Below are 286,910 nucleotides of genomic sequence, written 5' to 3' on the forward strand. Positions count from 1 at the left end.
CAGCCCACCTCCGCTTTCTGAAACCACACAGTCCCTTCCTTATCCAAAGACTTCCATGACATGAGGGCACTCTGCTGCTGCAGAGAAGTTTCTGTAATTTGAAAATAAGCTGTTGAAGGAAGTGACTCAGAAGACTCAGGGGCAAACAGTCTTCTGCTGAGACAAACACGTCGCGTGGCTGTGACAGCACATGTTTCTGTGCCGGTATCGTGCAAGATGCAGTGCCCGTCACTGCTGTACAGTCTGCTGGTGTCCATATGCTGTGGGTTTGCATTCGTTCGAGACTCCCCTCCTTGCTACCTCTCACATTGGGCTGTGGTATTTGTGTATACCTGCTGTGTGTAAGTCAGCCGTGCAGCACAACGAACCACAGAGAGGCGTGCGGCGCCACGCTGAATCACACAGACTAATTGTACATTACGAAGATGTATGGTATCAAGGTGAATCATGGAAGAATGCACTACAGGTTAATCAAATGCAGTTATTTCACAAGCAGCAGAGGCCTTTCCCCAAAGTGCGTTATTTTGGCACAAGGAAGATCAACAATTAAAACAGAGCCCAAGCGTACATTGCTGGGCATAAGACTGAAGCATAATAACTAACTGGAGCAAAGTTCATCAAGAACTTTAAAACTGAGTGCAACAAATGTGTGAAGATGTTGAGAAAGTCAAAAAGCAGGCACTGATGACCCACTTCCACCCACCACACAGGTTCGGCATTACCCAGACAAGCAGCGAAGGGATGTGCTTTGGCTTCCCCTGGATACAGCACTTTTGGGCATTTTCTGTCTGATCTGAGAGTGCTTCTGCTTTGTTATGAAGTGATCTGCAGGTGAGTCTGAAGAAATCTTTACACAAAGTCGAGGAAAGGTGCCATGTTGTAAAAGAAAGCCAGATAACATGCAAATCACATGAAGCTCATGCTCTGGAGGAAGAGAAGTGCCACATACTCAGTGTCTTAAATGCAATGACTGACGTGTTTATCCTTCCTGACTGAGTCAATTGCCAATTAGTCAAATTATTTTAAAATCTATTTAAATGTTAAATCACTTGATTCATAGGCATTTGCTTCAGAGAGTAGAACATTTGGCTTCAGATGTCTCTTGCCTAGAGCACTTGGTCTAGCCATTTCATCCAGGGCTGTATATCTGCAGAGCTGGGATTTATCATGCCTGACTTTAGGCCCTGGCTGCAAGCAGAAATAAGCTATTCCAGTAGTGCATGAGAAAGGAGAGCGTGGTTAATACTTCCTACTCCAAGAGTAGGAGTGCAGCATCCACATCAAACACTGTGTTAACATGCCACTGTTTAAAACACACCATTGCACATACGCTGTTATAGGACCAGAGAGTGAAAGCAAAGGAGCCTGCATGAGGATGGTCCAACCTCAGTAGTACATTATCCTGGAACTGAAATTATTACAACAAGGTTTTTAACTGTGGACTTTTGGGGGTTATATTCTCTCTGCCCTCTGACTAGTGAGTCTGTGGATCTTTTCAAGTCCTTTTTGGTCATGAAACCTGAAAATTCAGCTAGAAAAGATTGGAAACCAGACTAATCAGAGTTCCTTTGGTGGCCATAGACCGTATAAAACAAGCAGCCAAGACATGGCAGCAGGGTTTTTTTTTCCCCTGTTTTTTTGAGGCAGCAAATTCAAACAGAGAAACTCTTTTAAAGTTAGCTCTAGAGAGCTCAGCCCTAATCTCAATCTTCTTCAATTTATTTGAAGAAAAGCTAACAAAGGTTATAGTAAACCCACAACAACTGGCAAAAGATAAAGGCAGCTCTAGCAACTTTTAACTCAGAGTTGAAAAGATTCATATGAATTGTCTCTTTACATATAATTGCTGTGCTGGGTGTGCAGCGATGTCTCACCACGTTTCAACATGGAAAATACAGTTTCACGTGCACACCCAGGTGGTTTAAATCACCCTGCCTGCCAAAAGCAGCAGTCACACCCTATCCTGGCCCAGCAAGCACGGTTCTTGCTGCTGTGCTACCCTCCCTGCCTTCTACAGGCAGAGTTTTTACTTCGGGGTGAAATGAGCTGTGGTGGAGAAGCTACTGCAGAGAAAGGCGATCGGTTTTCTTTAAGATGTGAATGCAGGTCATCAGACAGTTGCATAATGACTCGTGCCAGTGCAAAGGCAGGAGAGGAGCAGGGTCTGATAGAAGCAGCTGAAGGACAGAACATGGAAGTGCTTTTTTAGCAGTAGCCAGCTTAAACTGTACGTGAAACTCTAGACAGGGATAATTTGGAGGACACCTGCTCCATATTTTCAGTTCTCCTTCAGGACTGGCTCAGAGTTCATCTCAGGCTTAGTACTTGATGTTTTCTTGGAGCACGTCTGCTTCTCTGGCTAATTTGGCTTATCTCTGTTCCTAGTGTAAAAAAATCAACCAGAAAGCATTGTGGGGGGCATCCCTGGTATATAGTAGGACAGAAAGTTGTACACACATTGCTGTAGAAGATGTAGCCATAGCATACACTACGTTAAACTAAATAGTTTGAGCAACAGTAGCAGTGACAATATGGTAGCATTTATTTTATGCCATATGTACCATCAGGTTTGTGACCTGGAAAAGAGGTGCCTGAGTGGCTTGCCCAAAACCCCTCTCTGTGTTGTTTTTTTTGCTTGTACTGCCCAGACTGAAATTCATGCTGGCATATCCAGATATGCTGCAATCACTTCTGCAGTCACACCCCTAAACAAATAGCAGATTTGGTTTCGTGACTAAGAGAGACTTGTATGGTACTGTTAGCCAAAATGAGAGGCATTCAGTCTTTCTGAGGGATGGCAAGGGCAAAAATCAAAGGAATTGCCTGTAGGTTTGGCTTAGAAACAATTCTGCCTTTCCTGCTGTAAATGACATGCAAAGCAAGCACCCACAAACACAAGATGTTGCTACATGCAGCCCCTGTGCCCGTGCAGCCAGGGCTGTGATTCCAGCTTCCTTCAGCAGCCCAGTCTTTTGTGTGCCATGGGTAATGGCTGATTCTTGGCTTTCATAGGCAATGAAAAAAGACAGAGCCCAAAGTAACCATCATACCACTCTTAGACCCACATAACTTGTGGGTTTTTTTTTCTGCTGTTCTCATCTGTTTGTTTTGGGTTTGTTTGGGTTTTTTTTTAGTTCTGTTTTGGTTTGGGGTTTTTTGTTTGTTTGTGGGGGTGTTTTTTGGGTTTGTTGTTGTGGTGTCTTTTTTTGGTACTGGAAAAATAAGGACTTTATGAAAGTGTTTATACTGCATATTTAGCATCAGGTTATAAATATATTCCAAGCAAAAATGACGAATTAATGATAAAATTATTAGGCACTGAATTATTAAATACAAACTTGATAAAATAGAGGCATTTCTCTGGCTGAGAAAGCTTGTGTGGAACTGGTGTTTTAAATGTGGATCAAATACCTGCTTTATGCATAGTGGTTTTCTGAACTGGCAGGCTACCGCTTGCACGCTGTATGTCCTTTGATCAGGCATGTGTGCACTATAAAAGCACATATAAGTCCTCAGGAAAAAAAAAAGTCAATACAATCAACAGTGAGGTAGCAGTGAAACAGCAAAACATTAACAAGAAATACATTTCTTGATTGCTTGACAAGAATGGTTTTCTCACCTTTTACCAGCATAACAATTTTAGCTGATAATTATACTCAGCTGCAATCCACTCACTAGTACTTTGCTCAGTTACCATTTCATCACATACTTTTAATTATGCATATATATATATATATATACACACACAGACACACACACATATAATTCTCTTTCTTATATTAAATTTTGTGGTCCAATAGGCTTTAATTGTTTTTCTAATTCTGGTGCATTTTTCTCTAAAATGTACTATGCCTTAACCCTTTTTTCTTTGTTTTAAAGCTGCTCTGCATTTATTGTTGCTGTGCCCGTTTGTATTTTCTAATCCAGGCTGCTTCGAGCTCCACTGAAGCAACAATTCCTTCATTTCCCTCATCATTTTTTTTGTTGTCAATAGGTTGCTCAGTTGTAGAGAGTCTGGGGAAAAGCAGGCACAATTCCACCTCTGAGTCTCGCCAAGGGAAGCTGACAACACCAGACACTCAGCAGCTGGTTTAAAGCATTGTGTGCTATTTTCTTTTAGTATCTATTTAGTATATGTACCTTTGTTGGAAAACAAAGACAGATACTGGCTTACTGAAAACTTTGGCCACTATTGACAGGTGAATCTGTTTGAACTGAGCAACAACAACCAAAATTGTCTCCTTTTAATGATATACTATAGTATTAGTAGCTTACTTGTATTTTTTTTTTTTTTGGCTGCTTGTTTAATCCAGAGTACATCAATTAGAAATAAATCTTCCTATTGAAGATCACATCTTTTTCTCTTTGGATTTAGAGACACAGTAAGCCAAGGAAATGTCTGTGATATCAGGCTGCCTCAGAAGAGCCCTTATTCCAGATAATCTATTTAGCTGTATCATCTCAGTCCCTTTGCCTGTGTTCCCCAAAAAAATAAAAAGGTGATCATCCCCCACCAAATGCTAGCACACTGTTAATGACTAGTTGTGGCAGGAAGGGGAAAAAAACATATCTGTACAAACCTCTTAAGGAGTTTCTGGCAACAGCACTAACTGATCAGGAGCATCACAAAGGAGTTACATGCCAGACAATTGGAACAGGAAAAACATTAGGGCAGGAATTACAAATGGAAGGAAACGTTAAATTTCAAACAGACACCAGGCAGCAACCTGCCAGTAGCGCAGCCCTCAAGGGTCAGTCCTACAGAGAATGAGGACATCTAAAGAAAACCCGAGGCAACGCTGGCTCTCTGTTATCTGGGAACATCCACAATGCTGCCGACAGTAGTCCTGCGCAGAAATAATGTACACCTGTGACAAACCACAAAGCGCCGGCACATCCAGCCAGCGGATTCGCTTGGTGGCTCGGACAGCATCTGAAGAAAGAACTATTTAAAAACACAAGAGGAGGTGTTATAATGAGGAAACCATGGAGAGCAGAAAGCTTATGATTATTGACAGAAGTTGATTAAGAAATGCATTATTGTCCGTTAGGATGTTGGAGCATCTACTGTCACTTCTATCCTACATATCTTTATGTAAATTTCCTTTAATTGAGGTGTTCATTTACAATCCTTATTTTCATTGGTGATGTGCTTTATTTGCATTTGAAAGCAAAAGGAGAGAAAAAAATTAAACATGACTGGCTGACCCCTGCCATATGACAAAGACATTGCTTTGTTTCCTGACCCAAATGGATTAGGGCCAGGAAATAAAGGTCAGTCTCTTACCAGTACACCTCCCTGTATCTCACATTTTTATTTCGTGGAGTTTCCAAGAAAAGGATTCTAATTTACATCAGTAATTATGCATTCTTTATGCATTTTTATGTGATTTTATGGCATTATTTTTAATTCAGAAACTACCTTCGAGTGCCAAGCCTATTAAAAATTAATCCTTTGTGAAGCAGCCTTCAGCAGTTAGATGTAAATGGTGATTTTTGTAGCTATACATGGTCCCTTTTGCCCTTTTAATTATGAAAATTTCCTTTTTACAGTAATCCCCCTATCGCTTGAGTCATAACCCCCCAAGATCATGGTTGGATTACTTTCCTTTGTGGATTTGCCAGTAGTTTTCTTAGTTAGATGCTGTGTGAGAGCTGTACATTGTTGCTAAAGCAGTGCATGGGGCAGGTGAAGTAAGAACCAGTATTAGATGTTGTTGGATGCTGGGCTGGTGAATGTGCAGAGGGTGTACCCCAGGTGCTCCTGTGGCACCCTGACCACAGCCTTTCACCACAGTAAGATGCTGGACGTCAGATACAAGCCACTAGACATGTGAAGGAGTTCCTACCCTGCAAGAACTGTTGTCAGGCAGCTGTGCCCGCTCCTGAGGTGGAGGGGAGAGGGTACCCTTTGGCCACCGAGGCTTGGTGTGCTGTCAGCTTGACCGAGGCTGGCCAGCTCCATGACACTGCTGTGGGAAGATGTTTGATGAGGCAGGGGTTCCCTGAGCACCAGCCTTGGTGATAGAACTCCACTGTCTGTTTGTCCTCAAGCTGATGTAAAAGTTTCTGGTTTAGTAACTTTAATGATAACTTTTTTTAATCTGGTCATTATTTCCTTTGATTGCTAATACTTTGACCTCTGGTGACAGCTGCTGCTTGTGCCTGCTAAACTTTAATGCAGGCCACAGTAAAGAACATGATGATTATTTGAAAAGGCAGGGTGTAATGCATTTCAGATTAACGGTAAAAGAAAAGCTATTCAAGTTAGAGGTTCGCTTTGCCATCTGACTCTCTGTGCTGCTTTCCTTATTATCAGCATGAAAAAAAAAGAGAAATGAGAATAGCACATCTTTTAATTTTCTTCTACTATTACCTCTTGATTTGCATTCAGAGCTCTTGGAAGAAATACCACTGAATTCAGAAGTAGTCTATTTAAGCCGCGTGATGTTTAAAAATTGCTGGAAGAGGTTAAGGTACTGTGTATTATGCATTTGACCTTACTAAGAAGCTATGTTAACAATTTAGGCTTATCATTTTCTGCCATTACATTTTGTTAAAATAGTCTTTTTTTATGTATTTTTTTTTTAAAAGCAAAATTCATTATCTCTTTTGGTACCCCTGCAGGCTAAACCCTTTCATTTGTCTTTAACTTATTTTGTTATCTCTCTAAATGGTTATTTAAACTTGCTGTACTTAAAAAGTTGTTTTGCTAGTGTCTCTTTGAAAAGAGGAATTATTACTGTAGCCTCTCTTTCTGATTTTGTAGTTGGGCTGCAGAGGCTGTGCACCTTCACAGCATTTCCCATAGGAGGAAAAAAGCACAAACCTTCCATCTGCAGAGGCCTGTGAATACAATTGAACTCTCTTATCTGGCATTACCATGTCTTTGTGGCTCACTGGATTTAGACAAGATGTCTGGGAAAAATATTTTGGGTCCTGCTTTGTTGGATTCAGCCCCCTGGGATTTAACCTTTGTTCCTGGTTCTGTCTAGCATGGGCTAGCACAGTGCCAGGTCATGGAGAAAACCAGCAAATCCTAAGAAAGCAGCAACAGCAAAACGTGCCAGAGGAACAGGGTGAGATGTACCCTGTACATCTTTAGGCTCCGTTACAGTAAATAGAGGGGTTTGTGCTCTGCACCGCTGCTTGAGCAGTGGATCCCTGTAATGTGGAATGTTTCCCCATATGCCCAAGTTATCACCACCCTGACTCTGTGGGTTCTGCAGCTTTACTGGCAGTAGATGTGTATTGTGGATATTGTCTCTCAGCCACCACTCATCTTAAAACAAGAGTTATGACTCTGCCAGTAGATAAAAGAGAGGGTCTCTGGGATGTGAGGCCAAGTAGCACGAAGCAGTACTGCACAAATTGTGACCCTCAGGCATAATCATTATTTTTAACTGGGTTTTTGTTTTGACTTTTTTTTCCTGAAGTGCTGAAATAAGGAGGAGGCTGTGCTGTGCTATTCATGCTGTTCGTGCAAGTGGGTGTGATGGTGGTGCAAAGCCTCTAGGGACCTGATGGAGGACTGTGGGGGAGTGTTAGAGACAGTCCAGACAGGCATGTCCCCATTTCCCACTGGCAGTGGCTCCTGGGGCATGCTCCTCCATAAATAAGAGCTGCACACTCTCATACAGTGCTAGTTGGTATGGGGCAGAATCAGACTGTGTGCTACAACTAAAGTAGTATGGACCATGAGTGGTGCAGGTCTGGGGATGGCCCATGTTTACAGATTAGCCTCAAGAGCTGGCAGGTAAAGGCTGTCTCTCCATTGAAGCAGGATCAAGTTGTGGCTTACAGCTGCAAGCACAGGGTGAAGACAGTATGGGTGTTGCAACATTTCAGTGTTTCCTGAGTGCCTATTCATCCTTCACGCCATTGCAACAGGCACTTTGACTTCATAGTGCAAGAGCAATACATGGACAGCTGCCTTCCTGTTGTAAAGTCAACACAGGAAGGGTGAGAAGCTCAGCATGGATCCCACAGCCAGAAGGCAGTTTTATTCATTTAATTTCTACATATGTAGACTATGATCAGCACTATGGCAACTATCTGAGCCACTTGAATGAGTTAGATGCAGAGATAGCAACACTTGTTATTTAGACAGCACTCTGTATTGGAAAATTAAAGAATGCCAGGTAGCAATTGGGTAGGTAAACTGCATTCATTGGTTGATACAGAGGTGCCATAAACCAGCTCTTTGTATCACTGGGATATAGCTACACCACAGAGATTTTTTGGCAGCAAGAAAGTAAAACAGAGATTCTGAGGAGTAAAAGAATAAACCAAGGGGATAAAACCTAAAACCTACTAAATGGATGAAGAACTGGTCTATGTGCAGAGCCAGGCTGAAACTTGGCAGCTTCATAAACCAGTTAACACAGAAATACATGAGAGTCCAAACAACAGGAACAAATCTGGAACAAATAAACCCTCAAATTCACTAATGTTACAAACTGACATTAAAAGATTTTAAAAAACTCTTTTGAATTAATTGTGTCCCTGTAGTTTATTTCACTGCCTATTTGTGGGAAGATTCTGTATCTGAAAAAGCTGTGTGAAGTATATTCATGGAGCAGTACAAATGGAAATGTTTCTCACTTGAAATAAGGAGACATGAATTTGTGTCTGTGTTATTAGCTGGTTTTCCTCTGAATCATCTTGAACTTCTAGTTAGCCAACGAAGTTAAAATAAATTATTTCATCATGCTGTAGAATATTTCCCAACTCTGTAATTCTTTCCTTTCAGAATGCAGGTACTGAGCAGATGGTGGTTCTGTGTCAGCATTTCCCCAGTGACTCTCAGCTTTTTATAAACTTCTATTTTGACTAAGAGAATGTAATTACTTGCATAAATAATAAGCACCATTTATATGTATACTGACTCCACACAGTCCTGGTTCATGCCAAAAAAAGGCATGCTCTGCATCTGAGGCAAAATGTAGATTGTATCATCTCTGATATTTAATGATAATACTTGCAACTTCTAATTTCAGGCTTAATGAGTTTTGTGACATCCAGCTTTGCAGAACAGAGCCAGTATGAATGCAACAGAGAAACGTTTTAGCATGTGAACGTCATCACTTCCTGGGCACACACGTGGCCACCATCAGTGCTTGCCCTACAGTAGTACACCCACCCCATGGCATATTCTGGCTAGCACAAATGACAGATCATTTACAGGGGGAGGAAAGGGGAAAGGGTACATGCCAGATCACCTCTTCCCTCATGGCTGCATGATCTGACAGACCTCCCTGAGGTGACCAAAGCCAGAAGCTTCTCGAGTGCCTTCTTAGCCAAAGTCTCAAATTGAGTTAGCTAACCTGAGGTAAAAATCCTGTACAAGATAAAGTAACTTGTAGTGCTTACCTTAGTGACCAAGAAAACAAGTTAGTCAGCTAAAATACATCCCTTCTTCATTTAAACCTTTCCAAATGAAATGCTTTTTGTCTTTATATGGGAGGGTAGGGAGAGCCTCCTTAGAAACTCAAAACAAACAGCTAATAAAACCATCGTGTTTTATGACTGAGACTGTCATCCTCTGTAGCTGGGATGGATCTGACTGGCTTATATTCATAGAATCAACCAGGTTGGAAGAGACCTCCAAGATCAGCCAGTCCAACCTAGCACCCAGACCTAGCCAGTCAACCAGACCATGGCACTAAGTGCCTCAGCCAGGCTTTTCTTGAACACCTCCAGGGACGGTGCCTCCACCACCTCCCTGGGCAGCCATCCCTATCACAGTGGATGTCAGCTAACTGCAGTTTTGAGGCCCAACAAATGACAAACAAAGTTTGCTGTATCAACCAATTAACAGCATCAGAATTTATTTAGGAAGGAAGCTGAAAGTGCAAATAAGGCCAGCGACTAAACCTTTCCAGCATTCACATTTAATAAGGTACTGTGTGTTATTTACAGAAATCATGACACAATTCCTACACACATAAAATGCACACAAAACATAAAGACAAAAGCTCTACTCCCATAACATGCTAAAATAAAATAAATAAAACTGAATTATTTTGGCACAATAAATATTCCAGAACGTAATGAATTAACATTTACTTATTTACAGTCTATTGAAAGTGCAAAACAATTGGCTGAAAAGTAAGGTAGTTGTAAATGCTTAAGACCAGAAAATGTATTAACCAGCCACAATTAATTATAGCTGAAGTTTAAAAGTTTTAGTGCCCAGGATGTTATTCTCTTGAAATCCTTTTTGTGTGTATTGTGCTCTTTTTGAACCGGTTCTTTGCTACCTTTATGCTCTGGATTTTGACACCCTTAGTGTTGCAATGGACTGTTGTAAAAACCTGACTGGTAGTTTACAAAAAGAAGGAAAATGTAAATGCAGATTGATCTACGTAGCATTCAAAAGTCCTGTTAGCTTTCCAATATGGTCATACTGCTCACAGTAGTAGGCAAGGTGATGAAGATTTAGACATTGTTCCTAGTATCTGTTGTATTTCAAATGGAGATATTTGTAAGCCTTCTCTGAATGGAACTATACCCTAAACATTCTTTCATCAGACGCCTACATGCATCTTCTACTGAGCTCGACAGCAGCTGGCTAAGCTAAACTGATCATCAGTTTCGGTCCTGACTTGGAGAACAGATGACAAAATGGCCATTTTTAATTAGGGAGAAAACCACTGTCTGCTTTAGAAGGGGGTTTTGTGCATTCTTCACTAACTGCCCTACTGGATCTTTTGCCTTTGTCTATCTGTCTGCGAGATCATTTACTACACTTGAGGCTGAACTAACGGTACACAAGATGGCCACCCACACAGCTAGAGTGCACAAATCCTTCCTCAGGCAAAGTTCTCTGACAGGCTGGTACATTGTGCGTTGCCTAAGACCTCAGAATGCATTTTCGCTTGTTTTTGTAGTGGCAGTGCGGTAGCAGAGAAAGTGAAGTTCTTAGCAAGTGACCTTGAGAGGATAAAAGACCATTTCTCGCCGCTGATCGCTCCAAATGCTTATGTCCGACGCGGTTCTAGGCGGTGAGACATCTGCGATAAAGTTCTCTGGTTGTCAATCACATTTAATTGCCGCACGTAGCTCCGAACATCCTGATGGTTCTTATTAGCTAGGGCTGCGTCGGGGTCTGGCGAGAGAGAAATGATGTAGGATTGATACGTTTCAAACGAGCAAATGCCTGAGCAGAGTGCGTAACTCTTTACAAGCTGTCACAGGGTACGCCAGATCCTGGGGAGCTACAACAAGAACATTTTGACATCGCTGTTTTGGAACATACCTCATTGTCTTTCTGGTCACTACCCTCACAAATGAACTTTTTCTTCCAGATACCCTCGGCTACCTTTGCTCAATTTGATGGCCCTTGGTTACAGTTTGATGTATCACCTTACCAGTCAATAGCTATAAATTATACAGCCAACCAGTGTGATTTAAAGCTTTCCAACTAGCAGCTTTCACCCAGATTCAAAACTAGCTAATTGATTTAAGCTTCTTTCCATGAAGTATTTCTAGCTCAGTATGAACTATTTGTAACACTGTGGTATTTAGTGGCTGCCCCACAGTGTTTACTATCAGTTTAAATTACTTAACCAGTTTACACTGCTTAACCTGTTGACCAGGCTTCGTTCATGCCTCAGCAATTTATGTTACTTAACTGCATCATACTTATGAAACAACTATGAAACATCACTGAGTTAAACTGAGTATCTTCAACCTCACAGTGAACAGCTTATGTTTTAATTAAATATTACCTATATTAATTACCTATAGGTATTAATTACCTATAATTAAATATTACCTATATTAATTAAATCTAGGTAGCTTCTCATAAAGAAACAGTGAAGCATCTACTTTAGATACCCAGGCATATATCTAAGACTCAAGGGACTCAGATGCAGTACAGCACTGGTCAGGCCACACCTTGAGTCCTGTGTCCAGTTCTGGGCTCCTCAATTCAAGAGAGATGTTGAGATACTGGAATGTGTCCAGAGAAGGGTGATGAAGCTGGTGAGGGGCCTGGAACACAGCCCTGTGAGGAGAGGCTGAGGGAGCTGGGGGTGTTTAGCCTGGAGGAGGCTCAGGGGGGACCTCATTACTGTCTACAACTATCTGAAGGGAGGCTGTAGCCAGGTGGGGGTTGGTCTCTTCTCCCAGACAACCAGCAACAGAACAAGGGGACACAGTCTCAAGTTGTGCTGGGGGAGGTCCAGGCTGGATGTTAGGAGAGAGTGATTGGCATTGGAATGGGCTGCCCAGGGAGGTGGTGGAGTCACCGTCCCTGAAGGTGTTCAAGAAAGGCCTGGATTAGGCACTTAGTGCCATGGTCTAGTTGATTGGACAGGGCTGGGTGCTAGGGTGGACTGGATGATCTTGGAGGTCTTTTCCATCCTGGTTGATTCTATGATTCTATAAACACACATTTTGCTGTATCATGTATAGTGAAAATCCACTTCCACTTGTAAATACACAGAGGTCTCACAAGACCTTCATACCTTACAATTAAAAGATATACAGCCAGAAAAAAACTTGATGGTGGGAGAAAAAAAACCAAACAGCTCTCTTAATCTGATCTTTTAGAGGTAAACTTTGAGCCATATGGGAAAAAAAACCTATTTTTATTAAAATATTTTGTTTGCTATTGAGGAAAGCTGCTGTGTGGCTGAAGTGCTGAGGAGATGCCAGTGTGACTGCACCTAAATGGGATGAGACCCACAGAGCAAGCCTGTTTGATCATACAGCTCTGTCATCTCATGGGGCCTTAAGTTCTGGCAGTCATGCTGACAAATAGGTTTTAAGTTCCTCACCTTATACAGTTATGTCATTTAAAACATCACATTTCCAGCCTGGTTTCCTACAAAATCCATTTATCCAGGCAAGTGTCTTGCATGGTTCTGTGTGCTGCTGCTTCAACCACCTCTGAACCTAGAGGCTAATTTCAACCTATTCTAATTTGACAGCTGTGTAGAGACCTCACAGATATTTAGCTCCTTCATATGCCTGGAAAAGTGATAAAGGAGAAGGAGCTTATTAGAGGTTCCTGAGGGATATTTCACCCTGTTAAACACTGGAGGCTCCAAACATAGAAGAATCACTGGAAAGCAGGGTTTTGAGTTCTGATACACAGAGAATTAGTTGCAATTACTGTAGCTGACTGTGCAGATGTTGTAACACACTTACTGAACGATTGGCTTCGGCAGAATTTCACCGTCCTGACAGTGTTGGCAATCATGCGCTGGAAAGAAAAGATGGGATGCAATCAGAGAACAAGCACTGTGCTCCATCCTCATTTAAACCAAGCACCTCACTGTGCCTGAGCGTGTGCCTGAGCCTGCCAATAAAAGCAGTCACATGGATGAAAATGCAATGTTAATGTGATACTCTCATACGTAGGGTGTGATTTGCATTTACACAGGCTTTAAGTGAGCACGAGTGTAATTTACATGTGCTCAGAGAACACACTCTTGCTTGCATGCTGTAAAGGGCCTTAGCTAAGAATGAAAATGCTCTGGCAGGGAGGTTGGACTTGATGATCTACTTGGGTCCCTTCCAGCCCCTAATATCCTGTGGTCCTGTGAAAATCAGCCCCTTCAATGTTCGTTTTTTTGGTACTGTCTTCCCAGATTGAAAAGTAAAAGGGGTATGATGTAGAACATTTTGGAGTATGTACACATTAATCATAAGACTATTAGTTCCCAGCAGCAAGGCCATTGCTAGAATATACTCAGCAGTTAAAAAGCTTTCACCTTTCAATATGAATTTGAGCTTAAAATACAGTCCTCCTGGAAAATGACAGTGTAAAATGAGCGTGTGAGGGTATATGTGCATTGATGCCCTCTGGAAGCATGCTTGATTCATAGCTGAGGAAGTCACCTTTAGAACTGTGCTCCTGTTGTCAAGTTTCATCAAACAGACCCCTTAGTGTTAGCTTGCACGAGTGTATCTAACCTAACACACAAAGTGGATTCAGTTTTCATGGAAACTTCAGTTGTCAATTCACCAAAAAAAGCAGAAGTCACTTCAGTCCTTCCTGGCTGTGCTTGCCCTTCAGTAAATAATCCATCATTTCACTCACTCAGGTAAGAAAAGATGTGCTCTGATAAAAGAGATGCTTTCTCACAGCAGATTTTAAGAACAGAAATGAAGCTAAAATATAAAGCAAAACATTTTGGATTTAGCCATAGACTGCAGAAGTTAAACTGGCTTGTGTGATGAGCACCACACAGGTAGTTTACCCACTAATGGGGGGCCAAAATTAGTTTTTTCTGCATGATATTGAGGAAACTGAAAATTCATCAATGAAACTGAATTCCTTAGCTAGATAGTTTGATTCCACCACTATTATAAGGATAACATTTGTTTCCATTTCTTTTGCTTAGATTAAGAGAAAGAAGAGGAGGGAAATGCTACTCCTAATCAATGCCTAGCAGTTTAACATGTTCCAACGACTACAGGGTAGCTATCTGTTTTAGCACAGCTCAGCACACTCTCACCAGGTTGCTCCATACCTCCCTGAAATTTTGTGTGAGATTTACAAGCTAGTTGTAAGCCCTCACTCAATGGAATGAGATGTTTATTACTAGCACACAGTAAAACTTAGGGCATAGGCTCCTCAGAGTTCATACACAATTATAACTCGCTGGAGGTGTTCAAGAAAAGCCTGGATGAGGCACTTAGTGCCATGGTCTAGCTGACTGGACAGGGCTGGGTGCTAAGTGGGACTGGATGATCTTGGAGGTCTCTTCCACCCTGGTTGGTTCTATAATTCTATAGTTTCTATAGTTCTATGATTGGATAGGGCTGAGTGATAGGTTGGACTGGATGATCTTGGAGGTCTCTTCCTACCTCGTTGTTTCTATAGTTCTATGATTGGATAAGGCTGGGTGATAGGTTGGACTGGATGATCTTAGAGGTCTCTTCCATCCTGGTTGATTCTATGATTTTATGATAAATTGGATTGCCTTTTTCTGATTCAAGAAAACTAGAAAGATGGGCAGAGAAAATGTTCACATGGAAGTTTAACTGCCAGCTTGTTACAGTTTTTCTTTGAATAGAGGATTACCTCGAGTTAATGCCTACAAATATTGGCCTCTGTTTACTCTCGGTGCTAAAAAGGACCAGTATCAAAAAGCTATGCAAACGTAAATGTGCTTCTTTCTGCAATAGAATCACCTGCATACAACACAAGAAGCACTGCTACTACCAGCATGCCATACATACACAACCATACCCTTTCAAATTTTATGCATCTGGAAGAGTGGCAGCAGGCCAGCACATTATCTTCTCATCCATTCCAAATTCAGGTTTCTAAATGTTATAAATATTCATACATGCCATAGAAAGCTACTAAGGGCTTTAGTCACACACTTCTTGCATAATCTTTATGTTCCAAAAATGAAAGAATGTTTGCCCTTTTTTTGCATAAGGATCAGAGTGTGAATTCCCTTTTGTTCATCTCCACAAAACCTGAAAACCAATATGCACAGATTCTCTAATCCTCATTTCGCACCTGAAGGGTGAAGAGGCTTGACAAAAAGAAGCATCAGTGGCCAGCATCATGGCACTGTCATGGGCTGCTATTGAAAGTCAGCACTTTCAGAGCTCTCTCATGACTTCTGCTCCCTCTACAGGTGCCATTTCTGGGACGTGCTGCATACCGTGACATGGAAATGCTGCCATGGAAAGTGATCTTTGTTCAGGCTGTCCATCACATGATTTGAGAAATGGCACAGATAAAGTTCCCTAATAGCTGCATCTTCCCCCTCTCTCCCTGTGAATATGAACTTCTGTACTGGCAGGATTATGCAGCTGAGGTTTAAAAAAAGCACAAATCAGTAAGTGGTCAAGGGAATGAGTATTGGCTGTCCTTCGGGAGCACCATGCTCAGTGCTCCTCACTTTCTCTTCTGGCAGGACATAATTCTAGGAAAGAGCTTTTTCATTTTTTCCAAATATATAGCTATAAAAGCAGTGTCACTTGAATGTTACTATGGTGCAGGTTGTAGGTTATTGTCCTGTATCTGCTAAATCATAGAGAGTTCATAGGAATAGATATACTACTGACAGCTCTGGGGGCTCTCCTTCACCTGAAAAGAGGGTTAGTAATGGACCTAAATGACAAATGTTTATTCAAGATCATAAACTAATTAATTGTTTGCTGGCTACTATCATCTATTTATCTTTCACCTACTTGCAGCTCTAAATGTGTCCTCAACTTGGCCAGTAGGACAAGGGAGGTCATTCTTCCTCTGTACTCAACACTGGTCAGGCCACATCTTGAGTGCTGTGTCCAGTTCTGGGCTCCTCAATTCAAGAGAGATGTTGAGGTGCTGGAATGTGTCCAGAGAAGGGCAACAAAGCTGGTGAGGGGCCTGGAACACAGCCCTGTGAGGAGAGGCTGAGGGAGCTGGGGGTGTTTAACCTGGAGAAGAGGAGGCTCAGGGGTGACCTCATTGCTGTCTACAGCTACCTGAAGGGAGGCTGTAGCCAGGTGGGGGTTGGTCTCTTCTCCCAGGCAAGCAGCAACAGAAGAAGGGGACACAGTCTCAAGCTGTGCTGGGGGAAGTGTAGGCTGGAAGTTAGGAGGAAGTTGTTGCCAGAGAGAGTGACTGGCATTGGAATGGGCTGCCCAGGAGTCGCAGTCCCTGGAGGTGTTGAAGCAAAGCCTGGATGAGGCACTTGGTGCCATGGTCTAGTTGATTGGATAGGGGTGAGTGATAGGTTGGACTGGATTATCTTGGAGGTCTCTTCCATCCTGGTTGATTCTATGATTCTAAACTACAACTGCAGTATTTTAATACCTTTACAAGCCTATTAATTCCTTGTTCCTCTATGACAAGTCTGTCTTCAGTTGCTACATACATAGGTCATCTAAAGCAACACTTAGAGCTACCATTTACTGTCAACTCACAGTGGAGAAAAGATGCAGGTCATGGAGTATATGCCCAGTTTAGAAAGTACATCTGAGCAACATGATGGTGTAAACAGCCTGTACTTTGTCTCCATCAGCTTCTTATAGTGAGATAAAGATCTTCAGTGCTACTATAAAACCATGTTTTGTTTGCCATTGAAGTCAAATCCTTTTACTAAAAGCTTGTACTACTAATACTAGTAATTTAGTTATTTTGTCTGCTTACTGAGAAAAGTATAAATGACATGTTCCAGGTTGGATTTTAAGGCCAAATGTTTGTTTCTTCCAGCCTTGATTCATGTAACAAATGGCACAATAAAAAGCACAAGTACAGTGCAACTACAAGAGCATGCCTATTTCTGGCACATTTGATATTGTTTGTTCCCATCTCATACAAACCAAATGGGGCTGCTTACAAACTTCCCTCTTTATACATAGCTGTGGCTCTACCACATGTGGTGTTCTCCTCCTGGGCTAGTTGTTCTTGCCCTCCCACTCCTCAAAGCCACTTCCAAGTAAGTGGCATTCATGGGGATCAGGAGATGGGGAAGGGGAAGATGGAGCAGGAAGTTACAAAGGCAGCAGCAGGTAAAGCTCAGCAATGCTCTGCAGTGATATCCTCCCATTACTGTCAATGCTACAGTTCTGCCACTGCATCTCTGAAAAAGCTGATTTATAGGAAGGTATAATAGGAAAAAATGTACTCAGTCCCTTTCCTTTTAAGCTTGACTTGCTATAAAACCCTGAGCTAATGTCATTTAACACCAGCTGTTTTTTTTCCCTTCATCTCTAGATATTTTTGTCAAACTTGAAAAAAACAATCCAGAGTTCTCAAACATAAGAAATCTCTTACCAATTTTCTGTGAAAATAGAGTATTGTGGACAAGTGGAAGATCATTTAAGTGTCCTCTTCTCCTGTCTCATTCAGGGAAAAGGCTGTAGTGCAAGTTCCTGTGTTATGACAAAAGCTGTTCACTCAGAATTCCCCAGATGTGATGGAACCACATGTGCCTGAGCCAGAAGGAAAGCTCTGAGCAGAGCTCAGGCAGCCATGAAACACAAACGTTTAGCAAACCAGGCCTTGCTATTCCTGGCACTTGGAGAACTCCTGGCTCAGACACTGTCTAAGCCTGTGTGTTTTAAGATGCATCACTTAACATAAACAATAAGAGAAATATCAGAAAACATAAAAGATTGAAAGGAAGATGTTCAGCTGAAGAGATGCCAGTAGATCAAACTCCTACTTTTGGCTGCCAGCTACAAGAATAAAGTTGTCAGCAGCACATCAGCTGTCGGGATCAGAGCTCTGTGGTGAGAATGCAGAGGCTGTTCTCAGTTTCATTACTGTGCTTACATGAGAGTGAGGGGGATCCACCTCCTCCAGTGGCAAGTGACCAGATATTTTTATTCAGAAAACATCAAAATTAGAATGGATCATGGGAAACAATTGCCCAAAGAAAGATGATGTTCTAGGCAGATTAGTAAGAGTGGCTCCTAGCAATATTCAGAGGTACCTCCATCTGCTCACAGCAGGACATCATCCAGCAGATCAAAGAGGCAGAAATACCAAATGGCAGGACAGCATTCCTGTGAGGAAATCTGGTTTCTGCTTTTCTCCTAAACCTGGCAGAAAAACATCACCAAACCAACTTGAGTTTATACTTATGTAAAAGAGAGATGAATTTATCTGTGTGTTATCTGGCTGAGTGGTCTTGTCTTCACTAATTAGTATCTGGCAGTTATGTGTGGATATGACAATTGTAAGCTTAATGTAAGCAGGTGGTAGCAACTGAGGTTTAACAGTAGGCTTTTCTTCTCTGCTGGACCTGATGACACACATAAAAACCACTGCTAGGTCCACATAAGGATTCGAATGAATTACATGGGTGGAATTTGAATAGGTTTGCTTTGCTATGGGTTGAGAGAAGCAATAAAAAGGTTGTAAGAGCATGCAGAATAGCCAGTGAAGAACATTAAGAGCACAAAAGATATATCTGTAGCAAGGCCTGGAGAATAAAGTAGGCTAGAGGTTTAGAGTACTGACAAAGAATGTTTGCCTTTTTGTTGTGTGAAAGGACATGAGACAGCATTTTGGTTCTTTAAAAAATGCATTGCATCAAACATACATTAATTGATCTTCACTTTTCTCTCTTAAAGGGAATGGTCAAAGTTCAGATTACTGTTCTAGATCAGTGATACTACATTCATGAGGTGTAAAATTTTCCTTCAAACCTTTGGGTGCTACTACTAAGTTCATGTTGGAGATAACATACTTCTCGAGGTAAGGCAATGTGCAAGCTAGGGTGAAAAGGGCAGATCTTCAGGAGCCTAGGTATAGATGAGTTTAAATTGCTATAAAATGCACTTCTGGCATTGGGAGTGCCAATCTGCTATGGAGCAGTGCAGAATGATTTCCAAATGACAAGCCTGGGCTGAACCTTCTGTCTATGGGCAGGTGCTCACAGGAGAGCTCCTGCCCTCTGTGATGGCTTTTACACATAACCAGGCATAGAGAAGAGCATGAGGCATACAGCTGTGAGGCCTGTGGCTGTACAGGCTCTTCTGGCTCAGCAAGGTGTAGTTACGCCAAGTGAGGTGAACGTTGAGCCAGCCATACAGCCATGGTCATATAGCTGCTGCCATCCATCCTACTTCGGGGTGCTCCAGCCAAGTCTGAGATCCCATTGTATGCCCCCAAATATTTGTTATCTACCTTAAAAAAAGACATCAATTCTAATTAGAACAGTTAGTCCAGAAAAAAAAAGTGATTTTCTGCAGGTTCTGCCTCTGCTTTGGAAGGAGATGGCAACACAGGCTGTGTATGCAGTTACAGAGTATCATGATTGCAAAGTGAGGTCAGGCCCTTGTTTAGGCATTAGCACTACCATTTACTCACAAAAAAGTCTCAGCTTAGAAGAGTAGTTATTTTCACCCTAGGACAGAAGCAGTCCTGAAGTTCCAAACAAATCAAAGAGAAGAATTCACTCAGTGACAAACATTTTTCTGTGAGGTTTCCTTAAAGACCTGGAAGTCCTCCTGTCTTCCTCTCTGCAATATCAGAGCTCAGCAGGTAAGACAAACTCCTTTATAGTGCAGTGTAAATAAACATGGATAGTTCTGGTTGCTGTAGCACTAAAATAGGTGCCAGAGTAGCCTCTAGCATGGCTACTGAATGGCACTTTACTGCGGAACAGTCAGTCAGGTTTGGTTTTGCAATGCAGCTGCTCATAACTGGGCTTGGCTAACACTGGTTCTCAGATGTAGGTGTCATGAAGCACATTAATTAAAAATATGTCCTTAATAAAACAAGAAAACTGCTTCTCCCTGCTGAGAAACTCGAGTTTCAGTTGAGATTTCTGCCATGGGAAGTTGCCTGCCTGCAGTTTTTTGACAAGGGTATTTGAAATGATGAGAGCTTAGACGCAGGATTTAAAATAAATGAAATCTGAGCATAATCTAACCATTTATCATTTGATCCCCCTTTCCAGTATGAAAGCAGTCACAGAAGTCTCCTTTCCCTTGTTAAAGGAAAGAAGAAAAGAAGATGTTGTGCACGTTCTGTGTTAAAGCTTCTTTCATTCTCTGAGGAGCAATGCAGAACTATCCCAGCCTGAGGCAGTTCGGTCCTGTTTAAAGAACAGCAGTTAAAATCACAGCTTGGTCCCAAACTGCCTGTTAAAAATTGTCTCTAACAGGTCTCCTTCCTGTCACTGCTTCTGCCTCTCCTAGGAAACATTTTGGCTCTGTATGGTTCAGTGGGTAACTACTTCTCTACCTCTGAGGCTTTCCAGAAACACAGAGGTCTCAGGTACTGTGCGCAACGCACACTATTTTTGCCAGCTCTTGGTCTTGCCTTCACTTTCTGTAGCCCTCGAAGTCGTTGTTGAGAATTTTACTTTTCAAGAGATGAATAGGGAGGTCTTTTAAAATGCTCATTTCAAATATGTCCTACATACCATTTTTTCGAAGTTTACCAGCTTGTCAGTGAATGTCTTGTTTCCCTCGTGAGTAAAGGTCATGTCTGTCCAGAAAGAAAAGCCACATACAAACCTATGAGTGAATCGTGGCCACACAAAACAGTAGCACATTTTACCTGTCCCTTAGAAATAATCAAAGCAGCTGTACAAGTAAATGTAGTTCTTAATCTTCTGCATTTCTGAGACTAGTAAAATTAAGGTATGATACTAGGATGTACTACAGCAGAGATTTTTTGTCTCTGTGTTATGCTTTTTACAGTGGAAAAAGATCATACCTCACACAGATCGATTTTTCCTTGTTCTTGCTGCTACTCTTATTCTTCAAATACTGGACAAACAGCTTTCAAGTTAATAATTCTGCTAAGAACCAAGCTTACCTTTTATAAGCAGTGGCATGAAGGGAATTATTGGAGGGTCCAGTTTAGCTACAGTTAGTCGGTAGGCCCTGTGGTTTCTTGAAGGATCCTTAAGACAAAAAAGAGAAATCAAATAATTATTGCATGTATTGAGACACTTCATGCATTCAGTTAGCTGTGATGGCATTGATTCAAATCTTTATTTTCTCTTGTGGCTTTAAAGGTGGGTCTGCAAACTAAGACGACTTCTATCATTCTCCCACACACCTTACATGATGAGAATGCAGCTTCTAAATACAGTTTTCATGCCAAATAGCAGTTCTTCACGAAAGGAAACACACATTTTTTTTCCTCCCTCCTTGCAGTTGCAGAAACAGTTTTTGCATAGATTTTAACACTAAAACGTATTGCCTGGAAAAATCCAGGTTGGAAAAGATAATTTCCCATATGTACTATTGGAAAACATGTGATAAAGCTTTTCTGAGTTCCCAGATTAATTTTGAGTGGTACTTAAGTCCTCTCAGAGTAGGTTCCTAAGAGTATAATTTATTAGTCATACATACTTGTTTTAGCAGCTCTAAAATGGGATCATAAACTTCTTAAAGTCAAACAAGGACATATAAAGTGTTCTGAATCAAGGAATTCAAATCAGCTACTCAGAAACTGAATTAGCTCAGATTGTGCATGGAATAAGGGATCTATTGCTACTCACCATTAAGCTTTCAAACTCTGCATAGATCTTCTTGAACTTGCTTGGAAGTTTCTGTCAATAAAAACAAAAATAGCAAACCTTAATTGAATCAAATTTGTGTGGCAATTTTACTATAAATGCTAGTCCTTTCTACAGTGCCCTGTCAGGAAAGTGCTCTTTTTCTCCAGATATTTCTAACAATGTGCTAATCTAAAATACAACATGTCTCCTAGCAACCAGATTATAAATAGAGACGGGACCAGCCAGAAAACCTGGATCCTGATTTAAACCACAACTTGAATTTACTCCTTTGGGATGTTTAGATTCAGAGTTTTGTTTAGCTCTCATCAGAATCACTGAATTCAGAATGTTAAGTGAAGGTTCAAGACACGGGTTTCAGGACATTCCTGATTATAGTCTATCTCATAATTCACACACAATCTGTGTAGGGGTGGCTTAATTATTCATACCTATGATGAACTGCCCTTGCAACATTCAAATCCATGCCTGGCCATTTCCAGGAGGGTTTTTGTTCATGTTGATATATCATCAACTACTGCTCAAGTTCTTGACATGTTCAGCAGCCACGGGCCTTTACCACTTTCTAGGGTGTAAATTAAGCATAGAATCATAGAATCAACCAGGTTGGAAGAGACCTCCAAGATCATCCAGTCCAACCTATCACACAGCCCTATCCAATCAACTAGACAATGGCACCAAGTGCCTCATCCAGTCTCTTCTTGAAGACCTCCAGGCACAGCAACTCCACCACCTCCCTGGGCAGCCCATTCCAATGCCAATCACTCTCTCTGGCAAGAATTTCCTCCTAACATCCAGCCTAGACCTCCCCTGGCACAACTTGAAATGAATAGCTTTTCAGTCCACAGTACCAGTGAGTGGAATAAGATGGACTTCACTAAACATTTTCTTTCTCACATTATACACAAGAATTATTGTTATTATAAAGGCAATAAGGTGTTTAACAAATTAGTTTCAGAGATCACAGTAATGTTTTATGTACACTCAGAACATGCCAGCTTTGTAGTTTTAGCCAGAAATGTCTTTGTATTTGCTTATTAAATCAGACTACTACAGGCAGCAGGTAATGTTAAAAATTAATAAGAGACTTTATAGTGCAGAAATTATTTTCTGCAATACTTTCTGCATTTGGAGTGTGTACCCTAGCAAGATATTTACACTGTGCCACAGCAAGGGCCTAATTTTTAATGATGTGTGTGAACAACTGTGTGCCTAGTTTGCATATGCATGCAGATTAGGTATTTGTGAAATAAGAGGTATAATTGGACATTTGCACCTGCAAATATCTAATCTGTGCATGCAACTAATGTAAATGCATAATATACCAAAAATCAGCTCTTGATATGTTTGGGTTTAAGGTATGTGTGTGTATATATATAGCTAAAAATCAAGCTGCAGAGATTCTCTTGATAAACTGATTGTTCTACAGAACCAGAGTGTGCTAACACTTCCCTGAACTCAAGTTCATACCCCACACATGCAAATGACCTGTGCCCATTCATCTCAGACCCTGTGCCCATTTCAGATTGCTGTATGCAGTATATATATTCAATTCTCTCTTCATACTACTCCTCTACTGTCTCAGCATTTCCAGCTGTTCCTCTCAGTAGCCACAAATGAGGGGTCATTATTTTGAGAAATTGATCTGCAAATCTTTGCCTTTAGTCCTGACCATCTGCAACATGTACTTTTGAAAACCTGGCTGGTGTTTTCTCAGATGTGTTAAGTCTTACCTCCTGAGCACTTTTTAAAGGTGTTCAAATTTTTGTCTCAGCTGCATCAATGACCTCAGTCATGCTAACTGTTTTGAATTTCTAATGAACAAAATACGTGCACGTTCAAACCTGCACTGCTTCTGACAACCACTGTGCTCTTAGTGGTTACACGTGCTTACTACCACATCCTGATGGATATTGCACCCTTTTTATACACTCACATACAAAAGAGCAAAGCCACAGAATAAGGTGGAAGCTCTGAGAATGAAGACCAAACTGAAAGTAACCAGGAGAATGCCTGTCAGAGAGAAAACCAGAATTGCTTATAACAAAGCCATATTTTAACAGGGTAAAGAGTCTGTATGGAGAGCAGAAAGTAATATGTGCAAACAGAGGATGGATTTTAGAGAAGTATCTATGGAGTGATCTCACTAAATGATCACTCAAGTCAAACAGAGGATGGGCTGATGTAAGAAGTTTACAGGCTAACTCACTCATCCTGTTGGACAGTTGCACCAAGGGAGGTTTAGATTAGGTATTAGGAAAGACTTCTTCACCAAAAGCATTATTGGGCACTGGAACAGGCTGCCCACGGACGTGGTGGAGTTATCATCCCTGGAGGTCTTTAAAACAAATCTGGATAACATGCTCAGGGACATGGTCTGACAGTTGTGTACAGGGAGATAGTAGGTTATAGTTGGATTTGATGATCTTAAAACTCTTTTCCAGCCAGGCAATTCTATGAGTCTATTCAACACATCTATGGCTATACTGACAGACTAATAAAAATTGTCAGCCTTAGCTAAAGTCTTCTGCCCAGGAGCTGAATTACTAGATCTAACTTTATCAATGATAAAAGCCCAAGTGATGTTTTGGCTAACTAAAAGCACAAATCTCAGCCAAACTTCTTGGAATTGGATTTTAACTAAGACTTACCTCCCATGTTAACGAGAGACGGCTCACAGCAACATTGCTCAGTCCCATAATGATAGCAAAAAAGGAATTCAGATTTTTGTATTCTTTACAGCTGAAACACAAAGGACCAGGGTTTAAGTTGCATGTATCAGGGCAGAAATACAAATGGCAACCTTAAGAAAGCTGAACTCAGTCATCTTGCATAGATATGATGGGATTTGGGCAGCCCTGGTCAGCACACCTATGGCAAACTACCAACTTGTGCATAATTCACCATGCTCTGGAGGTTCCTTTGCCCTCTCTCCTAAAATGTTCTTCTGCTTCCACTTCATTGAGTGCCAGCTTCTGTAAGGACATTATAGGAATCTCTGCAGCTCCTTCTCACCCAGAAACACAGTCCTGAAACTGGGATCAATTCAGTCCGAGGGAATACCAGGAACAGTGGAAAGCAACTAGTTTACAACCTCATTTGCTGCAGAACTTGCTGACAGCTTCTGAAGAGATAGCAAATGCTGGATGCTGTCTCTGGACAACCTTCATTACAGTTTACTGGGCTGCTGACTCCTTTTAGAGGGAGAAGACAAGCTGTCTAAAGATACCTGTGTGCCGGTCATTTCTCACTCTGTATTATCTCTAGCTGGTACTTGCAGATTCTGGGATGTTTTAGGCTGTTTCCAGCAAAGAACCACCATTTGTCGCTAGTGTCATTATAAGAGGTCCTGGGCACTAAGAGCTCTAGGTCACCCTTCATCCCTAAGCTAAAGGAGAACTTCTGCTACCAAGCAGGAAAACATGTAACATGTAAAGGAGTTTTATGGTAGATCCAATATACAACACATGCAGCAGTAGACACAATCTGACAGGAAAAGGCCCAGATAGCTGCTCAGCTGTGACTGCATCAGGTGGCTCATGGGCTCCATGGGAAGCAAGAGAACAAAACCTAAATCTCATACATCTGTGCTCCTGCAAATAATTGCTCTTTTTCACAACTAGTTCCCCAATGTCTAGTTTCAAACCCTCAATTTCTGCTTCTTCTCTGTTTACCAAGAGAACTTTCACAAGATTCAAGCTATAGTTCTCAGATTTTTCTAATTCATCACTGAAGATCTTGGCTCTCCTGAAGTATTCTCAGCTCCTGATGAAATTAGTACAATTATCACATCCTACTGCCTGACTGCTTAACTGCCACATCACCCTATTGTTACTCTGTTTTTCTCTGTCTGTCCATTTCACCAGACTCGATACATTGAGTGGTTAAGTCCTTTAGATCTGTCCCTCACTTGTGTCTGCACTGTGGAAAGTTGAACGTTTTAAAAACGTCTCTCTTTTCTGACAGGCTGTCAGAGACTGCTGCCTCCTCAGATCTTTTGGCAGAGCTGCTCACAGAAAAGCTCCCACATCAGATTAGGGACAGTGAGCAAGGTTAGTAAAGACAAACTGAAATGCTAAAGCTACTCCACCTTATTCTGACCAGAACAGGTCAAGGGAGTGCCTTGTTAGTGGATCTGAGGGGAGATAAGGATGAAAAGCAGCCAGGATAGGCTGCCAGTGATAACTTTTTCTCCAGGCACAACTAAATCCAGAATGAGGTATCTGTCCATCAGCCTGTGACACTGAGAATAAATTGAGGCATGGTAAAAATAATTAGTACCACACATCAGTAGTGCTGAAACACAGTAGGCAGCTGAAATGTATCTGACAAAGTCCCCATTAAAATCCATTTAAATGTATGACATTCTACACCAAATAGTCTGTAAATTCTACAGGCTCTACACTAAACCACTCAACTCCAGATAGAGGACCACTGTGAGGAAGGAGAACCAGTGCTGTCAGAAGATGGAGCCTCCAAAGCACCACAGAGTACTCAAAGGAGAGGTCTCTCTCCCTCCCAAAACAGACTGTATCAGAAAATCTTCCTGTTGGTTTGAAGTGTGAGCACATGCACACACACAGGAACACAGGCTTCTCTTTAACACAAAGACAATGGTGGTTAAAAGCTCTTGGTACTCAGAGAAGCACATTCACCTTGGCATTTTCCCTGTACAAACACACACCATTCAAAACGTTTTTGGTAACATACACCTGTGTGGAAAGCACGATTTTCAAAACCTGAATTACAGTGTCTGAGTAGAGTGATACACCAGAAGGCTTCTACGTAGCCTGTGTGTTTATCTGCAGAGAGGAAAGACAAACAAACTGGGTATGTGGACATCCCTAAGACTCTGCAAGTACATTCTAGATGGCTTTGCTAACACAACTGATGTGGGAAGACCTCACTGCAGGGACAGAGGTTCACTTCTCCACCATGTTTGAAAGTTTAATCCTACAAGGGCTGGAGAAAAGAGATGAATATGTTAACCTCTACCTCCTTTGGCAGCCGATGCAAAGGCAACAACAGCTCCTGGAACTGAAGCACATGTGCGCAGCACTTGGAGCCAGCACTTGGCCTTGTGCTGGCCCACACAGACAGGGAGCACGCATCACATGGCATGTGGGATGGCAGACATGAATTATGTGCCTTCTGCAATGGTGTTTGAGTCCCTGGTCACAGAAAGAGGATTCTCAGCAACAGTTATCTTTGAAAATCAGGACGTGCAAGGCATCTCCTTACCACCAGTCATGCCTAAGATTTATAGTGCAGCACTGAGCTCTTCTCCCCAAATACTTTTCTAACGAGTCTAATACTTCTAGGTAGGGTAAAGTTCTCATTAGGTCTCAAGGACCTGCACAAGGAAAACTTCCTTCCAGGCCTGGGCCTGCATATTTTGATCCAATTCCTTGGCTTTTTCTCCCCTCTAACTTTGGTGCACTTTGTGTTTGTTTTACCTCATGCTGTAGCACCTGTTACCATGGTAGCACTGCACAGAGGGCAGCAGCCTGGCAAAACTTCCCAGTGCCTTTCCAGCGGCTGCAATTAAATCTGGCTGCTTGCTTTGTGCAGAGGAAACCCTTCTGCTTCAAATTTCTCTGCTTTTAGGAGACAAAGAGGACCCAGCAGAGCAGACTGCTTTTAGCTGTTTATTTTTAGCATTGTAGTGATACTAGAAACATGGAAGTAAACAGGAGGTTGTCAAGCTGTTGTAAATAGCATAGGATTAAAGCCGTGACCCTGAGGAACTCACAGGCTAGGGCAGTTCATTAAGGAGAGAGTTAGCTGTAATTTTTAGGATATTCAATTTCAAGCATTTATGGAAATTACTGTTGTATCTTCATTTATAACAGTTCAGCATTTTCCCATTTCACGTCCCTTGAGTTTAGGGAAGACCCTGAGACGCCTGTGTGTGGGTGCCACTGCCCTCTCCTGGACAGAGCCTGCCAGACTCCGGGTGGCTTGCTTCCCAGTTTTGCTCTGTGCAATGAGGTAATGGAATATGCAGGATATATATTTTTACAAACTGAAGAGGTAAATTCTGCCCTCCATTCTGAATATAAACCTGATCTTGCATGCCCAGTACTAGATTATGCCCCTCAATTCAAGAGAGATGTTGAGGTGCTGGAATGTGTCCAGAGAAGGGCGACAAAGCTGGTGAGAGGCCTGGAACACAAACCCTATGAGGAGAGGCTGAGTGAGATGGGGTTGCTTGGCCTGGAGAAGAGGAGGCTTAGGGCTGACCTCATTGCTGTCTACAACTACCTGAAGGGACATTGTAGCCAGGTGGGGGTTGGCCTCTTCTCCCAGGCGACCAGAGATGGAATGGAGGGACACAGTCTCAAGTAGGGTAGGTATAGGCTGGATGTTAGGAGGAAATTCTTGCCAGAGAGAGTGATTTGCCATTGGAATGGGCTGCCCAGGGAGGTGGTGGAGGCACCGTCCCTGGAGGTCTTCAAGAAAAGACTGGCTGAGGCACTTGGTGTCATGGTCTAGTTGATTGGATAGGGCTGGGTGCTAGGTTGGACTCGCTGATCTTGGAGGTCTCTTCCAACCTGGTTGATTCTATGATTATGAAAATCTTCTGCTTAGACCAACCATAATCTGACTGGAGGGCTCGAAGCAGATCCCAGAAAGAAGTCTGGTACTGGCAGAGCTGACATAGAGTTTGCACATGAACACTGATTTCAGCTATGTGGAATCATTAACTGGGAAGAGAGAGGCATCACTGTTTTAAGAGCAATCTCTTCCCTCACACAAATACAATTAACAATGCAAAAAAGTTAAAACTCATGGTTTAACTGCAAGTAATAACTTCTCTAGTGAAAATGCCCAGCTGTAGACAAGCTGACTGCACACCTCACCAAACAGTTTAGACAGCGATGGATGCAACAAATACACCAGGAACTAGAAACGAATGAAGAAAGCAGCAGTGAAAGAAACGTGTAGCTATGCAGGGCAGGGGCATGCTACTGCTCCCTCTCAAGCCAGTTACGTCACTGCCCTTGACTTCAGCAATGAGGAGTCAAGGCTGACAGCTTTGTCTTGAGGACTCCAAAGAGATTAAGATTTAATATACATAAAATTATACAGACAGCAAAAATGTCCTCAGACCCAGAATGGGCTGCCCAGGGAGGTGGTGGAGGCACCGTCCCTGGAGGTCTTCAAGAAAAGCCTGGATGAGGCACTTAGTGCCATGGTCTAGTTGACTGGATAGGGCTGGGGATAGGTTGGACTGGATGATCTTGGAGGTCTCTTCCAACCTGGTTGATTCTGTGATTCTAAGTTGCAAAAAAATGACTATCTGGTAAACAAAAATAGCAGAAAAATGTCCCAAGCAGGCTGTAGGTAACACAAGTCTCAACACAGAATTATACAATCAGTCAGGGTTGGAAGGGAACACAAGGATCATCTAGTTCCAAACCCCCTACCCTAGATCAGGCTGGCCTTAAACACCTCCAGGGATGGGGCCTCAACCACCTCCCTGGGCAACCCATTCCAGGCTCTCACCACTCTCCTGCTGAAGAACTTCCTCCTCATGTCCAGCCTGAACCTACTCATCTCCAGCTTTGCTCCATTCCCCCTAGTCCTGTCACTCCTTGATATCCTGAAAAGTCTCTCCCCAGCTTTTTTGTAGGCCCCCTTCAGATAGTGAAAGGTCATATCTCCATCTCTTTCCTGTTCCCTCTTGGTTTTCCCAGTTGTGGCAGTTCTGAGAATGGTTTCTCGAGCAGCATCAGAAATACTTCTGTTCTCAGGAGAATAAAGGCTGTCTTGATATAATTTTCTGTTTTGCATATTAAGATTTACTAATGCATGTAAGGGTAAATGAAGGATTCTCCTAATGAATTGAAATACATTTACTCACAAATTTGTTATGAAAACGTGGCTGTAAGAGATCACAGATTGAGAAGCAAGATTAGGAGAGGAAATAGAAATATATACTGACAAGGTTCTATACAGCCCTATGGGGAAATGGACAGAATTAACATATACAGAATGCTTTTAACCTTTGCTCTGTATGGCTATCTGAACACAAAAAATTAAAACAACAAATCACATCCCCAGAACCTCATTCCCAGCTCACAGATGATGATTGGATACTTACTGGGCTGCTATCTTAATATACTTCTTTAACAGCTGAACACGCTTGCTGAGTTGAGAGCAAAGACAAATCTCAGTGACTACCCAGAACTGAATTTCATTAAATCTTCTTAAAAACAAGTCCAGATTTGCTGTGGTCTTTTTAAAATTGTGCCTTCCAAAAGTGTGATAGATCAGTTCCAACTAGGAAAAAAAAAAAAGCCAAACAGTTGGGATTTCTTGTTCTTTTTAAGAACTCTCATGTCTGAACATGAGAAACATGCTCAGAAACATGCTCTGCAGTTTACATTTATTGCTAAACAGGTAACAAGGATTCAGGCTGCACATCCAGCAGACAATAGCTGAGACATACTAAAACTACAAAATATGTATAAGTAGCTTAATACCTTAAAACATACAAATGTAATTCGATAAGCAACACATGTCCATGACAAGTTTAACCTTATTTTTTGCATTCTACCTATAAAATGAAGACTGCATTGTATTTTCAAATCTTGTTGGTGGCTTTCTTGTCTTATTTTTTTAAAATCAAACTTAAAGACAGTTCTGCAAACAATGCACAAACCTACAAGGTACAACTAAATCTGCAGACAGATTCTAATCTGCTGAGCAGTTAGATTCTCATACCTCATGCACACAGTTGAAGAGCTCCCAGTCATAAACTGTCATCTGATATGCTAAGTCTTTGGAGCTCATCAGTTCAAATGTTCCTACTGTTCCAGCAGATGGTCCCTCTTGTTCTGGTAATGGTGCCTGCAAATGAAAGAAAAGGTGTTAAAGTACTTTAGAAATACTAAATTTCATGATGGGTGCTTTCCTTCCATAATGTTTCTGATTTTGTTTTTCACTGTGACCACTTTCCTAAGGATGCTCCTAATAGTAAAACTGAAATTTGCTTTTAACCACAGGTTAACATTAGGAAACGAGAAGCCCTGTGCAAAATCAGTATTCACTACACACAAGATAGTCAGGAAAATCCTGAAAGTGCTTCAGAGGCACTGTAAGGAAATAAAACAGACTGTTCTCAGTGTGTTATTTTTAGCATAGTTCAAAAATGTGAAGCCAGAAATAAGTACTTCAATACACATTGTGCTAACTAAAGCATGTCTTTGTTTAGGAGCATAAGTCTTTCCACAAAGCTTTTATCAGTTTCCTTTTTCACATACACAAATAACTAGGCCACAAAGCACAAGCCAAACACTTTTGCAGATTATTGGTTCTAATCATGAGAATTATTACATCTGCCACACTTCAGTGGCAGATGCAAGAGCTACTTGCAAGATCTCGCAGCAGATTCAGGGACTGCTTATAAAATAAGCATCATAGTTTCTCTTTGACAGTACAGGGATGCATTATTTGTGGCTGCAAGACTCCTGGCTGGGCTACTTTTATGCATAACCTCATGAGAAAGAATCTTTTACATCATTCAGGTGTAAAGTGTTTTTTACAAGACACTTCTGTACTACCCAATACATGAGATATGATCTACAGATCTGCACACAACTAACTCTTTTACTAAGAAGAGATTTTAACCACGGCTTGAGATCAAGTCAGATTTGCAGTAGTCTGTTGTATGTATCAGGGTCGTGTTTGAAGCAGTAGCACTAAAATATTAAGAATCAATGTTTCCCTCTTGCAAACCTCAACGCATTGCAGCCGCAAAGCTTCCAGTGGAGCCACGCTTTAATTGTGTTGTTTCCAGGAGAGGGCGATAGACTACACTTGCAAGTTTCTCTGTCTCTCACAGGGTCTTTGTTAGGCATCACAGAGCAGTGAATTACCAACCTGCTCCTTTCTCAGTACAAACCCAGCACAGTCTGCCAGGTTAACAGACCGTGTTTACACACTGCGATATCAAAAATGATCTTACTAAAGGAATCTCCTTTTATATAAGGATGATATATTGCCAAGCAAAAGGGACTCACTGGATTAATACATCAAATCCCTTCTTCAGTAATACACAGTAAGTAGAATCATAGCATCAGTCAGGGTTGGAAAGGAACACAAGGAACATCTAGTTCCAACTCCCTGCCATGGGCAGGGACACCCTACCCTAGAGCAGCCTGCCCACAGCCTCATCCAGCCTGGCCTTAAACACCTCCAGGGATGGGGCCTCAACCACCTCCCTGGGCAACCCATTCCAGGCTCTCACCACTCTCATGCTCAACAACTTCCTACTCATGTCCAGCCTGAACCTACCCATCTCCGCTCCATTACCCTTAGTCCTGTCACTATCTGATTGCCTAAAAAGTTCTTCCCCAGCTTTTTTGTAGGCCCCCTTCAGATACTGAAAGGCCATAATAAGGTCACCTGAGAGCCTCCTCCCGACTGAACAGCCCCAACTCTTTCAGTCTGTCCTCATAGCAGAGCTGCTGCAGCCCTCTGAGCATCCCCATGGCCCTTCTCTGGACACGTTGCAGCATCTCCACATCCTTCTTGTAATGGGGGCTCCAGAGCTGGATGCAGTACTCCAGGTGGAGTCTCAGCAGAGCAGAGTAGAGGGGGAGAATCACCTCCCTCACCCTGTTGGCCACACTTCTGATGCAGCCCAGGATCTGGTTGGCTTTCTGGGCTGCAAGTGCACACTGCTGGCTCCTGTTGAACTTCTCATCCACCAGCACCCCCAAGTTCCTCTCCTCAGGGCTGCTCTCCAGCCACTCACTGCCCAGCCTGGATTTGTGCTTGGGATTGCCCTGACCCAGATGCAGGACACTGCACTTGGTCTTGCTGAACCTCCTGAGGTTGGCTTATGCCCACCTCTGCAGCCTGTAGGAGCTTTGTTTCTTTACGAGTTCTTGCTCTGCACTCTAGGAAAGAACCTCTTTCAAATATGGTTATAATACAAACTGGTTAGAGGTTATTAAACTAAACCACAGGCCTTATTACCTTGAAAGCTCCATCTACAGCTTCCCAAAATGGTGTATATAAGCAAAGTATTATTTTTTTAAAAATCAGGACAGCCATCAATCTTAGAACAGCCTGAAGATTCTGCTGAACTGGGACTGGCACAAACAGAAAAGGTCTTTACTTTAAGACAGAGTATGAGTTACAAGTACAGCAGTTTGTGCAGAAAATCCTGTTTGTAGAAATCCATGGAAAGAGCATTACCCTCTAGACTGAAAGAGGGCTTTTTTCCCCTACTTGGAAGCAAACCACAACTGGGCTGTTACCATAACAAACACATATTTTCCAAGGCTAGGAGAAAAAAGCACTTAGATGTAAATTCATTTGGAAATTCATCTACTGAGCAGAAGAACAAACATGCACAGGCAGCAGCCAGAAATTGGAATGTGAATGGATGAAACTAGGAGGGAGGCACGGTTGTAATGTTACTCAATTTGTCTCTAGCTCTTTGGAAAAATGCAGCTGATAAGGGCATATATTTGGTTACACAGAAATGAGAACCATCTTAAAGGTGCTGAGTGTTCCCCCCTAATTCCTGCCCAAGTCAGTCCAGGTGATGAAAACTAGCACATTGCAGCCCTGCATCTTAGAGCTCACAGGACCACAGGATGTTAGGGGTTGGAAGGGACCCAAGGAGATCGTCGAGTCCAACCCCCCTGCCAGAGCAGGACAATACTATCTAACACAGATCACAGAGGAACACATCCAGACAGGCCTTGAAAGTCTCCAGAGAAGGAGACTCCACAACCTTTCTGGGAAGCCCATTCCAGTGCTCTGTGACCCTTACAGTAAAGAAGTTCCCCCTTGTGTTGAGGTGGAACCTCTTTTGCTGCAATTTACACCCATTGCTCCTTGTCCTATCTCAGGGAGCAAGTGAGCAGAGCCTGTGTCCCCCCCCTTCCTGGCCAGCCTTATAATATAAACATTTATCAAATCCCCTTTAAGTCTTCTCTTCTCCAGACTAAAAAGCCCCAGGTGCCTCAGCCTCTCCTCATAAGCCATGCCCTCCAGTACCCTAATCATCCTCGTAGCCCTCTGCTGGACCCTCTCCCTGCAGCATTTTGAGTACTTGATCCACGCTATATAGCATGGGAAAGGAAACAAAAAGTCATAACAATTTGCTGCCAAAGCTGTCTACACAGATAATGCAGAGCCACATAAAAGTACCCAGCATAGATGTACTGATGCAACACCCCTGCTTTAGAGCAGCATGCCCCATGACAGTATCTACTTGGCAGGATTAATTAACCTTAAGGGAACACCAGAATTTAATAAACTGAACAAGAGGTATCTCTGCATGGAACTATAGCATGCTGGATGTGCATTCCCTGGTTACTAAATTGAAAGCAGCAGCAAAGCATACATTTTACCATATCTATAAAAGAAATCAGGCATACATACTAAGTGGCTTGTTAAAAGCATACAGGAGGCCGAAACAAGGCTACGAGTAATAGAGTTCATGCTGACATGACTTGGCAATGACATTTGTTTTTAATGAAATAAAAGGAACAAAAAATACAGTCAAATCAAACTCTGTAAAAGCAGACCCCATGGAGACTGTCAGAATTACCATATAAACTGTAAGTACTTATGAACCATTCTACTTAAGAAAATCAGACTTTCGACCAGGAATATTTGCTGTGGTTCTACTTCGAATCATCTGAGGTTTTGATACAGTATTTTGGAAGGCTGAGAAATAAAATATTTTAAAGAATTTACTGTTGGAATCAAGTCTCCAGAATGCCTTAATTGATAACATCTATCTTCAACTCTTCTTACATGTGCTCACTGTGACACAGAGAATACTGCAATCAAGTGCTGTCCTGTGAATCAGATGTATTTCTGCTCTAGTTTAGGAAATTATAACATTACCTTGTTTTCATTTCAGGGCACTGTGACAAGCCCTTTGGTGTGAATGCTTCCACTAGCTTTTAGGTAAATCATTGATAATGTAAAAGGGGACAAGAGTTCAAATAAATGGAAGAGCTGAAGCTCCTGAGAACTGAACACATACCAACGAATCGAACTGATCACGCGGGCAAGCAAACAGCCGTCCATTAACACTGAGAGTTGTAAACACTGAAACATCATGAGGTTTGAGCACAACCTTTTCTGCAAAAATGAAACAGAAGATTATGTATTACATACATGTAGAACTTACAGCAGAACTGATCCAGCAGCTGCACAGATTACCCTTCTGGAAACTAATTTTTGCAGGGTACGTGTCCAGGATACACCACAGATGACAACAAGGTCCTCTTTACTGAAGAACTGTCACAATAAGCTCAGCCCAAACCAGTCTTCCACAGAGCTGGCACACAAAACTAAAATCCCAGCCCCAGTATGTACAGACAGGTCAAGAAGCCTGTGCTGCCATGTCTAGAAACTCCCTGCAAAAAATCAGCCATAATTAAGGACTCCATTAATTCTTCTCTGAGCTGTAAACATCTGGAGAACTGTTCTTAATGGAAATTGCCTTGGAAGACAGTAACTGCATAAAGAGGTGATGAAATGCAGCTATATTCAAACCTTGTTACAGCAGTTCTAGAAGAGCGTATCACAGGTAAAGAAGACAATGAAATAACTTACAAAACAATCTGTTCCAGCATGCACTGTCTGTCAGCAAATCTGACAATAAAAAATTGCTGCAACTGCAAAAGGTGGAGCAGCCTGGTGTTAGTTCTCAGGAACTGTGCTGGTTTGGGCAGGCATCACTTGAAAAAATGCCTTCCAACACAGCTCTCATTAGCTCTGTGTGTGTCCATACAGTCATACCCAAGCAGAGCACTTCAGCAACATCAATTCTCCAGCACAATTCACCCTGCAGTTACTCTCTCATTTCCACAGCCTATAGTTGAGGGATGACTCCTGACCTTTTATGAACACTAGGTTATCTGGCTTGACACAAAGTTGTTCTGTAGTGGTTTGCATGGAAAGAGCAGCCAGAATGGCAGTGACCACTACCAAAATGTCTGCAGTGCATTTTTCTGCTACTGCTGATTTATATGTCTACCCTGACATTATCCATGCTTGCCTCTTAGCTCTGTTGTTAAAACTCTTGCAAGTCTTATAGTGAAGGAAATTTGGGGTAGCTCTGCTTTGTAACACACAAGTACAAAGGATTCTCCATTTTTCTCTTCCCCAGGTGAGCTCCAGTCTGTGCCTAGTCAGGAAAAGGCTGACTTGTAATTAAGAACCTATGTACCAGCCAAACGTGCACACAAGCCTTGACTTCCAGTTTCTCCCAACATTCTGCTTCACTGTTAAGTGAAAGATGTTTTAAGATGATGCAAATACAGTACCTCCTCCTGAACTCATCTTTACTATGATGAGGCCTTCTCCAGAGCCCAGCTTATCTGCTACTGCGCTGATCACTTCCTTCACAGAGGCCGACACTGGCACCCGGATGGTGGTATAGGTCTGGTCTATGCAGTACACCTTAAACAGAACTAAAGCAAAAAGATTGTGCTGGGTATGCCATGTGTAGTGTAACAACCATGCAGATGTCAGGGTACAAATTACTTTTATTTCAGTAGCTACTCCTTATAAATGAAACAAATAAAACAACAACAAATCACTGCAGCTTTGATTGCTCCCCATTCCTCGGATGTTCTGTTTCATTATTGGATGGGTTTCATATATATATGTACATAAAATGTATGGATACCAATCTAATATGGCACTTTGTTATATTCCACACATGATAATATTTTAAATCAACACTTCTTTTCAAGGGTCAAGAAATCTGTCTGCAAACTCTCTTAATTATAGGAAAAATAACTTTCACATTTACGAAAATAGATCTGAAAACGGTTTCGTTATGATCAGAACTTAACTGTTGCAACCTGTTTTTCACAAGTAAGCTGAAATCAAGAATGCTGTAGATGGTGAAGAAATATACCCTAAAAATAAGGATACACTTGAGTGTGCAGTACAAATTGTCTCACAGAATAATACATGAACCCAGGTCTCTGGATGCCTAGAAATCAATATGACAGTACATTAGCCTGAAAAACACAAGGCACAAAATGCCATGACTTTAAGACAGAAGTTAGCAAAATACTCCTTCAGCTCAGCTGTCAAGCCAAGCCATGCAGCCCCTGAGGTTATAGCTGTCTATGGATTGTCAATGTTCAGTGTGCTGCCTGCCCTGAAAACTAAAAAAGTAGTGACTACCCGTCCACACAGACAGCAGTAGTAGCAGACAAGTAGTATCTCTGTGGTGGCAGCAACTGTTTCTAGAAGAAACACCGATACAGACAAGAGAAGCTGCAGAACTGTCAGGATGTCTCTTGTACATATGCAGTTATCTTCAGCGTTTGAAATGGCTCTCCTGTTGGTTTGAGTTATGTCACCAGCTTTCTTAGCTATCCACCCTTGCATTTTGTTCCCTTATTAGCAAGGAATGGCATTTAATATCAAATACTTCGCAGCAGAAGCTATTTTCTCTGATGAAGTTGCAGCACAACACTGTTGAGGGACTGGCCCTAGCAGAGGCAAATAAATCCTCAGATTTTTGAGTTTTAAGGGGCATGTATTTTTGTGCACAATTAACAGATCTCATCAGCAGAGCTCAGGATTTTGCTCACATAGCAATGCTTTCATCTGCCTGAAGTAAGGACAATATGAAAAGCCATCACAACTTCAAATGATATTCTGATACACCACTGTATATGTTAACTTAATCTCCTAAGAGAATCAAACAATAGCAATAGCTCAAACCAGCAGATTTTATTTTCTAGGCTGTGTGCAACAGGAGAGAGTATCCACAGCATGATTATGTGCTCCACACATATCTTGCAAGAGAACAGCTGTACATGTTAGCTCCACTGCACTACCAAGGGAAGACATTCAGAACTCACTGTTTAGTGCACTGCCATTACCTGCAAGGACACTGTACTGATTCTTACTGTGATGGTTTGGGTGTTCTCCGCCCCCCCACACTTTGGAAATCACCCAGACTAGACTCAGTGGCTCTGGAAATTGAATGAAGTTTCTACTTACAGCTTAGCACAATATACAAGCAGATATTTACAGTACATACAGCTATACACAGAAATGTACAAGGTAAAAGGAAATACAGAAACACAATACCCCTTCCAGAAACCTGAGTCCCCAGGAGGAGCTCTCAACCACCCTTCCACCTTCTCCCACCCCTCTCTACCTTACCCTAGACATTGCCTTGTGCCCAAGGAAGACTGGATGGTTGGCCAGTGGGTTAGGAAGCAGGTGGATTAGTCACAAAGATGGCAGATTAGGTTAGAGAGAGAGATAAGCTCAGCCCACAGCCCAGGTAGCGACTGCCTCATCTATATTTATGTTCTTGTTCTTATACATCTCAGCAAGCCTATGAGTGAAGTAGACATCACCACTGTTTCCCTTGCACAGCCTTTAATCTAATTCTTCTCACCAAAGCATTCTAGCTAGCCTCAAACTAGCACACTTACCCAGTTTATTCATTCCCTATTTTAAAGGTTTTTTTTTTCACCTTCCTCTGAGAAAGCATAATGTTTAATAGCACAACTAAAGAAAAAGACCAGGAGCACTTCAAGGCTGGAGACTGTTTGGCTAGGAAAAGCAAACAGGGTTTGTTTCAAGACAGGCTTCAAACTGTAGGTAAGTACTGTTGTTTATTTTTAGATCATTTTTTGAGATAAGAGAAATTTTCTGCACCTTTCAGTGTCTCAAGAAATCTTGGCAAGGAAGAAACTCACCTTCATCACTGCCCCTGATAGGCTGGCGTTTCTGTGCTCTGTCATCATTTGCATTGAACAGCTGCAGAAGAACTTTGTGCTGAAAGTAGATCATCAGGATTCACATTAATGCAAAACCAAACATTATGGGGTAAACGTGAGCTACAGTAGTTCTCTTACCAGTGGCAGGAAAAGAGACTAGCAATGAAGATGTTGACAATGTTAAAAGCTATTTCTCAATGTGTTGTTTCAATATAGCCACAATTAGTAAAGAGAAGGTGCTTATGGATTTGCTGTGCTAAGGCTTTTACTTTAGAAAATGGACAAATACTTTCTCTCACCTTCTTTTGTGATGCTTTAGGTTCTTCAGAACTATAAAAAGGTAAAGCACATAATATATAATTAATATTGCCTGGAAGATGTTGTGTAGAAAATCACCTACAGATCATGGATTAGTTGTCAAACTACAATGTCAGCATACTCATGTTTGCATATATGAAAACACTAAGTCATATCACAGTTGATCTGTGACCAAGGCAAGGAAAATTACATACTAACTCCATATCAGCATGAAATAAGCATCCACCCAAAGAAGTTTCGACTGTGTGTACTTAGTTCCTTTTTCCCTCTGTCAAGCTTTTAATGACAGTTTGGTGTTTGCAACAACGATGCAGAGAGAGCCACAGACATTCATCCAAACAAGTCTGCATGCAAACATTCAGTCCTGTATGACTGAATGCCATTCACAGAACTGACTTTTAATAGACACAAGCAATAACTGTTTTCATTTACTTATTGAGAAAAAAAAGTTAAGGAGAAGAAAGAAGTGAAAACTGTGCTTACACTTGCTTTACGATTTTCTCAAGCTCTGGAAGTTGCTCCTTTAGTGCTGCAATCATTCGAGTATCATCTGATACAGATACATAAAATTCCTGCAATTGACACAGAATCATCTTTAAATAAGCAATACTCAGGATAGAGGATTATGACATGACATCTGATATCTTAGTGATTATAAAGAATGATAATCTACATAGAGGAACACATGCTGGGCTCAACCCTCTATTTCTTCTACTTGTTTATCTCCAGCTGATTTAAAGCGTGACTTACACATGCAGAAGGGAGGCCTGACAAGGCTCCTTAGCTCTCTGTATGACCACTGACTGCTTGTGCAAAAACTGCATTTTCAGATTATCAAGCATAAAGACTATAAAATTCACAAGATAATGCTTTTTACCCACTGCTGCTGTAGTCCTCACTGAGTTGTTAACACTTGGCTACTCCAGCCTGCTACCCTACTCAAACCTCTTCCTGCCACACCTACATAAAAGTGACCCAAAGAAGGGTCTATATAATTGTTCTCTAATTTTATCTTCTGGACATTATGTCTGTCTCCAAAGCTTGCCTATGATGAAAAGCTTTCCCATGTGGACTTGCTGTATGTCCATCATATTTAAGACCCCTCTCTACTCCTCTGGCTAACTCTTGTCTTTGATTCATTTTTTTGGGGTAAGAGCTTCCATTCAGGCAGTAACAAATAGGAATGTGCTCGATAAACACACTGTGTACCAATAATGGCAATCACAATGCCTTAACATGACACTGTCAGTGCACATCTTAGAAATATGATATGGCACATACCACAACAACCTTCCTTCCAAACAGTCTCTGAGGAATTAAATGATTTTAAGGGATCACAAAGATTCTGGAGACAAAGATCTTAAGTTCTAATAGCTTCAGTGTACTGTTTTCATTCAAATGGAAAGGATTTTGGTTTTGTAAAGTGAGAAGCCTCCAGCTCCTCCCTGGCACACTCAGGTGGGTATAAACAACCTTCCAGATCAACCTGCAGAGCCTCTGAACTATTCACAAGAGGACATTGAAAAAAGTGAATTCCTCTATTGCTATAAAGCAATCTACCCATGCACTGTTTTGAAATGGGTCTGCAACTCCAGCAGCTATTTTCAGAGGTCCAGAGGCTGGCAATATTTCAAGCACTGCTGTGGTGTCTGCAGCTAAACCCAAGAGAACAGTTAGGAGTTTGCACTTTGAAATGACCTGCTTCTCTTTAGCTCACAACAGATTCCTACAGATGGAGAACAGGTTTTCCACGTATCTTGCTTCATAGCTACTTTTCAGTGTGACAATACAACAACTCCTTTGTACCTCCAAAAAGGCCATTGCTGCTTCATCTTCTTGCAGTAAATCTCCATATAAAGCAGCCCACTGCAGAACCAATCGAATCACTCGCCTTTTATTGTTGAGGGCATAATCCATTTTCTCCTGCTCTGTACCCTGGGAAGGCTGGGCATGGTAAGTGCCACGGTGTCAAGGAAAATGCTCAGTAATTGAAAATATCAAAACCAGTAAGAATTCACAAACAGCTGACTTCCAAGAAACCACCTTCGGGGTGCTCAGATACAACCTTCTAAGATATACTTTTGATTTCTGACTGCCACAAGCATAAAGACTGGTGACACTTTCACATTCATACTAAAAAGTAAAAAGATGGTGAATTCTCTAAAGAGCATAGGAATATCACAATCTGCAGAGATGGCTGTTGTAGGAGAGCAGACTAGAAATTACACTTGGAACGATACAGAAGAAGCTGAACTGTAGAGTAGTTTATGTCTCTCCTTGTTATTCTCTGGAGACAGTTGGAGAGGAATAAAAAAGCCCAAATTAGCTTACTTTGTGTTTACTAACAATTCCAGTCTTCTACTGGAATGAATGACCAGTGCTATTTCCTTTATTTTCAGATATTACTGCAACCCAAGATGAATTTCAGTCCCATTATGGTTAGGGGACACAGAAGTTTACAGCCTGGACTGACTATAGAGACATGGGTTAGAATAATAGATTCTGTAATAGCCTCACTTTGCATATGAGGAAATCAGAAATTTCCACTCTATCAAATAAAGCATATTTGGGACACAATAATTTGTGTTAGTTATTTTGTGAAAACAGCAATAGAAAATGGGAAAATGTCATTGACCTTTTTTGTGATGAAGTGTCAACATTGCAAAGACAAGCAAATAGCAAGAAGGCCAAATCCAACATTTACTGAAAGGAAGAAACCAAGAAATAAGTAAAGGCACAACAGGCAGTAAACTGAGGTAATTTCAGCCTTTAGCATATACAAAAATGATGAAGGATCCCCATCAGATACAGGATATGACAATTTGTGTACCTAGTTCTCAGCAGCCAGAGGTTGGCACTATAAAGCAGTGTTTCCCAATAAACTGGTGAAGGTTAAGTAAGAACAGAATGAGTGAAGTTACACCATCAGCCATTCTTCTCAGATAGCAAAATTCTGATTCAGAATGAGTGAAGTTACATCATCAGCCATTCTTCTCAGCAAAATTCTGATTCTGTACAGTTATGAATAATACTACTCCCAATAGTGACATATATAGATATAAAATGACTGTTCCCAATAGCGACAGTAGTGACAGTCTCAAGTTGTGCTGGAGGAGGTACAGGCTGGATGTTAGGAGGAAGTTCTTCCCAGAGTGATTGGCATTGGAATGGGCTGCTGAGGAGGTGGTGGAGTCACTGTACCTGGAGGTGTTCAAGAAAAGACTGGGTGAGGTACTTAATGCCATGGCCTAGTTGATTGGATAGGGCTGGGTGCTAGGTTGCACTGGATGATCTTGGAGGTCTCTTCCAACCTGCTTGACTCTATGATTTAATATTAAATACTGACACTCTTTCATTCACAGAAAAGTCCAGCATCAATTCAGTTGCTCTAACAAAATGTTAAAAGGAAAATTAAAATACCAATTAGAAAAATTATCCAATATATTTATCTTCAGCTTCTCATTTGGAAACATTCATCAAACAAATACTCGTGAAATCTAATGGGAAAAAATATCTATTAACTCACGTGTTCCAAATGATTCTCCAGCCCAAAAACCCTGAAGAGATTTGACATACGGCCAGGGTTAGTGAGGCACTCAGCTGAGTCACAAACTTCTAGAAATCTGCATTTTAATTTTCCTTGGACAGGTATAAAATTACTATAGAACTAAACATGAATGTCAGTGCATTTATGGGAGTACATTAAGTCAAAGGGCCATAAGAAGTAAATAATATATTTTAAGCTGTAATGTCTCAGGGAGCAAGCTTCATGTTCTACTGAGTAATTTTTCTCATGCCATTTTTACTTTTAAAACACTAATTATTTCATGCATTTTTACTTTCTTATTAACTGACTCACCACAGGCACTGGTAATTTGTCTGTATTTTTACTGCTCATTTATATTAATTGCCCTTTTATTAACATTATCACAGGGAAAGTCAGTGAAGAATTCTCTCATTTTTATGGGACCCAGAGGCTACAGCTTTGGTGTGGACTGCAATCAGAAGTAAAATATCCAGTACATTTGCAATAGGTGTCAGAGGATTGTAAAATATTTACCAACACCAGCATGGTTAGAGTTCAGTATACACACATCTTACTAAGTATGTCTAGCATATTAGGAAATGTAAGTGGTTCTGAAGTCTGTTCTACCCTGCACGTCTACAGCTACCTGAAGGGAGGCTGTAGCCAGGTGGGGGTTGGTCTCTTCTCCCAGGCAACCACCAACAGAAAAAAGGGACACAGTCTCAAGTTGTGCTGGGGGAGGTCTAGGCTGGATGTTAGGAGGAAGTTCTTGCCAGAGAGAGTGATTGGCATTGGAATGGGCAGCCCAGGGAGGTGGTGGAGCAATGCCTGGATGAGGCACTTAGTGCCATGGTCTAATTGACTGGCTAGGGCTGGGTGCTAGGTTGCACTGGCTGATCTTGGAGGTGTCTTCCAACCCGGTTGATTCTATAATTCTATGATACACAGCTGTGCAAAATCAGCACCCATTGCTACAGCAGAATGCAAACTGTTTTGCTGGCATGATGGGAAAGGAGATTCCCAAAACATTCATACATGCTGGAGGAAGACTATGAGCTACAGAGAGCAAGAGTTTATACTTTGCATTTATGGATTCACAGATTGCATAGAAGTGACAGCAGTCCTTCACAGGGGCACACCTACACCCATGCCCACACACTTTCACTATTCCAAGCAGCACTTTTAGAGGTGCTGCTGTATTTCAGTTTATCTCTAGGGCTTTGTCCTGCATTCCTCTGACAAGCTGTAGCTCTGAGAATTTGTCCATTTCCATCTCTGCGAAGAAGCGAGGGAAATAGTGGCCTTGGTCCAACATACAGGACTGATGTCTTCATCCAGGACAGGAAGGATACTCTTTGCTTCCCTATAAATATTGCAGGATGTGTTAATATTGCAGGATCTAAGAGTAGGGTGCCAAGGGACAGCACAGTTTAAGGGCTGAATCCACAGCAATCAACAATGTGACCCAGCCAAAGTGGTGCTTCTGTCCATTTCTTTCAGGATTGAAGAACTTAAACATGACAAAACACTGGCAGAAAAGAACTGAAAATCCAAATTATGTGTACCTGTACTATGCTTGAAAGCACTCCAGTGGTCTAGCTCTACTCATATTTGCATGCTGCCAACCAAAACAGTATTTTAAGTGGGTGTAGGAAAATAGACTTCTATTGATTTAAAGCTGGAGCAAAAACCAGTGTCTCTGGCTGAATCACCTTTCTTCTTTTTCTTTTTTCATTTCCTCCCTGAGCCAAACTAACCTGGTCCTTAGCCTCACAGCACTGGCAAACAGTTTTGCAGAGTGATCTGCTTAGAAAAGATGAGCTTTGTTAGTAACCTTTCATTCTGATGATGAATTTCAATAGTACAATCAACAGAGCACAGTTTGATTTTTCACATTCAGAATGAACAAATAAATAATAATTCAGCTCTATGAAAAGCTGACACTAAAGCAGTAGGACACCATTTACTCTCAGCCCTCCTCCTCCTTTTCCTTATCCTCTTATCCAAGGAGGATAAGAATTAGCACAATGCCTGCCATGACCCACTTAAGACCATGGTCTTAGCTTCCTCTCCAGATTTCATGGAAAGTAAATACATATACATAAGTGGCACTATCACTTTGATCATCAGAATATTTGCTTGTGCATCTTATGTTCCCAGTTAAGGGATAACTAAGCATAGATGAGCCTGAATCCCTGCCCTGGAAGGCTAATAGCCCTATTAGATGTTCTGGCTTGCCCCACCCTTCTGCTGAAGGGGAAGCAAGGTGGAGAGGAAAACGAAGGCTTGGGTCATTATGTCCCCTCCCAAACGTAATAAACAGGTACCCACAGGTGTTTAAGTACTTGTTGGTGTCTTGCTCAAATAAGGGTGAGCAAGCCCTGGTTTCACCTAATATGGTCAGTTCTGCAAATGCCATCTTGATTGGTGAATCTCTGCAGCCAAAGGAGCCTTTGCACTTGGGCAAATAACATAAATTGAGCTAAGTTGCAAGCAGTTGTGCTGCTTCTGTCTGCCTGCCTCTGTCTCACTGCTCTTGGACAATGTGTTCTGCTCTGACTTGTGCTTCACACCAGCTTAGCCCTGATCTTTTGGGCTTGAACTACCTGGAAAGTTAAGTGCCTCAAGTTTCCCAGGAGAAGGCATTTAAGTGCCTCACAATGTGGCAAGAAGTGTCGCTGACATCCTGCTCTCTGCACATCTGCAAGAGATGCTGCCTGCACCTCTGCAGACCTCTGTGCCAAGAGGAACCAGCATCAGATCAGAGATCATCTGCCTCTTTCCCAGCACCCTGGGAAGATCTGGAAGCCTCTCAATGGCCAAACAGTTCCAACCCTGCCATAAAGAAGCCAGGGACTATCCTGAAATTTCTACTCCCCTACAGTGAGTAGAGCAGACTTTCCCTAGGGCTGCAGGCTGCCTATTTGTGAGTGAGGCAAAGCCACTTTGTGGCTAAACTTTTCCAATTCTTCTGATTCTCCTAAATGAATGAATTGCCCATAAACATCCTTGTGAAGAGTTTCCTGACTGCATTAGAACCCAAATTTAACTAATTACTGTGTAATTGTGGGTGGGGCTTTCTGGAAATACAATTAACTACATATTTTATATCACAGAGTCATAGAATCATGGAATCGTAGAATCAACCAGGTTGGAAGAGACCTCCAAGATCAGATAGTCCAACCTAGCACCCAGCCCTATCCAGTCAACTAGACCATGGCACCAACTGCCTCATCCAGGCTTCTCCTGAACACCTCCAGGGATGGTGACTCCACCACCTCCCTGGGCAGCCCATTCCAATGGCAAATCACTCTCTCTGTGAAGAACTTCCTCCTAACATCCAGCCTAGAGGCACAACTTGAGACTGTGTCCCCTTGTTCTGTTGCTGGTTGCCTGGGAGAAGCGGCCAACCCCCACCTGGCTACAACCTCCCTTCAGGTAGTTGCAGACAGCAATGAGATCACCCCTGAGCCTTCTCTTCTCTAGGCTAAACAATCCCAGCTCCCTCAGCTTCTCCTCATATAATTCCTGCCTCGATAATTGCCCTAACCAAATAATTCCCAAATGGACTAATTGAATAATATGAGGTAGATAAGCTAGAATAAACCAAAACCACACACACAAAAAAACCCATTAAAAGTGGTGCTCTTTTCTTCCCCTCTCAAAGCTGTCAGCAATGGCATTTTGTAATAGTTTTGATGTCCAAACCCATGTAGTTTCAGAAAACGTTTGTTTCAGGTGCACAAACAATTTCTGCAGATCAGTTTTATGAGTCCAAAGGTTTTCAAAACCATTACTGTCTTTGCTAGGAGTAACACAAATGGATTCTCAAGCTTGCCAGACAAGGACATGATGCTCTATTTTGTGGTGTCAAGGTGTTAGCTTTCCAAGATGTCACTCACCCTGCTGAGCTTCAAGGAAAGCACACTTTCACACCAATCTGATTCTAGAAAAATATATAAGGAATTGAAGTTATTATGCCCCTGTCAGAAGTCTATAAACCAGAAAACACTGTATGTTTATTTAATGCTCCCAGGCACTAGATAGTTTCAAGTCACTGTACACAAGAAACACTCTCAGTGCCCAATATCTCCCCAAACCAAATGACCTGCCAGTAACTGACTGATGGGTATTTCACAGACTTCTCCTGTAAAACATGCAGACACTGTGAGGATCACCTCCAGCTCTTGAAGCAAGCTCTCATCTCCTTGGCATTCATATGTAATTCAAGTTTCTTGCAGTTCCTTAAATTTCCTACAGGCTACTATTACAGATGATTTTTATTTTTATTTATAACTATTATGACAGCACCTAGGAACTACTTCTATGTCTTCCAAGGCTATTACAGTTCTACTAGTTTAAGAACTCTTTCTTGAGGCAATTTGCAGCTAGCAATCTATAAAATGGACCATTGGAATCACCAAAATATAATACTCTTGGTTAAAATCTAAAAGCTGTAGTTTAGCTAAAACTAAGACAGGCAGAAAAGATACAGGAAGGGTAATCCAACTTTTAGGTAATTTCACTTATGTGTAATTTCTCCTATCTGGTGGAGGGACAGGACATTTCTTCCTGTTTTTATGCTCTGGAGCAGCATCATGGGTGTATATACAATCCATTTCAGAAACACTGACCTACAGTCAGACAACTGAGAACCTACCCACACGGCACAGCCTCTGTGAAATATGATGTACTTCCTTCAGAAAGAGAAGCTTCGTCTCAACGCTGACAGAGATACTTGTCAAAGGGATGTAACTTGTCCCTTACAAAAGGATATTGTGCCATCAAGGCTGGGCAGAGCTGACTATTTGGCATAAAAACACAGTGCATCATAATAAAGTCATTTAAAATAGAATCTGTGAAAAGAGACACAAAAAAACCACAGTCAATTAAGCCCTGTAAACAGCTTGGGGATCATGAAGACAAGTTGTCTTTCAACTAAAATAACTCATTAGCCCTTTGCAGATAACAAATGAGGTTTTTTGCACTTTGTAGGTGTTAAGTATGAAAACGGAGAATGGGCAAATAGAGATGAAATGTTAAGCCCTACGAGGAGAGGCTGAGGGAGCTGGGATTGTTTAGCCTGGAGAAGAGGAGGCTCAGAGGTGACCTTATTGCTGTCTACAACTACCTGAGGGGTGGTTGTGGCCAGGAGGAGGTTGCTCTCTTCTCTCAGGTGGCCAGCGCCAGAACGAGAGGACACAGCCTCAGGCTGTGCCAGGGGAAATTTAGGCTGGAGGTGAGGAGAAAGTTCTTCACTGAGAGAGTCATTGGACACTGGAATGGGCTGCCCGGGGAGGTGGTGGAGTCGCCGTCCCTGGAGCTGTTCAAGGCAGGATTGGACGTGGCACTTGGTGCCATGGTCTAGCCTTGAGCTCTGTGGTAAAGGGTTGGACTTGATGATCTGTGAGGTCTCTTCCAACCCTGATGATACTGTGATACTGTCTTATTATCACCTGCAAGAATTTTATCACACCTAAGTTAGCAGGCATTTGTCTGTGTCAAAGGGAAATTTGGCAGAGAGAAAAAGCCAACAACTCATCTGTGCAGGGATCTTAGCAGAGGAAGAAACAGGCCTGCTACACCCAGGTACCTAAGAAGTGCTGCTCTATTTGTCTTCAGGGAGCCACAACACCAGACAGCACATTCAGTATATACTACACTAGAAGAGGCACAAAAATTAATTCTTTGCACTGAGTAGAAGGCCAAAATGGACAGTCAAATTTTTGGCTTTGCTTTGATTTGAATGTATCACAGCTGCTACATTTACATTAAAATGTATCTGAACAATACAATCAACATTTCCTCTGGCAAAAAATAGCAAATTATTTTTCCACTGAAAACAGTCTCTGGTTGCACTGATGTCAATTCCAGTTTGCCTTACCTTTGTATTTATGACATGAAGCATTTAGAAAGCTTGGCTGCAGAAGCCAGAGTAAGTTTGGCAGTGAGAATAAACTTTACTTTTAAACTATGCAAGTCTTACATGCAATCACTGAGAAATGGTGGGACAATACCTTGCAGCAATACGCTGCAACTTCTGAGATAAGAGAAATATTTAGAAGCCCTCTTAGTAAGGGATGTCAAGAAAAACACAGTGAGACAACTGTGTAATGTAACATTACATCATGGCCTCCACTGTAATTCATATGTGAAAATACCTCTTAGTTGACAAAACTCACCTCTGGAAGAGAGGGAATTTTTCTATGCATAATATCCAGAGCAGAGAGGATTTTAACTGTTATTAAAGGAACTCATATACAAAAAAAATTCAATTTTCCAGCATGCTGAGCTTCTATATCCTAAAAATAGCTTTGTTTGTAAATGGTGGCGTTTTGCATCCCATTAAGGTATAGGTATAATAATTTTTTGGGGGGGGAAAGTTTCAAAAGATTAAAAAAATCATTTTAGAAAAATGTCTAATACATGCACACTATGAATAGTAAATGTGATTAGATACCTCCAAGCTTAGAGAACAACGTTCTGCTTATAATCCTAATCAATGGGTATCTAAGAGAAGGATAATTTTGGTTCTTAAAAGCGATTAAAACACGCACTGTAGAAAGGATTTCTGTAATCTTTCAATTCTTCCACCGTTTATGGATCACTATACAGATCTCTGCAATACTCTGAGGTCAATCACAGATTAGCTGGGTTTAAGAACACCTTTGAATATATACTTCTCAGACATCTGCAACGTGAAATGACCTTGCTAAAGTGATACTTTGTAGCTTAATACAAAAGTCTCTGCAATTCTTTATTATAATTAGGAGGGGTTTTTTTGTGCCTGACTCTTTACTTACCAAGTCAGCAAATGTCTATATCCCTAGATGTCTCTTTTTCACTAAAGAAAAGCAGCCTAACTACAGCTGCAGAATTCTTGGGACTTGGCCCATGGTTCACAGGATCACAGGATATTAGGGGTTGGAAGGGTTCCATGGAGATCATCGAGTCCAACCCCCCCCTGCCAGAGTAGGACCACACAATCTAGCACAGATCACAGAGGAAAGCATTCAGACAAGCCTTGAAAGTCTCCAGAGAAGGAGACTACATAACCTGAAAACAATTTCATGACGTGTAGTGCCTGGTTGTTTGGCTACATTCTCTCTGCTTTGTACTTGCACTTATTTCCCAGGGGAATTTCTCACACATGTGCTGAGTTCTTCTCTTTTGCATAACAATTCTTGTTTCCCTGCACATGGGCAAGTACCACAAACAAGTAATTTACAGTGTGATACTTCAACTGTGACATGAACATGAAAAAGTTGGGCATATCTATACTAGCATAATGCAATGGCTGGACATACCAAGCTAGATCACAGTATTAAGTGATATCCAGAACAAGAAGCATGAGAACCGTTATCTATGGGTGGCAATGAATGCTCTGTTCTGACCTCACAGTTGTAACTAAAGTCGTGATGAGTCATCTGGCATTTGAAATTTTGCTGTTCTATATGGAACTGAAAGTACAAATATAGCAGATCTGGCTGGAAGAAGTGACTTGTTGTCTTTAATTTTGGATTTCCTAGTTTTTTTCAGTGACAGCCTTTGTCACATCAATACCTGTTGCTTCGTTTAAAGTTGCTTCAAGGCGCATAGTTTCTAGAAAGTGCTCTAAAATTTTCTCTGGGGTTCCTGACATCACAATATACCTGAGGGAGGGAAAAGAGCAGTTAGTGTCTCACAGACAAAACAGATAATGAAGATACAGTTGTATACTGGTGAGAGGATAAAGACTGATGCAGGCCAAGTACCTGCTCTGACCAGAATCTGGGTGGCTTAGGACAAAACTCACTCAGAATATTTGTTGGCTTCCCTCCTGTAAAATGGGAGCAGTTACCATCTCCATCCCAATTAGGGAGTGTGAGATGACAGATGGCCCCTTCCCTACACAAGTACTCCAGTATAACACCATTACAGTTACACTGCAATTAACAGAGCTGCACTGGTGCAAATCTAGGGAAATGCAATCAGAAATGCTTCTCCACTGAGAATAAACATCTCAGTAATGACAGCAATCCACAGTCATTAGAAGGTCTTAACAGACTTACTATGAGCATGAAGAAAGACCTGGCGTGCTTCAGAGCAAAGAAAACATTTCCTTCAGCATCACTGATGAAGGCTGGTCTGAGAAGATGGGGGCAGATAATGAAGGAGCAAACTGTATCCTCAAATTTGTGTAATGCCTTAGGTGATACTGTGATACTGTAGGTTTTTCAAGAGGGATAAACTTAAGTCTGTACCATTTCCTGGAGTAAATTTAGAGAGGTGAGAGAACTACTGCAATAGGCAGTTTTTTTTGGGCAAGATTTTAAGTAGCAGAAGAATATCATAGGATATTGCTAAACTCATTCTGATGTCTTTTTTCCCCTTCCTTTGCAGATCAGATTTTTTTAAATTATTTTTCTTTCCATTCTATCAATCTTTGCATCCCTTTTTTTTTTCTTTGAATCTAACTGATAAAGTATGAAACTTAAAAAAAAGGAAAGAAAGAAAGAAAGAAAAAAACCCTGAGAAGTGAAGATACTCTTCTCCTGCTGAGAAATAAGTGGTGGAGCTGAGCTCCTGGGAGCTCCTCCTCACTTTGAGTGCTGACCGTCACAGTTCTTTTACCTGCCAATCCCTTTGGAAGAACTGTATTGATGTCCCAAGAACACAAACACTTGTTAAGCCAGTGCACATTCTCACAGAGATACTAACCAAGTATCTAAGTGAGTGGAGCAGAGAAATCACAGGTTGCTGCACTCTGAATATGAAAGTGAAAATGAACAGTGAAGTGACTTGCAGGGCTGCTGAATTCATCCTGCATGAGTGTGATCACCCATAAAGAGTTAGATCTTGGGAGTGAGAACTTCAGAGCTAGTCATTCGAAGTGAAACTGTCACTGTTTGAAAGTAGGGCTCTGGGAGCTATGTAGGAACTATGCCTCCTTAGTAGAGGAGGCAGTAAAATCCAAACTGCAACTGAGAGGATCTGTTCCCAAAGTGAAGTTTTCCCCAAGACTAAGAAGAAGAATATGAGTTTCATGATTGACTGCATATGTCAGGAAACAGCTCCAGGATACAGAACATTACAGCAGCGCAAATGCTACATAGCTGCTTTTTGAGCAAAGCCCAAAGGGCAGCTTATCTGAAGAGGTATCAGAGATTTAAACTACATAACTAAGGGCAAAGCAGCAAGCCTTTAAGAAGAGGTCTCTGTTAAGCCTCTTTTCTGGGCACAGTGATTTTCAGAAGTACTGAACACTCAAGTAACTCCTTCCAGTAATACACTCTGGAAATCAGAATACATCTGTCACTTTCATTTGGACTCTCAAAGATAAATATAGCCACTTACTCTGTTTACTAACAACAGAAAGAAGAGAAACACCATCTTCAAACCCAGTGTACTCACTTAGAAAGTTTTTAAACAAAAAGACACTGCTAAAACACTATTAACAAAGTAATCTGGCTGCTGAAAGGTAGACAGTGAACTCTCAGAATCACAGAAGGTTAAGGGGTGGATGGGACCTCAAAAGATCATCTAGTCCAATCCTCCTGCTAGAGCAAGAACTCAGTGAACCTTATTGTCTGTTTGACACTATTATCAGCAAAGTTTCCCTTGCTGCCACAATAAATCTGACCAAATGCATAAAATGTTTACAGAAAAGAAATTCGGTGCTTCATCTGAAAATATGCCTAGAAGGCAAGCTATAAAATATAACTTCACCAGGAACCATAGATGTCTCTAGCTGCTTTTATCAAATTCTAAGCAAGGAAATGTTAAATACTGCAAATAATACTGATGCAAACAGTTTGTGAGGTAGGCAGTGTCTGAAATACCTTTAAATGAAAACTGCACTTTTGAAAGTATTAATTAGTATGAATGTAAATATATCAGCCCTGAGAAAATGCATTTAAATCTACGACCAAGCTGCTGTGCGTTGAAGCTGCTGGTGTAAACTCACTGTCTGCAGTCAAGTTCCTCTCATTCAGACAAAGAAAAATCTGGCATAAGAGAATATGTTTTCCTGGTAGCATAATTTGCTTCTCTAGTAGATAAAGTGAAAGATGAAAAGTCAGTTTCTGAAATACATGAATTGTGTATATAAAATACATGGAATGGTTTGTTCAAACCTTTGCAGGTCTTTACTCAGTTTTATATTCAATTATGCAGATAAAATAGGTATAAGGAATCCCAGATCAGATGAAAACCATACCTAAAATATTTTGCAGTAAATTAGCTCTTTCCTTGAGAAAAAGTAAGGTCTAGGGCAAAACATTTAAAACTTTTTGGTGCTTATTTTGTTGGAGTTATTCAAGCATTTCTGAAGAGAATTGTGCATCCATTTGCAAAGAACACTTTTATAAAGGCTTGAGGGCTCTTATCAACATTTGCAATGGTAACAGCCTCACTCTACTCTTATCACAGTAGTATCCAAACAGAATTGTTCTTCCTCTTCTTCAGTATTGAAGAAAATATAATGAATATTGTTGGTACAGTGCAAACCTATTCTTCAAGAAAAACTGTGTGCCTTTCATTGCATGAGATCTTTGTTTTGTATATAACTCGTACCTAGCAATCTCTTTGTAGAATCCAGAGCTCAAAATCCAACATGAATATATCTGTACTTAACAGGAAAACAACATCTTTTCCTCACACCTTTTACATAGAAGCTCAGCTTAATAGGGTTTCAGCATTCTCCATGTGCAGCCTATTTAGAAGCTATTACACAAGACAGGAATTTAAAGTGAGATGTTCAGAGAATTATTGTGTAAAGATACAGAATGGGTGTGCTGCTGGAAATGGATCTAGTTCTGAGCCCCTCAATTCAAGAGAGATGTTGAGGTGCTGGAATGTGTCCAGAGAAGGGCGATGAAGCTGGTGAAAGGCCTGGAACACAAACCCTGTGAGGAGAGGCTGAGGGAGATGGGGTTGTGCAGCCTGGAGAAGAGGAGGCTCAGGGGTGACCTCACTGCTGTCTACAACTACCTGAAGGGAGGTCGTAGCCAGGTGGGGGTTGTTCTCCCAGGCAAGCAGCAACAGAACAAGGGGACACAGTCTCAAGTTGTGCCGGGGGAGGTCTAGGCTGGATGTTAAGAGGAAGTTCTTGCCAGAGAGAGTGATTGGCATTGGAATGGGCTGCCCAGGGAGGTGGTGGAGTCACCGTCCCTGAAGGTGTTGAAGAAAAGCCTGGCTGAGGCACTTAGTGCCATGGTCTAGTTGACCGGCTAGGGCTGGGTGCTAGGTTGGACTGGATGATCTTGGTGGTCTCTTCCAACCTGGTTGATTCTATGATTCTATCTAGTATGGGGCATGGGATCAGCTGATGATTAAAAACGAAGAAAAAAAATATATACTCTGGTTTCTTGCATAGAAAGGGGGAATATGTTATTGTTTGGATAATAATACCATCTGAAAAGGTTAATAATCATTGTCTGACATTTGCAACATTGAATGAAAAAACATACTTGTGCTGAGGCTGTGAATTTCCTTGATTAGAAACTCTGTTTCCTGCTGGGATCTTCTCCAACACCAAGACATCTTGGTCATGCTCTTTGAGTCTTACTGTGTTTGCTTCCACATCCTGTAAGACAAGTTGCTTTTAGTAAAATAACTGCACCTGATCTGGTTGATTCACTACTCTGAAAGAGTGCACAACTTTCAAACACGAAAGACTCTGGGGTTGGTTCTTTTCACCTGTATTTATCTATCTTTATCTTGCTTTTCTCACATGCAGAAACAACAGAAGCACTGGCACTGGTGGGGGGAGAAGCAGAGAACTGTGGGAGGGGCTAGAGCAAGAAACATGTGAAAAATCTCTGGCAAAGGGAAAAATGTTTGCCAAAAAACAGAGTCCACATCAAACTTTGCACATCTAATGTAATCTCTATAGTCACTTATATATGAAGAAAATGGCACATAAAAATGTGTCTTAGGTCAGTAAACTGTCAGTAAAATTTTCTTTTTCTACTACCAGATCATAGCATAAAAAAGAAAAAGTAAAATGAAGTAAAATGTGCATTCAAATAATGCGGATGAAAATCAGTGGGACCATGGACTTTGATTTTCTTTGAAGTGTCAATCAAGGTGTAAATCTTTTGGGAGTATCCATGGCCAACCCAGCCTTACTGTCAATGGGATTCTCATTTCCTTTTGTATAGTAAACACAAACTTATATTATTTTTCTAGCACAGCACTCTGTTTGGAATGGTTTTATTGCTGTGATACTGTGCATCTATACATTTAAATACAGGATGACATTAGTCTGACTTCTTAATACTATGAATGATTGCAAACCAGCCTGTATTTACAGAATTACAGCTGGACTTTGGAACACATTTGTCCTAACATGAACAACTGCAAAATTAATCTGGGGATATCTTTCTAGAGCACTTTGATAAAGACATCTGTGTATTTACCTGTAGGTTGTTTAATTTGCCATTTGATTCTATTTTGGATCTACTGAGTTTAAGGTATCTGACACTGACTTATGTGGGAGAACAGGAGGACATGTCTTATGAGGAGTGGCTGAGAGACCTGGGACTTTTTAGTCTGGACAACAGAAGACTGAGAGGAGATTTAATAAATGTTTATGAACATCTGAGAGCTGGTCAGGAGGTGGGGGGGAGAGGCTCTGCTCACTTGCTCCCTGGAATAGGACAAGGAGCAATGGGTGTAAAGTTGCAGCACAAGAGGTTCCACCTCAACACAAGGGGGAACTTCTTTACTGTAAGGATCACACAGCACTGGAACAGGCTCCCCAGAGAGGTTGTGGAGTCTCCTTCTGTGGAAGACTTTCAAGGCCTGTCTGGATGTGTTCCTCTGTGATCTGTGCTAGATTGTGTGGTCCTGCTGTGGCAGGGGGGTTGGGCTTGATGATCTCCTTGGGTCCCTTCCAACCCCTAATATCCTGTGATCTTGTTTTATTCACCCAGAAATCCTGGACAGCATATAAAAAAAAATTATCTAGCACTTGGCAAATTCTAGACCACAAAAATCTAAGAGACAAAAGCACCCATTTAGTCCTATTTTAATGGCTCAACTAGGAACAGAAGAGGAAAGATATCCAATATATTCTTTACTTGATCTTCTAGACTGTCACATCTCCATCCTGCAATCAGGGATGCTTCAAACACAGTTATCAATATATCCATAGAAATAAATTAGACTCCTGAAAAACTTGCATTGCTGGAGTGGCCCTTCCCACTCTTACCCTAAGGATCCTGTTGAAGTCCTCCTTGTCTACTCTCAAGAAGTGGCAGTTGTCTTCACGCAGAACAATGGATGCTGCTCTGGGAGCATCATTCACAAGCGCTAACTTGCCAAAATCATCTCCTTCATGTAGAGTACATACCACACCCTGCACAGAGCAAAACATTTACACAAGAAACCCATCATTACTCTGGATTCTATTGAAAGTCTTGTACAAACACTGGACTACACAATCAATTACCAAAACAAATTTATTTGGCAGGAAATCAACAGCCAAAATAATGACTAGGAAACAATACTTGATAGCTGGTTATTAGTATTGTGAAAGAAAGGCAAGAATAGAAAAGAATTGGCTTGTTCTCTGAAATTGGATTCAGCCTGAAGGACTCTTCTAGCCCTGATGAAGACAGAAAGTTATTATTTGGTTTTTTTTATTTATAGAGGCCCTGAAAAATATTATTAAGTTTGCAGAAATAACACTGCAGATTTAACACCAGGGCCTCTATATCAGATTTTAGGGAAATGCTTAATGCTCAGAATGGAGAATGAGGAAGTAGGGATTTTTAAAGACTATGGGGATTGCTGTTTAACAGAAGTCTTACTTTTTCCCTTGAAAAGTCTCTCATAAACCAGAAATTTAATAGCTTAACTAAAACAAAGAGCTGGCATAAATTTCTGAGTTGATCCAATCTGAGAACTACGAGTCACAAAGCAGTACTTCTGTCAGACAAACCTAAAAGGCTTGAGGTCCATGTGGTAAGTTAGTCATACAAATGCAAGAGAATATGGTGGTGAAGGGACAGAGCAAATACCTCCATGAGAAAGAAGTCTGGCAATTCAGCAAATTACATCAAATGACTTTGTCCTAAAAATACTGATGTAATTCTGTTGAGTTATTGTCAGAAAGTGTGCAATACAGCTCCAAACTGGGAGTATAATCAGTGAAACTACTGGATCATTTATTAATAGAACCACATTCAATTTGTTCTGTCAGATAAAGCATTACTTTAAATTAAACTGTGCTCCTTCAAAGTTTACTCTTACAATTTCAATAATAAGAATCATATAAAAAGGCTTCTGAGAAAAATACCTTGCCATAAATGACTACGTTTACTGATCCCTTTAGAATAATGTACCAAGAAGTACCTTCTTCTCCTTGATTAAACACTACAAGAGAGAAAAAAAAGATTTTATGGTGAGAATATAGTCAAAATATATATATACAGAATATAGTTAGTCAAAATATATATATATACAGGCCAGATTCTGCAGCCAGCAAAATTCAAAGTAACCCTACAGCAGTCCTATTAATATCTACCTTTAAAAAGGGAACCTTAAGCTTTTAAAAGCAATTGCCTTCAGATTTTAGGGGAAAAAACCCTCACGCTTGTACTGTGGTTACTTTTTTACACTGATGTGGAAGTTGTTCTTATTTTCCATGATAAAGAATTATTTTTAGTGGTTTTGCCTGTAACTGGCAACAGACTACACCAACACCTATTACCCCATGTTTTAGACATTGTGTGTCAGTCAAGTTTGAAGAGTGCATTCAACTTTCACTCTTGTCATGTAATCAGGAGTTGAAATGCTCATACCACAGATGAGAAAGAAGATCTGACAGGACTCCATTTACTTACAGACCGTTCCAGCTTTGGGATGTGACTCAAAAATCAGGACACCTGCTAATTCTCGCTTTACCTTCAAATGAAAAGGGAGAAATTACAGGTTTTATATGTATCATATTCTTCCTGGTGAGAAGTCATACAATATACCTCAGCCAGTGCTTTCCTTCCTCTGTACCTTTCAGCACTCATTTCGAGTGCTCAGCCAGACAATGGTCTGCTTCACTTGATGTCTTATTTCCTACTGATTGCCTTTACACAACACAAGCCTGTAAATTTCCCAGCTTCAAGTAGCTCAGACAAAGGCAATTTTAAGACACAGTCTTGCATCTTTCTTCATATACACACATGTGAAACCAACGTTGACAATTAACAGGATGGTAAATTTTAGATGGTAACAGCTACCATAATAGTGAAGATAGCTAGCAATTGTAAATTACTCCACGGGGCTCTGCAGTACTCCTGTTAATCCCTGAGAAATCAGTATCCATGCCCTTACTGACATAAGGCCATTTCTGCTGTGTTGAGTTGTGAGGCACAGCCATCTGGACCTGCTGAGGCCCTTCCCTGCCTGCCAGCTTTCCAAACCACCCACCTCGCTCCCTCTTCCAGGAAACAGAGCATGTGACACTGCCCTTGGTGTCAGCCTGCTCCTCGTTGGGTTTGTATTGCTTTGCTGTGATTAGCTCTTACTACTGACTGTGCAGGTGCCTTCAGTGAGACCCCGTTTACAACCGCTTTCTCTTACTGTAAACGGTGTCACTTTCACAGAGCAGCAGCACTGGGAACCTCATACTACCCTGGGTTTTCCTGTGTGCTTTATGTCTGTCTTCATACAACCACAAGTCTCCAAGAGGTTGGTGGTGAATTTCCCAGAAATGGGATTCTTGGTTTTGGAGAATGTCAGCTGGTGACAATCTGCATTTGAGAGGTAGAATCATAGAATCAACCAGGTTGGAAGAGACCTCCAAGATCAGCCAGTCCAACCTAGCACCCAGCCCTAGCCAGTCAACTAGACCATGGCACCATGTGCCTCATCCAGGCTTTGCTTGAAGACCTCAAGGGACGGTGCCTCCACCACCTCCCTGGGCAGCCCATTCCAATGTCAATCATTCTCTCTGCCAACAACTTCCTCCTAACACCCAGCCTAGACCTACCCTGGCACAACTTGAGACTGTGTCCCTTTGTTCTATTGCTGGTTGCCTGGGAGAAGAGGCCACCCCCCACCTGGCTACAATGTTCCTTCAGGTAGTTGTACACAGCAATGAGGTCACCCCTGAGCCTCCTCCAGGATAAACACCCCCAGCTCCCTCAGACTCTCCTCACAGGGTTTGTGTTCCAGGCCCTTCACCAGCTTTGTTGCCCTTCTCTGGACACGTTCCAGCACCTGTGCAAGTTAACTGAGATGAATAGAGATCAAAAGCTGGCTTCAACATGTTCAGTAGCAGTAATTTTGCACTATTCTAAGTGATTAAATTGTAAAATATATATATATTTAGGCCATGATGAAAAATTTGGGGAGAAACTCTCAATTCTGCTTACAATGCAACTGAGGCTCTGGTGGCTGCATCTCCTAAGACATGTGGATGAACTAAGGCTCTAATGTCCTAGAGGCACCCACCAAGCCTTTGCTCAGGCACCAAGCATAAACCTACCACACCTACCACCTCTCCTGGAAGTCTTTTCTGACAGCTAGTGCAAAGAACCACCTGTTTGCAGCCTGAAGAAGAGAAGGGATAAATAGATGTGTTTGCATGAGTTTTTTTAGCATACTGACCAGAAAGTGCACCCACAGGTCTGTGATTTCTATGACAATTAACTCACCAAACCCTTTTATAAACTCCACCTGAAGGCAAGGATGCTTTCATAAGGGCAGGAAATACAATCCTACTAGCACTTTTCTGCATGTTGTAGAGAGTGTTTGTGTTCAGATGTCCTCTCAGTTGTTTTAGTCAATGAATAAATCCTCCTGATGAAGCCAAGAATTCAATTTAACACTGTATTATATAATCGTTTATCATTAATACATTAACTTGACAGGCTTCTCTAGCAGGGATTAGTTTACCACCATGCGACTTTGAGCTTTATCCATTTTACTGTATCAGTTACAGTGTGGCCAGTAGGACAAGGGAGGTTATTCTGCCCCTGTACTCAGCACTGGTCAGGCCACACCTTGAGTACTGAGTCCAGTTCTGGGCCCCTCAATTCAAGAGAGATGTTGAGGTGCTGGAACGTGTCCAGAGAAGGGCGACAGAGCTGGTGAGAGGCCTGGAACAAACCCTACAAGGAGAGGCTGAGGGAGCTGGGGGTGTGCAGCCTGGAGAAGGGGAGGCTCAGGGGGGACCTCATTGCTGTCTACAACTACCTGCAGGGAGGCTGTAGCCAGGTAGGGGTTGGTCTATTCTCCCAGGCAACCACCAACAGAACAAGGGGACACAGTCTCAAGTTGTGCCAGAGGAAGTATAGGCTGGATGTTAGGAGGAAGTTCTTGCCAGAGAGAGTGATTGGCATTGGAATGGGCTGCCCAGGGAGGTGGTGGAGTCACCGTCCCTGGAGGTGTTTAAGAGGAGACTGGCTGAGGCACTTGGTGCCATGGTCTAGTTGACTGGCCAGGACTGGGGGATAGGTTGGACTGGATGATCTTGGAGGTCTCTTCCAATTTGGTTGACTCTATGATTCTATACTTCCTGTGGCTTGTGGCATACCTAGAAAACTTCCCACTTTAGGAACTATGCCTTGCTTTAAATGAATAAATATTTGACTTGCTTTCAAGCATTAACCTTCTGATTTGGATCATAGCAACAATGTTATCTGTTGCTCCTCTGAAGATTTCCTCTAAGCTAGTCTTGGTTTCTATTCTCTGCTTTAGTTCATGCTGCATGTAATAGACTGCCATGTCCATATTCTTACTAAAAACATGGAATCAATGGCACATCTTCAAAACACCAACTATTTCTTGCAGTTTATATACTTTGCCATACTTGTTCTATATGCTACTTGCTGTGGATTCTGACCTGAAGTCTAAATTTCTTTTGAGCTGGAAGTATTTTGAGGTTGATGTTTTTTCTGCTGTAGCAACAAGAGTGTTCTCCACTCCCTCTTGGTGTCTGTCTTGGGGAAGATCTATCTTGGGGAGGATGTTTTGTTTGTTTGTTTGAATTGAATTGAGAAAAGTAATTTCTGAATATTACAGTTTCTTTACGCTCTTCTACAGTTCTTCAAGTTATTTTTTTCCCTACATTCCAGAGGTGCTTATGGATTTTTGTTCAGTTACCAACTGTGGATGAATATTCTTTCTGAAAAATATTTCTCAGGATCTGTATGTTTGCATGGCGTACTGTAACACAGCTTCATAATCAGCTGCATCTCTCTAGGTTAACTGAGAATGACTGAAAATTATTGTTTCCAAAGAAGCCACTGACAAACCTAAGTCCACCTTCTGACTGGCTGCCTTCTTCTGAAAGCACCCACATCTGGCTACTACCAAGTAAAGTGCTATTTAGCCTGTTACAGTTGACTACAAAGTGTGTAAATTAGGCTTAAACTTTAAAGAGTTGTGTTCTCTCTTCCATGCTGTGGCTGTTTGAGCTAGATTTCTAGCTCAGACATAAGAATATTCAGAACAGAGAAACTTAGAAGTAGAAGCTCTGAGGGGAGAGGTGAGCATTGTAGGGATAAGCCATATAATGGCAACAATGGATAAGTTATTATTATTTCATTGGAGCATCAAGAGCTTTATGTCTAGAAGCCCAGCTTGTACCTTCCCCTTGCTGCTTTTGCTGCTTCAGCTGTGGCCAATGCTATCTTCCCCTGCTGCTGTTTTGGCTGATGCTGCTTTTGCTGCTTTGCTGCCGCTTGACCCCTTCCCCATCATCATTAAGGTTATTATATTTCTCTTGTAGTTTATTCTCCTTATACTGTTATATTTAAACTATAAGAAATACAATTTCATTTTCACCTGAACTTCCCAAAAAAATCCATGTAGTGAGTTTATTCTACTGGGGGAGGGATCCACCCTAACCCAGGACACATGCATTTTATCTATTTCATTTATTCTTGGTTCTCTGCACTGCTCTTGCCCACTTATAAAGAAGGTGTCTGATGAGGTTTCCTTCTCTTATCCAAACTCCAACAAGCCAGCACTACACATTCTACTACTACATCTTTCTGCACTGTGTTAATTCCTCCTTCAAACTGGTTCAAGCCAAGTTCAGAAATCAGATGTCTATTCTGCAAAACTGAGTAACGTCACAGTCCCAGGTGTCAGGTCAATTGCATGCACCTCAATTCAAACTCAGATATGGACCAGACAATGGTGCCTGTGCCAAGTGAGATAGGGGTTGTGCAGAAACACATAGAAAGAATTGTAACTGACATCCAACAGTCAACCTACATCTGCATAGTGCTCACAGGTGGGAATAACTTCTTTGCATGGAAAGTATAAATACCATAAACAGAAAGAGTGCTCCAATTCTAGTAAAACCCCAGAAATCAAATGGCAAGCCTTTTTGGTGGTGTTTTAACTAAAAAAAATACTTACTGTGGTAGAAAGATGAGATAAGGCCTTAATGTGAAGAAGTTCTTCATATACAAATTCTAAGTCATCTACAGTTCTCTGTCCAGGCCTGAAGAGTGAAGATGAAAAGGATGGCAAAATGCAATAAATGGCCAAAACAAATGCTTCAGAGAAGTACAAAACAACAACAAACAGTACTGTACTGTCTACTGAGGGGTTTGTGCTCACTAAACAGGGACTGAGTGATGGTTCTGGCTGGAGAGCTGTAACATACGAAGGACAGAAGTGGTACAGAACCATCTGAATGACACTGAACAGCAGCCATGGCAACTACCTTAGAGAGACCCTGATTAGGCAGCTTCACTGATGAAAGTAAATGTTTTATATGCAAAACAGTCACATAAATCAGAAATGGTATACAAAGATCTGTCCCCTCCAAAAGGACTCCTGAGTGTGGGACCTGCACTGTCTCTCACATGTGGCACTAATTATTGTAGCAAGCAGGCAGCAGTAGTAGCCTGTAAAAGAGTGCATGGATTTCTGTTGAACAAATTGGATGAAGCAGCAGTGCACCTTGGAGGACAGCAAATGACTGCTACGGAGTAAATGCTAAGTAATGTTGTTTAGTCACAAAGGTAAATAAGAACCACTCAGTAGTCTCAGCTTCTCTCACTGAAAAATACAAGAAGCTGCCATTAATAATAAGCATGCACTGATAAAGCAGTAGCCCTCCTATAGCACAACAAGGAAAGAGGCTGCCACCATGACTGAAATAATTGCATTTCTCTACCACAGACACTGGAAAATTTTCTGATTTCTAAAGCAAGGACAAAAAGGACTGCAGTGTGTCAGCAATCCTTGGGAGAATCTAACAAACAGCACTTATGAGAAGGAGCTGCAGAAGCTTATGAGTAGCTCCTGGTCTTTCTTTGTACTCAAAAGATTTTCTTCAGTTAGTGTCTAATGCAATTCTATTTTCTAAAAAGATACATCCTCCTGTGATACGATTTCAGACAGACCACTGGAAATACACAAACAAACAGGAGAAGTCATGAAGGATTTTATAGGACTAAGTCCTTGTTAACAATATGGTTCAGATTTGTGAAAAGCAGAATATAAGTAAATAATCATTGGGCTAAGAACAGAAAAGTAACCTAGTCATAAGAGGCAGAGAGGATAAATATGTGAGGAAACAGAATACAGAAAGCCCAGGGCAGGAGTTTCAAAGGGAAAGTTAACATGCTCATGTTTACTAGAACAGCCTAGTGTGCAGATTCAATCCCCACCATCTGCAATGTGTGATGTCAAAAGAATTGATAGCAGAGTTGAATCTTTGGGTAGCCCTAAAAGAAATGTCACAATAAACCCTTTTGAAAGAAATTTTTCTCCTTAAATGTCAACATTACTGGAGATTCTAGTACCTAGAGGATTGAGAAAGTTACATGAGGAAATGGTGTTCTCTAGGTTTTCTGCCTCATGACCTCTTGGTTCAACAGTCTGTCTAAATCATGAGTGAGGCAGACAGAGCACCCATCCATTGTGTCGCTTTGGAGTTAAACTCTGTCTTTCTGCAAAAGAAGTTTGATGGAGACTCCTTTTGGATGAAAGATGTACTGAAGAAGTAATAGAAAGCATAAGGACAACTGATATCTTCCCTGCTAACCAAGCTGTATTTTTCATCTGTTCTTCACTTCCCAATGTCATACAGTTATCATTAACCAGACTAAAGATCATTTCAGACAGACAACCTGGTTCTGATGAAATGGTTCTTTTCTCATACAGAACGGACTAAACGGGTACGGGAGAAAATGCTTTGGTCCTGCTATGCCCTCTAGTGACACAAAACACTCCCTGCCATTTCGAAACCTGGTTTAAGCCTGGCTGCCATTCCTAGCGGTAGCAGCACTAGGGCAGTAGCAGCTTAATTAAGTACAAAATTAAGCTAATCCAGTACTAATTATCCTTCACTGCTGAGTTAAGAAACGTAAGGTAAGAATTTTAATATATAATACTTCCCACAGGAATTAACATAGGAATTTGAGGGGTTAGACTTGATGATCTCTTTGGGTCCCTTCCACACACTCCTGTGATCCTGTGACTTGCTCCCGTGACCAACTTTATGACATGCTTGCAAAATCAGCATGCCTTGGAAAATGAGAAGCACTGTGTAACTAACAAATTTCTATGTGACATTAAAACATCAAAGGATGATGTCCTGCTACATCGGATCTCCATCGAGACAAAAGGGAACACTCCCCTCAGTCTATTTGCCTCCCGTGTTAGCACATTGGGAGGACTGACAATCTATAGTGGATGTACCCAGTCTTTACTTCTGCTCCTGCAGATATCACATGGAGAGATATTAGGCAGCACTGCTTCTGTAAAACCTGTGTGGTGACCCACTGATGTTGATTTGTAGGATCCTGCTGTGTAAAGACCTAGTTTCTGCAGGGGACACATTCTAACAGCAATAGCTGGTTATAGGCAGGATAATAAACGGAATAGGTAGAGAACAAGGCTGCACATTAATGGACAGGACAACTCAGGTGATATTAACTGATCAATAAAAACTGTTCAGTGGTTGGAGAATTTATCAAGGTCAGAGATACCGAGTTTCTCTGTGACTGGAATGTTGACAATAACATAGTACTTTGCCATTGATAAACCATGTATGGACAAGCAATATCATTGATTATTTCTATTACACAGCTAACTAAAAAATTCCCAGATAATAAGAAGAAGGGAAAAGATCAGAGACCCCATAACACTGTGACTACATGTCAAACAAATGTTTGCAGAGCACAAATTTTGTCTTCAAGTACCATAAAGAATATATAGGATACACAAATAATCTGCCCCACTACCTGTGCCTGAGTGTGAAAGTGAATGCATGTCCACTCACTCTAGCACAGAAGCTACTTACATAATCTTTCTACCTGAATCAGTGCTCCATGACTAACTCCATAAAGACCACTTACCACAGACAACATTCACAAATGTCAATGAACTGATACATGGAAAGATAAACTCTATTTCCTGTCCCAGGAATATTACCTGGTTTATTAAATATCACTGGCAGGAAGCTCCACCAAAAACTGTCTTTATGGGGTTATTCACAATCTTTTTGTGAGTTGGACTAGATGACCTTTAAAGGTCCCTTCCAACTGAAACTATTCTGTGATTCTACCATTTATGTAGAAATCCAGTATGGCTCTTAGTATACTAAAGTCTGTGTGGAATAGCTAAATAAAACACTTTAAGAACAAGAGAATAAATGTATCTTGCTTAACTTTTTACAAGACCTTCAGAAGCTATAGATTTCTAGCAGTAATTAAACTGCTCTTTTATTATATACACCTCTTTGTGCTGGTTGCCACGTTTAGATATGTTTTCCCTTCTTCTCCCGAGAATCCTGTTAACTTACTTCTGCAAGTGACTCTAAAATTTGATTACGGATCACCTGTGGAGTCAAACATTCTTTGTACTCTGAAAAAAATTCGTTCAGTGAAGTCACCAAGAATATATGACAGATTGATTGTTTCATTTATACTGCTAGCATACTGTAGCCTAGAGTTGTAAAAAACAATATATTCCATAACAACATCTCACCATCTGAGTTAAACACTGTTTGATGTATAACATTCTCCCTTTAAAGACTCCTGTTGTTATTGCACTTAGCTTTGTATTATAGCATCCCATTTAATCAGAGCTTACCATCTAGCTAGCTAAAACTGAACACTAATACAATTACATAAAAATAACCAGAAAAACGTTTTCAAGATGTATTTTCACACCAAAGGATAGAAATACTTGTAAGGAAGGCCTCGTAAGGAATTTCTGTAAGGACTTGATCACGGTGAGAGGCCTGGAACAGAAGCCCTAGGAGAAGAGGCTGTGGGAGCTGGGGTTGTTTAGCCTGCAGAAGAGGAGGCTCAGAGGGGACTTCATTGCTGTCTACAACTACCTGAACGGAGGCTGTAGCCAGGTGGGGGTTGCTCTCTTCTCCCAGACAACCAGCAACAGAACAAGGGGACACAGTCTCAAGCTGTGCCAGGGGAGGTATAGGCTGGGTGTCAGGAGGAAGTTCTTCCCAGAGAGAGTGATTGGCATTGGAATGGGCTGCCCAGGGAGGTGGTGGAGCTGCCGTCCCTGGGGGTGCTCAAGCAAAGCCTGGATGAGGCACTTAGTGCCATGGTCTAATTGATTGGGTAGGACTGGGTGATAGGTTGGCCTGGACGATCTTGGAGGTCTCTTCCAACCTGGCTGATTCTGTGACTCTATAAAGTCTGCACCTCTGCACCTGTGGTCCAAGTATTAGAAGGGACAGAGAGCTGTTTGCTGCTCCACAAAAAGCTATTTTCACATTCACTGTGTGTGTTTCCAAAGGGGAAAAAAAAAAACCAACAACGAATAGCAGCAAGACCCTGAAAAAACCTTCCCTGAGCTCTATTCTGTTTTTTAAACTATAGAACATTCTTTCATAGTTTGACAGTTAAAATGCTGCAGTTAATGTAATAAACAGAGAATTTTTAAAATCATCTGTCAAAACAAGTGACACTTTTGCTAGAGAATTTCAGATTTCGAACAATAGAAAGTACCTTTCAAAGCAACAGCTTCATTATACAATCACATTCTCAAAGTAATCTTCTCATCAAAGAATATTGTCTTATTTCTTTCAGGGTAATTATCTGAGTTCTGCAACCTCCCTGGAAATGGTGACTATATAAAATGCAGCTGTGTTGGTTTGAAAACTGCTGGTGCTGCTCAGGTCGGCTAGAGCCAGTGTCACTGAAGCCCTGGCAATTCCTTGAACTTTCAGCAGCTGTAACAGTGCCTAGTCAAAGCTAGCAGGCCTCTGAGGATGCACAGGGATTTTAACAGCTTTGATACAGCTCAGCCCAGGGTGGATTTTCAACGAACAAAAATGTAACGTGTAAAATGAATACTGGAACAGTAGTTAATATGGTGCCTAGCAGTACATGCTTGCTTCCATCAGCAGCAGAAATAAGCACTTCCAGGGACAGGGATAGGAAAAGATGTCAGATGACTGTCAATCTCACTATGTTGCATGAAGAATCTCCTATGAATATTCTTTCAGCTGAAGCTGTGCAAGTGATGACACAGAGGGAAGAGCAGTACTTTCCACAGCATCATTCCAAGCCTTTCAGCTCTCTGCATGGAGCGTGGCAAATAATCAGTATTGCTCCTGCAAGGGTAAACTTACACTGGCTGCTCTGAAAGTCATGGTGGAAAGCAAATACAGTAGGCAGTCAAAAGTGATGATAACCTCAAGGGGCAATTCTGCAACAGCCATCCTGCTCAGTCAGCCTGAGACAGGAAAGATAGCATAGAGGTGCAGGGTCACAGCACGTAGCACTGCTCACAATATCCTGATGACTAGTGTCTGCTCAAGGATGCAAGAAGCTCTCTGACTCCTCATCCAGAGTGGACTGGGGGAGGAAACACCTCATTTCCCTGATGCCATAAGGGTTGTTTGGAAGCACCATGCTCCCAGCCTGGTTTGTCTATGCATTTTGTATGACTAGGACTGAGTGCTCCTAGATTGTGCTTGACTAAACTTCTAGTAAACAGAGGAAAGAGAATTTATACTTTTAAAACTGTTACTGCATGACAGCCTTACTTGTTTTCATTAGCACAATTACCTAATGACACTTCTTGAAATTCAATGGTTTTAGCAAGTTCTGGGAAAAGTGTCAACTAAATGATCCAAACAGGCAACACAGGCAAGAATGAAGCAGGGAAAGGGTACGAATGGAAACAGAACAGAAGCACTAAGTGGCTAAGTGGATTAAAAGCATTTTTAGTATAAAAAATGTTCTCATTCTGTAGGCAGGGCCTAATCCTATCCCATAGCAAATACAAACTTTGCTAATAGCCTCAAAGGAACAGGATCCTGCTTTGTGTACTTACCTTTCTTGAACTGAACCTTACAAGTAAATCTTCAGTGAAGATGACCTTAAGTAATTCATTATTCTTGGTGCACTCAATTAGCAGTAAAATATGTCTTCAGTGGCCCCTAAATACTACCTGCATAATGAAGAGGTTGTCTTCAATGGAGGGTCAAACAGAGTTTATACTGGTTGCTTTGAAGTCACTATAAAGCTGTCTGTAAAAAAGGCCTTTAGCACAGTTTCCAGTGTGACCAGAATCTATTGCTGAAAGGATGGTTAGCCAGCTGATGCATGAGAGGACGTGATCTGATAGCTATGAAAAGCTTCAGGCAGACATTCACTGTGGCCTAGGTATAGAAAGCTTTTATTGATTTTGTAACAAAAAGAATGCATAAATTAACCCAGAGAGCCACACCTCACACCTTGCTAGCAAACTACAACTGCCCAAGTCCAGTCTATCTTCATTCAATAAACTTCTACCAAGGATGAATCTAATTAACAGCTGCCACTGACAACTGTAATTGGAAGGTACCTGCTGTGCTGACATCCTACCACTATACTCACTCACAATAAGTGAAGGTAGCATAGTTAATTGAATCAAATGTCTACACAGAAAGTGTTAACAGAGCAGGACTCTATTATCTGTAACTTACTTTTGGGGAAACTCCGAAATGAAATAAAAATGTATAATAAAGCATCTTCCTCAAAGTAAGTATAAAGGCATTTGTGGCCTTTGATGGTTATTCCCAACACACAGTTCAACTTACAAGCATTAATAAGGACTAAAAAGGACTCAAAAACTTTAGAGGTTAAACAAATTGGCATTGAAGTGAAATAATTGACCAAAGGATGCCTGATAATAAATGTAGATCCCTCTTCTTTGCATACCACGAGAAAGGCTTCTGTATATTATTAACCCTTTAATCTACTTACGGTTTTCTGAGAATCATCCTCATGTGAGCATCTGGCCCAATCTGAGAGAGAAGCAGCATAGTGTCCTGCAGCTCCTCATCACACTCCTTTTTCTCTTCCTCGGTTGGCAAAGGGGCATCTTCACGCTCATCGTCCAAAAAGCGATAGAATAAGTATTTGTCTTGGAAGTAGTGTTCCTGATCCACTGAAAAGAACACACATAGCAAGCATTAAGCTCTCCTTCTCAAAGTTAATCTTGTAGAAATCTGTGTAGCATTTTGTACATTGCAGACAAATGAGGAAGGATAAGAAAGCTACAGAGAAACTGCAAGAGTATGAACCACCTTTTTCAAAGTGCCAGCTCATTACCTTACATGGTTTACTACTGAGTAGTGGTAAGCTGGATTCTTTGACAAGTTTCAGAGCAGTGTGAGATGAGTGGATTTAGACTGAATGCCAGGAACCAGTCCTTTACCATGAGGGTGGTGGAACACTGGAACAGGATGCCCAGGGAGGCAGTTGAGGCCCTAGCCCTGGAGATATTCAAGGTCAGGCTCAACAAGGCTCTGGGCAACCTGATCTAGTGGAAGATGTCGCTGCTGACTGCAGGGGTGGGTTGAACTGAGTGACCTTTGGAGGTCCTTTCCAACCTAAACCATTCTATACTAGCACCTTATGTAGTTCAGAGTACACATTGAAATTGTATACTACCAATACCTTCCACAAAGCTGTTATGTGTGCTTTGCCTGTCTATGGTTGGGTGTCTGCTTTTGTTCTGACTGTTCTTACTGTTTCAAAACATTCATTTAAAGAAACAATTCACACTGGAGAAATTATTACATTATGAAGAGGTGTCTTTTATCCCTTGCCTCACATGTTTCAGGCAGGTATAAAAGATTACAATAGCAACTAAACTCTTTCTGATGTGCCAGAAATATACACCACCAAGATGTAATTCCAGGGGCAGGTTCCTTGACATGTGTCCTGGCAGAAGACATTGATGGAAAGACTACCAAGAGAAGACTTCTAAAGAGAGACTATGACATCGAGGACAAAGTCTTGGCCTTCCAAGCAAGACAGAGTGATGTGTAGAGCTAGATGCTGTGATGGATGCAGCTTGCAATAGCTTGCCCTGAGAGTTCAACAAAATATTTGGCAGAATTAGGGTTAGAGCCCTTAGTGTAAGGAAGTGGTGGAAATCATCTGTCTTCTCAGCATGGAAATTTCTCCCTAGTATATGGAAAGCACAACAGAGGATAAATGGCAGTGTGCTGTAATAGAGCTGCTCTTTTGAACTTAATAAAACCATATATGCAAAGCTTCAGATATGAATACTGCTTTAGAAAGCTACTCTTTTGAGAGCTATAATAATCTGTTACCAAGTATATCCTGCCAAATAGAAACTGAAAGTCAAGGTAAAATACAGTCAGAAAATTAACATAAAATCCCAGACCTCTACACTAGAATATTTGGAGTGCTCAACTTGGGAACCATTCCAAAAACACGGAAATGCATTCCAAAATGATGGATCTAAGCAAACACAAACGCTCACGTTCACTTCCAAACGTTGCAAATCTCTTATATAGATCAGTTTGTGTGAGGCAATGCATCTCCTGGGTTTGGCCTGAGTGCTATCCAGCTTTTCCAATGTAAGCACCAGCCAGTGCACTGCTAAGTATACCTGGAGTTATCATTATAAATTTTTAATTTACTTTTCAGCATTCTCGTAAGTTCAAAAGGTGTATTGGTAGCAAGATTCCTGTAATACTGTCTGCACGTCACACTTGCACTTAATGAATGGAGAGGCTGCTCTGTAGCATCTCTTTTTCACTTAGATTACACATTAACTATCTTTTAGTCAGGATGTTGATTTTCTCTATCTTACCATGGTTGAGAACACCTTCTTCCAGCAATACTTGCCACATGCCAACAGCTTGAGTTCGTGAATGGACACAAGGACTTTGCTGGATCATCCAGTCAACTAGCTCAGTCCCCACACAGCACTGCCTGAAGAATAAATAAATTGATAGAAATTAAAAGTGAGCTAGCCAAGAGAGAGACTACACTCTTAAACTCTATATAATCCTATTCATCTCTCCCTACAGAAGACACAATATCACTATCTGTATGGGTGTGCATGAAATATCAGGGAGTGTTTATTTTGCGAGGATCACCTCAGCAGCAACACATATTTTGGGAAATGCAAAGTTCAGAGGATCACAGTGAGCTCTTACCACCTGGTACAAAATCTGTTGCACCAGTTGCACTAACCTTCAACCTAGATTTCAAAGAAGCCTGCTCTACATACCATAGGATTCTCATGGCTCCCCATTTCATGCATCACTTTCTGCGACCAAGGAAAATTGATCATACTGAAACTGCTGGAACTTAGCTTAAATAACACTTCCATTCAGAATTCCATTTTGATGATAAAACTTTCCCTTTCCTGGATCCAATCCAAATTTTGGCATTTCGTGTTTAAAACCCCCAATGACAGAACAGTAAGAGTCTTTTGGAGATTTCTACAAGATAAAATGGTGCAGTTACTTGGACCAGCATCGGTCTCTATTCATCATGTGTGCTCTTTTGTTCTTCTACAACAACGAGCACTATCACATCATGATATATTCTCAGATCACAAGCTTCAAATACCTTGCATCCTTTAAAATACATTTTGGACTGAAATATGGTAAATTAATGCACTTATCTTAAAAAGCAGATAAGCAACATATTGATCTACTACTTAAAAAAAATATACTCAGGATACTTAAACCCAATTTTAATTTAAATATGTGCTGAATAATGCACTAGGTATTTGATTTCTGCGTCAGACACTAAAAAAATGATTGTTGCTTCAGCCAATGGTCGATAGAACCTGACTCCTTTAAGTCAGATTCGTATTCTACTAGTGTCAGTTAGCTCACTTCAGTGAGGCAGTGCTGCCACCAGCAGGAAGATGAGAAAGCCTGGCAATGCACTGAAAAAGAATTTAATAGAGCAGAAAATCTACATACGGAATGTTTCTCACCAGGTGGACTTTCAGAACTCCACAGTGAGCAGCACTGCTGTAGCAATCAGCACAGTAACATAATATATTAAAGAACTTTCCTCTTACAAGTTAAAAGGTATATGAACCTTTTAACTTGATATTGCATGGAATATTCCAGTAACTATGCTATTGAATTTGGAAGAGTTTTTGTATATGAATGTTCTGTCCACGGTCATGAGACTCAATTCCCAGTCAAATTACTTCAAAAATGATTTACCAGGCCCATCAAAGACTGTATAACATTCAGACTAAAACAGCAACACAGTAATTTCAGACATGGTAAGGCATAAATCACAAATCAGAGGATGGCAGGCATAAAAATTTATAGAGCTCTATACAATCAGCTCACACACCTGTAAGTCTTGAGATGGTATTTACGATCTCTTATCATGTGAGGGGCTCGGGACAGAATTGTATTCCTCAAAATCTTTCCAGCTCTGAGGATCTTCTCTGAAGGAACCTTGGAGAAAATAAAAAAGACCAAGACACAGAGAACTGAAGCTTTCCACAAAGTCTGTATTGCTTTTGGCAAATCAAAACACAAGTTCTCTTTCCTTTAAATTAAAACTCCTCGCACAGACAATTCATTTTGCAGACCAATGTAATACATATTTGGGATTCTCTATCTCACATACTTAGTACATCTAACAAAAAGCATCACTTCAGCTGATACACATCACACTGATGGAAACAGGAGTTATTTTCATTTCTTTGGTGGCCTGGCTCTACAGCACACCTATGTCCTATTACCTGTGAAATGGTTTTAGTAGGACGATGTGGGATGTGAGGTTCAATAAGAGGCGTCTGGAAAAAAAAATGAAAGGTTGAGCAGTAAAGTAAAATAAAGGCTAAAAAAAAAGAACAAAGAAGCTGTAAAAACAAACGATGTGTAAGTCTAAGCTCTGCCCAGGGGATGTGACCAGAAAAGGCTCTTTGATGATGCCCTAAAGACAAACTTGGCTCTTAATTAAAACAGTGATGTGATGTGTGAAGATGAATAACAAATTCACATTAAAACATTCCAAAGTACTAATGAAGTGTGCAGTGGCCAAACATCACACCAGATCTAAGGCTATGCAGGCATAGATAGCTCTTCTGCTTGCTGCACTTGACCCACAGCGAGCACAACAGCATTCCTCCATGTACGGCTGCCTCTGCTATTCAGTCCCTCAGTACAGAAATTCTCTCCCCCTTTTAGACCCTTTTACTATTCAAAGGCAGGACAGACAGGTTGGAAGCATAATGAAACACATGCCACGAACTGTTGTGTTGTCAGGTATTGGTTTTCTTAAGTTGGGCATCTGTGCATTAGCTCCCACGAGTTTTAATGGCATGACAAAGTCCTTGTAGTAATCAAATAGTGCTAAGAGCTACAAATGCACCAGAAGACTATAGGTCAACTGGCAAGGGGAAAATGAGGACAGCACATGACAGAAATCAATAAAGGTAAGATAATCCTAATAGAGAAATCTGTTTATGGAAAACAATGCAGATGGATTTTCATTTCTACTTATACCTTACGAGAAGTCTGAGAAAAAGCAAATCAATGCAATTAAATTGGGATTTCTGATTTTTCTCATTAATAAAGACTCATTTAAAGCCACAAACATCTCAGTCCCACCAGAAGGGCATTTGAATGTCCCTCAGTATTTCTTGGTTTCTGGAGCTGCGTGTAGCATGCCTTAGTCTAAATCTGCACTTAGAGCATGCTAATAATAGCCAGAAGCTTTTGAAAGATGCATCTAATGCAAACAAAGCCACTGAATAACAGTTTCAAACAGACACACAAATAAACAATGAAGTCAGAGATATCACTCTCGGTACTAATCATTTTTGCTTATATTTTCTTTTTAAAGGACTCCAGGTCCACATCAATTTCAATACGACTGAAGGTAAATATATATTTAAATGGTTGGTTAAATAGGCAGCAAAGTAATTATGAAGAATATTTTTAAATTCTACATTCTGAAAAGTGTTTGGGTTTTTTTTAAATCAATAAAACACAACCTACCTAGCTTGCAGATTTTAACTCTAGTTAGGAATATACTTCAAAGGAGAGGTAAAATGTGTTTAAGACAAAAAAAAAAAGTAAGAGACTTTTACAGGAATAGATTAGTGAAAATGAATGTGTATTTTCATTCTTTAGAGTTTCCATTAAGCTGCCACAAAAATGCATACAACTATGGGTGAAAAAAAAATATTAATATGGATGAAGATTTGTCAATAATTCTTCCATCCTAATGGAAACAGAATAAAAGAGAGCATTTAGAAGAAATCTGACTCAGTCAAAAAGTACAGAACAAAAAAACAAGGTGAAAGCTAAGGCACAGCACAACAATCTGCAGAAAGCAGCAGGAAGGCTTCTTCACCTACATTTGATCCTGACCAACACAGAAAGATCAGTTGCAGACAGAATATAACTTGGGTGAAGGTGATCGTGAAATGATCCAGTGTCAGAACTTTACAGAAGGGAGTTAGAACATCAAAGTAGAAACAATGGACTAGGAAGAAAATCTTCCATAAAACCAAAATACTGACAGCTGCATTCCTGAAGCAGTTCAGGGAGGAGCAAGTGAAAGGTAAAAAGATATTAAAGAGAGCTAGTAATTACTTAATGAAGCAATACTAACCACACATACAATACGTAACAGCACAGAGCCAGAAGGCATAGTAAAGAGGCAGTTTAAAGAAAAGAGCTCTGCACTGAAACACAAAAAGAAAATGCACAGAAAGGAGAAAGTAGGTGGTTTACAAAAGGCAAGTACAAAACCTCAAATTTAATAATGAAGGGTAGAATTAGAAAAGGGGAAAAATGAGAGAGGTCTGCCAAGAAACATCAAGAGGTACAAAAAAATACTCCATGAAAACATTGTTAATAAAACACAGAAAGTAAAAAGTGTTGATCTACTGTTCAACAGAGGAAAATCTACTGACAGATAATTCAAGAAGGCAGAAGCAGTTTATTTTTTGTGTCTGTATGCATTGGAAAGAGCAGTGGCAGAGAGAAGGCTAACATGCTAAGAAGCAGACTGACAGGACTTAAATCTCAGCATGAAAGCAAAAGAATAGATGAGAAAATATTAGATAAGATAGCTATTTTCAGATTGGCTGGATTGGTAGAATTTAATGGAGGAAACTTGTAAGAGCTTCAAGAAATGGTACTGTGTGCAGTTCTGGAGCCCCCAACACAAGAAGAACATGGAACTGTTAGAACAAGTCCAGAGGAGGGCCATGAAGATGATCAGAAGGCTGAAGCATCTCTGCTACGAGGACAGGCTACAAGAGTTGCAGCTCTTCAGCATGGAGAAGAGAAAGCTTCGAGGATACCTTGCAGTGGCCTTCCAGTATCTGAAGGGGACCTACAGGGAGGCTAGAGAGGGACTATTGACAAGGTCTTGTAGAATCATAGAATCAACCAGGTTGGAAGAGACCTCCAAGATCAGTCAGTCCAACCTAGTACCCAGCCCTAACCAGTCAACTAGACCATGGCACCAAGTGCCTCAGCCAGGCTTTTCTTGAACACCTCCAGGGACCTCCACCACCTCTGTGGGCAGCCCATTCCAATGCCAATCACTCTCTCTGGCAAGAACTTCCTCCTAACATCCAGCCTATACTTCCCCTGGCACAACTTGAGACTGTGTCCCCTCGTTCTGTTGTTAGTTGTCTGGGAGAAGAGACCACCCCCCACCTGGCTACAACTTCCCTTCAGGTAGTTGTAATGACAGGACAAGGGGCAATGGGTTTAAACTTGAAGAGGGGAGATTCAAACTAGATGTTAGGAAGAAGTTCTTTACAGTGAGGGTGTTGAGACACTGGAACAGGTTGCCCAGGGAATCTGTAGATGCTCCCTCCCTGGAGGTGTTCAAGGTCAGTTTGGATGAGGACTTGAGCGACCTGTTCTAGTGGGAGGTGTCCCTGCCTATGGCAGGGGGTTGGAACTGGATGATCCTTGAGGTCCTTTCCAATCTAAATCATTCTACCATTCTATAAATTCAGATGGCTGCAGCTATCTCAGAACTGTCAGCATCCACCCCAGAACCACTGCAGTCACTTCCAAGAAATCCTGGGGACTAAGTAAGGCATCAGAAGATGGAACTATGGGAGAAGATGAAAAACTAAAACATGGCAGCTTAACTTGTTTTCCTAGAAAAAGTCCATTTATAAACACCTGGGAAAGAACAGGCTGAAAAATCACAGGTGTCACATGAAGTATCTAGATTAACACACCCTGGCACACGATCTAACTCCTTCACATGACTGTAGCAACACTGATAGATTAGGGGAAAAAACAGTAGGTTTTTCAACCCTTTCTAAGACTTTGGTGCTTTCTCATAAGATACTCTATTCTGCAGAAGGCAGATTAAATTCTTACAAAATAGGTGCAAAATCAGTTGGAAAAGGATATTTTGAAAACAATTACTAGCAAAGTGTGATGGTTTGGGTATTACCTGCCCCCCCCCCCCCCCCACTCTTGTGAAATTACCCAGACTAGACTCAGCTGAGCTGGAACTTAAGAATGAAGCTGTATTTACACCTCAGCACAATACACAAGCAGATATACACAAGTACATACAGTTACATACAAATTAAAAGTAACACAGAAACACAATACCCCTCCCAGAAACAATCGGTCCCCAGAAGTGTTGCAACACAGCACTACCACCTCGAGCTTCAGCTATGTCATGCCCACTTCCAACTAGGACACACAGAGATTCTGCAATCTGCTGCTGATCCTCCCTGAACGAGAGAAGGTGCATATAAGCCCTCACATAACTTCAGTAAGTTTGCAGGTGCCACTATAAACTGGGAGGGAATGTTTACCTTCCTGAGGATAGGAAGGCTCTACACAGGGACTTGGACAGGCTGGATCAATGAGCTATAGCCTGCTGTATGAGACTCAACAAGGTCAAGTGCCTTGTCCTCCACTTGTGTCACAACAACCCTATGCAATGCTACAGGCTTGGGAAAGAGTGGCTGGAGAGCTGCCCAGTAGAAAACAACCTCAGGGTGCTGGTTGACAGACAGCTTTCAATACAAGCCAGCACTGTGCTCAGGTGGTCAAGAAGGCCTGTATCAGGAATAGTGTGGCCAGCAGGAGTAGAGAAGTGATTGTGCCCCTGTACTAAACACTGGTGAGGCCATACCTTGAGTACTGTGTTCAGTTTTGGGTCTCTCACTACAACAAGGACACTGAGTTGCTCGAGAGTGCCCAGAGGAGGGCAATAGAGCTGGTGAAGGATATAGAGCACAAGTCTTATGAGGAGTGGCTGAGGGAACTGGAGTCAGCTAGTTTGGAGAAAAGGAGGCTGAAAGGAAACCTTGCACTCTACAATTACCTGAAAGGAGGTTGTATGGTGGATGTCAGTCTCTACTCCCTTGTAGCAAGTCATACAATGAGAGGAAATGGCCTAAATGGCATCAAGTTGCATGTAGAGAGGTTTAGACTGAATATTAGAAGAAACTCAAAGGGTTATCAAACACTGGAATAAACTCCCCAGGATCATCCCCAGAGGTGTTTAAAAGACACACAAAGATGTGCTGTTAAGGGTCATGGGTTTGCATCAGACTTGGCAGAGTTAGGCAATTGTTTGACTCTATGATCTCAAAGGTCTTTTCCAGTGGAAATATGATTCCATGATTCCCTATGACTCTGGAAGGTAGAGAAGGGGAAGCTGCAGGTGTAGTAGGGGAAGCAGAAAAATGGTGATTAAAGTGGCTTTCAGCACAAACATCACAGAACCATAGAATCAACCAGGTTGGAGGAGACCTCCAAGATCATCCAGTCCAACCTAGAACCCAGCCCTGGCCAATCAACTAGACCATGGCACTAAGTCCCTCAGCCAGGCTTTGCTTGAACACCTTCAGGGACAGTGACTCCACCACCTCCCTGGGCAGCCCATTCCAATGGCAAATCACTCTCTCTGTGAGAGTGATTTGCCTAACTTAGTAAATGTATGAGTTTACATATGTGCCATACAACCAAATCCTTCACAAAGCCAATCACAAAGTCCCTATTTAAATTGGGGTGAAGCAAGAAAAGTAAAAAAAATTGCCCTCTATTCCTTTGAATCTTCAAATATTTATGCATGAGAGCAATACCATAGTTTTAAATGAGACTATTCATGTGTGTGATTTATGCACACATCTCATCTCTGCAGAAATGGGCCTTCAATTACAAACTATAGGGCAAGGGCTGCCTTTATTTCTGTACTTTTTACATCACTGAGCAAGCCATATGCAAACAAATAAATAACACAATGAACAGCAATAACAGAGAACTAACATGAGGTCTGTATCTGTCAAGTTACTTGATTCAGATAAATAAAATCCCTGAATGTCTCTGTAAGAATATTTTTTTTCTATTCCCTTGTTAAATAGCTGTCAAAGGATTTCTTTTTCTGAGCCTTTACATACAAAAGGATGCTGTCGATCTAGAATCAAATGGTGGAGACCTAACTTACTCCTCTCAAATGTTAACTTAGGAAACCTATATTGCAAAGGACTAAGATGAGATAAAACCAAACTCAAAGAAGCATGTTTTTCCCATGGCCTCAGAGTAGCTCATCTCTGAACACAGAACAAGGTTAAGTATTTTTTGAGTTAAACGTGGCATGTGAGGTTACCAGGGTGATCAGATGAACCTGTGCACTACTGTTGATCCCTTTATTTCCAGCTAGGGCATGGAAAGGAGCCACAAGTGACATCTTTTCCTGCTGGCTGGCAGGGGATCCAGAAGAAACAAAGGACAAAAGCTGCACAAGTCAAAAGGTGACAGCAGAAAGAGGCACATTGCTGGGAGGCCTGTTTGTTTTACATACTCAGTATTTACTGCTGTTGGTTGTGTAGGGCCTAAGTCCAAATCCCACTAAAGTCACTTGGAAATCTCTCATTGGCTAAATGAGTTTTGAGTCAGGCCCAAGGCATTTGATTCTTCTAAGTGTATTCCAGGAAGCAGAGGATCTTTAGCTCTTACTGTTTCCAAATGACTCCTGATGACTTCTCACGACTGCCATTAATGACTACTGTGCTTGAATATCCATGTATACACCTGAAAGGCTGACAGTGCCCCACCTGGTTCACATGAGGAAATAAAACATAGGAAGTACATCCTCACAGTATTTGTGGAAGTATAGCCAGTCAGCAACACAAAACTAAATCCCCAAAATTTCCCACAGTCCTCCCACACATCTCCCCCTTCTGTTCTTCTGATCCTTTCGCATCCTTCTTTCATCCTGAAAGAGCTCAGTTACATCACAAATGTGTCAGAATCATAGAATCAACCAGGTTGGAAGAGACCTCCAAGGACATCCAGTCCAACCTAGCACCCAGCCCTCTCCAGTCATCTAGACCATGGCACTAAGTGCCTCAGCCAGGCTTTTCTGAAACACCTCCAGGGATGGCAACTCTACCACCTCCAATGGCAATCACTCTGGGAAGAACTTCCTCCTAACATCCAGACTAGATCTCTCCCACCACACCTTGAGACTGAGTCCCCTTGCTCTGTTGCTGCTTGCCTGGGAGAAGAGACCAACCCCCACACCTGGCTACAACCACCCTACAGGTAGTAGTAGACAGCAATGAGGTCACTCCTGAGCCTCCTCTTATCCAGGCTAAACACCCCCAGCTCCCTCAGCCTCTCCTCACAGGGCTGTGTTCCAGGCCTCTCACCAGCTCTGTTGCCCTTCTCTGGACACATTCCAGTATCTCAACATCTCTCTTGAATTGAGGAGCCCAGAACTGGACACAGCACTCAAGGTGTGGCCTGATCAGTGTTGAACACAGGGGAAGAATAACCTCCCTTGTCCTACTGGCCACACTGCTCCTGATCCAGGCCAGGATGCCATTGGCTCTCTTGGCCACCTGGGCACACTGCTGGCTCATGTTCAGCTACTATCTATCAGTACCCCCAGGTACCTTTCTGCCTGGCTGCTCTCCAGCCACTCTGCCTCCAGCCTGTAGCTCTGCTTGGGGTTGTTGTGGCCAAAGTGCAGAACTCTGCACTTGGCCTTGTTAAATCTCATCCCATTAGCCTCTGGCACCCATCCAGCCTGTCAAGGTCCCTCTACAGGGAGGAAGTTCTTCACACAGAGAGTGATTTGCCATTGGAATGGGCTGCCCAAGAAAGTGGTGGAGTTGCCACCCTTGGAGGTGTTCAAGGAAAAAATGGATGAGGCACTCAGTGCCATGGTCTAGTTGACTGGATAGGACTGGGTGATAGGTTGGACTGGATGATCTCAGAGGTCTCTTCCAGCCTGCTTGATTCTACCCAAACCAAGCACGTGAGCCTAGTAGAAACTGTCAGAACCATTGGTTAAGACAGCCTGATTTTACTATTTTTTTCTGCCTGCACACCTTGCCCAAATCACGTAATCACACTGTGTTTCATTTCCCCTTCTTGAGGAGAGGAATACTAATAATGTCTATCTTTGTAAAACCCTTTGAATGCTGACAGCAAATGGGCTACTATCACAATACTCAGAGTAATGACGACTGTTTTAAAAACCTTTATTCTTTAATACAAAGTGAAGACTAAACTGTATTTGAAAATATATCCTCAAATTGCTTTTCTTGGGTAATCTACATGTATTACTAGCATCAACAGGAAAATGTGTCCCTTTAAATTCCCAAATACAATCAGTGCAGTGAATTTATTTCAGAAAGTTAAATTGAAATTGCATTATTAACACTTCTACAGTGTTTCTTTGACAAACTGTAAATGTCTGTCCTTTTAACACAAAATGATTCAGCCATTACCAAAAATGATACTTCGCTGTGAATGTCAAAGGGAAAAAGAATATTGAAACAGACTATGACCACTGCACAAAACCCCCTAGAACATGGCTAATAATGTCTTATTTTCCTGTCATTTTTCTACTTCCCTGCTACAATGAAACAGCTGCTATAACTACACTGCATGCTTTGAATAAAATGTCAGAAAATGCTAACTCTGCTGTGAGCATTCCTCATATTCTGATAGAGGTGTGACTATGGCTGGCATAAGCAATTTTAAGCCAGGTTTTTTTTTTCAGCTATAAAAGAATAAGGCTGCTTTTTTTCATATGTATTGTCTCTCATAAGAATTCATAGAATCAACCAGGCTGGAAGAGACCTCCAAGATCATCCACTCCAATCCAGCACCCAGCCCTACCCAATTAACTAGACCATGGCACTAAGTGCCTCAGCCAGGCTTTGCTTGAACACCTCCAGGGACAGCGACTCCACCACCTCCCTGGGCAGCCCATTCCAATGCCAGTCACTCCCTATGGCAACAACTTCCTCCCAACATCCAGCCTAGACCTCCTCCCAGCATAACTTGAGACTGTGTCCCCTTGCTCTGTTGCTGCTTGCCTGGGAGAAGAGACCAACCCCCAGCTGGCTACAGCCTCACTTCAGATACTTGTAGACAGCAATGAGGTCACCCCTGAGTCTCCTCTTCAGGCTAAACACCCCCAGCTCCCTCAGCCTCTCCTCACAGGGCTGTGTTCCAGGCATCTCACCATTCTCTGGACACATTCCAGTATCTCAACATCTCTCCTGAATTGAGGAGCCCAGAACTGGTCATAGCATTCACAGTGTGGCTTGAGCAGGGCTGAGTACAGGGGAAGAATAACCTCCCTTGTCCTACTGGCCACACTGTTCCTGATACAGACCAGGATGCCATTGGCTCTCTTGGCCACCTGGGCACACTGCTGGCTCATCTTCAGCTACTATCTACCAGCACCCCCAGGTCCCTTTCTTCCTGGATGCTCTCCAGCCACTCTGTCCCCAGCCTGTAGTGCTGCTTGGGGTTGTTGTGGCCAAAGTGTAGAACCCTGCACTTGGCCTTATTAAATCTCATCCCGTTGGTCTCTGCCCATCCAGCCTGTCAAGGTCCCTCTGCAGGGCTCTCCTACCCTCCAACGGATCAACACCTGCTCCTAGCTTGGTATCCTTTACTTGTTTCTTAGTTATCTGTGGTTTTAATGGCTATGTTTACCTGAGCTTGTTTACTTCTTGAGAAACGAAATATAGAGGAAACAAAAAAGTACAATAAATGTTGGGCAGAAAAGTTACTGCTTTCAAGATTTGCCTTTCACCTATCACACAGGTACACAGCAACTATTCAAATGGCAAACTGAAGGGAAAGGAAAGATAATTAGCTTCTGGAGGACTTAGTTCACTTCTGTTTCTGACTTCTGCACACAGGACTCCCCTATGCTTTGATTACACTCAGATGCCAGAACTGCCCTCTAAGGATTAGGTGATGACATTATAGATGAAACTGTTTTATGCCCAAAACTGGATGGAGTGTGAATTAGAAGGTGAAATTGTGAATCTACTAAAACCAATGACAAGACTTTTGACTTTAGTATAATAAAAATGCCACTCAAGTAAGCCAAGCACTACTGTCTCCTAGGTGACAGCAGTTTATGTATTATGTAACCTCAACTCTGAGTACTCCAACTTCTCTGTCTGTAAAATGGGGACAACAGAATATATTAACATTTCAGACAAGTGACAAGAACAAGGAACTGAAACACTGATGAATGCTGCAACTGAAATCCTGAGAATCTTAGTGTCTACAAAGCCATTCTGAGTATTTTGTAATGATCCTTAATGCAGAAAGGGAAAGTCATTACAGTGAGACAGGGCTAGACAGCAGCAAAGGTGATGCAGCCTGAATTACCTGGGGAGGTCAGCAACAAGGTAAAGCCTCTGTCTAGGTGGGAAGAGAAGTTAATTTAAATCCATTTTGTGGTTTTTTTTGGTGATTCCATGTTCCTTCTCCAAGTCCAGGACAGTGCATTGTGTGAATGTACAAGAAATGAGAAACACTCAGCGCATCTGACTCTTATTCCAACTGCCTTATCTATTTCACAGAATCACAGAATGGCAGGGGCTGGAAGGGACATCAAAAGATCACCCAGTCCAACCCCCCCTGCCAGAGCAGGATCACCTATATCAGATCACATAGGAATGTGTGCAGGCAGGTTGTGAATATCTCCAGAGAGGGAGACTCTGCAACCCCTCTGGGCAGCCTGTTCCAGTGTTCTGTCACCCTCACAGTGAAAAAAATCCTCCTCATGTTTACATGAAACATCCTATGCCTCAACTTCCACCCACTGCCCCTTGTCCTGTCATCAGGCATCACCAAGCAGAGCCTGACTCCATCCTCCTGGCACTCACCCTTTACGTATTTATAAACATTGATGAGGTCACCTCTCAGTCTCCTCTTCTCCAAGCTCAAGAGCCCCAGCTCTTTCTTATTCTTCCTCTTCCTGTCATCCTTTTCAGAAACAAATTCTTGCTAAAAGAAAACCTGAGAAGGAATAACCTAACAATATCTAGTGCAACACCTTTTGTTATCCTACTGCACAGGAGATTTTTAATGATCTGTCACGATTTTTTCTATTACATAGACTACTTTTCCTTAAAAAAAGCAAGTGGTTGTTTCTGTAGTATTTGAAAGTAAACAAAGAATTATCATACTGATGGGGTAGATCAGAACATTTTTTTTAAAGCAAAACCATTCTTCTTTCAGCCAAGTATTTCTTTACTTCAACAGCTTTAATTCTTCTGTCATAAACATAAAAAGACATTCAAGCACTCCTGTTTGATTTCTGTATTTGTCCATCAGTGGAAAAGACAAGCATTCTGCTCTTGGTAAATATCCACCAAAATATCTTACCTTCTTTAAGACTTCTATTTCTCACAAGGTCTACAAAAGGCTTGGCAAAGTGGAGAGTGCTCATGTGCTTAATTTGCTACCTATTCTGACTCATCCAAGTCTCTCGACCACACAGGTGCTTTTCAAAACTGGATGTCAGCCTTGTTAGGGTACAGTACTTCTTCCTAATGCTTCTGATGCAAAACACAGTTCCTGTCCCTGACTGGAGCAGGTTAGCACTGTCACAGCCCTGCTAACTACACTGAGCCTTCATGACCAGATAAATCTAACAAAACCAGAAAGGATCTGGTCACAAGGAACAACATGTATCTTATAAGGACAGCCCATCAGCATCATTATCTTCTCCTGCTATGAAGGCACATCATTGTCTTATTCAACAAAGGGCAAAGTCAAGGAGGAAATACTCACTATGAAGGATAAGGGCTTCTCTTTTTCTTCTACAGTAAAACTGTGGTCTCACATGTTTAACTAACATGAAATGAAACTCAATAACTGCTGTATTAGTTAATCAGTTCATTTAGTGTTCTTCAGATAATTTAGTGGTAGTAATTGTATTGGCAAAAACCATACCAAGACATTTGGAATGAAAATTTAGTTCTGAACAACACAGATTAATATGCCTCAATTTTCAAATTAATTCTGTAATGCAATGAGCATAATCAGTAAATAAGATACAAACACTGAGGTAATGTGCATCTGTGTGAACAGTAGGCATTCCCCAAGAATACAGTTAAGGAATAATACTATTAATTCCTGCTGATCTAAACAAAATATAATTAGCATTGGGAAACAGTAAATATTTGCATTTGGAAATCTGCTTCTTCCCTCCTTCTAACTTCCTACAGAGCTTGTGGCTGCCTAACTTGCTACTGTTTAAACCAGGCCTCTTCATATTTTTTTCTCATTGTTTGTAATTTCTTCCCTATAAGTACTGAGGGACAGACATTTCTTAACATACTCCAAGCTGCTTCTGTTGCTAAATGAATCTTGTTGTAACTTGAGAAAAAAAAAACCCAACAGTTCCACAAATGCATATAGAACACTGCAATAATTAACCCAAGACTGATACAGAGAGGTGAAATTACTCTGCCTGACATTTTCCTTCGCTAACCACATCTCTTTACATCCCAATTCACCATAGTATGTTTCTGAAAGAGATGACCTCTTTTTACCTCTCAGTATGTAGCCCAAGCTGTGTAAAATCTGTGATGTCTGGCTTTTAGGAATATCACAGAACCAGCCCTCTCCTTGTGAAATGGAAAGGGACCTATTGTATGTATTCTGTAATTTATCCTCTTTCTCCTATTTCTCCTTAATGTTGGCACTAATTTTCACATCATCACTAAAAATATTGCTTCGTCTAGCTGAAATTCTGTCCCTGCCATCTGTCAACCACTCACCTTCTTTTTAAACACAATCTCAAAACCTTCTTTGGCTTAACTGACTCTTCAGTGACTCTCTGTGGGCTGTATAAAGGATAAGGACTGTTGTGCTATGTTAAGCGAATCACAGTGTGAAAATGTTTGCTGTTCCAGAGAAGTTTAATTACTGTAATCCAAACCAGCTTGCCAGGATATACTGAATACACACAGAGTATTCTCAGCTACTTTACATTTTAAAACCCATTATTCCTGCAATAATATAGGAATCTTCAGCTTCTCCATGACAGTCAGTCTAGGAGATTGTCTTGGGGAAAGGAATGTATGTCCTGTCCAGAGGGACAAAACACAAAAGGCAGCCCTTCTAGAATACTGACTGAAACACTAAGTCAGATTGAACAGCATTCAGGAGCTCTAGCCAGGCAATCTCCTGCTTTTCCTTTTCCTCCTTCAGTTTGGACCAGTACATTAGGAAGACAAGAGGGCCATTCCATAGGCCCAGGACTGCTGCGGAGCAGTAGTTCTACATTTACAGTTTAAGAAATGGCAGAAACCTACTGTTACAGTTTTGTTGACAATTGCTTTTCTAGTGCTGCCCTGGAATCAGCAGCAACTAACACTGATACTCAGCAGACTGTGAACTAAATCAGGAGAAACAGAAGGGGTGGTGGTTGTTAGGATCCTTTATCTTGAGGGGCCCTTACAGTTTTCCCAGTCAAGATGAGGAACTTTGTGCAGCTAGTGACAACAGGCTTTTCTTAGGTTGGTTTCCCAGATTGATTTGTAATAGCTGCCAGAACCTGGCAGCTTGCAGACCACAAGCTGAAAATCTCTTATCTAGACTGGCTCTGAACACAATTAAGACAACATGATGGGGAAGAAGAGGGAGGGAAACACATAATTGCCTGGATCTGTATGTGTATTACATGACAAAAGTCTGCATTTAAACATGGAAGATAGAAATCAGATAGATGCATTGCTAATTTAAACAGTGAATGGAAACAGAGCTGCAAGGTGGCCTGACAATATGACCCCCTGCCAGCTGTCCCTCTGCTTCCCCTGCAGCTGATGCAGCCTTGCAGAAATGCCAGGTTGGCGGCAGGAGAGCCTCCGTCCACAGCCGACAGACCTGGTAGAGCTTTGCCTGCAGGTCAGACATTTAAGGCTGCAGACGCTTCACAGCAGCCTCTACCAGAATCACTGTGGTCCATCCCCTCCTTAAATCTCACATCCAGGCTCGGTTCTGCCAACTGTGCTGGTCCTATCCAGAAAGCCAATTTTCACCCAAAGCAGCATAAAATTAAGCAGAGAGTAAAGATTTCTGTGTTTATGACACTTCTCCCTTACTATCAGGCACACAAAAGTGTTGGTGTGATGGAGGAGAGAAAAGAGGGAGGGAGGACATAGGGGAGAATAGGTGCCCTGCAGTCCCAGTGTAGGTCACTGGGAACTGCTGTGCCCACAGCCTTGTGGTTCTCCTGGAGCCCAAATGTGCTCTGCTGTAAGAGCTGATGCCTCCATCACTTTTCTGTTGCACAATCACCCTTTGCTCCTAATATCACTGTTGCCCCTCCTGTAGGCTGAGTCAGAAACTGGGTTTGAGTGGAAAGTAACCATTTGAGTCATTGTGCAAAAGGCTGCAAGGAAAGAGTGGCGTGAGAGATGTTTCTTCACTCCCCTCAGATTCATGCATTTGAAGTCAGCTACTTTAAAGAGAGAGGATGGACAAAACAGTATTAGGAGGTTTATGAAGACTTAATCACAATTCTTTCCTGTTAAGCTAATGGCTTGTTCTCCATCTAGATCAAATTTAAGGGTATTATACAAATTTTTTACTGTTTCTATTTCCTAAGTTGAAAACAATTGTGCCTGACTAGCCCCAATTACAAGCAATGTAGTAATTGGTAATGGAAGTGAGTTTTTTTTCCCAGTTTTATTTTAGAACCTAAATTATGTATTCTTTTTGTTTCTCTGCTAGTCACTATGCATTCATATTTTGTTACTAACTGCTATCTTTAATTTTAAGACAGCTACATCACTGATGATAAAGCACACAAAGATCAAACATGCTCACAATCTTGTGCCACGCTTTCTACCAGAAGGAAATCTACAGAAAGAACAAATAATGAATAGTCACAAATCACAAATCTTTAAATACCTAAATAGCACTCATTTCTTTGCCATCACTGAATAGTCCTAAGCACATCTTCAGCTCTGCTGTTTCTGTCTCAGCAATTCTAACTCACAACAGCTCTAAATGACACCATAAACGAAACAACTGTTTTGGTGGTGGTGCTCTTAGAATCATAGAATCAACCAGGTTGGAAGAGACCTCCAAGAGCAGCCAGTCCAACCTATCACCCAGCCCTAACCAATCAACTAGACCATGGCACTAAGTGCCTCAGCCAGGCTTTTCTTGAAGACCCCCAGGGATGGTGCCTCCACCACCTCTCTGGGCAGCCCATTCCAATGCCAATCACTCTCTCTGTGAAGACCTTCCTCCTAACATCCAGCCTATACCTACCCTGGCACAACTTGAGACTGTGTCACCTTGTTCTATTGCTGGTTGCCTGGGAGAAGAGACCAACCCCCACCTGGCTACAATGCCCTTTCAGGTAGTTGTAGACAGTAATAAGATCACCCCTGAGCCTCCTCTTCTCCAGGCTAAACAGGCCCAGCTCCCTCAACCTCTCCTCACAGGATTTGTGCTCCAGGCCCCTCATCAGCTTTGTTGCCCTTCTCTGGACATGTTCCAGCACCTCAACATCTTTCTTGAATTGAGGGGCCCAGAACTGGACACAGGACTCAAGGTGTGGCCTGACCAGTGCTGAGTACAGGGGAAGAATAACCTCCCTTGTCCTACTGGCCACACTGTTCCTGATCCAGGCCAGGATGCCATTGGCTCTCTTGGCCACCTGGGCACACTGCTGGCTCATCTTCAGCTTCTATCAGTACCCCCAGGTCCCTTTCCTCCTGGCTGCTCTTCAGCCACTCAGTCCCCAGCCTATAGCGCTGCTTGGGGTTGTTGTGGCCAAATTGCATAACCCTGCACTTGGCCTTGTTAAATCTCATCCCATTGGCCTCTGCCCACCCATCCAGCCTGCACGGAGCCAGCACAATGGGCCTCTAGTTCTTGACTAGCTAACACAGAAAGAACAAAATCACTGGTCAGCTTTTCTCCACTATTTATTAACCCCTCCAGTTTTTGTCATCCATACACAGCTAAAATAAAAGATGGCACTAGACAATCAGATCAGACAAATTGATTACTTCTTACTGACTCAGAACTATAATTGACTTTGTGGAATACCAATTTCCAATACGCCTTGTAGGACAGCAGTCAAAACGCCGCATGATTGCAAAGATGATGAGTGACAACAGAGAATCTGATTTGAAGATCCTAGATCCAATTTTTCTGCCAAACTTGAGAAAATAATTACAAGATTCAAAAAAAATTCATTTTGCTGTTTCAAATATAAATGCCAACTGCGTTACTTTATTCGCTTGACTTGTCTGAAGACATGAACCTTGAAAAAGACTATCTTTTTCTTCCCCCTCATATAATTACCCACTCTCTCTGCCTTTCAGCTGCAAGAGATAAATGAAGCAGATGTGTGTGTTTTTTATGGGTTGAGGCAGAATCACACAGAAGATACAACCATGAAGCAAGAGCCATGAAATGTGGCTCTTCAGTACTTACTATCAGACTGCCTTTGCCAGCTCTGCCAGGTAAGGCTGGTTTCCCCAGACACTTGGAACTGAGAGTGACTGTCCCACTGAAAGTAGATCCCACACCTACTTCACAGTATTAAGTAGTTTACAAATTCTAGCATTTTCTAGCAGTTTCTGTGGTTTTCCATTATTTTTTTATTTACCTAAACTATAATGGCAATATGCATTCAGCTAGGCAAGAAGACTCAAGAAAGGGAAAAGGTCTCTTCAATCAAACTGCCTTTCCCATGCTGACCCAAGCCCTTCTGTAATCTTTTTGTTGAGAGAAAGTTCTTTTAAGGAGGAGATGAGTTCTTGTTTATGCTGCTGCTCTTAAGAGGACAAGCAGTTTAAGATCCTCTTCAAATTACAAGATTGACAAGCAAATACCTATCACTTAGTTTCTCATTTGTTTACTGATTTTGGAAGTTTTTCCTCCCATTCACACTGTCTGTTAGGATTATCACACCAAGGACTGATCACAATAACCTCCTGAATGAAAACTCATTTGAAATGTATGAACACATTTGAACCCCATGCATTACAATGTTCAGAATCTTTTTGTCTGACAGTCACTCCACCTTTATCAGTGGCTGCAAGCTCTCTGTAAGAGAGCCCTTCATCCCCCCCTTTGCATCACGACACAAACAAGAATTGTAAGGCTTTAGGATACACATAAACTGCAACAAAGGTCGACATAAAAATTAAACAAAAACCAAGAGAAGTGGAAAGCACCAAAATAACAAAACTGCTTGAAAAGATTCCTCATTCAGATGAATACTATGGAGATCATACATATTAATACTCAGATGTCAAAGTCATGGAACTAAAAATTCATCCACTTTAGCTCTAACATTGACTCAAGCATATGAATTGTTTTGCTTGTAACAGAGGAGGTCTCTCTCCCTCCCATCTCTCTCATTCTTCATCTTTTCACTCTTCTCTCATAATAAACCCCACTCTAAAGCTTGATTTGAATCAGAAACTCATTGCAGCTCTTGAAGAATAGAGATGCAGACACACTTTTTCAAGCTTGCTTTTCAACTCCTGAGCAAGCGGCAGTGTTGTTTCTGGAATGTTTTGCATTCCAGAAAGGGAGGCTCTGTAATCAGGTGCTAGTAATTCAGCTGTGCTGTTGCTATTGGACACCATTTTCTACATGTCCCATTATTAGTCTTCTTCCATGACAAATGTGGCTGTTAATTTATATTTTAAAACTGAAGTACATCTAGATATATTTAAACTCTATTGCTACTGATGTTAAAAAACAAGGGTAAAATTTAAAGTAAGAATATTCCTTTAGCACCTGCAGCTTGCAAAATTATGTGCTTTTCTGAAACAATGGAGGTAAGTCTTGCTCCCATCTCTTAATCTCACTATCACTGTAGACAGCTCTATTGCTCCTTACTGATGTAGTTGGGGCAATTAACGAGGTAGGAATTATAAAGTATGTAGTTAATTGTATTTCCAGAAAGCCCCACCAACAACTATATACAAATTAGTTAAATTTGGGTTCTAATGCAGTCAGGAAACTCTTCACAAGGATGTTTATGGGCAATTCATTCATTTAGGAGAATCAGAAGAATTGGAAAAGTTTAGCCACAAAATGGCTTTGCCTCACTCACAAACAGGCAGCCTGCAGCCCTAGGGAAAGTCTGCTCTACTCACTGCGGGGGAGTAGAAATTTCAGGATAGTCCCTGGCTCCTTTGTGACAGGGTTGGAACTGTTTGGCCATTGAGAGGCTTCCAGATCTTCCCAGGGTGCTGGGAAAGAGGCAGATGATCTCTGACCTGATGCTGGTTCCTCTTGGCACAGAGGTCTGCAGAGGTGCAGGCAGCATCTCTTGCAGATGCGCAGAGAGCAGGATGTCAGCGACACTTCTTGCCACATTGTGAGGCACTTAAATGCCTTCTCCTGGGAAACTTGAGGCACTTAACTTTCCAGGTAGCTCAAGCCCAAAAGATCAGGGCTAAGCTGGTCTGAAGCACGAGGCAGAGCAGAACACATTGTCCAAGAGCAGTGAGACAGAGGCAGGCAGGCAGAAGCAGCACAACTGCTTGCAACTTAGCTCAATTTATGTTATTTGCCCAAGTGCAAAGGCTCCTTTGGCTGCAGAGATTCACCAATCAAGATGGCATTTGCAGAACTGACCATATCAGGTGAAACCAGGGCTTGCTCACCCTTATTTGAGCAAGACATCAGCAAGTATCTAAACACCTGTGGGTACCTATTTATCACTTTGGGAGGAGACATAATGGCCCAAGCCTTTGTTTTCCTCCCTTCTTTGCTTCCCCCATCAGCAGAAGGGTGGGGCAAGCCAGAACATCTAATAGGCCTATTAGCCTTCCAGGACACTTACAGCCCTCCTTAGAGCCACCACAATGAAAACTTGTAGAAAGAAAGGAGCCCAGTTTTTCTTCCAAATTCATAGAAAGTCTTTAAGGACCAGGGATGCTTGAACTGGATCAAACATGCACTGAAAAGAAATTTAGTTATTTGGACATATAAGCTGATAAATACACAGCAATCCAGACCAAGGATTCCATTCTTTTACTCCACAATGCTCTCATTCCTGTTTAGTAATAGATCAAATGAACATCACTAATCACATCCGCAGGTTTCGTATTGGGACTGCTCTGGCTAATTCTGTACCAGACAGGTCAAATACATGATTAGAAACAAGAGAAGAAACTGTTGCAAGTTGAAACTGCCAGTAGAGTCTCCAGAATCCAGAGTACACAATGAAATCATAGGTCATTGATATTTCATAGATTATTAAGTAGCTGAACTGGGTAACAGAAGATGGGGTGGTGCCTGTGTTTCTCTGGGGCATCACTATGCACACTGGCATTTGGAAGGGAAGCCCACAGCTGTTTCATCTCCATATGGCTGGATCTGCAGGAAGGAAAACCTTCCCTGGTGGTTCTGCAACAATTTAGTTTATCCAGAGACTATTTATCAGACTTACTAAGAATTTTGTTTCCATTAAAGAGCTCTGATGATATATAAAGACCTCCATATTTTTCATGATGAAGTTCATTACAAACATATGAAAAAAGTATTTTTCACAGACTCCTACTCATCTCACACTCCTGTCTTTGTTATCTCTCTTGCCATATGCTGTCACAATGTGACTCATTGCCAGGGACTATGTGCACAGCCTCTGCACTAGCCAAATCATTACAGGCTGTCATAATTGTTGAACCCTGAGCACTTCCACTTACAGTAAAATGAAGAACTTGAACAGAATTGCAAGAAAATTATTTTCATACATATGAAATCAGTGCCAAAATATCATAGCAGCTCCTAAAAGTAATTGGTACAGTTATGACTGCATGAAGATACTATTTACAAATATTATGCAATCACTTAAAAAAAACAAACCCAAAGGGAATTAATTTTTTAACTCTATGATAATGTATAGGAGACCTGACTCTGGCACAGAATTAGTGCACACCTGCTACTGGACACTTATACACACAACCCCCACAGAAGATCAGTTCTGTTACAACACCTTTTTCATGTGGATGTTAGAAAGTCATAGAATCATGGAATCAACCAGGTTGGAAGAGAACACCAAGATCAGCCAGTCCAACCTAACACCATGCCCTATCCAGTCAACTAGACCATGGCACTAAGTGCCTCAGCCAGGCTTTGCTTGAACACCTCCAGGGACGGTGACTCCACCACCTCCCCGGGCAGCCCATTCCAATGCCAGTCACTCCCTATGGCAACAACTTCCTCCTAACATCCAGCCTAGACCTCCCCTGACACAACTTGAGACTGAGTCCCCTTGTTCTCTTGCTGCTTGCCTGGGAGAAGAGACCAACCCCCACCTGGCTACAGCCTCACTTCAGATACTTGTAGACAGCAATGAGGTCAACCCTGAGCCTCCTCTTCTCCAGGCTAAACACCCCCAGCTCCCTCAGCCTCTCCTCACAGGGCTGTGCTCTAGGCCCCTCACCAGCCTTGCTGCCCTTCTCTGGACACGTTCCAGTATCTCAACATCTCTCCTGAATTGAGGAGCCCAGAACCGGACACAGCACTCAAGGTGTGGCCTGACCAGTGCTGAGTACAGGGACAGAATAACCTCCCTTGTCCTACTGGCCACACTGTTCCTGATCCAGGCCAGGATGCCATTGGTTCTCTTGGCCACCTGGGCACACTGCTGGCTCATCTTCAGGTACTATCTACCAGGACCCCCAGGTCCCTTTCTTCCTGGCTGCTCTCCAGCCACTCTGTCCCCAGCCTATAGCACTGCTTGGGGTTGTTGTGGCCAAAGTGCAGAACCCTGCACTTGGCCTTGTTAAATCTCATCCCATTGGCCTCTGCCCACCCATCCAGCTTGTCCAGAGAGTCTACTCCAATTATTTCAATGCATAAAAACTGGCAAGCACCTAAGCCTTATTGAAAATTCAATAAAGAAATCTACATTTAATCACACCAAGTTAAATAGGAAGATGGATGAAAGGGTGATTTTCAGATGAGCATTTCAGCACATCCTATACGAGCTTGGCAATTCAAAATACGATCAAACAAATCACGTCTAATAAGCTTCCAGTTTAGAGGATTTGGAGTCATTATATGAAAAACATAAAGGGGATGTCTCAGCCTGCAAGCTTCACAAACTCGATCCATGTGGGGTTCTGGATATGACTTCCTGCACTAGGAGGAGCTCCTGCAGCTCTTTATCACAATGGATATCTACAGACAATACAGGGAAGGTATGGCTATAAAACCTAAGAGGGAAAATACAAGGCATATTCTTCACCCAATGGCAAGAAAGACTGCATGAATTTGCACTATTTAATCTGCTTATATATTCTGTGTTCAGTACAATTCCCTCAGTACAAAGGAGATGAAGAAGCAATTTCCCTATTTCAGGATGTATGCTTCCACTAAAGGCACAAATGTATCTAGGTTTTAAACAGTCTTACAGCTGTACAAACATAAAACTAGCACGTTTTTGAGGTGAGATGTTGTTCTAATTGAATGTGTCACTAGAAAAATATATATGAGCAAGTAATCATAGTCTGTACCATAATAAACACAAAGAATTGAAGTCCCTACCATAACAAACATGGATAAGAGGACTTCATTAGCACTGCTTAATCAGCCTCTATTCTTTGCTTTTGAGCACAGCATTTTTCAGCCTTCCTTCCAAGTAAAATTGTTTTTGGTGTAGTTTCTTAAGGATGTGAGAGCTGCAATATGGAGACACCATTATGGAAAACAATATTTAGTATCTGAAGGAGGCCTACAAAAAAGCTGGGGAAGGGTTTTTTAGGATATCAGGGAGTAACAGGACTAGGGGGAATGGAGCAAAGCTGGAGGTGGGGACATTCAGACTGGACATGAGGAGGAAGTTATTCAGCATGAGAGCAGTGAGAGCCTGGAATGGGTTGCCCAGGGAGGTGGTTGAGGCCCCATGCCTGGAGGTGTTTAAGGCCAGGCTGGATGAGGCTCTGGCCAGCCTGATTTACAGTAGGGCATCCCTGCCCATGGCAGGGGGTTGGAACTAGATGATCTTTGTGGTCCCTTCCAACTCTGACTGATTCTATGAATATAAAACTTCATCTTGGATCACTAGCAGGGTTAGAACTTTGAGTATCGACTACTTGAATAAGTAGAATAATTTATCACAGATTTCTGTTATTTCTGTGGATCATTCCTATGCTCTCTTAGGGACAGCATCCACAGTTTGCAAAGGAGTTTAAGACATTTACTAATGGCAGAAAAAATAATTCAGTACAACACTCCAGAGGAGATCCATGTTCTGAATGACTTTGCCCTCTGTTCTTACCAATATCCATTCCTGTGCATCAGGAACAGTGTGGCCAGTAGGACAAGGGAGGTTATTTGGCCCCTGTATTCAGCACTGGTCAGGCCGCAACTTGAGTCATGTGTCCAGTTCTGGGCTCCTCAAGTCAAGAGAGATGTTGAGGTGCTGGAACATGTCCAGAAAAGGGCAGCAAAGCTGGTGAGAGGCCTGGAACACAAACCCTGTGAGGAGAGACTGAGGGAGCTGGAGGTGTTTAGCCTGGAGAAGAGGCGGCTCAATGACCTCATTGCTGTCTACAACTACCTGAAGGGAGGCTGTAGCCAGGTGGGGGTTGATCTCTTCTGCCAGGCAAGCAGCAAGAGAACAAGGGGACACAGTCTCAAGTTGTGCTGGGGCAGGTCTAGGCTGGATGTTAGGAGGAAGTTCTTGACAGAGAGGGTGATTGGCATTGGAATGGGCTGCCCAGGGAGGTGGTGGAGTCACCATCCCTGGAGGTGTTGAAGCAAAGCCTGGATGAGGCACTTAGTGCCATGGTCTAGTTGATTGGATAGTGCTGGGTGCTAGGTTGGACTGGATGATCTTGGAGGTCTCTTCCAACCTGGTTAAATCTAGGACTCTCACTCTATGACTGATTTCTGCAATGCCCTCTTTAAAACTATGATGAGTCTCATGCCTCCAGAGAACAAGGGGCTATTTCTTCACTAATTTCCTACTGGGCACCAGTAGAGGGTGTAAGAGGACAGAGGAGACAACTGTGCTTATCAGTGAGTGCCTGGCTTTAAAATCATCAAAACGCTCCTCTAGCAGCTAGGATGGGTGATTGCAAGAAAACCCACACCGTTAAGCATCAGCTCAGGAGTGCCCAAGCAACCCAGGACCACAGATGAAGAGCTTGAGGGAAATTCTGCACAACCTATGTGCACAAGCTTGCAGTCAAACAGTAATGAGCCTCTACTAAGTCAGTTTCAACTGAGATTTTTCAAGGCTCAGCAATATGTTTTATTCTGTAGCAGGTCACAAATGGCACTCCTTACTGCCAGAACAAGCCCCAGATGCCAAGCTCCCAGCCCAAAGGGCAGGGCTGCTTGTGTGTATCACTTAGAAAAGCTAGTTAATATGTGCTATGTGTTTTCCCCCAAATGAGAGGTTTGATCCGTTTCAATTTAAAAAAATCAGCCAGAAGCATGCTCTCAGCATGGCAAATTCAGCAAAACCAGTGAAAAAGTGGCCAAATTGCAAGAACAGGATCTTGTAGTGGGAGGCACCTTGCAACCCTGCTGCCAGCTCTGCTGGTAATATATGGAAACAGAACCACTGCCTATTCTGTCTGCACGCTGGAACCCGACCTCCTCTGTGTTCTAAGTACCCTTCTGTAGCTTTCCCAAAAATGTATTTGAAATTATTATTGATTTTGTCATTTTGGCTTTAGGGTTATATTCATCTCTCAAACCCAGCTATATCCAAGTCCACCCCATGAGAATATCTGAAAACTAGAGCTAGAGAGATCAGTGTACTGGTATTAGATTGACTAGATAAAAAGACTGAAGCTGTGTTATTTTCCCTTATGTAAGACAGCTTTAAAGTCACTTTGTTTCCATTCCCTAAAACACAACGGAGGACAGTAGCATACTCTAAGTATTTTATGCTCAATTTAACTTCTGTATTGCATTAAATGATGTGCAATAATGTAACCCTGAATGCAAATGAGTTCATCTTTGGTTTAAAAAAAAAAAATAATCAAAACCCAGCCAACTCTTTGCTGCCTTCTCCTAATAGAATTTTTAAATAGATTTTAATGAACTATGAAAACTGAACACCCCCGTATGGTGAGAAAATTTCAAGGCATGTATTTAAAAAGAAAAAATCTTATGTTACTCATCAAAAACTAATAGAAGTGACAGGAGAAAAAGAATAAGCTATGAAGATGAAGCTCAAATAATTAGCAAATATGGAAATTCAACTATTACAGTGCTTGTAAAAGACTCAGTACAGGGTAAAATATAATAATATGCATTTTAGCCTGGAGAAGAGAGGGCTCAGGGTGGGGATCTCATTGCTGTCTACAACTACCCAAAGGGAGGCTGTAGCCAGGTGGGGGTTGGTCTCTTCTGACAGGCAAGCAGCAACAGAACAAGGAGACACAGTCTCAAGTTGTGCCAGGGGGAAGTATAGGCGGGATGTTAGGAGGGAGATCTTCCCAGAGAGAGTGATTGGCACTGGAATGGGCTGCCCAGGGAGGTGTTGGAGTCACAGTCCCTGGAGGTGTTGAAGAAAAGGCTGAATGAGGCACTTATTGCCATGGTCTAAGTTGACTGGATAGGGCTCGGTGCTATATTGGCCTGGATAATCTTGGAGGTCTCTTCCAACCTGGTTGATTCTATGATTTCACATTTCCAGAGTGGAATATATTTATTTAATTTGAAGTAAATTATTTAGAGCTATAAATGTCCCTGAAAAAATTAAACAGCACACAGACTCCAAAGGAAATCCACCCTTACAATCAGAACAACTGCAGACATTACCTTCTTCTGTCTAAGAGTGTAATGTTTTGTCAACATTTGAAAAAAACTGAGGAACTTTCTCTGAAATTGAGTTTTCCCTTAGTCCTTTTCTGGACATTACAGAGTAGCCTGCAGGCATCTCTGAGCGGTATTTGCTGCCAATCTCACAGGCATCATTCTGGCAATCTAAAGGAATCTGAAGATGTCCTGAAAACATCTCGCTTTCCCTGGATGAATGCCTTTCCCTGATGCAGTAGCTATTTTGACAGTCAAGTATCACCCTAAAATAAGTAAAATATATAACATCTATAAAACAGAGGACTGATTTCTGGTACCCTGTTACTTAGTATTTTGAATAGCTGACAGCAATTCTGGAAATTTTTCCCTGCAATCCCAGTACCTCCCTGATAACAGACAACCAACTGCAGGGCACAAAGATCTGTGTGTTGTTTAAGCACTACAGCAGTTGTACAGCTCATGACTGTGGAAATAAAGCTTCCATACAGTAAATAAAATACTTGCTGGTCTATTTCTGTTGCATTTACCTTTCACATAACATCATTAAAGAGAACTATGGCCATATGGCAAAACCACAGAACTAAGATTCCAGGAACCATTTCTATGCTGTGTAGTTAGTCTCTTCTGCCAGGCAACCAGCAATAGAACAAGGGGACACAGCGTCAAGCTGTGCCAGGGGGAAGCATAGGCTGGATGTTAGGAGGAAGTTCTTGCCAGAGAGAGTGATTGGCATTGGAATGGGCTGCCCAGGGAGGTGGTGGAATTGCTGGCCCTGGAGGTGTTCAAGAAAAGACTGGATGGGGCACTTAGTGCCATAGTCTAGATGACTGCACAGGGCTGGGTGATAGCTTGGCCTGGATGATCTTGGAGGTCTCTTCCAACCTGGTTGATTCTATGATTCTGACACATTTGTGATGTTACTGAGCTCCTTCAGGATGAAAGAAGGTGACAAGCATCTGTCACATGTTTACTTTCTCAGCTTCTCTCCACAGAAATGTGCAAAATCTGGGAGAGAAAAGGATGGCTGGTTTATATATGTGTTTTGGAAAGGAAGTCAATATGCAAAGGACCTTATTCCTGTAGAAGTCATTGCACATGCTCGAGCGTGTCCAGAGAAGGGCGACGAGGCTGGGGAGAGGTCTCGAGCACAGCCCTACGAGGAGAGGCTGAGGGAGCTGGGGTTGTTTAGCCTGGAGAAGAGGAGGCTCAGGGGTGACCTTATTGCTGTCTACAACTACCTGAGGGGTGGTTGTGGCCAGGAGGAGGTTGCTCTCTTCTCTCAGGTGGCCAGCTCCAGAACGAGAGGACACAGCCTCAGGCTGTGCCAGGGGAAATTTCGGCTCGAGGTGAGGAGAAAGTTCTTCACTGAGAGAGTCATTGGACACTGGAATGGGCTGCCTGGGGAGGTGGTGGAGTCGTCGTCCCTGGGGCAGTTCAAGGCAGGGTTGGATGTGGCACTTGGTGCCATGGTCTAGCCTTGGGCACTGTGGTAAAGGGTTGGACTTGATGATCTGTGAGGTCTCTTCCAACCTTGGTGATACTGTGATAACTTTGTGTGGGAAGAGTCTTGTGCCAGGAAAGCTCAGCTACTGGCAGTATTAATCACTAAATTTTGATCAATTGCTAAAATACTTTGTACTTGAAAGTGTATACAACCCTCAGCTGAGCACCACTGCTCATTACTGGGGGAGTACCACCTTTGAGGAGAGATGCATGTTTTCACCTGTTTACCTGTCTGTTATCTCTATCTGGTTCAAAAAAATACAACATCTTTTTGTTTGGATCCTATGTCTGCTGCTGTCACTGAAAGGTCAGGCAGGATTTCTGAGGTGACCATACTGTGGCCTTCCAGTATCTGAAGGGGGTACACAAAAAAGCTGGGGAAGGACTTTTTAGGATATCAGGGAGTGACAGGACTAGGGGGAATGGAGCAAAGCTGGAGATGGGGACATTCAGACTGGATGTGAGGAGGAAGTTGTTCAGCATGAGAGTGGTGAAAGCCTGGAATGGGCTGCCCAGGGAGGTGGTTGAGGCCCCATGCCTGGAGGTGTTTAAGGCCAGGCTGGATGAGGCTCTGGCCAGCCTGATTTACAGTAGGGTGTCCCTGCCCATGGCAGGGGTGTTGGAACTAGATGATCTTTGTGGTCCCTTCCAACTATGACTGATTCTATGATTCTATGACTCCTGATGTCACCTTGAATTGCAGTACTGAAATGCCAACATCTTAGAGATGCACTGAGACTCCAACCATACTTGTTTGTAAAATGCTTACAGAATTTGCACTTTTTACAGAAGAAAAATGCTATCTAAATATCTAAGAATTATTACTCATTGCATTGAAAAACGTTTATTTTCCTACAGGATAAGACTATGCATGTCAGGATGTGGTATAGCATTAGTGACTAAGACTAGAAAAAGGAACCTCACACTGTTACATTTATACATTTAATAGAGGTTGAATGCAACAATTAAGAAAGGTCAGTACCCTTGAGGAAGCAGGACAGACAGACAGGGAAAGGTGGAAGTAGTTATTTTCACATCAAGGAAACGTGCTAAAAGATACATTGTCTTCATCTCCTATCAAAATATGGAGTTTGTGTAACAAAAATACCTTTAACCTTTTAAAGACATCACATAAAAGCACCCAGTTGAACTTCTATGTCCAGATAGACAAGCATCTGTTTATTTCTACAACTCCCCTACTCCTGCCACAAAAAATCTCCAAGTTTTTAGTCTGTATAACAAAGCCTGATGCTATTTCTTCCCACTAGTACAATGACTTTAAACTCAGCAAAGAAATATTTGTGAGTTTTTCATGTGGGTCCTCATCTGATTAGACTGAAGGCACAGAGCTATTTTATAAAGGGGAACTGGGACATAAAGATGCTCTCTGAACACAAGGAGAAAATTCACCCTGAGCACAGGGCCAGAACGATGCCTATGTATCACTTAAGATTCAGTTAAGCCTTAAAACAGGATTTAAGTACAAATTTTACGGTCCATTGGCTGTCCATTTGCCACAGCCCTGCTTTCCCTCTTTACCCTCAGCACCTCCCAGACAAAGATAGGACAATCAGATTGTAACATAAACTTTGGCAGCAATGTGCTTTCTAATAATGTTGATTCTGAAAGAGTTGTTTTCTCTAGCCACATAACACACTGTCTAAAGCATCCTTGAAATTTGTATTCTGTACTCACATGCACTGCATTTGCTCTTGGTTCTTTCCAATTTAATGCTGGACTTCTGCATTTTCCATTCCCAAATCCCTCCCCAGCAAAAACGAAAGGCAGAAGCAGGTGTGATTTACCTTATTACAATTCTTAGAAACCTGGCAAAGAGCACTACTTGACATGCTGTCCTTATCTGGCATTCCTAAAATAAAAGAGCACAGAAAATAATTACATACTGTACAAACTTGAAGTAACAGTGGATATATTTATCAACAGAACAAGGAATTGGAGGCTTCAACACTTTGAGAGCACACACATTAATTTGTGGGTTTTTTAAAGAGTAAACCAGATTTATTCAGACAGAAATTCTGTATTGTAAACCCCCACATAAAAGAGACCAAACAGCTAGATTGTGTAAATACTATAACCAGCTTGCTAACATAGTACTTTCTCACAGCTTCATATTTAAAGTATATTTACAGGAATTATTTCCTTTTTTTTTTTTTCATTTAACATTATCTGGTTTTCAGAAACTGAAGTCAAATGAAACATAGAGTTCACACAAATTAGCACTGCTATGCTATGCTGTGCAATGCTACTGTTTGACAAATAGAACGCACTGAAGACACAACATATGGGACAAAATTCCAGATGCAATTGCCAGTCATTAGATATTCTCCTGGTAGCATCTAAATAATCTTCTAGCAACTAAATAAAAATGCCTTGATTTACTAAAGTGATGAGTTCCAAAGGCTGCCCTTACCTGGAACACAAACCCTAAGAGCAGAGGCTGAGGGAGCTGGGGGTGTGCAGCCTGGAGAAGAGGAGGCTCAGGGGTGACCTCATTGCTGTCTACAACTACCCAAAGGGAGGCTGTAGCCAGGTGGGGGTTGGTCTCTTCTGCCAGGCAAGCAGCAACAGAACAAGGGGACACAGTCTCAAGTTGTGCCAGGGGAAGTCTAGGCTGGATGTTAGGAGGAAGTTCTTCACAGAGGGAGTGATTGGCATTGGAATGGGCTGCCCAGGGATGTGGAGGAGTCGCCATCCCTGGAGGTGTCCAGAAACAACCTGGCTGAGGCACTTAATGCCATGGTCTATTTGACTGGATAGGGCTGGTTGCTAGGTTGGCCTGGATGATCTTGGAGGTCTCTTCCAACCTGACTGATTCTATGTCTACAGCACTATCCCACAGCCTGACAGGTTCTCAGGAGGCAGAGACATGTCACACTTAGCCATGTAACTGAGGCTGGGGAGCAGCATGTTTACTGGAGGCTGTCTAAGCACTAACCTAGGCTCTCAGGCAAGTTGTGTAGCCCATCCTAACTAAAAAAAAAAAAAAAGCCAGTTTATTATACTTATTTTCCTAGCAGGACTCATGGCCACAGTCCATGGAACTCCTGTAGCACCTATAATCCGTAAATGTCCTATGACATAGCATAGAATGATAGAATCAACCAGGTTGGAAGAGACCTCCAAGATCAGCCAGTCCAACCTAGCACCCAGCCCTATCCACTCAACTAGACCATGGCACTAAGTGCCTCAGCCAGGCTTTGCTTGAACACCTCCAGGGATGGAGACTCCACCACCTCCTTGGGCAGCCCATTCCAATGCCAATCACTCTCTCTGCCAACAACTTCCTCCTAACATCCAGCCTATACTTCCCCCACCACAACTTGAGACTGTGTCACCTTGTTCTATTGCTGGTTGCCTGGGAGAAGAGACCAACCCCCACCTGACTACAGCTTCCCTTCCAGTAGATGTAGACAGCAATGAGGTCACCCCTGAGCCTCCTCTTCTCCAGGCATAACAACCCCAGCTCCCTCAGCCTCTCCTCACAGGGCTGTGTTCCAGGCCTCTCAAGTCATACAGCATGCTTTAGCCAATAGGCCTGGTTCATAGTGCAGATTTGTGCACAGCTCTGTGTACACTTGTACACAGTTGGTAACACAGGCAGGCAAGTTCCAAAGTATTTCCTGCTATCTGTAATATTAATACAGTTGTAAAACTGGAATACTGGAAGGTTGTGTTGCTATTCAGTGAGTCCTGGACAAGCTAGAGTCAAGGGCAGAGAGGAACCTAATGAAGTCTGACAACAGCAAGCGTGGGGTCCTGCATCTAGGGAAGAATAACTCCATAACCAGGACAGGTTAGGAGCTGTCATGTTGGAAAACAGTTCTGTGGAGAAGGACCTGGGACTCCTGCTGGACAAGTTCCCCATAAGCCAGCAATGTGCCCTTGTGACCAAGGCAGCCATGGCATCTTGGAGTGCATTAAGAAGAGTGTAACCAACAGGTCTGCAGAGGTTCTCCTCCTCAGTTCTGGAGTACTGTGTTCAGTTCTGGGCTCTCCAGTTCAAGGCAGACAGGAAACTACTAGAAACAGTCTAGAGGAGGATGGTGAAAATGAGTAGGAGACTGGTGCATCTCTCTTATGGGGAAAAGATGAGAGACCTGAGGCTCTTTAGTCTGGAAAAGAGACTACAAAGAGGATCTTATCTATGCTTATAAATACAAGCAATTGTCAAGTGGATGTGGACAGATTCTTTTCAGTGCTGCCCAGCAAAAGAACAAGCAATGAAATGGAATGCAGAAGCCTCATCTGACCATAGGGGAAAATTACAGTTTGAGGGCAACAGAGCACTGGAACAGGCTGCCCAGAGAGGTTGTGGGCTCCTTCTCTGAAGATATTCAAAACACACCTGGATGCAATCCTGTGCAATCTGCAGTAAGTGCACCTGCTTTAGCAGAGGGGTTGGACGAGATGATCTCCAGAGGCCCCCTCCAAGCCGAACCATTCCATGACTCTGTATAATACTGAATATAATTGAACATTTAAATTCCAACAGCCCAAATCAGAGGACTTCTATCTTTGCCTTTCTTTCCTCTTTTTTCTAGTATCTGATATCTATTTTGTTACTTACTGTCATTGTTGGAGCCAGTTTCCATAACACCATAAGGAGGAGTGAGTAGTCCAGACATATACTGTCGATACTTCTGAAAGACAGTGATAGCACATCCAGTCAGGTATAAGTGTGTAAGGCCATTCCACAGATGATGTGGCTGCTGCCTTGTGCTTCACATGCATACAAGGAATCTGTGGCAGTCAGACACATCTTTACTTTTAACAATGCAAGGTCTACTTTTTTGACTGAAGCACAATGCCTTTGTTACATCAAAGGCTCTGCTAAACCAGTTCCTTCCTTCATATTCTTCAAAGCATGACTTTGAGGATTCTAATGAAACAAAATAGTACCTAATTGTGTGATTTCCCATATAGACTGCTTATATTTTGTTTGAAATTACATTACTCAGCTGAACTGAAGCTAGAAAGATACTTGATTGTAGGGATGGAGACAAGGCTCTTAACTAAGGATTCATGAGCATCATGTATCACTACAATTTTGGTGTCAGATTTGAAATGCACAAGATTTAGTATGAAAACTTGGAATGCTTAACTCAAAACACACTAAGTTTGGTTTTCAGAAATGACAAGGTTCTGAAACACACAAAGCCAGCACCTCATGTTATGTATACACAGAGAGACAAACTGTATTATCAGACCAGACTTGGTAACTGTAAAAATAATGTCCCTTGCACCACTGTAAACTACATAATTGTAACTGATGTCAGCAACTGGTATTTTTCCTCAGTGAATGCTGGTGACATGATCAATCAGGTTCAAAGTTCTGTCTAGGGCTGAAGAAATTCACAGAAATAAAAAAAAAAATAACACCAAAAGGGGGGAAAATGTCCTTTTATGAAATACAAATCGTTCAATGAGTAGGTGACATATTTTTGTTCTCAGTCATACTATATTACTGTCATACTTAGGGATAAACAGTTATAATTCCCTGTTGGAACTGTCAGAAAACAAGCTTCTGCAACAGAGGTGTCAATGATCAGTGTAAATAAAATGTGTCATGCAGTCCTTAGGGTGTGCAGTGAGATGAACATGAACAACCAACCAGCTGAAATTCATGTGGGTTTCCACTAAGCACACAGACTAATTGAAACAGAAAATTTCCACCAGAGTACAATTTTTCTTTCAAAGCTTTACCCTATGCTCTGTGTCACTGTCTGGGTGGATTCACTTTCAAAATGTTGCCTGTTGGATTTTAACAAATGCTTCAATTATCCCTTTAACGTTTCTCTTCTGTATTTTTTTTGGAGATGGATAGAAAATATCACCAAATCTAGCACTAAAGACTGAATGTCTTGCATTCTAAATGATAACAAAAGATACAAAGATTACATTAATCTTAATAATCCAATCCTATTTTTAGACAAGATATTACATCCTAAGGCTTAGCAACATATTATTTAAATCTCATCCATAATCCAGCTGAAAACTCACAGGAGCAAGACTGTTATATCCCCAGTCAGCCACACAGAATAAATGTTAGTTCATTTGGGGATATTTGGGGATTTTCCCAAACTGTTCACTTTCCCATATTCTTCATCCACTCCTATGCCTGGAACTCAGTGAGAGTAAGCACATAAAAAAATAACTATTTTCTCTGTTCCACTAGCAAATCACATACCAAAAAAAAAAACCCAGACAAAAAACATGGGAAAAACTCTTTTTGCTTAGCCAGATAGAGAAAAAAAACCTCATGTCACAATGAATTGAAAGAACACCTTATTGCAATAGCAGGTAAGTGTTTAGTTCTACCTCGGTTCTGAAATATCATTTAGAAATTGAGTACTGAAAAGTTTTGTTTGGGATATGATAAAAAAATCAAACTTTATTGGTGGTTTTTTTTTTCTTTCATTCTTCCTTGCTGTTCAGATGGTACTTGTTACCCCTGATCTAGGGTAGGGTGTCCCTGCCCATGGCAGGGGGGTTGGAACTAGATGATCCTTGTGGTCCCTTCCAACCCTGACTGATTCTATGATTCTTTGTGCATTTTCCCAGAAATACTTTATTATTCCACATGTAATCCACCTTGATAAAGAGCCTGAATTGTAGGAAGACAGTAATTTTCTCTTTTACTTCCAGTACCACACCCACAGCCATCACACACTGCATGGCATTTTCCCTTCTGATTACTTTGCTAGTACTTTTGCTGGTCAATCTTTTCATGAAGTGAAACCTACAACACACCACATAACTTCCAAAATATTGGGGGGGGGGGGGGGGGGCAGCTTAGAGAAATACCTACAGGTAGGATAAATCAGAATTGTATATTACACTTTAAAGGAGGAACCTAATCCCATCTACAACTACCTGAAGGGACATTGTAGCCAGGTAGGGGGTGGTCTCTTCTCCCAGGCAACCAGAAACAGAACAAGGGGACACAGTCTCAAGTTGTGCCGGGGTAGGTCTAGGCTGGATGTTAGGAGGAAGTTCTTCACAGAGAGAGTGATTGGCATTGGAATGGGCTGCCCAGGGAGGTGGTGGAGTCACCATCCCTGGAGGTCTTCAAGAAAAGACTGGATAAGGCACTTGGTGCCATGGTCTAGTTGACTGGCTAGGGCTGGGTGATAGGTTGGACTGGATGGTCTTGGAGGTCTCTTCCATCCTGGTTGATTCTATGATTCTATGATTTAGCCCCACCTCAGTATGCCAAAGTCTCTCAGGAAAATAAAGCACATGGATTTCAGCTCTGACATCTTCCACATGATGGTCTCACTCTGCCATGGGATGAGTCTACTTCTGAGTCTGATACATCAAGCCCAGCTGGCAGTGAAGAAGCTTGGGCAGCGTTAGTAGAAGAGGCACTAATTCAAGACACATCCTCAGAGAGCTCAGAGATCCTCCAAGAGATCTCTGCAGGAATGAAACTATCTTCTATATCAGGGTGTCTGGAGGGAAGGCTGCTATGACTGTCCATACGCAGTGCCCTGTGGAGATAGCTTGGTGGGGTGCAAGCTGACATAGGACAAATTAAGTGTCATGGGACACTTGTCAAGAAGTGAGTGAAACACTGTTTGCTGGGGAACCTAAGTATGCAAAGAGAGATGTAAGTCACTGCATAAAGATTCATAGTATCAGATGGAGTAATGAAGTTCTAGCCATGAGATCTCTGAAAGCTGAGGAAAGCACAATACTGACTGAGTCCTGTCATGTTACTGTAATGGCTGTAAATGAGAAGAAAATGCAGTAAATTGTACTGGTAGGTGGCATTTAAAATGATCCTGAAGATTAACAGATTAAGTATTTACAAAAGGCTTTTGAAAATGCACTCCACTAGTGGCATGAACCCTGGAAAGGTTTTCCTTATGAACGACAGAAACAGTTATCAAATCATCATAAGCTTGTTTATTACCAGAAATCTTCCAATTCTGTAAATCCAACATGACAGCAAGTTTTAAAACTACACACAGTGACCTATTCACTCTGCCTTCAGATTTCTACCGATTTATAAACTCTTATCATTTAACAGCTTAAAGATCAGACACTTCCTGCAGCTAATCTGACAGCACAAGCAATAAAGACAGTACTTTCTCTTCCAGTTACTGCACCACCTCATATCCATTCAGTGGTGAAAACTAACATGACCTTTTCAGCCACTGCTGTAGTCCAAAAGCACAGGAGAGTGCTGACAGGGAACAGTGGGGATGGGAGAGAAAAGGAGGGAAGAGAATCACACACTTGCCTTACTGGGGAGGTGTTGTAGGTGAATCTTCATACCACCAGTTCCTATGGCCACTCATTCTGAGGTTTTCAGAGTGTTTGTTTCCATGCTCTTATTTAGACTCTGAATTAGCTGCATGGTTTCCCAAAACTTTGTGCAACTCTTTTATTGGATGTCTTTTATCTTTTGGTTTTGGTCTGTCACCTGACTTTTGCATTTCTTCTCTTCTAGCTGCACATACTCCTGCAATGGTTTCTCTTGGGCATATATGATGTAGCTTGAGAGTGTGGGCCAGATTCTCTGCTGTCTTTTAACAATAAATAATTGATCACCGATGCTCTCAGTACAACTCTCTTCTTCCTCCAAGCTGGCTGCTCCAGTCATACTGTTTTGGCAATGAACCATCTCCCTGTGAGCATTACTCACAAGGGTGCATCGTTCCCATGGTGCATTGTTTCTTCTCTTTTCTCCAGAACAATAAGGAGAGATGTGAAAGAAACTCCAGAGAGATCTCTGGGCCCTCTTTTCATCCACCAACCAAGCAGAGATTGCCAGCTCCAAGTTTAGACCTTTGCCTCTAGATTTGACGCTCCAAAGATTGCTCTGCACTGAACAGACAGGTGAAATTCATAAAGAACAAAAGGAGGACCAGAAAAATTCATTAACAGCAAAAAGAGGACCAGAGAAATTCATTAACAGCAAAAAGAGGACCAGAGAAATTCATTAACAGCAAAAAGAGGACCAGAGGAAAATCTCCATCCCCTATTGAGTGCAGAAGCAAATGTAGTGAGTAAGGATGAGGAGAAGGCTGAGGTGCTCAACGCCTACTTTGCCTCGGTTTTAGCACGGGATCCAGCAGTGTCCTGGGCGCCCACCCTTCTGAAGTAAGAATCAAGGAGGGGAATTGGAAAGAGGATGTCAGAATAAATGAGGAAGTGGTCACTGATCTGTCACACCACTTAGATGTATAAAAGTCTGTGGGGCCGGATGGGCTGCACCCAAGGATGCTGAGGGAGTTGACAGATGTGCTCACCAAGCCACTTTCCATTACTCACCAGAAGTTCTGGCTAACTGGGGAGGTGCCAATGGACTGGAGGGTAGCAAATGTAGCACCTATCTACAAGAAAGGCAAAAAGGAAGACCTGGGAAACTATAGACCTCTCAGTCTGACCTCAGTACAATGGAAGGTCACAGAGCAGGTCATTTCAAATGCCATCATATGTCACTTAGACAACAACCAGGGGATCAAGTCAAGTCAGCATGGGCTTATGAAGGGCAGGTCCTGCATGACCAGCCTGATCTCCTATCACAAGATCACCTGGCTACTGGATGAGGGAAAGGTTGTCGATGTTGTGTTCCTAGACTTTCAAAAAGCCTTTGATACTGTTCCCCACAAAGTTCTTGCAAATTGGCTGCTCATGGCTTGGATGAGCACACTGTCTCCTGGATAAAGCACTGGCTGGACAGGAGGACCCAGAGAGTGGTGGTCAGTGGAGTTAAACCCAGTTGGCAGCCAGTCACTAGTGGTGTTCCTCAGGGATCTGTGTTGGGACCACTTATTTTTAACATCTTTATTGACAACCTTGTTTGAGGCATAGAGAGTGTCACCAGTAAGTCTGCAGATGATACCAAGTTAGGTGGCAGTGTTGATCTGAATGAGGATAGAGAGGCTCTTCAGAGGGACTTGGATAGACTAGATCAATGGGCCAACATTAATGGGTTGAGATTCAGCAAGGCCAAATGGCAGGTCCTGCACTTGGGTCACAACAACCCCAAACAATGCTACAAGCTTGGGGCAGTGTGGCTGGAGAGCTGTCTGGCAGAAAGGGATCTGGGGGTTGTAATAGATAGGCAGCTGAATTTGAGCCAGCAGTGTGGCCACATGCCCAAGAAGGCCAATGGCATCCTGGCTTGTATTAAAAATGCTGTGGACAGCAGCAGCAGGGAGGCAGTTGCCCTTTTGTACCTGGCTTTTGTGAGGCCACATCTTCAGTATTGTATTCAGTTTTGGGCACTGAAATACAAGAGAGATGTGGAGGTGCTGGAGCAGGTCCAGAGGAGGGCAATGAAGATAATGAAGAGCCTAGAGAATAAATCTGATGGTAAGTGACTAAGGGAGCTCAGGCTGTTTTGTTTGAGGAAGAGGAGGGTGAGGGGAGACCTCATTGCTGTCTACAACTACCTGAAGGGACGCTGTGGAGAGGCAGATGCTGGGCCCTTCTCAGAGGTAACTGGAGATAGAATGGCCTCAAGCTGAGACTGGGCAGGCTTAGACTGGACATTAGGAAAAAGCTTTTTGCAGAGAGAGGCACTGGAATGAGCTGCCCAAGGGAGGTGGTTGAGTCACCCACCCTGGATGTGTTTAAGGGTTGTTTGGATGTGGTGCTTAGGGATATGATTTAAGGTGAACCTTGTATAGTAGGGTTCTTGGTTGGAGTTGGTGATCCTGAGGGTCTTTTCCAACCTGAATGTTTCTGTGATTCTGTGAAATATCAGGTCATCTGCTGCTACCCATTAGTGTTTTCCAGTAAGTGCCTAATATCCTTAAAGAAATTTTTTTTTAAGGCATATTTATAGTTGTTTTTTTTCCCAAATCAGAATAGGTAAAAGAACAGAATTAAGGTATTTCTAAAGGAAAGGCTTCAAGTTAGAAAAAAAATAATGCTGCAACAGTGAAAACATCTTTGAGTATTGGGGAAAATAGAACCATAGAATCAGCCAGGTTGGAAGAGACCTCCAAGATCAGCCAGGCCAACCTATCCCCCAGCCCTAGCCAGTCAACTAGACCATGGCACTAAGTGCCTCAGCCAGGCTTTTCTCCAACACCTCCAGGCACGGTGACTCCACCACTTCCCTCGGCAGCCCATTCCAATGCTAATCACTCTCTGTGGCAAGAACTTCCTCCTAACAGCCCATACTTGCACCGGCACAACTTGAGACTGTGTCCCCTTATTCTGCTGCAAGTTGCCTGGCAGAAGAGACCAACCCCCACCTGGCTACAGCCTCCCTTCAGGGAGTTGTAGACAGCAATGAGGTCCCCCTGAGCCCCCTCTTCTCCAGGCTAAACACCCCCAGCTCCCTCAGCCTCTCTTCATAGGGTTTGTGTTCCAGGCCTTTCAATAAATAGAACATCAACCATAAACCAACAAATAGAAAACAAACCGAGTGAAAATTTTACTAACAGTTACTGAACAGAGATCATTTTGCATTCATCAGTCTGTCAAGTCATTAAAACGACCTAGACAAAGCCTGAAATACCAGAAGTGAAGTACCATTCAGTCATATTTGGATAAAATAAATACAGGAAATGCCTCTACTGAAATCTCTGAATCGTGATCCCAGAATTAGTCCAGTTTATGTAACAGCAGATGAATCTGCATCTCCTCCATTTATTTACTTATTTACCATCCTCTGAATGTTTCTGCACGGCTCTAATCAGCTACACTTTACATTTATCTCATCTCTTTGTTTTGAAAGCATCTATTTTTTCTGCCACATTCCCACTTCAATCCCTTTACCATGCTTGAAAAGCTCTGTGTGCAGAATTTGCTTGATCACAGAATCCTCTTCAGTTTTAGTCAAAAACTCCCAGCTCCCTGAAATCATGCCAAATAGCAGACTTGCCTACCAGATAGAAACCTGAAGGTGAGGCTGCACTGCAAAAAAATAAAATCCAAGGAAATTAGAGCATGAGCAATGATTAAACAAATTGCACAGCCTATTCTGCTCCATCTAATTTAAATATAGAAATGACATCATGCAGCCCTCTGATTCTGTCTCCTAGAGGAATCCACTCAGGAAATGCGGTTGGGTGGAGACAGACTTGTTTGGGAAGGGTGGGAAAGAGTGCAAATACTTAGAAGCAGACAAAGAAGCTATGTAAAGAAGAACAAACAGTGCATTCGATTTATGTGTTTTCTTTTACTACACTTAGAATCATAGAAGCAACCAGGTTGGAAGAGACCTCCAAGATCAGCCAGTCCAACCTAGCACCCAGCCCTAGCCAGTCAACTAGACCATGGCACTAAGTGCCTCAGCCAGGCTTTGCTTCAACACCTCCAGGGATGGTGACTCCACCACCTCCCTGGGCAGCCCATTCCAATGCCAATCACTTTCTCTGGGAAGAACTTCCTCCTAACATCCAGCCCATATCTCCCCTGACACAACTTGAGACTGTGTCCCCTTGTTCTATTGCTGGTTGCCTGGGAGAAGAGCCCAACCCCCACCTGGCTACAGCCTCCCTTCAGGTACTTGTAGACAGCAATGAGGTCTGCTCTGAGCCTCCTCTTCTCCAGGCTAAACACCCCCAGCTCCCTCAGCCTCTCCTTGTAGGGTTTGTGTTCCAGGCCCCTCACCAGCTTTTTTGCCCTTCTCTGGACACATTCCAGCATCTCAACATCTCTCTTGAATTGAGGGGCTCAGAACTGAACACAGCACTCAAGGTGTGGCCTGACCAGTGCTGAGTACAGGGGAAGAATAACCTCCCTTGTCCTACTGGCCACACTGTTCCTGATCCAGGCCAGGATGCCATTGGCTCTCTTGGCCACCTGGGCACACTGCTGGCTCATCTTCAGCTCCTCTCTACCAGTACCCCCAGCTCCCTCTCTGCCTGGACGCTCTCAGCTACTCTGTCCCCAGCCTGTAGCACTGCTTGGGGTTGTTGTGGCTGAAGTGCAGAATCCTTGTGTAACCACAGAATAGACAATGTATTTATAGGAGAATATGTAGCAATTTACTACCTTTAACATAAAGTTCAAGTTTTCAAAACTGGCTGAAAAAGAGTATTATACAATTCCATGGTGATGTGGCAGTACTTCAAATTCAATACAAGATCAGAAAAAAAAGCTATGATCTCCTTTTCCCCCCTTCTACTATTACTCATGAGAGAGGCAAGTAAATCACCCCTTAGCTGGAATTCTCCATGTGATACAAGTGGCAAAACAGAATCTCACCCCTCTTCAAACTGTTCTGTGGTGCTAACAATTGTAAATCTGCGCTATTATTTGCAAAGCTAGCAGAAATGTCTTGAAAACAAAGAGCATAAACATTTACACTTAATTTTTCTTACCTCTATAGCCAACCTTTAAACCTATATTCATAGAATCAACCAGGTTGGAAGACACCTCCAAGATCAGCCAGTCCAATCCACCACCCAGCCCTAGCCAGTCAACTAGACCATGGCACTAAGTGCCTCAGCCAGGCTTTTCTCCAACACCTCCAGGCACAGTGACTCCACCACCTCCCTGGGCAGCCCATTCCAATGGCAAATCACTTTCTCTGGCAAGAACTTCCTCCTGACACCCAACCTATACCTTCCCTGGCACAACTTGAGATTGTGTCTCCTTGTTCTATCACTGGTTACCTGGCAGAAGAGGCCAACCCCCACCTGGCTACAGCCTCCCTTCAGGTAGTTGTAAACAGCAATGAGGTCTACCTCTGAGCCTCCTCTTCTCAAGGCTGCACACCCCCAGCTCCCTCAGCCTCTCCTCATAGGGTTTGTGTTCCAGGCCTTTTATTTTATTTAGCTGCCAGTTCCTCACCAAGACTAAAAAAGCCCAATACTGTTATATGATTCTAACACAGTGTTTCTCAGACAATCTTTAGGAAAAAAAAACCAACAACAAAACCAAACCAACATTATTCATTTCACCTCAGCCCCAGAAACATTTTCAAACCTCATCACAAGAGGGGACAGTGAGGAATGGACTCATGCAGCAGTGAGAAAGTTACATGTTAGAAAAGAGAGACACATTAATAAGATGTAAGAAGGGAGTAAGTGAAAATGTTTTAGAGTGCAATGAGATGAAGGGCAGGAGGAGAGTGCAGTATACAGCTTAAGCAGACTTCTTCAGTCCACTAAGGGATAAGACAATGCAAGTAGTGGACAGACGTTAGGGAAGAAGACACATTTTGAGAAAAGAAGAGGAAAAAAATGGACAGTGTGAACGGACTGACAGATATGCCTAACAAATCATAGAATCAACCAGGTTGGAAGAGACCTCCAAGAGCATCCAGTCCAACCTATCCCCCAGTCCTAGCCAGTCAACTAGACCATGGCACCAAGTGCCTCATCCAGGCTTTGCTTGAACACCTCCAGGGACGGTGACTCCACCACCTCCCTGGGCAGCCCATTCCAAGAACTTCCTCCTAACATCCAGCCTATACTTCCCCCGGCACAACTTGAGACTGTGTCCCCTATTCAGTCCTTTCTCTCTCTTGTTGCTGCTGAAGAAGCAGTTACATCTGTTAATGTCTTAGGCAATTTCACAATAGGCAGAAACAAAGTTCCTTAGATTTGGCTGTTGTTCAGATAGTTTAGGCTTAAGGATTCTGCAGATGGAGATGAATGGCACATAGCACAACATCAAGCCTCTGTCAATTTTCCACTCAGAAGCTCAATCTTTATTTTCCACAGCAAAGTATTGTTTACACTTGTTATTTTTTATCTTGTGGTATCAGGATGTGAATTACAAGCAAAATTAGGAGCAAACAGCATAGAAAATGTAAGTTTTAAAGTACTAAACTCATGTCAGACAATTCAAATCCAAACTGCTTTGCAATTCTGAGGACTAACTCGTTAAAAGAAGTTACAGAACATAATACCAGACTGGTCTGTATGTACAAAATAATTTAAAAATCCACTTGTTTGCTTCTTTTTCTCCAGTAGCAGTGAGCATCAAGCATGTAGCCTACTCTGACTGGGCTGACGTTCCAGTGTAGGCAGGACTTTCATGTAAAAAAGGTTTTGTTTTCTATTTATTACATCTTTTTAATAGAGTTCCTTCCATACGACAGCTTGACTTTGCCAAGTACTGCACTCAAAATGAAAAGTCAGCTCCCATCTCTCCTTCCTCCCATCCAGAAAATCTTACAGTGCACTCAGAGGCAGGGTGCAATCAGGCAAGTGGCACAGCACAAAAACTGCAGAACGGCAAAAATCAACTAAATACAACAAAGGTTGTTTCACTGTTGATGTTTGTTCACTTAAAGACAGCAAGATTATGTCAAGAGCATGAGGTAAATGAGTACAAGAACTTCACAACATCCACAGTAGGACAGACCTCCAAAGGTTGAAATGAAAATGCCTCGGGAAACTGTCTCCCCTGTGAAAGAATGCTGTTTGTCACCTTCTTGCTAAAGCTATTGACCAAAAAGGGGTGCAACTAATAAAAAAGTCAACATTGACCTAATTGAAGGTTTAGGTACCCAGAACTAGATTCAAAGAGACACAGTTACTACTGTTAAGTTTATGTGGAAGGACCACACAAATGATAATGATGGAAAACTGTAAACAATTAACTGTCAAGAGCAAGAGAAAAGAGGTTGCTGAAGACTTACTAATGGACCATTAAACTTGGACATATATGATGTATGCAACAACACAGCAGTTTTGTGGGGGAATTTGGCAAGGAAATTCCACATCTGAAGGGCAATGGGAAAAGCTGATTCCTGCGCTAAGGCTCCTCCAGAAACAATCTACCAAGGCTAAGCATCCAAAACCTGTCAGCACAAATGCCCATGTACTAGCCTCTCAGGGGAGAGACAACTTCTGCCAAACTGGCAAGAAGATACTCAGTGAAACACTTGCAGCACTTAGTTTGCCAATTGGAAAGAACTGGCTTGTAGAAGTACCTTTTAAATCCTACACTTGGTTCAAAAAGTTATCTATTTGATGGTATGCTCCCTAGGAATTGAATCTATTTTCTGAAGTTTAATGTTTGCATTCCACTTAGGCAGACAGCCACTTCTCCTTGGTACCCCCTCACACATGGCCAAAAATAAATTCATTAGCATATTTAAATCTCAACCCACATCATGAGATGGATTGGTTTGATATAGTCAGGACACACAGTAGATAATTAACTCTGGAAAAAACCCAAACATCTTTCCAGTCCATTGCTGTCTATTTTTCACTTTTTAGTTATCTTTGTATTTCTTGTTCCCTCTTTATGGAATCATGTTCAATTTCTTGTTTAAAGGATGACAAGAAGAGGAGGCTCAGGGGTGATCTCATTGCTGTCTACAACTACCTCAAGGGAGGCTGTAGCCAGGTGGGGGCTGGTCTCTTCTGCCAGGCAACCAGCAACAGAACAAGGGGACACAGTCTCAAGTTGTGGGGGAGGTCTAGGCTGGATGTTAGGAGGAAGTTCTTCCCAGAGAGAGTGATTGGCATTGGAATGGGCTGCCCAGGGAGGTGGTGGAGTTGCCATGCCTGGAGGTGTTCAATAAAAGCCTGGCTGAGGCACTTAGTGCCATGGTCTAGTTGATTGGCTGGGGCTGGGTGCTAGGTTGGCCTGGCTGATCTTAGAGTTCTCTTCCAACCTGCTTGATTCTACTCTAAGAAGGTATTAAAATAAAATAAACTATCAGAATGTGCTGAGGAGGTCCCACCACCAGCATTTCATGAACCCTGTCTGCTCTTGTTCCAAACTCAGTGGGAGTGACTACAATACAAAGGATAATATTTACAGAAAGAAAACAGAAGTACCAGATAAATCTGCTGGTTTTACGTGAAGGGCAAATTAAATTTGTTTACAATGGAGGAAGAGAAATAACAGCACACAACATTGCTTTGCTATAATTTTAAACAATTTCTCTAGATTATGAAATGAAGATGAACAGACTGTTTAAGTGACTACATGAGTACATTTTGAAAATTCAGAGAGACTCAACAGAGATTACAAAATGCCCTTCTGGAAGGATGCTGTAAATAAACCAGGCTCTGGCTTTGCAGTGGCAGCTAAAAGAACATCCTGTCCACTCATTTTATGTCCATTTTTCTTACACTAAAGAGTCCTTGATAATTTTCCCAGTTGCCTTATTAAAAGCATACCCAAGCAAACTTTTGTTTGGACTATAATCACGGCCAGAACGTGCCAGACCTCCTGTACTCAACTATGGGTACAAAGACTGTTTTGCTGGTCTGTTTTCCTAATGAAATGTCACCACTTTGTCTGGCAGGAAATTGACAGAGTAACAGAATTGTCAGGGTTGGAAGAGGTCTCAAAGATCATCCAGTTCCAATGTCCCTGTCATGGGCAGAGACACCTCACACTAGATCATAGAATAAACCAGGTTGGAAGAGACCTCCAAGATCAGACAGTCCAACCTAGCACCCAGCCCTAGCCAGTCAGCCAGACCATGGCACTAAGTGCCTCAGCCAGGTTTTTCTTGAACACCTCCAGGGATGGTGACTCCACCACCTCCCTGGGCAGACAGTTCCAATGCCAATCACTTTCTCTGGGAAGAACTTCCTCCTAACATCCAGCCTAGACCTCCCCCAGCACAACTTGAGACTGTGTCCCCTTGTTCTGTTGCTGGTTGCCTGGCAGAAGAGACCAACCCCCACCTGGCTACAGCCTCCCTTCAGGTAGTTGTAGACAGCAATGAGGTCACCCCTGAGCCTCCTCTTCTCCAGGCTAAACAACCCCAGCTCCCTCAGCCTCTCCTCATAGGACTATGTTCCAGGCCCATCACCAGCTTTGTTGTCCTTCTCTGGACACATTCCAGTATCTCAGCATCTCTCTTCAATTGAGGAGCCCAGAACTGGACATGGGACTCAAGATGTGGCCTGACCAGTGCTGAGTACCGGGGAAGAATAACCTCTCTTGTCCCATTGGCCACACTGTTCCTGATACTGGCCAGGATGCCTGAGCACACTTTGCCCCCTTTTCTACTTTCTTCCCAGTAATGTTTTGATTCCAGTGATAAAAAAAAAAAAAAAAAAGATATAGGACTTAAATATAGTCAGAGAAGCTAAATAAAAACTAGTGACAGGACAGAGGTCCCAACTATAGCACCACCACTACGGGAAAAGAGGGCAACAGTCTTTGTTCCACACATCACTGAGTTAACAGCCAGCTGACCAGCTCACAGGTGTAAAACTCCAGATGCACACACATTGTCTGCTACTACCATGCAAGTTATGGTAAGCATTAGTGGCAAGAAGGAGCAAAACCAGAAAGTAAACAAGTTTTTTCAGTCCTTATACTCACAGAAACAAAACTCAATCATTCTCTTTTCACGTGTTTATATTCCAAAGTTACTCTGCAACTTGAATTATTATTATTAGCCATTCTTCTAAGTGTCTTCATTATGGCCACACACTGATGTCCTGAAGTGGCATTTTTTTAATGTTTATGGACACCAGTAGTGTAGTGAAGGTGCTAAGCTCCAGTTCTGGAGCCCCCATTACAAAAAGGATGTGGATGTGCTGGAGCAGGTCCAGAGAAGGGCCATGGGGATGATCAGAGGGCTGCAGCAGCGCACCTCTGAGGACAGACTGAAAGAGCTGGGGCTGTTCAGTCTGGAGAAGAGGAGGCTCCCAGGTGACCTTCTTGTGGCCTTCCAGTATCTGAAGGAGGCCTATAAAAAAGCTGGGGAGGGACTTTTTAGGCTTTCACGTTTTAGAGTGACAGGACTAAGGGGAACAGAGCAAAGCTGGAGATGGGTAAGTTAAGACTGGACATGAGGAGGAAGTTGTTGAGCATGAGAGTGGCGAGAGCCTGGAATGGGTTGCCCAGGAAGGCAGTTGAGGCCCCATCCCTGGAGGTGTTTAAGGCCAGGCTCTGGCCAGTCTGTTCTAGGGTAGGGTGTCCTTGCCCAGGGCAGGGGGGTTGGAACTAGATGATCCTTGTGGACACTTCCAACCCTGACTGATTCTATGATTCTAAGCATTTGACTCGGGCACCTCTTGCAATGCAGGCAATGCATTGCTGTTGCCTACTGTTGCTGCAGTAAAAAAAAGACCAGAGCCATTCTTACACACTCCTGACAGAAGCAAGACAGGTTGTATTGAGAAGTAATCTGCATGCCTCACCCATTTTCTGACAGAAAGAAGAATGATTAATTCTTGAAGCAAGTGTACTGCTGTTCTGGGATGACACAAGACAAGGTCACTGGTAATACTAGAGATAGAACACTTGTTAATTGAAGGGCTACCTAATTTGCAGTGACTTACACTTCAATGTGGTTTTGTCAAGCTCTTTCTTTGTTATGAAAAAAAAACAAAGCTCATTATTGTCACTTTGATACTGTGCATCCACTCAAAGAAAATCTTTATATAGAGTAAACAGTAAAATAAGCTATAGCATGAGTCATACTGCAAGAGTCCAAGCTTCTTGAGTGTTATGAGGCACCAGAGAAAGCAAATGACTTGCATATGAGAACAAGGCATTATCCACTAAGCCACAAGAGTAATTATAGAACAGCCTTTAAGAAAGGTTTCACTACCAGAGAAAAAGCTCCCTTCACATCTAAATCCACTACACATAATTCTTCTGTTAACTTACAACTTTAAACAAGCTTTCAAACCATACTGCAACCAGAATAAAACCAAAGAAAAGAATGTTCTGTATAGCATTTTATTTTTTTCATACAGTGCCTACAGTTTATCTGCACTGTCTTCCTTTGATAGCACTGAGAGGAATTCAGTGTTCTACAATAAGGAAGCTGTACCCCCATGCTTAAGATTAAAGTGGCTAGTTTTCAATTTACAAGTTTTATTCTACATACCTCTGAGTTGTTTGTTTAGGAAGGCTCACAGAAGGCACTTGTAGCATTATACTGCTCTTCAGCATTAAAAACTTCAATTTTCTGTGGAAATCTTGGTATCTCTAAGATGATGGCCACTGCAACCTCCATTTTTATACATAAGCCTAACATCTGCTTAACTCCTAGGGAGTCAAAGTCCATTACATACACCTGTGTTGGAGTGGATCCTCAGCTGACACAAATTAAGTTTCACTGGCCTCAGCAAAACTGATTTATACTCATTGACCTGTTCCACCAGCAATAGTAATCATCTGCCTTCTGACAGGAAGGTAAAGTGTCCACTAACTGGTGCTGAAGACTAGATCTTGGGAGATCTCTGCCATACTCCCAACTGTGCCACTCGCTCACCATAGCTGACACTGTTAATTTCTGCAGTAGGAAGAGCCCCACACAGGCATCCTACCAAATGTGTCCTGACTCTCTTCTGTTTCCAGGCAATACAGGTGACTGCAGGACTTAAAAGCTCCCCACGAAAGCCTTGATGCTACAGAAGAATCATACAATGACTTCAGAAATTGTTTTCACAGTATCACAGTATCATCAGGGTTGGAAGAGACCTCACAGATCATCAAGTCCAACCCTTTACCACAGAGCTCAAGGCTAGACCATGGCACCAAGTGCCACGTCCAACCTTGCCTTGAACTGCCCCAGGGACGGCGACTCCACCACCTCCCCGGGCAGCCCATTCCAGTGTCCAATGACTCTCTCAGTGAAGAACTTTCTCCTCACCTCCAGCCTAAATCTCCCCTGGCGCAGCCTGAGGCTGCGTCCTCTTGTTCTGGTGCTGGCCACCTGAGAGAAGAGAGCAACCTCCTCCTGGCCACAACCACCCCTCAGGTAGTTGTAGACAGCAATAAGGTCACCCCTGAGCCTCCTCTTCTCCAGGCTAACCAATCCCAGCTCCCTCAGCCTCTCCTCGTAGGGCTGTGCTCGAGGTCTCTCCCCAGCCTCGTCGCCCTTCTCTGGACATGCTCAAGCATCTCAATGTCCCTCCTAAACTGGGGGGCCCAGAACTGAACACAGTACTCAAGGTGTGGTCTATCCAGTGCAGAGTACAGGGGCAGAATGACCTCCCTGCTCCTGCTGACCACACCATTCCTGATGCAGGCCAGGATGCCACTTGAGCAAACCTCGATCCTGTGAAAGCACAGTAGGTTCCAAAAGAAGTAAACAAAAGCTCTATGGAAAATAGGTAGAATATATACTCTTGCCACTGCCTTGTAAAACACCTCCTGGTGTTTCCTCATGGCAAAATCACACAGTTTTCAGGTCACTGGTGTCACCTAAGTTCAGTAAACTTGACAGCTATTACAAATCTGACACGATTGGAAAGCACAGAATAAACAGGCTCAACAGATATGCTGAGTGCACTGTCCAGCAAGCGTCTGCAGAGGTAGTTCCACAGAGCTAATCCTTCCTTCAAAGAGAAACAAGTAGGAAAATTCAAACAAGAGAAAAAAATGCTAGTGCATACTTGACTAAACAACAGCATGGATCAAATAATTTCAAAGCAAAAATTGCTAGAAGCACCCAAAACAAAGCCTTTTTAATAAAGAAGTGTGCACAAGAAGAGCAGATGTAAAATCAACTACGACGGCAAGTAGACCAATACCACCAGAACCAAGGTGTTCCTCCAATTTCATGGCAGGGTGACTTTTTTCTAAGAGACATTAAACCCAAATAATCCTCATATATTAGCTTCATTAGAGCAACAGAGATTTAATATGAGAGAGGTCTTCAGACTGTACACCAGTAGCAGAAGTCGATGGTAGCTACTGACATCAAGCTACCAGAAGATGAAAGGTAGAAGCAACAAGACTTTGGACACAGCTGACACCTTCTTTGTTGGAACAGCTGTCCCAGCAGAGAAGTTGATCTTTTTTTCTCTAGCTTGCACAGAGCTGCAATTCCTATAGATCTCTTACCATCACCCTAAACAGTACAGCAACACACATGCACATAAACAATTCCTAAAGTGGTTCTGTCTAGTAGAAAATTCATCAAAGAACAATTGTCTCTGAATTTATTGGTTTATTTTAGAAGTTTCTAAAAGATAAATGATGTATCCAACTTATACCTTTAATTCTCAGGGTCACAGGTCAGGCATTGCTTACTAGTAAGAATTAATAAAACATATGCAGGTAATTTTAAGGTTCTCCTCTCATATCCTGCAGCAGAATGGTCAAACCTCTGCAGCTACAACATCCAGAAGCCAGTTTTGTGACAGTCTCTTGTCATGCAGTCCAGGCCATACTCTCTTGCTGCATGGACAGGTGGTAGATTTCAGTTTGCAGACACTGAAACAGCCTGATGGGCAGCAGGAGGCACTTGGCTGTTCGTAGCATGGTGGACAGACAGCTGCTCCCTGCTATCTGACAGGAAAAAGCCATAGGCCAAGTACAAAGAACCTGCAGGCCAGGCATGACCACTTGGGCTCAAGGAGCATTCATGAGAGATTCTTTAACTTGAACTGTATAAACAGTGCATCACCATACCTGTCAACACAGCCCCGTGGAATGCTTTTGAATTAAGAACCTAATATTTGTAAAATGCTTCCAGACATGTAGGTTAAAGATCTCATAAAACTGCTAACCAAAATAATCTTCTTCTGACATTGTATTCCTTCAGGAATAGATAAACACAGTCCAATGTAGTTGGACTGGTATCTCTTTAAATACAGATCATTAGGGCTCTCCCGAGATTCCCATCTGCATCAGTAAATGTGTGTACAAAGGACTACTCTTTGATTATCTCACAATACAACCCCCTTGCATATATCTGCAACGATTATATATTCAGTATGTTTCCTTTAATGTCAGTACATCAACTGTGTTTCAGTTAAGATTTAGCATTCACCATCACACTCGGGCAAGTTTTGTCTTGCCTTCTCATCTCCCACACTCGATCTGTCTCTTTAAATTTGGCATTTCCAGCAACCTCTTCCAGCTAGCTTTTAAAAGGAGATTCTTGTCTCTGCTAAGTAAGCAAGAGAGCACCATATAATTTCCTGGTTTATTGACAACATCTGGCACTGCAGAAAGAATGACTCCAAACCTTACCAGGCAGCAGAAAAGACAGCTGAAAATCCTCCTGTACAGAAGACAGCTCTGCAGCACTGGCTATAAAACCCATTACATATTATAGAAAAGGTTAACAGATTTCCTGGCAGAATATAGTACAGTATGTGGGATTTGACTGCTGTACAGAAACAGACAACTGAAGGAGAGAGGGCTTTCCACCAAACACTAAATGGTGAACCTCAATCTGCTTTTCTCTGCAGTAAAAGTCAAGACAAATCTGGCAGGAGCCTATGCTTCCTAACGCTAATATTTTGAGTGATAGCCTACACAAAGCATCTGCAATAAAATAACCTTCCCTATTTAACTCACAAACAAGCTGAGGGTACAAAAACTCCCAAACCACTAGAAGGATTTAAGCTACCATGCTCCATCCATAGCAATGAGTTAGCTACTTCAGAAGCTACACAGCACTGACATTCAGCGACCCCAGGGACAGAATTCAAGAACATTTAAACTTTCAGAGACACAATTACTTAAGCATTGGGCTTCCTAACAAACCCTCACAAAGTATATGACAACTTGGGCCTTCCCTGTGACCTTCTGAACTATCTTTATCAAGCCTCCCATTCCAGTAAGAGGGTTACTAAACAAAGATGTTGAGGTGCTGGAATATGTCCAGAGAAGGGCAACAAAGCTGGTGAGGGGCCTGGAACATAAACCCTATGAGGAGAGGCTGAGGGAGCTGGGGGTGTTTAGCCTAGAGAAGAGGAGGCTCAGGGGTGACCTCATTGCTGTCTGCAAGTACCTGAAGGGAGGCTGTAGCCAGGTGGGGGTTGGTCTCTTCTCCCAGGCAACCAGCAATAGAAGTAAATTCTATAGGAGCAGTTGAGAGAGAAGAACCTGGGATACTGTCAGTGCCTGAAGCCAGAACAAGCCAATGGAGCCTAGGTAATTGTCAGATTGCTCTACAGCCCCTGTCTGCAGAAGTACTGCCTAACTAGGAATCAAATGCCTCCAAAATCCTGCCTTATGCATTTGTGGAAATAACAGCCCAAATTAACTTGGAATGTTGCCATGCACTTACGTAAGGTCATGACATGATGTGGTTCCTTGCCAGTGCTAGTATTTATTGAAGTGGAATAAAGTGCTATTCACGAGCTAAAAGCCAACCCAATGTTTTATTCAGAATTCAAATGTTGGTTTTTTTTTCCAAAGAGGATGGCTTCTCCAAAGGGGTAAGCACTGAGCTGACTCTCTTTCCTCTAATGTCAGAGGGAGCTTCTGAAAACAGCAGTCCTAATTTGAACCATTATGCTGGCTGTTAAGGGCAACTCCAGCCTGGCAAGCCAGCACTTGGCTGAGGGTAAGTAAGAAAACTGGCACAAAAGCAGGAGCCTGGGCACAAGGGTGGCTAGGGATCGACAAGGCTCTCCTGGTTATACCTTTCCCAATTGTGAGTAGGCTGGGGGAAAGCCAGGGAAATTGTTATGATCAATTAGATTTCAGCAGTGTTCTGCATAAGGGATGGCCAGGACCATCAGGGAAAGACCAGTAGAAACCTTTATTAAAATTCCATTATGTCTAAAAACAATTCTGCCCACCAGCACTACAGGGACTATATATGTCTCACAGGCCTCTGTTCTGTCCAAATTCAGTGTAATCCAGTTTTCATTCAGGCACAATGTCATCTCATGTACTCTTCAAGGAGTTCAAGTCAGTAATGTTTTTCAAACCACCCTCTTGCAATGCTCTTACATTGTCTTCCCTCCCTTCTGCAGTCTATTCTTCATCAGTATCTAATAACTATATTCCCAGCTTGAAAACTTTGTAGCAGACAGTGATGATACATTGAGCAGTAACACATGGTGTCTATAAATCTCTTCTCTTAAAGTTCACATTTTGAAGAACTAGTGCAAACTCAGATTACATCCAGCTCCTTCTATGTTCCCATGCAGCCCACAGCTGTTGGTCATGGTTCCGCAATACAACACATTCAACTCAACTCAACAACAGCCTAAGCTCTTGCCAGCTGTTAGCTTCTACTCCTGTATCCAACATTTTGCCTTCCTGGCCAGGTCTACAAGGACTGTGAATGGGGTTCAGTGAACAGATTGGAGTCTTTAAAATAAATTCTGTAGGGCCAAGAAAGAATAGCCAGAAAGGGCAGGGCAAATCTTGAGATATTATTTACCTCTTTGTAACAAGACCAGACAGACATTTGCAAAACTAAGCAGAGCACATTCCAAAAAATCAGAGCTTTTGCTTTCTAAAGTAAGGCTTTTTTTTAATGCCTTATATATAACAGTTTAGCAGTCTTTCAATGGAAGTAAAAAAGATGCACACGTAGGTACATACTGCATATATTCCACTCCACACTGCATTTCAGAGTATCTCATTGAAGCAATTTAGTTAACATCAGTCAGAAGGAAAACATAACACAAGAGTGATTCAAGATCTATTTGTATAATCTTTCTTCTCATAAATAATGACCTCTTTTCCACTGAAAGGAAAGCTAAACCAACAGTTTGCTCCCATCCACACAGAATTTGCATGCAATATCTCATTGTCTCCAACTGTAAAAGATGAATATCCAGATTAATCAAACATTCCCAATTATTTGTCTCCCAGATCATGGAGCATGTAAAAAAATCTCTGATTGCTACTGACACCACTGTTCCTTGCCCTGTCCATCGGGCAGGGTGAATCTAGATACTAGAGGTTGTCAGCTTATCTTACTTCTAAGCAGACTTCTGGCAATAACAGTAGCACTTCAGGCTTTGTTCTTTCATTTTAACACACTTTCTGCTGTTCTGTTTCTACTAAGAAGTCAGTAGCCAACTACTGAGAGAAGAAAGTTAGTCAAAGACCTTTGCAGGAGCCCCACACTGACCCCAGAAGAGATGTACTCAAAGAGACTCGTTTCTGAACCCTTTTCAGTCTTACTTCTCATGAATTACTGGATTACATTACTTCAAAAAGACAGCAACACCAAATCCATACACATCAAGTGGGACAATCCCTTCTCTTTACACAGTGCTATCAAGATGTTCAAATGCAAAATTAAATAGATTCAAAATATGCTTCTTTCCTTGCCCAGATACCCTGTTCCACAGCATATTTCAGCAGACTGACACAGTGTTAAGAATTCTGCTAATGTATTTAGGTAACTGTACAACGAATCCATCCGTTATTTTCCCTCTCCCTAATGACTGTCTTAGAATCTTCTGGAGAGTATATAGTTGTATCTAAAGGCTTGGATGTCCTTCTGATCCATAAGAGTATTAAAAATGGATAGGCGGCATTTGTACCAGGAGTCCTTCTGAAAGCTGATTTTATCAGCAGCCATTCACTGCACTTCATAAAGCAAGCAGTAGGCAAATATGTATGGAAAAAGAATGGTACAGCCACCTCTAAGGTGACCAACAAACCCGATCTGATTTTGATGTGGGGCTGTCCAAGTCAGAACCTGAGGTTTTATCCCACATTTTAAAGCATGTTCTCTTCCTCACTTCTAGACAGAAAATTTTAACTGAATCTGTGAATGCATCTGGGGATTTAGTCATCTTCTGACTATCTCTAGGAATAAGATGAAATCTATTAAAAAATCAACTAAGTCCTCACCCTCCCCTGCAATTCTCCCTGAAGCACTCATTGAGTAATGTGCCAATTAAAAACTAGAGAGTCCACGTTAGTCATTCATTTACAGAAAGACACAGGGCACCCATTTTAATGCTGCAGTCACATTTTAATCAAATATTCATCTTCAGAGGTCTGTGGAAGGAGCAGCTATGATCTCTTTGATAAACCCATTCTGAAAACAGTTTGGGGTTTTTTTTGCTTTAAATGTCAACAAGTCAAATAAGAATGCAGCAAGCAAGTCATAGATTAAATAGCACCTCCAGCAAATGGGTCTCAGTAACAGCAAGCAAGAGTCACAAAGAGCAAGCTGAGGGAGATGGGACAGTAATCAGGACATGCATTAACTTTTAAAGTTTGCCACTGTCCAATTGGGTTTGGATAGCGTGCATGACAGCGCAGGTCATCCACTGGAGCAGGCTCCTTCAGACTAGGGGCTGCAAAAGCTCAATGCCTCCTTGCAGCAGAAGTTCCATGAGGAAATGTGACTTGATCTAATTTTGGAATCTGGAAAAAAGACAAACATCAGGAAGGAAGTTTAAAAATATTTGGAGAAAAAGTCCTTTCAAAGAAAAAGGAAACTCGACCCAGATAAATTCAAATAGCACTAAGTCAGCATCAAACTGCTGTGACAGGTCTCTATGGAAACATTTCAGATGAGGAACAAGAAGTCACTACCATCTTTGGATGGGGTTAGCCCAGTGGTTCCCTATATGTGCTGGTACTACAGATCTCCATTTGTGTCCAACACACATTGAAGTCTTCTGAGTTAGGTCTGCACATTGCTCCATACAGATTGAGATGCTCCCTTCTATAGAAGAACTTTTAAAACACAAGTCTGGAATACTCCAGACAGATGATCAAAGACAGGAGATGTACTAAGAAAAAGAGTCATAATAGAGGAAACTGCTATTGGGTTTCTTGGCTAAAGACTCAAACCCCTACATTAATTTTCCAGCACCATGCATGCACTGCCAGCTAGCATAATGTCCTGTGCCTTTCTGCAGGATTGTTCAGGCCAGTAGGGAGCACTTGATAAAGTCTCACTCACACCTTTGTGAAAGATCAGGATAACCTCACTCAGTTCCCCTGATTTACCTGGTAAATACAGTCTCTAAGGGACTAGTTTGCTGAATCAATTAATCATTTAATTTGCACAGGTTTTAAATTTTTTTGGGTAACAGAGAAATGAAGTTAAGACTTTATTAATTAATCCCCAGTTGTAGGAAAGTAAATCCTCATTATGCATTAAAATAGTCTAATTTATATTACAGCGATTCTCAGGTGGGTGAATGGATGCACGTTTACTTCATGTCCCCAGAGAGTAAATGTTTCCTCCCATTCCCACTTTGTTCTCCTCTTTCTCCCTCCCACCTCTTTCTGATACCTCTCTAAACAGTATATAATGTATTCTGAGCCAGTGGAAAGGGGGAGAATGGGCAGTAAGCAGGGCAAAGAGCGTTACCAGCTCCTCCTTCCCTCACCAATCCCCCTCCTGCACAGCAGCACAACCATAACAGTAAAGACAGAGGAAGTAAAAGGAAGGACATAAAGCATTTGAAAAGCATCCATTTTGAAAATACTGGTTTTCAAGTAAAGATGTTGAAATGCTAGAACTAGCAAACATCACTGAATGGAAAGGAACTCCAACCAGTCTCTCTAAAACAAAAAAAAACACCAAACTGGCTCTAGGCTCCTTTCCCTCTGTGTGTATGAAATAAGCACAAGAGTCAATGAGATTTCATATACAATGAAGACAAAACCCATCCATTTACCAACCTTCTTCCACAGTGTCATTGCTAAACTTTTAAGTACAACTTCTGCTGTGACTATATTCTACAAATTTCAGGTATTTTCATACCAGACAGCCAAGCCTCCTTTTTCCCTCTAATATGTCCCAACGCTCTGCTGTGACCGATTTTGAACTCATGAACTAAATAAGGCCCAGCTAGGTAAATAATGAGCAGAGAGCACTGCAGGAAGAGGTTATTTATCCTAAATCAAACCTCAAATCATCTCATACTCTCTTTCTTGGAATCAGCATAGTGCTGTTTTTCCACATTTCAGCAATACAATCCACTGTCACCATCATAACTGCTAACTGTAGAGAGCTCAGCTGCTGCTGCTGCTGCTTCTCTTTTCAAAGCAGTTTACTGTTGTTGTCATGCAGCCCAGTGCTGTGAACTCACCTATGTTCTCACCTCAGCCAAGTATCCCACACTTCCTGAGCTGCCATGCAGTACTGTTGTATGGTCTTTCAAAGAAAGTAGTAGTGAAGCCCACCTGCAGTCGTGTTTCTGTACTGCCAAAGTGCTGTGCAATCATGATGTAGTCAATCTGTTAATTTTTCCTCTGACATGTGCATGTCAATCCTAAATTTCTGCATCTGTAAAACACTTCAGGCTCCCTAACAAAGAAGGACTCTACGTAAAGGTCAGATTAAGAACATACTTCTTGAGAGAAAATAGTTTTCTTTTTGAATTTAGGATAGTTTTAAAGAATCAGGCAAGTCTAGCATTCTGGAAATTCTCACAGCTGCTGTTTGCTATCTGAAGTGTGCTGCTTAGAGTCATGTGTGTTCACATGATCCACTAAGCTGGGAGCTGGGGGCTGTCTCTTGCTCTTGAACTTTTTCCTCTTGCCCTTCACGATCTGCCCAGCAATGCTTTTATTGTGTACTGATGAGTACAACAGCACATATGTAAAGGGCATGTGATGGCAGTTGCTTCTACATAGTTTATAACTAGTCTGTACTTTTATAACTCTTTTTTTTTGGGGGGGTATTGAAATAAATTTGTTAAAATTTCAGGACTTCTTAAAAAAACAATCAAGCTAAAAATTAAAATCAATCCAACTTGGACTGCACTTTGCCTTACATGGCAACCAGAGAGTAAAGTCATCATAGAATGCCTTCAGTTGAAAAGGATGTTTAAGATCATCAAATCCAATCATTATATAGCTCTACCTAAACTATGTCCCTCAGCATCACATTTATAATGTGTCTTTTAAACACCTCCCTGTGAAGCCTGTTCCAGCATTGGATAACTCCTTTCAGTCAAGAAGTTCCTTCTAATATCTAATCTAAACCTCCCTGGTACAACTTGAGGCCACTTTCTTCCATCCTATCACTTATTACTAGTGAGAAGGGACTGATGCCCAACTGACTACAACCTCCAATCAAGTAGTTGTACAGAGCTAGGTCTCCCCTCAGCCTCCTTTTCTCCAATCTAAACAACCCCAATTCCCTCAGCTCCTCCTCCTGAGACTTCTATTCTAATCACTTTATCTGCTTCATTGCCTCCTCTGAGCACTCTCTAGCAACTCAATGTCCTTGCTGTAGTGAAGAGCCCAAAACTGAGCACAGTATTTAAGGTATGGCCTCACCAGTGCTGAGTACAGGGGCACAATCACTTCCCATCTCTCTGCTCCTGCTGGCCACAACACTCCTGACACAGGCCAGGATACTGTTGGCCTTACTGGCCACCTGAGCACACTTCTGGCTTACACTGACAGCCACTGTCAGCCAGTACCCTGAGGTCTTTCTCTACCAGGCAGCTTTCCAGTTACTCTTACCCAAGCTTGTAGCATTGCGTGGAGCTGTTGTGACTCAGGTGCAGGACAAAGCACTTGGCCTTGTTGAATCTCATACAATGGATCTCAGCCCATTGAACCAGCCTGTCCACACCCCTCCGTAGAGCCTTCCTACCCTCAAGCACATCAATGCTCCCTCCCATCTTTGTGTCATCTGCATACTGGAGGTGTTCAAAAAAAAGCCTGGATGAGGCACTTAGTGCCATGGTCTAGCTGATTGGACAGGGCTGGGTGCTAGGTTGGACTGGATGATCTTGGAGGTCTCTTCCAACCTGGTTGACTCTATGATTCTAAAGGTGCATTCAACCATTGAATATATTAAAAGAGAACTGTCTTCAGTACCAAGCCCTGAAGAACACCACTTGTGTCTGGCCACCAACCACATTTAACTCCACTCACACACCATTTTTGGCCTGGCAATCCAGCCATTTTTTTTACACCATGTAGTGTCCACCCACCCAAGCCCTGAGCACCCAGTTTCTCCAGGAGGATGCTGTGGTTAGCAAGGACTGCAGAAGCATGATGTGCAGTGGCTTGGTGCGCACTTCACCAGCTCTCTTAAGTACCCTTGGGTTTATGCATCCATCCTGATAAATTTCTATATGACTAAATGGTGCAACATGTCACTAACCACCTTCTCTTGGATTATGGGGGCTTCATTCTGCTCCTCATCCCTACCTTCCAGATCAGAGGGCTGGATATTCAGTGAACAACTGATTTTACTACTAAAGACTGAAGCAAAGAAGGTAATTCCTCAAAGAAATTGCAATCAAATCCTTCTCTTCAGCTGGGCCCTTCCTTCCCTGCCAACTCAATCTTTTGGCACATGGGGATAGACTGCTCCTGTACCTTTAAGAATTCCATCTTGAACACTGTCCAGCCTTCCTGGACTCAGCAGCAGACAGTATCCTGAGGGCTGTAGTAGGGAAGGAAATTTTGTCATTAAGTCATTAACCCAGGCCCCAAAGAGGCACTGGACTTCCCTAAGGAATGGGTCTGGTCTGCATGTTGGGTGCTCTGCTCCCTTAGGAAGTGAGACATCCATGACAAAACCCATCTTTTATTCTTTGTCGAAGAGGAACCACAAGCTCAACTTTAATTTTCTCTAGATAGAAACACATGTATGCTAATTATTTTTAGTGAGTACTCAAACCAGCTTTCTTTCCCAGGGCTCAATACCTCATCCACACTACACTGTTTTCATAGAATCATAGAATCAACCAGGTTGGAAGAGACCTCCAAGATCATCAAGTCCAACCTATCACCAGGTAGGCTTCCTGTGAGTAACAAAGCATTAACTCTCTACAAAGTCATGGGGCCTACAAACTGAAACTCTGCCCAACACTACAGTGATGAGCATTTAGCAATATATGCAATCATTGCAAGAACAGCTCAAAGTCCACAGGTCACTCAGCTTCCTATTTCTGTGCTGTATCAGGAATTGTGGCACCAGCGCAGGGCATTACAGGCAGATCAATGACAAGCTGAAGTTCAGGGCCCTAGGCTATGCCTCAGGCAATCTACTCCTCCCACCTAAACACGAATCCCAGGAGATACTCTAGCCTCCTATGGAGCATTAACATCTAGCTTTTTTACAAAACCCTTGCTGCACAGGATTCTTGTGCTTAGATATTATCTGGAGGACTTTGTAGGCACACAAGAGTGGAAATAACAGTGAACAAGAGAGGGCACACTGGGCTGAAAGCATACAATGTCAGTGCCCTCAAGATTATATTCACTAAGAACAAATATTCCCAGCTAACTAAGAATGCAAGTGGGCTTGCACTTTTGATCACTTGCTCTCTGTATTTCTGAAGTGAGAAACATATTGCCTTAACAGCTCTCTGCTAGTCTTACAGTGCTCCAGCTCCTGCAGAAAGTCTGTGCTTCACTTCTGCTCAACTTCCTTGTTTTGCAACACTCCACATCACTACCACTATCACCACTGCTGTAAAAGTGTCACAGAATCTTCTGGATTGGTGCTAGGCATTTAAAAAATCATCTATATTGCATGTACAATGAAGATAAAAGCCATTTTAGTCATAGAATGGTTTAGGTTGGAAGGGACCTCAAAGATCATTCAGTTCCAGCCCTCTGCCATAGACAGGGACACCTCCCACTAGAACAGGTTGTTCAAGGCCTCATCCAACCTGGCCTTGAACATGTCCAGGAAAGGAGCACCCACAACCTTCCTGAGCAACCTCTTCCAGTATCTCACCACCTTCACTGTAAAGAGCCCTTTCCTAAAATCTAGTTTGAATCTCCCCTCTTCCAGTTTAAACCCACTACCCCTTGTCCTGTCATTACAAAATCTTGTAAACAGTCCCTCCCCAGCCTTCCTGTAGACCCTTTTCAGATATTCATTACTATGAAGTTATTAGCACACTCAGATGTGTGAGAGAGAAAGGTGATACAACATATATTACTTTAATTCTTGGAACAGTCTCTCCTCAGTTATGTAATTTTACTCCTCACCCAAAAAAAGCAATCTTAGCAAGAATTCACTGACTGCTTCATGTCACAGACAGCAAAGACACTACAGACTTTGAGCAGTTACACTTGCATAAAATATTGACAGTTCTTCCTCAGGTGACTTCACCAAAATTGCAAAACACCCTACCCATCTGGACCCTGGACTTTCTCATTGCCACAGCAGTAATTCTTGACATAACTTGCAACAACAGAAATTGAGAGAGCTCTCTCTGACTGCTGAGCATTAGATACTGTCAGCAAGCTGAGCTCCACACTTACATTCAAATACTAACATATAGCCTATACACACAGTAAAGAATTCAGCAACCAGAAACACTGTTGTCATATGGTAAAAAAATAGGCTGTCTCATGTGAATTTAAGCTTCCAGCTTGCTTGCTCAGTTATCAACCTTCCTTGGTCTAATTCTCCATCCAATGCATGTGAGGGCTTTCCCACTGAATCTTATGTGGTCTGTACATCATTATTCAGATTAAGAAGGACAAAGTTTTGATTCCTGTAGCCAAACACTGATGATTTTCACGGTCTCACTTAATTTTTTTAGGCTCCTGAAAAAATATATCTAATCAATGCCTGTGTGTTCCATCAAAGACATGGATTCAGTAGAAGAACATGGTACTGGCTGTTAACATCAACCTGCATATGTAGCAAACCAGAAAACACAGCAGCAGACATAAATCAAACATATTTGCTACCCTGTTCTTTCAGAATTGTCCACACAATGCTTTCATACTAAAGGCATAGATGTGTACTGAAGTATCTCTCCCACTGTAACACAGAGCTGGCAATTTTATCACTGCTTATTGTGGCCTGGGGAAATTATGCATTTGTGTGCAATGGTCTGTGCAATGGTCAGTTGTCTGTAGCCTTTCACTGTCTGCAGACTTGCTGTTGTAGTGATGGTGATGTTACTGGGATGGTTAACTTCCTTCCCCTCAAAACCAGATAAAAGCTGAAATGACAGAGTTTCTGGCAAGTCAATTTCTGGCAGAAGAAGCAAGGTAGGAAATACAGCTCCTGACATAAAACAGCTCACTCAATCTCATCTGAAAGAAGGCTTGTTGCCTTTTTGCTGGATGAAAAACTGCCAGTGTTTAAAAGATCTGAAACTTGTCTGTTAAGAGAATTATGTGCTTTAAAGATCATGATAAATCCTGACTAAAATATGAGTGTCTGTGTTTCAAACAGTTCTTTTCTTTCAGTGAGATTACATTTACAGTGCAATGAGCAGGCTTGGATTACAGGGTCCTTTTTTACTCAGACTGAACATTACTATCTATTGTTTAAGCAGTGTTCAAGTACCAAACAAAAAAATTCAGAGACATCTTAAAGAAATTGCTCAGTGTCTCAAGAATATTCCCTGCATATAGCTCACACCTTTCCTTCTGTCTCCGTCCTTCCTTTTGCCACTCACCCAGGTTACTCACTGGCTTTGTTATTAAAAAAAAAAAAAAAGTTATGGTAATTTTGTAAGTTTAGAAATGGGATTTATAGAGACTTGTGGAGAAAAGTGCAACCTGGGTCTGCAACCTTTCTGCTGGGAAGTTCAGCTGCAGTCACTAAGGAAATACAAACCAGAAGCAGGGACATGGAGTTTTAAAATGAGCACTGGCAGCCTTGTGCTGTGACTAGAAAAAAGGAAAAACCACCCATACTGCTCCCCCAGCTCAAACTGGAAAGCTAACTGGGACATGGCCCAAGTGTAGTGTAAGAAGTCACAGCATACTTCCCCCACAGCATTGATCCCTGTCACCAGTGCTAAAGATGAATTTGACATTCACTCACTCACTCACTCACTCACTCTTTCTATCACTGACTGCCCCTTCATTTTTCACTTATTTGTTTAGATTTTCAGTACATAAAAATCCTGGCACTGTCATTATGGGCTCTGAGCCATCTGAGCAATCTTCTTAAAATACACTAACACATCATCCATATGGTTATCCAATATGTAACTATTTACTTTCCAGGATAATAACAGAAAGGAAACAAAAACTATTAAAAGCCTCAAGGAATATCACATCCTCTCTCTACTTAAGAATCTCTGATTTTCACTGAATAGCAGAGTTAGAGGCATCAGTCTCTCTTTTTAAACATGTTTTCACTGTAAGTATCCCTTTAAACAAGAATGAAAGATCACACAAGCATTTGTCCTCAGGAGCCATCTGAGATGACTCTTCTGTGTGCCCCAGCAGAGGTTGATACTGTGTAGTTCACTATGTTCTGGAAGGAATCCACTTCAGAGACTGCATTTAGCAAGGCTGGAAAGACTATCTGTAAGGAGAGATACCAAGGAAATTCCTCTCCAGCTGTGACCTTCTTCCATAACAGCTTATAATTGTTACATGGTTTTCAACAGATATTGCAAGACTTGGTTAAAGGATTCAATCAGAGTATAATCCAGTTAGTTCTTCTTTTGAGCTGAAACCGGTACTCTTTCCTTTAACAGTCAATTTACATGCAAAGGTCTCTCACCGCTTCCAGAGATTCACTGTTTCATTAGAAGAAAACAACACTTGGATGAGAGTTTACTTTGTTGAGACAGTCACCATGCATATTCTCTTCATAGCATGTGCAACACTGTCTGAGGGCAAAGCTGTTTATCACCATTTTCTAAGTGTACCTCAGGTGGTAACTGATGCTGTGAATGTACTTTATACACTGCAGCTTGCAAGCTAACTTTGTGTGCATAAGTTGGTTGTGCTAGAGTATTCCAGGCACAATGCAGTAGATGGATTAATGATTCCTGAACATGTGGAAGAAATTAATGAGCTTTAGGCCTGCATGCAGAAAGCAAGACGGGAGCTTTTCCCACATACTTCAAAGATACACATTCCTTAAGACTCTTGGGATAGGTGCAAAACAGCATTTCCTTTTAGCAGAAGTTACTACAGCCCAGAAAGGGCAAGATGGAGCAGGAGGAAGGAAAGTCACGTCACTCCTTGTTGTGGTCAGCAAAATTGATAAGCTTCAGGATAGGAATACAATGTACAGCTGTACAGTCTCTTCTTTGGTATCACTGAACTTAAAGGGCCCCTGCTTGGGGCAATACAATTTTCTTTTGTGACCAACACAGAAACAAGAGGCCAGACTTCCAACTTGAGAGGAAGGTGTACTCTTTTGTAGACAGAAAATTAGAAGAAATGCTATTCAATCAAAACACTTTTATCTCTAATCATAGAATCACTCAGGTTGGAAGAGACCTCCAAGATCATCCAGTCCAATCCACCACCCAGCCCTGGCCAGTCAACTAGACCATGGCACTAAGTGCCTCAACCAGACTTTTCCTGAACACTTCCAGGGACGGCGACTCCACCACCTCCCTGGGCAGCCCATTCCAATGCCAATCACTCTCTCTGCCAACAACTTCCTCCTAACATCCAGACTAGACCACCCCTAGCACAACTTGAGACTGTGTCCCCTTGTTCTGTTGCTGCTTGCCTGGCAGAAGAGACCAACCCCCACCTGGCTACAGCCTCCCTTCAGGTAGTTGTAGACAGCAATGAGGTCAGCCCTGAGCCTCCTCTTCTCCAGGCTAAACACCCCCAGCTCACTCAGCCTCTCCTCACAGGGCTGTGTTCCAGGCCCCTCACCAGCTTTGTCACCCTTCTCTGGACACATTCCAGTAACTCAACATCTCTCCTGAATTGAGGAGCCCAGAACTGGACACTACTCAAGGTGTGTCCTGACCAGTGCTGAGTACAGGAGAAGAATAACCTCTCTTGGCCACACTGTTCCTGATCCAGGCCAGGATGCCAGTGGATCTCCTGACCACCTAGGCACACTGTTGACTCATGTTCAGCTTATCTACCAGTACCCCCAGGTCCCTTTCATACTGTTCCTGATACAGCCAAAATTATTATATTCAGGTCATACGTGTCAGATACCACCACAGGGCCCCTACTGCTTTAATATTTCAGGACCTCCCTTGGTAATCTTGGTTAATAGGAGCTTCTCCATTAAATTCAATGGGAAAGAAGTATTTTGTATATTGTTTTCCTGAATATTGCAGGTATAAGCAAATTCAACATACTGAAATGATCAGTGAGCGCCCTGCGGCTCTGAAAGTGCAGAAATTAGTGTCCATTAGCACACCTCTCTAAAGTACAAGAAACTACAATTAGCATAAATTTATTAACTAAAACTGAAGGTGGAAATGAAGACCATGCTGGAGTCTGGTGAAAGTGCTTACAGGTAAGAGTGAAACACTCAGCATAATAAACAAACTCAGAATTTCCCTCTGGAGGAAGAGGATGTGCCTTGTTTTGCCTAATGGAAACTGCATCCAAGACCAAACTCAGCCTACAAGACACTCAATAGACTTTTGTCTCTTCAACTGAAAAAGAAACTTAAAAGCTACATTAACCTAAGTGCAGTTTTGTCACATGCAATGTAATTCATTTAGCAACTAACTTAAGTGTGACTGCTTTATGAAACTTCACAGAAGCAAATGTTTGCTTTTAAGATCATAATATGAGCACAACTGTAGACTGTCTTAGCAGATGCAGCACTTCTAGCTGTTCAAAATCACTTCAGTAGGAATCTGCCCAGTGACAAGAAAAATAAAACTGCTTATTTGTTTCATTATCTTTGTAAACCAGAATATTCTCCTGCTGTTCCAGTGAACACAGATCACAGAGAAAAAAAAACCCTATGCCTTTATTTTACCAGCAGAAGCCCAAGGCCGTTAGAGGAACCAGACTGATTATTGTGTCATGTGTGAAAGGAGATTGTTTCACACAACAAAAATATAGGAATCTTTCCCATGGAGTTTACAACTTAATATCACGTTGGGTACATTAGAACAGATGTAACAAGGTCAAAGAAACCACCAATCCTCTTTGCTTCCTGTTGCTACACATCTTTCCTCTATTTTGGGGTTTATTATTTGTTAAAGCTATAGGTTTCCAATGGGGGCCTCACCTTCAGGGACTCTGTTATCACACATATGCATATTGTGGACAAAAATAACATCTCCACTTGATCCATGCTTCCTCACCAACTGGCCAGGTGGATTATTTATTCTGTTAGGAAAAATTAGCATCCTTTTTGCCACAAAGCCTTACCTTCCACTTTCTTCATTCCCACCTACCATTCCCGTAGTGAGGTTGCAACTATTAACAGATAAATCTTTTGTTCTGGGTAAGAGCTACACAAAATATCTGTATCTCAAGACCTGAAACTAGCCCACATTCTCAGTATTTTAACTGTGTGAAGGGGACAACAGCCAAACCATCCCTATATTTTTTAACTGACACAAAGAAACTACTTGTAGACTAAACACATGCAGGCTACTTCTGTTATTCAGCCTTCTGTTATCATACTTGGCTGTAGCTACAACACTATAAAACAAATGAGTGTTTTCTGTACCTTTACATTTACTTTATCAAGTTTCTATTACTGAAGCATTCTTCAATCCTCCTTTAATGTATTCCATAAATTTCTTTGATTTAAGCCTCTATCTTTCCCTAAAAATAAGTAAATAAATAAAGCATCATTGTTTTGTTGGTCCTTTTTTTTCTCCAGAAGTGCTTCCAAATTTCCCTCGCTTTCAGACAGCACAGCAAGAACTGCCCTGGGCTTCCCTGCCTCTTTTCCTAAAGCCACGAGAGAGAGCCTGAGATTGCACATCAATAGCTTTTACTATACCTTTTTTCTCTCTGAGCAGAGCCTCACTTAACATCTCAACAGTAAAATTCTACCTTTCTTTTTTATTTTCCCATGCATTATTTAAACATGCTGCTCTGAAATCTACAATTAGGGTATTCCTGGGTAGCTACAACCAACATATTTACAGTCTGATATAGCAGGAAATGTGGGCTATCTAGGATAGTTTCACACATTTGTTTGCTGTGCAGTAGCCTCCATTTAAATATGATAATCCAATTTAGTGAAAAAACGAACTGAAATCAGATTTACTGCAAAAACTTCTAAAATCAAATTTTCAGACTAGCAATCAATGCTTATTCAGTTTCCATCTCCTCCCTGCCTTCCCTTTTTGCAGATGGTTAAGTAACATTAAATTAAACAATTGCATAAATTTTAAAAACTGTAGGGAAAATTACCATCTGCACTAAATTCAAGAATAAAAAGGTCCAGAGAAATTACTCTTTTTCTTAACTGAAAGAATAAAAAGCTGCACAAAATTTGATAGCAAAAGCAATATATATACATATATTTGTGGCATTCAAATCCTTTTGAAACATAAGATGACAGAAATGGAGAAGAGAGATCTCACTACTATCTCACCCAAATCCTTACCCAATTTCTGAGACACGACTGTTAGGATTATATGTTAAAACATCTTCAAAGAAAGAAAGAACTGTGCAGAGACACACAGTACTAAAGCCCACTATTATTCATCGACATAAACAGTATCAAACTGTTATCTGCTTAGCATTATACTTCACTCCATTCTGTTTCCCCTAAATCTATGCAAAATAAAAAGATAATCCTGTTGAAAACAATAATTGCAAAAGATGGAAGCAAAAAAACCCAAATAAATATTAAACTTACATTGATGTCTCATTATAGGTCCTGCACAGCAAGTAGCCCTAAGGGTACATTTTGAGGTTTTTATCCATGCTCTGTTCTTGTTGCTGATGTGACCACTTAGGCACATGGTCAAGTTGCAATCAGCTTCTCTCTTAGTGATGTATGAGAGCTGTGCTGATTTATCTAGTCCTTCCGCAGCAGATTAGCACTAATGTTTCTGCTTCTGCATCCTACCTTTCTTTAGCGGTAGACACTGCATTATCATTGGCAATCTGAATTAAAGAGCCAGTGAACGTAGCACAACATTGTGGGGTGCTTTTGTTTTTCTTTATGAAACATTGCAAAGGAAGTACTCTCACACAAACACCATGCTTTTATCCACTAAGCCTCTTTTTCAGTCAGAGGTACACAACAGTGATTCCAGTAAGTCTGCTACAGCTTTTTGTGATTTAGTCTGTTAAAGGAATATTCTCCTATGTAGATTGCCCTAGGCAAGAGACAGCTGCAATACACCAACATTTCAGCCAAAACCAAGGGATTTGCACTTTCTAGCATAAAGATATGATGGTGAAATCCTAGTTTATCCCAAAGAAGTGGATGATGTGAAATTAACACAAACAGGGCTTATGAAAAACAGGAATTTAAGGACCTTATATGTTAAAGGTACTTAATAAACTCATTTAGCTAAAAATCATTTTGGTGCCTTACAGTGATGTGTTCATTATGAATTCTCTCTTTTCTTCTTAAGATTGACATACTTTACACTATGGGATTGTCAAACTCAGCTACTAAAACTACTACAAAGAACTTGATTGAACCTTGTTGTTACTATTTTGACTTTCCATTAAACTAATAGTATTTTAGCAGTAAAATGCAATTGTTAATTCATGATCTTTTCAGTTCAAGACACCATGAGAGATAGCTGTTTAAATTTTCATTAGGACCTTGAAAAATATTTAGGGGAAAAAAGGATGCCTTAGACCATCTAGTCCTGAAAATGTGAACATTCTGACAAGTTTGCTCACTGTCAAAATAACTCATATCACTACTGTTCCTAGCTGCTACTCTTTCTGATCACAGAAGTGTTCCTCTGCACTTAAGAAACAAATGCCATAGCTTAAAATTAAACAAGAAATATAGGCTGCTTAAACACTAGCAATATTCTAATAGCAAAAAATTTCAGCTACTCATAAAGGCCTATTCCCTATTTTAGAAAAACATTAGATGGAGCATCTTAGCATAAACAGGAAACCAGGAAAGAACCTTCATAACAAACCCTAAAACAAAGAGGGGCTATTTTTGCTCCAATGTCAAAGTCTTCTGTGGTAAAATGTGGTATCACCCATTTCAAAGTGCTTTCTGGATTTTATAGATATACTTCTTTTTACACCTGCCATGGAAGCACTGCAATTTCAAGGACAGAATATTGTTACAAAGGCAGTTTTAGATCCAGGTGTGGAACTATGCATAGTCTCTTCAAACTTCCCTAGCTTTCCTCTATCTTCTGTATTGTTGAAGAATCATAGAATCAACCAGGTTGGAAGAGACCTCCAAGAACAGCCAGTCCAATCCACCAACCCAGCCCTGTCCAATCAACTAGACCATGGCACTAAGTGCCTCAGCCAGGCTTTTCTTGAACACTTACAGGGATGGCAACTCCACCACCTCCCTGGGCAGCCCATTCCAATGCCAATCACCCTCTCTGGCAAGAACTTCCTCCTAACATCCAGCCTATACCTCCCCTGGCACAACTTGAAACTGTGTCCCCTTGTTCTGTTGCTGGTTGCCTGGCAGAAGAGACCAACCCCCACCTGGCTACAGCCTCCCTTCAAGAGGGGCATCCAGAAACCAGAATGATAATCTCCTGAAAACAGGCAACTGAACATAGAGTATACCTAACGCTAATCTGCTACTAGCTGGCTAAATGGAAACACTGGGGAGCTGGTGTACTTCTGACCTCACATCCCTCAGCCTTCAGACAGCTTCTTGCTAATGCTGAGTAAGCATCTCATGATTTTGAATTTAAGAAGTGTCTTTGGATGATAGACACTGACCTTCATAACAGGCTTCCACCAACAAAAAAGACTGTGGTGTGGACATGGCAAACAAAGACACTTTTCCACTAGAAACTGGAAAAAAAATTTGGACCCTGTGTTTTCATGGAGGTCTTTATCGTCCTAGGTAAATGGCATTTAGCCAAAATACTGAAACCTGCTGTAGAAACAGCATTGCAGCTGCTATTACATGTATGTACAAAAATTGCTCTAAACAAATAATTGAATTCCACTTAAAACATACAGTTCTTTATCTCCAGACTCTCATTAGAAATTTGTTTTGGAACTTCATTGCTCTGACGGTCAGAAAGAAACTTCTAACATACACTCAAATCCCATCCACCTGCTCCTGAGCAGCACTGTCCTGCAACAGTTTATTTCCCCTACATGGTGGTCTCAGGTATTTATAGAGCAATCATATTCCCTATCAGCTTTTGCATCAACAGACAGGCTTTTATGGTACAAAACAGACACTCTATCACCCTTACCCATGGTAGTCCTACTCTGCACTTATCCCAGCTGAATGAGTTCATCTCTTCTAAATATGGGTGGGCAGAACCACATATACTATGTTCCATTCCAGGACTAACCAATGAATTCATTTTAGCAGACCAAACAAGCTGCAGTTTTAATACATAGTTACAACAAAATTTAAACCTCTTACTTACTCATCTCTGGCAGCCTTATCTGTGGTGGAATTTTTACATATATATATATATCAACTGGGATGTATGAATATGTATTTTCTCTGCTGCACTACATGAGGCCATGAAGCATTATGCATGGACTTATGTCAAGATTAAATATGAATATAAGATCCCCAGCTACAGGCTGGGGACAGAGTGGCTGGAGAGCAGCCAGGAAGAAAGGGACCTGGGGTACTGATAGATAGTAGGCTGAAGAAGAGCCAGCAGTGTGCCCAGGTGGCCAAGAGAGCCAATGGCATCCTGGCCTGGATCAGGAACAGTGTGGCCAGTAGGACAAGGGAGGTTATTCTGCCCCTGTACTCAGCACTGCTCAGGACACACCTTGAGTCGTGTGTCAAGTTCTGGGCTCCTCAGTTCAAGAGAGATGTTGAGGTGCTGGAATGTGTCCAGAGAAGGGCAACAAAGCTGGTGAGGGGCCTGGAACATAGCCCTATGAGGAGAGGCTGAGGGAGCTGGGGGTGTGCAGCCTGGAGAAGAGGAGGCTCAGGGGGGACCTCATTACTGTCTACAAGTACCTGAAGGGAGGGTGTAGCCAGGTGGAGGTTGGTCTCTTCTCCCACACAACAAGCAATAGAACAAGGGGACACAATCTCAAGCTGTGGTGGGGGAAGTATAGGCTGGATGTTAGGAGGAAGTTCTTCACAGAGAGTGGTTGGCATTGGAATGGGCTGCCCAGGGAGGTGGTGGAGTCGCCGTCCCTGGAAGTGTTCAGGAAAAGCCTGGCCATGGTCTAGTTGACTGGCTAGGGCTGGGTGCTAGGTTGGACTGGATGATCTTGGAGATCTCTTCCAACATGGTTGATTCTATGATCACTGCTGGCTCACTTGCTTAAGCCCCAATTATTTACTGCAACAACATGTTGGTTTGTGAACATAGTTTCCAGTTCTCTTAGCAAAGTTGCTTCTATATCTATTCAGAAGGGAAAAGAAATAATAGCCAAACCTATCACTGTTTACCACTAAGAAGCATCATCTGTCCTTCCTAAGACCCAGTGATTTGCTTAAGTGTTACACACAAGCTCTGCAAATGACACACTAATACTTCAAACACACAAATGGATTATATGTATTTCTACAGGAAATTACTCAAGGCAATTGAGAGTGTAAAGTCAAACAAATTATCATCTATAAATGAACACATGGAAGTAACTTTTAATTAAACATGACTTCTCTACTGAGAAAAAAAAACAGAGAACAACACTAAAAAAACCTCCAACATTAAAACCTTACTAAAAGGGAACATAGCTAGTTGGGAGGAGAAAAAATAGAAGAAGGGAAAAAATCCTGTATGTATTTCTAATTTCTTCTTGACTCCAAATCCACTTCAAGTTCAAAAAATTAAACACATGCAGGTTGAAAAAATGAAGGTTCTCAAAACCATACACAGATAAGGTATCAACAGTGTTTATCTGGGGTTGTTTAGCCTGGAGAAGAGGAGGCTCAAGGGTGACCTCATAGCTGTCTACAACTACCTGAAGGGAGGCTGTAGCCAGGTGGGGGTTGGTCTCTTCTGCCAGACAACCAGCAATAGAACAAGGGGACACAGCCTCAAGCTGTGCTGGGGGAAGTATAGGCTGGATGTTAGGAGGAAGTTCTTCCCAGAGAGAGTGATTGGCATTGGAATGGGCTGCCCAGGGAGGTGGTGGAGTCACCATCCCTGGAGGTGTTCATGAAAAGACTGGATGAGGCACTCGGTGCCATGGTCTAGTTGACTGGCTAGGGCTGGGTGATAGGTTGGAGTGGATGGTCTTGGAGGTCTCTTCCAATCAGGTTGATTCTATAATTCTGTGATTCTATGATCTATGCAAGTAACTAATTGGTTTAAACCCCCACTTTTTAGACTGAGACAGGCAGGAAGAATTTTGGAGGTTAAATGATGCAAGATTATTCTTTGGTAGACATCTAAACCCCACCAAAACCTACAGACACACACACAAAAATCCCACAGGATTTTTAAGCCACAGTGGGAATACCATCACAGAAAGAGCACACAGTTGCTTCTGCTGAGGCTCCAGGAAAGCACAGAGAAAGCATCTCTTCAAGTGACAGCCTGGGTGTTCAGGTAAGCACTGCATATAATACATATGGATGCACAGCTTGTTGAATGTTCACCCATCCAGCAATCATGCAAAGGTTTTCATACTATCTTCTCACTTTACACAAGGAGAAACCAAGAAGGTAACATTAAATTCACTCTGATATGGGTCAAGAACTGGTCAAGTGCAGGGTTCTGCACTTTGGCCACAATAACCCCGAGCCGCACTACAGGCTGGGGACAGAGTGACTGGAGAGCAGCCAGGAAGAAAGGGACCTGGGAGTGCTGGTAGATAGTAGCCGAATATGAGCCAGCAGTGTGCCCAGGTGGGCAGGAGAGCCAATGGCATCCTGGCCTGAATCAGGAACAGTGTGGCCAGTAGGACAAGGGAGGTTATTCTTCCCCTGTAGCAAACACTGGTCAGGCTACACCTTGAGTCCTTTGTCACTCAGGGCTGGGTGCTAGGTTGGACTGGATGATCTTGGAGGTCTCTTCCAACCTGGTTGATTCTATATGAGTCTATGACTGTATTAAATATTACCCACAGTGAATTGAGACAGGATTCTTATCGAGAGATCAATGCCATGAGTTGTTCATGAGTTATTCTAACTTTCTTCATTTGCAACAAAGTTTGGAATAAGTAATTCAGACATGCCAAGGAAAATGCTTCTCAGTAGGAGATTCCATGTTTTTCTGGTTTTAACAGGTCTATATAGATTATGAGTGCATTTTTTTCCACTTTTCTGTGCAGAAAAGCTTTTGTAAGTTTCTAGTTCCTAGCACTACCCTCTAATCTCAATCAGTAAGACATATGCAAGGCATTTTTATCAAAGAATTGTGTTACAAAAGCTAACAGCAATCATACTCCAGTAAAAAGATAAGAGTCCAAAAAGGAGATGGACTTGATAATAAAATGTTATTGAAAAATAAGCCATGATTGTTTAACACGACTGCGTTTTGGAAATCAAAGACATTGTGAGAATACAAGTAATCACCCAGAGGCCAACAAGCATCAGGTTTGAGAGGCATGAACAGAAACAAGAATTACCTGTTTCAGCCATGTGAGAGGGATGAGCACAACATTAACAATCAAACTTTTGATAAGCAACTTCATTCTGAAAACAGAATGAAGTTGCTGAGTACACTTTCACTTGAATATTCACAGAAATCTTGCACAGGAGGAGACTGGAAATAATTTCTACTAAGCACTGAAATCAACTGTGCATATTCTGAATGTTGCATCTTCTGCAAAATACAGTGAGCAATTACTGCATTTCTGCTCTATCCTCCTGACCTTGCTTAGCTGCTGCTATTAAGCAGCCAGCAAGTCAGTTTTTGACTAGACCACAAAATGTGATGCAAGCCAAAAAGGTGAAGTTGGAGTCAAGTGTGGTGTCTCACCTTCATTACCATGTGGGCACAAAGGGATACTCCATGAACAACAGAACACATCTGCAGCATGTGGAAATAAATACCTTATCATATTATAGAGTAAGCAACAGCACTCGCTGAGACAAGAGATCATTCAGAATTTATGTTATTTAATTAACCAACTATCAATACATTGGGAGTGGGGCAAATGCAGCAGAACAACAAGCATAATCCTGGTTGCAAAACTAACAAAACTCAACTCAGACACATTTTTACTGTTCCACCAGAAAAACAGTAGGAGGAAGGAAAAGTCTAATTTGCATAATTTTAGTTCTACAGTAATTACTGTGAGGAAACATTTACTGACATGTAAACAGGAAGAACTGAGGCTATTCAGTTTGAAATATGGAAATGGAAGATAAAGATGGGGTGTAAGGAAAAAAAGAAATAAAGTGAGGTTAATAAAGTAAGTTTTGTCGTGATTATTCATTGAAACAGGGATGTTGAACACTCTCAAACAGTCAAGTTTCAGACTCAAACAAAAATTTCTAATTAATTCGACAACTGTAAAACACAAAGCACACAAAAGCTGATAAGAAATTACTGGAAGTCTTCTTGTGGCAAATGAAGATATCAGAAAAATAGGTGCTCAGTTATAAAGGGTTGTGGTATGGTTTTTTTTTGGTGTGGGGTGGTGGATGAGGGCTGGTTGGGGTTTAAAATGTAATCAAAGAACCCACAAGGTTTCTTTTGATCTTTTCTTTCCCTTCCTGCTCAGCATTTTTGGTGCTGGAGAGCAGGATATCTGAACCAGAACATCTCTACTATTGGAATGGGCTGCCCAGTCACCGTCCCTGGAGGTGTTCCGAGGAAAGACTGGATGAAGCATTTGGTGCTATGGTCTGGTTGATTGGATAGGGCTGGATAATAGGTTGGACTGGATGACCTTGAAGATGTCTTCCAACCTGGTTGATTCTATGATAACAAGAGGTCATTGTGAGGTAGTGCTTTAATTTAAATGTTCACAAATGTTTCAAAAAAGTACTGGAACGTCAGTTTGCACTGTGGTAAATTTGTCCTGGGACAGCTAAGAATAATGCAGGAGAGGAATGAAAAAGGGTGAGTAAAGAACTGGAAATATATATTCTTGTCAATATTTTACTTTCTAACACATTTTTCCTTTTTTTTTTGAGTGAATTTTCACAATTGATTCGGTGAACATTTACAATAACAGAACTGCAGTAATGCTTCACTGTTTTCTATCCAAAGCACATAGGTGGCATAACTTACACCATCACTACCTAATTTTAGTTCAGACCAGGCTAGCACCATGTTGTGAGAAACTTTATGATTACCATAAAGTCAAAGCTACTTCAAGAATGAAGCATTAAACATCAGTGCAATTGGGTCCAAGAGCCCCAATTCAGTTAAGAGAAACAAATCTGCATGTGACAAAATTGATTTAACTAAAGCTTGAGGCTTTACATGTGGGTTTTTTCCTTTCAATCACCTTGATATTGGGTTTTTTCCTTTCAATCTTCAAAGCAGTGAAGAAAGGACTGCAGTAGCTGTCACATTATTTTACTGATATCCAAATAATGTGAGCCATAGCTCATCTTAGAAAACCTGAAAATGCCTTGGGTAGAAGCACTGTGATGCTAATTAACAACTGGCTAAATGACTGCAAATGAAAGATAGTAAAACATGGCAACATATAAAAAGGAGATGTCTAAAGGTCTGGGTTCTGATGTTGAGGGTTTTATCCCTAACCTCAAAAGGAGAATGAACAACTTGATAACATATTATGAAAACACTGGAGAAGGAGAAGATGAAAACACTGGTTTAAAATAGGAGAAGAGGAAAAAACAGGAAAAAATGGGAAAAAATAATTAAAAGATCCATTTAGGAAAATCCAAAGGAGACATAGAGCTAATAAGCAAGCAAAATCTAGGAAGGAATGGTCTTCCTAGTTGGAGTATACAGAACACCTCCCACTGCCACCATTCTAGCTTTGGACAAATATTAGGTTAAGTTTAACTAGGGACAGCCTTTCTTAGTACAATAGCAAAATGATGTTATCCAACCACTAGATCTGTTCTAGATACCCACAAAAGACAGGGTCATACCATTTTGTGTCCCAGAGAGCTCATATCATGATGGCATTTCAGAAAAATTAAGAACAGTTATGTGTTGGGTTGTGTTTTTTAAGTTATGACAAAACTTATGTGAGAGCACAGTGTGCAAACAGGGAGGGATGTAAATACTGAGAAAAGATTAAAATCATAGAATCATAGAATCAACCAGGTTGGAAGAGACCTCCAAAATCATCCAGTCCAACCTATCCCTATAGCAATAGAATCATAGAATGGTTTAGGTTGGAAGGGACCTCAAAGCTCACTTGGAGATAGAGGTGAGATGCTGCTACCAAAGACTAAAGTCTTTGCCATCTCTTCTACATAACTGCAGTAAAAGTTGAGGAGCACTAAGAAGTAACTTTTCAAGCCCCCAGAACTATTTATAATTAAGATGGAAAGTGCCAGTCTCTGTTTGGTGTTGGTGAGACCTGCTCTATTGACCAGAAGCCTCATCCAAAGCCTACACTAGTCCTTTCCTCAACAGAAAAAATGAGTATGTCTAACCCTGTAGTAGTCACACAAAAAAATCAGTAGGCCTTTTGTTTGAGAGCAGCTTAGGATTTGCATAAACTACCTATCAACTCTTGGAGTACCTACAGGGAACTGAGAAGTATTAAGTATGGATGGGTTTATGTCTTGCATCTGATGGGTTCAGGTAACTTTAAAGTAGATCTGGTCTGTAATTTTTATCATGGAATCATAGAATGGTTTAGGTCGTAAGGAGCATGAAAACAGTACAGACAAGAACCAAAGAATGAACTCTGAAAACAAATTCTGGAGGAGAAATCAGAATAAATTCATTATCAACTTATGATGTACTTGGCTGTGGAGTGTTTCTCAAAAAGCAACATCCATTCACAAGCAATCTGGCATGGATACTTAAAAGGTGCAAATAGAGAGCAGACAATACCAATCAGTAGGTCTCTGGAGGGGAGATGGAGACAGTGAATGGAATGAGAAAAATGTAAATAAAGATTTCATTAAATAAAGACAGAATTTGAGTTTCAAAAGAAGGGACAGGACCAGTTCTACTCTTTAAAACTGATAAGTAGGAAACAACAGGGTTTTTTATTTATGCAATATGTTATGCTGTTACACTCCATTCTTCCAATACATAAACAGTTAATCAAGGTTTTTTTCTGCATACTTTTATGAAATAGCAGACATTGGACACAACAGGAGATAGAATACATACTATGTACTATGCACAGGAAATAGAATACATACTAAGTACTATGTACATACTGTGTACAGCCTTTGTCATGGACAGGGCAAATTCTACAAGCCTCTACTGCAATGAAATTAGTCAAGTTGGACACGTTTGGCTTAAGAATATTATTGTCTTTCTACGTAAACAAGAGTAAACATAAATGTGCTAGTTTGAAGCAGGCTAGAATGTTTTGGTGAGAAGAACTAGATTACAGGCTGTAAAAAGAAAACAGTGGTGACGTCTACTTTGCTCACAGTCTTGCTGAAGAGTATAGGAGCAAGAAATAAAAACATTAGATAACCACTCTCACTTGGGCTGCTGGCTGAGCTGCATCTCTCTAACCTCACCCTCCATTTTGGGCTAACCCACTTTGCTTCCTAATCCTCTGGCCGAACCTCCATTCTTCCTTGGGACTGGGGTAAGGTTGAGAGGGGCAGGGGGAAGGTGAGGGGGTGGCAGAGAGCCCCTCCTAGGGATTCAGGTTTCTGGGAGGGGAGTTGTGTTTCTGTATTACCTTTTTACCTTGTATATTTCTGTCTATAACTGTATATACTGTAAATATCTGCTTGTATATTGTGCTAGCTGTAAATATAAGCTTCATTCATATTTCCAGAGAAGGCTGAGCCTAGTCTGGGTGATTTCTAAAGTGCAGGGGGGCAGGGAACACCCAAACCATCACATCCAGCTATTACATGCTCTGATTCAAATGTAGCTCTCCCTCAATAAAGCATTATGCAAAATGACTATCTTCTCAGTAATCAAATCTACTAATCCAACAATGTATTCAGACATCTACACTTTTATTACATTTCACTCCTTCAGCTCTGCAGAACCAGTGTACTAACCAAGAAATACTAAGTGATGGGATAATTTTCACCAGCTTCAAAAGTGCAAGGCTTACTTCCTAACTATTTGGTGATCCATGGTTATCTAATAGTATCTAAATGTCACAGATAAACCCAAGGAGAATGCCAAATGAACTCATAACTAGAGATCAACAAAACTGGCATCAAATGCTAGCAGGATCAAAAGTGACAAATACAAGAAAAGAAATCATATTCATAAATCTGTGGAAGAGACAAGTACCAGAAAACTGTCTGAGAAATGATGGCAGAAAGAAAAAAGGCCTTTGAAAAATGTTTCATGCTTCTAGAGAGGATACAGGCTTGAAGGGTACTGGCAGAAAGAAAGAAGATAGAAAATAAGCCTATACTGAGCTTTTAATCTTTCCTTAATTGTACTGAGAGTCTCCAGCATTATTCCCAGAGAGAATTAAGCATAAAAGCCTAAGTCAAACAAGTTCCCTTGTAACTCAGTGCTTTCAGAACAGCATGAGTTCTTTGAAGGTCTGAAAGACCAAGTCATACCAAAATCATATTGTAATGTACATTTTTATTATCATAAAATAATGATGATACTGTACCTGTTTTCACTCATCTGTCCATAGGACTCTTTGGACAGGGTTTTGTGGAAACTAACAGAATAAAGTTTGTTAGTCTATTTTGGAAAATGAAGTGGTTAATACCCAAGAAAATGGTCAGAAAATATATTTTTCAAAGGTCAGAGGAGAGGTGGAATGCAAAATTAAATAGAAATTACTCAGGAAAATGGTCAGAGGTCAAAATGTAAGCAAGCTGAATTGCATCAATAAGTATTAAATGCAGGATGACAAGGTTTAATTTAAATGCTGGGTATTTATCACCCTCAAACAAATGGTACACAAGCCTGGCTTATTTTAGGCAGAGTTCAGAGGAGAAACACACTACTGCTCTTATCTAATCAGGCATGAGATAAAGGATAAAGCAACTGAGCCCTAAGCATCACATCACACTGATGGCATGAATCCACGAATTCTGATAAACTACCGATTCCAGTGCCAGGCTGTAACATAGATACTATATGAAAACACCAGTTCTGTGAATCACAGAATCAACCAGGTTGGAAAAGACCTCCAAGATCATCCAAGTTCAACCTAGCAACCAGCCCTGGCCAATCAACTAGACCATGGCATTAAGTGCCTCAGCCAGGCTTTGCTTGAACACTTCCAGGGACAGCGACTCCACCACCTCCCTGGGCAGCCCATTCCAATGCCAATCACTCTCTCTGGGAAGAAATCCCTCCTAACATCCAGCCTAGACCTCCTTCGGCACAACTTGAGACTGTGTCCTCCTTGTTCTGTTGCTGGTTGCCTGGGAGAAGAGACCAACCCCCACCTGGCTACAGCCTCCCTTCAGGTAGTTGTAGACAGCAATGAGGTCACCCCTGAGCCTCCTCTTCTCCAGGCTAAACACCCCCAGCTCCCTCAGCCTCTCCTCATAGGGTTTGTGTTCCAGGCCTCTCACCAGCTTCATCACCCTTCTCAGTTCTTACAGTGCCTACCTTTTGTAAGGCTTTGATATAATTTACCTCAGCACAAGTATTGGGCTGGCTATTCTGTTAACTACCTCTGAACTACTGAGCTACAAAATCATTTGAGTAATTCCAGCCTCATGCTCTCAAGTTGCATCAGCTATGTCAGTGCATTGAAACTGTTACAGAAGAAAAAAGGTAAAGATGATTTAAACCTACTGCCAACAGCCCTTGAAGCATATTATACGAGACGAAGGAAGCAATTAGTGATAACCTGAGATGAAATCCCACAATGCTCATTGATTTCAAAAATACAGGGTTTCACTGTGGATGAAAAGCGGGGAGGAAACAGTCTAAGGGCAAGGGCAAACACCGAACCTGACAGCTCTGACTAAGACCAGCAAAAGACATCTATCAGAACTGTACTACAGCAGGCAAAAGGCACCCTCTTCTTGAGCTCCTGTAGGAATCTGTATATCTAATAAAATGATAATATTAAGAGTTTAGATTGTTTTGAGTTTCAAGAAATTGATTGTATGGGGAGAATCATAGAATCAACCAGGTTGGAAGAGAACATCAAGATCATCCAGTCCAATCCACCACCCAGCCCTAGCCAGGCAACTAGACCATGGCACTAAGTGCCTCAGCCAGGCTTTGCTTGAACACCTCCAGGGATGGTGACTCCACCACCTCCCTGGGCAGCCCATTCCAATGCCAATCACTCTCTCTGACAACAACTTCCTCCTAACATCCAGCCTATACTTCCGCCCCCACAACTTGAGACTGTGTCCCCTTGTTCTATTGCTGGTTGCCTGGGAGAAGAGGCCACCCCCCGACCTGGCTACAACCTCCCTTCAGGTAGTTGTAGACAGGAATGAGGTCACCCCTGAGCCTCCTCTTCTCCAGGCTATACAACCCCAGCTCCCTCAGCCTCTTCTCATAGGGTTTGTGTTCCAGGCCTCTCACCAGCTTTGTTGCCCTTCTCTGGACACGTTCCAGCACCTAAACATCTCTCTTGAATTGAGGGGCCCAGAACTGGACACAGTAATATTCATTCAAAACAGTACTTCCTTAAAGGAGGAATTTACATTCTCCTAAGTAAAACTTGTAGATTCCCTTTCTCTTGCTACATAAAACTGTACATTTTTACAATACTTTCCCAAATATTTTATCAATTAAACAAGTCTGACAGAATAAAAAACAAAAATAGCCTTGCTTCTGGAATGTGTTAATGTCTCTTAAGCCCTTCCACTGCAACAGATCTTATTGCTGAAAATCACTCTTTTTTTTAATGCCAGCAGGTTCAAGCTAATGGATTTTTAAAACATCAATATTAAAACATATCCATTGATCTAATAAATGCTATGATGTTATTTGCCTGTCTCATTACATAGCAGGAGCAGAAAGCACCCATTTCACTGCAGCATGCAAGCGTGCGTTGTGTAAGAATGCCTCGGTGGAACACACAACCACATTTCTTGCCTACAACTTTCAGTATCTGAAGGGGGCCTACTAAAAAGCTGGGAAGGGACTTTTTAAGCTATCAGAGAGTGACAGGACTAGGGAGAATGGAACGAAGCTGAAGATGGGTAGGTTCAGGCTGGACGTGAGGAGGAAGTTCTTCAGCATGAGAGACCTGAGAGCCTGGAATGGGTTGCCCAGGGAGGTGGTTGAAACCCCATCTCATGAGGTGTTTAAGGCCAGGCTGATGGGGCTCTGGCCAGTGTGATCTAGGGTAGGGTGTCCCTGCCTATGGCAGAGGGGTTTGGAACTAGATGGGTGTATGTTGCAGCAGAAGATGTTCCACTTCAACACAAGGGGGAACTTCTTTACTGAAAGGGTCACAGAGCACTGGAACAGGCTTCCCAGAGAGGTTGTGGAGTCTCCTTCTCTGAAGACTTTAAAGGCTTGTCTGGATGTGTTCCTCTGTGATCTGTGTTAGATAGTATTGTCCTGCTCTGGCAGGGGGGTTGGACTCAATGATCTCCTTGGGTCCCTTCCAACCCCTAATATCCTGTGATCCTGTGATCCTTGTGGTCCCTTCCAACCCTGGCTGATTCTATGATTCTAACTACCTGAAAGGAAGCTGTAGCCAGGTGGGGGTTGGTCTCTTCTCTCAGGCAACCAGCAATAGAACAAGTGGACACAGTCTCAAGTTGTGCCAGGGGAGGTCTAGGCTGGATGTTAGGAGGAAGTTGTTGGCAGAGAGAGTGATTGGCATTGGAATGGGCTGCCCAGGGAGGTGGTGGAGTTGCCATGCCTGGAGGTGTTCAAGAAAAGACTGGATGAGGCACTTAGTGCCATGGTCTAGTTGATTGGCTAGGGCTGGGTGCTAGGTTGGACCGGCTGATCTTGGAGGTCTCTTCCAACCTACTTGATTCTATGATCCATTGCTGTAAAGCAACAAAAGCTCGTTGCTCAAAGGAAGCTTCTATAAAGGCTTGCTGTTTTTCTTAAGAACTTGGGGGAAACTGTAATCATAGATTAACCTTTCATGTAAGAAAGATGAATCCCAACTCATCTGAAAAGAAATCAAGAATAGACACAGTAACACTGCTCAGATCAGAAAGGGTCCATCTCCAAAATAACCTCATCTACATATGACCTCATGGTTAAGGGACAGACAGTCCATGCCAAATGCACTATTTGATATGTCTGACATGTCTAACATGACAAAGTGTCAACATCTTATGCAGTCTATCACTCTGGTATCCATTGTAAGGCAGTAAAAACCACTGCCAACCAAAAATGTACTTAGAACCAAAGTTCCAGGTGATCTGACACAGTTTGACAAAGAAATATGAATATATAGTAATATATACACAGCAGCATATACACACAGTATATATAAGTCAACAGATTATATGTACACCTATCTACAAAGACACAATTCTCTGCTATGCATTTTTTCATGACAGATGAAAATGAGACACACATTTGCTAGTTAAAATGGTGTTTGGAAAAAAAAGCCAGAAAGTATTTCTTAAGCTTCAAATCTTACAATTCTTCTGAAAGATATTTTTACCTAATAAAAATGGACTAATGAAAGACCAGAAGTTTGCTCCCTGAAATAAGATTCACAGGCTCCCAGTTGTGTTTTGCAATACGTTTTTGCTATTTAGCACATCATGCTTAGAGATACACACATTCAGTAATACAATTTGCTGAGGATGAAAAGTACTTTCTTTGGTAATAAAAGAGCTAGTAATAGAAAGTGCAAGTTTGGCAGTAAAGCTTCAAAGAAAAATAGCAGCCTCATAAACATCTGCAGACTTTAAAGTATATACATTTTGTCAGATGTTCTTCTGCAATTTAAATCTTTTAGGAATTAACCAAAGTAATTTCTTTTCTTGAAAATCAGATGAGTTCATATTTTTCAACTTTACCTCTAACTATAATAAAATATGAGAAAACTAATAAAGGCATTACTTAACAGGGAGACTGACATGCTTCCTGGATGTTTCTATTTCTTTTTTATCCAAGAAACAATCTCCAATAAGTCAAGCTTTCTGCAATGTAATTTAAGACTCTTTGAAGTGCTAATAAACTTACAAACATTTAGGAGGTCTGTAAATGGGAAAGACAATATATTATTGCACAGTGTCTGGTACAATAGGATTCAACAGGGGCTTCAAGCTGACAAACACTACTGCAGTGGTAGAGAACTGCATCTAAGATAAATTATATGCCAGGACGTTTTAAGAGAAATCAGGCATACAAAGGCCTATTCCACCTCTGCACAGTGATCAGGGACACAGTCAGGAAATGTTGCTATCGAAATAGAATCATAGAATCAACCAGATTGGAAGAGACCTCCAAGATCATCCACTCCAATCCACCACCCTGCCCTGTCCACTAAGTGCCCCAGCCAGGCTTTTCTTGAACACCTCCAGGGACGGTGCCTCCACCACCTCCCTGGGCAGCCCATTCCAATGCCAATTACTCTCCCTGGCAAGAACTTCCTCCTAACATCCAGCACAGACCTCCCCCACCACAGCTTCAGACTGTGTCCCCTTGTTCTATTGCTGGTTGCCTGGCAGAAGAGACCAACCCCCACCTGGCTACAACCTCCCTTCAGGTAGTTGTAGACAGCAATGAGGTCACCCCTGAGCCTCCTCTTCTCCCCTGCTGGCTGGGCCTGATCCCTTGGCCATCCTGTAGGTGCTTTGTGGTGATACTCAAGATGACCTGTTCCATGACCTTGTCTGGCACTGAAGTCAGGCTCAGTGGATTCAGAATAAACCAGGAGACTGAGGTGCAAAGTGACTGTGAGGATGACATACAAGAATATGCACCAGGAAAGTTGGTTGCAAAGAGACACAAGGAAGAATCCTTCCACAGGCCTCTCCAATCAACTTGTTATTTTTCAAAGCCTTCAGTTGCTTAAGGGGTGTCTGAAGTGCCCATATCTGTAACCTTAAACCAAGGATAACAACAAAGAAAGAAACTCAGAGTTAAAATTAACTTGATTCCTTGATCTCCTACAGAAATCGTGCCTCACAGACAATACTGACTATCATACATAATGGCACAGCAAATTATCTGAACCAGAGCAGACAGTTATTGATTATCAACTTTTCAGCCACAATGCCATTATTTAGTAAATGTCATATTGAGTCTCTTATCAAAAGACTTGTACACTTCCATCAGTACATAGCATATCAAGAGAAAAGCTGCATTATTGAAGTGAAAAATCTAGTTCCCAGATATCTTTCTCCTCTGCCAATGGCCAGGAAGGTTACATTAGGCAAGACACAGACATAAACAGTCTTGACAAATTCTGCAACCATCTTTTAAAATATGAAGTGATCAACTCACTTCAATGTAAGAAGCTGCCACTGTGTTGCTATGCTGACAAACATGGCTCGTTCTGATGTAAACCTGGCTACTGAGGACAAAATGACATTTCATGCTCATTTAGATATGCTCTAGCAGACAGAGTACTGCTCATTAAATCAGAGATATCTGACAAAGCAAAACAAGAAAAAAACCCTGTGTACTTCAAGATGGTCAAAATCAATATAACAGCAGCAATAAAGTCCAGACTGATCCCACTCCCCTTCATGTGTATCAAAGCAATTGTACTGCATCCACTCAAAATATGTTTAATTCACACCAGCAAAACTGAGAGTAAAATCTGGCACTTGTATGTATAACAACAATTTTGGAATCTCTCCCTGCTACTAACTTGCATTCCTTATCAGTATTAACACAGAAGGTAAGAAGGTGGGATGCTAGTTACTTCCAAAGCTTTGTTTACACCTTGCCAATTCTGTGTTTTCTGTCATATTCTAAAGATGGGTATGGGAGGAGGTCTTTGTATATCCTTCTTCCTTCCATCTGTTACTCTAGGAAAAAATCTCTTGCTTGCCTACCATCACTTCATTTTTCATTGTCTCCCACACTAGCTCTGTTTCTTTGCACACAAATTTGAAATGGTTATCAGCTGAAGATCTGCAGACAACACAAGGCAACAGATTCCACACATTTGGATCCTTCAACACCCTCCTTCTGTGTTGTATTGTACATCTGACAACATAGAATGATTCTTCTCTATTCTGACAAGATAGGTATTGGAGATGTTAATACACACAGCATCCACCTGGAATGCAAATGCAGGCTACTATGGTTTAATAACTTCTGTATTTCTCAAATAACACCATGTTAGAGAGACAAATCATCAAGGCTCATCAAGGCAGAGTTTGAGCAGTCAACAGAGAGTGTGATATGAAGTGAGTACAGACAACTGAGTGTTCTATGACCACCTTTTTATACTGTGGTGAGTTTCCAAGCACTTCTAAATTTTTAATCATGATTGCCTACCTTGCAAAGCTAAATATTCTGTACTTTATTAACTATAGTTTTATATCTCTACTATGTTTGCCCATGGGAAATCAGTAAATTGGAGCAAAGATCAGTCAGTTGGAGCAATTGATTACTGGGCAGTAAACTGGCAGAGTAGCGTACCACAAATCAAGCTGATAGCTTAGGGGTTGGACATAAATTTGATATTTTTGTTTGATCCCCTCCTCTCAATATTTAATATATCAATTTTAATCTCTCACTTAAATGAGCTGGAAAGTATTTCTGGTATGGAATATTCATTGGTGAAAAAGTACATTTGGAAGTATTGACATTTACATGAGAGTCCTGCTACTTAAACATGCAGAAGTATTCAGGAGCAATGTTAAATTTACTTTCCAGCAGCCCAGGACAATGAAAAGGTTGACTCTCTGAAATGCTCCCCACTGCATCACATTGCAAAAGTACCTACATAAGATTCAGTAACACACTTTGATAAATAAGGACTTACATTATGGCCAAAATGGATAAAACAAATCAAAATTCTTATTTGTTCATCTTCATTTACGTATTTTTTACAATGCCCTTATAATCTCTCATGCCATAACACATAAAACAAGCCATAAGATTATAAGGGATATGAATAAGTCATACCTTAAACCCAAACTAATGCAGATATGGTGAGAGCTGTAGTTGCAATTCTGATGAACTTAAATCTTTTTCAGAAATGTCATTCACCAGCGTTACAACATTTTAACTACACATTCCATATGTGTAGTTCCTACACAGCATTCCATTGAAAAGGTATGTAACATGTTCTGAGAGAAGATCCACTTTTAAATTAGCTCATTCACAGTGTTCAGAAAACAAAAAGAGTAAGAAAGTTGTTTCTCCCAAAGCTACCGTTTCAGAGCAGGGACGTCTGCTGAGGGCTACTGCTGGGTAAAAGCAGGAAAGAAGTTACACTACTGTTCTCCAATGACAAGATGTGTGTGTGCTGCTGAATATGAATAAACAAGAAATAAAATACCCATTCTGACCTTACAGGGCCCAAGACTCCCACTCTCCAAAGTTAGTGAATACCGAAGGAATAGCTGTTCTTCATTTATTCAGGATCAAATGGTTCTCAAGGCATGTTCAGAAACTTCTAACATAATCTTCTTCCACACAAAAGGAAATCAGTTATTTGTATGTTATCCAAGGAAGGCTGAGTAATTCACTGTGGTAGGAAAGACCTCTAAAAATAAGTCACCTCTCAGCAGATTCACTCCCTTCCTGTCTGGGTTTGAATCAGTTTGCAACTGCATGAAAGGACAAAGCTCGAGGATGAATTACAGAAAGCTCCTGTAATGATAACACTGCTCATATACATTCATTTCACTCCTACTGTCTAAAAAAATTCAGCTATGAAGGGTGGAGCAACCTAGTGACCCAACAGGATGTGCGTGACCAGAGCTCCTCATGTGTAGCCTTCTTTCATGTTTATTTTTGGATGCATTTTCCTTTGTGTTTTGAAACAGTTTTTCGGGCGAGGTAACTTGCACCACACTCACTCCTTAATGCTAAAGAAGGAAAGCAAGGTCTTATCAACACAAAGAGTATCTCTTCCTACAGATTCCGAGCTTCTGGGAAACCTACAGCATTAGTAACAGTGGTTAACAACTTCTTTCAAGATTGTTAGCACTCCTCAGAGATGAAGGCCAGGGACAATTGGTCCACAAAGACAAGTCACCAGTGAGTCCTGTAATCTGCTAGAGCTTCTTCATCAGAGAACAGTGCTCAGCTGTGTGAGAACCTAACCAGAGATTTCCTCGTCTCAACTCTGCTATAGCAGCCATTGATAGAAAATGAGTCCCTGAGGATGAGTAAGCTAACAAGTTCAACAGATGTTCCCAAACAGGATGCTACTTCAACAGATGCAGTCATTAGGGAAAAGCCTAGACCATTTCAACTGGCAATTGCTATCAGGAAAATATAATTTGTTTTCACCAGCATCTCCTGACTGTTAAAAATGAATGTGAGAAAAAACTTTCTGTATTGAAAGATCTGCTCAAATATATAGTTCTGTGTATGACAGGAGGCAGATGATTGTGTTATTCTATAAAGGATATCCTATCTCTCCCTCTATGAGTATTTAAATTTATAAAACTGATGGAAGAACAGTGATAAAAACAAAACAGTCTGTTCATATATATATATATGGTCTCTTCTGCTAGGCAACTAGCAACAGAACAAGGGGACACAGTCTCAAATTGTGCCAGGGGAGGTCTAGGCTGGATGTTAGGAGGAAGTTCTTCACAGAGAGAGTGATTGGCATTGGAATGGGCTGCCCAGGGAGGTGGTGGAGGCACCATCCCTGGAGGTGTTCAAGAAAAGACTGGATGAGGCACTTGGCATCATGGTCTAGATGACTGGATAGGGCTGGGTGCTAGGTTGGACTGGATGATCTTGGAGGTCTCTTCCAACCTGGTTGATTCTATGATCTATGATCTAAGAACACCCAGTCCAACCTATCACCCAGCCCTGTCCAATCAAGTAGACCATGGCACTAAGTGCTTCATCCAGTCATTGTAATTGTACTCAAAGAATCTGATAGACTTCATAGTATATTGTGAATTAAATATATTAATAAGCTGTATCTTGTCTGTGAAACATTTTATCAATACAACTGATTCTTAGAGCAATACAGCTAATCCAGCTATTTTTCAATTTAAACAAAACTGAGAAATAAATGTGAATTCACATTGTGAAGTACAGAAATCATGAAAATTGTTTCTAAACTTCAAAATAACTAAACCAGACAGGTATTACATCTTTATCCCTCTTAAACTCAGTCTCAGGATTTATATTAGAATTTTCGTAAGTAGTATATAGAATTCATAGAATCAACCAGGTGGGAAGAGACCTCCATGATCATCCAGTCCAACCTAGCACCCAACCCTGTCTAATCAACCAGACCATGGCATTAAGTGCCTCAGACAGGCTTTTCTTGAACACCTCCAGGGACGGTGACTCCACCACCTCCCTGGGCAGCCCATTCCAATGCCAATCACTCTCTCTGAGAAGAACTTCCTCCTAACATCCAGCCTATACCTCCCCCAACACAACTTGAGACTGTGTCTCCTTGTTCTGTTGCTTGTTGCCTGGCAGAAGAGATCGACCTCCTCCCAATGGCAAATCACTGTGATCCATTCTTATGTTTGTGGGGATTTTCTTTAAAAACAAATACAAAAATTATCTGAATGGCACATCACTGTATCAGTAAGGGTTCTCCCATATGAGCATTGTCACAGCAAAGATAAATAAATCTTAAGATAAATCAGACAGAAAACCACAGCATCCATAATAACAAAATGGTCCTCTGAAGAAAAGTACATACTTTATTATTGCTGCTATTATTATCAACATCATCATTAACAACAATAGTAATGTACCACTGCTACTGCTGGTAGTATATTTGGGGCAAAATTTCTTAAATATTTTTCTGGTTTGAACATTTGTTATCACACTGTAGCTGCAGTTTATAACAGGATGTTAGGGGTTGGAAGGGACCCAAGGAGATCATTGAATCCAACCCCCCTGCGACAGTAGGACAATACTATCTAACACAGATCACAGAGGAATGCATCCAGACAGGCTTTGAAAGTCTCCAGAGATGGAGGCCCCACAACCTCTCTGGGAAGCCTATTCCAGTGCTCTGTGACCCTTACAGTAAAGAAGTTTCCCTTTGTGTTGAGGTGGAATCTCTTGTGCTGCAACTTACGCCCACTGCTCCTTGTCCCATCCCAGGGAGCAAGTGAGCAGAGCCTGTGTCCCCACTCCTGACCAGCTCTCAGATGTTTATAAACATTTATTAAATCCCCTCTCAGTCTTCTCCAGAGTAAAAAGTCCCAGGTCCCTCAGCCTCTCCTCATAAGGCATGCCCTCCAATCCCCTGATCATAGAATCACAGAATCACAGAATCAACCAGGTTGGAAGAGACCTCCAAGATCGTCCAGTCCAACCTAGCACCCAGCCCTGTCCATCAACATTTTTGTTTTGTTTTAGTTACAATAGTTCCAGTTTTCTTAGAATATCAATATAACATACAACTATGGTGTATAAATACAACCTGAGCGAGAGAAATTTCACAGCCTGTAGTTTATGTGGCTTTGGGATTAGTAGATTGCAAGGGAACAAACACAGCCTTGAAAAAAATTAACAAATTAATTCTGCCTCAGACTAATCAGCAAAGTCATATTTCACAGAATGATTTTTCCACTCACTAGGATCACAGGGACAGCCTCCTTGGGAGAAAGCACATCAAAACACATGAAAAGTTCACTGTAAAACTGTGCAACAGGCAAAGAAGCACCACAAAGCTAAACTGTGCTCCGTGACTTACATCTGCAGCAGACTGAAAAAAAATAATTAAAATTCTTTTTACATAAATCAGAGATTTCAAGAAAACTACTGAAGGTCCAACCCCACTTGGAACAGAGTATTCAGCACAGTCCCAAACATGAGCACATGTCGTTCATGTGATAGATGGCTAAATCCCTTGGCCGGGAACTGCCAGAGTTACATAAAATCTGTGATATGCATGATGTGCACTGAGGTTCTCTGGGACAGTTCTCATGACCTTTTCCAAAACAATTTATCACCCAAAAACTTGTCAAAATCAGAAAAACTCTTAGAAATAACACTGCATTAGTGATTAAAGAGCCATTTTTTTGTTTTAAACCAACTTTAAATACGTTTTAAGGTTCAACATATTTAAGAAGAGAATTTAACCTCCACTCCCAGTCGTTTCTGACAGGAAACCAACAATCTGAATGCCTATCAGGAGAGCCACACACACAGCACAAATGACTCTGCTTGTATCAATTAGAGGTGAATTTAAAAAGAAAAAAGATAGCTGAGAAATCCACAGTTAGATTTATCCTTCTCCATAATGAGCCTGTAAGGCACTATCTACATTAAACATTTCTGACCACTGGCAAATGTAGCATATGATAAACAGCTGAGACTGCTGGCATATTTAATTTTTCAAGGCCAGGGTCTAAAACTATAAAGCAACACTCTGAGCGTCTAAATACTCTCTCATTCATCAACAAAGATAAAGATTGCCCTGGTCTCTCCCTAACCAACAAAGATAAAGACTTTGTTAACCTCCGGGGCTCAGACTAGGTGCTTGGCTGAAAGCTCAGGGATGCACATCAACAGACAATGCCTTGGAAGAAATTCCTGGACCTCAGCCTGGCTTTAATGTCCAGGACATGTACATCTTATGTCAACTACCCCAAAGAGAAAAGGCTTATGTGTATTCGGACAGGTAAGCAGCACAGGGAGGGGGCAGAGGCTCTACCCCCCACCCCCCTCCCTGTGCTGCCACCGGACCCTTGCGAATGGACAAGAGCTGCACCCGGACACCGATCTAAAAAACTGTATAAAAGGGCATGAGCAATGCCTGCCGAAGTGTGGACCTCCACCAGAGCTGCACCACCACCAGAGCATCACCAGACGAGCTCCACAGAAGACCATCCCTGGGCCACGCACACGTCTCCCTCTCTCTCCCCACCATCCGCAGCTGATGGTAATACAATCCCTGCTCTTTTCTTTCTCTGCTTTTTCTCTGTTGTTCTCTCTCTCTCCCCTTCTCTCTCTCCGTTTTGTTCAACTTTACCCTTTAATAAATAGTTTTGTGGTGATATATGATCTTGCTTGCACCTTAATTTCACAACACGGAAGTCTATAAGAACAGATCTTGCCCCTCTGAACAGAGATATTCTTAATCTCTGTTCTCTGGAGCTTGACTGACACATGTAGAGAAAAAAACTATGGCCTGCAGAAAAATATCACACGCTGAATTTATTCAAATGTGCTATGAGGCTTTATAAGTATTTTAGACAAGCTGTAGACATTGACAAGAAAACAAGTTGGTACTGTCAGGGCAAGGACACTTCACTCTCTCAACGTTGTCTCATGCTTGGTCTTGCTGCACCATTAACTGTGCTCAAGGCAACGTATTTGCAGACAGGTGATATTAACACGGTTACCTCAGTCAGTGTAGTTAGTTGTGGATGTGATTTTTTTGGTGATACTTCAACTTCAGTACTGCTTTAGGACAATTACTTGGGATATAATACTGCTCTTTATCAGGAACAGAGAAAGCAAAAAACTCCCTCTCTGTCTGCACTTGGGAGAGCATCTGAACTAAAATGCCATGACCAGCATCTATTTCTGAAATATAGTGTCCCTAGACCTGCAGCTTTGAGACACTGTCACACTATCTGACAGCTCTACACAATACCTAAGTATGTACAGTCTCCATTTAAACAAGCTGGAAGCACAAACTGGCAGTAGTGTGGGCCAAGTCATCAGTATGCATTCCCATTCCCAGAACACTTCAAATCAAGTATAAAGCTTACAAAAAAGCAAACTGATTTAAGTTCAGTAACTTAGCACAGTAGTGTGTTAATGAAGTCTTCTCAGCATGGATATCAAAGTGCACAGAGGTTATAGAATGAAGAACCTCAGTAGTACATTCTCCACAAATAAAAGCTTTAAGAGAATTCATGTGTAATCAGTAACTTAATTTTTAAGTGATCATGACCCATCTGCAAATTTTAAATCCCTTGAAGGTTGTAATGAGACAGGAGTATTGGAGCATAATTTAAAATATCAGAATATATTAAAGAAAGACTCTCCTCATAAATGCTGGCAATAGTAGCAAGTTTAAGGCTAAGAAAGCAACACCTATAGTATACAAATAAATTCCACCTGAAATTTCACCTAAGTTATTTCACTTGAAGAGCCCACACGAAAGAAATGCAGGAGTCATGCAGAATATGAAACACTAAAAAGATGTAAAATTACTTTCTTTTTGTCCAAATTAATTTAAAGGAAATACTACTTTGCTTATAGCATAGATGAGATGATAATCCATTTACAAACACTCAGAAGGTTAAATCACTTTTTCCTGCATAAAGTGCAAATAAATCTGAATTTACCTCCCAAAGTGCTTTAAAGTCCTTCTGCTCAATTCGAAGGAGCTCGCTATACTCTCTGGTGACAATGGTTGCATGGCGAGGAGTGTTATCCAGAATGGACTCTCCGAAAGCAGTTCCTATTCCCAGAGTGCATATTGTCACAGCATCCTTTAAGTTAAAAACAAAATGACACACATTAAACATTCAAGGACATTTTAGGAGTCTTTGTATTATATCACACTTGCTTTAAGATTCTTCGGCTATTTGCTTTAAAGTAATTAGAAGTGTCAATAAAATTCAGTGTGCAGGATTACTAATACAGGAAGCCTCAATGTGGAAGCAAGTCAGACTTCTGTTTCCTATGGCCACTGGTTGAATTAGACATTCCTGTCTGCAAAGTGGAGAACAGGAGAATCACCTCCACCTTGGGAAGAAACTTAACCACTTCTGCTTATATAACTCTAAAAGGTGTTGTGATGATGAGATCCTTCAGAAATGTCAGAGGTGTTCAGAAGATTCAGTTCTGGGCCTCTCAATTCAAGAGAGATGTTGAGGTGCTGGAATGTGTCCAGAGAAGGGTGACGAAGCTGGTGAGAGGCCTGGAACACAAACCTTATGAGGAGAGGCTGAGGGAGCTGGGGGTGTTTAGCCTGGAGAAGAGGAGACTCAGGGGGGACCTCATTGCTGTCTACAACTACCTGAAGGGAGGTTGTGGCCAGGTGGGGGTTGGTCTCTTCTGCCAGGCAACCAGCAATAGAACAAGGGGACACAGTCTCAAGTTGTGCCAGGGGAAATGTAGGCTGGATGTTAGGAGGAAGTTCTTGCCAGAGAGAGTGATTGGCATTGGAATGGGCTGCCCAGGGAGGTGGTGGAGTCACCATCCCTGGAGGTGTTCAAGAAAAGCCTGGCTGAGGCACTTAGTGCCATGGTCTAGTTGAGTGGCTAGGGCTGGGTGCTAGGCTGGACAGGATGATCTTGGAGGTCTCTTCCAACCTGGTCGATTCTATGATTCTATGATTCTAAGATAACTATAATCAGAAATGCAATCTTGGAATATAAATGTCTGCCCTATAGAGGCTACCATCAGCAGAAAGAGAATTGGACTATTACATTTTCTCAGTAAGCATAACTTCCAATGACTCTTGTGTTTATAATGTACTTCTCTGCTGTGCAAGGGTTGTGCACAATGCAGTCACACAGTTTCATCATCTCTTGGCCTTTCTGCGGAGAGTATCAGTCAATCTCTCAATTGTTAATGAATGCTTGTCAATTAAGCAGCAGACTTTAAAAAATAAAATTCTTTTTATGTAAGCCAGAAATTTAAAGAAAACTACTGAAGGACCAATCTGGAACAGTACTAGGGATAGTCCCAAACACAGAGTAAAGTCCACCTCAAAAGAGTATGTGAGAACGTGACATTCATAGCACAGAAAGATGGCTAAACCCCTCAGTCAGTGTGACAGTTTGAGGCTAACTGGGATATTTTAGTGAGATAAAATAGATTATAGACTGTACAAAGGAAACAATGGTGATGTCTACTTCACTCATAGGCTTGCTGAGAAATATAAAAACAAGAACACAAACATAGATGACAGAGTTGCTTTCTGGCTTTGTCTGCCGGCACTTTTCTCCATAACCTGCTGTCTGTGTAACTAATCCTTCTGCTTTCTAACCCCCCTGGCCAATCCTCCAAACTCACCCTGAATGTAAGGCAAAGTCTAGGATAAGGTAGAGGGGTGGAAAGGAGGTGGAAGGGTGGTTGGGAGCCCCTCCTGGAGACTCTGGTTTCTGGGAGGGCTGTTGTGTTTCTGTATTACTTTTTAACTTGCATATTTCTGTCTATACCTGTATATATATTGTAAATACCTGCTCATATATTGTGCTAAGCTGTAAATATAAAGCTTCATTCTTTCCAGCTTGGCTGAGTCTATTCTGGGTGATTTTGTAAGAATGGAGGGACAGTAACACCCAAACAGTCACAGCCAGGAACTGCTCTTAACAGTTTCAATCTAAATTATGAGCTACTGCAGACAATAAAATAGAATAAATAACTTGCTTGAATCAAGATCTTTGGATGTATGCCCTATTTTAGACTTAGAAGTTGCTGTATTTCTCAGCACAGGCTTGAAGCTGAACACTTACACATGTCTATTTCTAACCTGGGCATTAAGTGTCATTTTGGCCATTAAAAAACAGCAACAGCATTAAAAATTTAAACTGATACAAACTACATTTTATTAAGAAAATCATAGGTGCACACAAATACACAAATATGTTTATACATATAAAAACATGCTAATTTTACTCAATACTTCTGAAGGGGGTACACAAAAAAGCTGGGGAAGGACTTTTTAGGATATCAGGGAGTGACAAGACTAGGGGGAATGGAGTGAAGCTGGAGGTGGGGAGATTCAGACTGGACATAAGGAGGAAGTTGTTCAGCATGAGAGTGGTGAAAGCCTGGAAGGGGTTGCCCAGGGAGGTGGTTGAGACCCCATCCCTTGAGGTGTTTAAGGCCAGGCTGGCTGAGGCTGTGGCCAGCCTGATCTAGGGCAGGTTGTCCCTGCCCATGGCAGGAGGGGTTGGTATTAGATGATCTTTGTGGTCCCTTCCACCCCTGACTGATTCTATGATTCTGTACAACATTAGAAATGTAATTTAATTCTAAAATGTAGGATTTGTGAAATGTCTGCAAATATAAAAGCAGAAAATTTTGTCCACTGCATTGCTGTGCCTGATAATCCCACAGAGATGCATGAGCACATTTTAGCAGCATTTTCTGTGTTTAAAATTGCATTGTTTTGCTTTCATGCATCTAATAAGTGCTAATAGGCAAATGATATTAAGATCAAGTTAGCTGCTTTGTAATTGCATTACAAAGACAAATGCCCATAATAGTTTAGTTTCCTCAACCATAGCAAATTGCTTTTGCACAGATATTACCATATAAAATTAGGTGTTCAGGGAAAAAAAATCAATTACATCTGAGGAAAGATCTAGGGAGAATTTACCAACTGTCAAAAAGTATTTTTTCAGAGAAGGCAAATATGAACAGGCACTCTTTATGAGTAAAGAATATTTGGGAATGAGCACCTAGGCACCTAAACAGAAGTCTCTACAAGCAGACTGTAAAACAGACTATACACTGAAGTGCTGCCTTAACACTCTAGCCTTTCAGAACTTAAAACACTGTATGCATGCTACCATGCTCACATAGGCACTCAAAGGAGCCACCAAAAAAAGAAGTGTCTCCTGTTTACATAAAATTTGATCTCCAGGTCTCAAATACATCATGCTCAACTTTAGAAAAGTTCAGATAAAAGATCTCTGTTTAGGGCAGAAAAATCAAATAGCCTGGCAGAAAAAGAAACTTTTCCATTACATAGATAAGAAGCAATATTTACATTTTTCAGCTTCTTTCTCACTCAATTCCCATCTTCTCCAAAAAATTACCTCCTTTGAAATGCCTCAACTTTTTTGATTCTTTACAACCCTAAAGAATATATTTTTAGAGATAGAATAGAAAAGAAAAGGAAAGGTGCTGGTCAAGGAACCACTTTCTAAGATAACATTGTTGGGTGCTGGAATGGTGCTAGGTGCATTCATTAAAGTCCAGGCTTCTATCAAGAGAAAGTCCTTTCAGGTTTTTTCCCCAGCTATCATTGCTCTCCACAGAGATGCAGTCTTGCAGTCAGCTAGGGCACAAGCCCATCTGTGCTCTTCAAGACTTCAGAGCCCCATTTTCTCTCTGTCCCTTGTTTATACATCTCCTGTCTTCTAGGGATTCAGGCGTGCAGTTCCCATTACGCCTCTTAACCTTACACTCAAGAATCTCCTGCTGTTCAGTGCAGTCTCCAGGAGGATTGCTAGCAGCTCAAAACTCGGTTTGCTGTTCCCCTTTGCAATCCTAAAAACAGCAGGGTGTTCTAGCTGCTGGTAACCAGCTAAAATCCACACAGATATTTAAAAGGCAGGATTAAAGGCCTAAAAAGATGAGTTTGTTTCCGTTGCTATCTGTCCTCTGAACACATCACAAACAGGCAGTGCTTAAATCAGAGGCTGTTTGTGTACTCAGTTTCACTGACTCCCATGGGCAGGTGAGACACACGCAGTGAAAAGTTGTTAAACCTCCCCCTGCATCACCCTAAAACAGTACTGACCTTGCAAGACCATTCTATGGAATGGACAAGAATCAAAACCAAGATTCTGCCCGATTCCTTCCTCCCCACTCTGCCATCACAAGGCACAGGTGTCCATGTGACACTTTCTATTCTCCAACCTGGCAAATAGAACTTTTATACTGCGTGCAAACACAACCATGGTGTTTGAAGTGAAGAAAATAGAGGGGGGGAAATTATGAATGCTTGATTGAAAAAAACTTTCTTTGAAAGTTTATTCAGTATTTTGAGTTTATAAGGGAGTTTGGTTTTCAAGTCATCATTTTCCCACATCTTGTACCTTTATTTCACCTTGCACCTGTGTCCTTCCAGGACACCATACTATCTCCATGCTTAATTGGAGAGCTGCAAAAGCTGGCATTTTGGATATTTTCTTATTAATACTTAGACACAGTTGTGATGGTTTGGGTGTTCCCCATCCCCCCACACTTTAGAAATCACCCAGACTAGACTCAGCCGGCTCTGGGAATACGAATGAAGCTTATATTTGCAGCTAGCACAATATGCAAGCAGATATTTACAGTATATACAGTTACATACAGAAATATACAAGGTAAAAGGTAATACAGAAACACAACTCCTCTTCCAGAAAACCTGAGTCCCCAGGAGGGGCTCTCAACTGCCTCTTCACCTTCCCCCTACCCCTCTCAATCTTACCCCAGTCCCAAGGAAGAATAAGAGGTTCAGCCAGGGGGTTAGGAAGCAAAGTCGATTAGAAAAGAAACGGCAGAGAGGGGTGAGGTTAGAGATGCAGCTCAGAGTTCCCCAGCAGGCGAAGTCAGAGTGGTTATCTATGTTTTTATTTCTTGTTCTTATGCATCTCAGCAAGCCTATGAACGAAGTAGACATCACCATTGTTTTACTTTCACAGCCTGTAATCTAGTTTTTCTCACCAAAACACTCTAGCTAGCTTCAAACTAGCACAACAGCTCAGTTTGTCTTCTGCAGAAATTTCCTTTTATAAACAGAAGAACTGAAGGATGAAAGTAAACTATCTGTTCTACAACGTGTTTCTCTGCCCCATTACCTCCACTGGAGTACACTTCTGCCATCCAGAAAGGAAATCCTTGTCAAACTGCTTTCACGAATACCTTCCCACACTAGAACTGCAGTTTTCTAACATATGGTCATCTGTCTTCTTTATACAAGATAAGGTGATCTGCTTAAAGGAGACATTATGCTTCTAGAAAGACTGTGACCAATTTTTCTTCTAGTGCCTAACTAAAATATTTACAGATCAAATTAACTGTAATCATAGAATCAACACAATAAAATATTCTATTATTTTATATCTTCCTACCTGATCTTCTAAAAGCTACCTGCAACATCTTGGACTTTTTTCTCAGCTATCTGGCTGCAAGGTCATAAAATAATCAGGTAAAGGGAAGGTAAAAAATAAATTTTTTCAATATTAACTTTCAACAAGCTCAGTTCAAATCCAAAATTAGTACATTCATGACATTGCAGAGCTCAGCACGCACCGACACACTCTGCTTCTCAGCTGAGCACAAAGGTCCAGCCAACCTCTGTGTTACAGTAGGTAGAACAGTTGCCTGCTGTTAAAGCTAGCTTGGACATACTTAGAGCACACCACAGACTACACACAAACCCTGTGTCACATGGGTTATCTCCAAAATCCATAATGGCTCTTTACATGCATCCGTAATACAATTCACATGCAGAAAGTGGTATTGCAAGGATCCCCTGTTGAAATCATAGAATCATAAAATCAACCACGTTGGAAGAGACCTCCAAGATCAGCCAGTCCAACCTAGCACCCAGCCCTAGCCAGTCATCTAGACCATGGCACTAAGTGCCTCAGCCAGGCTTTTCTTGAACACCTCCAGGGACGGTGCCTCAACCACCTCCCTGGGCAGCCCATTCCAATGCCAATCACTCTCTATGGCAACAACTTCCTCACAACATCCAGCCTATACTTTCCTCAGCACAACCTGAGACTGTGTCCCCTTGTTCTATTGCTGGTTGCCTGGGAGAAGAGGCCACCCCCCACCTGGCTACAATGTCCCTTCAGGTAGTTGTAGACAGCATTGAGGTCACCCCTGAGCCTCGTCTTCTCCAGGCTAAACAACCCCAGCTCCCTCAGCCTCTCCTCATAGGGTTTGTGTTCCAGGAAATCTCTTTCCTTATTTTCACTTCACCTTATAACATAACTTCTTTGACCTCGGTTTGAAACAAGTAGAAATATTTTCCTGTTCTTATGTGGACATCTGAACCTCTGACTTCACAGTCACTCTCCTCGGCAACCCTACTAACTTATTTGGCTTTTGATGCCTTCTGAACCTTCCTGCAACTGACACTGCTGTACTACCTAAGCACCCACAGATCCTCTGTTAAAGCTTTTCTAAAACAGGCTAATTGTTTTTGAAGTCAATGTCCTGTGTGTCAGTTTGGTCTGGTTTTAAAAACTGATGAGCTTTAAAAACATAGGCAAAATAAACTAGCAATAGGCCCCACTTGCACTACAATTCAGCTGGCAGACTACAGCAAACCTGCAGACTGAACTGCTATTGGTTCTTTGTCTTCTGTCTCTTCATTCCTTCCCATTTTATCAGAAACTAATATAAATCTTAATCACCTTGAGAAAAGGGCTCTGAATCTTACTCAGAAAAACACAATGTTACAGAGTCTGACACAGATGTCACACTGATGCTTTTCACCACAATATATTAATTCTCAGCTCTATTCTGAGACCTTACCTACAGTCACCCTTCAGAATCTCACAGAATCTCAGAACATACTTGGTAGGAAGAGACCTTCAAGCTTGTCCCGTCCAATCCTCAATCCAGCACTGCAAGGTCAACACTAAATCACATTCCTAAACTGTTTAGAGATCTGAATCCATTCATTTTCAAAACAGAGTTCAAAAATTAAACATACGTAAGGCAACCAGCAGCATTTTTAAGACAACAAATGAGGAATCTCTCTAAAAGGAACTTTTATTACCATATACCTTGGCTGCAACATTGGGTGGGTATGGTGCCAACTAAAAATTACATTCAGAATCTAATCATAACTGAAGGTAAAGATCTCTTTCTGATAAGATTCTAAACAGGATGTGTTTTCTGTTCATTTTGAAGGAGACTTACCAAGTCCCTGTGTGACTTTTAAGTAGAGCACTCATCAGGGTGTTACAAACAAGTTGAGGCAAGACCAGAACAGTTCATTACACTTACCCCTGCAATTCATAGCATGACATTTTTATCTTAAATAATAATAATAATAATAAAAATATACCAACCTAACACAAAATTCCTCTTCAGTCTCTTCTTGGATGTTGAATACCCAGATAATTCACAAATAATATGCACAGAATGCAGACCGGCCACCACCACTCAGGATGTACTGAATGACTAAATCCTGTCAGATTTCTGTGCTGTAAGTTTTATTATCCCTTTTTCAATGGCAAATGAAATTATCACCACGATCAGCAGCAGCTAGCATGTTTTACCACCTCAGTGGTACAGAACCAACAGTCATAGAGAAATCTGCTCTAGTCAAAGTCTTTAAAACAGAGCTACAACACATAGTCGAACATGATTTTCAAACTAGGTATTTCAGTATCAGCGATCCTCTGTCCTCAGCCCTTTATGCATTCTAACACTGCCCTCTTGTGGCAAGAGAACAGTTTTGCCAGCACTCAGAAAGGATTTCACCAATGTGAAACCCAGGCTTCATCTATGAGATCCTATGTGTTTTTGTCTTTATTAAAACATTTAAACAGATAAACTGAATGCTTCCTCTTATCATAACAGCAAACAATGACTGATGTTATGCTTTTGTTTATATGAATTCTTAACTTGGTCCCAATACAGCATTACTAACGTTTCCTGTGAGTAATCACAGATGTCTGCATGAGTAAGTTAATGTGCACCATGGTAGGAATTAATACTTCACTAGCTACACTGAAGTCTTCATCCATTAGTGCATTTAGACATAATTTCTAGTGCAAGACACACAACTATAGGCCTTGCAGGAGTAAAGGACATTTTTAGACATTCTTACTAAGGACAACAACTTACTGCACTTTTAATCAGAGAAAGCTACCAAACACCAAGGTGACTGCATAAGGAGTTAGCTGCTGCACAATGCTTTTATTCTCAGGGGAGGTGGTGGAGTCATTGTCCCTGGAGATGTTCAAGAAAAGACTGGATGAGGCATCTAGTGCCATGGTCTAGATGACTGGATAGGGTTGGGTGCTAGGTTGGACTGGATGATCTTGGAGGTCTCTTCCAACCTGGTTGATTCTATGATTCTATGATTCAGCCTCGCTGAAATGTAAGTTTCCTAGGTAGACAGATAAAACACCTAGTAAAATTTGGACTAATATATATTTAATCAAGCACACTGATTTTCCAGATTTACATTAACACTATAGGCACCATCATATAACCATAAGATAATTCAAGCTGCAGCAAAACTTAGGATGTCCAGATGGAGATGGGTGGCAAGTGGTGTCCCTCAGGGATCAGTACTGGGACCACTGCTGCTCAATATCTTCATCAAAAATATGGAGAATGAGATTGAGTGAAACCATCAGCAAGCATGCAGATGACAGCATGCTGAGTGGTGTGGTCAATATGCCAAAGGGACGGGATGTCATCCAGAGGGACCTGGACAAGCTGCAGAAATGGGTCCGGGTGAACCTCATGAGGTTCAAAAAGGCCATGTGCAAAGGCATGCAGCAATAGGATGAGGGGCAACAGTTTTAAACTACAGATGCAGAGATTTAGACTAGACATTAGGAAGAAATTCTTTACTATGAGGGTGGTGGAATATTGAAAGAGGTTGACAAGGAAAGTGGTGGAGGTCCTATCTCTGGGGACATTCAGGATCAGGCTTGATGGGGCTCTGAGCAACCTGATCTAGAATGCAGATGTCCCTGCTTACTGCAGGGGAGTTGGATTAGATGACCTCTAAAGGTCCCTTCCAACCTAGTGCATTCTGTATTTCTATGATTGAGTACAACCTCCTATTCATCTTAACTATTAAAAAGATTATTAGCCTTGTCTAAAGACTTTTTAATCACTAGAAACCTAAATATGAATTTAGCTCATCTCTTCCTGGAAATGATGGCATAGTCCTTCTCTATTTTTACACAAGACTACAAACTTCTAAACTTGTAAATTCAGGTAAATTTCTGTATGTCTTCTCTGATGGAAGTTTCTCACAAACTTCAGTGTTATTTATGGCATAATAGTAACAACAGAGCAATTAATAATTACAATGATTTTGCAATGGAAGCTTTTGCTCCCAGATGATGCTACCAGAAAACATGTTCCAGGGTAGGTTGCAAGCACCCCTGCACTTTAAGCACTGGTCATCCATTCCTAGCTGGGAAAACTATACTGGCAACTGAGTCTGTCAGGGCTATCCACCTATGGAGCCATTACTTCCTCCGTTATTCAAGTCTGCAGTGAGCACAGCAGGCAGGGAGCACTAGCAAGCACTTTAAGCTCAAGAATGGCCAGCACTGTGACAAGAAGGAAGTACAAGCAAGACTGGGACACAACACGAAGGAGCTAAAAGCAGGACAAAGAGAAGGAGATCACAGATGGACAAAGAGTGACATGGTGTAAACACCAAGATGAAGCAAACCCAGAGAAAATATTAGACTCAAATAATAGTCCCAATACTATTCAGGATTCCCAAGTCACCAAACATATCCAGCACTAGAACGCATGAGCTGCTGTCCTTTTAGCAGTTTGGCTGTATGCTGTGGCAACTAGGCAGTGGTAAAAGTTTAGTTCTTTCATTGTGTGAGAAGGAAACATGAGATTAAGAAATTACTGCAGAACATAATTTCTAGAACTGGAACTACATGTAGCTCTGTAGTCTCCTACTGGCAGCAAAACACAGTGAAACTGAACAAGCAGAGGAAGGGTAGATTTCTTAGAAGGCTCAAGTGTTCCATCCTCCATCTAATGAAACAGATTCTTAATTGAATTCCAAACAGATTTTTAATTTAACTTACACATCCAGACCACTTTTGCAGACATATTTCTTTCTGATTCAGTAAAGAGCAGTAGTCCTTAATAACAGTGTGGTGCCATCTCTTGGCAAACACCAGAAAATATTCCTGATTGCTTTAGACCTACCTGCACAAAAAAGGGTCTCATAAGAGCCCAGTACTGCTCCAAATTTTGACAGTATTAATGACAGGAAGGCCATGCTGAGAATTGCTCAAGTTATGCTAATTATATTCTCCATCAGTCTCTAATTAGTATAGTGAAAAGATCACTAAAAATGATGATATGAAAGAAGTTCCTTTTGTATCTATCACTTTAAGATGTAGAAAGACCCAGTGCTCCCACACTGCAGTGCCCAACAACATGAAAAATCTCTGCCAATCTGCTGTGATGAAGGAACTTCCTCCAATGAAGGCATCTTCTCCAGTCAGCCAAATTCTGGGCAAAGAATACACCTCCACCCCCACGATGCATGCTATATTCAGTCAAGGTGGGCAAAAGAAGCAGTGTTCTAGAGCACAATGAGTCACGCCAGAAGTACAACCCCATCCTTAGCTAAATGATGGAAGAATTTTGGATCTCGCGCACAGAAGCAGGGAATGGGACACGATGCCTTCCCGGGAGACTCAGGTCACAGCAGGAAGTGCATCAGTGGTCAGCATAACACTAGACAACATCAAAGGGAGACTCTCTAGGATAAATACCTTATTCTTATTATGTATTTACTCCAAATTCCCAATTTCCTAAATCCAGAAGTGACAAGATACTGAGAAATCACTTGCAGTTTAGGGTGAATTTTACTTGTTCTGTTTCTTAACACTGAATAGGCACTGCCTCCAGTCTTTCAGTACAACAATGGCAGCAGCTCCTATGCTCTGTTACTACTGTAATACTTAGTATTCCTGCAGTGGAGACTGCAATATGCTGTTATTGAACTGTACTGTTGGTGAGTTCGTTTGGACCTTCTGAACAGGAGCTGAATTAAAATATTTCCAGGAAATTAATTAATAACTCTTAGATCTTTAGTGGCACTACTAGAAAAGACTGGGGAGTCTTGTTTCATGTTAAAATGCAGACTTCTTTCCAGAGCATTACAGTTTCATTTTCTTTAAATGAAATGGCATAATTTGTCTCCGTAGAGAAAGGACAACAGAAACTCAGAGAAACATGCTTGTGACAAGACAAAATATCTGTACAATACATGCTGTTATCTACCTCAACATAAGTTAAATTCTTTCTTTGTACTACTGATTGGATTGTTTCAATGAAAAATCCACTTTACCTGGTGGTTGCTTGTATCAGAAACCTTCACATCCAGTGATCCCGTCAGAACAGCATACCAGTTTGTCCCAATGTCGCCCTGACGGAATACTGGAAAGATGAAATCTTATCAGTAAGAGCTCTGTCTTTAAGTTTAGCAGCATTAGCAAACATTTTCCTACTGTACTACTGTAGTCACTGCTGGCACTAAAGAATTTGTTGTATCAAACTACTTATTCACTATTACAGTAATATTTCCAATGACACTGGAAGGCACATCCTTTAGCAATCTGGTCAATACACTACAGAAACAGTGAAAGCACACAGAATTGTTTTTGCTTTGCTTTTACTGCTATCTCAGTTAAAAACAAAACAAACAAAAAATATTTTTTGAACAATGTCCCTTTGAAATTCAAAATCTTCCAGTGCAGACACAGCTCCCACTGACTTCAGGAGTTCTGACTGAGAAGTAACCGCAGTACTTTTGATGTTCAGACACTTCAAATGTGTGATTATAGAGGACCAGAATTCTTATTACTCTAAGCAAATGCTAAGTGCCATGTGTCTTAAGCATGCCAGATTTATCAGGGCTGCCTGAGACTTTGTTCAATACCATTATCTCCATCAGCTATTCCCCTGGTACAGCTCTAGGAACTCACACATTGCCATCACAGGACACCACTTATTTCCATCTCAGCTTCACAGACCAAGCGCAGCTGTCCACTTTTATCTGGCACGTGGGTTGCCACAGCAGGCACAGAACTGTTGCAGCCCACAGAAGCATGCAGCTCTGCAAATCTACCTTGTGTCATTGAGACTGACTGCAAACCACATGCTATTAAGTGAAATGCCTACGTTATACACTTTTGCCCCTGACATCACCAAGAACCTACAAAAGAGATCAATAATATATTTACAGGGTAAGAACAAGGCTTAAGTGCAATAACTTGCTTTTAGTCTTTCAACAAAACGGTGGCAAAGTCCTGCATGTGATAATGTGTGCTTTGTTACCATAGATTCATTACACTCTGTGTTTGTAAAGCAAGCAACACTTTAGTCCTGCCTTCCCTTTAACTATGACTAAACATTTGTAAGGCTGTTCCACTGATTGTGCTCTCTCACTGATCTCCTAGAGACAATCCTAACCAAAGAGCCAATTTAATCCACAAAAAATAGATCAGCATAGGAAGCTCTCTTACATGTGATTCCTTTTTCCAGATTTTCATAATATCCACAGAGGCATATCTGCTGGAGGAGGTTTGGATGAAATTTCTCAAAAGCTTTCACTTCCTTCAGACGTGTGAATATGATATCTACATCTTCACTGGAACGTTCCAAAGGTCTGCATGAAAACAAAGGACAAAACTCTCAGAAGCTTTATCAGAGAAACATCCCCATTTGCAAGTGCCAAACTCACAAATGTTTAGATTAACTGTCACACTATAATACCAACCCATTAAAATGTGCTTTAGGACAAATGACAAAACCCTTCCAAAACATCCTAACAATTGTCCTTCTCCAACTTAAGCATCACTACTATCATTTCAACACAGGCAGCACCCAGAAGCCCTATTTAGCACCAAAGTCCTGCTGTAGCAATTATGGGAAAAGTGTATATAATGATACAGTATTTCATGATAAAGAGCTTGAAATTATGTGTAGTTTTAAGTTTGCAAGAGGACACAAATAAACAATGCCCAAACACAGAAGAGGTCTGTGGAATCAGTGCCCAAAACAGAACATCTCTGTTTGGCTAAGCGACAGACTTCAGATATCAGTATTAACACCTATATGGACAGCTCTCCTCTGCACACATTGCTGGGTACAAACTAGCTTGAATGTTCTCTCTCACTTGCAAGCAAGAAAGACAGCTTTAACAATACATTCTCTTTCACAAAGTTCCTGTCTCTTAATGTTGGACAAATCAAATATGCAAGCAAGCATCTCAAATCTTCATTGGTAATGGTAAAGAATTTCAATCCAAATATTTTGTGTATTTGCAAGCTATGACAGTAATATCTTTAAAAAACACAATTTCAAGGGAAAAAAAAACACAAAAAAAAAACATCTAGAACTCTCTCCAACAAAGTACTATGCGGACCAGCAGTTCAGCAAGTTCAGAAAATTACTACCTATTTTTGAAACTAAAGTGAACTAGCTCCATAACATGTATTTTAAATGTGATTATCAAACGTTATGAATCAGCAGGTAAGCCAACCACTAGCTGACAGCATTAGAAAGAATCTTTCATAATAGACTAAATGCCTGCCACTACACACAGAAAGAAACAGAGAAAGTTCCTAGGAGATCATGAGGATCAGATGCAGAAATCATTTCTGTGTGAAAGAGTACCAGGAGGATATACAGTCACCCATGATCATTAGACCCATCACTCACTAAATACTGCTAGCTAGTTAATTTTACACTGGATGAGCTTCTAAATGAACAGAAGTCAGACAGCTTGCAATAACCAAAAACCAAATTCAGAAATAGATATCTTTATAATCTTATTGTTACACCCACACTGTAAGGGAAGAAGCCAAAATCCTACTCACACTGAATCTCTCTCCTCTTCCTTATGAAATTAAGTCTAGCAGGGATTAAATCTCTATCCTCTACAGATGAGAATAATAATTCTTTACATCACAGACATCCTCTTACCATTTCAAACAACATCCAACTACAACAGCTCCCTTTTGAAATATTTCAAGTAAGGTTTCGCCCATTCCTTATTTTTGAATGTGCACTAGCTGACAGGTACTAATAAGCATTACCTCTCTTGTCAAAATCCTTTTAAGAAGATTAGGAGGTGCAGCTTGCAAGCAGACTTAAAAGCCGTTTATAAAAGCTCCCCACCCAAACTACACCAACACTTGCAACATTAACTCCGTTAATTTATGGAGTCTCAAAATTAACAGCAAAATCCAACAAGAAAGAAAAGATTATTGTCTGAGTATTCCTTTTCCTAGAAAAGCTGTGTCTGAGACTCTCACTCATACAGATGCTCCTAGCAGACTTTCATTCAAATCCACCAGTTCACATGCATAGAACTGGCTGCATAATGTCAGGATTTAGTGGTTTCAATTGTTTGATGCAGCCAGACAGGGAAAAAGCAAAGAGAGTTAGCAAACAATATGTGTCAAAACTTAATCAACACTGTGCCCTTGGCACTTTCTGAAATGAGGGCAAAAATCTCTTCTGCTTCCCTTCCTGTCAAAAGAAAAAGATGGGAGGGGAATTTTAATTCACAGACTGCATAGGGTTTTCTCCTGAGAATTGATGAAGACTCCTGAACTAGAGGGAAATCCTGTCTCTGAAGAAGGTGAGAGCAGGGCTCACTTCTATTGATGTGGCAAGGAGTGCCTTGTGTCTGGCATAGGAGTAGCAGGAAAGGCTCTTTGTTCTGACAAAACTGCTTCACGACCCGAGTAAACTGAGTCACCATCGAAGGATAGCAATCTCACAGGTAGCTGAGCCACACAGATGAGTCCTGGTGGAAAACAAGCTAACCACGAGGCAGTAATGTGCCCTTGTGGTCAAGAAGGCCAGTAGTATCTTGGAGTGCATTAAAAAGAGAGACCAGCAGAACGAAGGTGTTACTCTCCCACTCTATTCTCCACTAGAGAAACCACATCTAGAGTACTGTGTTCAGTTCTGGGCTTCTCAGATCAAGAGAGACAAGGAATGATGGGGTAGAGTCCAGCAGAGGGTTGTGAAGATGAGTAGGGGACTGAAGCACCTCCCTTATGAGGAGAAGCTGAGAGACTTGGGGTTATTTAGCCTGAAGACTGAAAAAAAAAGGATCTTATCAATGTTTATAAATACACAGAGGATGAGTGTTGTCCTGGAAGGCCAATAGGCCTATAGGATGTCCTGGCTTGCCCCACCCTTCTGCTGATGGGGGAAGTAAGACAAGGCTTAGGCCATTATGTCCCTCCCAAAGTGATAAACAGGTACCCACAGCTGTTTAGGTACTTGATGCTGTCTTGCCCAAATAAGGGTGAGCAAGCCCTGGTCTCACCTAATATGGTCAGTTTTGCAAATGCCATTTTGACTGGTAAATCTCTGTGGCCAGAGGAGCCTTTGCACTTGGGCAAATAACATAAATTGCGCTAAGTTGCAAGCAGTTGCGCTGCTTCTGCCTTGATACCTCTGCTTCAGTGTGTGCTGCACTGCTCTACATTCTGCTCTGCCTCACTGCTCTCGGCTTGGACATATTCTGCACTGCCTTGTGCTTCAGACCAGCTTAGCCCTGATATTTTAAGCTTGAACTACCTGGAAACTCAAGTTTACCAGAAGGCATTAACTACCTCACAAGGTAGTGAGAAGTGCTGCCGACATTGTGCTCTATGCACATCTGCAAGAGATCCTGCCTCTACCTCTGCAAACCTCCCTGCCAAAAGGAACCAGGATAAGGTCAGAGATTGTCTGCCTCTTTCCCAGCACCATGCTAGAGCCAGGGAGGATCTAGAAGCCTCTTAATGGCTATCAAGAGGCCAAGCAGTTCCAACACTGCTGCAAAGGAGCCAGGATTATCTCAAAATTTCTACTCCTCCAGCATGAGTAGAAATTTCCAATTTTCTGATTCTCCTAAATGAATGAATTGTCCACTGGCAACCTTGGGAAGATTTTCCCAACCAAATTAGAACCGAAATTTAACTAGTTTATACATAGTTTGTGGATGGGGGTTTTTGGAAATAACTGCATATTTAATAATTCCTGCCTCGTTAATTGCCCCAACTAAATCAAGTATCAAGAGAACGGGGTCAGACTCTTCAGTGGTGCCCAGCAATAAAAGAAGGGGCAACAAACACAAACTGGAACACAAGAGGTTCTGACTGAATATAAGGAAAAATGTCTTTGAGGGTAACAGAGCCACTAGGACAGGCTGCCCAGAGAGGCTGCAGAGTCTTCTTCTCTGCAGATACTCAAAACTCATCTGGTTGTGATCCTGTACAACCTGCTCTAGGTGCACTAGCTTTAGCTGTGGAGGGTGGACTAGATGATCAACAGAAGTCCCATTCAACCCCTACAATTCTGTGATTTCTCAAAGCTCTAATGATTAAGCCCATTAATTAAAAAATTCTACTGATGGCAGATAGAAAATTACTCAAGCTTTAATGTCACCATAGAAGGCAGTGGTAAGAACACAGATAAGGAACCATTCTGCAATCAGGGAGATGGGCTGCAGAAGTCGACCCCAAGAAAGTGAATCTCCCTACACCTCCTACATGGATCCAAAAGCCTCTGGGTTTTCCAGAAACCATACTAGACCATTTAAGACACTCTTCTGTGATCACCACTGCTGTTCATTAGACAGCAATTTCCAGTTGGTGCTGGTGAGGCTGCCCTGTCTTGTTAAACTGAAAAATTACTGGGGGGTTACACAGAGCACTCAAGTGCTCAGGGTTTTTTTTATCAGTGGAATGCCAAAATATGTATTTATTAAGTAATGATATCCATAAATACTTATCTCAAGATAAAAGTAATACTCTCTGTACAATACAGCTATACTATCACATTCATATGCTTTTTTAAAAGACAAATACCTACAAATCAAAATTGCAAGGCAATGTTCCCCTTTTTATGTATGGTGCTTGCTCTGCAACCAAGGTGTGACTAACCCATATCCAATTAACATTCCAACTGTCCTAAATGTGAACTGCAGCTCAGGACAGTTAAAACTCCATTTGACAGAAGTGTATCTGGATGAAATTACATTAATCAGCACTGAAACTTCATAACAGGCATTAAAAGCATTTTAATATGGAGACAGACTGAGATACATTGCAAATTAAATTTAAAACTGAAAAATACAGACCAATTATGCTATCCTTCTACTCAAACTCTGGCCACTGCCATCCACCAATACACCATGCTAAATGCACCTTTACCAATTTACTATCTGCATGGTTGCAGCTAATGAAAATTTAAAACTTACAGCAACTAGGAAATAACTCCTATAGATTTATATTGACACACATATATTTTGATAACTGTTGAATTCAAAGATAAAGTGTAAATTCAGTTTGGGAAACACTGAAGATATTGATGAAAGCAGCAGAATTGATCATACCAAATATGGTGCTGAAAATGAAAATACTAACAGAGAAAAGTACCACAAGAATGACCACCTGTGCTAGTTAGAGCCTAGCTAGAATGTTTTGGTGAGAAGACCTAGATTACAGGCTGTGGAAGGAAATCAAAGCTGATGTCAACCTCACTCACTGGCTTGCTGAGATGTAAAATAACAGAAATCCAAAGACAGATAACTCACTTCTGCTGGGGAGCTCCAAGCTGCATTTCTCTCTCTAGCCCCTCTGCCATTTCTGTGATTAATCCACTTTGCTGCCTAACCCCCAGGCTGAATCTCCATTCTTCCTTGGGACTGGGGTAAGGAAAGCTGGAGAGGGACTTTTCATAAGGATGTCTACCAATAGTGAGACACTGGGACAGGTTACCCAGCGAGCTGGATGGAGGGAGAGAAGGTGGAAGGGCGGTTGGGAGCCCCTCCTGGGGACTCAGGTTTCTGGGAGGGCTGTTGTGTTTCTGTATTACCTTTTACCTTGTATATTTCTGTATATAACTGTCTATACTGTAACTATCTGCTTGTATATTCTGCTAAGCTGTAAATAATAATCTTCATTTGATTTCCAGAGCCGGCTGAGTCTAGTCTGGGTGATTTCCAAAAGTGGGGGGCGGGGGGTCATCACACCACCTTGTTAAGTGCAACAAAGTGTAAGAAGCTGACAACAACTGATGTCATATTAAATAAGAAAAACACTTGTATTTTAAAAACATCTGGCAGTCACCTGGGTTTGAGGCCATGGTTTCAATTCACAGAATGGCTTAGGTTGGAAGTGACCTCCAATCTACTCTAATGCCCCTGCCACGGGTAGGGACACCTTTCAACCAGACTTGGTTGCTCAAGGCCTCATCTAACTTGGCCTTGAACATCTTCAGGGAGGGTGTATCCACAAGCTCCCTGGGTAACCTGTCCCAGTGTCTCACTACTGATAGACATCCTTATGAAAAGTCCCTCTCCAGCTTTCCTGTCTATTCCTGTAAGGTATTGGAAGGCAGCTCTAAGATTCCCCCTTAGGTATGGCAAAAGGTGCCAGCAAGGAACTTAGCAGTTCAAAACCTCATCTGCCTGCTTTTACTTTGTCTTGTCTGATACATTTGAAAGCTACCGATCAGATGTAGGAATAAGGGAATCAGATGCTTCACTGCTGGTGTAAAAAGTTGGTTTAAGTAAAAAAGGAAGTAAAAAAGTGTTTAAATCCCACAGTCAAAACTAGCTGGATTGTTTGGGGTTTATTCCTTTGCAGGAATACAATTATTTAATATTTTTAAACATTTAGTCTTCTCAGAACACAGGATTTTAGAGATCTTTAACATGCCAGGAATGTCAGGCAATGTGATGGTTTGGGTGTTCCCCACCCCCCACCCCCACTTTGGAAAATCACCCAGACTAGACTCAGCAGCTCTGGAAATTGAATGAAGCTTTATATTTACAGCTTAGCACAATACACAAGCAGGTATTTACAGCATATACAGAAATACACAAGTTAAAAAGTAATACAGAAACACAACAGCCCTCCTAGAAACCTGAGTCCCAGGAGGGGCTCCCAACTACCCTTCCACCTTCCTCCCACCCCTCTACCATACCCAAGACTTTGCCTTATGCTCAAGGGAGCTTGGAGGGTCAGCCAGGGGAGTTAGGAGGCAGAAGGATTAGTCACACAGACAGCAGGTTAGGTTAGAGAGAGAAGTTCAGCACAAAGCCCAGACAGAGAGCAACTTTGTTATTTATATTTATGTTCTTACACATCTCAGCAAGCCTATGAGTGAAGCAGACATCACCACTGCCTCCTTTTCACAGCGTATAATCTAGTTCTTCTCACCAAAATATTCTAGCTAGCTTGTGCTAGTTTGAAGCAAGCTAGAATGTTTTGGTAAAAGAACTAGATAACGGGCAGTGAAATGAAAACAATTGATGTCAACTTCTCTCACAGTCACGCTGAGAACTCTGGGAAGAAGAAGTAAACTTTCTCCATTTTGTCTCTCTTCTGCCTTTGCCTTCAGACCTGGTCACATCTCATTAACCTTGCTCCCACTAACCTTGCTCCCTAACCTCTTGGCTGCACCTCTTTTCTTCCTGAGAACTGGGGTAAGGTTGAGAGGGCCGGGGGAGGTGTTGGGGTGGTTTGGAAGCCCCTCCTGGGGACTCAGGTTTCTGGGAGGGGAGTTGTGCTTTTGTATTGTTTATCCTCTGTATATTTCTGTATATAATTGTATATAACTGTATATATTGTAAATAGCTGCTTGTAAATTCTGCTAGCTGTAAATAAATTGCTTCATCTATATTCCCAGGGTCCGTCTGAGTTAGCTGGGGCAAATACAAAGTGTGGGGGGGGAGGGGTAACCCCCAAACCATCACATAGCTTTAAACTAGCACAGGCAATGACAGTTTAGACATATTTCCAGGATCATCTGATAAAAGGGTGCAACTTCAGAGTTGCACAAGTACCACCACACCACTAAATCTGTTCATGTCCCAATAGATATATGCATGTACTAATTTGCTCTGGTGGGCAATGACAATGCTTATACACATGAATGATAGGGTACTTGCTATTTCTTCCTCTTAATACCCATCTATAGAACAGGTGTGTAACTCACCACAACCACATGTAACGAATGGAAGCTGACACTGGAAATGCCTAAGCCCTTGAGGAAAGAACAAAACAGCTTGGATCAATTTAAAATAGAATTCCAGATCTCACTATGAGTTACCTTGAATTCATATGTGCAACAAAATGCACAGAGCTACATGATTATGGCAAACTACATTAACAAGTATTTTGGCCTCTCTGAGAAAATATGGAAAGGGCTTTTTTATTACTTGTCAAAGATTGAACCTTTGCACTGGACTAGAAAATAAGCTGCATGAAGCATAAAGATAAACTTGTTATCATTCATCACTCTCACAAGACTGCACCTCTGCATAAGGCTGGGTCTATATTGCTGTCTCTGAGTTTCTACATGCACTGCAGTGTCTGTTGCAGATGTAACCCCACAGACTTGCTCCAAGCATATGCCAGCTTAGCCATATACTAAATACAAAATCATGAACATAGCAGCTCCTGCAAGCTTGAGGTTCTCATCAAGCTTGCAGAAGCTGCTATGTTCATGATTTTGCTCAGATCTAAATTACATGGGAAATGGCAGGGTTATTTGAATCATAGAATCAACCAGGTTGGAAGAGACCTCCAAGATCAGCCAGTCCAACCTAGCACCCAGCCCTATCCACTCAACTAGACCATGGCACTAAGTGCCTCATCCAGGCTTTTCTTGAACACCTCCAGGGACGGTGCCTCCACCACCTCCCTGGGCAGCCCATTCCAATGCCAATCACTCTCTCTGCCGAGAACTTCCTCCTAACATCCAGCCTATACCTACCTCAGCACAACTTGAGACTGTGTCCCCTTGTTCTGTTGCTAGTTGCCTGGGAGAAGAGGCCAACCCCCCACCTGGCTACAATGTCCCTTCAGGTAGTTGTAGACAGCAATGAGGTCACCCCTGTCTCAATTAAACAAGGGTAGACATTTCAAATACCCAGAAGTCAGTGTGTGTTTTACCAATCCCATAAAAATGTAGTTTACAAATAAATAAAATAGAAAATAACAGTAAATAAGACAGCAAACAGTAAACAAAACAGATGTCCAGACCAAAAGTTTCATTAACTTCTTACAGTTGCTGCCTGGACTGTTAAGGAAAACAGTATTAGACATGCAGTCCTACAACACTAAGAGGTTACCTGGAAGTGGTAAAAACTGGGAGAAAAGGAAGGTTCCTCTTGTACACACAAAGGCCTCTCTCTCCACTGTGTAGTCCCAAACGGCATCAACTGTCAAAAGCTAACTAAGGATGCTCAGTGAATTGTTACAAACCCTGTAAGTGAATTGTCTCTGACAGCTTTATTTCAATCACATCACAGTATCACACAGTATCACAGTATCACCAGGGTTGGAAGAGACCTCACAGATCATCAAGTCCAACCCTTTACCACAGAGCTCAAGGCTAGACCATGGCACCAAGTGCCACATCCAACCTTGCCTTGAACTGCCCCAGGGACAGCGACTCCACCACCTCCCCGGGCAGCCCATTCCAGTGTCCAATGACTCTCTCAGTGAAGAACTTTCTCCTTACCTCGAGCCTAAATCTCCCCTGGCACAGCCTGAGGCTGTGTCCTCTTGTTCTGGCGCTGGCCACCTGAGAGAAGAGAGCAACCTCCCCCTGGCCACAACCACCCCTCAGGTAGTTGTAGACAGCAACATGGCACAATTTATGGTCTAAATTTTTGTTAACGGTTTTCCTAGATTACAGGAGATACAGCGAGGGTTCAGAAATCAAATGACCTTGCTTCTGAGCTAATCCACTAAGCGTTGAAGTTAGCAGCACAGCAAAGGATGCTCAAACCACGCACTATACAAATCAACACTGCGAGGCTTTCTGCTGCAACACCCAGCGAAAGCACCCCATGGCATTTACTTGTAAAGGCGAAGAAATAACCTGCCTGTGTTTTCAGACGGTTGCACGCCACTTCTGCGCACAGCTTAGCCAGTCGGAACTCTCACCCATGCGGTGCTGGCTGGCCGCCCGCCTGTACCTGACCCGCAGCAAGCCGCTGCCGCCAGCCTGGGGCACACCCGCAGCAGGCAGACGAGGCTTCTCGCCTATAAGAGCAGCCTCCTTCAGGGTGGCCTTTTTCATCCTTTTCAGTCTCTAGCCAACGGTCCTGTCCCTGCTTGAGCCACTGCGCGCTCAGAGTTGAGGGTCTGCTCTTTGCCGCCCGACCTGTGAGGCGGCTGGGCGGGAACAGGGCGGTGTGCTGAGGCGAGACGAGGCCGGGGCCGGTGCGCTGAGGCGAGGGGCGGCCAGGCCGGTATGCAGAGGGGAGGCCAGAGCCGGTGTGCTGATGGGCTGTGACGCACGACAGCAGGCGGACTGGGGACAGAACGCGGCGAGCATCGGGTCTAGCGTGGTCGGCATGGTCTGCCCGGCCGACAGCCCCGGACCCCCGAGCCGCAGCGCCTTCTTCCTGGCCTGGAGCTCCCCCTCCTCCACCACGTGCATCATTCTCCGGGCAGCGGATCACAGGCGGTGTGCAGCTACCCCAGTGCGGACTGCCCGTTCCCACCGCTGCCCGGAGCATTTCGAGCCCTCATCCTGTTTCGGCCGCCCTGGCTCTGCGCCTGTCAAGCATTTGCTTCCCACCTGCACGCTCCTTATGTAAGGCGGGATCTGATCGGAGCAGGGTGTCAGCACACACGTACACATGCATGCAGGGGTGCAGGTTATAGGCATACATCATTCCCTCCGCAGACGCTCCTGTGAAGATACCGGTACCTTTTATCCAGGCAAGCGATCCACTCGCCGGAGGATGAGGAATGGGAGGTGTGAGCGGCGACCATGTTGGACAAGGATCAGGTCGCCGCGTACTCGACTGGCGGCGGCTCCCCCGCTCGCCCGCCGCTCGGTTGGCCCGTCCTTCCTCGCTCCCTCCCTCCGCGCACGGCGCGATGGGCTCGCCCAGGCCCCAGCAGCAGCCCGCCCTGCCCGCAGCGGGGCGGGGGACTGTGGGGGTTGCTGGGCTCCTTCCCGCTTCGGTCCGCGGCTCGGCTGTGCCCTAGCGCCGCCTCGGCCGCCTGGGGCGGCCCGCACCGCAGAAGCGCCTGGCCCTGCCGCTGACAGGTAGGGGCCCGAGGAGGGCACAGGAAAGAGTTATTCCCCTCCTGTAAGGTGTTGTCGCTCTCCCCTGGCGTTCCTGAGCTTCTCAGTATACGCACTAGAGCTCAGCTTACTCGTCCCTGCCCTTGCTTCACGAGAGATGTCTGGGTTGGGCCGGAGAGGGTACAGGCTTTTTTATCATAAGCAGCTCAGGAATGTTTTAGCAGCTTTCCCGAGCTCCGTGCGTCTGTCGCCCCAGCAGTGAACCCACAGTAGCTGAGCAAAGGAAGGTGCAGTCTACATTTCAGTAATTTTTCTGGAATTCAGGGTCCTGACTATGCTCTTGAACAGATTCATGTTCATTAATACTACAAATTCCACCAGTGCTTGATCACTGCAGCCCAAGCTGCTTCCAATGTTGGCATCCCTGATGAGCTCACCTGCAGTGGTGGCCAATAGATCCAGCATTGCATCTCCTCGGGTAGGGGTATCTGTTTCTTGTCTCAAGAAGTTATTGTCAGGGCTCTCCAGGAGGCCTACAGGTCGCTGTGTTACTTGTCCAGCAAGTGTCATGGTTGAAGTCCCTGAGCAGCACAAGAGCCTGTGAGTGTGATGCTTCCTGTAGCTGGAGTAGGAATGTTTCATCAACAGGCTTCTCTTGATTGGGAGGCCTGTGGTAGAATCTGACCACAAGGTCCTGCTTCTTGCCTTGGTCTCTTAATTCCTACCCTTAAGCTTTCCACTTGCTCATGGCTGTTCTTCAGGGACTTCTCTTTGCATTCATTCAATTTCTTAATGTAGAGGGCAACATCTCTGCCCCTCCTGTCCCTCCTGAATAGCTCGTATCCATCAATACAAACCACACTCGTAGCATTCATCCCACCAGGTTTCAGCAATGGCCACTATGCCTTCTAGCAGCAAGGCAAGCTTCCAGTTCCTGCTGTCTGTCACCCGTACTGCATGTGTTCGTATAGAGGCACTTCAGCTGGGCTGCTGGCTATGTCCACTCTTGAGAGAAACAGCTCTTGATTCCCTTAAGATGTTTCCCTGATGTTTTCCTGATGGCTGCAGCTGCCTCAGGAGACTCTGGCTCGTCTCCATGGTGTGCTGCTCTGTGCCCAGCATGCTTCAGGCCCTTGCTAAGCCCCATGTCCCACCAACCCTGGTGTGTTGTCCCACACCTCATGATACAAAAAGACTGGTGATACTATACCACTCCCACTTCATACCTAGTTTAAAGCCCTGTCTCTCAGCCCTGCAATCACATGCACAAAGACCCTCTTCTCCCTTTGAGAAAGGTTTCTCATGTTTGATATCAACAACCCTGGTGCTATGTGAGCCATGCCATAGTCAAAGAACCCAAATTTGTGGTGGTGGCACCAACCATGGGGCCATATATTCATGGACTGGATTCAATTGATCGTTCCATTGTCACTGCTTGTGTCTGGAAGAACCAAAGAAAAGATGACCAGTGCCTTGGAATCTTTCACTACTCATCCCAAGGCCTTGAAGTCTCTTTTAATTGCTCTTGACTAACATTCATTACTTCTTCTCCACCTACATAGAAGATCAGTACTGGGTAATAGTCAGAGGGCCACACCAAGCTAGGAAGTTTCCTAGTGATATCTCTAATCCAGGCTCCAGGGAGACAGCATACCTCTCTCTAAGAGAAGTCTGCCAGACATTGTATGCTCTGTTCCTCTCAGGAGGGAGTCACATATGGCTGTAACTCTTCTAGTATGGTATAATCTAGCATACAACAAATACCATCCATACCCTTTTGTTGTGATAGGGCGGCCTGCAAGATGCTCTGCTTTATAGCATGGTCATGAATCATTAATTCAGATGCTGATAATCTCCTGGTGCCTTTTATAGTTCTCCATGGGCTCTGCCCTCTGCTTTAATGTCTTTCAATATACTAAGTGTATTTTTCTTACATACACTAGTTCACATTTCACATCATACCTTTTAAGAGCTTCATTGCTGCCACAGTTTCTCCAGTACTTTAACAGAAATACATGTTAGTATCAGGCTATTCAACAGTATGGTAAAAAAATCTAAGGAAATATATCCAAAAACTCTTTTTGCTAAAAGGATGCAGCTAAGAAATTGGCATAGCGGAGGAGAATACCACAAAAGCCAGTTCTTTCATTTGCCTTAAGTAAAATGCATGCCAGAGGAATAGAGAGACTGCCAGTCATTGAGATGAAAGCTGCAGCCCTTCCTGTGCTATAGTCCATGGGGGAAAATCTGAGTAATTTTTGGATCTAAGCAATCAGTCTACTTGAGTAAAATCAATATGTCAGTGTTTGGGGACCAGCAGAGCAAGAGCTTCAAATGTAAGAAACTCTAAATTCTCAGATGAATGATTTATAGCTTAGTATGTACATCACACTAATTTTGTACTTCTGTTATAAAGCATTAATCACATTACTCACATAACTCCTTCCAGAGTAAGTACACAAGGCAGCCTTTACTGCCCTTTTTGCCCTCAACCCAGTTTAAGCTGCAGATGCACTTTCCTTTTAACTGGCATCAGGCCTGAGAAGCAGCCCAGGAATGACTCCTAGCCGAAGGCCTTTATCTTTTCTTACAGGCTGTTTCACTGAAACAAACAGCATTACATATAGCAGTACCGGCAGTTTTAAACATAGCAGCAGCGTAGCTCAGCAGAACCAGCCGCTCCGCAGCCGTTCAGTGTTCGCTCAAGTCACCTCTGGCAGGTCCTCTCCCATGTAGTGTTTAATGACCCAACCGCTAGAGGACAGGCTAGGCCACCATAAAAGCTAGCAAGCAGGGATATGTCCCTGATAAACAAAATGCTCTCCTGAGATGCAACTTGTGGAAACTTTTGTTGGTGTTCATGAACCTACTCTTGAGCAAGCAAACTACCAGCCCGGTGACAGCCCTCTACAGTTACCAATGCTTTTGATTCCAAGGAGTTCAGGGCCTGCAGGCAGAAAGGAGAAGTTGCATGAGTGTCTGACTCTGGGCAGAAGTCGGACACCACTCAGAGATGTACCTTTTCCGTGGACTAACCATTAAATGAGAGTTTTACACTTTGTGATTGTACAATCTAGACAGGCCCGCAGTGGGGTAGGAATACTCCATATATCTATACTTCATTCAGAAGTATTGCAATTAGCAATTAGAGCAAGAGAGCTGAAATATACCTCTGGCAGTTGGATTATGAGTAATCACATACCTTTCTAATTAAGATATGAGCAAAATGTCTCCAAGAAACCTAAGTGCAGGGAACAAATATTTGATTGGTTTAGATATCTACCTGTCCACCAAAGGGTCTCCAAACTGCACAGAAATATCATGAGCTGCTGAAATCAGAAATCCTGGACCCCAGCTCAGTGCACATTATCCTGAATTAAAAAGCTCCAAAGAAGCAGTACATATCTCATATGACAAGTTAAATGGAATGAAGATTATCCAGTGGCTCTTAAGAATCCAGACCATAACAAGCCTAGAGGTTATATCTGAGAGTATGGGCCTTGTGTTAATAGGGTCAAGTGTCTGTTCACCTGTGAGTAAGAGCATATCCTAACAGAAGGTGCAGAAGCACACTTCATTAAGATAGGGGCTATACCTCCTCTTGGTGCCTCATAGTGCCCACTCTTTATTACTTTTCTAAGCTACACACACAAAGAGATGAGCCAAAAGATCACAGATTCACTGAATTAACCATGTTGGAAGAGACCTCTAGGATCATCGATTTCAACCTATCACCTAGCCATTCTAAATAACTAAACTAAAGATATTTGAGACCCAGGCTGAAAATGCAGTCACCTAGTTGACTGGATAGGACTGGGGGATAGGTTGGACTGAATGATCTTGGAGGTCTCTTCCAACCTGGCTGATTCTATTCTATGAAATTCTATGTCTACACATGCCTTCTGTTACACCTTTTGTGAAGTTTCATCTGGGAAAACAAAGGATTAGGCATTATTAAAATGACTGGTGGTGTGAAAATCTTAGAAACAGATCCTTCTTTTTCTGTGTTTATGAAACTCCACAGTAATGTTTCAGATTAATTTCTCCCTTTTGAACAGAAGACTAATGGGACTTTTTAGAACTTGGCTTGTGAAACATGATGCACCAAAAAAAATTTGGAATAGCAGCTGCTCTCAAAGGAGATTGCTCCTGGGGAATGAAGAGTTGCCAACTGAGGTATGCAAAAGATCAACTGATCTTTTGAGTTTGGACAGTTTACAATAGAGTGACAGTGCCATGCAAAGGCCCTTAAGCCACAGAAACCAGAAATCAACCAACCTCAGGTTTCTTGTCCCTGTAAAACTGAGTCAGAAAGCATAGGGTCCAAACCTCAGTTTGCACTGTGGGACATAAAGCAGATCACATTGAATTTAATACCTTGACTATTGTTTGTTTTTTTTTTTCTTGCCAGTATAAATACCCATTCCTTCATATTTTTTACTCAAATATGGTCAAAAAGCTCTTGCTAATTTCTTCCAGGAAAAAAAAATCAAAATTTCCTTAAGCAGGAACCTGCTATCAAAAATTTGAGCCAAAAGACTGAATGATAGTTGTTAGAGCTTAAAAAAAAATATTGAATGTTATTGCTGTCTATAATTACCTGAAGGGAGTCTGTAGCCAGGTAGGGGTTGGTCTCTTCTCCCAGGCAACCAGCAATAGAACAAGGGGACACAGTCTCAAGTTGTGCTGGGGGAGGTCTAGGCTGGATGTTAGGAGGAAGTTCTTGAGAGAGAGTGATTTGCCATTGGAATGGGCTGCCCAGGGAGGTGGTGGAGTCACCATCCCTGGAGGTGTTCAAGAAAAGCCTGGATGAGGCACTTAGTGCCATGGTCTAGTTGACTGGATAGGGCTGGGTGCTAGGTTAGACTGGCTGATCTTGGAGGTCTTTTCCAACCTGGTTGATTCCATGATTCTATGGTTCTATTAAGATGTGTATTACACAATAATAGGGTACAAAAGAGGGCTACTGTGGAAACCACTAATTATATCAATAATTTTAGCAGATTCAAGCAATTGAAATAATACTATTAAAACAAAGACTGGTAGGGGGTTAACCTATTGTCTATGGCAGTTTGGGATGCTATATATAATAGTCCATACTAATGGAATTACAGTTATAATGTGGTGAGTAATTAGTGGGCACAGAATCTATAACCTGCCCACTGGCATCATAAAGCAATTTAATTTCAAAGGTAACACAGAAAACCCTGCAAGCTCAATCCTGAGTTCTGACCATCTGCATTCAAGAGAATACTTTGGGGAAGCAGCTGGCTTCCAGCCACCAATGTACTCCCTTGATTCCTATGTCTGTTGAAGTATTGCTTAGCATAAGGACTCTTCTAATCCAGACTGGCTGTACCGAATCTAATTGTTAGCAGAAGGGATTGACTGAAAATCCTTTGTCCCTAAAATACTACCAGGAGACAAGGTAAGATAAGATTGACTTCAGCAGCTTTAACGTTTTTAAGATTGCATTTCTCTAGAGGAATCTCAAGCTTGTCACTTGAAGCTGATTTTAAGCATGTTTTGTGCTTCTATATGGAAGCCACATTAATTTGCATTAAGTCCAGAATGAGCACATAAATTCTACCTCAAACAATAGTTTAGACTAATGTATCACTCTAGACTCCTGCAAGAGAACTGACAGAACTGTCCTGTGTATTTAGAATCCAGTAGGACCACATTCAGCCGTAGGAACCAAAATGTGTTATCAGTTATCATACATAACACCTACTGACTTCAAAGAAATAATCAAGATAGAATGGAATAAAGAGAAGAACCTGCATATGAGTTCTTTTGGGATTTGTATGCTGTGAGGGCTGTGAAAGATGTGATGGTCTACAAACTTAGAAATAAAGTATGTAATAATACAACTGTCCTATAAAGTCTACAAAGAAAACACTGCTTCTCCGTAATGCTAATCTTTAAACCCACTTGTAATGACATAGTAAAGGGGGGTTTAGAACTTTAGAAGGACTTCACAGAATCATAGAATCAAACAGGTTGGAAGAGACTTCCAAGATCATCCAGTCCAACCTATCCCCCAGCCTTATCCAGTCAACTAGACCATGGCACCTTTCCAAACTGACTTTCTGCACCATCCTTTGGTCTCTTTCTTGCTCCTGTCCTAATCAGTGATTCAAGACAACTCCACACTTCTCTTCAAAGCACCATAAGCCTTTCAGGAAATGTTTCCATCACAATTAGAGCCACCAGGCAGAAAGGGACTTGGGGCTACTGGTAGATAGCAGGCTGAACATGAGCCACCGGTGTGACCAGGTGGCCAGAAGATCCAATGGCATTCTGGCCAGTAGGACATGGGAGGTTATTCTTCCCCTGTACTCAACACTGGTCAAACCACACCTTGAGTTCTGTGTCTGGTTCTGGTCTCCTCAATTCAAGAGTGGTGTTGAGATACTGGAATGTGTCCAGGGAGGGGTGACCAGAAGCTGGTGAGGGGCCTGGAGCACAGCCCTGTGAGGAGAGGCTGAGAGAGCTGTGCTTGTTTAGCCTGGAGAAGGGGAGGCTCAGGGGTGACCTCATTGCTGTCTGCAACTACCTGAAGGGACATTGTAGCCATTTGGGGGTTGGTCTCTTCTCCCAGGCAACCAGCAACAGAAGAAGGGGACACAGTCTCAAGTTGTGCCAGGGGAAATATAGGCTGTATGTTAGGAGGAAGTTGTTGGCAGAGAGAGTAATTGGCATTGGAATGGGCTGCCCAGGGGGGTGGTGGAGGCACCGTCCCTGGAGGCGTTCAAGAAAAGCCTGGCTGAGGCACTTAGTGCCATGGTCTAGTTGACTGGATAGGGCTGGGGGATAGGTTGGACTGGCTGCTCTTGGAGGTCTCTTCCAACCTGGTTGATTCTATGATTCTATGATTCTACAACTAACTGAAGAGGGGCTGTAGCCAGGTGGGGGTTGGTCTCTTCTGCCAGGCAACCAGCAACAGAGCAAGGGGACACAGTCTCAAATTGTGCTGGGGGAGGTCTAGGCTGGATGTTAGGAGGAAGTTCTTGCCAGAGAGAGTGATTGGCATTGGAATGGGCTGCCCAGGGAGGTGGTGGAGTCACCACCATCCCTGGAGGTGTTCATGAAAAGCCTGTCTGAGGCACTTAGTGCCATGGTCTAGTTGATGGGACAGGGCTGGGTGCTAGGTTGGACAGGATGATCTCAGAGGTCTTTTCCAACCTGGTTGATTCTATGATTCTATGAATTCTTATGATAGCTTTACCATTACCAGTATATTCTGGCAGAGGTTTATGTTGCCAAAACCAGAACAGATACAAGTGAGAAGCAGTTAAACTGCTAAGAAACAGAGGGACCAGAAAGAAAACACACAGTGTCCTGATTAGAAGACATTGCACAAACACAGGTGCAAGGTGGGGAAAGCACAGCTGAGTTTATGCTTATGTGAATCAATAACATTGATCTGTTTAAAACCAGTTTGTAGTTCACTGTTGTGTTCATCAGAACCAGAACTTTTTTCCTAAATTTCTGAAAGCAAAAGAGGTAGCTTGACTTGCAGGAGATGTCTAATTTTATATATGCCTTACCAGTTACACAGATTTACTGGACAGTCAAAGGATTGCTTATTCTCTGCGTTAGTGCTGCAATCTGTGTGATTTTGCCAATCCTTATTTGACATTGTCCTTCCTGGTGAGTGTAAAATGAAAATATTTTACATATCGTATAGTAAGAGCCAGTACAAGGAGGATTGTATTGATTTATACTCCTTGGAGTAAAAGACTCTGAATTTAATTCATTGTAGTCTGTGATACTATTTCTCATTAAGAAAACACAATGCTTCGATCACCTTTTGTATCTGTCCTGGTTCTAATTTAAATTTCCAGAGACTCAAATCAATTTGATAGAACCAAATAACTATTTATAGAGTGCCCTTCCCTCTTCCCTCTTCTTTCCCAAAAGAAAGGAATTAGATGTAGAGAGAGGAAAAGGTAAGCACATCCAAATAAATAAATCTCACTCCGATTTGGAAGTTAAAAAGAAAAGTTTAACAATAAATTAAAAGGGCATCTGAGGTAGGGAAGTTACAAAGGTATGGGGAAAGGAAAACAAATACAAAATGTGTAGATACAACCCAATTTTGATGGTGATGGCTTTGTCTGCCTCGTGGGTGATGGCCACGTGGTAAAACAAAGAGAACCAGGAGCAGGATGGTGATGCTGATAAGCAGGGAGGTAGGGAGCGCAGAGAGAGAGAGAGAGCAGGAAATCCTCCTGCTTTTATGGATCTTAGACAGAAAGGGAGAGTGAGCTAACCATCACCTGGCAGTGTTCAGACCCACCCCTGGAGAGGGAACAAGACCACCTAGGGTCAGGTTCAAGGTTACAGTATCACCACCAAGGTTGGAAGAGACCTCACAGATCATCAAGTCCAACCCTTTACCACAGAGCTCAAGGCTAGACCATGGCACCAAATGCCATGTCCAATCCTGCCTTGAACAGCTCCAGGGAGCTGTTACTCCCCCTGGAGGGTTAACCCTGTACAGTATCATAGGCAGAGGTTTATCAGCATGTTGCAGTAAAGTACTATAACCATTTTTTCTGTTTGATGACCCTCCTTGTAGACTTGCATTTTGAACAGATGGTTGTTTGATTTCCACATTTGAAATCTGAGCCCATCTCCTAATACTAATTCCAAAAGGACTCACAGAAACCACACAGTAAGATATATGTTTCAAATTATTCATGTTGACAACATTATGGGTATGTGTAGGTTTAATATTTTTACTTTACTTTCTTTGCAATAGGAGTTTTCTCTGTAGGATTTTTGTGAAGTTCTTCCAGTCTTGGGAAAGTAAATGAGTAGAGGAAGGTTTAATCCACTTCCCCAGTCATAGCAAGACCTAGATGTGTGGGCTGGGAACAGAAAACAGAACTTCAGAATCTCATTTCACAGGGGAAAAAATATAACTATCAAATTCTAACTCAGTCACAAGCATATTGTAAAACTGAATTAGATGATGAAGTATAGTTCTTTGAAGATGCAGTGCTTTACCTGAGTATTCTTTTATTTCATTAGTGTGTAAATCTGCAGACACATGAACATGTTGCGTTTAAACAAAACTTTGTGTACACATCTCAGGACACCATTAGGAATTTCAGGATTATAAATATCAAGAAAATGCTTTGCAGTTGCTAATGTTGCAAGCTGGCTCTCTGACCTTGCTGTAACCCTTTGCAGTAAAACACTCAGGAGGCAGTGAAGCTTAATGCCATGCTACCCCCCCACAGCTTCCTATCATGCTTTATGCTGTGAGTACACAGGAGACATATCAGTGCTTCTTAACAGACCCAAATCAATCTGATCAGCTGGGACTCAATGGCATATGTGGTCAAGAGGGCCTGGCTTCATGCCCAGTCACAGGAATAGGGTTCATGGAGAGCTAGTTTGGCTCTCCACATACCCACGAGTGCCAGACAGGTACTTCACTTCAGCTCCCCACTGCCAGAAAGCAGCTATGCTGCCTCTGAGCCTGACCCTACAGATGTTCATTTATAATGCAGCAGATTGCACTTAGAAACTCCAGTGTGCCTTATCCACACTGCACTGTTAGCTCAAGTGCCTTACCTTCTGTGGGACATACTGAACTTATGGCCAATGGAATTAATTACCAGACTGCAATTATCCACTCGTTCTTTCACAAGAAAACCCAAATTAAGTTCTTATTCTCTGTATACATAATTCTTTCTTCTTTTATACTCCCTTGCCAGCTTTGCTGTATTTCAACAATCATACATTTTCATTAGAAACACAAATGAAAGGTGGTTTTTTTTGTAGTTGCAGAGCCACATGAACCTGTTTAACTGTTTGGGCTGAGTTTTATCTTCACAATTTAGGGTCGTCTCTCTCTGCTAGATACAAATGGCTAGACAGGACATAACTAATTCACTACAGCTTCCACTGAAGCCTCTAGGCTATCATAATTTGTTATCATGAAATAAGTAGTTAACATCAGTTTACTCAGTGCAGTCTGAGGGGAAGCCTGGGAATTCCTAGAAATCAGTTCTGGAAATCATATGAAACACTCACAAGTAGCATTCTTATAAGCCAGCAAGGCATATAAGTAGTAGAATTATAGCTCATCCAATCAAAATAGAGCTTTGCTTTTTAAATACCTATGCATCTTCTATTTACCTTTATTTTTGTCTTGTGCACAAGATATGTGTGCTAGTTTGAAACCCAAACCACCACAACATGTGTCATCAAATCGGTTGACTGCAGTCCTCCTGAGCTCCTGCATGGTAGATCATGAAAAATACTCTAAGTAGCACAGACTTTTATTTATGTGAGTACCACACCAGTCCTTAGAATGAAGAGGTTTTCAAGGGAAAAAGGGACATGGTATTTAGATTCCTGGCAAATAAAATTCCTGTCCTGTGGCTCACAGGTGCTTTCAGTAGCCTTCCCTCTCTAGCTCTCAGTGCCTTTTGTTTTTAAATAGAAGTAGGCAACCTTAGCTGTCCCCCTGATGCCTTGTTTGTAAAATTAAGATCTGTAAAATATTATCCATATCATAAAATAAACACTCTAAAGAGTTTTTTCAGTGATTCCTATGTAACTTGAGACATGTGATTTAGTTAGACCTTACATGAAATACTGACTTATGATGTTCAGTGAATTAAGAAATAAGTCTTCTGTTTTCTGCAAGTTCATTCAGTTGGAAAGATAAACTATGAGTCTCACAAATTATTTCAGTACAAGTACTAACTTCATAAATACATCCAATAACTCTGAAACTGTCCCGTTTACCTAGGAGTTCTTTACAAAGCTTAATAATTACAGAAATGTAATTAGTAATAAAGGAGTACTCTAATGGAAACATTCAGAGCTTTATATTTACTTGTACACTGCAGCATGGTCTGTTATAGGGAGAGAACATTAAGTGACATATTTTCATGTGACTATACCTATATATAGTAATTCATTGTGTAGCTTCATATACATTCTTCTCCCAGGTAACCAGCAATAGAACAAGGGGACACGGTCTCAAGTTGTGCCAGGGTAGGTATAGGCTGGATATTAGGAAGAAGTTCTTCACAGAGAGAGTGATTGGCATTGGAATGGGCTGCCCAGGGAGGTGGTGGAGGCACCGTCCCTGGGGGTCTTCAAGAGAAGACTGGATGAGGCACTTAGTGCCATGGTCTAGTTGATTGGATAGGGCAGGGTGATAGGTTGGACTGGATGATCTTGGAGGTCTCTTCCAACCTGGTTGATTCTATGATTCTAAGAGTTAATATGGCAACATCCAGGCAACTGACTTATCTTTGTTTGCGTCCTTGTTTTTGTACGTCCCAGCAGAACAAATGGATAATATAATTCAATGCAGGTATTCTATTAATCACAATACAGTAAAAAAAGATAATTCTTTCTGCAAGGTTTGGTTCACAGAAACACAGATTTCATTTTTCTGAGAACCTGCTGAGGGCACCAATACACACTCCTGAAAAAAAAAAAAATTAGACAAATTTAATCACTTATTTATGTGATAAAAATGACACAGTGAACTTCATATTATATATCATACTTTTAATCTCCTTTTCAAAGCTTTGAAAATGCACCATACAATAAATTTGCTTGCAAAGTTATACAGGCAAATAATTCACACCAAATGTCTGAAGTGCGAGCTCGGTGCAGAACAGGCAGCCCTAATAATAAATTCTGGCTGAGAGGAAAAAGGGAAACCAATTGGTAAGTGGAGAAAGAAACTGCTGTGGCTGTGGGATACATCCTGGCTGCTACAGACAGGTGGTATTTGTTGGTTAAAAACGAGACTGTTACTGTTGAGTTGTGGAACAGGAAACTCAGCAATAGCAGCCTTGTAGTCAAATAGCGATTATGAGGTGTTACTTTATGTGTGTAGAAACAGCAGAAGGACACCTGGCTATGTTAAAAATATGTTAATGACACAACAGTAGCGTAAAAGCATACTTAGCTGGAAGCATGTTGCTGTTACTTTGTTATATATGTTATATATTCTCTAGAGAGAAGTTACACAAATCAGAAAGCTGTGAGCGGAAACTACAATGCACAGCAAATCTTTACAGAGATGCTCTGATGTCTTCAGGGTTGTTTGATTTTTCTAATAGAAGCAAGACTCCACATCCCAGATTCTTCCTTGCCCCTTGAAAGTAGCAACATTCATGCCTGGTGGCAGCTTTCAAATTATCTTGAAGTGCCCATTTTCCTAATGCTTCTTTTGTAGTGAAAAGATAGGAAGGCTATAAGGAGAGGAAAACTAAGACAAAAACATGTGAGAGGTTGACACAAAAAGAGGGTAAAAGGTGAGCATCAGCCTGGAAATAAAAGAGATTTCTGGGTCAGAAGTTCATTGACTCCAAGTTATAACAGGATCCAAATTTCTCAAGGACCATGGAGAAGAGTCTAATTCAGAATAATCTGTGCAGATAAACTACAAGTGGGGGAGTACCACTGGTAAAGTAAGAAGAGACAAAGTCCTTTAGACACTAAGCAGAAGAAATTTGGTTTTTAGAAACAACAAAGAAATACAGTGAAGAAGCACCACCTCCTTGACCTAATGGCTCATCAAATGTCTTCTATTTGGAAGCATTCCTGAAAAAGGAAATAGAAGTGAGAAAGTATTGCACAGCTGTTGGCAGCCTTGTATTATCTTCCCACAGCCACAACTTGCTCCTGACAAGGCAGCAATTCAATCCACATTAGCATCTTTTGACATTTTGATTTTTGTGTTCTTGCTCAATTTCTATTCAATCTAACCCGTTCCATTATTCACTTTTACAGTTGTGGGTTTTTTTCAACCTTTAAGTGAAATTTCCTACACTTCAGCTTGTGCTTGATGTCTTTTTCCATTTCTAGACATCCCTGAGAAGAGTCTGGCTTCATCTTCCTTATTCCACCACCTGTTAAATATTTATTAATATTGATAAGATCCACCTGAATATTCTCTTCCCCAGGCTAACCAGTCCCAGCCTCACCACATATATCAATTGCTCTAGTCCTTTAATCATCTTCATTGCCCTTTCCTGAGCTCTTCTCCACAAGTCCATGTTTTATACTGGGGGAGCCCAGAACTGGACACAGTGCTCCAGATGTGGCCTCATCAGTGCTAGTTAGAAGAGCATAATCACATCTCATCTCTCAACACGTAGGCCATACTCTTCCTAATGCATCCCAGAATGCTGTTGGCTTTCTGTGTGATGAGGGCCCATCAAATAAGTATGGAAAATAGATCTTTCATTATTCCAAGCCTGGATCTTGAAATGCACTATAGTTCACAAGTCAAGGCCTGTACAGCCAGAAGAATGTCTTAAGTCTTAGACGACTGCTTCTAGACAGCTTGAACTTTATTGTAGGATTGTTAGAGTGTTCCAGTCATGGCAGGCAGAAAGGGAAACAGGGCTTGAGAATGCGTTCTAGGATCTCACTTGGCTGGCTCCCCATGGCCAGTACTGCCAGAGCTACAGCTGATTATGCTGGTCACAAAAATCAGTGCATTCTACGTGTCTCACAGCTGGACCATCTTTTCAGACGTTTATAAGTTGGTCAAATTTTAAGATCTTACACTGATTTTTTTCCGTATTTGGGGTCTTTCTTCTGTCAGTATGCCTCAGCCAATGCCATTCAGTCACCTACACAGCTTAGGACTTACACACTGTTCTGCTGTTAGGACATATACATTGTTCTGCTGTTGTGAACATTCACGTATCCTTTTCTTCAAGTGCGTATGTTATGTTCATGGTCTCGAACAGAGACCTGAGATCTGAAAGGGTATCCTGTCTGAAAATCTACCCAGGTCTTTGGGATTTTGAGGGTACACACACAAAGGAGGTCTCTCTCTTAGAGGATGGAGCTCAAGTCTTTGGAGTCTATCCTACTGAGCCATCGGAAAAGAGCAAAGAACAGTGATACCTCTGAATTTCCAAGCACTGTTGTGGAATTTAATCATATGTGAATGCATCTTGATTTTACGGTGATGAGCACAGAATAAAGCTCTCAAGGATGTCATTAACCTCGTGGTCACAACAGAGCCTAAACAGACTGTATTAGATGTAAGAAAGACATCACAAAAGAGAAAACAAAGTTCGTTAGGGAGGCATAGTCCATTTATTCAATGCACTGGAGAAGCATCCTTATGAACACCAAAAAAAAAAGGAATTCAATCATTTGTGAGGTCAATAAACATACACAAGTTAGTCATAGATTATTTAAATCTAGTTATTTCCTAGATTTTGAGTCCCTGACCTTTTAATTTTAATGTTGTCTAGATACACGATTTATGACCATCAGTATTGGCCAGCTTTCCTTACTGCATGTGACTATTTCCTCCAGTTAAGAGGTATAAAAATGAACCTACTGGGTATCTCAGAAGGCTAGGGTGGAAGAGGATCTCTGGGGACAGTTCACTCCCAAATTCCCTGTGATCTTTTTACTTCACAGCAGGATGAGGATGGACTAGATCTCAGTACAGCCCAGCAATGTTATCCTCAGATGACCTTCTTGGCATGCTTCCAGCCCTCACTGGCTTGTCAGAACATCCAACAGCCTTCAAATTGTCATAATCCTCAGGAATGGTTATGTGTGAGAGCTACAGCATGAGGGCTAAACAAAAACCATTAAGTCCCTCTTAGATATATACATATACACATACACCCGTCCTTCTCCCTTACCACCTTAGCAGAGCTCTGAAAAGAGAAGTTAATACAAGGACCTTCATTTGCTCTCCTTGGTAATTTAGGCCCTCAAATTAGCAGTAGTTTGCTATTTGGCTACCTTTGCCAAAACAGTTTCTAACCAATGTAATGTAAAAGTTTGGGCAGTTTTGTTATGTTTGTGCCTTTCACAGAACCTATTACATATTCTAGGGTGAAGTCAGTTTGGAATAGGGGTACAGGTACTGCACATTTCTTTCTGTTGCAGCATGAGAAAGCAGAGTGCTGATTCAACACTGCTGTTGCTTAGGAGAGTTTTTAGCTAAGGGGTTTGAGTTGTAAGGAATGCACACAGTATAAGCACACACTGTCTCTGAGCCATTTTACTGCACTTTGGCAGAGGGACTGGTTTATTCTAGGGTTTCTCCTCTCTGGAAGAAATGAGGTTACAGTAGCCTCTGTTAAGAACATATTACAGAAATCCACACAGAATGTCTCGTTTAATATTTGCTAGCAAAGAAACCAAGGAAATATGCAAATTGTACAACTTTCATTTTTCAAGGCATTTTTGGGTTTGCCCTCAATAAGCCAAGAAATATTATGTCATCTTACAATGTTTGAAACTAAGCCATGGAAAGCAGATTAGGGCCACTGCCCAATTACAGCAGTGTATGTCTTGAAGTAAAAATACTTAAACAGATATTATAAAATACTTCATTTCCATTGTACAGCAGAAGCATATCAGCTGTACTTCAAATACTTCCTATCCATGCCAAAGGAGAACTGCGTCCAGTTCTGGGCCCCTCAGTTTGAGAGAGATGTTGAGGTGCTGGAACGTGTCCAGAGAAGGGCGACAAAGCTGGTGAGAGGCCTGGAACACAGCCCTGTGAGGAGAGGCTGAGGGAGCTGGGGGTGTTTAGCCTGGAGAAGAGGAGGCTCAGGGATGACCTCTTTGCTGCCTACAACTACCTGAAGGGAGGCTGTAGCCAGGTGGGGGGTGGTCTCTTCTCCCAGGCAAGCAGCAACAGAACAAGGGGACACAGTCTCAAGTTGTGCCGGGGGAAGTCTAGGCTGGATGTTAAGAGGAAGTTCTTGCCAGAGAGAGTGATTGGCATTGGAATGGGCTGCCCAGGGAGGTGATGAAGTCGCCGTCCCTGGAGGTGTTCAAGAGAAGATTGGATGAGGCACTTAGTGCCATGGTCTAGTTGACTGGATAGGGCTGGGTGGTGGATTGGCCTGAATGATCTTGGAGGTCTCTTCCAACCTGGTTGATTCTATGATTCTATGAAGATAAAATAATATTTAATGTCCTTTTCCTTTGAGTTTACCCTATGTGGATATGGAAAGAGTCTTTTAAGTAAGAAAAAAGGCACAAATTGTGATCACTTCACATTTTGTGTTTGCAGCTGCTGTTGTGAGCAGTATGGAAATCAAGTCCTGGCTCTTGATTTCTGGCCTAGTATAGGGCAAGAAGGAAAAGAGACAACATGATGCAGTGCTATGGTCACTTCCTACCAAAATGTTTTCAGACATTAGCTTATTGGTATTGCTCCTTACAAAGAAAATACTTGATGCCACACTGTGAACACCAATAACAAAGTGCACCTACACTGATGTTATAATAGAGCCTTGTTTTGGGGAGATGGTTGAGTTTCAGTACTAATGCTTCAGGCACATAGGAGTTCCAGACTCAGGCAGCAGGCAGGTGGCAGCTTTAGTGTAGGAACCTTAGTTACTTCTAGGGTAAATCTCTAATGTTTGGTCACTGGTGAGTCTGGAAGACTTAATAGAGAGATATATAGTGAGAAATATCCACCTTTACTGACTGTACTTTACTGGTGTAATGGCCTCAGTAGTGAAAAGCACTCCAGAAGGCTGCCAATCTTCCTTCCCAGAGCTACTTATGTTCACAAACCTGTTACGTGTTCCTAACTGACACAGGTACCCTATCTCTTATTTTGACTGCATAAGTTTACCCAATTAACAGCTGGATGGAGCACAGGAAGAAGAAAATCTTTAAAGCTTTTGTTTTGTACAGATTCTACTGAGAAGTAAGTGTGCAGTAGCAGCCTGGCAGGGGATCCACACCCCACATAGTGCCACAAAGCCAATAAAAAGTCCTCAGGACACAGAAGATTTGCCACTAACCCAAGGGCGGTTGGAGTAGGATGGAATATAAATGTTAGACATATGGAAGTGATGCAGTAGTGGCGCTGTAGATCCTGCAGATCCTGAGCATAGGACACAGAGATAGTATTGTTCATCACTGCCTTGCATGGTATTTTGGAGAAACTGGAATAGGATCTGTAATCTATCACCCTAAGGTTGCTGGGTACAACAAATATGAACATATTCACTTTGCAGGTATAAAAATTGCCAGCATTTTGGTACTATTAAAAAGCACTCTGAGAGGATTAAATTGCTTGATAGAAATTGTGCTGTTGCAAGGTTTTTTGTGCTTGGAACTGCTACAACATGAAATCAGATTAACTTATATTATGCTCTAATGTACTCTAATGGACTCTACATTTTCAATTATTGCAAAAGCACAGTTTGTGAAAATTATGCTCATTTTCTGACAGAATAACATTTGATGCCATAGGAAACACCTGAATTACAAGACAGTATACAAGAGAGAATTGAAAGTAATGTTTTTGTACTTCACTTGTCTTTCTTTGTGGTACTTAGGAGATTTATGAGCTTATGAGATTTGTGTCTTTTCTGATAATACTTTCCTTCTGTTTTCTTTCAATTTTTATTGTGTCTTGGTGTTAAAAATTCAGCTATTGCCTTTTGGTTCTGGCATTTTTGGTTGTCCAATTTTAGTTGTAAGTGAACCAAGTTACATCTCATGGTGCACAAAGTAGAATTTGTGTGAAATCTTAACAGATTTTAGTTTTCTCATAAATTAAATTAAAAAAGGAACTGAATGTGAGCAAGTGCAGAAATGTATCCAAGTGACTTTATCAGCCAAGTGACCTTAGTAATGCTTTGTAGAAAGATTGTTGTTGCTATTAAGTACTTTGTCCAGTTCTGGGCTCCTCAATTCAAGAGAGATGTTGAGATACGGAATGTGTCCAGAGAAGGGCAACGAAGATAGTGAGAGGTCTGGAACACAGCCCTGAGAGGAGAGGCTGAGGGAGCTGGGGGTGTGCAGCCTGGAGAAGAGGAGGCTCAGGGGTGACCTCATTGCTGTCTACAACTACCTGAAGGGAGGCTGTAGCCAGGTGGAGGTCGATTTCTTCTGCCAGGCAACCAGCAACAGAACAAGGGGACACAGTCTCAAGTTGTGGTGGGGGAGGTCTAGGCTGGATGTTAAGAGGAAGTTTTTGCCTTGGAGAGTGATTGGCATTGGAATGGGCTGCCCAGGGAGGTGGTGGAGTTGCTGTCCCTGGAGGTGTTCAAGAAAAGCCTGGACGAGGCACTTGTTACCATGGTCTGGTTGATTGGCTAGGGCTAGGTTACAGGTTGGACTTGATGATCTCAGAGGTCTCTTCCAACCTGGTTGATTCTATGATTCCATGATTTTTCTCAGTGTTTTTGCTGTGTAATATTCCACTGCAAGAAGCAGAACTGCTTCTACTGCCATGCAGTGAATACCTGCTACCTTCTCTGACATTGCCACAAAACCAGTTTGTAAAGTGAATTGCATTGACTGGTGTGCCTGGTCTGTGCTTTTATTCTTCACTCTATGAATATAATTAAATTTAGTTTTCCAGATAGTCGACAGAAGAATCAATACTTTTAAGTGAACTGTACAGTTATAGATCAAAACAGAAATGAAAAGCCTATCTGGCTGAGTAATGTGTTGAAAAGCTTATGGTGAGAATTCCAGAAATCCTTTTCAAAACAAAGCATCTGAAAATAACTTTCTTCATTTATGAAACTGGGCTCGTTCTATTTCTGATAAAAAGAGCAGATCTTAGACTGGAGAAGTTAGATAAAACTACATCAGGCATTGTTGGAAGACAGATACAAGTATCAGCTCAAAAGCTGCTGGACAGTGTCTTGCTGGAGGTAAGGAAGGATTTGGCTGTCAGCAGAAATGCTCTGACTTCTTAGTCGGAAAAAAGGCTAACCTTCTCTCCTGCCTCCAAAAGCAGGATTCCAATGCCTTTTAGTACAAGACCACTCTTATACAAATAACATAGAAACAAGGGAAAATAATCTGGATAAAATCTAGGAAATAATTGTCTGGTTTAAATATATGGGACAATGGAATTTTAGAATCATAGAATCATAAAATCAGTCAGGGTTGGAAGTGACCACAAGGATCATATAGTTCCAACACCCCTGCCATGGTTGACTCAGATTGTGTAAGGAGGAATCAGTGGTATTTTAACTTGATGTTTTTCATGTATCTGTTATATTGATTCTCCACACCAAATACTAGCTGAAGGGTCACACCAAATTTTGCTGTGGAAGACTATCAGCCACTGATTAATGTGCTGTAATCTGTAGTACCTGTACATTCTTCTTCCCTAGTTTTATGAAATTCTGTTGTGATGGTTTGGGTGTTACCCATGTCCTCCTTTGAAAATCACCCAGACTAGACTCAGCGTCTCTGGAAATTGAATGAAGCTTTATACTTAGAGCTTAGCAGAATATACAAGCAGATATTTACAGTATCACAGTATCACAGTATCATCAGGGTTGGAAGAGACCTCACAGATCATCAAGTCCAACCCTTTACCACAGAGCTCAAGGCTAGACCATGGCACCAAGTGCCACGTCCAACCTTGCCTTGAAGTGCCCCAGGGAAGGCGACTCCACCACATCCCCGGGCAGCCCAACAGTTATACACAGAAATATACAAGTTAAAAGGTAATATAGAAACACAACAGCCCTCCCCAGGAGGGGTCACAACTGCTCTTCCACCTTTCTACCACCCCTCTCCCTTACCCCAGATCTTGCCTTATGCCCAAGGAAGATTGGAGGGTCAGCCAGGGGGGTCAGTATGCAGGGGGATTAATCACAGAGACAGCAGGTTAGGTTAGAGAGAGATGCAGCCCAAAGCCCAGACAGAGAGCATCTGCCTTATCTATATTTACATTCTTACTCTTATACATCTCAGCAAGCCTATGAGCGAAGTAGACATCACCATTGCTTCCCTTTCACAGCCTGTAATCTAGTTCTTCTCACCAAAACATTCTAGCTAGCTTCAAACTAGCACAGCTGTAATTGCAATTTCTGAGCTTTCCCTGACTGATATAGTCATGTGCAAAAAACCAAACCAAACTAAAACAACCCTGAATTTATCACGACTTATAAGGTCACAATTTTACCATGTAAAACTATGTAAAAGATGATTCATACTCCAAGAAAGTTAAAGAATGTTGTTATAATTATTTGTCTCAGGCACAAGTTCACCAACTCTATATATTCAAGCAGTTCTCACTGTTCCATTTGCAGATAAAAATATGATCATATGATCCTTTCAAGATAAGCCACCGCTAATTTTAAACACTATCATTGGTCCTTTATTTTTCAAAACAGGATCTCATGGAATTTGACTGTGTTGAATGCAGCTCCCTGAGTTGTGAAATGCTCCCAAAAAAACTTTTTAAATGCCAAAGACATGGTGTTGTATGTCATTCATAGGATCATATAATCATAGAATCAACCAGGTTGGAAGAGACCTCCAAGATCAGCCAGTCCAACCTAGCACCCAGCCCTATCCAGTCAACTAGACCATGGCACTAAGTGCCTCAGCCAGGCTTTTCTTGTAGACCTCCATAGACGGTGACTCCACCACCTCCCTGGGCAGCCCATTCCAATGCCAATCACTCTCTCTGGGAAGAACTTCCTCCTAACATCCAGCCTATACTTCCCCCAGCACAACTTGAGACTGTGTCCCCTTGTTCTATTGCTGGTTGTCTGGGAGAAGAGACCACCCCCCACCTGGCTACAGCCTCCCTTCAGGTAGTTGTAGACAGCAATGAGGTCACCTCTGAGCCTCCTCTTCTCCAGGCTAATACAACATTTTTTCCTTTATGTTGTAAATTGATCCGCTTGCTCCGTGTGCATTTTGTGTTCCTGCAGCTGTCTGAATTCTGAAGTTACTTCAGCTAACAGCACAACCAAGTCTTTTGTCTACTGGTTCCTTTAAGATTCCTGCATTTAAATCCAACACATCATTCAGACTTCAAACCTGAGGGTTGTCTTAATCTCTTGAGATTAATTCTTTCCCTGAAAAGTTTAGATATTTTTTCCTGTTATCTTCACAAAGAGTTTGCAGCTTAAAATGTGCAAGATATAAATCATCACTGTTCCATACTCTTCCTCCAAACACGTCCACCAAAAGAAATCAAGGCATTCTTACCATTTGAAGCTCCAGAGCAGATGGAGTTTGGACATTCTGAGTCAGGGTCACAAGGTTTCATATTTCCCTTCGTTCAAGCCCTATAACACTTAGTAAGCATTAGTCGTATACCAGGCTTCTGCATGTTGTCCTTATCAGTGTGGCTGGAAGGAAAAGTAACTTTTTTTGGTAAAATGGAAAGGCTGAGCAGAGTTTTCAAATTGGCATGAAGTCAGCACCAGTCTCCTGAGGCCTTTAGTACAGCCTGGCTTCTGCTGGCCAGACTAGCAAATCATTCATGTTTGCTCTTGAACTTTGTTCTGCATATGGCAGAGTGAGCTGCTAAGAGCTGAAGAAATGGACCAACCACTGAAAACATTGGGTATTTAGTTAAGTGACTCTGCTGTGCAGTGTTGATTCTGCAACTTGGCAATGCTATCCACTGCTCACATTTGAGCAGGTATATGAGGCAGTATTTGAGTTTATAAGATTACATGTGAACACACATTTGTAGCTGTCAGGAGGAGAAGCTAAAATATTTTCTGTGAACTCCATTGCCAACTAAACAGAAACTGTAACTAAGCAACACAGAAACACCACTTCAGTTATTCATGACTCGGGATCACAATTTATCCAGTATCTGCCTGCCCCTTGCTCCACAACAAAAATATCTAGATTTACTTCATGGGTTTATTTCACTAATTTACAACATGTACTGTACCAGGTAACATATCTCCATGGCCAGAGAAGGGCAAGGAAGCCGGTGATGGATCTAACAATGGGTCTTATGAGAGTGGCTGAAGGAACTGGGGTTGCTTAGTCTGGAGAGCAGGAGGCTGAGTGGAGACCAGATAGCTCTCTACAACTGCAAAGAGGTTGTAATGAGTTGGGGCTGATCTCTTCTCCCAAGTAACTAGAGATAGGCACAAGAGCAAGTAGCTTCAACTTGTTCCAGGGGATTAGATATTAGGAAATGTTGCTTTGCTGAAAGGGTAGTCGTGCATTGGAAGAGGCTGCCCAGGGCAGGATTGGAGTCACTATCCCTGGAGGTGTTCAAAAAATGTGTGGACATGGAACTTCAGGACACAGTTTAGTGTGCATGGTGGTGTTGACAGCTGGGCTTGATAATCATAGAGGTTTTTTTCCCAACCTTAATGATTCTGTGATACTAGAAAAATTTCAGGGGCAATATGAAACTGAGTCATCTTTACCACAAAAAAATAGTAGATCAGTTTGATAATGCATCCAGGCACAACATCTTCAAAAACTTTACATAGTTTCATGTTATTATATGGACAACGAGGTAAGGAATAAAATAAATACATGCTTTTCAAATACAGTTTTTCTTTATAAAACTGAAAGTGGCTTTTTACTTAGAGAATTAGAGAAATACCTTTGTAGGCTATTGGAGACACAGACAGTGCTATTGTCTCAATAATACAGACTTATATTTGTGTCTATCACAGTGACCCATCACTTGAAACAGGTCATAAAGACTTATTCTCAATGATATAATAGCATTGGAATTGTGAACTTCTGATAGGACATCTAGGCTGAATGTTAGGAGGAAGTTCTTCCCAGAGAGAGTGATTTGCCATTGGAATGGGCTGCCCAGGGAGGTGGTGGAGTTGCTGTCCCTGGGGGTGTTCAGGAAAAGATTGGATGAGGCACTTAGTGCCATGGTCTAGTTAATTGGATAGGGCTGGGAGATAGAATCATAGAATCAGCCATGTTGGAAGACACTTCCAAGATCATCAAGTCCAACCTATCACCCAGCCCTATCTTGGAGGTGTCTTCCAACCTGATTGATTCTATGATTCTACTGGGATTTCAAGGCAATGTGTTATGTTAAATGTTTGTCCTGCTGCTTCTGCATCCATATTAAACCTGTTCCTTCTTCTCAGAATTCTGTCTTCTCTCTGGGTCTCAGTGGGTAAAGGAAGATAGCAGATTAATTATTCAGCTCCGTCTTGAGATAGGAATTTATCTGCAATGCTAGCGTATTTAGCATTATACAGGAAGCAAATGATATATCTACTGGTTTTTACATTGAGATGTGTAGATGTTTATTGAGAAATCAATTTTTTTCTACACCTCTCAAGTATAAAGGAATCTAGATCAACAATACATGCTCCGTGGGAATGTCACAATAATTATCTCATGAGTCATTCCACATGAAATTATGTTTCTATTCTCTGCATCGGTATTTCAGCTTCTATCTCTAGACAAGCGAGCAATGTACAGTGAAAAATACATTTCAAGCTACTACTCACCAGTGGGTGTATCATAAGCTCACAGCTCCACTGGGAAATTACTTCTGAGTCCAGAAGTTTAAGCAGAAAAGAAGTTGCCAACTTTGTGAGTTACTGCTTTGGAAGAGATGCTAAGTCCAAGTCAGAAATCATAGAATCAACCAGGGTGGAAGAGACCTCCAAGATCATCCAGTCCAACCTATCCCCCAGCCCTATTCAGTCAACTAGCCAACAGCACCAAGTGCCTCATCCAGTCTTTTCTTGCACAGTGACACCAACACCTCCCTGGGCAGCCCATTCCAATGGCAAATCACTCTCTCTGGGAACAACTTCCTCCTGACATCCAGCCTAGACCTGCACTGGCACAACTTGAGACTCTGTCCCCTTGTTCTGTTGCTGGTTGTCTGGGAGAAGAGACCTGCAGGGCTTTACCTGTTAGGTGTTTTCTGCAATGCCACTTTAAATCTAAAAGGAACAAAATGACACTAAAACCACAAAAGAGTTCTGTTTTGCTTTTTCACTGATATCAAATTAGCACTAGTGTGGAAAAATACATATATTCACATATGAAAATGTGCAATATACAACAACTACTTAATTGTGGAGGGGCTCCTATAGACATTTTTCATATTTGTCAAATGGAAAAAAGATTTTAAATTTAAAAAGAAATATGCCTGCATTTGTATGTCATCATCTTATTAAGACATGCTGAGCACTTTGGAAGCAATGACAATTTCTACTGCCCTCGTGAGCCAGGAGTGTGCCCAGGTGGCCAAGAGAACAAATGGCATCCTGGCCTGCATCAGGAATAGTGTGGCCAATAGGACAAGGGAGATTATTCTTCCCCTGTACTCAGCACTGGTCAGGCCACACCTTGAGTCCTGTGTCCAGTTCTGGGCTCTCAATTCAAGAGAGATGTTGAGATACTGGAACGTGTCCAGAGACGGCAAATGAAGCTGGTGAGTGGCCTGGAACACAGCCCTGTGAGGAGAGGCTGAGGGAGCTGGGGGTGTTTAGCCTGGAGAAGAGGAGGCTCAGGGGTGACCTCATTACTGTCTACAAGTACCTGAAGGGAGGCTGTAGCCAGGTGGGGGTTGGTCTCTTCTCCCAGGCAACCAGCAACAGAACAAGGGGACACAGTCTCAAGTTGTGCCGGGGGATGTATAGGCTGGATGTTAGGAGGAAGTTCTTGCCATAGAGAGTGATTGGCATTGGAATGAGCTGACCAGAGAGGTGGTGGAGTCACCATCCCTGGAGGTGTTCAAGAAAAGCCTGGATGGGTCACTTAATGCCATGGTCTGGTTGATTGGATAGGGCTAGGATGATCTTGGAGATCTCTTCCAACCTGGTTGATTCTGTGATTCTATGATTAGTATGTGTGAAGAATACTGCATCCTTATCCCCAGATTGTCAAGTTGCAGAATGATCATTCAAAAAATGTTGAAGTAAACCCATCATTTGCTGTTGTAATTACTTCTTGGACAAGTTATGGAGTTCACATTTTTATACTAACTTTTTATCACAAAGTTTATCAAAAACTAAAGCATTTTTTTCATTACATAAACTAAAAATATCTATCTTAGCCAGCTGAAGAACTTGGTTTATATTTTCCTATTTTGACATAGACATTAAAATGTACCATTTTCAGTTTCACTGGAAATAAATAAATTTTTCAGTTAAAAAAAAAAAACAAACCCCATCCTTTTTAACCAATGTTAGTAATTATTTTAAAGAGTTCCTGAAGAGACTGGATGATGGAATGAGACATATGAGCCATCTTGGGTCCTGAGAGCAACCTCACAACATTAGTGCTGACCTACATTTATTTGATTACCTGAGAGCCCCTGTGGCACCCAGCTATCCTGTTCTCTTTTGGATAATGCATGTTCCCCAGGCACAGTAATTAACCTTAGACAGCCTCTTGCCTTGTTATGTATTAATCACTTTTGTAAGAGCTACACTCATCACACCACTATGAGATTTCCCAGTTACAGAGGTTTTAATATTTGGGTGAGGACAACTCCTTCCTATGCTCTTTTTATCCATGTCTTTGTACCTTTGTAAGAAAGGTACCAAACATAATGGTTTCTGAAGTGTTCAGATCTGCTTTAACGAGCTGACATGCTCTTTGCTTCAACAAAAAGTTCTTCACAGAGAGAGTGATTTGCCATTGGAATGGGCTGCCCAGGGAGGTGCTGCAGTCACCATCCCTGGAGGTGTTCAAGAAAAGACTGCATGGGGCACTTAGTGCCATGGTCTGGTTGACTGCATGGGGCTGTGTGATAGGTTGGACTGGATGATCTTGGAGGTCTCTTCCAGCCTGCTTGATTCTGTGATTCTATGAAACTGAAAACACATTTACAGTTTGTGTATACCTGTCAGGTATAGACAGCAACATTTCACATGCACTGAGTCCCCATCGTCTGGGTTTGAGACCTGTTTGAACCACTTAGGCTCAGGGGTGATCTCACTGCTGTCTACAACTACCTGAAGGGAGGCTGTAGCCAGGTGGGGGTTGGTCTCTTCTGCCAGACAACCAACAACAGAACAAGGGGACACAGTCTCAAGTTGTGCTGAGGTAGGTATAGGCTGGATGTTAGGAGGAAGTTCTTGCCAGAGGGAGTGATTGGCATTGGAATGGGCTGCCCAGGGAGGTGGTGGAGTCGCTGTCCCTGGAGGTGTTCAAAAACAGACTGGCTGAGGCACTTAGTGCCATGGTCTAGTTGACTGAATAGGGCTGTGTGATAGGTTGGTCTGGCTGATCTTGGAGGTCTCTTCCAACCTCGTTGATTCTATGATTCTGTGATTCTTTTTGGTCCACATGCTAAGCGTTTTCTGTTTACACAAGTTAAATGTCTGGGAAGAAATATTGCTCAGGTCTCACACCGGAGCTGCATGAGGACATAATTATAATGCATACCTTGAGATCACATCCAGTATCCAGTGATAACAGCTGTTTATTCCTATATAAACCTGAAAGAGCCTAGATTGGAATGGGCAAAAGCAGTTTCTCATAGGACTTATGCTATATTCTTGAAGGATCTTTTAAAATAAACAGCAATAAAGTATAATGACACCAAGCTGTTTACAAGGTCTTGTGATGACAGGACAAGGGGTAATGGGTTTCAACTGGCAGAGAGGAGATTCATACTGGATATTAGGAAGAAGTTCTTTACAGTGAGGGTGGTGAAACACGGGAACAGGTTGTCCAGGGAGACTGTGGATGCTCCATCCCTGGAGAAGTTCAAGGCCAGATTGGATGAGGCCTTGAGTGACCTGTTCTATGGCAAGAGATTGCAAATGGACGATCTTTGAGGTCCCTTCCAGCCTAAACCATTCTATGATTATATGATTTTCAGAGAAAATTACAAACTAAAAATGTCTTCATAGCCTACATGCATATTTAAATACGTTTATAGATCCTTGCAAGTATGATAGATGGCAGTCCTCCCAGTGTTACAGCACCAGAACAAAGCCCACTACATTTATAACAGCCTCCCTAAAAGCTGTAGAGAATTTGCTTGGTGCCAGTCAAGCCATAAAGAACAGACCTCTATCATGTGTTGTGAGTTTCCTTTGGTCAGAGTACTTCCCATGCTCCTGTCTTCATACCCTGATCCTTTATTACCCCATCAGATACTTCTGTTGTGGACTTCCAGTTTGAAACTGTCATTTTGCCTATTTTCTCTCTTTCAGGATGTTGGGGTATCTATGTACCTGTGAGCATGGAAGAACTGTTACATCCTCTAGGATTTGTGAGCTTACAACATTGGGTAAGTGTCCTGAAACTGCCCCTCCCATCCATTTATCTTCCAGAGCAATGGTAAAATCCTGTGCATTAGGATATTTTGTTTATCAGAACAATATTCAGCCCTGACTGTGCTTACAAAGGGTTTCTGTAAGATGATGTTAAACGGTTTTAGGGAATTTCCCATGCATTTCTCTTCTTTGAAACACCCACAGAGCAGGAGGATAGTGGTTGTGTGTCATGAAGCTTCAGAAACCTTTTGTTTTTCATCTCAGTCCGTGGACCAAAAAGAGATGAGTCACTTTAAGTATCCTTCTTCCCATTGCTTTGTTTAGATTGCACCTGCCTCTTCCTGAACAGAAGAGATGAATCACATAAACTTGCTGATACGCAGATGGTACAATAAAGACCTAAAGCACTGCTCTCAGTTGCTGTGCTTTGCTACCTAAAGAGCTCTGAAGGGCTGCTTCATTTCTTTTGGGCAGGGCATCAAGATGAAAAGCAAAAAGTTTCGGGAGCTTAGTGCCAATGTCATGCTTTCATAAGAATAAATCAAAACTGTGACAGGTGTTCTGTAATAAGCACCTCTCCGTGCTTCAGTGTGTTAAATAAATATATGAACTAGACTCTGGTGAGAAAAGACAGTCTGATAGACAGTTGATCATCACTGTAAGTAGTAGAGTTCATTATGGAATTTAATTGATTTTAGGTTTGAAATTAACCTGAAAAATTAGAAACTGAATCCTTGTTTGTCCTATTACTCTGATTAACAGAACAGTGAAGCTGTTAGAAGTTGGTTGTGGTCAGTAGAATAATAGTCAGAAGCTATGAGTGTTTTGTGTATAAAATACACAGTCTCAAGTTGTGCCAGTGCAGGTCTAGGCTGGATGTTAGGAGGAAGTTTTTGCCAGAGAGAGAGATTGGCATTGGAATGGGCTGCTCAGGAAGGTGGTGGAGGTGCCGTCCCTGGAGGCATTCCAGCAAAGCCTGGATGAGGCACTTAATGCCCTGGTCTAGTTGATTGGATAGGGTTGAGTGAGAGGTTGGACTGACTGATCTTGGAGGTCTCTTCCAACCTGTCTGATTCTAGGATTCTAAAAGTGTTACTTCTTACACTACTTTCAAAATTCACGCTGACGTTTTTAATCAATACCAAACAGTATCCAAAGCAGCACCATTCTCTCCCACACTCTCTCAGCATTGTCTTGCCACTAGTGTCTTAAAGTGCTCTCCTCCTGCAGAGGATCTGGTCAGCAATAACAGCAGCTGCAGGAACAGTTCGTTCAGCATGCCAGACTGAAATTCATGTTTCAGGAATGTCTCCTAGGGGGGTTGAGCAATTCAGTCAGATTTGTAGTTAAAAGCCTTTCACTGTAACACAATTACCCTGCCGTGCAGAAAAGGAATGGTCGGCATTTGTTTGCTAAAAATGTGCCCTGCAAAAAGCACCCTTACGAAATCCTTCCTCAGGTGAGAATTGCACTGACAATGGGATTTACCTCTGCTAGAATTACAGGCTGCTGGATTGGGAACATGAAGAAAAATCCAGATTGAGCAACCACGTTTTATATGGGTTTCAACATGCATTTGCTCAAAAATAGTAGTTCTTTTTCTACCAGATATGTGGTAACTGTCACTGTACAACAGGACCCCAGCGGTGCCAGGAAGTTGTGGTTTAAGGGCTGTTTGGAAAACAACATATTCATTTTTTTCTCTTTCTGGCTGATTCTCATTATTATACAAAACACAGAATGTCCTGGCAAAGAATCTATCATCTTTATATTGATGATCAGGTGGGACACTCTTACTGACCAAGTTAAAAATCTAATTGGCCTCTAGCCAGCCAATTTGCAATTTCCATCACACATTGTGCAGTTCTGGCTTAGTCTGATTAATGGTCTGAAACAAGAGAGGAAACCACCACTGTCTGGCCTAACTGTCTCCTCTTGCAATAGGAGTACTGTGTATTCCTCTGCTTCATAATTCCCACAATCAAGTCCTAGCCATCAAGCCCACCAGGGAATAAAAGCAATGGTACCCACACTTGGCCCTCTTTAGATGAGCCTTTCTGCCTCCTAGTATGTGAAATGAAAGCTCACACAGAGGGAGTAGAGCAAAGGATTGAAGTACATATGCTAGTGAGAGTTGTGTGATTCAGAGTAAAGAGAAGAGAGCGAGGGCTCACGTGTATGTTTTAGAGACTATTTACAATAGAACCAAAGATTATGACAGTAATTAAAGCTTAGTGGGGACCTGGGGAGGAGATAGGACCAGACCACAGATGGAGCTAGTTAAGACACTTGTTTACCACTCAGCTGAGATAAAAACAGCAGGAAGAGAGGAGTGGTGGTGCACATAAAAAACTGAAGGGAATAAAACATGAGCTGTAGTAGAAGGGATGAAGGAAAGCTGTCTGGAGATTGACTCTCAAGACTTTGACTCAAAAGGATCAGGGTGCAGAAGTTGGTTTCTCATCTAAGGATACCACATAAACTAGCACTTGAACACCTTGTGCTTGTACTCATCAGCCAGCAGTATGACAGGGAAACTACCTAGGCTTATGCACAGGATACCTGGTTGATTCTGACAGATCAGTCATATCTGCACAGCCACTAAGATTTGTTTCTAATTTTTGGCCTGATGTTAAGTCCTCTCTCATGTACTTTGATCAGTGTGAAATGCAGAGATCTGTAACTCAACTGAAGCACTGTATGCTCTGTAGTGTCTGAAGAAGCAGTCTCATGACAGTATAATTTTCCTCCTTTTCACACCTTGTTTTGGAGTCCAGCACTGATAGGCTTTCAGAGGTAAGGGGCCTTGTCTTGTCCCTTACAGACAAGGTAGTCAATGCACAGAAAAGAGTCAATTCATAGACTTGTCTGACAAATCCAGAACATAGACATAGAAGGAAAGGATCTGTTATGGACAAAGAAAGAAGGCAGGACATCTAAAATAGAAGGAATGGAAATTGAATTTTCATTATCTGAAATCTGAGCTGGTGGTTCAGGTAATATTCACAGACATCATGCTCCTTTCTTCCAAGCTGCCACAAATGAATCATTGCATAGCTTAATTTTAATTACACTATTGAAACAAATGTCTTGTAGGTAAATTGAAGGGAAGCTTCAAATCGTAGTGCAAGCATGAGTAATCACTCCAAATGTACACATCAGACTCCAATGATTTGAAATGCACTGGGAAGAGGTGATTTTGGGAAACATCCATCTACATTTATTTAAGGGACAAGGAAGAGAACAAGTAGAAAAGAAAAAGTAAGAAGACATGAAATGTAGCCTGAAATAGCTCTAGGAGATGAGTTGTTAGAAAAACTTCTGTATGTTTTGTACATTTTAAACCTAGTGGTGCTACAGGCAAAAAAAATTGCTTCTTGTTCAGGTTGCCCTCTAAGCACAAAATCAGATCTTCATATAGTCTTCAATGCAGGTCTGTACAGAGATCCCTTGCTCTTATCATGAGCTTGTCTTCCAACAGGAACAGTCTGCAGTATCTCAAACTCTGAATAGCTACTTAGGCCAAGAAGAAATCACAGAAACAAATACCTTCTGTATCCTTCAAAATGAGTCATGTTGTTTAAAAGGTAAGAGGGATTTACTCATAATGGACAGCCAGTGATGGTTCAGCAGTTACATTTTCAACAGACTGTCAAACAAACTTCACTGAACTCTAAGAATGAATCTGTACTGATCTCATGGAAATATACAAAAGGAGTTGTTTTTACATGGCTAGAAGTGAAGGCATTGCTCAGAACCAGAAGTATAAAAGAGAGCCTGATGAGCAGCCAAATCTCCCAGCAGACAAGCCAAATAGATTTCTAATCCCTCTTGAAGTTGTCTTTGCATTCCTTCCTGGAAGAACATTTTCACAAGCAGTTTTCCATATTTCTTTTAAAGTAATGCACTCGCATCATATAGCTCCACGTCAGTACTACTAAATGGCAAAAACACATGGATACTCCATCCTCTGCTTCCAGAAATACTTGAAAATGCATCAGACTTCAAAAATGTTTGACATTGGAAAGTACCACCTAATTAGTTTGTCACAAATGAGTTCTGGTCTACCAGAGATTTTGCATGTAAAACTTTTTTAAGAACTCCTAAGGAGAATTAACATCATTCTTTGTAGCACCTACTGAAGGCTAGTCTCTGTATGGATATAAGATACATGGAAATCCCTACTATGCCAATCTAGTTCAAACAACTATGGTCTGTCTTTCTGGAATTCAGCTGATTTTAAAGAGCCCACACAGATATTAATGGCTATGTATCTAGGACAGAGTTCTGTGTGGCTACATGGAACTTTTTCCATAAACTTTAGAAAGGTCTGAGTAGGACCCAAGTGCCTGTGATGTGGTTCTCTTTGAGGATGAACGAACCTTTGAGCCATCAAAGATCAGCAGTGATCTCATTGCTTCCTGCAACTACCTAAAGGGAGGCTGTAGCCAGGTGGGGGTTGGTCTCTTCTGCCAGACAACCAGCAACAGAACAAGGGGACACAGTCTGAAGTTGTGGTGGGGGAGGTCTAGGCTGGATGTTAGGAGGAAGTTCTTGCCAGAGAGAGATGTGCCATTCAGATGATTTTTGTATTTGTTTTTAAAGAAAATCCCCACAAACATAAGAATGGATCACAGTGATTTGCCATTGGAATGGGCTGCCCAGGGAGGTGTTGGAGTCACTGTCCCTGGAGGTGTTCAAGAACAGACTGGGTGAGGCACTTAGTGCCATGGTCTAGTTGACTGGACAGAGCTGGGTGCTAGGTTGGACTGGATGATCTTGGAGGTCTCTTCTAACCTGGTTGATTCTATGATTCATCTCTACTCACTTTATATTCAGATTACTACCACTTTGTAACTTGAAAATCACTTCAAGTTTGTGCTATTTTTTAAAGAAAGAAATACCTTTTCTTCTGAAACATGGGTCAAAGAACACTTTAAAAGAAGTATGATATAAAAGCATCCATAAAAACTGTTCTGACATGGACACAACCATATACAAGTGGCATTCTGTCATGAATTTCTTAGAACCATCCAGCTGAGGGGTTAGAGTTCAAAGACTTGAAAATTCAGAATTCTGCCTGAATGAAAAATGTCTCTTTGACTTCCTTATGCTTTAAGTAAAAGGCACTGTGCAGATTCCACCTAAATAGATGGAAAATGGAACTTAAGCAGGGTAGCACAAGAGACACCAGCTGAGACCAAACACTTTTGCATTTACTCTGCTTTCCTTATCCCGTAGGATAAGATGCAACAAAATGTGTTTGTGTAGCCATACAGAAGGCTATGTGAAAGTATCAAACCTTAGGCCTGCACACTTACAATAAATAAATATCATACAATTTGTTCTACAGATTAGCATTCAGGACCTGGTTACCAGGTCAGAACATCTCGTGTGTTTACAGTGCTTGGATATTGACAAAAAAAGGCAGCTGGAATCTTTTACAAGTCTGCTCACAATCAGCATGCAGAAGGTTAAAATTAGAGCCAGAATTTGGTTTTGACCTGTTTTAAAAATAACTGACATTTGTCCTGGGAATGTACAACATCGAGCGTGCATTAGGGGAAAAGAGAAAAAATCTTTCTACATCTGAGCACACTCTAGCAAAACAAGAAAGGAAAGCTTTCAACAAGCAAAAAATGCCAAGTGGCAACAAGATCTTGAGATGCATAAACAAGAGAATAACCTGCAGGGCATGAGAAATAATCCCTCTGCTCTGCATTTCTTAGGACGCAGCTAAAGCACCATGTCCGATTTTGGGCACTGCATTTCAGAGAGGTTTCAATATGAGAGGACTAGAGGCAACATGGTAAGAGTCTTCAAGGATATAAAAGGCCATTGTAAAGAGAAGAAGAAGAAGAAGTGTTTTCCTCATCTGCTTTGCACAGGGCAAGAAGTAATAAAGTGGAACAAAGTTTTAAATTAGACATTAAGAAGAGTATGTACAGAAAGAAGGGAAAAGATTGCCTGGAGAGATTAGAGGTAGTCCATTATCAAATGTTTTTAGGAAGAAATAAGATAAATCACAACCAATCCCATTAAAGGGCAGGAAAACAGGCCAGGTTAATTCTAGAGTTTTCTACTAGATATACAAGTCCATGATTCTTTGAGAGGAGTGGGCCCAGTCCTGTTCAATATCTTTATTGATGATCTGGACATCAATCTGGGGATTGAGGCCATCATCAGTAAGTTTGCAAATGAAACCAAGCTAGGAGCAGGTGTGGATCTGGTGGAGGATAGGAGAGCCCTGCAGAGAGACCTTGACAGGCTGGATGGGTGGGCAGAGGCCAATGAGATGAGATTTAACAAGGCCAAGTGCAGGGTTCTACACTTTGGCCAGAACAACCCCAAGCAGTGCTACAGGCTGGGGACAGAGTGGTTGAAGAACAGCCAGGCAGAAAGGGACCTGGGGGTACTGATGTATAGTTGCTGAACATGAGGTAGCAGTGTGTCCAGGTGGCCAAGAGAACCAATGGCATCCTGGACTGTATCAGGAACAGTGTGGCCAGTAGGACAAGGGAGGTTATTCTGCCCCTGTACTCAGCACTGGTCAGGCCACACCTTGAGTCCTGTGTCCAGTTCTGGGCTCCTCAATTCAAGAGAGATGTTGAGATACTGGAACGTGTCCAGCAAAGGGTGACCAGAAGCTGGTGAAGGGCCTGGAACACAGCTGTGTGGGGAGAGGCTGAGTGAGCTGGGGTTGTTTAGCCTGGAGAAGGGGAGGCTCAGAGATGATCTCATTACTGTCTACAACTACCTGAAGGGAGGCTGTAGCCAGGTGGGGGTTGGTCTCTTCTGCCAGGCAACCAGCAACACAACAAGGGGACACAGTCTCAAGTTGTGGTGGGAGAGGTCTAGGCTGGGTGTTAGGAGGAAGTTGTTGGCAGAGAGAGTGATTGGCATTGGAATGGGCTGCCCAGGGAGGTGGTGGAGTCGCTGTCCCTGGAGGTGTTCAAGAACAGACTGGATGAGACACTTAGTGCCATGATCTAGTTGATTGGTTAGGGCTGAGTGATAGGTTGCACTGGGTAATCTTGAAGGTCTCTTCCAACCTGGTTGATTCTAAGATTCTGTGACATGACTGTATAGTGTTGGAATGGACAGACTCTCATTCTGTTCACATTCAGTTTTTCACAATTTAGGTATCAATTTCTGATAATCCTTTTGCTTAACCACTCAAATGCAGGGTTTCCAAGTGGAAATTTGGGATTATCCTTGCAAAGGCAATAGGTCACACTATTGAAATTTCTGTCTCTCAGGTTGTGTCTATATACTATAATTGTATAGATATTATAACAAAACTAGAACTATTTTAACTGAAACAAAGCAAAATTGTTGATGGACAGAGCTGGGCAATAGGTTGGACTGGATGATCTTGGTGGTCTCTTCCAACCTCATTGATTCTATTATTCTGTGAAAAGACTATTTTATTATTAAATAACAACTCAATACTTTAAAATTAGATTAGCTATTATGTTTATGATTTAATGTTTCGATTACCATTGCCTTATATGTTTTTTTTCCTGGCTATGCTACTACTTCCCTTATTTGCAATATATATCCAAATTAAGGGCCACTAGGAGTTTCATGCTATCATCACAGCCCATAGCTATTTCCCTTTTTGTTCCAAATTCTCTTTTTTTTAATCCATTTATTACTCTATTCCCTCCCTTCCAATAAACTTGATGGATAGAGCAAAGAAAATAAATTTAAAACTCAAGGCAGTACTCTTCATCTGCAAAAATCCATCTTTAAAGCAAGCAGTGATAATATAGAACTGTTGGAACCAGAACATAACAACAATAAACCTGACTTTTTCTTGACCTCAGAGTTGCTTTTCAAGTTATGGAGTATTTCCAGCTGTGTGGGTGTATTAAAGAAAGCAAGAACTCTGAATTATAACTGCACCAGCTTTAACTTCTCTTCCCACTGACACAACACCACTTCCATACAAGCAGCTAGGCTATCAAAACACTAATACTGCTCAGATCTTCATTATACATATACTAAATGCTGAGACTGGGGAAATTACTGACAAAAGATGTTTCTCTCTGTGTGACTCTGTGTCCAAAAGGAGCAACTTGCTCATCCAGGCAGGTCTCCTAACATTCTTTCCTGACATCCTCTTTGTCAGGGTACTCTGCTTCTAGGCAGGAAGAAGGGGAATTTACAGTTTCATTACAGAGCCATTGGAATGGGCTGCTCAGGGAGATAGTGGAGTCACTGTCTCTGGAGGTGTTGAAGAAAAGCCTGGCTGAGGCACTTAGTGCCATGGTCTAGTTGACTGGCTAGGGCTGGGTGCTAGATTGGACTGGATGAGCTTGGAGGTCTCTTCCAACTTGTTTGATTCTATGATTCTGTGATTATGGGCCAGCTGTCCTAGGCCCATCTTCCCTCTAGGGAAGAGACCAGCAGATCCCCAAAGCAATCAAAGTCTGCATGCCTAAAGTCCAGGGTTATAAGCTTGGAACACATCCTTCTAGATGCCCTCACAATCTTAAATTGTAGCACATTGTGGTCACTGCAGCCAAGGCTGTCCCTGAGCCTCATATTGGTCACTGTCCCTTCCGCATTGAAGAGAACCAGGTCCAACATAGCACCTTTTCTTGTTGGCTCCTCCACCGTTTTGAGGAGGGAGTTGCCATCTATGCATTCCAGAAACATCCTGGATTGCTGGTGCCTCGATATGTTGTCCCTCCAGCAGATGTCAGGGTGGTTGAAATCCCCTATGAGAAGCAGGGTCTGTGAACATGAAGCCACCTGTATCTGCCTATGTAAGGCTTCATCTGTTTGGTTCTGCTGGTTCAGGTGGCAGTAATAAACTCCTGCTGTAACATCACCTTCCCCTGTCTTCCCTTTAATCTTAACCCATACACTCTCAAGCAGTTCCTCATGCTTCCCTATATGGAGCTCCAGCAATTCCAGCTGGTCACTGATCTAAAGGCAACAACTCCTCTCCTCTTACCCTGCCTGTCCTTTCTAAAGAGCTTGTACCTATCCATCCATGCATTCCAGTTATGGGAGTCATCCCACCAGGTTTCAGCAATAGCCATCATCTCTTGGCTTTCCAGCAGCTGTTTTTTGCATTAAAGCATTCCTGATGATCAGTCATCTCCAAAGACCACATGAAGAACCCTCACTCAAATGCACTGAGAGAAGTGGCTAACCTTAACATATTATTTTGTTATATTAATTCTAAACAAGGCAATTTTTTTTTTCTGCCAAAGGAAAGGCAATTTCTTTCATTTCTAACCCTATTTTAAAATGCAGCTTTTTGGTAATGTGTCTTAGATAACACATACAACCTACAGGAACAGAAAAGAAAGAAACTGAGCCAGCTGCTGTCAAGTATGAGAGCAGCACAATACCCCACACAAGCAGCACACTGAACTGTTTGGAAAGCCAGGTGTTTTCTGCTGTTCCTTAAAGAAGCAGCAGTAAGAAAGTTATTTCTACTCTTAACACAAACCTTTTCCCAATTTTCTTATTAAAACCAGGAACTCACATTAAGAGTTAACATACTAGTAGATAAAAATCATAGTGCTGCCTTCCAGTAATATAATTGCCTGGCTTGGTTTACATGTATGACACAGTACATGGAGCTTAACCATCAGCAAGGAGAACAAGATTTCTGTCTGTCTTGGTTCTAGTTTAAATTTCCCAGAGACTCAAACATAGTTAATAGAACCAATAACAATTTCTAGTATGCCTTTCTCTCTCCCCACCCTTTTTTTTCCAAGAGAAAGAAATTAGATGTAGAGAGGAAAAGGCAAAACACACCCAAATAAATCATCTCACTTCGATTTGGAAGTTAAAAGAGAAAACTTTAACAATAAATAAAAGGTATTTGAGGTTGGGGAGTTACAAAGAGGTATAGGGAAGGAAAAAACAAGAGACAAAAAATATATATACAACCAGATTGATGGCAATGGGTTTGTCCACCTCGTGCACTGATGGCCACATGGTAAAACAAAGAGCAGCAAGAACAGGGGCACAGTCAGGCAGAGAAGGAAGGCAATAGAGCACAAAGAAGGAAGATCCTCTGTTTTTATAGGGGGCTAGACAGGAAGTGAGAGTGAGCTAAGCACTACACCTGCAGTAAGGTTAAGGACCACCCCTGGGGAGGAGTCAGTAGGACCTGGAGTCAGGGTCAAGACCACTCCCCCAGGAGGGTTAACCCTTTACACTGTCCCTCCAGCATCCTGGGGATCTAAAACTTCAAGCTGAGCATATACGCTCATGGGAGTTTTAAGACCAGCAGTGTGCCCAGGTGGCCAAGAGAGCCAGTGGCATCCTGGCCTGCATCAGGAATGGTGTGGGCAGCAGGAGCAGGGAGGTCATTCTGCCCCTGTACTCTGCACTGGTTAGACCATACCTTGAGTACTGTGTTCAGTTCTGGGCCCCCCAGTTTAGAAGGGACATTGAGATGCTTGAGTGTGTCCAGAGAAGGGTGATGAGGCTGGTGAGAGGCCTTGAGCACAGCCCTACGAGGAGAGGCTGAGGGAGCTGGGATTGGTTAGCCTGGAGAAGAGGAGGCTCAGGGGTGACCTTATTGCTGTCTACAACTACCTGAGGGGTGGTTGTGGCCAGGAGGAGGTTGCTCTCTTCTCTCAGGTGGCCAGCACCAGAACGAGAGGACACAGCCTCAGGCTGTGCCAGGGGAGATTTAGGCTGGAGGTGAGGAGAAAGTTCTTCCCTGAGAGAGTCATTGGGCACTGGAATGGGCTGCCCGGGGAGGTGGTGGAGTCGCCGTCCCTGGAGCTGTTCAAGGCAAGGTTGGATGTGGCACTTGGTGCCATGGTCTAGCCTTGAGCTCTGTGGTAAAGGGTTGGACTTGATGATCTGTGAGGTCTCTTCCAACCCTGATGATACTGTGTGTGATACTGTGATACTGTAATTACAATCAAAAAGAACACTGCACAAGCATCATGTCTGGAATTAAAAGGTGTCATTATATGTATAATGTAATACCATGTCATGTTTTGGGTGTTACCCACCCCCCTACCCCCCACCCCCTTAAGAAAATCACCCAGACTAGACTTAGCTGAGCTGGAAATTAGAATGGAGCTTTATGTTTACAGCTTAGCACAATACACCAGCAGGTATTGACAATAGATACAGCTATAGACAGAAATATACAAGTTAAAAAGGTAATGCAGAAACACAACAGCCCTCCCAGAAACCTGAGTCCCCAGGAGGGGCTCCCAACCACCCTTCCACCTCCTTCCCACCCCTCTACTTTATCCCAGACTTTGCCTTACCTTCAAGGTGAGTTTGGACAATTGGCCAGGGGGGTTAGAAAGCAGAGGGATTAGTTACACAGACAGCAGGTTAGAGAGAGAAGGGAGGCAGCCAAAGCCAGAGAGCAAACTCTGTTATCTATGTTTGTGTTCATGTTTTTATACACTTTAGCAAGCCTACAAGTGCAGTAGACACCATTGTTTCCTTTTCACAGCCTATCATCTAATTCCTCTCACTAAAATATCCCAGCTAGGCTCAAACTAACACATACCACCTGCAGTAGAATTCATGTTTTAAAAAATCTCTCCCATTATTTCAGGCATTATAATTAGCCTCTGTGGACTATAATAACTAAACCCATTGAATAAAGGTTAAAGAAAGAGGAGAATAACAACAAATCCATTTTTTTCCTGGTTTTTTTTTTTAAACCTCGTGCTATTGCTCATCAGATTCTCCATACAAATAAAGGAGTGGTTAATTTGTTGTAAGTGAATAGCTGTAAATTAATTTATTACAACTGTCTGAGGGACTCTGTGAAATGTGTCTGCATAAAAAGAGTTTTCAACTCAACTAAAAATGAAAATCCAATTTAGCTGTAAAATCCTATCATTATACTGATTAAGTCCAGGGCTTAGCTAAGCCTGTGCTGCAAAGGAAATATTTCTGAATTTATTTGAAAGGTTGTGACCAGACTACTTAACAAGGGCATGCAAGAACTTAGCACAAAAAAAAATTGCTGCTACAGCAGCCTGTTACCCTTCAGCCAGCAGCTTTATCTTCCACTACATTCTGAAATGCCTTTTCCTCCATCGTTGTAGATGTAGAGTTGTAGCAGCATATTTCACAGCAACGCTGCAGGTGCACTTTAAAGCATAAACTCAAATTTTCAGAAGATAAGCCAAATTTAACCTTACTTTCATATTTGTTTACTTACCACTCTAACTGAGATGAAGCAAATGAAACAAGTCACTGTCACAAAAGTCTTGCTGTCTTTCTCAACCACAAAAAGCCATGAGGTAATGTGCGTGAATTTGGTAATTCAACTATGTGTGCACTTAGTCCAGTTCATCTCTTCCCCCTCCTGTGTCCTTCTCATGGATTGAATGGCCCCTCCAGGAATTCTGCAGGAATTACTAGAAGGGCATGCAAGGTACCAGTGTGTTACAAGGCCAACACTAGTCTGGGTAATAACCATTTTCATCTGCAGCCTGTAAAATGACCTTTGTGTTGTTGAAGAGAAGTGCACAGGCAGTGCATTTCCTTCTAAATTCATGAACACCAAACAATAAGAAAACAGAAATTTGCCAGAAGGAATAAACTTTGTCAATAGAGGAAGATGCCAAAATAGCATGCAGAAATTAGCTTGTTTAGTGATTCTTCTGAAACAGAAACATTACATTTGTCACTCTTCATCAAATCATTGCCTTGTCTAGCCCATCATTCAGTCTCTAACAGCAGCAGACACTGGGTATTTGAGAGAAAATGAAACAAAACGCTTCAGAGGGCAATAACAAAGTGCCTTGTTCTATCTATTTTCTCTTTCTGACACAATCAGCTAATAGTTACATTGCCATTTATTTTTTTCTTGTCCAAAATATTTGTGGCTGTTTTTATTGTCCTTTAAAAAAGATATCCTTGCTGTCTACAACTACCTGAAGGGAGGCTGTAGCCAGGTGGGGGTTGGTCTCTTCTCCCAGGCAACCAGCAACAGAACAAGGGGACACAGTCTCAAGTTGTGCTGGGGGAGGTCTAGGCTGGGTGTTAGGAGGAAGTTGTTGGCAGAGAGAGTGATTTGCATTGGAATGGGCTGCCCAGGGAGGTGGTGGAGTCTCTGTCGCTGGAGGTGTTCAAGCAAAGCCTGGCTGAGGCACTTAGTGCCATGGTCTAGTTGACAGGCTAGGGCTGGGTGCTAGGTTGGACTGGATGATCTTGGAGGTCTCTTCCAACCTGGTTGATTCTATCATTCTATTTAACAAATACAGTAAGAGAGAGATATTTTTCATATAATTGAACCCTCAGGAAAGATACCACAGCATTTGGAGAGCTGGTGCAAATTGTCTTTATAACTTTCTTTTACCAAACAAAATACTAACAAAAAGATCAATACCTTCTTGGCATAAGCTGTGGCAAATAAATGAAATCATTTTAAGGACAGCAGGGATTCTGCCAAGAGCATTTGAAAGATTTTGGTTTACTTTGCAGACAACTCTTCATCAACACACCTTCATCTCCATGACAGAATAATAATCTGCAACTTGGATTAATCACTCATCTAAATGTATATATTCATTTTTAAAATGAGATTAAAATGATCATATCACCACTATAATAAAAGGGTCTTGAGAGCTTCCAGAATCACCTGAAAAGGCTTATATCAGGAAACTACCTGTGCAAAGAAGTCAATCCCTTCCACACAGTGATATACTTACTATGCTTAAGAAAAAAAAGAGTAGAGTTGAAAGTATCAGCCAAGAAAAGATTATTTTATACACCTTGCAGGCACCTCAAAATAACCATATCAGGACTTGTTACACTATTGTGAGCCAATATGTCAGCTGCACACAACTTGCATCTTTTTATTTCTTAACTCTCATTAGATATTAGAATAGTTTTGCATCTCTGAGCGAAGTAGTTTTGCATCTCTTAGCTGAAGATGCCAAAGGAAACAGAATGGACCCCTAGTTACGTGTGCTGAATTCAGATGTCAAAAAAATCAACACTTGCCTAAAAATTCAACATGTGATATATTTCCAAGAAAAAAATACTTTGCAATTTAAAAAAATATTGATTTCTCAGACAATTGGTAACACTTGGCAAAAAACATCTGCTCTCTAATGAATTCTTTTCTTTTGGAGAAGTATTTTTCATCCTGGAAACAAATCCATGTTACAAAGAGCAGATTATAGAAACCATTCTGGGTTAAAACTTAAAACTAAAATAGTTTTGTCTTTCTTTTATGTGATATAATCTGCCACTAACCAATTAATTTAAGTATCAATAACCAACTCTTAAATAATATTCTGACTGAAAGCTGAAAACAGACTTGTTGCCCGTGATGACAGATTTCCATATGCATATGAAGAAATTCTTACATATCTATGCAAATTACCTTGTATTAGTTGATTTGATGTCAGTTTTGGGGGTATAATTCCCTGGTTGTAATTTCTCTTCCTGAAATAGGTACACACACACGCACGCTTCTAAGTTGTTCTGGGTAAATTGCTCCATATAGCTCCATGTAAAGACTACAAGGGCACTGATTTAGTTTAGAGGCAGAACAAAATTACAATTCACAGAATCCCCAAATCACTGGGGTTCAAAGGGCTCTGGAGAGAGCATCTTCCAACTTCCTTCTCAAAGCATGTTATAGATGACTCATAGCAAAATACACCATATTGATGCACGCTCCTGCAAACTGTAGCTTTTAGCACCTGTTGCAATAAAGACCTTAAGTCACCGTTGCATCCTCTTTCTATACAGTGGTAGTAGGTGCCTTGGAATCATAGAATCAGCCAGGTTGGAAGAGACCTCCAGGATCATCCTATCACCCAGCCCTGTCCAGTCAACTAGACCATGGCACTAAATGCCTCATCCAGGCTTTTTTTCAACACCTCCAGGGATGGCAACTCCACCACCTCCCTGGGCAGCCCATTCCAATGGCAAATCACTCTCTCTGTGAAGAACTTCCTCCTAACATCCAGCCTAAACCTGCCCTGGCACAACCTGAGAAGTCTTTTACAAAACAGGTAATTCCTTTGCAGCACATCACCTATTGAACCAAACTAATCATATTCACTATTCTGAGATGTTCATGAGATAAGATCTAACTGGAATCAACTTTGCATAGATTGCATCCTTTATCTTCTTCAGTCTGTATCATTCGTAGTTTCTTATTTATAATTGAATTTCACTTTATAGTCTTTCTATTAAAAAGATATTCTTTCAAGATCAAGATTTATTAATAGCTTCGTTCACTGAAGATATACATGCTAAATACCAACACTCTTGGACTGGATATTCCACTTCGCATATCGAAACAGCAGTGGTCTTTACAGAGGACTATAATATAACTACATAGGCTACATATCTATGATGTTGTTTATAATAATAATATAGTAAGTACCCATCAACAAATTGAAGTTCCAGTCTCAGATAGTAAATAATGCTTCTCGTTTCTTCATTGTTGTCTTTGAGGTTCCTTCTTCAAAGCTCAACACTGTGATGATGGAATACTTACTTCACACCAGAATGGAAGTAGGGAAGGTAGTTTTCATTTGTTCTTCCACAGAGATTGGATTTTTTTTTTCCCATCACATAGCTATTTCCTTTTTTTGTAGAGGAATTCCATAACAGAGCAAGATTAAAAGTTAACAGTCTATATAACAAAGAATACTGAAGCAGGAGGAGTGGGAGGAACACCAGAAAAATAGGGAGCATTGAGGAGGAGTGGAGAAATATCAAAAAGAGTTGTGGAACACATTGTCAAAGAGGGTGAGAGATCATCAAATAGTCCTCTAAATCTACTATATTAACCAATTTCTAGGGCAGAGGGTTAAGTGGTATTACTAGTCCCATTTTGTTACTCAAAGAAACTTCTTCCTCTATCATTAGCCTCCTTTAACTGCGGCGTAAAAACGTCATAACGAGGGGTTTGTTGTGTTTGTTTGTGGAGAACCTAAAGAAGGACTATGAGGTAGACACAGGGCTAGTTCCTAAGCAATGCAAACAGCAATACTTTGCTAAACATATGAAAAACTTTTGTGGAAGCATCTAAACCGCTAGACTTTGTGTCCAGCCTCCTTTGGAAAGAAGGATGAACCGGCTTGGCTTTGCCACTCTGTTAGACGTGTTTAAAAGGAAGTCAAGAAAAGGAAAGAGTCCGAATAGACGTCATGAAAACTAAGAAGATAAGAAAAGTTGAAGTTCTGAAAAGAACCCTTTCACCGAGCCTGCTAATAAAGACGGTCCATCTCTTCATTACCATGCTACTCATCCACCTCTGTTACACTGCACAAAAGGGAAAAAAGCAGTCTTTATAGTTGTACATGATTATATTTTCCTTTTGTATTGAGTTCAAAGTCTTTCTCTAAAAAAGCAAGAGTAGATTGCTCACAATGTAATAGGCCATTCCTAGGAAACGATAAAAAAAATGGCCCTAACGTTTTATATTAATACAATAGGTTACCTATAAAACAGGTTTTAAGAAGTTAATGCATATTAGCTTAGAACAGCCATATTTTAACACCGCGCGACTGAAAGTTCCAGTAGAGCAGATGAATGGAACTACAGAAGAAAAAAAACCACTATGACAAAGGGATAAAGGTTTAACTAAAAGGACTCAAATCTGTATTTCAGGTGCCTCTTTACCTTCCATCAGGAAACGAGTTATTAGGAGTAATGAAATCAGAGATAGGAAATACAAAAACTTCTCAGATCCTTCTGTGCAAGGCGGCGACACTGGCCTTTACTTCTTCACTTTATAATGATTCCTTTGAGTTGTGGGTCTGAAAAAGCTGTGAAACATCTTCCTGTTATTTCTTTTTCATCTTTCCAAACAGTGGCCAGGAATAACCCCGTCCTTTTCTTGGGTTTTTGAAACACATATTGACTGTAATGACTATAAATTATCTGGTTAATGTGCCAGATTTATAAAAGTGTTAGAGCTCCTCTACGCTGCTACTAGGTGCTCTGAGAAGGTGCAAGGCACAGGACAGAATCTTACTTTTGCCACTCCTGCTTCTACTTTAGACCACTGTAAATATTTAACTTTTGAAAATGTTGTAAGTTAACTGGATTTTAGGACTGTCTCACCACATTACTCTCCACCTGATGGGCTTTTTGTTCACCAGAAGTAGCACTAGAGTGCTATATAGTGTCTGCCTATATAGTCACCATCAACTTCTGGGTGATAATCTTTCTTAATAAAAGCTTTTAAGCCTCAGATACAAGCTTTTGCTCAACTCCATTGCAAGCCGCATATGTAAAACACAGTACTCTAAAACCACAAGTACTGAACCAGTACAAGTTTTCAGAACAGGCTGGATAGGTGAGCAGAGGCCAATGGGATGACATTTAACAAGGCCAAGTGCAGGGTTCTGCACTTTGGCCACAACAACCCCAAGCAGCGCTACAGGCTGGGGACTGAGTGGCTGGAAAGCAGCCAAGAGGAAAGGGACCTGGGGATGCTGGTAGATAGTAGCTGAAGATGAGCCAGCAGTGTGCCCAGGTGGCCAAGAGAGCCAATGGCATCCTGGCCTGCATCAGGAACAGTGTGGCCAGTAGGACAAGGGAGGTTATTCAGCCCCTGTACTCAGCACTGCTCAGGCCACACCTTGAGACCTGTGTCCAGTTCTGGGCCCCTCAATTCAAGAGAGATGTTGAGGTGCTGGAATGTGTCCAGAGAAGGGCAACGAAGCTGGTAAGGGGCCTGGAACACAAACCCTAGGTCTCTTCCAACCTGGTTGATTCTATGATTCTATGAACACATTATACAGGCAGACATTGCAAAACACAGGGAGACAATTAATAGACCTTGCAGTATCTGCATCTTTAGCACTTGTCTTTGTTTGCTGACCTAGAAATATAGTTGAATAACTCACGTGTTGCATGACAGCCATGACCTATTCCATCTCCTAAACCAACACTGGAACAAAATCAAAGCTTTGGGATGAAAAGTCTTAAGAAACACCAAAACTTCCTCTTCTTATCTCGAAATATTCTTCAGATAATTTTGATCTGAGCAGAGCTATGACAACCAAAATCCATAAGGAGAGGAGCTCCAGAGAGGAACTTCTGCCGTGGAATGTTCCAGGCTCTGGGATTTCTTATGACAAAGGTTATCAGCAATCATGTTAGACTTTTTTGGGAAGACTTTTGGAGACCTCAACATTTACTACATAAGGGAAACTTCCAAAACTTAAGCAAGTACACTCTTCCACCAATTCCTCCCATCCAATCCAAAATCCAATTTAAAAAGTACCATCTTAAAAAGAGATGCCAATAGGCTTTTATCAAGCATTGGCTGACCTCATCTCATGTGACATCCCATTTCTGTGCTGATGGCACCACCCAAATTATTTAAATGCATATTATTGTTTGGGTTTCCTGCCAGCCTTTGTATTTAACTGATAACTCGTGGCAGAAAAGTGATCTGACTCCAGTAAGGAAGCAGGACCACATATACTAGTGATGACCTCATGTGAAGTATATTACCAAATCATAGTTTTAAGTATAAATAGAACAAGGGGACACAGTCTCAAGTTGTGCCGGGGTAGGTCTAGGCTGGATGTTAGGAGGAAGTTCTTCACAGAGAGAGTGATTGGCATTGGAATGGGCTGCCCAGGGAGGTGGTGGAGGCACCATCCCTTGAGGTCTTCAAGAAAAGCCTGGCTGAGGCACTTGGTGCCATGGTCTAGTTGATAGGCTAGGGCTGGGTGCTAGGTTGGACTGGCTGATCTTGGAGGTCTCTTCCAACCTGGTTGATTCTATGATCTACTATTTAGATATGTATTTCCTGGAAGAGTACTTTCAGACTATCTGCTCTCTATCAGCCATTCTCAGGAGAAACTCTATTTGACCTTCTTCCTATCTATAATTTTCATATAATTTATGCTATGATACTTCCTCCTGGTGCAGTTTGAATTGACACCACTTTAGATCTACACCATCTGGCCCTGTATGCACACCATGGGAAGAGAACCTCTACCTTGTTCAGTAAAAGGTTTAAAAATCAACAGTACCCAAAGACAGGATCTTGGTTATGTTTTCATGGGTATATTATCAGATTGTGAACATACTACCAAAGTGAAAAGGCAAAATGTCTGACTTCTCCCAACTTTTATAGCTAGTTTTATGAGTTCACACAGAGAGAATCATTTTAGTCCTATAAATTAAAGTATTTGTGTACAAATGAGCACGTCCATATGCAAATTAATGTGTTTGCACAAGAGGCACTTGCCCACCTGCCACACCAGCCTCGGCTTTTTCACTTTCAGCATCTGGGTGCTGAAAGCAGAGAGTGAATAGGAGAATAAAAATGGCAGCAATGTTTCAAAAGCTGAATAGCTGGTCACTATGAACAGTGAGCAGGAAGGATAAAAGAAAACAAAGCAGGAAAACATGAAGAAAAATGGAAATGTGCAAAGAAGATTCTTCCACCTGTTCAGATAAAGCAAGCAGAGAGACCACCTCTAGTCAGAGCTGAAGTAATAGGAAACTGAAAGCAAGGAAAGAAGAGGAACTATTACAAATTAAATCAAGGGTTTTGACAAATTCATTTGTTTGCCTTCTTATTTAGCAGCCAAATGAACTGCACACAAGGATAAAATCTCTGAAATAATGGACTCTTACCACACTGAGATCCTTGACAGCATAAGGCATTAAAAAGGTCTGAAAGTAGTGCATCATGCACTTGAGGACTATCCACCACCTCATTTCTTATCTTTTTCCCATTACATCTTGTATGCCAACAAGAAATTACAGCATATATAGCAAAAATATCCCAAAGACAAAATTAAACCCAACACCAAAACCCTTCTGCACCCACAGTGGCTCTTCAGGAGGTGGCTGTTGACACACATGCAGCAGGTGGGCATTCAATGAAGCATATAAATCCCTTAGAGAAGACTAAGTAAGCTTTCTGGACACAGGCTGCCAAAGCATGGCTGGTAAGTGGCTGATGCATTGTTGTGACAGTTTGGGTGTTCCCTGCCCCCCCCACACTTTAGAAATCACTCAGACTAGACTCAGCTGGCTCTGGAAATATGAATGAAGCTTTTATTTACAGCTAGCACAATATACAAGCAGATCTTTACAGTATATACAGTTATAGACAGAAATATACAAGGTAAAAGGTAATACAGAAACACAACAGCCCTCCCAGAAACCTGAGTCCCCAGGAGGGGCTCTCAACCACCCCTGCACCTTCCCCCTGCCCCTCTCAACCTTATCCCAGTCCCAAGGAAGAATGGAGGTTTGGCCAAGAGCTTAAGAAGCAAAATGGGTTAGGCCAAATGAAAGGTGAGGTTAGGGAGTGAGATGTTGCTCAGACAGCAGCCCAAGCAAGAGTGAAAGAAAATGACGAGAGTGTTATCTAATGTTTTCATTTCTTCTTCCAATATTCCTCAGCGAGACTCTGAGGGAAGTAGACATCACCATTGTTTTCTTTTCACAGCCTGTAATCTAGTTCTTCTCACCAACTCATTCTAGCTAGCTTCAGACTAGCACAATTGCATCTCACAAGAGCCTTACTGCACTTAGCAGAAAATTTTGAGGCCATGCAGCCCTCAGAGATTCATTTTTTCTTTTAATTGAAGATGTGTGATTAGCTCTTACTTTCTGTCACATATTCTTCTTAGAAACTTCTGCAGGGCCCTTCTCACTGCTTTCATTTCCAACAAGCTGTCATGTTACCCTAGCCCATGGAGCTACCTCCTCCCCAAGGCATTGGGATGACTCATATGCATTCATGTATGCAGAGTGGCAGCTGGCCCTAAGACCAGCCAGGGATGTGACCCCATATATCAGCTGCTTAATTGTCTTCAAACTTTACACCCTGCTAAAAAAAAAAAAGGAGGAGATTATAGCAGCATTTCTGTGCTTGCTATAATGGTTTCTGGAAACCTATGGCTCACAAAAAATGCACAGAAAATCTTGGAACACCATTAAAGCTTTCAGTGTTTCAGACTCAAGACATGTTTATTTCTGTGGGGAACCCAGGTGCACATTCAGGGAGCCCTCTCAGACAAAATTTGATGCCTTGTCACAGAAATCAGTCAGCTTGCAGCTAACAGAGTAGCTGTCCTTACCCACACACTCCTCCTCCTCTGTCTTCACTTTCTGCCAGCTCACCAGACAACAAAGCCTGTATGATGTGTATCACTTAATTTTCCTGAACTTGATTTCAGCTGATACAAAGCATAGTCCTTGCAAACATCACTTTGTGCAAATCATTGCAAAACTCCACAAGATACTGCTGTCTAGTAACACTGCAAAAGTGGAATCATTATGTAAACACATTCAATAAAAAGCAATTGTTAATGCAAAAAATACATTTAGCATGAATCTTCTATGACTTCACCCAAACCAGGACTTAAGTCAGGCACTGGAATGGGCTGCACAAGTTGAGTTACTAACCCTGGATTTCTTTAGAAGTCATTTGAATGTGGTGCTTAAGGATATGGTTTAGGGTGAAGGGCCTGGAGCACAAACCCTATGAGGAGAGGCTGAGGGAGCTGGGGCTGTTTAGCCTGGAGAAGAGGAGGCTCAGGGGGGACCTCATTGCTGTCTACAACTACCTCAAGAGAGGCTGTAGCCAGGTGGGGGTTGGTCTCTTCTCCCAGGCAACCATCAATAGAACAAGGGGACACAGCCTCAAGTTGTGGTGTGGGAGGTCTAGGCTGGATGTTAGGAGGAAGTTCTTCCCAGGGAGAGTAATTGGCATTGGAATGGGCTGCCCAGGGAGGTGGTGGAGTTGCTGTCCCTGGAGGTGTTCAAGCAAAGCCTGGCTGAGGCACTTAGTGCCATGGTCTAGTTGACTGGATAGGCCTGGGTGCTAGGTTGGACTGGATGATCTTGGAGGTCTCTTCCAACCTGGTTTAATCTATGATTCCGTGAACCTTTTAGAGTTATGGGTTGGACTTGGTGATCCTGAGGGTCTTTTCCAACCTGAATGTTTATGTGATGCTGTGATTCTTCAAACAGAAGTTACCAGTACATCTTTGTACAGAGTAAAAATGTGAGATTCATGCTGTAAGAACAAATAACACCCTGGAAAACAAATCTGATCATCACTTAGTAAGATTTCCTCAATGACCCTGGATGAGCTCAGTAAAGGAAAGTGTCCTGATATCTGTAAATAATTTGAGTTTCTCTTCTATTTAAAGAAAATTAGATCAGAAATCTCAGCTTTTGATCACCAGCTGTTTGCAGATCCAAACTTTAAGAACAGCCAGAGCCAGGCATGTCAGTTTATAGCTGGATAACCTTATTTCCTTTCTTCACAGTATATCTGGCTATCCAGAAACATTGGTCCATGTGATATTTCCCTGTTACTAAGGTTTCAAAAACCAATTAAGGCATCTTTAAATCTATACCTTAAGTATTAACTCACTGTGGCTGTTTGAGCTAGATTTCTGGCTCAGACATAAAAAACATTCAGAATGGAGAAACTTAGAAGAGGAAGCTCTGAGTGGAGAGTTGAACATTCTAGGGATAGGCAGTAATGGATAAGTTAATATCATTTCATTGCTGCATCAAGAGCTTTATGCCTGGAAGCACAGCTTGTACCTTCCCCTTGCTGCCTCTGCCATGTCTGCTGCTATCTTCCTCCACCACTGCTTTGGCTGCTGCTGCTTTTGCTGCTTCCTTAAGGTTATTATATTTCTCGAGTAGTTTATTAGTCAGGGGGTTAGGAAGCAAATGAATTAGTTACACAGACAGCAGGTTAGAAAGAGAAGTGCAGGCAGCCAGAACCAGAGAGCAACTCTGTTATCTGTGTTTGTATTATTGTTTTTATACATCTCAGCAAGCCTATGAGTGCAGTAGACATCACCATGGTTTCCTTTTCACAGCCTGTAATCTAATTCTTCTCACCAAAATATTCCATCTATCTTCAAGCTAGCACAGTCCTTTTTCTACATTTCCCTCAGAAAGAACCAGTTCCCAATGTTTTCTTTATAGTACACAAGCAAGTCTTTCATGTTGGCATGGAAGGGAATTTTGCTGGTGTGACTCTGAATCTCAGTAGCTTGATTTTAATAATAAACATCCACTAAGCTTGATTTTCATAGAATCATAGAATCAACCAGGTTGGAAGAGACCTCCAAGATCATCCAGTCCAACCTAGCACCCAGCCCTATCCAGTCAATAATAAACATCCACTAAAACTTCAGAGCTATGTGTTTGCAGAACACTGTATAGCTGCCAGACATTTCCAGCTTTTAGGAAGAAACATTTTCAAGCAACATTCGTAATATATTCAGGGACATTTGGTCACTGAACAGCTTTTGGTGCATTCTTGGCTTTTAGCACACGTTCTAGTTTGAACCCATGATTAGAGACTGTCTGTGTAAGAGTCAAAATCAGAAGCAGATGCAAAAGGAGCTTCAAACAATTGAAACAGTCCCTTTGCATTGTAAGAACATATATTTCCCTGAAGATGTCACAATTTGGAGCTTTCTGAGTGCTTATACAGTGCAAGAACAACAAGGAGAAAACACATGAGATGTGTTTTCTAGTGCTGAATGGTAAATGAAGGGAAGATTTACTGGATGCTTTAGAGTCTCTCTTCTCTTGAAGTGACATTGCAGGATTTGACTCACTGCTTCTAGGACTATCTTCAAACAGATTTTCCTCCTTCACACGCTTTGTGAATTTGGACAGTGCCTCAGTTAAACCTTTGATTTCACTTAGCCCACCCCCAGGAACTGAAACAGACCTCAGTGTCTACATCAAGTGCCTCACTATTATATGCAGTGCAACCTCTAAAGAAACCTGCAACATTTTACCTTGTCAACTTTCACAAAAATCTAATATCTCCTAGTTTTGAAACATCACCAGCTGTTAGAAGCATTCAGTGTTTGCTGGCCTGTTGCATCCTGCTCTAAGCAGTACCCATTGTCATGGCCTGTGCCTACACTGGCTTGCTCCAAACAGCTCCTGCTCAAATCCCAGCTGTGACATTATATTAAACCATGCAGTTATCACTGGAATCCCACACTAGGGCCTGAGGAACCTAGTTCTGATAATAATGCCTGCTTTCAGTTCAAAGCTTGCAGCCAGGAGATTATTGAATCCTCCAGCTGTGAGAAAATTTTCCCATCCCAGAGTCACGCCAGTCAGAAAGCACACAGCTCCCCCAGCCCCCTTTTGGGACTGGAGTCAAGTAATTTATTCCACATTTTCAGCCTGGTAAAACTGATTCCTTTCAAATCTCTGAGCCTGCCACCATGAGCTTTTGCATCTACCTCAACTGCTGAGTGAAAGATACATGACTTGGGCTTTTTATACTCTATAGAGACTAGTGGACAACTACAGGAAGAAAAAAACAAGGCTTTTCACAGTATCACAGTATCACAGTATCATCAAGGTTGGAAGAGACCTCACAGATCATCAAGTCCAACCCTTTACCACAGAGCTCAAGGCCAGACCATGGCACCAAGTGCCACGTCCAATCCTGCCTTGAACAGCTCCAGGGACGGCGACTCCACCACCTCCCCGGGCAGCCCATTCCAGTGTCCAATGACTCTCTCACTGAACAACTTTCTTCTCACCTCCAGCCTAAATCTCCCCTGGCGCAGCCTGAGGCTGTGTCCTCTTGTTCTGGTGCTGGCCACCTGAGAGAAGAGAGCAACCTCCTCCTGGCCACAACCACCCCTCAGGTAGTTGTAGACAGCAATAAGGTCACCCCTGAGCCTCCTCTTCTCCAGGCTAAACAATCCCAGCTCCCTCAGCCTCTCCTCGTAGGGCTGTGCTCAAGGCCTCTCACCAGCCTCGTCACCCTTCTCTGGACACGCTCAAGCATCTCAATGTCCCTCCTAAACTGGGGGGGCCAGAACTGAACACAGTACTCACAGTACTGTGGTCTAACCAGTGCAGAGTACAGGGGCAGAATGACCTCCCTGCTCCTGCTGACCACACCATTCCTGATGCAGGCCAGGATGCCACTGGCTCTCTTGGCCACCTGGGCACACTGCTGGCTCATGTTCAGGCAGGTATCGATCAGCACCCCCAGATCCCTTTCTGTTTGGCTACTTTCCCATTTCAGAGCTCCCAGGTTTCTTATGCTTACCTATCCACCAGCTTTCCCTGGACAGGCCATTACACAACACTTTTCACCAGAATTTTTCATCCTCCACAAAGCATCAATTCATACACAAAAAAACACCTAGACACATAGACATACAGTACAGTTAAAGGAGCAGCCCCACAGATAATGTTCTTGAACAGACACAGCACCAAATATTACAGCAATACGATAGTGAGGATCAAGGTTGGACTCTTCTGCCAGGCAAACAGCAACAGAAGAAGGGGACACAGTCTCAAGTTGTGACGAGGGAGGTCTAGGCTGGATGTTAGGAGGAAGTTGTTGGCAGAGAGAGTGATTGGCATTGGAATGGGCTGCCCAGGGAGGTGGTGGAGTCGCTGTCCCTAAAGGTGTTCAAGCAAAATTCGCAATAACTATGTAGCTGACAAAAATCAAAGTGTAATTTCTGGTGACAAACCCCAAGAGTTTGGTTTTATTGCTACATTATGTTACTGATCGAAGTTCTTTCAGCTGTGTTTGGCCTGTACCAGAGAATCCTATTACTTTGCTTTTATGATGTCAATGACAATTTTTAAATGGTAAGTATCAGATAACACCAAGCTATCTTGAGTTTATCTTGTGGCTGTGCATCTAGAAATACTTGCTCTAAGTACTCACATAGCTGGGGCAGCTGTAGGCATCATATTTTGCTGCTTTGGGAATTGTGTGCTATTTTGAACAAGCCAGACAGGCCTTCTGAATAAGTAGATTTAGTGTCTCTCTTGGTAGATGGCAAGAGTGCCTCGATTATTGCATGTAGGAGATAGCAAAAAATAACAAGTCAGTACTAAGTATCAAATGTTGACAGCATCATAGACTAAAGATGGCTGTGCTAGTTTGAGCCTAAGTGGGATATTTTGGTGAGAAGAATTAGATTATAGGCTGTGAAAAGGAAACAATGGGGATGTCTGCTGCATTCATAGGCTCGCTGAGATGTATAAAAACAAGAATATAAACATAGATAACAGAGTTGCTCTTTGGCTTTGGCTGCTTCCATTCTCCCTCTAACCTGCTGTCTGTGTAACTAATCCATCTGCTTCTTAACACCCCTGTCCGATTCTCCAAACTCACCTTGCATGTAAGGCAAAGTCTGGGATAAGGTAGAGGGGTGGAAGGGAGGTGGAAGAGTGGTTGGGAGCCCCTCCTGGGTGTGCTAGTTTGAAGCAGGCTAGAATGTTTTGGTGAGAAGAATTAGATTACAGGCTGTGGAAGGAAAACAATGGTGATGCCTACTTCCCTCACAGGCTTGCTGAGAGATATAAGAATAAGAATCAAAACATAGATAAAGGCTCTTCTCCTGCTGGGGAGCTCCGAGCTGTATCTCGCTCTCTAGCCTCTTTGACTAAGCCACTTTGCTTCCTAACCCCCTGGCTGAACCTCCATTCTTCCTTGGGACTGGGGTAAGGTTGAGAGGGGTAGGGGGAAGGTGAAAGGGTGGTTGAGAGCCTCTCCTGGAGACTCAGGTTTCTGGGAGGGGAGTTGTGCTTCTGTATTACCTTTTACCTTGTCTATGTCTGTCTATAACTGTATATACTGTAACTATCTGCTTGTATATTGTGCTAAGCTGTAAATAATAAGCTTCATTCAATTTCCAGAGCCAGCTGAGTGATTTCCAAAGTGGGGGGAGAGGGACTGGGAACACCCAAACCATCACACTGGGGACTCTGGTTTCTGGGAGGGCTGTTGTGTTTCTGTACTACTTTTTAACTTTTATATTTTTATATTCCTGTCTATAGCAGTATAGATTGTAAATATCTGCTTGTATATTGTGCTAAACTGTAAATATAGCTTAATTGTTTAATTTCTAGCCACTGAGTCTAGTCTGGGTGATTTTCTTAAGTGGGGGGGAGGGGGGAGCAGGTAACACCCAAACCATCACAATGGCACACAGCTTTTGCAAGAAGAAATTTTCCAGCCTTGGTAGTCAATTCAGATGCTGAGCTCCAAATTTGTTTGTTTGATTGGGCTGGCATATTTTCATCAGACTTGAAAAAGCTCCCATAAGCCTCATTGGCCTAAATTAGGAACATCTGTTAAAGGCATGACTCACTCATTGGTTGAGATCAACAGTCAGAAACCTGCACAAGAGCAGATTTTTTTCCTCTGTGATAGGTGACAAGTCAATCACATACCACCATTAGTCAACATGTCAACCTATGGAGGTATTTCATTGAATTGCTAGCTCAGCCCAAGCCTGCATCTTGGAGTTTTTTAAGTGGTATTCTAACATTTAAATTAAATACCCTCCACATTTCTGTCTTTCTTCAAACTGGTGCTTTGGTCTTTTGTCATCACAACAGCATGTAAATGCATTGGAGATTATAAAAGCTAAGAAAAAAACAACTTACAATCCTTTGGAGTATTTGAAGTACAGTGAAAACATAAACATTAAATACTTTTGAATCTCAGGCTTTTCAGGTTTACATACAGAGATTTCATTTAGAGCATTCTGTGAAATCACCTCTAGGTGATGCACATTATGGACTCATGTTTTGGAAGGAAAAAACCCAAGGCCCCACCTACAGGTATCAGCTATAGCCCACTGAAAATAAGCACGAATAAAGAGGATGGTTCAGCACCTAACTGTGAAGTGTCCATGTTAGAGTGTGTTTGGCCAAGTTTGGTAATTGCATCAAACCCCCCATGCCCTCACTCCTGCTGGCACTACTCCATCTCCCCATTTACTATAGCTCTGCTTTTTGATCTCTAATAGATTCTGGCACATTCTCCAATCCCACTGCTTCTAATCACAGTATCACAGTATCATCAGGGTTGGAAGAGACCTCACAGATCATCAAGTCCAACCCTTTACCACAATCCTGACATCCCTTTGCCAAACTATGGAGTAAGCCTGAGGAAAAGAAAAAACAAAGCAACCACCATCTTCAGCTGAAGCACATGCACCTGCATGGCATTTTTCCAGTGTCTCCCAATGTGTGGTCCCTCCAGAAGCTACTACAGGAGTTGGAAACTTCAGGGGAGAGAGAAAAAGAAATATGCAACAGACACAGAAATGAATGTTAGGGGCTTCAAAAAGAACAGCCATCTGTTTTCTGCACTCCCTGGCAGCAGCAGGAGTTCCCTGCGGTGAAGATGGAGTTTGAGTTTTGGCAGGTTTCTGTAACCCAGTTGAGCTATCTCTATCACCACCAGCATCCCCTGCTGCTTCTCTTTGCACCCTCAGTCCAATTACGCTTTGACTTTTGCCTGCAGCAGCAGGGCCTACACAACCATGCACTCATGAGCACTTCAATCACCAACACCTAGTCAAAACCACCAAAGTTCAACTGCTGCTGCAGTTGGAGTTAATAGACTTTGCAGCCATGCTGCATGCAAATCATAGGGAAAAAATGTAGCCAAGGCAGACTGCACCTGAGGAGAAGAACTTGCTTTAGTTCTGTGATAGCATGGTCTGACCTCTATCACCCAAGATGTCAAGAAAATTTGTTATATTTTAGTATTGTCACTGCCATTTGAATATTTATTTTCACAATGCTGCTTTCCATGTAGAAGGTTTCCAGGAAAAGAGACCACAAAACTTGCCATGGAAATGCAACCAACAGGATTTACAGAGGCTTTATTTTCAAGTGGATATGAACTGATTTCATTGTCACAAACATCAAAATAGAAGTTTGCTCAGCATATAAGTTATTAACAATATTTATCATCAAAGGTGTGATGGTTTGGGTGTTACCTGCTCCCCCACACTTTGGAAATCACCCAGACTAGACTCAGCTGATCTGGAAATTAAGGAATGAAGCTTTATATTTACAGTTTAGCACAATATACAAGCAGGTATTTACAATATATACAGCTAGAGACAGAAATAGACAAGTTAAAAAAGTAATACAGAAACACAACAGCCCTCCCAGAAGCCAGAGTCCCCAGGAGGGGCTCCCAACTACTCTTCCACCTCCTTTCCACCCCTCTACCTTATCCCAGACTTTGCCTGACGTTCAAGGTGAGTTTGGAGAATCAGCCAAAGGGATTAGGAAGCAGAAGGATTAGTTACGCAGACAGCAAGTTAGGGAGAGAAGGGAGGCAGCCAGAGCCAGAGAGCAACTCTGTTATCTATGTTGGTGTTCTTGTTTTTATCCATTTCAGCAAGCCTATGAGTGAAGTAGACATCACCACTGCTTCTTTTTCACAGCCTATCATCTAATTCCTCTCACAAAAATATCCCAGTTAGGCTTAAACTAGCACAAAAGGTCAAACTTAAGGAAAACAACAAGCAGGGGGAAATGTAAGCACAGTATAGAAAACAGCTGCTCATAACTACAATCTTCCTTTGGAGTAGCAGCTTTCTCAGTACAGTTCTTCAACGCTGTTTCTGTTCTCAGTTATCACAGTTTTAATATAACTGACAATCACTTCCTAGAGATTTAATTATCCAGATTTTAGAAAACATTATCTGCTTTAGGGAAACCAGAGTGCTGCATACAGTAATCTGCTGTGCAAAAGCAAGAGCAGCTGGTGCAGCTTGCATACAATGGCAAATAGCCCAATGCAATAAAATATAAGCATGTTCATAGCAAGAGCAACTATTGCTATAGGACGTGTTTCTGTTTGGATCATAAATAAAATGATCTGTTTATCTTCTCTCATAATGAAGACAAAACACCAGGACACCATTTCCATAAATGTAGGAGTGACAGATTGTTTCTGAGATTTAGATTTTTTTTTCCCCTTATATTTAGTGCTCCCATTTACCAGATCTGGGTTATCATACAGCTCTAAGCAAGCTGAAATATAATTATTGATTTTATCTATCATCACATTAACTATGGGTTTTCAGGGGAGTTGTTTGACTGGTTTGGAGTGGGCTTTCTTATTTTCATTTTGTTTGGTTGGTTGTTTTGTTGTTTGGGTTTTTTTTAATGGAAAAAAGGAACATGGAATCAGAGTATTATTGCATCATCACGATAATAATTATTATGGCTATTATTGTTATTATTAAAGGGAAGGAGATTGTGCATTCAAACACATAATTCCTGCTTCAGTTTATTCTTTTAGTAGTTTTACTGCAACAACTTTAAGGTGTACTTGGATAACAGATTAGTAATTGCTGTGCTCTTCTATTAGCAGAAGCTCATTGGAAGAAAGCTTGAACTAGGCTGCATCCCAGCTGCAATATGCACAAACTTACAGTAGTTGACACCCCAACAGTGATTCCTGCAGTACAGATTAGGGGAAAGATGTGAGCTGTTTAAGACTTCTGAAGCTATTGACTACAGACTAAAAATAGTAGCAGTGATCTCCATCACTCTGGGATCCATTGTGTCTGCTGTCTTAGTGGCAATTTAATCACTGACTGCAGAAGGTACTATTTCAGATTCTTTGTTTTCCATATATCTCCAAAAGAAAGATGAGAACTCCACATGCTGTCAGAAGAGTCCAGTGGTCCATCCTGTTGGAAAGGCATTTGCAGATCCCTTTTAATACTTTTTTAAACTGAACATTCACTTAGTTTGGTTCTGCAAGGTGACCAGGTACCCATTTTCTGCTCAAAGTTATTTGCTGAGGAGTGAAATCGCTCTCCGTGGCTCAATGTTAACTTGTATGAGATAAGAGGAGAGGGAAGGGAAAGCAAAATGGATGCTTTGATTAATTTTCTCTATCATTTTATGGGCAAAATTGTAATGATGCTAAACCTTAACATCTTGCCCTGTGCATAGTGGTAACAGTAGAAGTATGGCTTAAGTATATGAAACATCTAAGTGACTATGCAATACATTTGGAAATGAGGGATTGGCCTCATGGCCAATTGGATATGAGGAAATAGCCCCAAGCTGTGTCAGGGGAGGTTTAGGTTGGATGTTTGGAGGAAGTTCTTTCCTGAGCAGGTGGTCAGGCACTGGAACAGGCTGCCCAGGGAGGTGGTGGAGTCACCATCCCTGGAGGTGTTTTAAAAAAGAGTGGATGTGATGCTTGAGGCTGTGGTCTGGTGATTAAGGATGCTGGGATGAAGGTTGGACTGGATGATCCTGGGGGTCCTTTCCAACCGTAGCGATTCATAGTGATTAGATGTTGTGCTGAGGGATTTGGTTTAGTCAAGGACTTGTCAGTGTGAAACTAATGATTGGACTTGATGACCTTGAAGGTCTTTTCCAATCTAAGAAATTCTGTGATTCTGTGGTTTAATGATCTGTGTTTATCAAGAGCTGAGACACTTCCTGGACACTGTCTGTCACAGTCCTTCTCTGAAGCTATAATCATACATTTAATGTGAGAAATAGCTCTATAGAGGAAATATTTTCCTACTCTTTCTGCTATGACTGCAAAGTGAAATGAACATTGGAATAACTCTGTGGAAGTTGCCGTGGTCTAGCCTTGAGCTCTGTGGTAAAGGGTTGGACTTGATGATCTGTGAGGTCTCTTCCAACCCTGATAATACTGTGAAAAATAAGAAATAAAAGCTAATAGAGCAACCTGCTCCATTCTTCTGAGTGCCTAAAGCCAGCTTTTTAACAATGATAGTTTTAATGTTGCTATTAATAAAATTTTATTTCGAGGTCATCTACCTTCCACGAGTAAATTCCCATTTCAGTGCCACAAGTAAGTGGGATTTGGACTGTAATGCTTACTGCCCTCCCATCACCCCTCACCATAACTTCCTAGTCAAAAGTTGCTCCAGTTGGCAGCCAGTCACTAGTGGTGTTCCCCAAGGATCAGTGCTGGGCACAGTCCTGTTCAATATCTTTATTGATGATCTGGACGAGGGGATTGAGTCCAGCATCAGTAAGTCTGCAGATGACACCAAGCTAGGAACAGGTGTTGATCTGCTGGAAGGTAGGAGAGCCCTGCAGAGGGACCTAGACAGGTTGGATGGGTGGGCAGAGGCCAATGAGATGAGATTTTACAAGGCCAAGTGCAGGGTTCTGCACTTTGGCCACAATAACCCCAAGCAGCACTACAGGGTGGGGACAGAGTGGCTGAGAGCAGCCAGGAAGAAAGAGACCTGGGGGTGCTGGTAGATAGTAGCTGAAGATGAGGCAGCAGTGTGCCCAGGTGGCCAAGAGAGCCAATGGCATCCTGGCCTGGATCAGGAACTGTGTGGCCAGTAGGACAAGGGAGGTTATTCTTCCCCTGTACTCAGCACTGGATGTTAGGAGGAAGAGAGAGTGATTGGCATTGGAATGGGCTGCCCAGGGAGGTGGTGGAGTCTCCATCCCTCGAGGTGTTGAAGAAAAGACTGGAAGAGGCACTTAGTGCCATGGTCTAGTTGACTGGCTAGGGCTGGGTGCTATGTTGGACTGGCTGATCTTGGAGGTCTCTTCCAACCTGGTTGATTCTATGATTCTATGAAAAGGGTGCTAGTCCTAGAGAATATACAAGAACCTGTGAGTGTGCATAGGAGCACCTGCAAGGCATGTTGGAGTTCATCAAAGCTCATGGACAGAATGTTTGTTCTTTGTACATGGATCTGTGCAAACAGCTCACTTGGAAACACCCAGTTGTGTTTTAGAGGCTCATCTCTTTTCTAATTGTCAGGAGGAATGAGGAGTTGCCCTGCTGGTATTTTGGCATTTCAGCACAAATGTCTCTTGGGGCCAAGAAAGCCTTTCTACCTGGTGGGTTCAATGGGTGCAGCTTCACCTTGTCCCTCACTAGCAGATCTGTCACTCATGCTGCAAAGGAATGAAGCTTGGGACCTTACACCTATCACCCTCATCGGGCTTAGAGCTTTTCATGCTGCCTCTTACGTCATGGATCCAGAGTGAATTTGATCCTACTTAGGAAGGTCATGACTCCCCTCAGACATCTTGCTTCCTGGGACAAGAGAAGCAGAAGGAAATACTCCTTGAGCTCTCTATCCTGAAATACCAGGATTGCTAATGGAGTGCTCAGCTGCTGTGATGCTTTCCATAACGTAAACACCTGCCTATTGCAATCACACAACCAAAGCAATAGATGTTTGGACACTGTACAGGTAGACATTACTTTTCAGTGCGACAGAACCAGGCCAGTTACAAACAAGTAACCTATAGCTAAAAGGTAGAACAAAGCTGTTCTGGTGTGACTGCCATCTGATCCTCTGGGTGCATATATGTTTGTTAAATGGTCACTTAAGCTCAGCATTATAGGTTTGTTTGAAGCCAAGAGCTCATTGCCCTAAGAAAACTGCATTCCTTCGGGTTAATATTTCACTTAACAAGAATCCTTTCTGGCTGGAGATTGACTACGCAAACAGATTTGCATCTTATTGTTTCCAGGAACAGGAGTTTTTCACACTCTGAGTCCTCAAACAGAATTGCAGCAAAATGTACTCCCCAATTCTCCAGGTGCACTCTTTTCTCTAAGAATAGCATATTTCTTTACATCAGTTGTTTAAGTACAGTATATTTATAGTGATAACAACCTGGATACCACAAAAGTGTATGGCTTCAGAGCTCACACATCAAAAACCATTACAATTATTTAGTCTCAAGGGGACACTTAGCACAACAAATCCCTGTTTTTCCCACTGACATTATCTTGCCTCACTGGGTCTGATCTCCTGTCAGGAAATGTGTCTTCCTGCTGAATCTATTATTGTTACCTCCTCTGAGTAACGTACAAGCAAACATAACACGACAAAAATATCACTTAGCACCACATCACCCAATCCATTCCTGTCTTAAAATGCATTGGTCACTAACCAAGAGCTGTGCCTTTCTTCTGAAAGCTTTTATATTGGTAGCCACTGCTTAATGTTTTGTCTCACATATCATGGCAAAACAGAGCAGCTTGGATTTTATGCTCCTGTTTTCACATTTTACTTTTGTTTCCCTGGAGCCTACTCTAGGGAACTGCACCAGAAATTTAGGAATTAAAATCACAGAATCAACCAGGTTGGAAGAGACCTCCAAGATCATCCAGTCCAACCTAGCACCCAGCCCTAGCCAGTCAACTAGACCATGGCACCAAGTGCCTCAGCCAGGCTTTTCTTGAACACCTCGAGGGATGGTGACTCCACCACCTCCCTGGGCAGCCCATTCCAATGTCAATCACTCTCTCTGGCAACAACTTCCTCCTAACATCCAGCCTATACCTGCCCCAGAACAACTTGAGACTGTGTCCCCTTGTTCTATTGCTGCTTGCCTGGGAGAAAAGACCAACCCCCACCTGACTACAACCTCTCTTCAGGTAGTTGTAGGCAGCAATGAGGTCACCCCCTGAGCCTCCTCTTCTCCAGGCTAAACACCCCCAGCTCCCTCAGCCTCTCCTCACAGGATTTGTGTTCCAGGCCCCTCACCAGCTTTGTCACCCTTCTCTGGACATGTTCCAGCACCTCAACATCTCTCTTGAATTGAGGAGCCCAGAACTGGACACAGCACTCAAGGTGTGGCCTAACTGGTATTGAGTACAGGGGCAGAATAACCTCCCTTGTCCTACTGGCCACACTGCTCCTGATGCAGGCCAGGATGCCATTGGCTCTCCTGGCCACCTGGGCACACTGCTGGCTCATCTTCAGCCTACTATCTAGCAGCACCCCCAGGTCCCTTTCCTCCTGGCTGCTCTCCAGACACTCTGTCCCCAGCCTGTAGTGCTGCTTTGGGTTGTTGTGGCCAAAGTGTAGAACCCTGCACTTGGCCTTGTTAAATCTCATCCCACTGGCCTCTGCCCACCTATCCAGCCTGTCCAGGTCCCTCTGCAGGGCTCTTTGCTAAGCTGGAAACAGGAAGACTCAGAAAAAAACATACAACTGAGTCAGAAAAGCTGTTAAATAATAAAAAAAAAAAACGAATAAGGATAGTAAATCACTGGGTAATAACAAAGTGGGTGTTGACAACAGAATTTGCTTTTAATCATTTTTTAAAAATGCTTATCTCTTTTTGAGTGCTTTGAGTCTCCCAGCAGCAAATCTTTACTGAAAAATGTCTGAGGTGAAGATAAACAAGACTGCTTCAACATCTTTCTGCACCAAACATTCTTCACTTGCAAAATCTCAGTCCAACTCTTTTGAAGGATAAAGATATTGTTGTTTTTTTGCTTCAAAAAAATGCATCAACCCAGCAGCAACTGTTGAAAGGTAGAACATCATTCTGTGTCACTTAAAAACACACTGATCATAAGTAACTCTGATACACAATAATACATCAGAGAAGGTTTAATATTGACTATTTATATGACTAACTTCAAAATGCTTCTTCAAAGCATATCTGGTTACCTGTCTTCTGTAAAAAACAGCTGTTGCATTAAGAAGTGAGTCTTGAACTCCTACCCTCAAAAATACAATCAGGAGCTCCCAAGTGTAATCAATGCAAATTGCAACCTGTGTCCTTCTAGGCCTTCTCAAAGACAGGCAGGCTGATGAATTGAAGCTTCCTGAGGAAGCTACAGCCAATCAACCAGACTATGGCACCAACTGCCTCATCCAGGCTTTTCTTGAACACCTCCAGGGATGGCGACTCCACCACCTCCCTGGGCAGCTCATTCCAATGCCAATCACTCTCTCTGCCAAGAACTTCCTCCTAACATCCAGCCTATACGTCCCCCAGCACAACTTGAGACTGTGTCCCCTTGTTCTATTGGTGGTGGCTGGCAGAAGAGACCAACCCCCACCTGACTACAACCTCCCTTCAGGTAGTTGTAGACAGCAATGAGGTCAGCCCTGAGCCTCCTCTTCTCCAGGCTAAACACCCCCAGCTCCCTCAGCCTCTCCTCACAGGGCTGTGTTCCAGGCCTCTCACCAGCTTTGTCACCCTTCCCTGGACACATTCCAGCACCTCAACATCTCTCTTGAATTGAGGAGCCCAGAACTGGACACAGGACTCAAGGTGTGGCCTGACCAGTGCTGAGTACAGGGGCAGAATAACCTCCCTTGTTCTACTGGCCACACTGTTCCTGATCCAGGCCAGGATGCCATTGGCTCTCTTGGCCACCTGGGCACATATTTCAGTGCTTAGCAGAGCATTAGGGTAATGGAAGCCCACTGCATGCCCCACTTGCTAAACTGAAGTTACCTTTATATTTATGTGGCCTTTCTGTAGTATCAAATAATTTAGACAAAAATATCATGAAAATATTTCCCTTTCAGTCAGAAGATATACATATACAAATATATAGATAAAATCATAGAATGGAACTGTAGTAGTCTGTTAATTGTGAGAAACTCTGCTTAAGGAACTCTGTTTAACATTACCTTTGCAAAAAACATATTATTAATTCTGTCCAAAGTTATTTCATCCCATAGACCTGTATAACACAGAGAAACTAAACCAAAAATCCTGGTTAAAGATCTCAGGAGAAACAAGGAAGCTAAATCAGAATGTTTCAGACACACAGATTTTGTAGGTAAAAATCTTAATATGCAAAGCATGGAAATTGAAAACTGCATTGAGTCTAATTCCTGTAGTATGTATCTTCCAGAAAAATGGGCTGAACATTTTCCTCCCTTGTTTATTTAATACTTTCCTGGTTTGTTAGGTTTGTGGGTTTTTTTTCCCCCTAGTGACGCAGGTGTTTGGTTAATCTTTTAACTCCTGCAGAGGATGTGAGAGTAGGAGAGCAATGGAATTACTGTGAGGTGGTTGGGCATCATCTGTTATTGCACCTAGTTCTTCAATTGCTGCAATGTAGTGATAGAGCACCCATCAAAGTCAGAAATGCAGCTGTAGACAAAGGTCAAAGGGAGACTATTTACAGACCTGCACTTTATTTGTTCTGTCTGTTATGAGAGGAAAAAAAAATCTTCACAGTTATCTTACTTTATTCATAGACAACATGGAACAAGTACCAACAGACCTCAGCATATCTAAGTTCAGACTGGACATGAGGAGGAAGTTCTTCACCATAAGAGTGGCGAGAGCCTGGAATGGGTTGCCCAAGGAAGGTGGTTGAGACCCCATCCCTGGAGGTGTTTAAGGCCAGGCTGGATGAGGTCCTGGCCAGGCTGCTCCAGGGCAGGGTGTCCCTACCCATGGTGTAGGGGTTGAAGCTAGATGATCCTTGTGGACCTTTCCAACCCTGACTGATTCTATATGGAGAATTTAGGACTATCTCATTCTCCAAGCCCTCATGGGTTTATGTGTGTGCAAATTATAACTTTATGACTTGATCCAAAGCCAGGTGAAACTACTTGTACTTGGTTTCAATCACTTTGGAATCAAGGCTTACATCAAAAGAAGTATAAATCATTAGGGTAACATTAGCTCCCAACTCTTTTTATTGCATCAGTATTGTGTTGTGAAAGTGCTCTCTCTTCAACAACGACATCACATTTATTCAAAACAAGGCTAGATGAGGGATAGGCCTTGTACTTACAACAAAAGCCTAGGGTGCATCTCCTTTTCTCTTTAAATTATATCCCAGTGGCAAGTAGCATCCAAAGTGAGTATAGTCTTAACAATATTTAAAAGTCCATCAAAACAAAATGCAAATTAGCAATGACCTGCCTGAATAAATACTTTTTATATATATAAAGTATATTATGCAAGTCCATAAGCCAAAACACACATTTCAGAATCATTATCATAATATTTAGACACGCATACATAAATACAAGCCACTCTAGGGTATGGCTACACTGATGCATGTTAGAACCATAGAATCAGTCGGGGTTGGAAGGGACCACAAGGATCATCTAGTTCCAACCCCCCTGCCATGGGCAGGGACACCCTACCCTAGAGCAGCCTGGTCAGAACCTCATCCAGCCTGGCCTTAAACATCTCAAGGGATGGGGCCTCAACCACCTTCCCTGGGCAACCCATTCCAGGCTCTCACCACTCTTATGGTGAAGAACTTCCTCCTCACATCCAGTCTGAATCTACCCACCTCCAGCTTTGCTCCATTTCCCATTAGTCCTGCCACTATCTGATAGCCTAAAAGTCCCTCCCCAGCTTTTCTTTTTGTTCAAGGGCCCTATTCTGAGCAAGTTGCAAAGACCCCTCGGAATGGAATGCATAAACAGTACTTGCTGAGTGCAGAGTGGAGCGAAGAGCCACTGGTGCACTTCAGGATCATGTCTCAAGTTCTTGCATTTGGTTTCATTCAGAGTGAGGCAAACCCAAAACCTATCACATGTTCTTTTTACAGGCAGTCATCCACACATTTGCTCAAACTGAAATCAGAGGTTTATGATTCAAAAAGTAGCAGAGACAGTGGAGGAATAATTCTGTAATTCCATAACTATTTTAGCATTTCACTAGTCATTGAACCTCTGCAAATAAGTTGGGCTACAGGAATAATTCTAGGAAACAGAGTTGTATTATATGCTAAGTATCTTCCCAGGTGTTTGGATACAAAGAGAGTATTTGAATAACACTGCTTTGATTTTATTAACTCAGCCATGTCTGCACAGGGTGATCCAGATGAAAACAAATTCAAATAAGCAGAACTAAAGCACATTTACTGTGAGCAATGGAGTGTTTATGCTACCCTCACACATACCAAACAAGCAAGTCTACCTGCTTCTTTATTTGCTGTTTACTCTTACGCAGCATCTACTCTGCAGCTGTCATAACATGTATTGGCATGTCTGACCCCTATGTGAAAGATGAAAAGGATCCTTTGCTTCACTCTACATGTAGCAGGCATTAGACCCAAGCAAAGCAAAGCAATACATTATGATTTGGTTATGCTCCTGCCAACTTGACAGTGCTTCTGCTCATTTTCTGTTTGTCTTACAGAGGGGAGAAAAAACAACAACCAAAACTCACATCAGAAAAGGCAACCAGCAACAGAATAAGGGGACACAGTCTCATGTTGTGCCAGGGGAGGTCTAGGCTGAATGTTAGGAGGAAGTTCTTGCCAGAGAGAGAAACTGGCATTGGAATGGGCTGCCCAAGGAGGTGGTAGAGTCACTGTACCTGGAGGTGTTGAAGAAAAGCCTGGATGAGGCACTTAGTGCCATGGTCTAGTTGATTGGACAGGGCTGGGTGCTAGGTTGGACTGGATGATCTTGGAGGTCTCTTCCAACCTGGTTGATTCCAAGATTCTATGAAAACATGGGGATCTCTGTGTACATAACTTTCCAGTTTTGTTTAGTTTCAAACAAATGAGAGAGGGGGTGGATCATTAAGAATTAAGGTATGAAAGTACAGAACAGAGGATTATGCAAATAAAATGGAAAGAAAAGTATCCACTTTTCAACTGACCTTTCCTTTGTAAGTTCCTTTTGGTGTTCTGAAACACCAGCCAGCTGACAGCTATATTTACAGCTGGGATAAAGCTGAGTTTATTCAAGCTGATATGCTACAGAAGGCTTAATCACTTGAAAGGGACAGGAATCAAATTGCAAAATCTACCCATAGTCACTCAAAAGTAACACTTGAATAATTCACTTTTACAACCTAAATACACTTCTATAACAAATGCTTCCAAAATATATTTCTTCTTTGAATGGGATTGTTTTTGGTCTTGCTAACTTGAAACAGTGACTCCAAGTGAGTACACCTGTGCAGCAAATTAACCACATGTGTCTGAGGCAGGCTTACACGTGGAGGTGTATCAGGGATGGCAAGAGGCAATTACAAGAACCTAGGTATTGAAGGCAGTGAAAACAGGTGGAGCTGAAAAAAGTTGTTTAAAAAATGCCTAAGCTGATGAAAGGGCAAATAATGCCTGGTAGATTTCTGGGGTGGAGAAAGCCACATGAAAGGGTTAAAAACTATAGTCACTTAATTTTCTAAATGAAAATGTAATAACCTGGTTAGGTTGTGAAGGAGTTGGTTTGAAATACTAAGTAAAGGGCACATGTATATGTAAAAAAGATAAGTGGAAAATGTTTGCCATTTAAGTCAGTCGTATTTTGCTGTTGAACAAAGAAAGGTATGGACTCATTTTAACTTCATAAAAGACCCAGTTCATTTAAGAAGCAAATTTAATTTGTTCACCTACTAAAAGTTTTTCTACAAAGAAATGCAGATAAACTGTCCTGGCTTATTAACAGAACTTGGAGAACTAGGTAAAGGCTGTAATAAAAGGCTGAAAAGGTAACCCCAAAACTTTAAATGTAAATTAATGCGGGTTAGAGAGAGGTGATGTTTTGATGTCACTAATTCAGAATGAGGAAGAAAAATATTTGTCATATAGTACTGAAAGAGCATTCCAGCTGCAGAAACGGTGCTGTTTATTTCCCTCTCTGGAAAGGAGATAGAAACCTCCTGAGGAGCAAAAAGAACCCAAAACCATACTTTGTGTTACAGACAGTTTCAGAAAAGCCAGGACAGCTCACCACAGCTGGGGTGGGCAGTACTCAGCAGCACTGCCACACTAACAGAAGGCCTGTGTGGAGGAGTCAGCACAGACTGACCCATTTTGTGCAGCTTCTGGTCCAGGCTGCTATTCAGAAATGTGCACCATTGCTCTGTCTCAGCTGTTATGCACCAGCTGAAGGTTATGCAGCCTTCTGAAAGGGGCCTACCAAAAAGCTGGGGAGGGACTTTTTAGGATATCAGGCAGTGACAGGACTAGGAATGGAGCAAAGCTCAAGTGGGGAGATTCAGACTGGATGTGAAGAAGTTGTTCCCCTTGAGAGAGGCAAGACCCTGGGAATAGGTTGCCCAGGGAAGGTGGTCGAGGCCGCATCCCTGGAGGTGTTTAAGGCCAGACTGGATGGGGCTCTTTCCAACCTGATCTAGGGTAGGGTGTCCCTGCCCATGACAGGGGGGTTGGAGCTAGATGATCCTTGTGGTCCCTTCCAATCCTGACTGATTCTATGATTCTATAACTGGGATATTAGAGTAATTCATAGAATCAACCAGGTTGGAACAGACCTCCAAGATCAGCCAGTCCAACCTAGCACCCAGCCCTATCATCTAGACCATGGCACTAAATGCTTCATCCAGGCTTTTCTTGAACACCTCCAGGCACGGCAACTCCACCACCTCCCTGGGCAGCCCATTCCAATGCCAATCACTCTCTCTGCCAACAACTTCCTCCTAACATCCAGCCCAGACCTCCCCTGCCACAACTTGAGACTGTGTCCCCTTGTTCTATTGCTGGTTGCCTGGGAGAAGAGACCAACCCCCACCTGGCTACAACCTCCCTTCAGGTACTTGTAGACAGCAATGAGGTCACCCCTGAGCCTCCTCTTCTCCAGGCTAAACAACCCCAGCTCCCTCAGCCTCTCATTTTCATAGAAGTGTTTTATTAGCCATGGAAATGGTGCCAACACACCAATGAGGTTACTGTTTCAAGGAGGGTGTGGCAGGATCCAGCTTTGTCCAGAAAGAGGTCTCTCCACATCCACATGAGTGGGGGATAGGTTGGACTGGATGATCTTGGAGGTCTCTTCCAACCTGGCTGATTCTATGATTCTAAGAGCCTTAATAACTGTCTCAGTCCTAATTTAAATTTTCCAGAGACTCAAATACAGTTGATAAAACCAATAACAATTTATAGGATGCCTTTCCCTCCTCCTACTTCTTTCCCAAAGAAAAGAAATTAGATGCAGAGAGAGAAAAGCTACACACACCCAAATAAATAAGCTCACTGCAATTGGGAAGTTGAAAGAAGAAAAGTTTAACAGTAAATAAAAAGTCTGTGAGGTAGGGAAGTTACAAAGGCACAGGGAAGGCAAAACATGATACAAAAGAGGTAAATATACTACCAGATTTGATGACAATGGGTTCTGTCTGCCTTGTGAGCGATGGCCACGTGGTGAAACAAAGAGCAGCAGGAAATAGTATGGTGGTTGATTGCTGGCAAGCAGGAGGCAGGGAAGAGAGAGCAAAGAGAAAGTCCCCCTGCTTTTATGGATCTTCGACAGGAAGGGGGAGTGGGCTAACCATGAATCACCTGGTGGTGCTCAGACCCACCCCTGGGGCTGGGTCAAGACCAGACCTCCAGGTGGGTTAACCCTGTGCAAATTACAAAATCTTTCACAGAGGCAGGAGGTGCTCTTTAGACTTTGTGGGTGGTATATCAAGAGGTTTGACTGGTAGTTCCTTATCCCAGAGTAACTTGGCATAATAAGAAATTTCATATGTAGCTAAGACCCTTAGGAGGTATTCATAATCTTAGAAGTTTTCATTATATCTAATCCAGCCTCTTTTTGCACATCTTATTCATGGATTTAGTAGAATCATAGAATCATAAAATCAACCAGGTTGGAAGAGACTTCCAAGATCAGCCAGTCCAACCTAGCATCCTGCCCTGTCCAGTCAACTAGACCATGGCACTAAGTGCCTCAGCCAGGCTTTTCTTGAACACCTCCAGGGATGGTGACTCCACCACCTCCCTGGGCAGTCCGTTACAATGCCAATCACTCTCTCTGGCAAGAACTTCCTCCTGACATCCAGCCTAGACTTCCCCCAGCACAATGTGAAACTGTGTCCCCTTGTTCTGTTTCTGGTTGCCTGGCAGAAGAGACCAACCCCCCCTGGATACAGCCAGGTTGTTGTAGACAGCAATGAGGTCACTCCTGAGCCTCCTCTTCTCCAGGCTGCACACCCCCAGCTCCCTCAGCCTCCTCTCACAGGGCTGTGTTCCAGGCCCCTCACCAGCTTCGTCATCCACCTCTGGACATGTTCCGATATGTCAACATCTCTCTTGAATTGAGGGGCCCAGAACTGGACACTGGACTCAAGGTGTGGCCTGAGCAGTGCTGAGTACAGGGGCAGAATAACCTCCCTTGTCCTACTGGCCACACTGTTCCTGATCCAGGCCATATACATCCAGCCTTTACCTCCTCCAGCACAAATTGAGACTGTGTCACCTTGTTCTGTTGCTGGTTGCCTGGGAGAAGAGACCAACCCCCACCTGCTTACACATATATGGTTGCTGACAGTGTTCACAGCAAATCTTTTTGCATGTCTTGATCCATCCTAAGTAAATTAAATTAAGGAGAAAATGTATGATCCTGCAGTGATAAATTAAATTACGATCAAGGTAATATTAAAATAGAACACATTAATGTTGCATAGACAACTGCATCCAGTTCTGACTGCTTCAAATTTTCAGGTGCTTGACTTCACAATCAGTTTTATTTCATTTTAACACACACATTAAATACAGTATTTACATGAAACTTGTTGCATTAAACCAAAAATCTGCTACATAAAACATATTTGAACCATATGGAATCATTGTTATTGTTTACCTACTTCCAATGTGTCATCCCCCAAACCAGACCTTTAGATATACTTGCTTAAGCCTTTGCTAATTGCGTTCAAAGAGCAGCAGAAGGATAGAGGAGTCTGATTTCTCCATCTTTGGACCACCTGCTTTGCCTGTGGGTTTCACAGCTGTTTGCAGGATAGCTGTAAACTACAGCACTCTTCTGCTGGGTCCTACAGTGCAGTTTAGAATCATCACAGAATCAACCAGGTTGGAAGAGACCTCCAAGATCAGCCAGCCCAACCTATCCCCCAGCCCTATCCAGTCATCTAGACCATGGCACTGAGTGCCTCATCCAGGCTTTGCTTGAACACCTCCAGGGATGGTGACTCCCCCACCTCCCTGGGCAGCCCATTCCAATGCCAATCACTCTCTCTGGCAACAACTTCCTCCTAACATCCAGCCTAGACCTCCCCTGGCACAACTTGAGACTGTGGTAGTGAGGCCTCTTCACTGGCTGCATTCTGCTGATGGTTCCTGCAGTACTGTTCCTTTGTCTGCATCTTGTGAGAAGTCTCTGCCAACAGCCATCAAGCCCTTTCTATTCCTTCTGCACCTGATCGCTTTGTTTCTCACTCCTTTTTGGTCAGGTCAGGTTACTTTCCTCTTCTCATTTATGCTGCCTGCACACCCTAAGTTGGAAGACAATCTACAGCCTGTGACCCTGCACTGTAAAGGCCTTGTATACTTGCTCAAAGCCAAGGAATCTTCCGACAGCTTCATCACCAACCTCCAGGTGAGCACCAACAGGCAGGCAGATCTGTACAAGAATAGCAGTGGTTATTCCTCTGGTTTCAGAGGACCTCTTACCATATTTACTGCTTCAGAATATAGAAGGCAGCATTTCAACATGACTATAAGACATTAATAAGGATAAGATGAAAATTATTCCAGTCACTAGATCTTAGATCTTGAAAATTATTTACCTCTTATTGAGCATCTCTTCTCTCTAGGACTTTTGTGTCTACTGTGTGCAGAAGGAAGCCTTGGGAAAGGTGTTTTCTTTTGTCACCAAGGTAGACTGATGAGCCAGAGGCTGTTGCATGTGATAGTTTTTATGTCCACATAGCACATTGTGCATCTTCCACCAGAAAGTTCCCTTCAGGAGAATTAAGGCCCACTCTGGGTTTGTTCAATTGCTTTTCTTCCCCTTATAATGATGCTTTCTCAGACTCATGAACCAGGATTATTTTGAACATTAAATAATTTCCAACTCACAATTTACGTATTTATTTTGCTATATACAACTGTGCAAGTACATGTTCTGCTAAAATTATCTTCAGGAGTGTGGTGGAAAGTCCAAATTATACCTAGAATACATATCCTATGCATACCCTAAACACCTGCCTGAACACCCACCTTGGCCCCACTTCCAGACAAAAGCCTCGGCGCCTCTCGGTCTGTCACAGCCACCCTATTTGGCCTTGTTTTGCAGCTTGCTTTGTTTGTGGTAAACACAGGTCAGGGATGCTAGGCATCTGCTGCTCCCTTTCTGGAGAAACAACTCAGGATGGGTGCTAGGGGTGGGTTTATCTGTTGCTGTTGGTCAAAGATGCCTGTCATATAATCATAGAATCATCGAATCAACCAGGTTGGAAGAGACCTCCAAGATCAGCCAGTCCAACCTAGCACCCAGCCCTGTCCAATCAACTAGACCAGTTGTAGCCAGGTGGGGGTTGGTCTCTTCTCCCAGGCAACCAGCAACAGAACAAGGGGACACAGTCTCAAGTTGTGCTATGGGAGGTCTAGGCTGGATGTTAGGAGGAAGCTGTTGCCAGAGAGAGTGATTGGCATTGGAATGGGCTGCCCAGGGAGGTGGTGGAGGCACCATTCCTGGAGGTGTTCAAGCAAAGCCTGGATGAGGCACTTGGTGCCATGGTCTAGTTGACTGGATAGGGCTGGGTGCCAGGTTGGACTGGCTGATCTTGGAGATCTCTTCCAACCTGGTTGATTCTATGATTCTAAGTAAGTTTTGGAAAATGTTCTTTATATATTTAATAAACTATTTAATCAGTTTTATATCGGTCTCATTACAATTCACTCCTAACCCAGATTCAAACCCCTCCTTAACAAGGATCAAAATTTAATTTAAGCTCTTTCATCTGATTCAGATATCCTACCTGAATGAGGAAGGTGACATACAGAGATATAGTCACCACCAAATTCAAACCAAGCTAGTGTAAGGGCAAGAAATGAATGTTTTAAGAACTAATGCTTTTAATCTTGATAAACTGTGCACTGAGATTAATATTAGACATTTTATAATTCTGTGACACATGTTGGATTGTGACTCAATAATGACACTTGAACTGTCCATGCAGTGCAAGCTGAAGTCCACTGTGAAAGAACAATTAAGTATAATGAAACCAGAAGCAACAAACAACAAAGAACTTAGCACGTCTATGAGCTTCCCTTTTCATATTGTACTGTGCAGTAATGACTCAAGAAAATTAAAGAAGAGAATGACACAACAAGAAGGCCAGTGGTTGTTTTTTGGTAGTTCCTGGTACAACTAAGGAAACCACAAAACCACATCAATCACCAGTGTGCTCCATCAGTTACAACAACAAAAAAGACCTTTCTGTTTTTTTTTTCTAGAACTGCAAACCACAAGAATAAAGAAGGTTTAGCTTAGTCTCAGAAATCAACCTAGACTGCAGAAGCTTATTGACATTTAAAACTAGTGTACATGTGCAGTGCATGGGTGTGACATGAAGCAAGCCATACAGGTACTGACACCGTGTATGCCTCATGACCTGTAAAAACTTCATTCTGACTAATTTCCTCTTCTTCTAGATGGGATAAAATTACTCCTGAGTCCTGCAAGAATCAACACATCTCCTAGCCGTATTTTATGTCACGCTACAAAGGGAAAAAACAGTTATCAGTGTATTTAAGTAATCAAGTTTTATTTTCCTGTATCAACTGCTTCACAAAATAAACAATGAGTAATACAGGTTGGGGGAAAAAGATTGTTCTCTGTTCTTGGCAGTTCTTAAGTGACTCTATATGGTGAGACTGATGACTAATGATCTAAAGAGAATGTTATTTCCTTTGCTTAAAAAGTATACCATGAGCTCATGCTTATGCTTCTTACCCAGCAGTACCTTTATGCAGTAGAATCATAGAATCAGCCAGGTTGAAAGAGACCTCCAAGATCATCCAGCCCAACCTATCTCCCAGCACTGTCCGATCAACCAGACCATGGCACTAAGTGCCTCATCCAGTCTTTTCTTGAGCACCTCCAGGGATGGTGACTCCATCACCTCTCTGGGCAGCCCATTCCAGTGCAAATCACTCTCTCTGGGGAGAACTTCCTCCTAACATCCAGCCTAGACCTTCCCCACCACAATTTGAGACTGTGTCCCCTTGTTCTGTTGCTGGTTGCCTGGCAGAAGAGACCAACCCCCCACCTGGCTACAGCCTCCCTTCAGGTAGTTGTAGACAGCAATGAGGCCACCCCTGAGCCTCCTCTTCTCCAGGATAAACAACCCCAGCTCCCTTAGCCTCTCCTCACAGGGCTGTGTTCCAGGCCTCTCACCAGCTTTGTGGCCCTGTATTCCAGGCTCCTCACCACCTTTGTCACCCTTCTCTGGACACGTTTCAGTATCTCAACATCTCTCTTGAATTGAGGAGCCCAGAACTGGACACAGCACTCAAGGTGTGGCCTGACCAGTGCTGAGTACAGGGACAGAAGAACCTCCCTTGTCCTACTGGCCACACTGTTCCTGATCCAGGCCAGGATGCCATTGGCTCTCTTGGCCACCTGAGCACACTGCTGGCTCATGTTCAGCTACTATCTACCAGTACCACCAGGTCCCTTTCTGCCTGGCTGCTCTCCAGCCACTCTGTCCCCAGCCTGTAGCGCTGCTTGGGGTTGTCGTGGCCAAAGTGTAGAACCCTGCAATTGACCTTGTTAAATCTCATCCCACTGGCCTCTGCCCACCCATCCAGCCTGTCATGGGCTACCCTCTGAAAGATCCACACCTGCTCCTAACTTAGTGTCATCTGCAAACTTACTGATGCTGGACTCAATCTCCTGGTCCAGATCATTGATAAAGATACTGAATAGGATTGGGCCCAGCACTGATCCCTGGGAGACACCACCAGTGACAGCTGCCAATTGGACATGCAACCAAGCACACATCTGTCCTAATGGTTTGGAATGCTGCTGAGATCAGTATTTCAGCAAGCACCTGAGGGATCTCAAATTTAGTATTTATGTCCATGGTCTTGGACAGCACTAGTCTAGAAGGGGAAGTTATCTTAACAGCAGTGTCCATAAATCCTTCTTAAAGCAGCTATGAAAGATGTTGCAGGACCCTTTTTTATTTCCAGAGCAGAATCAATGTGTTCTACATCTCAGAATTGGGGGACTATGGAGTAAAGGCAAGGCTGACCTGTTTAGAAGGGTAGCCCTACACCATCACTGATGACACAGACAATTCCTCTACACTCAGTTATATTGGCTTCTGGGTGTGTAACAGCAGTGCTGCGTAAACAGCTGCAGCACAGCCAGGAATCCAGGAACATAGCTGGAAATGTTTTCTGCTTCTAAAAAAATCTCAGCCTTGCAAGTATAATTAAATCTTTCTGTAAATGGAAAGCTAAAGAACAGCATTTTACTTTGACACAGATCAGAGTCAAACAGCTCCTAGTTGTAAGTCATGGCAGTCTTTAAGCTGGAAATAACCTAGAATTACTTCTCTGTTTGACATCTGTATAAAAGGAATGCCTGTTTAGCATTCTTACTACTACTAATCCCATCACTTCTTCTTTTTCACTCTGCCTGTAAAGCTAGCAGTTATCTAGAAATTAGTTCATAGTTTATTGCACACAAAAAAAAAGTAATCTGTTGACCAAAATAGTTGTCAGGAACTGGGATGGTTTTTTGTCCATTTAAGACTATTTTAATAATTTAATAAGCATATATTGATGTTCCAGATAAATGTATGCGACAGCCACAGTTGTTTTGTGTATGTATTCATGAATCAGTAAAGAGAAACATAAGGAAAACCAACTTTATTTAGGATAATCAAATCCATAAACACACCAAAGTATCAATTTTAATAATGGTAGGTGATTAATACTGAAATATCTATTTCCTGAAGCTCTTCCTAAAGATCAGTAAGCACAGGACTTCAGTTCTGAGATTTGTTTGTTTATTTAGCAAGGGATTGTCTGGCACTCTGCAGGGTATGTATGACCTGTTCAAAAATGTTCTCAAAGCTAGTCCTCCGTTTTGATGTGAGTCCTCGGGAAACAGAACTCATATGGCAGTCATAGAATCATAGAATCAACCAGGCTGGAAGAGATCTCCAAGATCAGCCAGTCCAATCCACCACCCAGCCCTATCCAGTCAACTAGACCATGGCACTAAGTGCCTCAGCCAGGCTTTTCTTGAACACCTCCAGGGACGGTGACTCCACCACCTCCCTGGGCAGCCCATTCCAATGGCAATCACTCTCTCTGGCAAGAACTTACTCCTGACGTCCAGCCTATACTTCCCCCAGCACAACTTGAGACTGTGTCCCCTTGTTCTGTTGCTGGTTGCCTGGGAGAAGAAACCAACCCCCACCTGGCTACAACCTCCCTTAACGTCTAGCTACCCAATCATGCCATTTTCCTCTTGATGATTGCCTGGTGAAAAATATTTATTAAGTCTTATGTTAATCATCAGAGAGTAGAGAATATCTTACTATGTTCAAGAAAACAAAGAAAAAAACCCCATAATTTATGTCTTTATCATAGAATTGTAAAATCATAGAATCAACCAGGTTGGAAGAGACCTCCAAGATCATCCAGTCCAACCTAGCACCCAGCCCTGTCCAATCAACTAGACCATGGCACTAAGTGCCTCAGCCAGGCTTTTCTTGAACACCTCCAGGGACGGTGCCTCCACCACCTCCCTGGGCAGCCCATTCCAATGCCAATCACTCTCTCTGCCAACAACTTCCTCCTAACATACCTCCCCCAGCACAAGTTGAGACTGTGTCCCCTTTCGTTCTGTTGCTGGTTGCCTGGCAGAAGAGACCAACCCCCACCTGGCTACCAGAGCTTATACCAGAGCTTTGAAGAGTATGAACAATTAAATGTGTTACACCTTCTCATTTCTTACAGAATAGTCTTCTGTTGACAAGACATCTTCCAAAGAACAAAGACTAGTTTGGAAGACTAAAGGGTAGTTTTCCTAGCCTAAATGTCTAATTATAAATGTCTAAATTATAACTGAGTACTGTGTGATAAGTTAAAAAAGAAAAGAAAATCACTCCCCTATTTTCTGAACCATTTTCTGGACAGTTTTTAATAAAGAGAAAGCTTTTAGAGAGATCACTTCATAGGATGTTCTGAGTGTTAAAATCTACCATGCAAATTGTAATCTGTGGAATTGTTTCAGCTAAGTTGCCTTACACTACTAACATTAACTGTTGAGTTCTTAACTGTTACATTTTTCACATTCCTGTCCATATGTTATTTAAAGTTAAATGTAGAAATTACCAAGGAAAATCTTGAGTGCTATTGAATTTCTCAAACATACTCAAAAACATAGTTCTTGAGATTTCACAAAGTGAAATTAGGCTGACTTCCAAGGACTTCATTTTTAATTTTGAAGACCTTACACAGTATTTTTAGGAACTAAACCCATTTGATGTTATGAATTTAATCTTTTGAGGAGTTTTGGGTTGCTTGTTTCTTTTGATCAAGCAGAAGCGATGATTTAGTAATCATATGAGCCTATTTCTGAGCTTCCTTGTTAGAAACAGTACTGGAACTCTATGATGAGGGATGCTATTAAAGAAACATGTGATAGGCATTTAGCTTTCTAAAATGTGCAGCATGTGAGATGAACCAAGGCACAGTAATTGCAGTGCTTCCCAGGCCTTTTCATTTGAAGACTTCCAATGCCTGTTGTGGCAAATCTCAGCTTGGCAGCTTTCCACATCTACTGCAATAAATGCCTCATCTCTTTTCATTGGAGAAACTCCCTTCTCTTTATTTCTTCCTCAGGCTTCGTCCTGAAGCTCCACAGATTTACTTTCTTTACTTTATTGCTTATACTGTTTATTTTCATAGGTCTGGGTTACTTACATTCACAGGTCTCTGCTCTGTGCTTAAAGGAGAAAAATACACCTTTGGAAACAATGTGTTTTACTTCAGCATATCTTTGCTTTATATGCATGATCCTAGACTTCCATGTGGCTTTTCTGCAGTAGGAAGGCACTCAACTGTAAATTTATCATTCCATCTGCTGGGAGAGGCTCCCTGGGCTGTTACACCTGGCTCTTGGCATGGAAGAGGTTTGTGTGCTCCTCTTGGTCTCAGAGGACTCAAGTGTCTTGTCATGCTTCACAAAGCTCTATCTTCTGCTTTGTTGAAAGGGAAATGCAGAGGGTAGGTGACCCATGGCCACAGGTTGTGCACATTCTCCCTTCCTCGGGACATCAGTGAGGATATCAGCAACCTTTTTCCAGATTTCTTACTTCTTACAGTCTCTTTTCCCAGTTTCCTTCCTCAGTGGCATGATAGCAGCAAAATTTATGCAGAGGGTGGAAAGTATAGCTGGTGAAATAACTGAAAATATATTCTGAATTTCCACATTCCCATTTTGCTGCCACTCTTGAACATTTTATTTCTTTACTTTGAGTTCTCTCTTTCTGCATGTGCCCTTTTCCTTCTAAATAGGGTCTTTTTTGACATCTACAGTTACTGCTCTTCTCCTGTCTTCTATAAATTACTGATGCCCCCCCATTTGTCTAAAATGGTGGGTTACCCTTCCACAATTTCTAATTGTTTCTGAAAGTTGACTCTTATTCCCTTCATCAGGAGATCCTTTGTCTTATTAGTCCACTTGGTAAGATGAATTTCCCTGGCACAACCCATCTGCTTAGCATACCCATTTTAGTGCTCAGACAAATCTATTTATATGTTAATAAGCCTCACTCCTCCTACCACCCAACTCGGGCAAGGGTGGTCTATTTTTCAGTACCAGTGGATGTTTCAAGACAAATGAACCCATTGACTTGAGATAATACAAAATTCAATTACTAACTTGGTTACTTTTCACATCCTAGAAAAAGAACGTAGAAGTCCTTCTTTCATGTTCAATATCCTTGCATCTCATCAGTGTTATTCAACATCCCAGAGATGTTTGGAAAAGTGATTGTGCCTGTTGCCAGGTTCTTCTCCCTCTTTGCTCTGCCCTGGTGAGACCACACCTGGAATGCTGTGTCCAGTTTGGGGCTCCCCGTTTCAAGAGATACAAGGACCTACTGGAAAGAGTCCAGCAGAGAGACACAAGGGTGACTGGAGGACTTGAGCATCTCCCCTACGAAGAGAGACTCTGAAACCTGGGACTGTTTAGTCTGGAGAAGAGAAGACCAAGAGGAGATCTTACCAATATATACAAATATCTGAGGGGTGGGTGTCAAGTGGATGAGGACAATCTCTTTTCGGTGCTCAGCAGCAATAAGACAAGGAGCGAGGGCTACAAACTGGAACACAGAAGGCTTCACCTCAACATGAGGAGTGCCTTCTTTACAGTGAGGGTGACAGAGCACTGGGACAGGCTGCCCAGAGAGGTTGTGGAGCCTACTTCTCTAGAGACTTTCAAAACCTTCCTGGATGCATTCCTGTGTGAACTACCCTAGGCAATCCTGCTTGGCAGGTAGGATGGACTCTATGATTTCTGGGGGTCACTTCCAACCTCTAAAGTTCTGTGATTATGTGATCTAAAGATATTTAACCAAATCAAATCTCCCTCATCAAAGAGTATGTATGTATGGCTGTGCATTATATGACGCTTAGCAAGCTTTGTGCACAGCTCACAGAGTTATTGTTTGGCTATCATGGAATGTGTTGGCATTACAAGTTTGCAGATGATGCCAAGCTGTGTGGCACAGTTGGTTTGCTAGAGGGCAAGGATCCATCCAGAGGGACCTGGACAGGCTGGAGAGGTGGGCCCAGGCCAACCTCATGACATTGAACAAGGCCAAGTGTAAGATCCTGCACCTGGGTTGGCGCAATCCCAAGCACAAATCCAGTCTGGCTGGCAAATGGTTGGAGAGCAGCCCTGAGAAAAAGGACTTGGGAGTCTTGGTTGATGGAAAGCTCAACATGAGCCAGCAGTGTACACACAGCCCAAACAGCAACTCTGTCCTGGGCTTCATCAAGAGCAGTGTGGCCAGCAGGGCAAGGGAGGTGATGCTCCCCCTTTACTCTGCTCTCATCAGACCCCATCTCAACATCTCTCTTGAATTGAGGAGCCTAGAACTGGACACAGCACTCAAGGTGTGGCCTGATCAGTGCTGAATACAGGGGAAGAATAACCTCCCTTGTCCTACTGGCCACACTGTTCCTGATCCAGGCCAGGATGCCATTGGCTCTCTTGGCCACCTGAGCACGCTGCTGGCTCATGTCCATCTACTATCGACCAGTACCCTTAGGTTGGATAAATTGACTCAAGTAACTAAGTGTGTAAATTACTATGAGAAACATTTTCAACTTGTTGGTCAACAAATGCAGCTTACAGGCATTCTGATGCTCTTGAAAATCTTTGCTTCCCAAGACATTCACCAGGGCTTCCCATAAATTCAGTTCACTCTCCCCTTACTTTGAAAGCTTGTTTGTCATTTAGTAAGTGAACAGACTTTTAATCAAAATTGCTGAACATTGTTCAGTTTCCTTTGTTGGTTAGCAACAAAAATAGAATTACAATGGAATTACTTTGTCTGTAAGATTTGCACCTTGTTCTTTAACCTACTCTTTTCATGGAGGAAGCTATTAATGGCAATCTGATTAATGGAATATTTGAATCTACCCCTAGGTTGTTTTCAAACATAAGAAATAGCTGCAGCAATTCACACTCTTGTTTGTTTCCACACATAGAGAAGCCCCAGAACAAGCTAAACCAAACCTTCCTGAATTGGACCAAATATTACTCTGATTTACATTCTAGAACCCAACATGAATAAAGCAGGAAGCAGAAAATAAGCTGCCAACTGTAAACATGCTAAGTGACTAATCTGCTTGCTTTAGTCTACTATATCACCTATTTCCCTTATTTTTCATTTCCTTTGATTTTGTATCCCATTTATGACATAAACACATAAAATCTATCTACTGCATCCAGTCCTCTTAAGTGTTGGCTTATGTTCTCAGTACTTTCCATGCAAAAGAGCATGGGACAGCTAGAACACACTTAGATTCAGCCTGCAGTTCACTTTGAACCTAGGATAGGTCTGGCTAAGTCAGTGAGCAGTTGTAATTTTTTCCCTAAGAGGGGAGTACATGCAAAGACAGCAGGGCAGAGAGATGGGTGATATTCATCAAAAGAGAAACATACAAACACATTCAAACCTTCAAAGAACAATATTATCCTATATGAAATAAGATTACAGTGCTCTGATTAGTGAAATATCTCTTTCTGGAGTCTCTTGCGCTACAGGCTGGGGACAGAGTGGCTGAGAGCAGCCAGGAGGAAAGGGACCTGGGCATACTGGTAGATAGTAGTTGACCATGAGCCAGCAGTGTGCCCAGGTGGCCAAGAGAGCCAATGGCATCCTGGCCTGCATCAGGAGCAGTGTGGCCAGTAGGACAAGGGAGGTTATTCTTCCCCTCTACTCAGCACTGGTCAGGCCACACCTTGAGTGCTGTGTCCAGTTCTGGGCTCCTCAATTCAAGAGAGATGTTGAGATACTGGAATGTGTCCAGAGAACGGCGACAAAGCTGGTGAGGGGCCTGGAACACAGCCCTGTGAGGAGAGGCTGAGGTTGTATAGCCTGGAGAAGAGGAGGCTCAGGGGTGACCTCATTGCTGTCTACAACTACCTGAAGCGAGGCTGTAGCCAGGTGGGGGTTGGTCTCTTCTGCCAGGCAAGCAGCAACAGAACAAGGGGACACAGTCTCAAGTTGTGCTGGGGGAGGTCTAGGCTGGATGTTAGGAGTAAGTTCTTGCCAGAGAGAGTGATTGGCATTGGAATGGGCTGCCCAGGGAGGTGGTAGAGTCACCATCCCTGGAGGTGTTCAAGCAAAGCCTGGCTGAGGCACTTGGTGCCATGGTCTAGTTGCTTGTCTAGGACTGGGTGCTAGGTTGGACTGGCTGATCTTGGAGGTCTCTTCCAACCTGGTTGTTTCTATGATTCTATGATTCTATGTAATATTTTACTGCTATAATGCTTACAGAGCATAAACAATAATCATATTTCTGCTTTCTCAGAAACTAAAAACTAACTAGCACTTGTTTCAGTGGGATGCTGCAGTCTTCAAGCTACTAAAAATCCCAGGGGCTCAGTGCCTTGGGGAGTGTTCCAGTCAGCCCCCCAGACATGAGTGGGAATCTGTGTTTCTTGCTACACCAGTGTTGAAAGTGGATATGGCAGAACTCTTGTTCGGGCTGGTCAAATATTTACTATTGCAACTCCTTCAGTGGAAGACTACTCTGATGTTTGCTTTTTGTTCTGGTTGTGATTTTTTGTTTGTTTTGATTGGGTTTTGTTGTTTTTTGGGTTTTTTTTCCCTAAAATGAACATTTTTACTTGGGAAAATTGATGTTCATTATTTATATATATACATATATATATATAATGCACATAGAAGGTTTCAAGTGAAAACTGTAAATGATCCAAAAGTTTCTCAGTGGAAATAAAAGCCTTTGGGGTGAATCTCTAGCCCTTCCCTCTTTTACTACTCCACAGCCAGTCTTAGAGCTATTAACAAACAGAAACTTTCATTAAGGAATTAGTTCTGGTTGAAAATATATCACAAGAACCTGCCTACAGACAGAGATTATCTAATAAACATTTTCCTTCTCATGTTTTATTACTGTTTAAAATCAACTTGCAGCTTAGTTCTCATCTATTGCTTGTGAATAGATTATGAGCTTTACATGCCTATCAGGTAAAGTTCCCCACAAAATGTTAAAAATAAATCATGCTCTAGCTTGTATTATTATTCCTCTGTTTTTATTTATTATATACTCTGTTATAGCACCTTAAAGGCCCAAAGTGAGAAGGAAACAGAGAATAAAGATGTAATCTCTGCCTTGCGGTTTGTGGTCTTCACATAAGTTTGCAGGCTGATGCAAACATGCTCCTCCACACTCCACAGTTTTGAGATCCAAGCCAGCTTCAAGGTTGAAGGAAGAAGCATTATTAACCCAAGTCAGTAAACACTGCTGAAAGGCAGCATATACTCCTGCAGCAGCCCCCACTTAGGTCATTTAAGGACATCTGCAGCCTTCTCACTACACCTTTCAGGTGGGATCATAACTCTCCATGAAAGATGAATGAAAGATGATACAAGTATATTCTGGGTTTAAAATATGAGCCAAATATATGAAGACAGTAAATATCAAGGACAGAAGGTAAAATAAGACAGCCTTGGTAGCCAGGCTGCTATCTGATTTCTGTAAGCACACTACAATTAAGTTCAAAGATATTTCAGAAAACAAGATAACTTTTTTTTTTGTGTGGATGCCTTAAAGAGGTTCTTGCACAGCATGTGGAGAAGCATAAATATGCTTCCTTGAAAATTTATCTGTTATGTATATATATACACACACACATATATATATATGTATACAGAATCATAATCATAGAATCATAGAATCAACCAGGTTGGAAGAGACCTCCAAGATCAGCCAGTCCAACCTAGCACCCAGCCCTAGCCAGTCAACTAGACCATGGCATTAAGTGCCTCAGCCAGGCTTTTCTTGAACACCTCCAGGGATGGTGACTCCACCACCTCCCTGGGCAGACAGTTCCAATGGCAATCACTCTCTCTGGCAAGAAATTCCTCCTAACATCCAGCCTGTACCTCCCCCACCACAACCTGAGACTGTGTTCCCTTGTTCATTGCTGGTTGCCTGGGAGAAGAGACCACCCCCCACCTGGCTACAATGTCCCTTCAGGTAGTTGTAGACAGCAGTGAGGTCACCCCTGAGCCTCCTCTTCTCCAGGCTAAACACCCCCAGCTCCCTCAGCCTCTCCTCATAGGGTTTGTGTTCCAGGCCCCTCACCAGCCTTGCTGCCCTTCTCTGGACACGTTCCGTATATACATACATATCTATACACACATATATACATATAAATATATGTGTGTATAGATAGATATATATGTATAAATTAGTTTTGAAACATTTGTTTCAAGGATTGAAGTAAAATATTTAAAGACACTACTGTATGAATTGATGCTTGTTCTCAGATGTGAAGTTTAAATGTAACGCTATTAAACCAACCCTTGCCTCAGTCTCCCCATCTCCCAACTCCCTTCCAGTTATGAAGCCTCAACAGCAATTTCTGATTCTGGTTTTTAGTTTCCCTATCCTTTCTGGAATCTGACCTGTGAGACATAAAGTATCTGAGCAAAACACAATAGTAAAAAGATTCTGCAACATATATGAAATAAGGAGCTGTGCTAGTACATGCTAGCATAAAGTGAATTTAGTCAAGCCTTCCTTTAAGGAGGTTGAAAGTACTTATCACTATATGGAAATACATGTAATTGCCACATGCAAATTCTTTTATTAGAAAGCCTCAATTCTCCATTCTATAATTGCCTTTGGCCAACAAGCAACATGCTAACAATGAATTTCATCTCCTTTTTTAGCACATCTGCTACTAGTGGATGGCAGTCAACTGGCAGAATTGATATCCCAAGCACTGGCACTAAATCAGGGTTTAGGGTTGGTTTTTTTTTCCCCTTGGTTTCATTCATTTCCTGCCAGTTGAAAATCACAGCCTCCCAAAAATTCTATCAGTTCATGCTGGCCCTCAGAACAGAGTGGCATTATTGCAGTTTAAGAAGATAAAGGTATTTTGAAGTGAATTAATAGGATTTGTTAGAAAAGGAATGAGCAGATTACTTAGTACAGTCTGGGAATTTTCTGCTCTTTAAGTAAGGATGTGCAACTGTCTACACAATTCAAATGCAAAGATGCATAAGGGGAAAAAAACGTTTCCAAAACAAGGTGGAGAGGTCAGTGTGTATTGCCACTCCTTGGAAAATGTGAGAGTAATCTGGTCCTGCAGCATTCTGTCTGAAATGACAACTTTATCTTTACATCAGTTGTTCTAAAAGGTGTGGAAGTAAGTTCTTAGCTGGATAATATAGAAGGCAAGGAAAATAACAAACTGAGTTTTTCTTTTTCACCTTTTTCTTTTCTTCATGTACAAGAATATGGTTTGTATAAGGGATGTCAAACTGAGGACAGCTGTAGAGCAAAAACATGGAAGCAAATAACACTTAGACTTAGTTTAGGAGGGACATTGAGATGCTTGAGCGTGTCCAGAGAAGGGTGACGAGGCTGGGGAGAGGCCTTGAGCACAGCCCTACGAGGAGAGGCTGAGGGAGCTGGGATTGGTTAGCCTGGAGAAGAGGAGGCTCAGGGGTGAGCTTATTGCTGTCTACAACTACCTGAAGGGTGGTTGTGGCCAGGAGGAGGTTGCTCTCTTCTCTCAGGTGGCCAGCGCCAGAACGAGAGGACACAGCCTCAGGCTGCACCAGGGGAGATTTAGGCTGGAAGTGAGGAGAAAGTTCTTCACTGAGAGAGTCATTGGACACTGGAATGGGCTGCCCGGGGAGGTGGTGGAGTCGCCGTCCCTGGAGCTGTTCAAGGCAGGACTGGACGTGGCACTTGGTGCCATGGTTTAGCCTTGAGCTCTGTGGTAAAGAGTTGGACTTGATGATCTGTGAGGTCTCTTCCAACCCTGATAATACTTTGATACTGTGATACTGTGACTTTCTTGGAAACAAGCAGATCATACAGCTAGAAGCAATGCTTGCAAAATGTTCACTTCCAAAAATCAGCTTTATAAGAAATCCAACACACACTCTATTTAGTGCCACTCTTTATTTCTTCATGTGGCAACATACACAGCCTGACCATACCTGATTGCTGTCTCACGCACATGTATTCATGTATGCGTGCTGTGCCCCTGGAAAATTCTGCATCCATGCATTGCATTTTCATGGTGAGATTCACAACTTCTCCCTTTTTTTTTTTTTATTATTATTATTATTATTATTATTATTATTGTTCTCCTTTAATCAAAAGATTAAGGAATCTGTATGGATAAATCACGAAAAAATAACTTCTGTCCCTCTGCCTTTAGAGGGAAAGCCACACTGCAAAACCAGTTCCTTATGCACAGTATTGTGTTATCTGCATCTTTTCCTCACTGTAATCTCTTTTTCTGGGTCATTTGTTAAAAATTCTGACTTCCAAACAGCTACATAAATTTCTTTAAACATCTCCTGACTCAATAAAAAGGGGAGGAAGGGATAAAATTGAACATTCAAGCTTCATTCCATAGTCTCACTTACAACTGTGGAATAAATCTTACTGTCCTGTCAGGTCATTTCAATAACATCGATATTATTTATGGTCTCATCTGAATAATCTTCACTAAGAAGTAATCAGAAGGTTCCACTTCATGCTTCCCCCTATCCAGGGGATTTTTAGAATCATAGAATCATAGAATCAACCAGGTTGGAAAAGACCTCCAAGATCATCCAGTCCAACCTAGCACCCAGCCCTAGCCAGTCAACTAGACCATGGCACTAAGTGCCTCAGCCAGGCTTTTCTTGAACACTTCCAGGGATGGCGACTCCACCACCTCCCTGGGCAGCCCATTCCAATGGCAAATCACTCTCTCTGGCAAGAACTTCCTCCTAACATCCAGCCTATACTTCCCCAGGCACAACTTGAGAAGTGGAAAGTGCAAATGCTTTTACTTTATGTAAAAGAGCCATTTTAAAAACCATGGTATATAGTGAACAATGAGAAAAGTGGGAAAAAACCCAAACACCAACCACTTTTTGGTTTAAAAATGATCCCCTTTTTCCCTTGCTGTTGTTCTTTTAGTAAGAGTAATAGTCACAAATATTTCTCTGTTGTTCTTGAATTTAAATATTCTACACTGACAGAAGACTTTAGAAATAATGTTTTCATTCATGTGCTTGTTTTTTTTTCCTCTAGAATAAGGATGCTGGACTCCAAGGTGTGATCAAGAAGCCCTCAATGTATATCTTCACGACCTTCTGCAACACGAACAATTGTTACTGGCATGGCAATGCAGTTCATGGGAAAGTAAGTGAAAACAGACGTTCTCTATCAATGTTTGTTTTGCTTCTGTTGACATCAAACTAGTAAAAGTTTGCAAGGTTTGTCTTTGATGAATCTGATGCCCTGAAATGCTGTAGTCACAGATGGAGGAGCCACGCTGGTATCTTTACCACACTAAATGGTGATTTCCCTCCCCCATCGTCTGACTGAGGTCATGGGCTGATACGTGCAAGATCTTACTCAATGTCAATTACAGTGTCAAAATCTAGGTTTTCCTGCTGACATTGGTTCTCAGGTTTCAGGCCTTTTTTCCATACTTGTACCACTACTATAAATTAAATCATAAAATCATAGAATCACAGAATCAGTCAGGGTTGGAAGGGACCACAAGGATCATCTAGTTCCAACCCCCTGCCATGGGCAGGGACACCCTACCCTAGATCAGACTGGCCACAGCCTCATCCAGCCTGGCCTTAAACACTTCCAGGGATGGGGCCTCAAACACTTCCCTGGGCAACATATTCCTGGGTCTCACCACTCTCATGGTGAAGAACTTCCTCCTCACATCCAGTCTGAACCTACCCATCTCCAGCTTCGCTCCATTCCCCCTAGTGATGTTGCTACCTGATAGCCTAAAAAGTCCCTCCCCAGCTTTTTTGTAGGCCCCCTTCAGATACTCAAAGGCCACAAGAAGGTCACCTGGGAGCCTCCTCTTCTCCAGACTGAACAGCCCCAACTCTTTCAGTCTGTCCTCATAGGAGAGGTGCTGCAGCCCTCTGAGCATCCCCATGGCCCTTCTCTGGACATGCTCCAGCACATCCACATCCTTCCTGTAATGGGGGCTCCAGAACTGGATGCAGTGCAATAATAATTCCATGCCACTCAAATATGCTAATTTGTATGTAAATTCAGGTATTCAGGTAAAAATATTTCAATGTTTGCTTGAAAGAGCTTCTAAATACTTCAATAATAAACCTGTGATAAACCACTAGCAATAGTACCTGTTTGAGTAGTGATATTACCTATAGTATGATTGGGAAGTATGACTTAGCCTGACTTACCCTCAGTTTTAAGGATGTTCTAATAACATTTGAGCTGAACAGAGCTGCAGACACAAGTGGTATGGTGATGACATCACCTTGTGGTCTAGACAGGCTAAAGAAATGATGCATAAAAGAAGCCTCCAGAATAGGATAAAATACAGATTTTGGTGAAGGTAAATGATGAAGCTAATAAATTTCTCTATCAAAATCAAGTATAGTCTGTAGAAGGATACTTTTCATTGAGATATCAGAAAGCCACTCTGGTGGCTGCACCTGCTGGGTGAAACAGGGTTGGACAGTTCTTCAGACTTCCTATCTACATGAACCATGAATCTGCTCCTTGTTCCATAAACCCAGCAAAGACAAGCCAGAGATATCTACCACCTTTAAATGTAAGTGCAAGAATATTTTCCCAAACTGTTTTTCCTTAAGTAGCAAAATGGTAGATAAAAATAACTGCCATAGGAAGATAGTAATTTTTTTTATGGTTACATTTTTCTTAACAGTTAATCATCAAAAAAAAATCTCATTCTGAATGGAAAGTTCCTTATTTTGTGTTGCTAATTCAATGAATTCTGAGGACAGAAAGAAATGTTTTCTGATTGTTTCTGTCGTAGCTCAGGACTTTAAGTATGAGAAGCAACCCACAGAGAGGTGAGGTGAGTAGTAAGATCACAAGGTGCAGAAAAGGTAGCAAAGGCCATGGCTGGGATTGACTGCAGGTTTTTTTCAACTGAACATCACAATGACAACTGGGGACTAGGTATTTTTGCACTGACTTGAACGAGCTTTGGGTCATAGTGTCTTATATTAAACTCAAAGAATTCCTCTTTCTTTTTATATAAGCAGGCTATGTAAGTACAAAAGAAACTTTGTGATGCAGCACAATACCAACTCTTGCTGCTATAAGCTTTTATTACTTAGGAATAAGCTAAGGAGAACAATGAACAATCTATGTAGCCCTTACTGAGTGACATCTAATAAAGGCTTTATATCTCACTATGATAGCTATAAAACAAGTTTAAAGAGGGTACTTTACTCTTGCACTCCCATCCTGTACATTTGCTAAATTTCTGTGTGCCACAGAAAGGAAGGGTCAGACTTCTCCCTAACATCTATGAGTGTGGTTCCAGTGTTGACAGTGCCATAGTCATTCCCATCACCTGAAATGGGTGTAAAAAAAAACTACACAAAAAGAAAAGAACACAAACCCTATGAGGAGAGGCTGAGGGAGATGGAGTTGTTTAGCCTGGAGAAGAGGAGGCTCAGGAGTGACCTCATTGCTGTCTACAACTACCTGAAGGGAGGCTGTAGCCAGGTGGGGGTTGGTCTCTTCTGCCAGGCAACCAGCAACAGAACAAGGGGACACAGTCTCAAGTTGTGGTGGGGGAGGTCTAGGCTGGATGTCAGGAGTAAGTTCTTGCCAGAGAGAGTGATTGGCATTGGAATGGGCTGCCCAGGGAGGTGGTGGAGTCACCATCCCTGGAGGTGTTGAAGAAAAGCCTGGCTGAGGCACTTAGTGCCATGGTCTAATTGATTGGCTAGGGCTGGGTGCTAGGTTGGCCTGGCTGATCTTGGAGGTCTCTTCCAACCTGGTTGATTCTATGATTCTACCTGCACCAAGCATAAGCAGCACAGTCTCAGTGGATGGAATGTGAACCAAGTCTCTGTGGCACATAGAGGAGCACTATGACATGGTGAGGCCACACCTGCACTGTGTAATTCTAGTAGAGTTGGTTTGTTCATTTTTCAACTGTTGACTATTGAACTATTGTTCATATTTGAACATATTTGACTACTGACACAGTCTCAAGATCTGCCAGGGGAGGTATAGGTTGGATGTTATGAAGAAGTTCTTGCCAGAGAGAGTGATTGGCATTGGAATGGGCTGCCCAGGGAGGTGGTGGAGTCGCTGTGCCTGGAGGTGTCCAAGAAAAGCCTGGCTGAGGCACTTAGTGCCATGGTCTAGTTGATTGGCCAGGGCTGGGTGCTAGGTTGGACTGGATGATCTTGGAGGTCTCTTCCAACCTGATTGCTTCTATGATTCTGAATGTGTAAAGTTTAATATGGATTGAATAACAAGTAAATCAACTCTGTTTATTACTAGACCATGGCATATTGCCATTTATTTCAACTTCTGGGACACATCACATGCTTCTTTTTTTTTTTCATACATGCTTGAAAAATACTATTTTTGGAATATCTTTCAAGGGTTTTGCTAGGTTTATGGAACTGATGCTTGTATTCCTCCTGGAAATCAGTAAACTAACCCAGAAATTACCCTGCATTGGTTTTATTAATATAAAATTCTAACTTTAAGCTGTGCTAGGGGTTCCTCCTGAAAATCATTAAGAGTAAACCAACCCAGAAATTACCCTGAATTGGTTTTATTAATGTAAAATTCTAACTTTAAGCTGTACTGGGGAGCCTATTGGCTGAGAAAACAAATGCTGAAAAATCATAGTAAGAAAAAAAACCTTCTAAATGCTAAACAATGAAAGCACAAGTAGACAGGTTATTGAGCTGTTCTTACTGCAGAGCTGAATGTTGCCTAGTTTGAATCTCAGAAGCAATTTGGGGAAGAAACTTAGGAACTAAGGAGCAAGAAGTATTTTCTGGCTCTTATTTATATTGAGAAATGGGCAAATACTTAAAAATGCTCAGTACTTTGGAATGTCAGCCTGAGCACTGGGGAATGACTTGGTGGAAAGGTTCACAGCCAAAATCATCCAGTGCACATCAGTGCTTCCAAACCAGGCCTTCCAAAGGCATGCCAGGATTGTTGTGTGACCTGGAAATGGGACATATTAGCAGCATACAAGGACTTGCTTTTTGCTGGTAGGTCTAGGTGTATAAGCAGACGCTTCCAAAGTCTCATTAGGATACCAGTCTTTGGAAAGATGTGAATACTAAACCAGCATAATTTACTTTGCCAGCAGGCTTCACCACAAGGCTATGATCTCTGGTGTTCAGTACATTAATATACACCTAGAGCTATAGGTACAGGAAATGTGTCAGAGTTAGATTGTGCCCCAAGGCTAACACTCAGTAATTCTATTGTCCTTACTGTTATATCTTGTGATGTTTTGCTGTACTTAGCTACTCACACCATAAGAGATCCATGTGAGCAGCTCTGTGGTTTTATTTTCATGCTTAAACCAAGCTGCTGTAATCAGCTTTTCTGTAACCTAAGCTGCAGTTGTTACGACCATATTAAAGTACAACTTTTTGGGCTCAGCCTGTAACTCTGCTATTAGAGGTTTAAACCTAAGTGTGGAGAAAGTTTATAATGAAAGTGAAGATCTCTTTCATTTCACAGTATCACAGTATCACAGTATCACCAAGGTTGCACAACCTTACTTGAGAATCACCTGACCTTGTTTCTCCTAACATGGTATTTGTGACCTGCTGTGATAGTTTGGATGTTACTCACCCTCCCCCTAAGAAAATCACCCAGACTAAACTCAGCTGAGCTGGAAATTGAAGAATGAAGCTTTCGATTTGCAGTTTAGCACAATATACAAGCAGATATTTACAATCTATACAGCTACAGACAGAAATATACAAGTTAAAAAGTAATACAGAAACACAACAGCCCTCCCAGAAACCAGAATCCCCAGGAGGGACTCCCAACCACCCTTCCACCTTCTTCCCACCCCTTTACCTTACCCTAGACTTTGCCTTATGTTCAAAGTGAGTTTGGAGAATCAGCCAGGGGGATTGGGAAGCACACAGATTAGTTAGGCAACAAGTTAGGAAGAGAAGTGCATGCAGCCCAAAAGCCAGGCAGCAACTGTGTTATCTATGTTTATGTTCTTGGTTTTATACATCTCAGCAAGCCTATGAGTGCAGTAGACATCACCACCATTTCCTTTTCACAGCCTATCACCTAATTCTTCTCACCAGAATATCCCAGCTAGGCTCAAACTAGCACACCTGCCTGCAGGTGCCAGTTTCAGGCTGTGGACTTGCCATCTCAGCATTACAGGTGATATCTCAGTGATGGTAAACCACTGCCTCAGTTCTGGCTTGGAGGCAAAGATACACCAAATGAGTATGTGGTGAGGTTAAGGACTCCACTCATTAACCTCATCAAACGTTCATTGATTTCAGAGACAAGGTGGGTTTGGGTTTTTTTTCCAGTTACTTCAGCATACTTTAGATGAATTCCCAAGACATTCTTCTAATTTAAGCTGTTAATGGAAATATGAAGCATCATGGTGTATGCAGGAACAGAATCTTCTGAAGTTGGTAGCTTGCTTTATAGCCACTGGTAGTACAACATTACTACTTAAATAAAACTACAGGAAAAAAATGTACCCTTATATGGTTACACCTCCATTAACTTCTGCTGTAAGAATAACACTAAGAATGATGTAGGAGCCATGTCTTTAACAGTTTGTTTCTAAAGCACTTTTAGTTGAGTAGTTACCTCTCAATGGTACTTCCCACATTAAAAAGTCGCTGTGAGTATTCTCTCCTTCTTCTAGTCCAAAACCAAGAAGGGCAAAACAAGCTGGCAGCTTTGCAGTCAGAAAACCTAGGAACCAAGTTCAGAAATAGCTCCAGCTGTGATACCTAGGAAACCAGCCAGTCTGGTTTCAACCCCTATGAAATTAGAAACTTCACCCTACCCAGAAAAGGAGCAGACACTTTATCTTCCCAGAGAGCACTAATACACATCTTAAAAATGTCTAATTCATAGAATCAAGCAGGTTGGAAGAGACCTTCAAGATCATCCAGTCCAAACTAGCACCCAGTCCTATCCAATCAGCAGTGTACTTTTAAAGTGAATCCCTGAGTAGTAGTTGCTGAAACGGTGGCAATCCAATAGTTGCTAACATCTTCTTAAATCTATCCTAAAAGAGAAGCTTGAAGACAAAGGTCAGATTTTTGAGCAGGCAGTTGGCAGCTCTTTCTCCAATGCAGATGGACTTAATGACTTCTATTCATGAGACATTATTATCTCAGTAGTCTTAGACTAGCACAAAACTTTGTGATTGTTTCTGGTATATCATTTGTTTGCCTGGATTTGGGAAATTCCTGCTTCTTTTTTTTTTTTTTTCCATTTGCTTTAGGGCTTGTAGTAGGAAAGATTTCAGTCATAAGTTTGCTATTTCTTGATACATCTGGACAACATATTATTGGATTCAAACTGAAAATGAAGGGAAAAAAGGTTCCCTTTTCCAGTGAACTGCTTTTTTTTTTCTAAAAAAGAAAATCATTTTCTCTTAATCCAAACTATTTTCTGTGGCCTAATGTTTTACTTTTTAGTTATTTTGTCCTCTAAAATATTTTTAAGGGAGGATTTTATTTTCAAACATCATAAAAAAAATAATGCTTTGATTTGGAAGCATCAAAATAAACTCTGAACTTGACTTATTTTTACCCTTAAAGCTATTTTACAGGTTCACAGATTTGGGAAATTGCTATTATTTGAATATTTACTCTGAATTACTCTGAATTTAGTGATGCATAAAATGCATTTTTAATGTCTTTTCATCACATTTCCAATATAACTGTAGATACATGTAGCAGTGGAGGACTGATTCTTATTTCTAGTCTAGATACTCAACACTGGGCAGGCCACATCTTGAGTGCTGTGTCCAGTTCTGGGCTCCTCAATTCAAGAGAGATGTTGAGGTGCTGGAACATGTCCAGAGAAGGGTGACAAAGCTGGTGAGGGGCCTGGAGCACAGCCCTGTGAGGAGAGGCTGAGGGAGCTGGGGGTGTTTTAGCCTGGAGAAGAGGAGGCTCAGGGGTGGCCTCATTGCTGTCTACAACTACCTGAAGGGAAGCTGTAGCCAGGTGGGGATTGGTCTCTTCTGCCAGGCAACCAGCAACAGAACAAGGGGACACAGTCTCAAGTTGTGGTGAGGGAGGTCTAGGCTGGATGTTAGGAGGAAGTTCTTGCCAGAGAGAGTGATTGGCATTGGAATGGGCTGCCCAGGGAGGTGGTGGAGTCACCATCCCTGGAGGTGTTTCAGAAAAGCCTGGCTGAGGCACTTAGTTCCATGGTCTAGTTGACTGGCTAGGGCTGGGTGCTAGGTTGGACTGGATGATCTTGGAGTTCTCTTCCAACCTGGTTGATTCTATCATAGGCTTGCAAAATGCACATTTCCTAATAGATTGCAAGGAATCATCATGGAAATTGCCCTGATAGATAGCAAATTAAACTGATTTTCTCTTTGTTGTGCAATTCATACTACAGACCCAAATTCTATGTCCTGTTTTATCTCATGCTTTTGTTTTTATTTTAATGGACACAACTATCATTCAGACTTACCTATTTAAAACATAACTGGATTTTTTAAGCTCAAATTGCCTCATTGTTTTCTTCTGGTTTTGTGACATGGAGTATTTTAAATATGTATTCTAAACCTTGATGATGTCAAGCAGTACTTGAACTGGCAGAATTTCAAAATGCTGCCTTATTTAGTGTAAATTATTGACAACTGAAGGAAACAGCTCACTTGTGTGCAAGACCATGCTTCTCTTTTCTGCTTGGTCTGACATACCCAATATTCCAGTAGAAAAGATATTCAGGTAGAATGCTTCTGGTTTGAAACAGCATTGGTTTAGCTTTATAGTGTAAGCTAAACTGTAGTCTCTGCATACTTATCTGTTTACTCATGCATAGCTATTTTTTTAAAGTCTAGGCAATCTGGATATTAAAATTAAGATGCCCTATAAGGACTTAGTTATCTCATAACTCAAAAACACATTATGTGTTCTGTATACATAAGTAGGTATAACTGTGCTAGACATTTGTGATGGTTTGGGTATTACCTGCAACCCCACTCATATGAAGTCACCCAGACTAAACTCAGCTGAGCTGGAAATTGAAGAATGAAGCTTTATATTTACAGCTTAGCACAATATACAAGCAGATATTTACAATCTATACAGCTAGAGAGAGAAATATACAAGTTTAAAAAGTAATACAAAAACACAGCAGCCCTCCCAGAAACCAGAGTCCCCAGGAGGGGCTCCCAACCACTCTTCCACCTTCTTCCCTCCCCTCTACCTTACCCTAAACTTTGTGTTACGTTCAAGGTGAGTTTGGAGAATCAGCCAGGGGGATTGGGAAGCACACAGATTAGTTAGGCAACAAGTTAGGGAGAGAAGTGCATGCAGCCCAAAAGCCAGGCAGCAACTGTGTTATCTGTGTTTATGTTCTTGGTTTTATACATCTCAGCAAGCCTATGAGTGCAGTAGACATCACCACGGTTTCCTTTTCACAGCCTATCATCTAATTCTTCTCACCAGAATATCCCAGCTAGGCTCAAACTAGCACACCTGCCTGCAGGTGCCAGTTGCAGGCTGTGGACTTGCCATCTCAGCATTACAGGTGATATCTCAGTGATGGTAAACCACTGCCTCAGTTCTGACTTGGAGGCAAAGATACACCAAATGAGTATGTGGTGAGGTTAAGGACTCCACTCATTAACCTCATCAAAAGTTCACTGATTTCAGAGACAAGGTGGGTTTTTTTTTCACTATGAGTGCAGTAGACATCACCATTGTTTCCTTTTCACAGCCTCTAATCTGATTCCTCTCACCAAAACATCCCAGCTAGGCTCAAACTAGTGTAACGTTGTATGTTGTTTTAGATAATGAAACAACATAAATGTATAAAGTTATTATTTTTTTTAATGTAATCATAGTCCTGTGCCAACAGGATTTATTTCACAAGGTTTTCATAGCATTCCTTATTGTAATTCAGATCTGGAATTGAATTTGTACAGACTGTATAGACTATAGAAACACTTTGGGGGTTGTATGAACCTGCTTGGTCAGACAGAAACTAGCACATCAGAACAAGAATTTGTGCTATGAGCTACAGAATTAAAGAAGCCAGTTACCCTCCCTACATGTGTCTCTTGGTTGACTGACTCTGGCTTTAAAAAAATGCAACCTCAAAATAAGGCTTTTCTTGTGACTAATGCATTAATCAGGTTTCAGTGTTGCATGGCATGTATGGGATTCTCTAGTGGCTTATAAGGGGTGATGTCTTGCTGTTAACCTTTCCCTTGATTGATCTTGCAAAGTCTTTCTTTTTCCTCACGCTCTCTCCAGCTGCCTGGTTTTTACAAAACGTAATTAGTGTTGAAAACTCTCAGCCTGTGTCAAATCTGGTCAAACCAGTTGGCCAGTTTTCAAATGTGCTTTGCAGAGTAGGAGACATTCAGAGGCACACAGAGACAGTATGACAGCATAAGCTTTCTTGCACTGAAAAGCAGTAAAATCAACAAAAGCCACAAACTTTACTTCCTAAAGTCCTGTGAATTTTATAAAGCACTCTAGTTATGAGGCTGAAAAATGCAGTGATGGACTTTTCTGTTCCAGTAGCTTTTGGTGTGATGCCCTTATTAAGTTTTCCTGCCTCTTTGTCCTGGCAACATCTGCTTGCTGTGCTTGAGAAACCCAAGCATGGTCTTGAACTGCCTTTCCACACAATTCTATAGTGTGATTCTTTCTTTCCTCCCCATTCCTTCTCTTTCATGAATTTAACAATGTGGCTTTGATGATTTGGACACTTCAGGAATGGTGCTTTCAAGCTGAGGAATGTTTTGAGTGTCTTCTGTTCAGCCTTCCTGGTAATAAAGATTTCTCTCCTTTAATGCAACTTTGAAAGTCAACTGCCAATATTTTACCTTGAGGCCCAAGAGCTGCTGGAGACATAAGAGATGTCTCCATAAGAGACATTTCTCAAGATGTAAGAGAACATCTTCTAATTTTATCTCCAACATGTCTAGGAGATGTAATACCATCCCTGAAGGTATTTAAAAGATGAGTAAGTATGGTGCTTAAGGATATGGTTTAGTGGCACTTGGCTGTGCTAGGTTAATGGTGGGAGTTGATGACCTTAAAGGTCTTTTCCAACATATGAATTGTATGATTCAATGTAAAGAACACTTCTTAGTCTGTAAAGATGTGTGCTGGCAGGCCAACTGCACTCAATGCAGGTTTCAGGGACATTCCACCAACTTCACTTAACATTTGTGGTTCTGTGGCCAGAATATGTGGTCAGGATATTAATTCACAGCATTTCTGGGGAACAGCATCCTGGGTGGTCCGTAGAAGGAACCAACAGGTCAGTCATTAATTCTCCTTTCTGCAGACAGCCTTGTCCTTGAAGGACTTGTCTTTTAGGGAAGAAGCATAAAAGAAATTATTTCTGTAAGCTAATCCACACTGATGTGCCATTCACCATAATGGTTCCTCCTCTGGTCATTGCTTGACAGACATATCTTTGAACAAGAGAAAACGACTCTTCTTTGTTGGAGCTGCTTCTGTTTCTAAAATTTCACTTTACAGCCCATATTTAAAGTTTGCTCTGGCCATAAGTATCACTGTAATTGCAGAGAACCAGGAAAGCTGAGGCTTTCAGTCTTTGTTGTGCCTGATGCCTTGTTAATAGCACTGCTCACTATGAGGGGTTTCTAACTAAAGCTTGCTTACGAAGATATAGTTGCTTTACAGAGAATCATAGAATCAACCAGGGTGGAAGAGACCTCCAAGTTCATCCAGTCCAACCTAGCACCCAGCCCTAGCCAGTCAACCAGACCATGGCGCTAAGTGCCTCAGCCAGGCTTTGCTTGAACACCTCCAGGGATGGTGACTCCACCACCTCCCTGGGCAGCCCATTCCAATGCCAATCACTCTCCCTGGCAAAAACTTCCTCCTAACATCCAGCCTAGACCTCCTCCACCACAACTTGGGACTGTGTCCCCTTGTTCTATTGCTGGTTGCCTGGCAGAAGAGACCAATCCCCACCTGGCTACAACCTCCCTTCAGGTAGTTGTAGACAGCAATGAGGTCACCCCTGAGCCTCCTCTTCTCCAGGCTACACACCCCCAGCTCCCTCAGCCTCTCCTCATAGGGTTTGTGCTCCAGGCCTCTCACCAGCTTTGTCGCCCTTCTCTGACACATTCCAGTACCTCAACATCTCTCTTGAACTGAGGGGCCCAGAACTGGACACAGTACTCAAGGTGAGTACAGGGACAGAATAACCTCCCTTGTCCTACTGGCCACACTGTTCCTGATCCAGACCAGGATGCCATTGGCTCTCCTGGCCACCTGGGCACACTGCTGCCTCATCTTCAGCCTATTATCTACCAGTACACCCAGGTCCCTTTCTGCCTGGCTGCTCTCAGCCACTCTGTCCCCAGCCTGTAGCACTGTTTGGGGTTGTTCTGGCCAAAGTGTAGAACCCTGCACTTGGCCTTGTTAAATCTCATCCCATTGGCCTCTGCCCACCCATCCAGCCTGTCCAGGTCCCTCTGCAGGGACATGCTTGCACTAAAAAAAATCTTGAAGTTTGTACTAACAGTCATTTTTCCCTTGATCAAAGTGCTCCGTAGCAGATATGGTTTTCATATTAGGCCTAGAAAACATATTCTCCTTCAGTAAGCACAAGTCTATTTTCTTTACTACTTGGCTCAGCTGATCATTAAATGGGAGACTAGGGAAGGTTCAGAGGTGGCAATAGCAGAATAAACCAAAAAGTAAAGCTTCAGGATTGCTCCTAACCATTTCATCTTGAAGTACTATTTTTTACCAATGGCTTTTTTAACATTCTGGGCAGTATTTTGAGGAGAAACAGAACCTGAAGCAGGCACTAACTTACCCAAAACACTGTGGCTCACATTTTAGAGATGAAAATAAATATTTAATGTATCATCATATACAATGACAAAGAGAGGTATAACGATGGCTTCACATGGTGGTATGGGATAGAGTAATTGCCACTTTATCCAGCCCAATTTGGTTGGAACTGAGTCAAATCTAATTAGCTCCTGTCTTTAGAACAGTTCTTCACACACAGTGCTTGTAGTCTTTAGCATCCTGCTCTGCAGTTGTAATGTTCTAACAACATGCAAGCTATTAGAGGAATCCCATTCCAAAACCTGCCCTAGTTTACCATTTTATACTGTAACTCCTGCACTAGTCGTAGTCCAGTTTTTGTTTGTCACTTTCTTCTTACATCCTTATTCCACAAGGTATGGTAACATGTGAAATAATAATAATAATAATAATAATAATAATAACCTACAGTGACTTTTTCTACCTTAAACTGCTGATGTAACTTACATGAAACAGAGTAAATACTGTCATTGGCAAGACTGCATTTCAAATCACACAATAAAGCTAAAATGCACACAAAGCAGATAACTTTTAAAGAGTAAACGTTCAGAGAATTAAGTATTGCAATGAATGCTGGAGACATGATTATGTCTCACACAGGCTTCTTCAGCTCAGCTGACCAGCAGCTTTAACTGCTGCACTGGCTGTTGAGCTCTGCTTGCCCCGGGAGGCACTTACACCTCCACTGTGTGCTGCACCATCAGTTGCAGGGATGAGGAAAGCACCACCAGAGACAAAGGGGCACTTAACCATCCAGCACCGTTCAGAGTGGCTTGAGCAATTTTTTTTGAGTTGAGGTTCAAACTTGTTTTGCTTAATGGTTTCTTGTGCTCCCCTTAAATGAACAGCAACAATTGAATCATTTATCACAATAAATGAGGAAGTGGTCACTGTTCTGCAGCTCCACTTAGACATGCACAAGTCTGTGGGGCCGGATGGGCTGCACCCAAGGATGCTGAGGGAGTTGGCAGATGTGCTCACCAAGCCACTTTCCATTACCAGAAGTTCTGGCTAACTGGGGAGGTGCCAATGGACTGGAGGGTAGCAAATGTAACACCTATCTACAAGAAAGGCAGAAAGGAAGACCTGGGAAACTATAGACCTCTCAGTCTGACCTCAGTACCAGGGAAGGTCATGGAGCAGGTCATTTCAAATGCCATCATATGTCACTTAGACAACAACCAGGGGATCAAGCCAAGTCAGCATGAGTTTATGAGGGGCAGGTCCTGCATGACCAGCCTGATCTCCTATCACAAGATCACCTGGCTACTGGATGAGGGAAAGGTTGTTGATGTTGTATTCCTAGACTTTCAAAAAGCTTTTGATACTGTTCCCCACAAAGTTCTTGCAGACAAATTGGCTGCTCATGGCTTGGATGAGCACACTGTCTCCTGGATAAAGCACTGGCTGGACAGGAGGGCCCAGAGAGTGGTGGTCAGTGGAGTTAAATCCAATTGGCAGCCAGTCACTAGTGGTGCTCCTCAGGGGTCTGTGTTGGGACCACTTATTTTTAACATCTTTATTGATGACTTTGATTGAGGCATAGAGAGTGTCACCAGTAAGTCTGCAGATGACACCAAGTTAGGTGGCAGTGTTGATCTGAATGAGGATAGAGAGGCTCTTCAGAGGGGCTTGAATAGACTAGATCAATGGGCCAACATTAATGGGTTGAGTTTCAACAAGGCCAAGTGCAAGGTCCTGCACTTGGGTCACAACAACCCCAAGCAACACTACAGGCTTGGGGCAGTGTGGCTGGAGAGCTGCCTGGCAGAAAGGGATCTGGGAGTTGTAATAGACAGGCAGCTGAATTTGAGCCAGCAGTGTGGCCAGGCAGCCAAAAATTGGAAATAATTTCTTCTTCATCTGTCATCATTAGATTCAGGGGTTTACATATTTAAACTGCAACATTGATTCCTTTTATCCCCAAGATTCTGTGTTGCCAAGGTCCCTCTTGAAACTCCTGGGTTTTTTAATAAGCTTTGCTTATTAAACTTGTTGCAATAAGTTTTCCTTAGCACAGACTATCTGCTTACTCACCATTGTTTCACCATCTTTCAAGGAAACCACCAGAGGCTGAATGTGAGAGACAATCTGCTTGGGTTTTATTGCAGTTATTTACTATGATGAAATCATGAACTACGTCACTTTCCCAGACTCCTTGCTCAAATTCCAGAGGTCTTCTGGAATTCTTGTAATCATCGCTTCTGTAGACAATTCCTACTATTTCTTTCTCATCAGTTCACCTAGAATGCAATTCAGAATCTTTCCTCAGCAGAAACCAGTTGAGCCTTATAAATACTCTCCCTCCCAAGCATCACAGCCAGCCAAAATAACTTTTATGTTTTCCCAGTTAGGATAGGAAATTGTAAGGAAACAAGAGTTCTTTGATGCAATTAAGTCTGTTTTCAAGAGCTGTAATTACAATTCCTGTTTTCTGAAGCATGGGAGAAATCAAAACACAAGTGTGTCTTCCTGCTCCAGCCTCTTTTAGCCAATGCCCAGTACAAAGGCCTCTTGAATTTTCTGGGCACGCTTTAGAGCTGCTTTGGGCTTTGTTATTATGTGGTTCCTGAGCTCTGCCTTTGTTTTCTTTGAACAATCTCCTGCATACTGCCAGGCAGAATGTCCTCTGCTCACAGTGTTTGAACAGTGGAACAACCTTGAATTTACCTTTGCTTTGTGAAAGAAACATTTGTTGAATATTTTCTTACGGATCTGTTTGTTGAAAGATGGTAAATCCTGCAATTTCAATCCAACCTAGATACCACATGAAGGACTATCTCAGGAGAATGTTGGATAAAGATCAATACTATTTGTTCTAGATGAGACTTAATGTATTCTCAAAACAAGAATAATTTGTTGTTCAGATACTATGGCTATTAAAATTCTATTCATAATTACATTTCCAAGTGTATCTAAGTGGTGGTTCTAGGTGCAGTGCCATTGTCCCTGCAATGTATGGAAACAGAAGAAAACATCAACAACATGAGCCAGCAGTGTGCCCAGGTGGCCAAGAGAGCCAGTGGCATCCTGGCCTGCATCAGGAATGGTGTGGTCAGCAGGAGCAGGGAGGTCATTCTGCCCCTGTACTCTGCACTGGTTAGACCACACCTTGAGCACTGTGTTCAGTTCTGGGCCCCCCAGTTTAGGAGGGACATTGAGATGCTTGAGCGTGTCCAGAGAAGGGCGACGAGGCTGGTGAGAGGCCTTGAGCACAGCCCTACGAGGAGAGGCTGAGGGAGCTGGGATTGGTTAGCCTGGAGAAGAGGAGGCTCAGGGGTGACCTTATTGCTGTCTACAACTACCTGAGGGGTGGTTGTGGCCAGGAGGAGGTTGCTCTCTTCTCTCAGGTGGCCAGCGCCAGAACGAGAGGACACAGCCTCAGGCTGCGCCAGGGGAGATTTAGGCTGGAGGTGAGGAGAAAGTTCTTCACTGAGAGAGTCATTGGACACTGGAATGGGCTGCCCGGGGAGGTGGTGGAGTCGCCGTCCCTGGAGCTGTTCAAGGCAGGATTGGATGTGGCACTTGGTGCCATGGTCTAGCCTTGAGCTCTGTGGTAAAGGGTTGGACTTGATGATTTGTGAGGTCTCTTCCAACCTTGGTGATATTGTGATACTGTGATAACTCTTTCCCTGCTTTGTATTAGAAAAATAATGCCTTAGGAAAATGTAACAATAAGGGTTTTTTTGTTGTTGTTGCAAAATCATGAGGCTAATTTTAAACTACATCGTAGATTTTTTTGATTCAAGGTGTGAAATATTCTGAGCATTGTGGTTCCCAGTTGCACCCAAATCACTTGGGATAATGTATAAATGTCACCATTTATTTCAGTAATAAACCAGTGAAATTAGTCTTTCTAAAGTATTTCGACTTCTAAATAATTGTTAGATAATTTGGGAACAACTGTTGCCAAATAATTGGTAACTACCAGTGCTCTTCAGTGCTGTCCTCATTATTTAGTGTGATTTTTATA

At 42.1% G+C, this 286,910-nt stretch overlaps 1 protein-coding gene and 1 long non-coding RNA gene across 5 annotated transcripts; one reads left to right on the forward strand and one right to left on the reverse strand.

Annotated features, from left to right (window-relative positions):
• Positions 1–9,813: 9,813 nt before the first annotated feature.
• RAPGEF4 (Rap guanine nucleotide exchange factor 4) lies at positions 9,814–185,118 on the reverse strand. Of its 4 annotated transcripts, XM_064162704.1 has the most exons (31): positions 184,809–185,118; positions 174,593–174,735; positions 173,416–173,504; positions 161,990–162,136; positions 102,893–102,965; positions 100,110–100,174; positions 72,492–72,545; positions 72,095–72,201; positions 70,578–70,699; positions 68,714–68,897; positions 61,893–61,977; positions 57,368–57,428; positions 56,821–56,897; positions 55,732–55,878; positions 53,987–54,102; positions 50,100–50,188; positions 47,314–47,392; positions 40,817–40,967; positions 39,494–39,582; positions 38,992–39,022; positions 38,672–38,750; positions 36,260–36,406; positions 34,972–35,069; positions 30,681–30,806; positions 30,058–30,236; positions 24,602–24,692; positions 21,933–21,983; positions 21,242–21,329; positions 20,844–20,908; positions 13,159–13,213; positions 9,814–11,110 (listed from the first exon to the last, which is right to left on the reverse strand). In XM_064162704.1, exons 1-31 carry the CDS (start codon positions 184,871–184,873, stop codon positions 10,983–10,985), a joined length of 3,081 nt encoding a protein of 1,026 aa, XP_064018774.1. In that variant the 5' UTR covers positions 184,874–185,118; the 3' UTR covers positions 9,814–10,982. The 4 variants fall into 4 exon arrangements, with proteins under 4 accessions (XP_064018774.1, XP_064018783.1, XP_064018801.1 ...); XM_064162713.1 differs by lacking the exon at positions 72,492–72,545 and having other exon boundaries at positions 184,809–185,117; XM_064162731.1 differs by lacking the exons at positions 161,990–162,136; positions 173,416–173,504; positions 174,593–174,735; positions 184,809–185,118 and adding an exon at positions 137,357–137,559.
• Positions 185,119–212,062: 26,944 nt separating this feature from the next.
• LOC135188149 (uncharacterized) lies at positions 212,063–258,017 on the forward strand. The gene is made up of 3 exons (XR_010307579.1): positions 212,063–212,109; positions 255,773–255,918; positions 257,979–258,017. It is a non-coding gene; the product is annotated as an uncharacterized LOC135188149 (long non-coding RNA).
• Positions 258,018–286,910: the final 28,893 nt, after the last annotated feature.

Source organism: Pogoniulus pusillus, chromosome 2, assembly GCF_015220805.1.
Source record: "Pogoniulus pusillus isolate bPogPus1 chromosome 2, bPogPus1.pri, whole genome shotgun sequence".
NCBI lineage: Eukaryota > Metazoa > Chordata > Aves > Piciformes > Lybiidae > Pogoniulus > Pogoniulus pusillus.

Bases quoted from the DNA above. Each gene is read 5' to 3' on its own strand.
- RAPGEF4 (XM_064162704.1), bottom strand. From the start codon at position 184,873: ATGGTCGCCGCTCACACCTCCCATTCCTCATCCTCCGGCGAGTGGATC. The intron at 56,898-57,367 runs GTAAGTAAATGG...TCTCTCTTGTAG, and splicing joins TCCCAAAGCTGGAACGGTCT to TGTTTAATCAAGGAGAAGAA. The intron at 30,807-34,971 runs GTATGTGTTCAG...TTTCATTTGCAG, and splicing joins GTGATCAGTTCGATTCGTTG to GCACCATTACCAGAACAAGA.